The sequence below is a fragment of the Schistocerca cancellata genome, chromosome 12, assembly GCF_023864275.1.
Source record: "Schistocerca cancellata isolate TAMUIC-IGC-003103 chromosome 12, iqSchCanc2.1, whole genome shotgun sequence".
NCBI lineage: Eukaryota > Metazoa > Arthropoda > Insecta > Orthoptera > Acrididae > Schistocerca > Schistocerca cancellata.
This window is the reverse complement of record NC_064637.1, coordinates 30,398,115-30,686,472: the sequence shown is the minus strand read 5'-3', so window position 1 is coordinate 30,686,472 and position 288,358 is coordinate 30,398,115. Positions and strand designations below refer to the sequence as shown.

Below are 288,358 nucleotides of genomic sequence, written 5' to 3'. Positions count from 1 at the left end.
GAAGGATTGATTTTCAGGAGCCACTGGTTACACCATGCGGCAAAAAGGTCAAGGTGATTCTGGAGAAGGTGTTGGGAACGTTGGAGGGTAGGAGCGAGAGTGAGGAAAGCGGTGTCATCAGCATATTGCAAGAGGTGTACTGGAGGGGGGGGGGGTTGAGGCACATCTGCCATGTACAGGTGTTAGAGGAGAGGGGAGAGGACAGAGCCCTGGGGCACACCTGCAGAGGGGTAGAAGGTGTGGGAATTGGCATTATGGATGGTAACATAGGAGGGGCGGTGGGAGAGGAAGTAGGCCGTCAGACGGATGTAGTTGATAGGAAGGACGTAGGTTTGGAGTTTAAACAGGAGACTGGGATGCCAGACACGGTGGTAGACCTTTTCGAGGTCGAGGGAGACAAAAATGGCGGAGCGACGGGAGTTAAGCTGGAGGGAGAGGAGATGAGTGAGGCGGAGGAGTTGTTCATTGGCAGGGAAGGAAGATGTAAAGCCACATTGGGTGTCAGGGAGGAGGTGGTTTTGGCAAAGGTGGTGATGGGTGCGCCGGGAAAGGATGGATTCCAAGAGCTTGCTGAACACGGATGTGAGACAGATAGGACGATAGGACGATAGGAAGAGGCATCAGATGGAGTGAGGCTTGTTGGGTTTGGAGAACATCAGGACACGGGAGGTTTTCCACAGTTCGGGATAGAAGCTAGTGGCAAGGATGACACTGTAGAGGGCGGCAAGGACTGAAAGGAAGGAGGGAGGGCAGTGTTTGAGATGGCGGTACGTAATGCAGTCGTGGCCGGGAGCAGTGTTGCGTTTACGTTTAGTGCGGAGTGTGAGGCTGATGTCCTGTGTTGTGATGGAAGTGTTAAGTTCAGATGGTGGTGTGTGGCCCAAGTACTGGAAGCTAGGAGCAAGGAGGAACAGAGGTATTCGTATGGCCGATGATGTCAGGGAAGAGGGAATAACAAAGTGGGGATCATCTGGGATGGAATAAAACATCTGAGAGGTGAGAGGCAAAGTGGTTGGCCTTACTGAGGTTGTCAGGAAAGGGACAGTAATCAAGGAGGAGAGGGTACTGGGGGGTGGGGCGGATCCCAGTAAGGTGGTGGAAAGCAGACCAATACTTGGAAGAGTTTATGGGGAGCGTGGTGTTGAGTTGTGTACAGGTCTGGCCCCAGGCATGGCGTTTCTTCGCAGTAAGCAGGTTGCAGATGTGTTGTTGTAATTGCCGGTGGCGGGTAAGTGTATCCCAGTCACGAGTGCAGAGAAAAGAGTGGTAGAGGCTGCGGGACTCTCGAAGGAGGACGACGACCTGTGGAGGCAGGGCGGGGCGGTGAGGGTGGATGGCTTTGTTGGGGATACGGGTGGCGACGGCGCAAGACAAGGTCTGGTGCAGGAAGGCAGCAGGGTGAGTGATGTCATCAGGAGATTGGAGGGTAAAGTCGTGGCCGTCAACCTGAGCGTGAATGGAGTCCTGGTAGGCATCCCAGCTGGCACAGGAGTAATCATGGACAAGTTTAGGAGGGATGTCAGGGTGAGGAGCGTTGCAGGGAGGGCGACCATTAGAGATAGCGAGGAGAACAGGAACATGGTCACTGCCAATGAGGTCAAGGACATCTGCGGTGATGTGCCCAAGGAGGTTGGGAGAGGCAAGGAGCGCATCGGGAGTGGTATTGGATTCGGTTTGGGTGTGCTGAGGGAGGGGAACCAGGTCTTCCTGGAGGGTAGTGAGAAGCTGATGCCACCACTGGAGGTCGGCAGGACCACGGCTGTGGATATTGAGGTCGGCAGCAATCACGTAGGTGGAGAAGGTGCGGTCAATGTGGGCCAGGAAATCGTACGAGATGGGGGTGCGAGGGCAGACATAAATGGTAGCACAGGTGACGGTAAGGGTGGGGAAGAAGAGGCTGAGGGTGAGATGCTCGGCAGGATTGTTAAGGAGAAGTTGGGGCCAGACAGGGATGTGCTTGAGGTGGCCTATAGCAACTCCACCATGCACTTGTTGTGGTACAGGATATGGTAGGGTGGTTGTGCCATGGGAGGGGAGAGTTAGACGAGGGTTGTGAGGGGGGTGAAGGTGAAGTGGGCCTGGTTGTGGGAGTATGTGGCATAGGTGGTAAGATGGAAGATGGAACGGGCAGTGAGGGCAATTTGGGAAAGAGTATGGGAGCACTGGAAGGGGTGTATGTTTTGGAGCACAATGGTGATGAAACAGATGATGGCCTCTGCAGTAGGTGGAGGGAGGAGCGAGTTGTTAGGATGGATGGGGTCATCAACATGATGGACAGGGATGGTGAGCTCAGGGGTGACTGGAGGAGGTTTCACTTTACACTTCGAGGAGTAGGTAGGATGTGGTTTGTTACAGGTGTTGCAGGAGGGGGGAGAGGTGAGGTTGGGGCAATTCTTGAGGAAGTGGGACGCTTTGCAATGGGGACAAGTAGGGGGGTTCTTGCAGGCAGAGGTAACATGGTCGTTGTATGTGAGGCAGCATTGGCAGCGGTAGGATTGGACTGGGGAACTGGAGGGGTCCACCTTATGACAGTGATTGTAGATGAGGGCTCCCTCGAGTCGGCGGTCAATGGAGGAGGAGGATTCAGTGAATATCTGCATGAGATAAGTCAGCCCGGCATCATTGAAGATGCGACGGGCCTAGCAGATTTCGATGTTGGGCCGGGAGTTGAGTTCCGCCAACACTTCAGGCTCCATGCTTCTTGATCACAGCGGTGAAGGTTGGCGGACATCGGGGAGGTTGAGGCAGACGGGGTGTGGTAGGGGGTGGGGGTTGCACGTTGGCCAAATTGGATGCATGGGATGCGGGAGAGGAGATCGGTGTGGAAGGAAGCATTGGGGGATTTAATGAGGACCGAGTCCTTGCGAGGAATCAGAAGGGAGATGGGGGCATTGGGTAGTATTTCCAGATGGCTAGGGTGAGGGAGCGGGCATCAAGGAATTGAGGGTCAGAACTGGAGAGGACAGAGTTGTGGGTGGCAGGGGTGGGGGTCGGGGTCGCGTCCACGGGGGTGGGTGGGTCATGGGGATTTTCTTTGAGGAGATTTCAAGGGGAAGGGTCAACATTTTGGCGCTTGGAAGGTTTTGTGGTCACGACAGGGTGGAGAGGGTTCTGGGGGATGGGTTGCAGGGGGAGATGGTGGGGGACAGTACCACCCTGAGCAGCGGATGTCGCAGAGGGATGGTGTGTGGGTGTCACAGAGACTGTGGAACGTCGAGCCGAAATCCATGTTGGCTTGGAGGCTGTTGCTGGCGGTGCACTGAGCGGCGGACAGGTGGTAGATGTCGATGGGGCGACAGTGATAGGGGAGGGCGAGTTGGGGGTAGTTACAGCCGAAAATGGCTCAGGGGTGGGGTGGACAAGGAGAGAAGGAAGGATGGGAAGGGGGATGGGGGATGAGCTCCATGTGATGGTTGTTGGAGCATCGTGGAAGAGGTAAAAATGATAGTGGTGGTGGGTTAGGACATGGTGGCGGCGCGCGAGAGGGGGACGAAGACGGTGGCGACCAGGCGGCGGCGAGGAGGACCAGACAGTGAGCAGTAGTGACGGCGTGCAGACAAAACAGCAAAGAAAGGGTGGGGCTCCTCCACGTCGAAGATACTCCCTGAGAGTAGCCCACGCAGTGCGAGTCCTCGATGAGTAAGTGAGGGAATCCAACCCTCGAATGGAAGACTCGTTCTGTCGTCCCTTTCTATATGCCGATCTTGTTCACACAGTCCATGTGAGCGCATTCTTACCAATTGATGCCTTTGTCAGACTTCAGCTCGCTATACGTTTTGTCATACGATAAACATTTTGTTTCTCTCTCGGTTCCAGCTACTACTACTTTTAGGAAGCCATCTTGTTTTAAAAATATTTCAGGTTTTGTTGCCCTCGCTCACAATCGCAACGTAATACGTGTACGCACGCACAGATGTCTCCGCTGCTTCGCATATCTGCAGTGGCGTAACTCGCTCTGAGCATTTGCCATTACTAGTCACCGCACAACAGGCCTCGAGGTGCATTAACACAGGCCATATTTTACGGCAATGTGTGGCCGCAACAGTGCTGCCATCAATGTTGCTACAATAAACGCCATTATTGCGGGATGACTGGGTAATATTGCAGATTGAACGGGTTGTTGCAGGTAGTTACCGACGTATTCGTCAGTTGTTGCTGGTTTTGTCCACCAAAGGTGGAGACTGTTTAACATGTTCGGGCCATATCTTCCTCAGTCCTTATCTGTAAATGGTTCTGAGTAATGAGTACTGCGCAATAAAGACCGTCTGAGGGTGGTATTGACAGTTAGTGTGCAATATATCGAAGGAGACTGCAGAGCTTTCAAAATAATGCTGCTAGCTCAGCACATAGTACCGTGTACAGGTAATATTTACGCAATAAAAGGCAGTTTCTGTCGAAAGCGAGAATAGCTCATTTCCAGAAAGAGCTGAAAATAGTAAAATGACGAAAGAAATAAAGTGTGCTGGAGGACATGTATTAAAGCACCAAGCGGTACTTGAAAAAATCAAATTCCGGACTTTGTGAAAATGTAATCCCTGCAAATATATTTGTCCCAGTGATGATGAATTAGTTATCTTTTTCCCTTAAAAGAAGTACCTGATGGAAGGCCCCTCCTCGACGGGACCAAATAAATGAAAATCTGAGGATGCCAAATCTGGACTGCAGGGGGATGACATAGTGTAGGGTGACCAGACGTCCCATATTTTAGTGGATCGTCCTGTATATTCATAGTGCGTTACTTTTTGTCCCGCCAAAATATATACGTGACGTATTATGTCCCCTCTTTCAATAACCACCGTTTACATTGAACTAATGTGTTTCTAAGTAACTTGTAACATGAGTAAATGTAGAAGAAATATGGTTGTACCCAAAGAATAAAGAAAATACGCTCTATGATTAAGTAAATTGAATGACGTACTGTTTTAGAAGTTCTTCAGCTATTAGTACGATCGTAACGTTTCTATGAACTCAGCGTCCGCAGCTCGTGGTGGTGCGGTAGCGTTCTCGCTTCCCGCGCCCGTGTTCCCGGGTTCGATTCACAGCTGGGTCAGGGATTTTCTTTGCCTCGTGATGACTGGGTGTTGTGTGCTGTCCTTAAGTTAGTTAAGTTTAAGTAGTTCTAAGTTCTAGGGGACTGATGACCATAGATGTTAAGTCCCATAGTGTTTAGAGCCATTTGAACCATTTTTTTAGGCAGTCAGCGATCTTATTCACGAAATATCGCCCGGGTCGGTATTAACACTACCATGAAGTCATGTCCAACTAAAGACATCACATCATCAATACGCATTCAGTGTCCCTGTATTGTATTTCCTTTGCTTCGATTATTTATATTTGGGGAAAGGATTGGGACTGCGAGGGACGAAAGTTATTACGGAATACCCACAATCACTAGCAGGCAGGGACGATAAAATAACTGTTCATGTATGCATGCATGCGTAGTTCTCGTTGTCCCGTTTGATGTAGCAAGCTTCTTCATACAGTATGTGAATGCAGTCTATTACCTATTTCAGACTCTAGCTCGCTGCACTTTCTGCCATACGATAGACAGGCCTGCCTCTCTCTCTCTCTCTCTCTCTCTCTCTCTCTCTCTCTCTCTTACCAGTACTTTCATAAATGTAGTTTCTTTCCTAAATGCTTTTCTCAGGCATCTGGGTGGCATTAACAAAATCCAACCCCAAAGTTGCAATGTAATACATCTTGGCACGCACAGATGGCTCTGCAGTGGCGGAGTTCGCTCTGTGCATTGCTAGCCAACGCCCAACACGCCCATAGGTGTGTTTACTCGTGCCGTATTGTACGGCAACTTGTGTTTGCAATACTGTTGCCATCAGTGTTGTTGCAGTCAATGGCAATATTGCGGGATAACTGGACAGTATTGAATGACTTGTTGCAAATAAGCTACTTATTGCAGGGGGTGCTGCAGATTTTGTCCACATTGTGCATGCTCGGGCCATATGTTCTGCTGTCCTTGTCTGTTAATGCTTACCAATATTGAGTACTGTGCAATAATACAGACCGTCTGAGACTGATGTCGAGTGTTTGGGCGCAGTATATTGAAGGAGTGTGCTAGAGGATACACATTAAAGCACAAGGCGGTACTTTGAGAAATCAAATTCCTTACTCTTTAGGAACCGCTGCATATCTCGTTGTCCACAATAGTAGAGGAAACATTTTTAGAAACTTACGTTAATACTATATCCATATATGTATGTGTTATACCTGCTTTAAGCTATAACTACACAGATCATACATTTTTTTAACTAGCGCTAATTAAACGTAAAACCACCTTGCAGTACTAATCGAGTAAATATTTTGTGTCACTGTTGTCACATGCAAACACACATGTAAAATAACTTCTCGCATTGCCTTTCTGATTTCAGAAATGGAAACTCAGCTTCAGTTTATTCGGTAAATGCAAACGTCGTTTGTGGCATTTTAGTAATAAGTTTGCATTCATCAAAGTGAATCTATCGGTGTAAAACCACACTGCTGAAGGGGGCCTTGCTCCAAGATTGCATTTCGGGGTCATTCTCTTTGACTTGTAATTTTGAATGTCTCGAACCTCGCTAGCACTGAAAATTACAGACGTAATGATGCCATAACGTACTTCTCCCCACATATCAAATATTAGGCTTCTGATGTGTGTGATTTATTCAAAGTTCATCATAATGGAAATTGATGAAATAAAAAAAATAAAAAATATTTATTCGAAGAATCTGATATAGAATGCCTCATTTTCCATATGTTTAAATATATCATTTTTACAACCTTTCTAAATTTACAGATCATACCAGAGAAATGTACTGACATCTGTATTATCATAGTTGTGCCCATAAAAGTATGCTTTGACAAGGAAACTGTTTACGTCACTACTACTGAGACTGTGGATTATATAAAGTTCGTCCAATTTTCGAACCATTTCCAACACTTGTAAAAAGTACGTAAACACTGGTATTCTGTAGACCTTGCTTCAATAAGACTCATTAAGCTAACTAGCTTACATCACAAAATCTGTCGGCTGTTTCTGATTCTCTATTCCAGTCCAGAACATTAGCAAATATTCCCCCACCTCCAGGGCTGTGAAATATAATTACAACAGCGTTTGTGCTATTGGTAAATCCAGTCCATTCAAATGAATGTATGTAGAAACATATAGCTACCATAAGCTGCTGCGGTTGGATATGAACTTCTCAGGAGAAGTATATAAAGCTCCGCTACTCGAGGACAAAATTCGGTTCCAGGTTAATGAAAAAGAAGGAAAAAAAGTGTCCATGACGTTGGTGAGAACATTACCGATAAACACGAGAGTTAGACAAATCTGCATATCCCTCTACACTCAGAAACGAACAGGATTAGTCAGTGAAGATAATAAAAAGCTGCAACACTTTCCTCATGATAAATTGCTTGTAGTTTGGGAAGAATATAAGCTTAACTACATTTTTAAATGTGGGGTATATTTTCAAGGGCTTTATTTTCATATTTCATGGTACCAACACACCTTAATTTTGTTCACAGAATTGCGCTCTGATTGCTTTAATCACTCCTGGTGCAGCACACCACGCTACGCATATTTCAAAAACTCTACGCAATCATTGTCTTCAAACACGTACTATTCCTTTCCATTTTAGTAGGGAAGGGGAACAGTAGATAGAATGAAGAGGGGTATCGAGGAATACCTGCATTGAATTACAGGCAGGGATGAACAAAGGAAAGTGTACACGTTAGTACAAAGCAATTTTTTTTTCTTTATTGTTATTTTTAAACCCGTACAAACAGGCAGGCTGTCAGCAACATGTTACGCCGCTCTTCAGCCATAGAATAGACAAATAAACAACAGAAAGAATACACATAAGTTACATAACAGTGGGTAATAAAACAGTAGACACATAAAAACAAACATGGAGCCCTTGACACTCGACGATAATCCACACTACAAACTGTTGACACGACGCACAAACACTGAAGATGTCGATGGCAGAGGTGAACAACGGAGTGCGACGGTGAACACTGAACACTGAACACTAAACACAACAGCACACACGCGACTCTGATGGCGATGATCTCCGGCGCGCGAATGTCCACGTAGCGTGTGCGAGTCCGGGCAGCTGCCAAGAGCGGAAGAAGGGTGAGGGGGGGGGGGGGGAGAGGGGAGAACAAAGATGCCAATGGCTGAGGAGATGGGAGGAGGAGTAAAGGGACAGGGGAGGGGAAGCCTGGGGGAGGACTGGGGAGAAATGGAGGAGGGAGGAAAGAGGGAGAGAAGGGAGGGAGGTTGTCCAAAGGAGCAAACACAGGAAGAGGGAGGGAGGATCGAAGTTGGTAGGAGGGGTAGGTGGAGGGGAGGAGGGCATCATCAGGGAGAGGGAGCTGGCGGAAGCCACCTTGGGAGAGGGTAAGGAGGGTGGAGAGATGGAGACCGGGTGGGACGTGGGAATACAGGCGCGGCATTGGGGGGGGGGGTGGGAGAGGATGGGGGAGACAAGTGGGTGAGTAGGATCGAGTTTTTGGGAGGTGTACAGGATCCGTATCCGTTCAAGGAAAAGGAGGAGGTGGGGGCACGGAATGAGGTCGTACAGGATCCGCATGGGGGAGGGGAGACAGATGCGATAGGCGAGGCGGTGAGCATGGCGTTCAAGGATCTGAAGGGATTTCTAAACGGACGGGGGGAGCGGAGATCCAGGCAGGATGGGTGTAACAGAGGATAGGGTGGATGAGGGATTTATAGCTGTGGAGTATGGTGGAGGGGTCCAGACCCCATGTACAGCCGGAAAGGAGCTTGAGGAGACGGAGTCAGGAGCGTGCCTTGGCTTGGATTGTCTGGAGATGGGGGGTCCAGGAGAGGCGATGGTCGAGGGTGACGCCAAGGTACTTAAGAGTGGGGGTGGGGGTGAGGGCAATAGGACGGCCATAGATGGTGAGATAGAAATCAAGGAGGCGGAAGGAAGAGGTGGTTTTGCCTACAATGATCGCCTGGGTTTCGGAGGGATTGACCAACTGGTTGCACCAAATGGTGAACCAGTCAAGATGGGATTGGAGAAGGTGTTGGCAGTGCTGCAGGGTGGGGCAAGGGCAAGGAAGGCAGTGTCATCGGCGTACTGGAGAAGGCGGATGGGGAGTGAAGGCGGCGACATGTCCACCGTATACAAGAGGTACAGAAGAGGAGAGAGGATGGAACCCTGGGGCACACCGGCGGAGGGGAAAAAGGTGTAGGAATCCATGTTGTGGATGGTGACGTAGGAAGGATGTTGGGAAAGAAAGGAGCCAATCAGACGGACATAGTTAATAGGAAGGGCGAAGGTTTGGAGCTTGAAGAGGAGACTGGAATGCCACACGTGGTCATAGGCTTGTTCAAAGTCAAGGGGGAGGAAGATAGCTGAATGACGGGAATTAAGCTGTTCAGAGAGGAGATAAGTGAGGTGAAGGAGTAGGTCATCGGAAGAGAAGGACGGCCGCAAGCTACACTGGATAACGGGAATGAGGCGGTGCTGGCAGAGATGTTGGTGGATGCGTTGGGTGAGGATGGATTCCAGGACCTTGCTGAAGACTGAGGTAAGGCTGATAGGACGGTAGGAGGAGACGGCAGATGGTGGTTTGCTGGGTTTAAGGAACATCAGGATACACGAGGTTTTCCACAGGTCGGGATAGCAGCCGATCGACAGGACTACATTGTAGAGCCTGGCCAGGGTGGAGAGGAAAGAGACAGGAGCTTCACGAAGTTGGCGGTAGGTGACACGATCGTGACCAGGAACGGTCTAGCGTTTTGTGCAGAGTAGCAATTTTTTTCTTTTTTTTTCTTTATTGTGATTTCATTCCCCTGCCCCATATGTGCAGGGGAGGGCAGTCAGCAGCACAATCCGCCGCTCTTCAGCCGAGTGACACAACAACTAAAACAAGAATAAAATGATACATACATAAGGAGATAAAAAAGAGGAACATAAAACAGAGTAAGTGGAGAAAAATGCAGGTAAAAATACACGGACATGGAGATGTTCATGGGGGACAGTTAAAAAAGTCATCAGAAAGTTAAAAAACCCAGATGGCGATTCTTAAAACAAAGAAGACACTGAATGCGCATGCACAGGTTAAAGGTCGGCCATAGTATTAAAAACACTTCCGAACAACACACTTAAAACCCACTTGGAGCACACATGACCAAGAATAAAACTTCCAGGTGGGACCTGCCGAGGGAAAGGTCAGAGAGGATGTAAAAGGAGGGGAGAGCATGGGGCAGCTGGGGAAGCAGCAGGATGAAGAGAGGAGGACCATCAGTGGGTTCACAAAGAGGCAGGAGACATGTGGGGCAGGAGAGGAAGAGGGAAAACAGGGCAGGAGGCAGCGCAGAGACACTGAAAGGAGGCACAAGAGATGGAGTGGGAGTAGGAGGGGGAAGCCGCTCAGGAGGGGGGAGGGGGAGGAGAGGGAGCCCTGAGGAGGAGGCAGGAAGATGGGGTTAGAGTTGGTAGGAAGGGTAGATGTCAGGGCAAAGCTCATCATACGGGAGGGGTAGATGGTGGAAGTTGTGTTGGGAAAGGAGATAGAGAGAGGGTGGGACACAACGGTAAAAGCGCGGCAACTGGTTAGGGGTGGAGAGGAAGGGAGACACCAGGGAGTGAGGGGGATCAAGGCGGCCGACAATATATAGTGTGTGGGTTTGTTCGAGGAAAAGAAGGTGGGGGAAGGGAATAAGGTCGTAGAGGAAGCGCATGGGAGTTGGAAGGCGGATGTGGAAGGCGAGGCGGAGCGCATGGCGTTCGAGGATTTGGAGGGCTTTATAGAACCTGGGAGGGGTGGAAATCCAAGCTACGTTGGCATAACAGACGATGGGGCGGATCAAGGATTTGTAGGTGTGAAGGATGGTGGAAGGATGCAGACCCCACGTCCGGCAGACAGGAGTTTCAGGAGGCGGAGGCGGTTGTGAGCTTTGTTTTGGACGGTAAGGAGATGGGGAGTCGAGGTGAGGTGGCGGTCGAGTGTGAGGCCAAGGTATTTGAGGGTAGGAGTGAGGTGGGTGGGACGGCCATAAATGGTGAGGTAGAAATCATGGAGGTGGGAGGAGCGGGTGGTGCGGCCTATGATGATCGCCTGGGTGTTGGAGGGATTAACACGGAGGATCCACTGGTTGCACCAAGCAGTGAATTGATCAAAGTGGGTTTGGAGGGTACGTTGGGACCGTTGAAGGGTAGGATAAAGAGTTAAGAAGGCGGTGTCATCAGTGAACTGGCAAAGATGAACAGGAGGGGGAGGTTTGGGCATATCATCAGTGTACAGGAGATAGAGGAGAGGGGAGAGGACAGAACCTTGGGGCATGCCGGCAGAGGTATAGAAAGTACGGGAGTTGGAATTGTGGATAGTCACATAGGAGGGACGATGGGAGAAGAAGGAAGCAACGAGACGGACAAAGTTGATGCGGAGGGCATAGGTCTGGAGTTTGAAGAGGAACCTGGGATGCCAGACACGGTCATATGCGTTCTGGAGATCAAGGAGGGAAAGAAGATTGGTAAGGTTAAGGAGCTGGTCGTCAGCAGAGGTGGAAGGCCAGAAGCCACATTGGGTAAGAGGAAGGAGGTGGTGCTGGTTAAGGTGGCGGTGAATACGGCGAGAGAGGATGGCCTTGAAGACCTTACTGAACATGGAGGTGAGGCAGAGTGGACGATAGGAAGAGGTATCAGGGTGGGGTTTGTTAGGCTTAGGGAACAGCAGGACACGGGAAGTCTTCCACAGGTCAGGGTAAAATCCAGTGGAGAGGAGGACATTGTACAGGGTAGCAAGGACAGACAGGAAGGATGGAGGGGATTCCTTGAGGTGACAGGATGTGACGCCATCATGACCAAGGGTGGTGTTGCGTGTGGAGCGGAGGACGAGTGTGATGTCTTGTGTGGTGATGGGAGTGTTGATGTCTGAGGGGGTAACCGATCCAAGTACTGGAAACTAGGGGCGAGCGGGGGGACAGAGGTGTCACAGTGTGGTCAAGGACAGTGGGGAAGAGGGAGTATTCAAAATGGGGATCGTCAGGAATGGAGAAGACCTCAGGTGAGAAGTAAAATGGTTAGCGTTACTGAGGTTGCCAGGAAAGGGTCGATCGTCATGGAGGATGGGGTAATGCAGGGTGGGATGGCTACCAGTAAGGCGGTGGAAGGCTGACCAGTACTTGGAGTTGACAGGGAGGGTGTAGTTGAGGGGTGTGCATGTTTGGCGCCAGTCTCGCCGTTTCTTTGCTGTAAGGAGGTTCTGGATATGTTGCTGTAATTGCCAGTGGCGGGTGAGAGTATCCCGGTCACGAGTGCTAAGAAAGGAGTGGTAGAGCCTGCAGGATTCATGCAGGAGGAGGACAGCCTGTGGAGGAAGCGTAGGGCGGTGAGCCTCCACAGCGTCAGTGATGGTCTTCTGAAGGAAGGAAGAGGCATGGGTGATGTCATCAGTGTGGTGAAAGGTGAGGGGGTGGCTTTCGACCTGTAAGGCAATGGATTCCCGGTAGGCATCCCAATTGGCATGGTGGTAGTCATGGACAGACTTTGGAGGGGCAGCTGGGCAGGTGACCGCAGTGGCAGGACGGGTAGAGGAGATGGTGAGAAGGACAGGGAGATGGTCACTACCGACGGGATCGAGGACATTAACGGTGATGTGACCAAGGAGGTTGGGGGAAGCGAGGATAATATGGGGGGTGGAGTTACTTTCAGGACGGGTGTGCTGTGGGAGAGGAACAAGGTCACCATGGAGGGTGGCAAGGAACTGATGCCACTGCTGAAGGGTGGCAGGGTCACAGCTGTGGATGTTGAGGTCAGCGGTGATCACATAGGTGGAGAAGGTACGGTTAACATGGGAAGTGAAGTCAAAGGGGAGAGGAGCTGCGGGGCAGATATAGATAGTGGCACAGGTGACGGTGAGGGAGGGAAAAAATAGGCTGAGGAGAAGGTGTTTGGTTAGGTCATTGAGGAGGGGTTGTGGCTGGACAGGGAGATGCCTTAGGTGGCCTATAGCAACCCCGCCTCGGGCTAGGGGAAGGGGATTGTCAGTGCGGTGAAGGAGATGAGGAGAGGTGCGGACAATATAGTGGGGTTGGAGGGTTTCATTAAGGATGAAGGAGTCAACCTGGTGCTGGGAGAGGGTATGCATGAAGAGGTATTTGTTTGCAGGGAGGGAGCAAATGTTGAAGTAGAGGAGACGATACTGTTGACGTGCCAGGAGGTTGGAGGTGGGAAGGGTGCGGGAAGGGGAGAGAGGGGCTTAAACGAGGGTGTCTAGGCGGGTGAAGGTAAAGTGGGCCTGGTTGTGGGAATATGTGGTGTAGGTGTTTAAGTGGAAAACAGAGCGGGCGGCAAGGGAAATCTGCTGGAGTGTGTGGGGGCACTGGAAGGGGTGGATGTTCTGCAGGGCGATGGGGAGGAACCGGATGATGTCTTCTGCTGTAGGGGGATGGCGGAAGGAATTGTTAGGGTGGATGGGTGGGTGAATGGGGCGAACGGGGACAGTGAGTTCCGGGTTGGTGGGAGGGGGCTTGGCTTTGCATTTGGAGGAATAGGGGGGTGAGGTTCATTGCAGGTGTTGCAGGATGGGGGGAGGCGAGGTTGGGACACTTTTTAAGGAAGTGGGAGGCTTTACAATGGGGGCAGGTGGGTGGGTTCTTGCAGTTTTGGGTGAGGTGGTCATCGTACAGAAGACAGCGCTGGCAGTGGTAGGATTGAGGAGGAGAACGGGACAGGTCAACAGGGTGGCGGCAGTTGAAAATAAGGGCTCCATGCATGAGGAGGTGGTCGATGGAGGAGGTGGACTCTGTAAATATACACATGAGGAAAGTAGGGCCAGAGGAGTTGTAAATACGGCGGGCGGAGCGGACTTCCAGAGTGGGGGTGGGCATTCAGTTCCGCCAACACCTCAGCCTCCATGACCACAGGGCCGAGTTTTGTGATGACGGCAGTGAGGGTCGGCGGACGACGAGGCGGTCGGGGCTGACGAGGAGAGGAGGATGTAAGGAATGGGGTGAGGGATGCGTGGGGCCCAAAGGTGATGCGGGGAAGGCGCCAGAGGAGATCAGTATGGAAGGATGGAGAGGGAGACTTGATGAGAACAGAGTCTCTGTGAGGGATAAGTTGGGTGATGGGTGCACTGGGGATGTACTTCCGGATTTCAAGGGTGAGGGTGCGGGCAGCCAGGAATTTCGAATCAGGGTTGGCTAGGACGAAGGTATACAGGGAGGGGGCTGGAGAAGAGGGAGGTGGGGTGGTATCCATAGTGGGGTCAGTGGGAGGTGGTGCGGGCAGCGGCTTTTTGGATGAGGGAGTAGAAGAGAGGTCGCCACTGGGCCATTTGGAAGATATTTTGGCGGGTGTTGCCTGGGAGGAGGGATGATGGACTGGATGGACGGGGAGGTGGTGGGAGGCAGGGCCCTCCTGTGAGACAGTAGCACCGGATGAGAGGGTAGGGCGCTCTGTGGCGGCGACTGTGGCGCGGCGGGCGGTGACTCGGGCAGGGGAAGCAGTGGTAGTTGCAGGGGGGAGAGGGGGAAAGTCGTCTCGGCGGGTGACAGGAGCGGGAGGGGGGTGGGAGCAGGGGCAGAGGCAGGAGCAGCAGAAGGTGCAGTAGCATTGGTAGGAGCTGGAGTGACATACAGGTGGGGATACAGTGATGGAGAGGAGGTAGATGGGGAGGTGACTGTGAGTAGGGGAGGTGGATGAGATGGGTTAATCCCAGACGAAGCACTCCATGACGTTACAGTGGGGGCAGGTGAAGGGGAGGTGTAGATGATGGTGGTAGTTGGGGCATCCATGACTGCAGGCGGCGGCGGCAGCAGTGACGGCATGCAGACGGGCAACAACACGACAGGCACGGCTGTGGCTTTTCCACGTCGAATATACACCCTGAGAGTAGCCCAGGCAGTGCGAGTCCTCGGTGAGGAAGCGAGGGAATCCAACCCTCGAATCAGTAGCAATTTTGGGTTGTCCCCTTCTATATCGCAATCTTGTTCACACAATACATGTGAGCGCATTCTTACCAATTGATACTTTTAGCAGACTTGAGCTCACTACATGTTTTGTCATACAATAAACATTTTATTTCTCTCTGTTCCAGCTGCTGCTACTTTCAGGAAGCCATCTTATCTTTTGAAATCTATAAGTTGTCGTTGCACTCGCTTGCAATCGCAACGTAATACGTCTTTGCGCGCACGGAGGGCTCTGCTGCTTCGCATATCTGCAGTGGCGTAGCTCGCTCTAAGCATTTGGGGTTGCTTGTCACCGCGCAACAGGTCTCAAGGTGCGTTTACAAGGGCCATATTTTACGGAAATGTGTAGCCGCAATAGCGCTGTTATCAATGTTGCTGCAATAAACGCTATTACTGCGGGATGACTGGGCAATATTTCAGATCGAACAGGCTGCTGCAAGTAGTTGCTGACGTCTTGCTGAGGTGTTGCTGGTTTTGTCCACAGGAGGAGGAGATTGTTTAAGGGGACCACACCCTGCCTATCTAACCCATGTTAATTTAGGCAAGTATTTGACCCATTTCAGAAAAAAATTATTTATGCAGGACCTTAATATTTTTATTGTATGTTACATGATGCTAATAGAGTCAATCCTGATGGGGAATGTTAATGAATGTAGTACCAGAAGTGGCTTTTTATGTTATGTGGGGACTGAAAATTTCATTCATTTATCTATGATAGTTTCTGATATAATGGGGCATATGTACTGAAAATTTTAGTTTGAGGGAAATTGACTTTAAAGAAAAAACTTTTGAAATTTGTTACTTCCAGCTCATTAAAACTGTCCTGCTGCATATGATGGCCCTTCTTTGGCCTCTAGCACGTCTTCCAGCTTCTTTTTCACCTTCCTGGATGTTTGTCTTGCTTTCTTGGCCATATTAGATGCAGACCTGCCTGCATCGGCTATCCTCGTTTTATCGCAATGTTGCAGCCCAGTGATCATATTTTCACCAGGATTAATTCCCAGCTTTTTCAGTACCCAAAACTTTTCAATATTGCCACAATTGGATGTAATAACAGCATCATGAACTCCTAGTTACATTCTATGCATGCCTATAAATACAGTTTTAGGAAGGCAGTTCCAAATTACGCTGCTGAAACATTCATTTGGGTTGTGTGTCTGCCCATGCAGACGTTTCATTAGGTCAGAATGAGCCAAGTCTCTGAAAATAGGTTTAATGCTGTAATAGCAGCAGCAGGAAGATAATGGTGGTGCAGTCAGTTTCTCAAATTTATTTGGTGGTTGATGTAAGTTCATCACTGAACAAAATGCTCTCCCTGCAGCCATTTCAGCAATTTCCCAGTCGTTGGATCGGACCCATTGCCGTTCACCCAACATTACGCCGCTTGATTTCTTCGTGTGGGCATTTGTGAAGGACTGCGTGTATGCGACCAAAGTGGACGATATTCCTACGTTGCGACATCGTATCACTAATGCGATTGCAAAAATAACAGAGGAAATGTTACAAAGAACTTGGCGAGAAATTGAATATAGACTCGATATTCTTGGTGCTGCAAATGGTTAACATGTAGAGGTGTATTGACGTTAAATAAATTCTTTGAGATGCTGTACATTGTAGTTCATTTTTCATTGTCATATCTACTGTGGTTTTCTCTTCCTGGGTCTTTGAAATCAGGGTGGTTTGAGTGTGAAACCCGGTATATGCGGTACGTATGTCCCGTCCCGTCTTTCAATAACAACCCGTTTTTTTGAACTGGTGCATTTCTAAGTAGCGTGTAACATAAGCAAATGTAGAAGAAATATTAACTAAATTGGTTGTAGTACGATTTTATAAGTTCTTTGCCTATTAGTACGACATCTTCATGCATTCAGCGATCTTACGAATTTGTTACTGTGAGGTCTTGCCTCACTAATGCGCCGTAATATCGTGACAGGACGTTACTCGTATCTAGCAGTTATCCTGTTTAGTTATGGAACAAGCAGTACGCCAGGAAAAACTTTAAACATCAGAGCATCCCTATCGATAAATATAAGTCCACTCCGTGGCCCTTGTGGTTACTCTGCTTTAGTTATTTATAGTGGGGGTGGGATAGGGAAGGGGAAGGAAAAAGGGTTATATAGGATTACCCGCAATTACTTGCAGGCAGGGAGGAGGAAAGTCACGTACATGTTAGCATACCAAGTATTTTTTTTTTTTTTTTTTTTTTTTTTTTTTTTAATGGACTTGTAGTCCGGGGTGATAGGTTACAATACAGCATCACCGGTCTATTGCGGTCTAACTGTGTTGGTGAGCCAGTAAATTTCCACTGTGCAGTGACTGCGTCACTGCAATTCACTTTGGAGGTGTGGCGGTGGGACTCGTGGTCCCGTACCACCCTCTGACGGTGATAGTACTACATGAGTCAGGCAGAATTTATTGCCTAACATGTGCAGGTGAAGGTGTGGCGGTGGGACTTATAGTCCCGTACCGTCGCATACCAAGTAGTTGTTCTTGTCTGATTTATCTAACAAGCTTTTCCATACAAAATGTGAGCACAGTCTTACTAGCTAGAACCTTGATCAGACTCTAGCTCGCTACACTTGATGCCATACGATAGACAGGTTTGTCTCTTTTTCCATTCCAATTACTAGTACTTTCACAAAGGCAGTTATTTTTCTTATCTAAAAGCTTTTCTCAGGTCTCTGAGTGACATTCGTGCAATCCACGCCCGTAGTCGCAATGTAATACGTCTTGGCACGCACAGATGGCTCTGCTGCTTTCGCATATCTGCAGTGGCGTAGCTCGCTCTGTGCTTTCTGCGTTGCTAGCCAACGCCCACCCCGGGCGAATTTTTACAGCAACGTATGGCCGCAATGATGTTTCATAAGTGTTGCTGCAATAAACGGCAATATTTCGGGATGACTGACAATATCGCTAATTGAACACGTTGTTACAAGCAGTCCTATATATGTTATCATGATTGTCCCCATAAAAATATATTTTGACAGTTTGCTTTACTTTTTTAACTCACTGTCATTAGCAGTAACAATTTTCATTTGCCTTTCCTTTAAAAGCAAATCAGTAATGGTAACCAGGCAGTTTTTATTCCAAACACGCACCGTTGTACCAAAGTGGTCTGAATATCAATAATCCGGAATTCCTGCAACACAGTGATTCTTATAGGCATTTCCGTCATGCGAAACATCTTTAAGAAAACTTTCTACGTCACTACTACTGAGACTGTGGATTGTATAAACACTTCGTCTAATTTTCGAAACATACAAAACACGTCAAAAAATACGTGGTATTCTGTAGATCTTGCTCTGATAATAGACTTATTAAGCGAAGTAGCTTATATCGTAATACTGTCAGCTGTTTCTGATTATCCATTCCAGTCCAGAACGTCAGTAAATATCCCCCTCCTCCCGAAATGTGAAATATGATTACAATAGTCTTTGTACTATTGGTAAATTCAGTCTGCTGAAAAGAATGGATATAAAATTATATAGCTGTTTGTAAACTGCTGCAGTTGGATATGAACTTCTCGAGAGAAGTATATAAAGCTGCGCTACTTAAAGATAAAATTCAGCTCCAAGTTAATGAAGGAAAACCAGCGTCCTTGATGGTGTGAACATCGGTGATAAACACGAGATTTACACCGATTTATCTGCATAGCCCTCTACATCCAGAAGCTAATAGAATTAGTCAGTGAATGTAATAAGAACTAGAACATTCTCGTCATACAAAAATTAGTTGTAATTCGGGAAGAAAATAAACTTAACTACGTTTACAGTTATAGGGTATATTTTCGGGGACTTAACAATAAAGTGAACTGTAGGTCCAAAAAACTGCATAAGCAGCTTCGGTACTTGAGCCCATTTTGAAGATTGTGTTTACTTACACAAGATTAAAAACTTAATTAATTTACAATTTTCAATTACACGTGGAATGAATCTTAAACAGTTTTTTGCCCTACAAGACGAATGAAAGCTTTTGCTGTATGCCTCCAGGAAGCACTATATCGGCACCAAGATATGCTGCCCACATACACAACTTACAATGTGCCAAGAGAGCATAATTTCGTTCACTAAATGTTGACCTGGTCAATTTTAGGCCTGCTAGAGAGTCGTGCCAGGCAACAGTCACTGCAACATTACAGCATACCCAATGGTGCCAACACACCGTAATTTCATTCACAAAATTGCGCTCTGGTCAGTGTAATCACTCCCAGTGCACAGGCTACGCTCGTTGCAATATCTCTATACACTGAACGAGTTGACGCAATTCCTATTATTTGAAATTATTTATAGAGTGGGAAGAAGAGCGTGAAGGAACAAAGGTATTCGAGAATACCTGTTAAGTTGTAAGCAGGAAAATACAAGAAAAATTTACATGTTTGCATGAACATACATTACGTGGTCTTGTTCACACAGAACGTGTGAATGCATTATTACTAACTCATATGTTTTTCCAGAATGTAGCTCGCTACATGCTCTACCATACAGTAGACATTTTCTTTATGTGTCTGTTCCAGCTACTGCTACTTCCCACTTTCAGGAACGCATTTTTTTCTTTAAAAAAATATAATCTTTTGTTTATGGTGTATACGCTAAGGGACACCCTGCAAAATCCCGGGAATTTTTTCATCCGGGAGAAAACAGAGAAAACAATGGAATTTTTATAACTTTGACTGGTAACAACTGATACTCTTTAAAAGAATATTATTGTTTTCAGCTAAAGGAGAACAATACTGCAGCAGTGAAACAGAAACAAGAGGAAACACGTAAATAAATATAACTTATGTTGCAAAGGAAGTGCGCCATTTACAACAACAAAATATACTGCACATACAAGCGCCAGCCAATAGCAAAATGGGTCAAAGGCTTTATGACGAAGACCATGTAATACGTCATAACAACAAACTACATCCGACGTGCGTGACGTTACAACTGTATTGTAAACAAGTCCATTAAAAGTTCTAACATCTTCAAATGATTTAGGAGCAGAAAAGTGAATAATTTCAGTATCGCTCAGAAATCTACATCCTTTGGATACACAACGTACATGCATGTAATCATTTTATCACCACCGCATACTCTCCTCTTACATTTTTTCGTCAGCATTTACCCGAACGTAGTTCAAAGACATGTCAGTATATTGTTAAACATGTGACAAAAAATCAGTTTCATTTAATGCAAATATGAAGATACTTAAAAAAAAACTGTTGCTTACATTGATCCAACTTAATGGCCTTTCTCAAATTTGGGTACTTAATTAATCTGAACTTCCTTATTACCACGTGTTCTTTCATCCCCTACTTCTATAGCTGCACTACCATATCCTTTATATATGTATTTATAAATCTATTTAACACTTTAAACTGTTGTGCAAACTTCAACATTCAAATGGCAATCAGATTTAGGAAGTATGGATTGTACAGTACAAAATAATGACTGTCAAGTGATTGTCCTCAAACATTAATGCTAATAACACCAAGACACCCTCTGTACAATGGATATTGGATATGTTTAGTCACCAATGTCTCATTTAATTCAATTATTTTAGCCTTGAATACTTACACAATAATTTCTGAATGGAAATTAGCAGATTTATGCTGATCAATTTCCAGTCAACTAGGATTGAAAGTCATTGTAAAAAATGTTTTTCCAAAATGTTGAACAATGGACATTACATCCAAGTAGTTCTCATATGGATTCCTTGGAGAAACATTAAATGAAGAAGGCTAAATATCTCTTCTTGCAATATTTGCAATATCATTCAGGTTAAGTAGTAAACAATAATGTAAGTTGATATAAATTCTGACCTTAGGACAGACTGATTTTTCTTACAAAATAGCCTCCTACCTTAAATGTGTACATACATTTCAACAATGCTATGCAGAAATAATTGCATAGAAAAATGCCTTCTAGGCATAGCCTAAAACAAATATAGTTTCTGTATAGCAGTGAAGTCAGAAGTCATAGTTATTTAAAATTAAATAATTAAAAATTGCAAACTTCATTCAGACTATCTGGTAACTGCAGCAAATGATCACAAAATTACTCGTACTGAAAAGTATGTGAAACGATACTGCCAATATACAATGTTATTTAGTCTTCAGTAATGTGATATTGTGATTTCCACTGCTAGTGTCATTAACCTAGCGGTGGCCGCATTGTAGCTGCCTGGTATGCCTGTGTTACTATAAATGAACCACATGAACATGAAGGTCCCTAGAATGCAATTTCACAAGACGTTGTTACTTTTGTGTGTTACTTTTACTATAGTACCTGATTGGTACACAGGGGCAGCACTTAAACTACTGCTGTTCACCTATTGGAGATTTTAATGTGATAGAGAAGCTGTCATCAGAGTTATGAATATGAAAGCATCTGTATTCCAAAGGCTACCTCACATATGTTTTTTTTTGTTTTGTGTGCACATTTATGGAAAAGTACCTTTCAAGTTAATTAGGATTCATTGACCACATTGAACAATTTATATTAATAATTGGTACTTCATGTACATTATGATACTATGATACGAACTCGCTCATGAAAACTTACAGGGTACTTTCCCTTGATGTAGAACCATTAAATTCGGCAAGAAGAAAGTTTTCACAATACAAGTAAAGGAAAGAAATTAGAAAATTGTTAATTTGTAATTATATCATACGAAAAAAATTCTTTTGCTATTGCTTGTTTGATTTCAAACTTGAAATTAAAACATTTATGAAAGTCTTGGAATCCATGGAAGCAATATGTTGCCAGTATCAATGTTGAAAACAAGCAAAAATCGTTGAGATCCTCTATTCTGAGAATGGATTGGCTGTCTGTATACATGATTAAGTTTGTACGGAACCCTCAGTGTGTAGGTCCTAAGCGCACAATTTATTATTCCATAAGCAGGCAACACACAATACTTACATGTCATCTACCACGATCAGACATAGAAAGATAAGTGAGAGCATAAATGACACGTGGAGCTAAAACATAATCTTGACAAAAAAAATAATTTAGTGAATCATTATTTCTGACACATTCGGTTATGATTAAAAAATAATGGTACAACGTGTTGCGATGCCTGTTGGTTGAAGCAAGAGCAGGTAAGAGATCATGGCTTGAAGCAAAGGCCTCACTTGAAGTCATTTCTGCAGCTGCACTCTCTCAGAACAGAACTTTAGTTGAACTATTAAAAGGAAAACTTGAGAGATAGTGTTTGGGAAAAAACTTAATATTAAAATTGCAGGCTTTGTGGAAGTAGATTTTTGTTTTCTACATCTACCAGAACAGTTGCAAAATTCATAGTGGGATCGTAAAGTAATGTTGGGAATTTTAATAGGCTACACCAAATCTTGTCACTGAGAATTGATTAAGTATAAACTTATTGTTGCCTGACACATTGATGTTGTGGAAGAAGTAGTGAGGAATATTGATTCTGGAGGACTGTTATACAGGAGGTGAACATTTTAGTGATTCTGAGTGAAAATGCATAGAGAATGAGCATAAATGAGCAAGTGATCCTTACCAGATAAGACAAATGGAGGACATCAGAAAAGTTCAATGAAGGAGAGCTGGTTTTGTGTTGTTATAATGTGGAGGACAGCATGTCGTGGGTATAATATGTGATTATAGATGGCAATAATTAAAACAAAGGAATTCTTTATTGCAGTGTCATGATATCTTTTCATGAAATTTACATCTACAACTTTCTACCCTGAATGCAAAAGTATTTTTTTGTGTGTGCATTTTTTGCATGGTGTTCGAAATTGAAATGGTAGAGAAACAGTATGAAAGTGATCTGATGAAACCTTTGCTGGACCCTTAAGTGTGACGTTAGGAAGAACTCCGCTAATAGCTGTTCAAATTGTTTATTAAAACACAGTCGGTTTTGCAGCCTAAAGGCACATTAGTAGATGCAACGTACATGATAAGGAGCAAAGTACTGTGTCACGACATTTTATGGACGTTAAAATTAATATAGGAATGTCTAAAATATATGGCTTCAAAACACAAAAATAGCTGTCTCTCTGTGAGTTGGGAATATCGGAACTTTAATCATCAATTACTCGATAATTACAATAGCACAATCATTCCTACCATGTGCCTGTAGATTGTATTGTGTGTAAATTATGATGTTGCATAATCAAACATGTTTCCTTCATTTCACTTATTGGTGAGACCCAATGTAAACAATATCAAAACAACCGTTTAAAGTAGTGCAACATAGTAATATATATGCCCTCTTCAGGAGAGCAGAGATGAAATTGGAATAGGATATAATGTCCCAAGGGGTTATGGTATTACAATACCCTTTGTTCATAGTCAAAATTTAGTATTCAATGAATATTGTCAGTACTATGGCAAGCATGTGTAATGAAGATGTGCTCCATTCCTTAAAATATGCCTGCATCTAAAAAGAAAAATAGAAAAATATTTTAATTGAGCGGGCACTAAAAGTTTTTAAAAAGGGGCCAGATTGGGGATAAAAAATTGTCACTGCTATTGCGAATAGTCACAGCCCTCAGGGAAGTATCAGGTGATACTGTCTTACTGGTGTGACCACAGCCCTGCTCGGTGCAGGCCAAAGTGAAAGTGGCCTGTATGAACAACGAAGAGAGACTAGCTGGCTGGTGCAATGGCAGCTATCCATGTGGACACTGTGATACCATATACTCGTTACTATGAGTGCTGGGTCGCTGCTACCTATACAAGTGAGAATAACAGAGAATTTTATTACTAGGAGGGAAGGGTATTTGGTCTTTTAATGTTGAATATATTTTAGACAATTCTTTATTAATTCTAATATCCCCAAAATGTGGTGACCCTACTTTGCTTTGTACCATGTAGGTTGCACCTGATGATCTGGCTTTAGTCCATGAAACAGATTATGCTTTAATAAACAACAATTTTACCAGCTGTTAGCACAGTTCTACCTAACATCATGCCTTTCCACAGTGGTGGTTGCCTGGAATATAAAATAGTTTGTGACTTATGTGTGAATTACAAAGTAGTCATGGAGATGTAATAGAAAACAAGGGTATCAAAGGAGGTTCAAGGAGTCATAAACAAGAACAAAAATGCGAGTTCAGAAGGTCAGCTAGAGAACCTACAGTGCCTGATATATTCCGTAATTATGTCACCAAGGAAAAATCCTTGACAGTACCAGGAATCAAACCTGTATCCCCGCTCCCCCCACGGCAGTCTTCCACAAGAACCACTTAGCTACAGAGGCCGACAAAATCCTATAGAATGGCTTTAAGTGACAAAGATGCCATTATTGGAAATCATTTAGTTTGAACGAGGTCAGCTAATAGGGCTACAAGAAGCTGGATTTTCCTTATGCAATACTGCACAAAGACTTACGCAGAAATGTAGGCACTGTACATGATTGCTGGCACTGGTAGTCATGAGAATGTGTGGTTGCAGTAAGATGGAGCTCCTGATGCCCAATGACACTATGAGAGGGAAGACAGACATGTTCAGCATGTGACTCTGGCACATTGTACTGCAGCTGCAGCAGCAATTTGGCAGATTACTTCAAGGTCAACTCACTGCCGGAAGCCGTGTAGTGTGTGTTCCACTAACCCCAAACCATCACCATTTGTGACTTCAATGGTGTCAAGGGAGAGCCTTGCTGGAGGGCAGAGTGGAGGTCTGTTGTGTTTCCTGATGAAAACTGTTTCTGCCTCAGTACCAGTGATGGTCGTGTGTTAGTTAGGAGGTGGCCAGCTAAAGGCCTGCAACTGACATGTCTGCGTGCTACTCTCACTGGATGTACACCTGGAGTTGTGATCTGGACTGCAATTTCATACGACAGCAGGACCACTATTGTGGCTATCCCACACACTGTGACTGCAAATTCCTATGTCAATCTGGTGATTTGACACATGGTGCTGCCATTCATGAACAGTATTTCAGGGGATGTTTCTCAACAGTATAGCGGTCATAGGGTCTCCTCAATCATTACATGTGTCTTCAATGCAGCATATATGGGACATGAACAGATGACAATACCAGTGTTATCCACAAACAGCATTAACCATCCCTTTATTGACATACCAAGTGCAACAAGCATGGAAGTCTACCCCACCTCTCACCTATACAACGTGTGTGTGAGAAAGAGCTTGAAGATGGTTTGATTAACCCTCTGCCAGGCACTTAATTGTGAATCGTACAGTAATCATGTATATGTGAAGGTCAGTTTCTACGAATTTTTTTCCATTCTTTTGTAAATAATTCATGCTAGTATGTGCAACCATGACTTATCAAACTGATGGTTTGATAGAATTCACACTTCTCAGCACATGCAGAGAACTCGAATTACTTTTTTTCTGACTTCTGAAGGTAATTTGCCTGTCGCAAATCTTACTCAACAGGTGGAATAGTTTTGTCATGACGGGCTCTGTAAAGATATCAAGAGTGCTAAGGGAATGTCGTTTACTCCGTGGCCCATGTTTCAGTGGCCTGTCACATTCTCCTTGTAGTAATCTATCTCCCATCTCATCCTAATTTGCTTCCCCCTTCTCCATTGGTTTACTGGCAAAGGTAAGCCTGAACGGAGGTAGATCACACTGTCCAATGACCCAGATCTATAGTTTATAATAGGGCCCATGCCTCCTGCCTTGCCGCCTTCACTACCTGTCACATGGGGCGACTGATATGTTTGACTCTGCCCTGTCGATGCACCTCACAGTCTGACAATGACATCCCGTCTTCGCCTCACTACTCAACTCATGATAACCCACATTAATTCAGCTTAATAGCAGAATCACTTACTATCCCACAGTCTTGTGTGCTTGGGAAAGTGTGAATTGTGAGTGCTGGACATCCATGATACAATTAAACAAATCTGCATGAAGGGTTGCTGTACACTTATCGTATTTCGCTTTCATAATATTTCTTACAGCGATGTAGGTGACAGAATGTATGCTGGCTTGCAAAACTAATGGATGAAAGCAACTTTTGTGTCATGTGTAATTTAGCTCGATGAAACCTGGAACACATGTGGAAAGAAGTGCTACAGTATACACTGAGGCGACAAAAGGAGTGGCATAGTGATACAGACGGCAGTAGTATCGGGTACATGAGGCATACAACTGCAGTACACTGATGAAGCTGTCCTACTTTGCATCAACCCTTCCAAGACATAGGCAATCATCGTAGGTTGTACCAAGCGCTCCTTCTGGCTCCACAATTTTTTACCTCACTATTTATGGTCATCATATCCACCTCACTCCTATCCTGAAATACCTTGGCCTCACCATCAACCGTCACCTCACCTGGACTCACTATCTCCTTACAACCCAACACAAAGCCCATAATAGACTCCATTTCCTGAAACTCCTGTCCGGCCAGCCATGAGGACTGCATCCTTCCAGCATCCTTCACACCTAAATCCTCGGTTCACCCCATCCTTTGTTATGCCAGCGTCGCCTAGATTTCTGCCCCATCCAGATTCTATAAGGCTCTCCAAATCCTTGAACACCATGTACTCCGCCTTGCCTTCCTTATCTGCCTCCTATCCCCCATGCGGATCCTCCATGACCTCATACCCTTCCCACATCTTCTCCTTTTCCTCAAACACATACACACCTTGTACATCATCTGCAGATTCGATCTCCCCCACCCCTTGTTGTCTTCTATCCTCTCCACCACCAGCGTGTAACAACACCTTTATCATCACATCTTTATCTCACCATCTCCACGCCATCAGCCTCCCTTCCCAATGCAACTTCCAGTGCCTATCCCTCCTGGATGATGTGCTTCGCCCTGATACCTACTCCTCCTATCAACTCTAACCCGACCTCCCCCATACCCCTTCTCAGGGCTCCCTCTTTCCTTCCCCTGACCGGTTTTTTCCTCCCTCCCCCACCCCCTCCCTTTCCAGTGCACCCCTTCTGCGTCTCTGAGCTGCCTTCGGACTTGCCTTCCCTCTCCATATCGACGACGGTTCAATTCCGCGTCCGGCCATCCTAATTCAGGTTTTTTGTGATTTCCCTAGATCACTTCAGGCAAATGCCGGGATGGTTCTTTTGAAAGGGCACGGCCGATTTCCTTCCCCATCATTCCCTAATCCAAGCTTGTGCTCCGTCTCTAATCACCTCGTTGTCGACGGGACGTTAAACAGTAATCTCCTCCTCCTCCTCCTCCTCCTCCTCCTTGGTTTTCCTCCCACCCTCTCCAGCACCGCTGTCCCCCTCCTGTCCCTTCTTTTCCATCCTCTCAGGGCTCTCTCCCCCTCTCTTCCTCCTTGGCAGGTCCCTCCTGGCAGTTTTTGCCCTTCGTCATGTGTACTCTGTCATGTACAGTGGTTTTAAAGTGTCGTTGTTCTGGTGTGTTTTAATGCTGTGGCCAACCTTTAACTCGTGTGTGTCACTTGAGTGTTTCCTACATGCTACAAATCCCCAAATGTGTTTTTTAACTTTACGTGGACCTTTTTTTAAGTGTTCCACAATGAACGTCTCCATGTACATGTATATTTTACACCCACTGTCTCCCCTCATTATGTTCAATGTCCCCCCTTATCGCCTTTTATATGTATCATTCACATCTTTTTATTAAATGTATTACTTGGCTGAAGAGCAGCGTATTGTGCTGCTCCCAGCTTTCCCCTGCCCCCTAAGGGTATGGGAAACGAAAAAAAGCGGAGCTGTCATTTGTCAGGTGGTTAATGTGAAAAGCTTTCCGACGTGATTATGGCCGCAGGCTTTGAAAACGAAATGGTTGTTGGAGCTACATGCATGGGAAATTCTATTTCGTAAATCGTTACGTAATTCGATAATCAGAGATCGACAGTGTCAAGAGTCTGTCGAGAATAACAAATTTCGGGCATTACCTCTCACCACGGACAACACAGTAGCCGCCGGCATTCACTCAACGAGTGAGAGCAGCAGTATTTGCGTAGAACTGTCAGTGCTAACAGAGAAACAACACTCTGTGAAATAACCCCAAAAATCAATGTGGGACTTAGTACAGTGTGACGAAATTAGGTGTTTATGGGGTATGGCACCAGACAACCGAAGCGAGTGCCTTTGCTAACAGCAAGTTATCTCCTGGAGCACCTCTCCTGAACTCGTGATCATATCGTTTAGACTTTAGACCCTAGACGACTGGAAAACCAGAGCCTGGTCAGATGAGTTTCCATTCAAGTTGTTAACAGCTGATGGTAGGGTTAGTGTGGTGCAGGCGCCACGAAGCCGTGGAGCCATGTTTTCAACAAGGCACTGTGCAAGCTGGTGGTAGCTCCGTAATGGTATGAGCTGTTTTTACATGAAACAGAGTGGGTCCTCTGGTCCAATGAACCGACCATTGACTGGAAATCGTAATGCTCGGCTACCTTAAGACCATTTACAGCGATTCGTGGGCTTCACACTGTTTCCAGACGATGATAGCATTTTTATAGATGGCCGGCCGGAGTGGCCGAGCGGTTCTAGAGCATGGATGTGTGTGATGTCCTTAGGTTAGTTAGGTTTAAGTAGTTCTAATTTCTAGGGGACTGATGACCTCAGAAGTTTAGTCCCATAGTGCTCAGAGCCATTTGAACCAAGCCATTTTTATGGATGACAATGCTCCGTGTCACCAGGCCAGAATTGTTTGTAGTTGGTTTTTAAGAACGTTCTGGCCATTTCGAGCCAATGATCTGGCCATCCATCGAAACATTGTGGGTTGTAATCGAGACATCAGTTTGTGTGCAAAATCCTGCATCGGCAACACTTTCGCAATTACGGGAGATTGCAGAGGCAGCATGGCTCAACATATCTGCAGGCGACTTCCAACGACTTGCTGATGTCATGTCGAGTTGCTGGACTGCGACAGGCAAAAGGGCCCAACACAATGTTAGGAGGCATTCCATGACTTTTGTCGCCTCAGTGTAGAGCCGGCATTGTGTATAGTAATTATTGTGAAGTACCAGATCAGTCCTTACCGACAATATTGTGTTTCGTTTTTTATAATTAATGTAAAAACTCTGATACTGAAAACCAGTAAAGCATATGTATGCCAGCAGTGTTTTACTTTTTTTTTAAGAAACAGCAGCATTCCTGAGGATGTGTGAAAAAAAATTGACCTCTTTTTCCAAAGGATTGATTTCAGAAGTTGTGTAACAGTAGCAAAATAAGCCGGATTATATTTGTTTCATTTATCGTGCTGAACAACAATATCCGAACTTCCACCGCATGAATTGGAAATCGTGGCATTGCAGACTCTTCTTTGAACTTCGTAACTAAGCTTTCTCTCTTCGAGAAAAGTATATTATTCCTTTAAATCGGTATGAATGGTGCATTTGTGCTTAGGCATAACAGCTTGGTTCCCGCAAATAACACACAACATTAACTACGAACACCAGACTAAGGAAATTTCATCACAGAACGTGCCAAACAGGAAGTGAGATAAGATGTTCTGCAATATTCCTCACGACAAGGAATGGCGAAAATAGGCACAAAAAAGCCAATAAATTCCTCTTTAAATTCTCTGAGAGAAAAGTGGGGAACCAGCTACCTCATTCTGCCTTCCTATCCAGAACTTTTGGCACTGGAACATATTCGCACTTTCTCGTGCTGAAAGAAAGTAGCAGAGAGACAGTGACATGGAAGAGAGAAGAGACAGTGATTGTGGGAGAAAGAAAGTGGTAGTTAAAGAGAAAGAGGTGTGGATGAAGATAATAGCAGTGTGGCCAAAGAGAGGGGAGATAGTCGCAATAAAAGAAAGAAAAGAGAGAGAGAGAGAGAGAGAGAGAGAGAGAGAGAGAGAGAGAGAGAGAGACTATAGACAGTAGTAGTGAGGACGACATGTAGAATATGAAGGCTTAACTACAAAGAGAGACTGGGTAAAAGGATTTTGAATGTTCCGTGTTAAAAGAGCGTGAATATGCTCGTATGCCAAAATTTTTGGTGAGGGGGGGAAGGCGGAATGAGCACTGAGAGAGTTACTTCTCCACTTTTCTGTCAGTCTTTTAAAGAGGAACATACTCGCCTTTTTCGTACTCTGACGAAAGCTTTTTTTCTGCTGCTTTGTAAAAATTCGTGATTTATAATGGGTGTGAGATGCCAATAAAATCACTGGTTCCATGCTTTTACGGTAAATATCATCCCAGCACAAGCAAACTGTCAACTGTAAAATAAAAAAGGTAGCTCATTTGTATACGAAGTTCTTGTGTAATCCATGCCAGGAAATTAATCTGTAATCTCAAATTTTCCTTTATCTTTCCTTCTCATGTTTTATACGAAAGTATACAGATGGAAAAAATGATCGCAGCACCAAGAAGGAGTTGTGCTACATAAACGAAAGTTGGTAGACATATTTCTGCATCTGAAAGATGATGTCTGCCCAATTTTCGCGCCGATGTAGCACCACTATGAGGCTGTGAATCAGTTTTCCGGCAAACTATGCTAACATAAAAGATGACAGTGCACACACTTTATACAACATGTTAACGTTACTACAGATATTCGGATTTAGGTTATGACATGTTCGATATGCCTGCTGTCATTGGTGATCATGTGGCACTGAAAAAATGGCGAGATTCTGCATGACCCACTGAAGCATTGGAACATTGATGCTGTCGATAACCTCCTGAATGGCTTGTTTTCAGCTCAGCAATGGGTAATTATATAAATTGGATAATTATTTATGAAATTATATGGACTAATATCAATATCTGATTTTAGTATAGTAATTCGTGTAAAATCTAAAAATGCATCATAAACTTTCAGAAAATTGTTTGGTGGATTAATATTCCACATTTCTTCAAGAAAAACTTCATTTCTACCATTTTTAAATAAATATTCTGTAGTTTAACATGATCAAATAATGACAAATCAACTAATTGATTATTTTTACTATTTGTCTGAAAAACAACAAAAACAAAATACGGCATATCAAATGGTAATTTGTTATATCTAGTTCAAAACTGTTTGTATTAGATAAACTAGTAACTACTTCAGTTTGAAGTTCATAAAAAGGACAGGAATTTTAGGATTTTTAATAATATTTTCATTATTTTCAAGTTCATAATTTGGTTCATATTTAATAGGTACACGAATTTCCATAGATTCTATAGATGTTTACCTTCTTTAATTAATGTATCTTTTTTTTCAACACCAGCATCATTTGTATCAATCCAACGTAAAATTGCATCTCCAGAAGATGAACTACGTGTAAAACCTACAGTGAAGTCTCCCACTTACATAATTTCTTTATAATATTTAAAAAATCCACCAAGTAATGTTAATGGATAAAGTACTTCTTTTCTATTTACTTTTCCTGTATTAAGAATATGTCCTTTTAAACTTATTTTATCTGTAACAAATGAAGTTAAATGTAATAAAATTGTTGATGAAGTAAAAGGATGTTTGATTCTAGATAATATATCATTTCCTTTTTTTAATGTTACAATGTCAAACAACTTACTACATAATTATGAATTAATTCTTTATTTGATTTTCCATCATAATTGGATAATCTGTACTATCATTTCCAATAATACTAAAATTCATATATAATGGTGTATGATTAGGATGTAGCCAGCCATCACCAATATTTATTTCAATTTCTGTATCTTTGTTAGGAACATTTAAATTATTTTTACTTTTTTCATTAACGGGAAATGAACAAAACTGATCTCTTTCGATTTTATTCATGACAAAGATTGCTTTAGCTATTTCTTATTGATTTAGCAATTATTTATTTATTGAGGAAAAAATTTATTAAGATATTTTTCAAATAACTGTTACAGTAGCACCATTAAAGTCAGTTAAATTAGCATTTTCATTAGTAATAGTAACTTCTAAATATTGAATTGTATCAAAAGTAGGAACATTCACAGAATAATTTGTTTCATAAACTATTGGTCCACTATATTCAGCATTATGTTTAAATGAAACCATAATATTAGTTTCTTTATGAAAATGATCATTATGTTTCACATACATTCCATTAGTAAGATAAAAATTTATATTTAGTAATTCAAAAGCAATTATTTAAGGAAAATCCTTAGCTACAGAGGTAAAAAATCTTGATTATTAAAGACAAGTAAATTTCCAGTACTATCTTGCGTATCCATATATAATTTTACATCACTTTCAATAATAAATCTATTTAAAGTTTCAACTGCTTTAATATTTATATTATGTTTTTTTGAATGAATAATTTTTAAAATTTTTAAAACTATATTGACCTACAGGAATGTCTATCATTTCTACATCACAGTAAAGTTTATCTTATTTTGTTGTAATATTTGGTATTAGGAATGTTGAATAAAAACCAACTAGTGAAACATTGGTATAAGAATCATGTATTGGAACAGTTAATCTTTTTCTAAGTACAGATGATTTGTTACTATAACCAAAGATGTCTGTAGACTGCATCAGGAGGCTCATTTACTACTGAAAATATAAATAAATTTAAAAAATTAATAAATGTAAAAATATGAATAAACAATATAAATAAATAATTAAATGAACAAAACAAATTAGGAACCTAAAATAAGAATTCCAGAAAATAATTAAAAAACAAACATGGAAAACTTTTACCAAATTCTGTAAGATGTGCAAAAATTGGACCAAGTGGTTGTGGGAAAACAACATTAATGATCGATAATTATATTTTAGCTCCAGGATGACTAAACTGGATTAAAATTATGTATTTTTATAATTGTTGAAAAAGTTTAGAACAACCAAAGTACCAATAATTATAAAACACTGCAAAAAATAGAACATAAAAGCAATAAGCAAATTGTTAGTTTTATTGAAAATAATGAAGAAAGTATTCCATTAGATAAATCTAAAGAAAATTCAGTTGCTGTATTTGATGACTTTAGTCTAGAAAATCAAGATACTGTTAGAAATTATTGTACTAGAGGCAGACACAAAGGTATAGAAGGCTTTTACTCAGCTCAAACTTATTCAAAAATATCAAAACAGTTAGTGAGATTTAAATTTTTTAAATATATTTAGACAAGGTGATACAAATTTAAATCTTATTTATCATGAATTTGTTGGTTGAAGTTTAATGTTTGATAATTTTAAAGAATTGTGTAGTAAATGTTGGAATGATGACTTTGGTTTTTTAACAACAGATATGTCTAGAAAACCGTTTTTTCTCCTTTAATATTTAAAAGGTATGATGAAGAAAGCTGAGCAACTAAAATAAAAATTTAAACTAGAATATGAAAAATATAAAAACGAAGATCAACCTGATATTGATGCTGATGAAAAAAAAACAAGGTACTGAAGCTTTAGGTGATTGTTTTAAAAGCAATTGAAAGAAAAAAGGAAACTGAAAAACAAATGGTTCCATATCGTCATAAAATAGAAAATTTTGGTGAGTTATCACCAATTAAACCATTAACAGATTGATCTTATGATATTCGTGGAAAATATAATTATACATTAAGTGAAACAGATATTAACGATATATTAATTAAATATGAAGATGAAAATAAAAGTAAAAATATAAATGAAATGAATAATATAAATGTCAGTGAAAGACTGGTAAAATATATTTATCATAGTGAAGATAAAATATTTGGTTTAAAACTTGTTGGTATGTTGAAATATGTTGGTAACTTACCTGTAGAATTTAATGTTGATAATTTAAAAACTGGTTATAAAACATATGAAGGTAGATATAGATTAATGAAACATTAACCTGAAAAACGATTTACTATAGAAAATTTAAATAAAAAGTTTGATGCTGTTGATTTATCAAATTATGCATCTATATTATTTAATTCACTACCATTATATTCTGATGATAATCGAAGCAATTTAATATCAACCAGAGGTAAGAAACATAATTACTTAATAAAAGAAATCGTTTATGTTTATATTCCCAATTCAAGATAACAAACTATAGATCCTTCAGATTATAGTTCTCCAGAACGAAAAGGTAAAGGTTTAATTAAAAAATATACAGATAAATCAATTGAATATATTTGGGTAAATGATGTTAGACAATTAATTGATAGATTAGCAGTAATTCATGGAGAAGAATTAGATGGAAATAAAAATTATCATAATGAAAAAGTTAGTATTGCCCAAATGCTAACTAATAAATTTATTTATTTTATAATTATAATTAATAATCCAAAAGGAATTCCATATTTAATTAGATTTTTAAATGGACTTCCATATACATTTTGGAAATGTGATAAATATGGAAAAGGATTAGTAAATACTGTGATTAATATATTACCATTTGAAATGCATCTTCCAGGTTGTAATGTGGTCTAGGTACAAATTTAGAAGAAAGATTAGCTAAAGATAATAAAGATATAAATCCATTAGATGAAGCTTGTAGAAAACATGATATTGCTTATAGAGATAATAAAGATGTCATATCACTGGTAAAGAACTTCAATTAGCTGCAAAGGAAAGAATGTATGCAAATAATGCTAAATTTGGTGAAAAAGTAGCAGCGACAGCATTTAGAGGAATAATGTACGGTATAATGTAAGGAAAAAGAAAATTAATATGGAATTAATGTTAATATTGATGAAAAGGGTTGGGGATTATAATAATCTTTACAAATTTTTAAATTATATAAAAATCATTATTCATTTTTAAACTATATAAAAAATCTTTATTCATTTTTAAACTTTATAGAAATATTTGCACATTTAAAAACTATATAAAGATCTTTATTAAATTTTTAACTTTATAAATGAATGACTTTACAATTTATTATATTTTTCTACCTAGTGGCAAAACAAAACCAGAGTCAATTAAGTTAAAGTAAAATAATGAAAAATTAATTGCAGTTGAACCATTTTTAACTGTACCACAAAAACGTAAAATAGATAAAGATAAGAAACTGGTAGAAATTTACTTATTGCATTACGTATTCCTTTTGTTAAAAAATTATTGAATATTTAACAAAAAAAGAATGGACTACCACACCATGAATGTCGATCTTTTCTTTTATTCTTAGCTGCATTGCGTTATTTGGCAACAATTGGTTCATTAGCTGTTGGTTCTGCAGTAATTCAAATGCAGTTGTAAACAAGAAGAAAGCTGAGAAAGAATTAGAAGAACAAAAAAGATATAACTTAGAAATGGAAAATAAAGAGTGAAATGGATGCAGTCTCAAGACTGTTTCAACTGGCGCTGGAATAAAGAAAACGAAAAAATATTCAAAAAATAATTAACAAATGTCCTAATGTATTAGGTAATTTTGATATAGAAAAATTAACTAAAAATTAAAAATAAAAAACTTTAATCATGTATACATGATTGATGAATTGCCTAATACACCATTTAAAATTGAATGCGGTATAGTTACTTTAGATACATCTCATTATCCTGGTACTCATTGGATTTGTTACTATAAAAATAATGAGTGAGAGCTTAAGCAGTATTCAGACTGCGTCTATAAAAACGTTGTTTCTGATTCATTTGGTGGTAATATACCAAAACAATCAGTTAACTATTTCGGGGAAAATGAACTATACTTCAATACAGAAAGAATACAAAATTTTGATGAAGTTATATGTGGTCATTTACGTTTCTTTGTTCTAAAATTGCTATGAAAGAATTATAATTGTAATGACAGTTTAGATTTAATAAATAGATTTTTGGAAATCAGACACATCTAATTAAACAAAATGAACAAGTAGTACCTACAATTAATTTAGAAAAAATTCAAAATATTATTAAATAACTTCAATCATCAATAGATCCAAAGATAACTAATGCAATTGAACAATTTCAAAAAGAATTTAGTGATATTTTTAAAGTTAAAGGATGTATTGGTTTTAAAAATGGAAGACTTGTACATGCAAATAATCAAATTGATGCCAAAGACGTAGTTAACAAACAATACTCACATAAAGAATGTTACAAAACCAAAATATACAAAAATTTAGGCACAATTGAATAACTATGTCACCAATACACAGTTTAATGAAAAAATTATTCAGAGTCATCAAGATAACTTCAACTCTTCCAAGAATTTCTTTTCAAAAAAGGGAGGAGAAAAAGCTTTTTTAGAGTATTTCTCAAATACAGATTAAACTCCGTACTTAAATGAGTTAAGTAATCTTAAAGATAAAGTGTATGATAAACAAATATTTGAATGTACAATTTTGAAATTGGTTTCATACTTAAAAGGATTATTGTTGTTGCTCATATATTGTTGCTAAAATATAAATAGAGGTTTAAACTCTGATGATTTTAATTTAACAGTTGGTGGGGCTGTAAAATTGAGAGATTCTGTTAAAACTGTACTAGCTGATTTTTTTTATTTAATAAAATTGCAGCCAAATAGCCAAATGCAGTTACTTTGCTTAACATTTTACATTTACATTTTACATTTTTGCATATTCATTTATAGATTTCACTCTTTTACTGCACAGTTCTATGTGATATCGTTCACAGGCATCGTTACACAGTTCACATACACATGTTGCGGTTGGGTCGTGATAAGTTTTGTTTTTGCAGATTAGATGATGAAAGCCGTGAGTAGAAAGTCTAGTTACAACATGTCGCTGTTCGAAGTTTGGTGCTGTCCATGAGCGCTTCGTCATTGCTTTGGTGCCGTAAAACTCCGGCCATATTTTTTCTCGTTTGTCCTCCATGATCTTCAGTTGCTTTAACAATCAATTAGTTTTTAAATAAGTATCACATATTTCTATTAAATTTTGAATTTGATCATCTTTTTATTTAAGTATTTCTTCACTTATTTTAATTCTTTCATTTTTTATTTTAATTATTTCATTGTTAATTCTCTTAATCTTTGTAGTTTTTGTATACAATAATCTTTTTTTATTTGACTTTTGTTATAATTTATTTTATTTTCCATTACATATCTTTTTTTGCCATTAGGACTTAGTGCTTTTTTGTTTGCTTGAATTGTGTATATTTCATGTTTTTATTTTTTTAAATTAAATTAAATGTTCTATATTATTTAACAAACAATTTTTGTAATCGCCTAAACTAATTCTGCATGTAACAACATATATTTTAATTCCTTTACGTTTTTCTGTATTTTATATATATATAAATGTATAAGCATACATCATTGCTCTTAAACAACAAAATTCTTCCATTATTTTTCCATTACATTCATTTCCATTTTACCAACAACTTTCTTGTTATCTTGTGGAATAGCATAGATATTATCTGTTGGATAATCACTTGTATCAAAGTAATCGATCATTGATTTTATACTTTCATAGAAATCTTCTGTTTTAATATTATAAATTTAACTATCTGTATCTTGATAACATGATTCAATATTTGCTCCATATTTAGTTCTCATAGCTCCATTTGTGAAAATTATACATTAATTCTTTAGATAAATCAAGTATAGTTAATCTAACATAAATAGGTTTATTAAATATTATTTTAATTTTATTCATACGAATAGTGGCAAGATTTTCATTCAGTAAGTTATATGTTTAAAGTTAGGTTTAGCTACAAGTATGTCACATATTTTACTATTTATGACTAATTTTATATCTTTTCTATTTCATGTACTCTCCATTGTTTTACCAAATACAGAATTATTCATTAATTTATAGAAATCTTTTTCGTAATATTTTGAAACTGTAGTTCTTAAATGTGTTTTTAGATCTGTATATTTCTATAACCAATCTGACTGTGTGAATTTTAAAACATTATATATTTTTGAAAGTTTCATTCCTAAAGATAAGTATTGTTTAAGATTTATGTAATGTGCTACATACTCATGCATTTTATCTAGAGTAGTTAGTAATTTACTTTCATTTGTACCTGGAACAAGTTTTTATTCAGGAGGTAATGGTAAATCATTATTGAAATCATGATATTCTTTTGGATATTCCAAATCTACTTCAAACATATAACCATTTTCAGAATTGTTTGAAAATTCATTTATTTTTGAGGAACTAGAATTATTTGAATCTTCCATTTAAATACACCATATGGTAAATATTGGTTCACAGCATAACCATATAAATTATTGGCATCTAGATACATTATATAATTTGATATTTATTATTAGAATCATTTAAATATGTATTATTTGCTTTTACATAAAATTTATAAGCTTGTGAAATTCCATTTTAAACCATTAGAAGCATATGATAAACAAATAGTAATTCATGTTCTTGTTCAGTAATTTTTAACATTGCATCCCAAGATAAACCTGGTGCTGTCAAATACCAAGAAGGATCTAAATTATATTTAGTTATACATAGTTTACTAAAATTTGCAAAAACATCACTTAATAATAATACATCAGATTTTATATTGAATTTTTCCCAAACTAATTTTACATGTTTATAATCCTCATCAGTTATACCACAATCTTTTAGTGAATTATAAAATTTTTCTTTTGTTGGTATTTGAATCTTCAAATTTATTCCAAGAATCCATATGTTTATATGGATAAATACCTTTTCTAATTATTAAATTAAATAATTCTGTAGAAAAACACTTTTTAATATTTGTAAAAATTTTTATTTGTATTTGATGAAAGGTTATCAACTGAAGAAGCCATAAATTTATATGTATCAACATTTACTAGCGTTTGAATATTTTGTATGTTTAACAAAACTGATATTTTTATTTTATTGATTGGTATTAGTTCTATTTCTTTATTATCATAAACAACTTCTTTTAAAAAAGATGTGAATCATAGAAAATAACTGATGTAAAGAACTAGATACAAAATTAGGTTGTTTTAGCTTTAAATCACAATTATTAAATAGTGGTGCAATATTTTTACATTTAAATGATCATGATGATGAACCTTATTTTTTTGTAAAATATATATATACATAATGTACAATATTTTGAATTATTATGTACTTTATTTTCTTTATTTGTAAGTGGTTTCATTTCTTCAATTTCAGAATATACTCTTCCAATTTCTTTAACTTCTAATTTTATAAATTCTATAAATTTTTATGACAATTTCGTCCTCAGGATCTTTAAAAACTTTCGGTATGTATATGTAATATAATTAAAAAATCCACTTGTTTCATGTTTTCGGTATTTCATTGTATATCGTTTTTCTGGTTTTTGTTCACAATTATCCAGTTTTAAAAGTAAACTTTCAAAATCAGCATAAATAAGATTTGGATTTTTGTGTATATTGATATTTTTTAAAATATATAGATTCTCCAAAATTTGGCATTTCATCTTTTAATGGTTTTTTAGTTAAACAATTTGTTGTATTTAAGAACTTTACTGTTTCATGTTTGGTAATTTGAATTTATACAAGTGTCAATAAAATTTTTTATATAACAGTAATGTGTATTACCATCTTTGTTAAAATAAGGTTGCTTTACATGTTTATCTTTGTTAGATTTTGTAATTTTTATGGATACATTCTATTATTCATCTCCATCTAATGAATAAACATTAATAGATACGTTAATTATATTTTCAATTTTTGGAATATGATCAACAAATACAGGAAATTCAATATTTCGAAGCTTTTTTATAAAGATCAAGATAACAACTTCATATTTTGTTATTCTTTCTGCATTTTTATCTACAGGACACAAAGCTGGTTTTATAGACCCTAGAAAACATTTTTCATAAATTATTTTTTATGGTAACACAAGCTTTTTTATATTACTTTAGGTAAATCAATATAAGATGATCCTTTTAATTGCTAGTTCTCAACCTATTATTTTATTTAATTCCCATCGTGATCCTCATGCTTGAAATTTAGAAAGTTATTCTAACATTGGTCTTTAACCACATTTGAATTTTTATTAAAATCTTTTTCTCTTAAAATAGTATAGTTTGGTGTTTGTTGTCCAAAATCTTGAACTTTTTCATCTATTTCATCCTTTTTTGGTATATATTCACAATAGAAATTATAATTTTTTTCACCATGATGTACTTGGCTGACCCGTGGTCTAGGGGTAGCGTCTTTGATTCATAATCAAAACGACTTCGGTCCCAGGTTCAATCCCCACCACAGCCTAAATTTTCGTAAATAATCAGCATTGGCGGCCGAAGACTTCCGGCATAAGAAGTCAGCCTCATTCTGCCAACGGCCTTATCAAAGAGGGCGGAGGAGTGGATAGAGGTTCAGGGCGCACTCTTGTCCTAGGGGTGGGAAATTGCCCCAAAAGGCAGAAGAATCAGCAATGATCAACGACATGAGGATGCAGAAGGCAATGGAATCCACTGCATTAAAGACACGTAACGTGTATCCACAGGACATGTGGCCTGAATTTGAAGAAGTGTCATGATGATCTCTCCATTGGCAAAAGATTCCGGAATAGTCCCCCATTCGGATCTCCGGGAGGGGACTGCCAAGGGGGAGGTTACAATGAGAAAAAGATTGAATAATCAACAAAAGGATAACGTTCTACGAGTCGGGGCGTGGAATGTCAGAAGCTTGAACGTGGCAGGGAAACCAGAAAATCTGAGAAGGGAAATGCAAAGGCTCAATCTAGATAGAGCAGGGGTCAGTGAAGTGAAGTGGAAGGAAGACAAGGATTTCTGGTCAGATGAGTATCGGGTAATATCAACAGCAGCAGAATATAGTATAACAGGTGTAGGATTCGTTATGAATAGTAAGGTAGGGCAGACGGTGTGTTACTGTGAACAGTTCAGTGACCGGGTTGTCCTAATCAGAATCGACAGCAGACCAACACCGACAACGATAGTTCAGGTATACATGCCGATGTCGCAAGCTGAAGATGAACAGATAGAGAAAGTGTATGAGGATATTGAAAGGGTAATGCAGTATGTAAAGGGGGACGAAAATCTAATGGTCATGGGCGACTGGAATGCAGTTGTAGGGGAAGGAGTAGAGGAAAAGGTTAAAGGAGAATATAGGCTTGGGACTAGGAATGAAAGAGGAGAAAGACTAATTGAGTTCTGTAACAATTTTCAGCTAGTAATAGCGAATACCCTGTTCAAGAATCACAAGAGGAGGAGGTATACTTGGAAAAGGCCGGGAGATACAGGAAGATTTCAGTTGGATTACATCATGGTCAGACAGAGATTCCGAAATCAGATACTGGATTGTAAGGCGTACCCAATAGCAGATATAGACTCAGATCACAATATAGTAGTGGTGAAGAGTAGGCTGAAGTTCAAGACATTAGTCAGGAAGAATCAATACGCAAGGAAGTGGGATACGGAAGTACTAAGGAATGACGAGATACGTTTGAAGTTCTCTAACGCTATGGATACAGCAATAAGGAATAGCGCAGTAGGCAGTACAGTTGAAGAAGAATGGATATGTCTAAAAAGGGCCATCACAGAAATTGGGAAGGAAAACATAGGTACAAAGAAGGTAGCTGCGAAGAAACCATGGGTAACAGACGAAATACTTAAGTTGATTGATGAAAGGAGGAAGTACAAACATGTTCTGGGAAAATCAGGAATACAGAAATACAAGTCGCTGAGGAATGAAATAAATAGGAAGTGCAGGGAAGCCAAGACGAAATGGCTGCAGGAAAAATGTGAAGACATCGAAAAAGATATGATTGTCGGAAGGACAGACTCAGCATACAGGAAAGTCTAAACAACCTTTGGTGACATTAAAAGCAACGGTGGTAACATTAAGAGTGAAACGGCAATTCCACTGTTAAATGCAGAGGAGAGAGCAGATAGATGGAAAGAATACATTGAAAGCCTCTATGAGAGTGAAGATTTGTCTGATGTGATAGAAGAAGAAACAGGAGTCGATTTCGAAGAGATAGGGGATCCAGTATTAGAATCGGAATTTAAAAGAGCTTTGGAGGACTTACGGTCAAATAAGGCAGAAGGGATAGATAACATTGCATCAGAATTTCTAAAATCATTGGGGGAAGTGGCAACAAAACGACTATTCACGTTGGTGTGTAGAATATATGAGTCTGGCGATATACCATCTGACTTTCGGAAAAGCATCATCCACACAATTCCGAAGACGGCAAGAGCTGACAAGTGCGAGGATTATCGCACAATCAGCTTAACAGCTCGTGCATCGAAGCTGCTTACAAGAATAATATACAGAAGAATGGAAAAGAAAATTGAGAATGCGCTAGGTGACGATCAATTTGGCTTTAGGAAAAGTAAAGGGACGAGAGAGGCAATTGTGACGTTACGGCTACTAATGGAAGCAAGGCTACAGAAAAATCAAGACACTTTCATAGGATTTGTCGACCTGGAAAAAGCGTTCGACAATATAAAATGGTGCAAGCTGTTCGAGATTCTGAAAAAAAGTAGGGGTAAGCTATAGGGAGAGACGGGTCATATACAATATGTATAACAACCAAGAGGGAATAATAAGAGTGGACAATCAAGAACGAAGTGCTCGTATTAAAAAGGGTGTTAGACAAGGCTGTAGCCTTTCGCCCCTACTCTTCAATCTGTACATCGAGGAAGCAATGATGGAAATAAAAGAAAGTTATACAAGGTGAAAGGATATCAATGATACGATTTGCTGATGACATTGCTATCCTGAGTGAAAGTGAAGAAGAATTAAATGATCTGCTGAACGGAATGAACAGTCTAATGAGTACACAGTATGGTTTGAGAGTAAATCGGAGAAAGACGAAGGTAATGAGAAGTAGTAGAAATGAGAACAGCGAGAAACTTAACATCAGGATTGATGGTCACGAAGCTAATGAAGTCAAGGAATTCTGCTACCTAGGCAGTAAAATAACCAATGACGGACGGAGCAAGGAGGACATCAAAAGCAGACTCGCTATGGTAAAAAATGCATTTCTGGCCAAGAGAAGTCTACTAATATCAAATACCGGCCTTAATATGAGGAAGAAATTTCTGAGGATGTACGTCTGGAGTACAGCATTGTATGGTAGTGCAACATGGACTGTGGGAAACCCGAAGATAATCGAAGCATTTGAGATGTGGTGCAACAGAAGAATATTGAAAATTAGGTGGACTAATAAGGTAAGGAATGAGGAGGTTCTACGCAGAATCGGAGAGGAAAGGAATATGTGGAAAATACTGGTAAGGGGACGGGACAGGATGATAGGACATCTGCTAAGACATGAGGGAATGACTTCCATGGTACTAGAGGGAGCTGTAGAGGGCAAAAACTGTAGAGGAGGACAGAGATTGGAATACGTCAAGCAAATAATTGAGGACGTAGGTTGCAAGTGCTACTCTGAGATGAAGAGGTTAGCACAGGAAAGGAATTCGTGGTGGGCTGCATCAAACCAGTCAGCAGACTGATGACAAAAAAAGTACTTTCAAGTATTCTTTAACAATTTTAAAAATTTTATTCCATTTAAGAACTGTTCAGAATCAAGTATATATACACTATTTCCAAGATTTATAGTTTGTAATCTATTTTCAAATGCTTTTTCAGCTAAGTAATCTTTAATTTATTTTCTATTTTTTGGTTTCGGTTTGTAATAAATGGAAATATTCTTTGTAATGGTTTGTCTCCTTTAATTAGGAAAACATCATAAATATCATAAAATGGAAATTTTTTCCAAAGATTTTCACTAGTTTTCGCTTTATTATTTTTACAATATTTGTATTATCTTTTTGAGGTACATAAATATTAACAAAATTTTTCAATTTTTCCTTACTTCAGTTATATAATTTTTATAATTTTCACTCACTTCAGATATTTTATTATAATTTTTAACAATATTTCTATTATTTTCACTTACTACAGGTGTATTATTTCTAACGATGTTTTTTGGATGATTACTAATGACAATTGAACGATTAATAATAATAAATATCATTAAATGAGCTTGACGAAATTTTGAATATCCTCTTAAATTATTTTACACAATTCACAAAGTCTTGGAACATATAATTATTGTAGTTGAGTAGCAATGTTACTTTCCTTTTTGCTCTTCTGTTTATTACAAAAAAATTTAATACGTTTCTAAACAATTTTTTTAATAAAATGATAATTATTTAATAGATGGATATGGATTATCATTTAATAAATAGTTAATCAAAACAGAATTAGTTTATTATTTAGTTTAACAAGCAATTTGTTTTTAACCAATTAGTTTAGCAATCAATTAGTTTCACAATCAGTTAGTTTTAATAACCTATGTAATTATTCTTAAAGCATTATTATTTAGTAACTAATAAATGTAAAAGTTAAAGCTTTTTTTTCTTAATATATTCTGAAGTACATTTTTAGATTTATTATTATGTTTATCTATATGTGATGGATTTATACAAAAAGACTATTTAAATCTTTTATTTCTTGATAAATTTTACTTTTCATTGTAGATGTAGGTTTTTCTTCAGCTACAACTTCATTATTATTCATTGTAGATTTAGATTTTACTTTTGTTAATATTATTTTTGTATGTTCTTCACTTGGATTTCGTCGTAAATGTTCTTTAAACGAATATTGAGCAACACTTTTTCCACATACACAAGGAATTCGATTTTTGTTGTAATTTTGTACATATTCGTTTATACATGGTCTACATATATTCTGTAACCATCTTTTGTGTATTTTCGTAAAGCAATATTATCAATTGACTTCTCTGTATGACAATATTTACATAATTGATTTATCTCAGAACAATCTTGTTGAACTTGACGCTGTCTTAAACGTGCTACAGCTGCCGCTTGACACAGCTCTAGGCCCGCTTCAGCTGGCGCTTGCTCTGTTTCTATAGAAGAAAAATTTATTAGATGTCTGAAAAAGTAAATTTTTATATTTTTATAATTTTTATCATTTTTTAAATTTTAATTTTAAATTATTCATATAAATTACTTTAAAAATAATCGTCACCAATAATCATCAGAATTATCATCAGATTCATAATGCTGATGTCTAAAATTTATATATTGAAAAAACCCAACCGTATTTGGTAAAGAACCAAGTACAGCTAATTTATCTTCTAATGTTGGTTCTTTATTTTTAATAATATTTCTACAAAGTGGACAAATTTCTTTTTCCTTTAACCATTTATCAATACATTCTTTCTGAAAAATATGACTGCAATTTGTTTTAACAAATTATTTTCATCACTTAAACAAATAGGACAATCAATATCCTTTTCACATACCTCAATTATTTCATAAGTATCTTTTTCATTAGCTTGCATTTCTCTTTTGTTCTCCATTTTAAGAAATAATTAGATTTGTAAATAATAAAAATAATACTTTTCAATGAATCATTTTGCTATAAGTTCAAAAATACAATTTTTAAAAATATGTTTAATACAAACTATAAATTTATTTTTGTAAAACTAATAGAAAATTTTGATTTTAATCAAGAAGTTAAAATTTAAGTATGTTAAAGAAATTAGGAAAGTAAATGAGCTAGAGATAAATGTTTTATATAATATTACGAAATGTGAATATTTAAATACTAGATTTTGAGAACGACTATGTTTAGAACTCAATAATTATTTTAAAGTTATTTTACCAAATAGATTTTCTAAATTAATTGATGATTTTGATATAACTAAAAGAGGACAAATGAAAATGAAATATAAAAAAACTTAAAAAAATAGGAAAATGAATTTCATGATAGAGTTTACAATGTAAAATGTTTAAAATAATGTTCTTTTGTTAATTAATACATTTTAATTATTTACTTACATTCAAAATAAAAAATTAAAAAAATATATTTTTCTCATTAATTTTATTTTATTTAAATGGACAACACTAGGCGAAAATTAAGACAGTGTAGTGAATGTATGTTTAAAAAGAGTTTTGAGGAATTTTATAAAGGTAAATACCGAAAAGGTGGATATAAATATTTATGTAAAGAATGCTGTAAGGAATGTAATAAAATTAAAGTTACTTGTGAATGTGGTAGAACTATAAACATGAATAGTCTTTAACATTTACGAACAACAAATCATATTAATCTTATGGCTGCTAAATCAGAAAGTAAATAATTATATACATTTAATTTATCATATATTATATATTAATTACATTCATCTATGGGAAATGTATGTAAAATAAGTGATTTTTTATTATAGTTATTATATATTATGCTATGATTATGAATTATTAGGTAAAGGGATGGTAGGATGATTGTTAGGTTCTGGATAATTAGGTCAATTTTGTGAAAAATAACAAAATTGTCAGCGTTAATGAGGAAGTTTTTTATTTTTTATAAAATTGAGCTAGTAAGCCAGACCTACAAAATCATCCTACTTATGTATCCAATTATTCTGTGTGCGTATGTTGTTAATGCTCTACCAGTTTTTTTTTTTGTAATTTCATGACCTAGACACACAACATAAATAATTAATCCACAGTATTAAATGAAATACCGAAACATTTTATACTTGTTCAGGTCTCTGAGGGTAGCGAAAATAAGACTCCCTACATACTCAGATGAAAAAAGTTGTAGGATGTCTCCCAGTGTCATGTTAGATGTCCCTTAGCACAACATTGTGCAGCAACTTGATATGGTATGGGCTCAACAAATCAGTGACAGACCTCTGCAGAAATATTCAGACATGCTGCCCAAATAGCCATCCATAATTGTGGAGGTATTGAGGTGCAGGATTTTGTGCGTGAACTGACCTCTGGATTATGTCGCATGGAATGTTCCATGGGATTCATGTTGGGCAATGTGGGTGGCCAACTCATTTGCTCGAACTGTCCAGCATGTTTCTTGAAACCAACCACGAGCAGTTGTGCCCTGGGACAAGACATCATTGTTTTGGAACATTGAAGCCCATGAATGGCATCAAATAGTCTCCAAGTAACCTAATATAACCATTTCGTGTCAATGATTGTTCCAGTTGGATCAGAGGACTCGATCCATTCCATGTAAACTCAGTCCACACCGTTTTGGATCCATCACCACCTTGCACAGCGCCTTGTTGACAACTTGGGTCCATGGCTTTGTGTAGTCAGTGGTACACTCAAACCCTACCGTCAGCTCTTACCAACTTCAGGACTCATCTGACCAGGTCAAGACGCGGTTTTCAGTCGTTTAGGATCCAACGGATATGGTCATGAGCCCAGGAGAGGTCCTGCAGTAGAGATGGGTCGTTTGCAAACTAACGGGTCCAAAGGAACAGTTCACTAAGATGAACGGAAGGACTGAAGAACGATTTCTAAGGAACGGTCTTTCATAGTTCACTTCGGTTGCGGCTTTCTAATTATAGTTCCCAGGAACGGGAAACGGACGATCTCATTCCCACAACGGCACATCGGTCCGTCTCGTTCCAGCCTCGGTCCTGTTCCAGCCTCAGTCCCATTCCAGCCTCGGTCCCGTTCCAGCCTCGGTCCCGTTCCAGCCTCGGTCCCGTTCCCGTTGGTCTCGGTCGGCCAGACTCGTCCTTCTACGCGTGACCACTCGTTGCAGTTCCACAGCCGGGTGCTCCTAGTTAGTTCAGTATCCAGTTGTTGTTCGTTTCGTTCGCTGTGCACGCAGTTCTAGGTCTGTTTCAAACCCTACTTGAACTCTGGACTTCTGTTTCTTTTCGTATTCTATTCAGCGTCCACGACTGGTAACTGAAATGTATTTTGTAATTAAATAAATTACTTTGATGTAATACATACATCTTTTCAGGTAACAAAAGGACATATCAGTTTACTTCCTTATTTCGGTAATCAGCAGAAGACATACTTACAAAGAGGCAAGTTTTTTATCAGACATTCAAAGGAAGTCAGCACAACACACGAGTGGCCATTTTCCTTCTATTTTTGATCAAAGATAAAACAGCACGTCAATTGTTATGGAAGGCAGACCGACCTACAGCCGATTGAAGCCCGCGCTCCGTAATCGAATGTTTGATCTCGTATTTTGTAAAGAGAATATGATAACTTCAGAATATTATTTCAGTGGTACAAGGTGGCGCACGAAAAACCGGCTGTCTCACTATCGCCCACCAGTCGTCATCTATTGTTTCGAATTTGTGGTTTGCACTGCTTTATTTGTTATTTCTTTAGTGTCTATTTATTACATGTTCATCTATTCTGCTCTTAGCGGTCAACAAATCGTGCGTAATTGGCGAGCAGTCTGTACACAGGGCCGGTTTTTCGTGTGACACCTTATATTATTTCACTGTGATCAGCCACATAACGCTGCAGCTGGCTAAACGAGATATTTTGCACACTCATGAAAATTACAAGTGTGTGAGAATTCTCTTACGAATAAAAACTCTGTACTCCAGGCGGGAGGCAAGTGCCCCCTCTTGGCGCCTTCCATCTTCAGTCACCTGTGCTACTAATTTTCAATTTTTCGTAAGAACCATATACCATGTACAGATGAACGGTGAACGAGTAAAAATCAACTGTTCCAAAAATCTACAAATAAACATTTCCGCATGCAAAGGGGGACGAGGCTAGACAAGCTGAACGGAATAATCTCGAATGGGTGTATGCCAATTGCTGTTTGTTTATGTGGTTGATTTGGTGTGCGAATGATCAGCGTTGATTTATTTACTAGCGAAGTCCATAGATTCAGACTGTTAGAGTGGAAGTAAACGACTAACAGGTAAGAAAAATTACATATCTTCTCGGTGTATCGAAAAAAATGAAATTTTTACAGAAAATTTTTGCCAGAACGCTACACTACTAGGTGTCAGTTATACAGTTCCCGGTTAACAGCCGCTGAAGTTCGATTCTCGGAATAGCGCGGAAAACGCGTTGTGTGAATATGTAATAACGCCTAACCGGAGGATAATCATGGGTAACTGAACCGATGATTGTGGTAGGATTAGTGAAGTTAACCGAAGAATAAGTTTTGACAATGGCAGAAATAGCTACAGAATTAGCGATCAGAAGATTTTTCGTTAGAACGAGCAAGGAGAAGAAACGGGGACATGGCACAAATTAAATGGATGTCATGATTGCAAATTTATACGTACTACTACTTTTTGATCTCGTGCTTCAGAAACTGGAAACTGCACTATGTGTTTAAAAGTATCCGAACACCCCCCAAAACATACGTTTTTCATATTAGGTGCATTGTGCTGCCACCTACTTCCAGTTACTCCATATCAGCGACCTCAGTACTCAGTAGTCATTAGACATCGTGAAAGAGAAGAATGGGGCGCTCTGCGGAACTCACGGACTTCGAACGTGGTCAGGTGTGTCAGTTGTGTCATACGTCTGTACGCGAGATTTCCACACTCCTAGGTACACTGGAAGTGGAAACGTGAAGGGACACGTACAGCACAAAAGCGTACAGGCCGAGCTCGTCTGCTGACTGACAAAGACCGCTAGCAGTTGAAGAGGGTCGTCGTAATGTGTAATAGGCAGACATCGTTTCGGACCATCACACAGGAATGCCAAACTGCATCAGGATCCACTGCAAGTGTTATGACAGTTAGGCGGGAGGTGAGAAAGCTTGAATTTCATGCCCGAGCGGCTTCACATAAGCCACACATCACGCTTGGTGTAAGGAGCATAAACAATGGACGATTGAACAGTGGAAAAACGTTTTGTGGAGTGACGAATCACGGTACACAATGTGGCGATCCGATGGAAGGGTGTGGGTATGGCGAATGCCTGGTTAACATCATCTGCCGGCGTGTGTAGTGCCGACAGTAAAATTCGGAGACGGTGGTGTTATGGTGTGGTCGTGTTTTTCATGGAGGGTGCTTACACCCCTTGTTGTTTTGCATAACACTATCACAGCACAGGCATGCACCGATGTCTTAAGCACCTTGTTGCTTCCCACTGTTGAAGAGCAATTCGGGGATAGTGATTGCATCTTTCAACACAATCAAACACCTATTCATAATGCACGGCCTGTGGTGGAGTGCTTACACGACAATAACATCCGTGTAATGGACTGGCCTGCACAGAGTCCTGACCTGAATCCTTTGGGATGTTTTGACATGCCGACTTCGTGCCAGGCCTCACTGACCGACATCAATACTTCTCCTCAGTGCAGAACTCTTTGAAGAATGGGCTGACATTCCCCAAGAAAGCTTCGAGCACCAAATGGAACGTATGCCTGCGAGAGTGGAAGCTGACATCAAGGCTAAGGGTGGGCCAACATCATATTGAATTCCAGCATTACCAATGGGGGGGGGGGCCTCCAGGAACTTGTAAGTCTTTTTCAGCCAGGTGTCCGGATACTTTTGTTCACGTAGTGTATTTCCTAACATAAAACTTTTTTCTTGTAGTAGTCCTAATAGAAATTTGATATTGGTACATTGTGTCATATGGGGTGATGGAAAAGGGGTGGGGAAGAGGACAAGTTGTTTTAAAGAAGTTTTCCTTCAAGTTCATATAAGAACGTAGTATTTTATTTAGTAAATGTAGTAAATCTTTGTTTCCTCACAGTAGGTTGTTCACGTTGTAAGGCTGCAATTTTAAGGCTGCAGTTTTTATTTGCCCGTCAACTGAGCCTTTTGGTGGAAATGACACACCACCAGCAGCTTGATGTCCACGAGGGGGGCGGATAGGTCAAGTCTTCTTTCTATTGATATGTACTCAGGCTTTATAGTGTTTTAAAGATTGTTCCTTCAAGTTCATATAAGAACGTAGTATTTTATTTAGAAAATGTAGTAAATCTTTGTTTCCTCACCGTAGGGTGTTCACGTTGTAAGGCTGCAATTTTAAGGCTGCAATTTTTATTTGCCCATCAACTGAGCCTTTTCGTGGAAATGACACACCACCAGCAGCACAATGTTCACGAAGGTTGGGAGGGGGTGGTGGTGGTGGTATCGGTCAAGTGTTCTTTCTATTGGTATATACTCAGGATTTATAGTATTTTAATGATTGTTCCTTCAAGTTCATATGAGAACGTAGTATTCTACGTCTGTAGAACCTTTTCTCCTTGCGGATCACACACGCGCAGTGATACATGAAAGCGCGAGGTATTATAATGTGTGTACAGACCTCCGATTAGTCCATCTGCATTTGTCGGCACCAGTCTGTACCAGTCTGTATGAGTTCTACATTTGTCTGTACCAGTCTTTAGTCAAGTTTCAGTCTGCACGTAATAAGATTACCATATTCCTGTACATAGCCATGAAGATAAATATATAGACCCTTTTGTCAAGTATCTGAGTTATATGTGAGAATGAGATTAACCTACCAATACCAAAGGAACTTCAGATTGTTGATTGTAAATAGCATCCAGAACCAAGTTAAGTATTTTTATGCTTCTTATTATTTTTATAAATTTGTGTGAAAATTAATCATGTTCTGTTTAAAGTTGGTCACTGTCAATCTGCTACTCTAAGCGTGCAAGTGGCATTTCTATTGTCTGACCTAATGGCAGAAGATAAACATGCCATGATAAGACCATAAGACATATTGCTACTTCGTTAGAGCGACAAGTCAAATAATCTGAAGGTGTGTGTACTGAAGGTCTTACAGTACGTACACCACAGTTAAAATGTGATAAACCATTCTGTTTGACATCTGGCAAGCATGAGCAATTTTATGCACTTTCAATTGGCGATCATCCATGACCATTTTGTGCACTTTTGCAGTGATTTATGGAGTAGTGACACATTTTGGCTGACCACTGTGCAGATCATCATCTAAGCTACCCCAACCAAATTTAAATTCATCTGTCCACTTGACAACAGTTGAATATGAAGGAGCAGAGACCCCCAGTGTATTGTGGAAATCAGCATGAATGTCCTTTGCTTTCATACCTTTCTTCCACATTTGAACATTTGATTGATAGAGTTGTTAGATATCCTCCCGAGGGATATTGTACCGAAATCTGTCCGACTGATGCATTAGATCATCAAAATCCTTAGCTGGTTGAAGGTCCCTGCCCATAATGCTCCAAACGTTCTCAGTTGGGAGGGAGAATCCGATGACCTTGCTGGCTAAGGTAGGATTTAACAAGCACAGAGACAAACAGTAGAAACTCTCGCTGTGTGCGGGTGGGCATTATCTTGCAGAAATGTGAGTCCGGAATGGCTCGTCACGAAGGGCAACAAAAATGGGCGTAGAATATTGTCGACATACCGCTCTTCTGTAGGGGTTCCGTCGATGACGGCAGATCAATAGGTAGAGGAGTACCAGTTCTGTGGCCTGTATATTCCCCTGACCTCAATCCAGTGGATTATTGTCTCTGGCGGCACCTTAAAGAACTGGTCAATGCAGCAGACCATCTAGATGCAGAAACTCTTCATTGGCATCTTGTAGAAACCTGTGAAAGCATTTAAAACGGTCGGCGATTGTTTGATAGGGTCTAACAGCCAATTCAATGAGTGCATGCATTTTTAAAAGCAAAAGGTGGACATTTCGATCATTTATTATTAGCTTATATGTTGCCGAGCTCCAGTCACCTAAATTGTATACCTTGATTAATAACTAAAAAATGAAGGATTTTTAGACGTAAAGGATGTATCACAATTAATGGTGTAAACACATGCAGTTGAAGGTATGTGATACTAGTAGCAAAGAATCTTAAGTATATAGGTCTGCAAACAACCCATTTGCAAGATTATTGTGACTTTGTGGCCACTAGGTACCACTAACTTGATTCTGTGTAGTCATCATCCAGGTTATGAAAAGGTAAGAATACTGTACAACATGAAGAAAAGTTATTAGAGACAGTTTAGTTGAAGTATAAATGTGTTGAATGAACACAACTACTCATAGTTGAAGGTGGTGTTCAGTGTTGTCCTTCTGCCCGGATGCAGGCCGGTAACCATGCCCACAAAGAATTTAAAATCCTTTCAAATCTGGATCACTTTGAAATTCTTGACAAGCATTAACAAGTATCTACTCCAATACTTCAACTGTGTTAACCAAGTGGCAGTCACTGTACCCTTAAGGTGGCTCCAAACACAGAAATATGTGGGGTTCACAGAAGGTGATCTTGGAGTCCACAGTACAGGTTCTCCTCACCCAATCACGTATTTGGCCATATCAGTGCATTAGTCATCTCACCGTAGCAGCAAAATGTGCTGGTGCTCCATTATACATGTACCACATCATCTGACGTCACTCTAAGGAAACATCCTCAAATACTTTTGCAAGATGACATCACAGAAATTGAAAGTAATTCTATGCATTGAGATTGTTTGGTAACATTCATGGCCCAAGAGTTTTGCACGGGGTTGGAGACCAGATGACTCCAAACTTGAAGTTGTGATAATGGAACACAGTATCATGAGTGCATCCAACTTCAGCTGTAAATAAAATGTTTTTGTCAAATGTAGGATTCCATACAGAATGTTGTTGCATCCACTGACAGGACAGTAATGCCTTCTTGTCGGGACTCCTGTAAAATGTGCCGCTGTTTCCAACTGTTTACTAGCACAGATGTAATGTGTGCAGACCTACCCACTCCCACTGCATGTTCGAAGCTAACAGTTTCTCGGAGGTGTTGATGCACTCTCGTAAACATATGACTCTTGGGGTGCCTTCGAGCAGAATATGCGTCTCAGTAGAAGCGTGCGGCCTCCCGTGCATTGCTGTTAGCACTACCATATGTGAAATGCATATCTACATGTTCCTCATTACTATTATTTTCCACGTTACCAGCAACACGTAGGATGCAACTGTTGCTCGGTAGACAGCTGTCGTGAGTGCCACTCTGACTGTGTACTGTACTGTCATATCCAATCTGTTTACAGTTCCACATCTCGAAAATGTAAACAAAGACCACATCAGAGACCAGTATGTGATGTTTACACAGAATCATGTCAGTAGTGACTGGTAATAACAAAGCTGCAATTATATTGCAAATGCTTCGTTTTTGCAGACCCATGTTTACTGAGACTTCAGTGCTTCTAGGATTGTGTACTTTTGACTTTATACATTTATACTATTAATTGTGATACATCCTACACATTTATATGAACCCTTTTTTTCACCAAAGTTAGTAAAAGTATTTGTGGAAGCCTTGTATTTGGCATGCCTTAAAGCAACTTGCAAATGCTCTTACTTCCAACTGGGGATATTATTGGGTCTGGAGATGGTGTTACACAGTATTAATGTGATATATGTGGGGGTGACTAATTTTGTTTGTTCAGTGTGTTTATCATAATGAAAAACTGACTCCTGAATTCCATTTTCATAAAAATCCAGCATCTGTGTTGGCAAGTATTGCTAAATGCCATTATCATGGAAACTGGTCTCTGAATCATTTTTTTAAATTTTTTTTATGCAGGAACTAGTAGTAATCACAAGGCACCAGATGAGGTTGTAGGTTTATCAAGTTGTTCCCAGCTGTATAAGCAATGAGGTCTTGCGTTTGTTCAGCTGTATGGCAGTGTTGTGAAGCAAAGTAAATCTCCCTATTGAGCTTCCCGCATTAAGTGTTTTGAGTGCTCCATGCATATTACATAATATTGTATAATACTGAATTAATTATGTTAGCCTGTGGCAAAAAAATCCACTAACAACAATACCCCATCACAAAGCGGTGTGTGCATAATTTTTTTGCACTCAAATTGTTCGGTTGAAATCCACTTTTATTGGTGATCTTGAAATCCTTCATTACATGAGTTATTGTCTGGATTCTGGTTTAATATGAGCCATCCATATTTCATCTCCAGCTTCAACTGGATTTAAACATTCAACACCTTTATTACTATACTGCTCTAGAAAATTCAGAGTATTGGCTACTTAATCACTTTTGTGTACCTCACCCAGAATTTTTGAAACAGTATGTATACAACGTGGTAGTTCAAGTCTTCTGTAAGAATTTCGTAAAGAAAAATTCTTGAGTTTGAGGAAATTCTTTAGATAAGGACAGAATCGTAAAGGGTCTGTTTACTCGAACTTCTGCATGAACTTTCTGCACCGAACCATCAGTGATGACAGATTGTAGCCCAAGTTGCGCTTCATCATGAACATTTGAACACTTTAAGCCATTTTCTTAGCATTCGATTACTTGTAGCATTTTCTCCACAAATTTCACTATACTCGGAGAAATATCTGCTGAATGGTGTTGGAGGATAGCTAACACTTGCAAGCAGTCAGTTTGCATCATTACCTGCAGCATTGCACTGGCCATATTTAGAAACAGTACTTACATAAAAAACACACATTTTAACCTGCATCCCGGTGTAAATATGCTTTTAACCTGCCCAATATCAGGGTTCCTGGTTCTTGCCAGTGTACAGCAGTGGCTGACGAAGAAACTCCACAATGTAGGCACCTAAAACTTTGTCATCTTCAACATTTTAGAATTCTTATTGGTACTTTTCTCTTCTTGCACACAGATGGTAGCCATGTTTTTGTTTATTAGTTGTCTCTTAAACTGTTGCATCACTGTAATTGTATCAGTCAGTTTATTTTTATGTAGAAGATTGGTTTCTAAAATTTTCAGAGACTGAACAATTTTAATTCCTTAAGACTTTGTTTCATGTATAAATAAAAATTGTAACTGTATTAGACTTACTGTATTGTAATTAGTCATTCAGTATTTCTGTTTTTAGTAGCTGTTTAATAAAATGACGGAAATGATAAAGAAATGAAATAATCTCTGGTGGGCTGAAGGCTGCAGCATCTTCCTGTCGCTGCTCACATTACGAGGGAATACGAGCAAGTATTTCTGTGTCTCGGCCACTGTTCCTTTTGCTTTATAGAGAGAGAGAGAGTTGGTTGCAGTTTTTATGCATGGTTGTTGCAGATTGAAATATGCTGACTAGGGGAATGAAATAATAATGGAAGTGATTGTTTGGCATTGTTACTTAAGAGGAACTATTTACTGTTCATTGTTAGTTGATGACTGATATGAGGAATGTTAAATCATATTGTACTGGACTATTCGGTTGCATTACAACATACCAGGGAACAATGGGGCTCAAGAGTGTCAATTTGTTTCTTTTATCTACAAATTTATTTATTCATTGCTGCCTTTTGTGATTCAGATGCTTACAATGTTTAACCAAAGTGTCTGAATCAGGTAGTTTCTTCACACACCAAAGTTTAATATTTTGGTACTGTTTGTTTTGTTACTGAGAGTATGTATGTAGTCATATTTTTGCACAAGTCACCCGGAAAAAAATGACTAGAATATATCTTTATTTTTTAAGCGTTCTTTACACTTTTTGATACTGAGCCTTTTTACAGCATACTAGAAATCTGTAGTACTTAATTTTTAGCATCCACTCTCATGTAGTCATCCTAAGTTTAATTGCACTGTCTATGTGGAGGAATGTGTGTCAACGTTTGTTTGCTTTTTGGATAACAGGGCTTTCTGTGGAACATTGCATAAAGAACACAAATTAAATGCTTTTGTTGTATTCAGTATGGTTGCAATGAAGGACATTAGAGAACAGTTCAGAAACAAGTGGTACTCTGTGTATTTAAATATGTTCTCTCCCTTTCCATAACCCATTACATCTGTTACTTTGGACATTATACTATCTAGAGTAATAGTACTTTTAACTCCTTCCTTTTGAAACCATATATAGACTGATTATGGTAGCGCCTTTTACATTTAAATTAATGTTTACATTATGCCACAGTAATGATCATGGGAGGCAGCAATACCAGCTGTCAGCAAAATTTGATGGCAGCCTTTTAGGTTTTTTACAAAAATAATGTCATCAACATTTTTTGTACAAATTATTTCATTGTTTCTCAAAATATTCGTCTTTAAAATTTATACACTTTGGTCATCACTAGAACAGGTTCTGGAAACTTTTTTTTCTGTTCTAATGTTGGAACATCGAAAACATGACTTAGGAAGGACTCAACATCTTGAGGTGATGTAAATACTTACCAAGCTTTTTTTTTTTTACTTACAAGGACAAAAAGAAGTCAAATCGTGGTAATTCAAGTGACTACAGGTGATAAGACAGTATTTAGAGGAAAAACAATCAAATACATCAACTTTTGGATGTGGTGACATCATAATTAAGAATTTTGTGATGGTCCTGGTTGCTTTTTCTGATTTTATCATCAACTTGTGGCAATCAAATTGTTTTACACCATTTGGCAGTGACTGTCTTTATATCGTCAGAAACAAAGGTCACATCATCTCGTGTAACAAAAGTAACAACCCACATTTTTCTTAGAAGTGTTTCAGGAACAAACAACTTAAATTTCCAGTTTCTTGGAACCCCCGAAGAATTGACTGCTCCACAGTTTCCATCACGGACAAATATATCTAAGTTTTGTCTTGTGTTCCAATGTTGTATAGAGATTCTTTATCTCCTGAGTCAAATCATTTTAGCATTTCCTTACACCAATTGAAGAGAACGTGTTTTCGAGATCTTTTTTACAGCTAAATGTTCATGCAAAATTGTATAGACAGCAGCCTTCGATGTGCAAAAATGGTTCACCATCCGCCTACGTGAAAATCATCACTGACAGAAGAGAGATTGTAATTTTCTGCAAAATGATTCTAAACAGACTTTTCCAAAGGTTATTGAGCATTGCATGTTGAACATGTCAATCAAAGACATTTTCACGGAGTGTGACCTTTATGAAAATTGTACACAGTCATACTACGAAAATTTTCATATGAAATTTCCAGTTTTATAACATTGCTTCTTCCAACACACACTGTAGACGAACTGCTAAGGTTAATTCCAAGCTGCCATTGTTTTGACAATAGCGAATGACAGATTTTTCTTGAAGCAACTGCAGTGTCACTTTCCAATAGTGCCTTCAAGAAAAAAATTTGTAAATGTGTCATTTACAATACACTGTTATCAATCAGCTTCATCCTCGCCAGTAGGATGTATCGTGACTGTGGCATCAGTGCAACTAGATGCACACACTGCCACGTGCTTGTCACTACAACCTCCTCCTGGGAAGGATCTGTAATATATGACTTGGACAGAATTAATATGAATTGATACAAAATTATTAATTGAAAAGGCATTGTTCATAGATTTCTACTAATAGAACAAATGTTGCTGACCATTAAAACTAAACAAGCAGCAGGATAACAAATACTAAAATTTTACTTATTGCCTGTGGTGAGGATACAGAATCAGTCCACGCACAACAATTCACAGTACCAATATGTTAAAAAAAAAAGAAATGTGAGAGTGCAATTTCTCAGTGTATTGTATCTTAGATATACTGATCACAGAGATAAGGGGGCAAGTGTTTTTGATAGCCATTGGTCTAGCTACCATTTTATACCTATCAGAAGAAAGGGCGTGCTGTAGTGGCCCTACAGTACTGGATCAAAATATGAACATTAGACACTTCCTCCAGCCCAGGCAAAATGAGCAAATCTGTTAGTTGGTTCTACATTAGGTGCAGACTTTAGGCAGCTTATAAAAGGGCCATTTGTTCATCAACGTTTTCTGAGAAAACGCTGAGAAACGCATGATTTTAGGGCATGAAAAGTGGCAATTGTGAGGATGGGCACTTCTACAATTGCTGTTCATGGCTCACTGTCAAAATCTTTAGCATACATTTTTAAAACAGTATTCTCAGGGAACTTGGAACCTTTTTTCGTTATCATTATTCGTCACCAAGAACCAGAGGTTCAAATTTACCATACTTAAGCGCATAAAATATGCACATAACATCTGGTCCTAGCCATAATTGTAGTTCTAACAGGCATAGTGGGTGCAGGACAAGGGTTATAGGATCCTGAGACACCAAATTATATTTGTAGTCAGAATTTTTCCACCAATAAAACTTTGATGCACTGTCTCTGTATAATTGGAAGTTCCGGGGAGAATGAACAGTGCCAACTGCAAATTTGCCATTGCCTTATGGGCTACTACTGGATACACAACAAAATTCTTTGTTTGCATTTCAGATAATATGGACAGCACCTGTTACATTTCTGATGCACTAGAGCCCTGTGTCCTTTCTTTGTGGTCACTGTGATGTTACCTTTCAACAAGATAACACAAGACCACACACTGCCTACATTATCCTGACATACCTTGATACAGAGGGTGTTGGACTTTTGCCCTGGCCAGCACATTCTCCACACTTCTTGCCCCTTGAAAACATCTGATCACAGGTTACGAAAAGAGAGGTACACTACCATTCATCAGCCACAACAACCGATAATATTGCGTGGGGTTGTAGTAGTAAGGATTTATGTACCCACATCTGTCATCTAAGTTCAGTTCAGCTATATGCCAATCTGGGGTAGAGCCATTGTTGCTGTCTCTCTGTGCTAAATTCCCCACCATGTACATCCCCAAGTCACCTAGAAATTTAAACCACCAGAAAAATGCTCCTGTCACAGCATAAAGAAGGATAATGTGAACTTCCACACATTAATACATCCATAGTTATCTATGCTGCTATAAGAGTACAAAAACAAGCCATTGTTTAACATTGTTACCAAAAATCTTTGAAAGTAGTTGTCAAATTTGTTTAAAATTCTTACATGATACTGTAATAAACATTGGGACGGACATAAGTGTTTCTATTTTTTTTCTGACTGTCTCACCCATTAATTTTGCCACAGTAATCTTGTTACAACACATACTTGTTTTTTCGAACATTACCCATAACTTTGTAATTCAATAAGTGAATGTGAATCGCAACTTGACAAGTCTGACCGACAGCTCAGAATACTAACTACAACACCCATATTACAATAGTCCTCTGTCTTCTAACATGTATACAGTCATTGTTCAATTTTGGCATTTACTATTAGGAAAACCTGTTCCTCTGATGTAGGCCAACCACTACACTGAACGTCAATATTGTGCCTGCACAGGTACTTCCTCTCACAAAGCTACTGTGACTGCCTCCCCATCTTTAATATATGCATCATTCCTCCACGTGGCTCACCACATGAAAATAAATAAAATGTTCACACAGCAGTTGTGATCCCTTATCATTACACCATCTCATCAATCATGTGTATCATTCATCAGAAATGCAAAAGTAGGATTACACATCACTCTTCCAGAGTTCTCACAGATACGAAAATCATTACTCAAATCATCCAAAATAAATGACTTCACTGTACAGGGCCATAGTATATTCCTAGATTCCTCATGTAAAGTTGGCTCTAGAAATGAGGTAAGTAGGCCTCTCGGGATGGTTTGCATCTGCCTTCAAGCACTTGCCACTAGAGCTTTTTCAGAATCTCTCTGACACTGTCCCAGAGGCGAAAGAAACCATTTGTGCTGCCCTTCTCTGCATACATTCATATTCCCTATTAGTCCTACTTGGCACAGGTCTGGCACACATGTGCAATATTCTAGTGAGTGATCCATAAACAGTCGCCATTATAGGATTTCCCTAATATTCCGTAAATGAACTGAAGTCTGCCACCTGATTTACCTACAGTGGATCCCACATCATTCTCTTTCATATCTCTGCAAACTGTTACACCTAGGTATATGCATGAGTTAACTGATTGAAATAGTGACTCCCAGATATTTTACTCACAGGATACACTTTGTGCAATGCACTGTTTTATATTTCTGAACATTTGCAGCAAATCTTTGCATCGCTTTGTCATCTTGTTGACATCTGACTGCAGCTTTCTTCAGAGAGTACTTCACTACAATATAATTGCATCATCAGCCAAAACAAAATCTGAGGTTACAATTAATGTGGTGTGGTAGGTCATTTATATACAGAGTGTTTCAAAGTTTTTGCATCAGATGTCTAGGGGTGATAGATTTCATCAAGGGGATTGACTTCTGTTAGAGACAAAACTTCAAATGACACTTCCTGGCAACTCTAGATATCCTTCAGTAATCAGCGGCCCAGAGCGATGAGATTTCATTGAAGTAGGACACTCTGCTAACAGTACCTGCTGTAGGGAAATTTCTCCCTGGACAAATGTCTAATGCACCAAAATTTAAAGGTGCATTTTAGCTACAAGTGTGAAAAAATATAGATGTGTTAAATGCTTAATGGTAGAAAAATATCGTTACATGCAAACACAAAATGGAAGCAACTCACTACAAAAACATCATATTACAAACGAAAATATACATTCAATTTTTAATTTCTGCCCACCTACAACCATCTCAGCCAGTCATCCTAGGCTAGTATTAATAGGACCATGATTACAAAAATTATATTAAAACTATTTAAAAAATAAAATAGAAATAAACAATGTCACTGCTAGAACTGTTTGTTGCCTGGACAAATCTGTTCACTGTCACCGACTTCAATATAATTGGCTGATACAGATGGAAACTTATCAACTTCACCTACATCCTTCAATGGTAATGATGAGCAGTGGCCATTCGTTCAATCACAGGCTGGAATGTAATGCAGCAGTCACTGGACCATTTGATGGTGTGTGATGCCAGGAGACTTCCATTCATTGTAGACGTAGACAGCTTATTTTTTTTTTATTTATTTTCAAATGATGGATGTTGTCACTTTGTGTACATTCATATATTTATACAGTTTGCTGTTACATTTAGTTAAACATTGTGACATATAAGTTATTTACAATCCTTATCAAAAGTTACATACAGTTAAATATTGTGAAACAAAAGTTATTTACAATCATTTTGTACTAAGGAATTCAATTATAGTGTAAAAGCAATGTTCCTGCCAAAACAATTTAAGATTTTTCCTAAAGCGCTACATGTTATCGGTTTCTTTTATTTTCTGAGACAGTTTATGATACAGTTGTACACCTTCATGCAAGAAGCTATTTTGAGTCTTATGTTTATTGTTTGTAAATTCTGAGCACTGTTTCCCCAGAACATAATACCATGACTGGTTACTGCATGAACATAACTAAAATATACAGTTCTCAAAACAATCACTACTGCATGCGGATACAAGGACTCTAAGTGCATAACATGTTGTGGATATCTTTTTCGAGAGTTTTGTAGCATGTTCTTTCCACTTCATTTGGCTGTCAATGTGCAACCCTAAGTATTTTGTTGTAGATACATTATCTATGGAGATGTTATCTAGTTTTAAATTTTTTTACCATTTGCTTCTTTAAGTTTAGCACTACACTTTTGAAGATTGGAAATAAGCATTCATTGTATTAAATTTGGGCAAAATCCACTTCATAAATTGGAAATACAGTTTAAGAAATTGATCACGGGCAACTTTAAGGTCCTTAAGGCCTTACCTTTTCTGCTGCTCACTGATCTATGATAAATAAAATTAATGCAGCCTACTTGTCCAACATTCATTTGACACAGGAAGAAGTGAAAGCCAACGTCTCTGCGCCGAATGTAGTATTTTATGTACTTTAAGCTGCATTTTTAAATTTTTTTTTAAATTGATCTAGCTGACGTTGTCGCTCGCAACTTTGTTACAAGTAATTATGTATGTCTCTTGCAATTTCATTACGACGACTGGGAAGTGCCTTCCAGCCATCAATATCACATAAGCGATTTGAATGACAATCGCATTTTGTTAATGTTATTCCAGGAAGAAACTCTTTTCAATCGAATGGACACTGAATTGTGTTTCCCAACTGAAGGATTTGCGCCATCTGAGCAATAACTAATGATATTTTCTAATGAAATATTATGCTGTACTAAGGCTTAAGGCATTGTTAGATACACGTTTCTGCCATGCGGGGTAGCTGCGTGGTCATAAGCATATTGTCGCGGTCCACGCAGCTGCCCCCATCGGAGGTTCGAGTCCTCCTTCGCACGTGTATGTGTGTGTGTGTGTGTGTGTGTGTGTGTGTGTGTGTGTGTGTGTGTGTTGTCCTTAGCATAAGTTAGTTTAAGTTAGATTAAATAGTGTGTAAGGTTAGGGACTGATGACCTCAGCAGTTTGGTCCCATAAGACCTCCCCCCTCCCCCCCGCCTCCCCCCCCCCACACACACACACATATATATATATATATATATATATATATATATATATATATATATATATATATACTTTTATGGTGCTCAACATTTTAGTGATTTTCCGAGTGTTTGCAGTATTCTTCTATGGCATGCCAGTGTAGAAGTGCGCACAGAAACATCTAAGTGAAAAATCTGTGCAATATGCAACGTTTTTTTATAGATAGAATTTGGCTTTGGAATTTTCCTTTGTGTGGAACCGTGTGTGTAAGATTTATGTACCAATTTGAAGTTCTAGATTCACATGTTTTAATGTTCACGTCACTTCTGCATATTCCTTCATTGAGTGTATTAATGTCAATTTGTATTGTGGTATATTGTGAAGTTTTGAACGTTCTTGAGTGCTGCAATAAACTCCTAGTGTTATTGTCAATTGTAGGCTTGAACTTAATTGTGCTCGTTTAAAATTTTTGAGAATAGCGAGCTTATCCTCATTCAAAAACATTGTACAATTGTGTGCAAAACAGGTTATTTTTGAGATTTTTCTGATGCTTAAAAAACTATATTTTCGTAAGTTACTAGTACCAGTGCTCTGGATACGTACTACTATCGCATTTTGAAGTAAATAAGCATTTGTGGCTCACAATTCTGCCAAAGAATACATCATCCCTAAATTTCATTGTATACCAGCACAATTAAACATGCCTTTTTGAGAATTTTTGAAAGTTACCATTATCATTTGCTTCATCTATGAGCAATTCGTAGTATATCAGCATTTGCAATTTAGTTACTGCAGCAGATATTCTAACATATTGTTGTATATCTAGCTTTCCCTTAACCAGGAGTAGACCTATATATTGCCTCCATTTACCATAAATTAACTCTGCTTTCAAGTTTGGTAACAACTATAACTAACCTCAAAACATTTTAGGAAACTAGTAATTTTTATCACAGTTTTTTGTGTTGCCTTAATAGGAACCTCGTTTTGTCTGTGAACTTCAATTCCTACAGAGAATTAGTAACTTTTTAGCTCAAGAGATTACAAGATAATCAGCAGGTTAATTTAAAGCCCCACTCTGAACGCTGTTCTTGAGCATAGGGTGAGATGGATGACATTTGTAAGCTGCTGGAAATTGCTGTAACTACTGTCAAACGGTTGGCAGGTGTTGCAAATTGGTGTGTTAGAAGAACTCCTGAGAGTCATGTACCTGTGATACTGGTGCCAGAGGTACCTCAGATACTGTCCTCTCCTGTGGATCCTGTCTCCTCTGCAGAAAGTACAGGATCTGTCAACCACTTGACAGCAAGTGGCATTTCAGTTGTAGATCTGGGCACCCTGTACAGGGTGGATAGGGAACAGGGAGGACTCAGGGCGCTGTACTGATCCCCCTAACAAACAAGTTTGAGGTGCTGTCTTTCACTCAAACTGAAACTGAGCCAGTGGAACTCACTTCACTTGTTTTGAGGAAATCTGCTTTGCCTGATGTCAGGAGAAGGCAAACGCAAAAGGGTAGGGGTCTATTACTTTTCGGCAGTTCTAATGTACAGCGAATGATGGTCCCCTAAGGGAAATGGCAGTGAGGGTCAGGAAAGGACAGCAGGTGCACTCATTGTGTATGCCTGGGGGCCTCATTCAACATTTGCAGAGGCTATTCCAGCAGACATTGAAGGAACAGGGTGCAACCAACTGGAGATTGTGGGACACAGAACTAATGATGCCTGTCACATGGGCTCTGAGGTCATACTTGGGTCATTCCAGCGGCTGACAGAACAGGTCGAGAAGGCCAGCCCTGTGCGTGGAGTTTCAATGAAGCTCACAATTTGCAGCATTGTCCCCAGAACTGATCTTGGCCCTTTGGTTCTGAGTTGAGTGTAAGGACTGAACCAGAGACTTAGAAAGTTCTGCGACAAGTTAGGATGTGACTTCCTGGACTTGCACCGTCCGTAGCTCAGATGTGCACGTCAAAGGCTGCCACTCAGGTAGCTGACTGTATGTGGGGTGCACACAAGGGTTTTTAGATTAGATGACTCTCCATCCAGTTCAGATAAAGATAGCTGTAGGAAACACAGAAGTATCAATGTAATATTGAGAGAAATCCCTCCCACAGGTGAGAATATTAAAATCCTAATGGTAAACTGCCCAAGCATTTGCAACGAAGTGCCAGCATTTGAAGCGCTCATGGAAAGCAGCGAAGCTCACATAATACTAGGTACAGAAAGGTCATTGAAACCAGAAACTGATAGTAGTGAGATTTTTGGGGAAAACTGAAGTGTACATCGAAAGTGTAGGCAAATGGCTAATGGAGGAGGTGTACTTGTCACAGTAAACAAGAAACTCAAATCCACTGAGAATGAAACTGAAATTGAAGCTGCATGTGAGATTTGTTTGGCAAGACTCAGTATCAGGGGTTGGTTATTAAATGTTAATTGGAGCCTTCCCTCACCCACCACACTCATCTACGGATGTAACTTACTGTCATCATCAGTAGAGACTTTAATCATCCAACAATTAATTGGGAAAAATTACAGTTTTGTTAGTGGTGGGTATGATAAGACATCCAGTGAAACATTAGTAAATGTCTTCTCTGAAAGCCACCTATAACAGATAGTTGCATCTTATGGAAAAAAATAGTCCTGATCTCTTTGAGGATGTTCACATTGAAACTGGTACCAGTGAACATAACACAGTTGTGGCAACAATAATTACCAAAATACAAAGGACAACTAAACCCAGCAGAGAGATATACATGTTCGGTAACCTAGATAAAAAAAATCAGTAGTGTCATATCTCAGTGAGGAACAGCACAGGTTAGGAGCATGTAGAGGAGCTATGGCTCAAGTATAAAAGAATAGTTGACCATTCACTGAGTACATATGTACCCAGTAGAACAGCTCATAATTCGAGGGAATCTCAATGGTATACAGTCACTGTAAAGAAACTTTTAAAGAAATAAACATGCATAACAGGGGTGAAACAAAGTGTAGGTCTATAGATAGAGAGACGCTGAATGAAACGCTTTTGGTTGTCAACAGAAAAACGTGTGATGCCTTCAATGACTACCATAGCTGAATATTGTCAAACGATATGCCAAAAAAACCAAAGAAATTACTGTCGTATGTGAAGGCTATCGTTGGCACCCCAAAGTTAGTGTTCAGTCCTTAGCGAATGAGATAGGAATTGAAATTGTGTGTAGCAAAGCAAAAGCTGAAAAGCTTAACTTCGTTTTAAAATGTTCCTTTTCAAAGAAATACCCATAAGAATTGCCCCAATTTAATCTTAGCACCACTGAAAAGATGAATGAAATTAGTAAACAGCTGAGATCATTAAAACTGAACAAACCTCTAGGGCGTGATGGGAACCTTGTCAGACTCTATACTGAATTTGCGGCTGAGTTGGCCCTTCTTCTAACTATAAGCTATCATAGATCCCTTTAACAAAAAACCGTGCCCAGTTCTTGCAAAAAAAGCACAGGTCACAACTGTCTAAAGAAGGGCAGTGGAACTGATCCACAAAAGTACCATCCAATATCCTTGACATTGATTTGTTGTTGAATTTTAGAACATATTCTGAGCTCGAACATAATGAGGTATCTTGAACAGAACGACATCGTTCATGTGAAACCCAGCTTACATTTTTCTCACATGACATACTATAAGCTTTGGCTCAAGACAATCAGACAGATGTAGTATTTGCTGAGTTATGAAAAGCATTTGATTCAGTACCACACCTACGCTTATTGTCAGAAGTACGATAATATGGGGTATCAAGTGAAATTTGTGGCTGGACAGAGAACTTTTTGGTAGGGAGGATGCATCATGTTATCTTGGATCAAGAGTTATCAGCAGGTGTAGAAATAACTTCTGGTGAGCCTCAGGGAAGTGAGTTGAGACCATTGCTGTTCACGTTGTATATTAATGGCCATGCAGACAATATTTACAGCAACCTCAGATTTTTTGCAAATGATGCAGTTATCTATAATAAAGTACTATTTGAAAGAAGATGCAAAAATTATCAGGCAGACCTTGATAAGATTTCAAAGTGGTGCAGAGATTGTCGATGTATTTTAAATGTTAAGAAATGTAAAATTGTGCACTTGACAAAACGAGAAAACGTAGTATTCTATTACTATAATATCAATGACTCACTGTTGGAATCAGCCAACTCATACAAATACCTAGGTGTAACACAACACAGGGATATGAAATGGAATGATCAGATAGGTTCATTCGTGGGTATAGCAGGTTTATTGGTAAAATACTGGGGAAGTGCAATCAGACTATAAAAGAGATTGCTACAAATCGCTGATGGGACCGATTCAGGAATATCGCTCAGGAGTGTGGGACCTGTAACAGATAGGACTAGCAGGAGTTATGGAACGTGTAGAGTAAAGAGCAACACGAATGTCACAGGTGTTTGTCCGTGGGAGAGTGTCGCAGAGATACTAAAATAACTGGAAGACTCTTGAAGATGGACGTAAACTATCTTGAGAATGTCTATTAACAAATTTTCAGTAACTACCATCAAGTGATGACTATGACTATACTACAATCCCATAGGTATCGCTCCGATATGGATCGTGAGGATAAGATTAGAATAACTACTGCACGTACAGAGGCACTCAATCAATCATTCTTCCCTTGCTACATGCGTGAATGGAACGGGAAGAAACCCTAATATATGGTTCCCTCTGCCATGCGCCTCACGGTGGCTTGCAGAGTACAGATGTAGCTGTAGATGTAAATGTAGAGTGAGTTACCCATACGGGTCATCCCCAGTTGCCGACACTGTTGTTATTACAGTCAAATTGAAGAGTTTGCTCAATGTCTGGCTTTTCATTCCGTCATAACTGCACACAACAGTACAGGCAGAACTGTCTGAAGCGATATCGGTAGTTTCATCTGTCAAAATGGAAAATTTTAGTTTTTGGAGCGTGGAATAGCATTTCTTGTAAAAGCCATGCTTTTATTCTTTTACGTAACATTTTGTGCTGTCTTAGACTCAGGAAACGCGCTATTTAACATAGGTATCAAATGTCCACTTGGATTAAAAGGAATGTCATTGGCTGCTATGAGGAACGCGGCAATTTGTCATACCTTTAGAAAAAAAACATTGTCCAAGTTAATTAATATACTTTTTTGATTGCATGTCTTTCTTTAATATAGTTAGAGTAGGTACTACATAATCATTACAGTGTAAGCCGTTTTGTCCTATAGCAATTATTAGGATCATTTGCTATACCTGAACGAAAAACTGAAGCCCCCTCCCATGCAGTACGGTACTGATGACGCGTGTTTGAGTTTTCGCACTTTTTGGCAGCTCACCTCTTTGCATTTTCTTTTTCATTGGCGTAGAAACATAGCTTATCTCTTTATCACTACTTGACATTACACCTGCTTAATAAATTTACGAACTAACACAAAATGTTAATGCTGTACGTTGATTGTCAAGGCGTTTTCGTACCGAACTGAAGCACGAACAGCTGAGAATGGTTACCCAGCTAGCACTCAAGCTTATTTCAAGGTGGATATTGAGTTTAGGTTCAGTTGAAAATTCAAGATTGAAAAATCAGCCTGTTACACAGCTTATTTCAAGGTGGATATTGAGTTTAGGTTCAGTTGAAAATTCAAGATTGAAAAATCAACCTGTTACACAGTTTACATCAAGCTGTAAAAATTTAGATTGAATTAAAATAATTTACCCGAGTTTGAAATAAACTGTAATTTCCCTGGAAGGCTGTACAGCAGATGCACGCGCAGCATAGCTTCCATAGACGTCCACGGGAAGCGCCACAAGCGTTTATAAGCCTTGCACTGACTCTGCTAGGTTTACGGCCATTTTATTTTTGTGACGTGTGTTAATGATTGTCGACTGTGGTGATGTTGGTTTTATACGGGAAAATAGTTCGGAAAGTGTGTGGCGTCCCCTGCCTTACACTATATATCTCCTTCAGACCCGGTATAGCAGTATTACAGGTACGCTGGTGCATTTTTCTCTAGTGGTACGTTAATATTACAAATGTTAAATATTATTACGTAACGTAAAGAAATATCATATTCTTTTACGTAGAAAAATTGAACCTGGATGAAAGTGATATGGATTACCAGCTAAGAAAACATATTACAAGTTGTTCAGCAAAAAGAGGTCATTTTAAACTAGCTCTCTAGTACGTGGGACCAATAAATTAAAACGTAATGTTATTTTACCTTTTTAGAATCTCGCCTTTTATATATATTGCCCTATTACATTTGTTTACTTGTAAATACTCGTGTGTGTCACACCATGAATGAATAATCGTGAAATGTGAAAAGTTTCTTTGTGAATACAAATAGTAATGACATGGTGAACGGGAGAAAGTGCATCAAGAACCAGTCACTACATAGGTGTCAGTCTTTTTTATTTACGTAGCTTTGACTGGTCTTCAATTGCTCTTAATTTTGTTGTTCCCTAGGTGAAATAATACTGCAAGGCCTACTGGCACTTCTTATTTTTATTGTTATTTGTAATGTGGCTGAAATCTAATAAAATGCAATATTAAAATATGACAAGGAGAACATTTTTTGTTCTTTTACATTTCAGTTCCACTGAACTGGTAATTTCTTAAATTTATTTCGATTTCATCTTTTATTTCATTTTGATTCAGTATTACTCACCAAAATATAATTGTGGATAGAATAAAAGTCTACATTTTTGTAAATGGTAGTTTCCTCATAAGCTTACAGTATGAGGTGTATATGATTTCAAGTAATTGTTTCTTTATAATTCAGATTAAATGGCCCTGAAACTGATAGAAATAGTGATGTGTGGCTTCTTCATGAAGTCATCGCAAAATTACCCAAATGTCATCTTTACTTTAAAAATTTCAAACAAAAAGTTATTTCAAATTACTTTAAAAACTCTTTGGAATGAAGTCACCAGAAGCAGATGCTTACTAAGTGACGTTAATACTAGTTAATGATTCTTACTACATCAGTGAGTTTGAAGGTATTTTGCTAATCTGGGTCATAAATTATATTTAGGTTGATCGGTTTCAACTTTTTACATTTTTTATGTTTAGGTATGGCTAACATTTTCTTTTACCTGTTACAGGATCATTATATCGGTAGAAGTCAGCGATATTTGATCCTTCTATGGTCTGTGTGCTGGGGCTGGAGGGGCTTCAGAATAATTAAATTTCAAAATAAAACAATTTTAAGCACTTTGAAAATAAAAAATTTTAAACATACATGTCTTGATAATTTTTTTCGCACCATTCCCATTCTGATATTTATTTAATTAATTAGGTTCAATAAATTCAGATTAATAATTATATAGCTTAAAACAAGTTGTAAATACCAGGCTCTATTCCACGTGTGTAGATACAGCTGGAGCCAAACTTGACAAGTGAAGCTTGAAATATAGCTTGAACTCTGCCAACTTTGATGTTTGTTTCAAGCTTGAATCCAACTAACAGGCCTGAATATTCCAGCTTTGATCAAGCTTATATACTTGAACTTTACATCTGGAAACAAGTTTGAAACCAGCTTACTGTGCTATCTGGGTATTAAACAGCTCACAGCACAGCTGTCAGTATAACCATGAGCAACTAGAAATCATTTACTACAGGAGACATGTAGCTGAAATTAATTGTTAGTTAAAGGTTTGAAGCATTAAGGCGAACTGTAAAGGGCAAACAGCGCTGAAATGAGCCTCACTGCATCATAACGTCCCTGCAGGGAGCCTGTATTGGAAGACGTCCATACACTTAGTTAAATAATCTTAACGTGAGTGTGTGTCATTGTTGTGTACGGACTTCGTAATCGCTTAATAGTAACCTAATAGTGAATGTAGATTTTGTTTTGCAACGGTTTCTTGCTCGGAAAGTTTCAAAAGTCCCAAAATTATCGTATTTACGTTTGTAATCCTACAGTTAGGACTAAATACCCTGTAGGACTTGAAATTATGATAAACATGGCGGCGAGTAGAGAAGCAATAGTAAGGGGCTCAGGGAAAAACGTATTTTTCACCGATATAAAATGTATTCTATGCAGTGAAAGTCTTCTAAATGGATTAAGACTGTGTTCAGCGAGTCAAAAATGGATTTATACAAAATGTGCCAAACGCTTCGTCGCAGTAAACATGAAACGTGACAAGGGGGAAATTAGCTACTGTTGTTTTCAACCGACGTGTTTATCAAAACAAGAAAATGCACAGGAAGGAAACGCTGGCTATACACAAGAACAGGACGTACTTCAAAAGGTAAGCACGATTTGTGACTGTGGAGTAATCAGTTGTTGTTTACGATCAATGTGTTTATTAAAACAAGCAAACATGCAGGAAGAAAACGTCGTACAAACTCTAGGTCAGGATCTACTGCAAGCTAAAGAGTATACAAAGAACCTAGAAGAATCGATCAGGGAACTAAAACAAAAACAAAAAGTGGAAAATGAGTCATTTGCTAGTCCTATAATAAGCTGGCGTGTGAAACAAGGGATAAATTGGGATCGTAAACAAAAACAAGAAGTGGAAATCGAACAGAGTACTAGGCATAAAATAACCTGGCGTGTGAAACAGTGTAAAAATCATCACAATCTGAAAACAACGAATAAAGTTGAGCCTCCTGACACCAGTGAAGACTCGATCAAACAGGGGACTAAAAGTAAGGATCATATGTATGAGACAAGTGAGAATAATAGAAATAAAAGTGAAGTATACATCTTCTCAGACAGCCACGGAAGAGGCTTAGCAGAAAAAATGGTCAATACGCAAAACAAACTAAAAGTAAGCGGAAGCACCAAGCCAGGCTCGCCGTTAAGTGAAGTGTTGAAATCCTGGGGAACATCCGAAACAAAAGGTGCGAAATGTGTCATTATAGGTGGAGGAAACGACATTTATAGAAACGAAAGTATCAATGCAAGAAGAGTACTGAGGGAAACCCTAGGGAAAGCTACTCATTCTGAAGTATATGTGCTAAGCTTTCCTCAAAGACACGACTTGATGGTCGAGTCCTGCGTAAATAAAGAAATTACCAGAACAAATAGGATATTTAGGAAGATATGTAGCAGCTTCCCAAATGTGACTTTCATAAATGCAACAAGCTCACACAGAGAGCATTTCACAAGGCATGGTTTACACAGAAACAACCGCGGAAAAACTATTCTGTGCAAAGAAATTTTGGAAAAATTTGACAAACTACAAGGGCAGACACACATACCCATAATACTACCAATGAAGGAAGAGGCAGGAAAGTCTCCACTGTGCCACATAAAAGAAAAAGAAACAACCCCATCACCAACAGAAGCAGACCCACAAACCTCACCATGCCCGATAGAGGAAAAAGAAGCAACATCATCAGCAACAGAAGAGGTCCCACTACCCCCACCCCCAAAAGAGGAACAGATAACGCAAACAACAGGAAAAGAAGTAAGGTCATCACCCGACAGATAAGATATGGGAGGGGAGAAAGAAAAAAGAAACCTATCAGGGATCAGGACTTCCTATATAATGAAGCCCGAAACCGGCCAACCTACAAGAGGCTGTCATCGAAGGAAACTCAGGATTTTCACTGGCCCAAGACGAGCAATGCCACAACATAGCAGACAATCTGAGAAGCACACCAGTACTAGAGTGTTAAAACCAGATGTACCCGGAGACGACAAAACCAGGAGAAAATGAAGGGAGAAAAAACATGAAGATAATGTTATGGAATGTAGAAGGACTGAAAGACGCAGCATGCATAGCTCCAACACACTTTCTCGAAGGTTATGACGTAGCAATATTCACAGAAACTTTTCTCACAGATCATTGGCAACACCCTAAATTCTATAGCATAAATATGCTGGCAAAGCAAGGAGAAAGGGGGCGAACCCAAGGGGGAATAACAGTCCTACTGAAACCGTGGATAACACCAATTATAGCGACAACAAAACTAAATCACTCCATTCTAATAGAAGTAAAACACATCACAATATTAACAACCTACTTCCAGCCAAGCGAATCAGCCATAGACATAATCGATGAACTGGGCCAACAAATAAGACGGAGCAAGAAAGACATCCCTTTACTTATCGCAGGGGATTTAAACTGTCGGTTGGATGTACAGAATCACAAAACAAAATTAGTAATCGAATCACTACAAGAAGAAGGCCTCATCCTGCTAAACGACACAAACGTCCCTACGTACTTCTGCCATAATGGCAAAAGTGCTATTGGTATCGCCCTCATAAGAGGAAACATAAAAGGGGACATAAGCCCACTTTGGAATGCAAATCACACACCTATAAGAAAACACATCCCAATGAACATAGTCATACAAAGTGATTGGAAGGCAAGAGAGAACCGAGAGAAGAGACTGCTCTCAAGGAGACTGGATCCAAGGAAAGTGGAAGAATACCACGACCAGATAGAACAAATTGAGTCCTTAATCGACAACTCAAAAGTAGAGGAGGCAGCACTTGAACTGGAGAAACTCTTAAAGCAAGCAACTACCCCCAGGAAAGAGAGAAGAGCTAAGCCATGGTTCGACCAAGAGTGTTACCAGCAAACAAAAGAAGTACTGCAAGCCTTACACCGACTAAAAACGGACACAGATAATCACTCACTACTACAAACATATGCTGAGAAAAGGAGATCCTACAAAACACTAACAAGGGAGAAGAGGGAAGAAGACTAGCTGAAGAAGCCAGGAGAGAGCCATTCATTGCAATCCGCCCCCGAAAGCAGGCACAGTCACACTATATAAGCATGGAAGAATGGACGAGACATTTCAAAGACATTCTCAACAAAGATTGTAGAGAAGGAGCACAGGTAGCAAGTCAAGAGCTCACACCGCAAGAGATGGCAGCCTGGTCCCCACTCACTCCGAATGAGGTCCGAAACATCATTGAATCAACAAAAAGGAAGAAAGCAGCGGGACCGGACATGCTTTACAACGAATACCTTAAAGACACAGCCCATCTGCTAGCACCAACCCGGACAAAACTTTATAACAAATGCATTGAAACAGCAAAAATCCCAGGCCGGTGGAGAAAATCAGTAGTAAGGGTAATGTACAAAGGGAAGGGCGACCCAAAGGACACAAACAAATACAGAGGAATAGCCTTGGAAAACAACCCTTTTAAGGTATTCACAAAACTAATCACAGGAAGAATAAGACACACTTTGGAAGACCACCTCCCAGAATCTCAATTCGGGTTCAGGGAAAAAAGATCCACTATCACAGCAGTGGAGCTGCTTTTAAAAAAACATATGGGAAACCATCGATAAGAAGCAAAAATATTATGCTGTATTCATAGACTTCACGAAGGCCTTCGACCTGCTCGACCGGTCATTAGTAAAAAGGATGCTCGACGAAACTCTGGGAAGAGACAGCGTCTGGACGAGGATCGTAAACTCCATAAATGAATGGAATGAGATAAGGATCTCGGACAACCTCGACCTGTCTGAACCAGTAAGGCAAACAAACGGAGTACTCCAAGGAGACCCACTAAGCCCGCTCCTGTTCATTCTGGCAGCAAAGGACATTATGGAAATCGCTCATGACGAAGATGTCGAAGCATGTGCCTACGCGGACGACATCGTGATAGGCTCAAAAAACTTAAAGAAACTACAGGAGACTATAGAAGACGTGGAAAAATGGTGCAGAAAACACAAGTTTGTAAACAACACCGACAAAACGGAAATGATGGTATTCAGACCAGGTGGGCAAATCCCAAAAACGACGAGAATTGCACTACAAGGAAAGCAAATATCTATCACAAAAGATTACAAATATCTGGGTATAACACTCCAGCCGTCCGCAAAGTGCTTCACTAAACACACAACAGAGAAAGCGACGCAGGCCATCAGAGCGATAAACGAAATGAGTTCCATCAGAACACTAAATCTAGACACAGCTATGGCACTCTTTAAATCAAAAATAATACCGATACTGGCTTATGGGATAGAAATCATATGGATACACCTAAATGAAAAGAACTTAGAAACATTGGAAAGAGTAAAAGCAACCTATATCAAAAGAGCATTGGGGTAGCAAAAACCACAAGATCGAGATTAGTCTACCTTCTCGCCCGAGAATCTTTCCTCATCGCGGATCTAAGGACAATGTTCTTACTTCCCAACACATCAGCATCGGAGAACCTACTAAGATCACTACTCAAGAAAAGAGAGGAAGTAGCAACGGAATTCTATGGATCCGAGGCCATGATCGACCGCACTTGGACAGCAGCAAATTTTGAGATGAGACACGTACTTACAAGACTCGCAGTACACGGATTCCACCATGAAATTTGTGCAAATACAACATACCACGGACCGTCAAACCTTTGCAAGTGTACCTTATGTGGGCAGTCTTGTGAGAGATACCACATAGTAACATGCAACAAGAGGACCAGATCAATTAGAGACTATGCAATAAATGGTTCAAATGATAATCTGTTATAATACCTGCACTGAATGTAATCTACTAAGAATTATGCAGACACTCGATACATCCTTGTAATTCACTCTCAAATGATTGTAATCTAATGTAAAACTATAATGGCTATTTTGCTGCAATAAATCGTTTAAAAATTATGATAGGAGTATGATCAGAAGCGCCTGGTGTTATCTTCGTTCTACACGTAGCAGCCCTGACCGTCTCTTATTCCCGCGATCGATATTGACTAGAAAATTCGTTATAAACGAGGCTCGAAGATAAACTGAGAAATTGGTTTAAGGTGGCAGGGAAATATTGATGAGTATTTTAGTGTGTATTAAACTGCGTGGTAGGGAAAATATTGATGAGAATTTCAGTGTGTATTAAATCACGTTTACAAAGACTAAAAATATTTTTGTTTGCAACATTATCTGCAACGTGACGTGTTGTGTGAATTGAATTTGAAAAACTGTTCTTATTTACTTCAGCAGGGTGTCGCTATCCGACTTTGAAGTTTCTTTCTTGTTTTGTTATTTTTTCTAAGTTAATTATTGTATTTTTATCTCTATTTCTCTAGTGTGTGCTCCTTCCATATGTGTTTAGTAACGCTAGCAACGAGGAGCTGACTGGCCCCTACTAGACTGTTGCACATTACTAGAATCGTGAGCTCTGTATTTCAGCGCCGTACACAAAAATAAAGTTCCATCGTTTAGTTTAACGAAAACAAGAAGAAAAGAAATCACCATTTTGGCGCTAAGTGTAACTGTTTTAGTAATGGCATGGCAGAGTCGCAGGACCTAATTCGTTGACACTGCACTAAACCTCTGTGCATGCAGTAATTATTCTAATCTTATCCTCACGATCACTATGTGAGCGATACGTATTGGATTGTAGTATATTCCTAGAGTCATCATTTAAAACCCGTTCTTGAAACTTTTTTAATAGACAGTCTCGATACAGTTTACGTCTATCTTCATGAGTCTCCCAGTTCAGTTGCAGCTGTATGTCTGTGACACACTTCCACGGATCAAACAAACCTGTGACCATTCTTGCCGCCGTTCTCTGTATACGTTCAATTTCCCCTGTTAGCCCTACCTGCACACTTGAGCAATATTCTGGAACTGGTCGCACGAGTGATTTGTAAGCAATCAAAGAGAGGCACATATTTCAGGAAAGCAATCCCTGTGAAGCAGTAATATGCAGTTACTGTAACATTTATTGGCAGCAGTGGATTCCAATCAAAGCTGTACATCTTTGTTCCTCATTTCAAAGCCAGTTATATATCAAATAGATCCTGCAGTTTGTAACGTTTTGTTTGAAGGAGTATGTAAACGTAATTGAGTTACGTTACGAGGACCCCATATGATCATACTTTTGACAAGAAGTCAAGGGAGGGGCTAATGGTGGTGGTGGTTGTGAGGAGGGGGTGGAGGGCTTGGGGAATGGAATATCGCTTAATAAAAGGAGAGTTTGGGTTCTCTACCGACAAACTGGTAAAATTTAGTGTTCTTAAAGTAGTTTTTGGTAACGTTTGGAGGTCAGGGTAAAAAATGTGATTTAATAAATAGTAAGACGCCTATTTTAACTTATTTGATATTTATTGGTTTAGATACTAAGCCATTTTTCACACTTATTCTTTTGTTAAAATGTGTTTGGAATGCATTGTAACCTATATTGCAACATAATTATTAAAAAAAAAGATTGACTCTGTTGGAGTAATATATTCGCTGATTTCTGAAGTCATTTTATCCAGTGTAATATGATACTCCATGGGGAAGGGGGGCTATAGCCTCCATAGCCCCCCCCCCCACCGCCCCCCACCCCCACTCATCCTTGCCACTGCCCCATAGCGGTACTGAGCCAAATGCTTTTCGGAAACCAAGAAATACTGCATCTACCTGGTTGCCTTGATCCAAAGATTTCAGTATGTCATGTGAGAAAAGTGCGAGTTGTTTCACATGATCGATGTTTTCCAAACCCATGCTGGTTGGCATTGAGGACGTTATTCTGTTTGAGATATCTCATTATGTTTGAGCTCAGAATATGTTCCAAGATTCTACAAGAAATCGATGTCAAGGATATACGGTAGTTTTGTGGAACGCTTCTACTACCCTTCTTGTAGATGTGTGTGATCCGTGCCTTTTTCCAAGAACTGGGCACGGTTTTTTGTTCGGGTGATCTATGACATTATAGCTAGAAGTCAGCCGCAAATTCAGCATAGTGTCTGACGGGGTTTCCATTGGTGCCTGGAGCTTTGTTCAGTTTTAAATACTTCAGCTGTTTGTCGACACCACTGAAACTAATAATTATTTCATTCATCTTTTCAGTGGTCCGAGGATTGAATTGGGACAATTATTCTGGGTTTTCCTCTGTAAACGAACATGTGAAATCGGAGTTAAGCATTTCAGATTTTGCTTTGTTACCCTCAATTTCAGTTCCTGTCTCATTCGCTAGGGACTGGACACTAGCTTTGGTGCCATTAACAGACTTTACGTATGACCAGAATTTCTTTGGATTTTGTGAAATGTCGTGTGACAATATTCTGCTATGGTATTCGTTGAATCCATCACACATTCGCAGCAAACGAAGGTGTACTAACAGGTCCCAACCTAACGACGACCTCGTAATTCGTAATATATTTATAAAAGATAGTTTAATATCCGTCACAACCACGATTATTAATTTAAGCTGTGCTGTTAGGTTCCAAGCCCGCTTCCATAGCCGAACTGTAGCCAGCGCAGTAGCTCAGCTTGTTCACTCAGGGTATTGGAGACTCTCTTGATCAAAAGCTGAGTGAGGTTCACATCGAGAGAAATTGGAAATGTGTCATGCGACACTCTCAAAGAACCATTGAAGACATAACACGAAGAGACGGATCGAAAGTAAGAATATGAAAAAAGGAGAAAAAAGGAAAGAAAAATGGGTCATCGCGTCTGACTCTCTTGCGGAGGATCTGGGTTCAGTTCCCAGAATCGTGCTTTCATGGAATTTTTACTCGGTGGGAGGACTAGAACGAGTTGTACCCACGTCTTGATACCAACTGAGGAACTACTTGAGTGAGTAGTAGCGGCTCCCATGTCTAAAAAAAAGTAGTCCACAACAGCCGTGAGAGTCGTGTAATGACCCCATGTTCCTCCATACCGCATCCGGGGTCAACGAAACTCTCTCGTGGGCCTCGTACGACATCTGAATGACGTGACATGGCCAGTGGCGGATAAAGAAAAACCCCAAGAAGGGGGCGCTAAAGATATCTTGAGGTAGCTTTACTTTTACCGTAATAAAAAATAATCAAGTCACAGGCAAAGTTTAATTCTCGAATAAACATTTTATTCTCACTAAAAAATCCAACGCCAGTACACTTAGCACTGAAACACACACGGTCACCCTCCGCGTATTTCTAATATCACTAAGCACAACACTGACTGAAGTCCGTGTTAATAGCTAGTAATCGTAGTTGTTCACTTTTATCACTTCCAAGTTATCGCAACGATCGTAGCTTTCAAAAAGCGGCTCTACTTCCCTTATGTATGTGGCTCGGTTATTTCGAGAACATTCGCTGTCAGAATGTCCGCTTCCAGACTTTTATGTAGTGTGAACAAATAGCTACTGTTAAAAGCGACTAGCCAGTATGTACCTTACGACGCAACGCATAATATAAGGGCGAGTTCCCAATGATGACGCCATCCGGCAATTTACGTGTGTGGAACTCTCATTGTCGATTGCGTTGCTTTCTAGTGCATTCGATGTTTTTAACGCATTCCTATGTAACAATGCGTTTTTAGGAATTTTCTCGAAAGTCACTATTACCGGAGATATACACGTCTATAGTTTCGTAATACGAGTTAGGTATGGGAAACTATTGTTACATTATTAGTAAAAATGTCGTTAACGAGTCTCTATGAATTACTATTATTAATACTTTACAATCAACTGATGACTCTCACTCTTGACTAATCTTCACGCTTGCACTTGCTTCAACTATGACTTTATACTTATTTATTCTTGTCTCAATATTTCTGCTTCTGAATGTAAACTAGCTTCCTATTCGGCGAATAGTCCGTATTTATAACGCTACGTATCGAAAGTTCTCTGTACCAGAGAACAGTAGCATTTTCGCGACTTATCTCGAAGAAATGACAGACAGAATAACGTATAGAGGTCACTATAATGGCCGCGACTTTTGGTTCAAATGGCTCTGAGCACTATGGGACTTAACTTCTGAGGGCATCAGTCCCCTACAACTTAGAACAACTTAAGGCTAATTAACGTAAGGACATCACACACATCCATGCCCGAGGCAGGATTCGAACCTGCGACCGTAGCGGTCGCGCGGTTCCAGGCTGAAGCGTCTAAAGCCGCTCGGCCACAACGGCCGGCGCCGCGACTTTTCTCGTAGGTGTATGTTAGCTGTCTATGTGCCAGACAGAAATACGCTGTAGCAGACGCGCGTGCTACTTAGGAAAGTTCAATTACTCCATGCAGTCGAGTCGACTGGCAAAAGAAACGAACTAATAGCGTGATGGTGACTGGCGGGAGCGGCGGGGGTGGCAATGTGTGCGGCCCTGCAAGGGGGGGGGGGGGAAGGGGGGTAGGACTCGTACCATATAAGACTAACAGGGAATATTGAACGTATACAGAGAAGGGCAGCACGAATGGTCACAGGTTGTTTAATCCTTGGGAGAGTGTCACGGAGATACTGAAGGAACTGAACTGTCACACTCTTCTAGCCAGACGTAAACCATTCCGAGAAGAGTGCAAGGGATAAGACCTTGCAGTCGCGCTATTCGTCTGTGTCCTCGGTGGCTCAGATGGACAGAGCGTCTGCCGTGTAAGCAGAAGATCCCGGGTTCGAGTCCCGGTCGGGGCACACATTTTCAACTGTCTCCATGGAGGTATGTCAATAACACCTGTCGGCAGCTGAGGGTTTCAATTAATTATCATTTTCAAATTGTTCAAATGGCTCTGAGCACTATGGGACTTAACTGCTGAGGTCATCAGTCCCCTATTACTTAGAACTACTTAAACCTAACTAACCTAAGGACATCATACACATCCATGCCCGAGGCAGGATTCGAACCTGCGGCCGTAGCGGCCGCGCGGCTCCAGACTGTAGCGCCTAGAACCGCTCGGCCACTCTGGCCGGCTGATTATCATTTATCTTGAGAAAGTCAATCAAGAGACTTTCAAGAATCGGCTTAAAATGATTACTCTGGGGATATACTACAACCCTCACTCACATTGGGATCATGTGGATAAGATTAGAATAATTACTGCACGTGACACACACACACACACACACACACACACACACACACACACACACACAGGTATTCAAAAACCATTCTTCCCGCGCTCCATACGTGAATGGAACAGGAAAAAAACGTAATAGCTCGTACAATGGGATGTACCATATGCCATGCGCCTGGCGGTAGTTTGTAGAGTACAGATGTAGATGCAGAATAAACCGAGTATCAATTAAATTATTAATCTTGTTTGTCACAAATATTTGACTCCTTTTTCTCTCCTATCGCAGCAATTTAAGCTGTGCTATTACGCATACTGCAAAGTTGCGTATTTCGTTGTGGTACAAGTAACCAGTAAGACTCCATATAAGCGGCTCTCAATTCTCGTTAGTATGCACGTGCCCAGCTACGAGTTAACAGGTGTAGAACCGCATTTTGCCTTCTGACGTGTGCGTCGTGACCTGTCGTAGGTTTCGCCAGAGGACAGCAGGTCGGTTGGGTGACACGGTGGTGTTTACAAAACCTAACGCCGAAGTTTCGCTAAGTCCCAACCAACCACAAACTTTGTCGCATGTCCTGTGTTGACGAGTTCACGTGCCCTGACAACAGGTTCTGTAGCAGGCAGTGCCGCCCGGGCGTTCGTGCGCGCGTTGTTACGAACTGTAAACTTGCTCCAACCCATATTTAGCAAGTCATTTTTGGAAGTGCTGTGTGGTAAGAATGTGAGAATGGTTTTAGAAAACATCGTAGCAGATCTTTTGAATCGTTTTCTCGGAGACTATGTCGAAAATTTGGACCAATCTCAGTTGCAAATTGGAATATTTGGTGGTGAGCATGGCGACATCGGGTGCGTCGTAGTTCTGTTGCGTAGCGATATTGTAAACAATTTCTAGGTCGACAGAAGTGTCCGATCCCACGCGTCGGCTTTGACCCGTGACGTAAGGGTGTTGTCATGTGTGCCGTCATCCTGCAAGATTTAATTTTAAAACGAAGTGGACTCAATGAGTTAAATTTGCCGGTGAAAACTGTGTATGGGCATTTCGGTAAGTTACCTCTTTCAAGTTTTTAAGTAATATCAGTTCTGGCTGTGGTTCATGTTTTATAGAAGCAGACTTCAGTGGTTCCTACTACCAGCTTTTGTAGAGTTAACTTAAGTCGTTCCACATTCCTTCAGGTGGAATTTCTGGAAACAAGATATTTGTGAATGCTTGAGTGAATGACCAGTAAAGTTAGTAGTTGTGGAGGACCCCCCCCCCCCCTCAACTTTACTTCGCTGTTTCATAGTTTACCGACTACATATTGCATGCCCCCAATTCCAGTAACACAACTCAAAAAATCCAATATTTGAGAAAGTCGACTTACACAATATAAAACTTAGATTGAAATTATATAAACTTTCTTTAAGTTTAAAGTAAGCGTTATTGGCAGTAAATTCCATTACAGTTTTCATTTATGTCGGGCACTCCACACGTATTTTTCAGTGACAAACTAAAAAATGGCGTTTTTCGACCTGGGTAACTTTTTTGTGGGTGTGCTATACATACGGTACAGAGGGAAAAGTGCCGAAAACCAGACACGCAATTTTTTTATTTAAAAAATAAAGTAGTAAAAATCAACTTTTAAAGGCACAGGATACTTACTTTATATTACCATTTATATTTTACACTTAAAAAAATAATTAAAATTATTTTAAAAAAATGTGAGTTCTGAAAATAACTGCCAAAATTGGAGCCTCCAAAAAATAATTATAGTAGTACCAAATAAAATGTGAAATTGCTATCAAATAAGAGAGTGCACAATCTAGTTTCAGATTAAGTGTAATATAGCACCAATAAGAAGATTATAGAATTTCTGTCACGTTTGCTGAAAACAAGAGCCCTGTAGTAGACATTCCTACAGGCTTTCTTTCTGAATGTGGGTCGACATAAGCGTCCGATCCCGCGCGTCGGCTTTGACCCGTGACGTAAGGGTGTTGTGTGTGACGTCATGACGGCGCGGAGTTTGGTTTGTGCGTGTAGCGCGTTTCTAGATGTTTTGTTGTGGTTTGTTGTGCCCTCTGGTGGTATGTTAAGGTTAACGTTTTTGTGGTTTTGTGTGAAGGTTAATTTACTGTTGTTCGCTGTACGTTGTGTGGTAATTTTGGTAAAATTAATCGGTTGTTTTTGTTCAGGAGTGGATATGACGGATAAAATTAACAGTGCGCGTCTGAGGGATATGATGGGGAACACTCCTTTGGAACTGATCAAGTTTTTGCAGCTTTTCGGTTTAATTGCCGAGGTCGTGAAATGCTCTATTTGTGGCAAAGAAATCAATTTGGCTAAAGTTCCGGCGTCTCGGATCAGGGACGGTTATATGTGGAGCTGTCGAAAAGACATTTGGCGTCCCATACAGCGCGGTTCCTGGTTCGAGAAGTCCAGGTTTGGCATGCGCGAGATTGTACTGGTGACTTATTATTTTTGTTATAGAACCCCACAAAGTTTTTCCGCGCATGAGACTACATCTACATGTACATTTATACTCCGCAAGCCACCCAACGGTGTGTGGCGGCGGGCACTTTACGTGCCATAGTCATTACCTCCCTTTTCTGTTCCAGTCGCGTATGGTTCGCGGGAATAACGACTGTCTGAAACCCTCCGTGCTCGCTCGAATCTCTCTAATTTTACATTAGTGATCTCCTCGGGGGGTATAAGTAGGGGGAAGCAATATATTCGATACCTCATCCAGAAACGCACCCTCCTGAAACCTGGCGAGCAAGCTACACCGCGATGCAGAGCGCCTCTCTTGCAGAGTCTGCCACTTGAGTTTGCTAAACATCTCCGTCAACCCGATCTGGTACGGATCCCACACTGATGAGCAATACTCAAGTATAGGTCGAACGAGCGTTTTGTAAGCCACCTCCTTTGTTGTTGGACTACATTTTCTAAGGACTCTCCCAATGAATCTCAACCTGGCACCCGCCTTACCAACAATTAATTTTATATGATCATTCCACTTCAAATCGTTCCGCACGCATACTCCCAGATATTTTACACAAGTAACTGCTACCAGTGTTTGTTCCGCTATCATATAATCATACAATAAAGTACCCTTCTTTCTATGTATTCGCAATACATTACATTTGTTTATGTTAAGTGTCAGTTGCCACTCCCTGCACCAAGTGCCTATCCGCTGCAGATCTTCCTGCATTTCGCTACAATTTTCTAATGCTGCAACTTCTCTATATACTACAGCATCATCTGCGAAAAGCCGCATGGATCTTCCGACACTATGTACTAGGTCATTTATATATATTGTGAAAAGCAATGGTCCCATAACACTCCCCTGTGGCACACCAGAGGCTACTTTAACGTCTGTAGACGTCTTTCTATTGATAACAACATACTGTGTTCTGTTTGCTAAAAACTCTTCAATCCAGCCACACAGCTGGTCTGATATTCCGTAGGCTCTTACTTTATCAGGCGACAGTGCGGAACTGTATCGAACGCCTTCCGGAAGTCAAGGAAAATAGCATCTACCTGGGAGCCTGTATCTAATATTTTCTGGGTCTCATGAACAAATAAAGCGAGTTGGGTCTCACACGATCGCTGTTTCCGGAGTCCATGTTGATTCCTACAGAGTAGATTCTGGGTTTCCAAAAACGACATGATACTCGAGCAAAAAACATGTTCTAAAATTCTACAACAGATCGACGTCAGAGATATAGGTCTATAGTTTTGCGCATCTGCTCGACGACCCTTCTTGAAGACTGGGACTACCTGTGCTCTTTTCCAATCATTTGGAACCTTCCGTTCCTCTAGAGACTTGCGGTACACGGCTGTTAGAAGGGGGGCAAGTTCTTTCGCGTACTCTGTGTAGAATCGAACTGGTATCCCGTCAGGTCCAGTGGACTTTCCTCTGTTGAGTGATTCCAGTTGCTTTTCTATTCCTTGGACACTTATTTCGATGTCAGCCATTTTTTCGTTTGTGCGAGGATTTAGAGAAGGAACTGCAGTGCGGTCTTCCTCTGTGAAACACTTTGGAAAAAGGCGTTTAGTATTTCAGCTTTACGCGTGTCATCATCTGTTTCAATGCCATCACCATCCCGGAGTGTCTGGATATGCTGTTTCGAGCCACTTACTGATTTAACGTAAGACCAGAACTTCCTAAAATTTTCTGTCAAGTCGGTACATAACATTTTAGTTTCGAATTCACTGAACGCTTCACGCATAGCCCTTCTTACGCTAACTTTGACATCGTTTAGCTTCTGTTTGTCTGAGAGGTTTTGGCTGCGTTTAAACTTGGAGTGAAGCTCTCTTCGCTTTCGCAGTAGTTTCCCAACTTTGTTGTTGTACCACGGTGGGTTTTTCCCGTCCCTCACAGTTTTACTCGGCACGTACCTGTTTAAAACGCATTTTACGATTGCCTTGAACTTTTTCCATAAACACTCAACATTGTCAGTGTCGGAACAGAAATTTTCGTTTTGATCTGTTAGGTAGTCTGAAATCTGCCTTCTATTACTCTTGCTAAACAGATAAACCTTCCTCCCTTTTTTTTATATTCCTATTAACTTCCATATTCAGGGATGCTGCGACGGCCTTATGATCACTGATTCCCTGTTCTGCACTTACAGAGTCGAAAAGTTCGGGTCTGTTTGTTATCAGTAGGTCCAAGATGTTATCTCCACGAGTCGGTTCTCTGTTTAATTGCTCGAGGTAATTTTCGGATAGTGCACTCAGTATAATTTCACTCGATGCTCTGGCCCTACCACCCGTCCTAAACATCTGAGTCTCCCAGTCTATATCTTGTAAATTGAAATCTCCACCTAAGACTATATCATGCTGAGAAAATTTATGTGAAATATATTCCAAATTTTCTCTCAGTTGTTCTGACATTAATGCTGCTGAGTAGGGAGGTCGGTAAAAGGAGCCAATTATTAACCTAGCTCGGTTGTTGAGTGTAACCTCCACCCATAATAATTCACAGGAACTATCCACTTCTACTTCACTACAGGATAAACTACTAGTAACAGCGACAAACACGCCACCACCGGTTGCATGCAATCTATCCTTTCTAAACAGCGTCTGTGCCTTTGTAAAAATTTCGGCAAAATTTATCTCTGGCTTCAGCCAGCTTTCTGTACCTATAACGATTTCAGCTTCGGTGCTTTCTATCAGCGCTTGAAGTTCCGGTACTTTACCAATGCAGCATCGACAGTTTACAATTACAATAACGATTGCTGCTTGGTCCCCGCATGTCCTGACTTTGCCCCTCACCCTTTGAGGCTGTTGCCTTTATGTACTTGCCCGAGGCCATCTAACCTAAATAAAACCGCCCAGTCCACGCCACACAACCCCTGCTACCCGTGTAGCCGCTTGCTGCGTGTAGTGGACTCCTGACCTATCCAGCGGAACCCGAAAACCAACCACCCTATGGCGCAAGTCGAGGAATCTGCAGCCCACACGGTCGCAGAACCGTCTCAGCCTCTGATTCAGACCCTCCACTCGGCTCTATACCAAAGGTCCGCATTCAGTCCTGTCGACGATGCTGCAGATGGTGAGCTCTGCTTTCATCCCGCTAGCGAGACTGGCAGTCTTCACCAAATCAGATAGCCGCCGGAAGCCAGAGAGGATTTCCTCCGATCCATAGCGACACACACCATTGGTGCCGACATGAGCGACCACCTGCACATGGGTGCACCCTGTACCCTTCATGGCATTCGGAAGGACCCTTTCCACATCTGGAATGACTCCCCCCGGTATGCACACGGAGTGCACATTGGTTTTCTTCCCCTATCTTCCTGCCATATCCCTAAGGGGCCCCATTACGCGCCTGGACAGGTGTGAGTGAGAGGAGTGTGCTTGATTGGTTTTCTTTTTGCCATGAAGTGTGTTCAGAGTTCATTAGGTATAGGGGTAAGTACAGGTGTGTGTGTGTGTGCCTGTGAGTGATTGTGGAGGCCAACCAAGTTTGTAGCGCCGGAACTTCTTTGAGGTAAGTTTTTATTTTTTTGTTTTTAGTGTATGTGTTGTGTGTTGGGGTCGATGGAAGTGTTTTATTGAAATGTGTGGCTGTGAATGTTGGTATTGGTATCGGGATATGGTTTTGAGCTATATAGGTCAAGGGAAGTGTCCGATTCCAGATGATATTGTGTTTAGTGGTATTTGGGGGGGGGGGGGGGGTTGTGATGTCGGTTTTATTCGTCGTTTTGCGTGTTCTGTATGGAGGTGCCTGTCTAAATTTGTTTATATTTAGTTCGTCCCCACCCAAAAAACCCTATATCCGCGCTTGTCCCGTTAGTGTGATCAGGCTTTTTGTGGAACGCGTGTGTGTGTGTGTGTGTGTGTGTGTGTGTGTGTGTGTGTGTGTGTGTTTTCGATGTACTTTCGTCTTCATAATGTGTACGTAACGTCTTTATATGCGCCATATTGGAATCTTGCTTTATGGTAGTTTCCGCCGTATTTGTGACGTCATGGGTCAAAGCAGACGGGCGGGATCGGACGCTTCCTTATTTCCGAAACTTCCATAGCAAGGCAATACTAAATCAGCTCATCAAATTTTTACCCAAAATTGTAAGTCTACATGTTTTAGCTGCTTCCTCGGTTGTACTGTTTCTCATATTAGACAACTGTGTACTGAACATTTTCAACCCATCTTTTTGTGTACTGTAGCTTGCCATTTTAGAAGGACCACTTTCTTTGATCTTCCTTCCCCACTATTATCTTAGAATTCCGAGAGAATAACAGTGTATGTACTAATATAGGGAGACTTTAAACGGAAAAAAGTAACAGATCTGCTTCAGGCAACTGAAAGGAGTCCAGTTTACTCAACTACAACCTATGTTTTGTTAACCAAATAAATTAACCAAACATCTAAAGGGATTGATCATAAACATTAACTTGACTCTTACTATGTAAGGACACAAAAATAAGTTCAAGGGTTTATCTGCCAATATCTTGGGAAAATAATGAAAAATGTAATGCAGTGCAAAATCTTCTCACATAGTAATTACATACATTAATTGCCAGCAGGAGTTAATTTATATAAATGAGTCACTGAAAGTGCCTGGCATTCGAACTCGTGGTCTGCAGCGTACTAGGCAGATGCGCTGACAACTATGTCGGCCTCTACAACTTATGAGCTAGGACAGTGCATCAGTGTGTGGTATAAGTTGAGAATTTGTGCCTAACAAGAAGTGATCTAGGGTAGTCTATGTGGGTGTGATGGCAACTGCCTAGTAAGCTGGGGGCCTGGGTTTGAATCTGTCTGGCACAAGTTTTCAACTTGCTCCATTGATATAAGTCAACGTCCATTGACAGCTAACGTCTTTAATTTCTCTGTGTCTTGATTCATAGTGGCTGCAGGATCAAAATGTCTTTTGGATATCTGCAAAATCTTTGTTGCCAAAACATGTAATGGTGAAAGTGGGCAACTACTGCACTCCATTAATTGGTGGTAGAAGCACAAGTTACTATCCACACTTGATTCCTCCAGAGTGCAGGAGGATACATATCTAGGAGACCAAAGGTTCCATGTAAGCGGAAGTTGGGGGGAGGCATTTTTGATGACTTTACTCTCTTTAGGATCAAAAGACCCATCAGATACATGTCCATTACCGGTTACACATTTTCTGTATTTACCTTGCAGTTTTGGATTTTATGATGAAAAATGAGTTAACCATGGCAGAGAGCATTCATGTATGGTGTGAACATAAACATTAGGATACACAAGAAGTCGGTTTGTTACCAGAACCTTTGACATTCATGTTCGTTGACCTCGCCAACTCTCAACAAAATTATTATTATTCAACCTAACCTACACCTTACATTACACTGCATATTGGTCTGTCATCACAAATAAGATTTCAGGGGCAGTCCAGTATCACACTCTGACCAAATGTCTTTGTCAAAATGTTAAATCAGTTACCTGTGTCATGCTCAATTCCTCCATATGATAGTAGAGTTTCTAATATGACACTTTTTCATACATATACATTTATTAATTAATTTATTTGAATTGTCACCCATTCCGGTCATGTAATGGCATAAAACAAGCCTGTGAGATGTTTTTGTTTGTTGTAGTTGTAGTTATCGTCATCGTCCAGAAGACTAAGAAGATGTTGTTGTTGTTGTTGTTGTTGTTGTTGTTGTCCAGACTGATACTGTTCAGCTCTATCCTTTCCAAGTCTTCATCTTTGCATTACTACTGTTGCTTGTCTCCAGTTTAGTCTGCTTACTGTTGTTAAGAACTGGTCTCATTCTACAACTGTTTAACCTCTACCCTTCGTTTCATTACCAAACTTAATATTCCTTGACAACTCAGGGCATGTCTGACAATCTGATATATCTTCTAGTCAAGTTGTGCCACAAAGATTTTGTCCCCAACTCAACATAGTGCTTCTTCATTAGTTACTCAGCCTACCTATCAAATCTTCAGCAGTATTTTCTAAACCACATTTAAAAAGCCTATTCTCCTATTTTCTGCCCTGTCAGTCATTTATGTATCACTTCTGTATGAAGCTACACTCCAGACAAATATTGAATGTTGACAATGAGTGCCAATGAGTGCATATCTCTTATAGTCATTGTTATATATCTGGATGCAGAAATAACGTGGAACAGTCATACAGAAGACACAAATGATAAATAGTCATGCGCACACACTCACACAGAAAGATGATGAGACTTACCAAACAAAAGTGCTGGCAGGTCGATAGACACACAAACAAACACAAACATACACACAAAATTCAAGCTTTCGCAACAAACGGTTGCTTCGTCAGGAAAGAGGGAAGGAGAGGGATGTGGGTTTTAAGGGAGAGGGTAAGGAGTCATTCCCATCCTGGGAGCGGAAAGACTTACCTTGGGGGAAAAAAAGAACAGGTATACACTCGCGCGCGCGCGCACACACACACACACATATCCATCCGCATATACACAGACACAAGCAGACACACATATATATATCTCCATCACTTACAGGCCCTGCGCTGCTTCCACAAACAGCCTCCATTCCTTTGTTCTGTACTCAGTTCCTCTGGGTGTCTTCAGTCCCTAAGACTACTGCATTATTCACCAGGTCGTCCATCCAGCACAGCCTTGGTTGTCGCATGGAGTGTCTGGTGATTGTTTCCCCTCAAGTGCCCTATTCATCTGTCTTCTGACATACAGGCTATGTTGCCTGCTCACTGGATGCTTCTGCTCTTCACCTTCTATAGGATTGTTGGTTGTTACTTCTCGAGATAGATTGTCATTCGTCATTGTTCTCCATTTTCCTTTACCTAACATCAGTCCCCATGTCTTCCTCATTACTCTTATTTCAAATATTAGTAGTGTCTCCTTTTCCCTTTTAGTTGTGCTCCAGGTTTCTGAACCGTACACAACTGCTGGGCATATCACTGTTACATATTCTCATCTTAGTATTTGTTGATACTGATTTGGAGCTTAAGGCCTCCCTGAGGGAGTACGTGCATTACATTCCCACTGCTAAATTTTCTTCTATGTTCATTTCTGTGTTGTTGCTGGCAGACAAAGATCCCAAATCAGGACTCATTTGACCACGCCACAGTTTTCGCTGTTGCCTAGGTTTTAACTGATAGGCTCACAAGCCCAGCAGAGACTTTGCAGGCACTGTGTTGCTGTTAGCAAAGGCACTCCCATCAGTTGTCTGCTACCATAGCCAATAAATACCACATTCTGCTGCAATATCGTAATGGTTATGTCCATCATACATCCAAGATTGATTTCTGGGGTTATTTCATGAAGTAATGCTTGTCTGTTTGCACTGAGAACTCTATACAAATGCCACTGGTCTGTCATTAAGTGAAGGCCATCTTCAGCCACTGCATTTTCTTTTGAGAGATGTAATGCCTGAAATTTGATATTCTCAGCAAACTCTTGACACTGAGGGTCTCAGAATATTCAATTCCCATACTACTTCCAAAATAGTGTGTCCATGCATCAAGCTCCAACTACTATTCCACATTCAAAGTCTGTTAATTCCCACTGTGTGGCCGTAATCACATTATAAACCTTTTCAGATGAGTACAAATGATGGCTCTGCTAATGTACTACCTTGTGGACATGATACTACCATATTTGTGTACAGCTACCTCATGACTTTTATCACCTCAGTATATACAGCTGCATTTTTATGTAAAGAAAAATTTTAACAGTTACAGCCTTAAGGTGTCCATTCATAATCATAATACTCATTAAACATTAACAATAGACATGCCTGAAACATGACTTAAAAAAACACTAATGGCAGGCATGAACACATGGGAATAAAGCTTTTTAACACTTTACTTGTACAGGCACATTGCATCTCCTAACACCTTTAAAAATAATATACAAAAATGGCCAGAAGAAAAGGTTTTTACACTCTTAAAGAATTTTGAAGTAGCTGAATAATATATTCAAGACCAGGATAATACTGGGTGACAAGTGACGTGCTACAGAGTTTATTTTTGGAGGAATCAGTAGTTCCAGGATTGGATGTGATGGTCAAGAAAATCTGTTTTTGAACTAGGCTGTTGGGGTAATTAAGTTCAGTGAAGGCTGAGATGAGAATGTTGTATTGCTGTAAAGAGTCTGCATCCAAACAAATACATTTTCCTGAAATTTCAAGCCTGTATGGGAGCAAACATTTGACACTGGAAAGATGGCAACCATCAAAATGTATGTACTGTAGTTTGTTAGTAGGTTTAATGTGGACAGAAGTGTGTAACTTGTGTTCAGTGAGGATTAGATCAACATAAAGAAAAGTGACATGGGACTCAAGGTAGGACTATGTGAAATTTAATTGAAAGAAGGTATTTAGAGTGTCCAGAAATTTTAACAGGTCAGCCTCACCATGAGTCCATACACCAATGACGTCATCAATGTATCAAAAGCGAACCAGGGGCTGAAGGCTTATGGATCCCTGGAAAGCCCCCCCCCCCCCAAGAACCAATGATTTCCCATAATCATACCCTGAAATGAGATCCATTCTGTCTGGGAATTTGCCCACCACACATAGAATACCTTTTTGTTACCCTCCCAATCTCTGCAACATTCCTGTCAGACGCTATGCTCCTTCTGCACCCTTCTACCTACCCTACGGCTCTTACCCATGTGACTGCCACCACTGCAAGACTTGCTCTATACACCCTCCTACCACCACCTATTCCAGCCCTGTAACTGCAAAACAGGTACCATCAAAGGGAGAGCCACCTACGTAATGAAACATGTCATATACCAGCTGCTATGTAAACACTGTTTGGCCTTTTATGTCGGCTTAAGTACCACCCAATTGTTAATCAGCATGAAGGGACATAGGCAGAGGGTGTATACCAGCAACATGCAATATCCTGCAGCAGAGAATGCTCTACAAGACAGTTAATTGCTTCCATATCAGCATTTATGCACTGTAACTACTCCTTTGTTCACCCCATTTTAGTTTTGTACAAATCTCATTTTCTGCCATTTCTATTTTTCCCATCCCCGGCCTACCCCTGTCACATACAATGACAGTTTTTACCCTTATTAACTCATACACAGTGTTTTGGTAGTAATCTCTGTCTTGCATATTACCCTGTCTTCTACATTTAAGCTCTCAGGTTTCAAACCTCATCCACTGCAGTCCCCAATGATCAGTCTTCCCTTTACATCCCATCCTGTAAGTCTCTCCTGACATGGGGTTCTTGGGGACTTTCCTGAACAAGTACCCCTTTTCCTAACCTCTCCAGTTTTTTTTTTTGTTCACCCCTCTTCCTTCCCCTTCACCTCTTCTGCTAGGAGGAGGAGCCACTGGCTCCAAAAGTTAAACCTTTGCAAGTGCACGTGGATTTTTTTTGTCTATCCATTTGCATTACATTGTCAATGTTTTGTTGTTACGTTTGATTGTGTGATGCACTAGTGTGTATAATGTGTTGCTTTTGCTATCTTTCCAGAATTTGTCCACAGATAGAGGTTTTAAATTCCCTTACACAGTCTTTACTTGCTGCAGTTGTGCCTGGTGAATGATAGTGTGTTCTTCTGTTGAAATATTGGTGGCTATTGAGATCACTCTTCTGCAGGCCCGTAAATTATTTGAACAATTTATTACTTTCTTCTTGAATTAAGAGGCTATTCTGGGTATCAAATATCTTGCACATCAGGTGAATGGTGGTGTTATGTTTTTGAACCCAGTACTTTGCATGTCTCATGTATCTTGGATCCCAGGTGTTCTCATTTTGTTAATGCCTGTTTCCCAAGCATCTCAGTATTTCTTCGGGATGTCACCCAGTCTGTGTGCCTTGTTTCAGCTTAGGCTTTTCAGTCCTCTGTCAAATTATTCTTACAGTATAGCAGGTCTTGTCATATCATCTTCCCTGTCCTAGACATTGTTTTGTTGTTTCTTTCCTTTGTACACCTATCACTCTTGCCCTGTTTGCTCGCTTCTGATAGTTTTCTTAATATTCATACAGGTGCTTCTATTTTCTGCAAAGGTCTGTTAAATTTTCTTAATAGCAGCATTTATATTTCCCTTAGACACATGGTCTTCTTCTGTTTGGATTTTTAATCTGATCATTCCTGCTCATCATACTGCAGTTGCTGACAGTCCCATTTTTCAGATATCTGTATTCCCTTTTGCCTTCTTGATTTCCTGCATGTATGTATTTTGTTCTCTTGTATATTAATTTCAGTATCTCAAAACGAAAATTCACACTAGAAAACTTTAAAGTTATGTGAGGGGAATTTTATCCTCACAACAGAAAATAGACAGCCAAAGTAAAAAACACAACATTCACCAAATAGAAAAAGCTGTGCAGTTGAGGAGAAACTGAAACCGTACATGTGTCATTTTGGGTGTAATTGTAGATATTGTCCCTACCTTGCCTCCTCAGCTTCTGTTCATATTTGGTTTTGAGATGCCCACACCTGTTATAAGTAATTCCACAATTTCTTAGCTACTGATATGCAATATACTTTTTCCACATGGTCACCATAAGCCATGATAGGTCTAAATTTTGTGACAAAGATGCAAAAGTTTTCATCGTTTTTGAGGTGTGTGCAGGTGCATTTGTGCATGTGTTAGTGTTTGTTTTTAGTTATGCTGCATTCCTGGCACACTTGTTCAGCAAACTGAACAATAAGAGGTATACAAGTTTTAAGGTTTTTGATGTAGTTTTTGCCACACCAGAGACCATCTAAGTTATCAAGAAATTTCATTGTAATGAAAAATGTAATAAATTCAGCTAGATGACATTTCCTGTAGTAAGACTGTCAGCAACATCAGAGACCTACAGTATAATAAAGATGAACTGAGTTCTCGAAGTTATGAGTGTATGTATTCTTCTGTTTACACCTGCCAGCAGCTTCAGCAATCTAGTAGAATGACGATGTCTCATTGGGTGTGTCAGTGTCACATTATCTTTTGTTTCTCCTACCTCATTGGGCAGTTGGAATTGTACATGACCACAATGGGCCAGTAATATGTTCATCATTCATTGATAATGTTAAATCCTCTATTAATTAGTACCAGACACATGTTCACTGATCATATACATAGCAGCAGTTTTGAAGGTTGTGGCTGGCAGCAGTTGGAAACATGCTGACATAGTCATGAAGACTACCGACTTGTGCCAATATGTATCCCCCTCTCTGCAGGTCTGGGGATTAGAATAGGCCCGAGGTATTCCTGCCTGTTGTAAGAGGCAACTAAAAGGAGTCTCTCACATTTCGGCCTTTATGTGATGGTCCCCTGTAGGGACTGACCTTCGTTTTTCAAAATTTTCCTGACCAGTGAGCCAATTGGGGAAGGCTGCCTTACATGGTGCATCATTTCTATTGTGCCTTGAGATCTTTAGCTCACTTTCTCGTCGTCCCACTGCAGTCCAGCTCGTTCTCCATCTCTTGGGCTAGGATGTCTTCCTGGGTGCGTTTTCCACCATGCACTACGCAGTGTCACTTTTTGCGCCGATGATGACCCTGGACTTCCTGGCACCTCATATCCAGCACAGTAGCCAGACCATTGTGGTGGGGCTGCGATGCACCCTTTTGGTTGTAGACCCCTGACAACATAGTGATCGCTCTGCTAATGATGCCTGTGCTGTTAACTCCCGATGTATGCCAAGGAGTAGATGCGAGTCATCCTGGGGCATCGGGACTCCCGGCAATGGCCATCCTGCCAGGTGGACTTTGCTGCGGCTGGGTGGCATCTGTGGGGAGGGCCCCTGGTCAGAGTGGGTGGCATCAGGGTGGATGATGAGCGAAGAAGCATACCACGTCATCATTTGCTGGTGATAAAACACCAGCAATCTCTAAGCCCTCCAAGTCCCAGTGCAATGCAAGAAATTGTGACCCTAAATCATTCCCCTCACTGGCAACATCATGGGTGGAATGCCAGGCTAAGGATGGCAGCAAACCTTATTCACCCCAGTACCTTGTACGTACAAGAACTGATGGGGACTCCATTGTTTTGATGAAGCCACAGTTTTTTGCAGAGTGTTAGGGGAGGTAGAGGGCTTGTCTAAAATGTCGTCTGGGTCCATCTTGATGAAAACAGCATTCTCTGCCCAGTCACAGGTATTACTCACTTGTAACAAGTTGGAGGATGTTTCTTACCATCATGCCACATACGAGCTTAAATATGGTTCAAGGTATTATCTTCCACAGGGACCTTCTTCTGCAGTCTGACGACGAGCTGCACACCAATTTAGAGTGGCAAGGTGTTCATTTCATGCGGTGCGTTCGTCAGGGTCGGAGGGATAATGAGGTTGCCACCGGTGTTTTCATATTGGCCTGCGAGGGTGACACCTTACCCGAAAAGATAAAGGTGATGGTCTACCGCTGTGATGTCAACCCATATATCCCTCCCCAGTTGTGGTGCTTCAGGTGCTGGAAGTTGAGCCATATGTCTTCCCACTGTACTTCCAGCATCACATGTCGAGATTGTGGATGTCTATCACATCCCAATAATCAATGTGCCCCGCCTCCAATCTGTGTTCAACTGCGGAGAGCATCATTCACCTTGCTTGTCAGACTGCAGGATTTTACGGAAAGAGAGGAAAATCATGGAATACAAGACCCTGGACCGACTGACCTACAGTGAGGCTAAGAGAAAATATGAGCACCTACATCCTGTGGCTATGACCTCCTCATACACCACCGCTACGAGAACAGTTGTGGCACCACCAGTTTTGCGAATTGCAGTCGGCCCTCAGAGCCAGAAGGCTACTCCTGCCCTCTTGATGGGGGGGGGGGGGGGGGGGGGTACTTGCCGCCTTGTTGCTCTCGCACCACCTACCTCGGGAGCACTCCCCTGAACCATTGGGGACACCAGTCCCCACTTTTCAGCTACAGAAGCGAAAGTCTTCTTCAGCTCCTCTCTCTAGGAAGGGGTCCCTTGGGTCACTCCCTTCCCAGGTTTCTGCTAATGGGAAGGATGACGCCCGCCAGTGGCTGTAGTGCCCACAAGCAGCTTCACAATCATCCTCAGTCCCAGAGACGAAATCAGTGAAGCCCTCCCAGCCAGAGAAACCCAAGGAGAAGCGAGAAAAGTCCAAAGAAAGCTCTGCAACTCAGGATGGGGTGGAGATTCTGGCGTTTTCTGAGGACCTAGATCCCACCGGACCCTCAGACACAATGGGTATAGACTGCTCAGGGAATAAGTTGGTGGCAGCAGGTGAACCTGAGGCGTAAACTGTCTCATTGAATGTTCCATGCCTTACCAGTCTCACGATGTCTTCCTCCAGTGAAATTGCAGCGGTTTTTTCCACTGCCTGACTGTCCCCCCCCCCCCTCCCCCTACCTGCCACGGGGGCTCACAGTCCTTCGTGAGTACATGTTTGGCGAGCACGGGGCCCCGAGCTATCCCAGCCTTCCTTCCTTTCCTGGGCTGTGTTTCATTTCCTTTCCCTTCCTTCCTGTCCTTGCTCCTTGCTCCTTCCCCTTCCCCTTCGCCCTCTCCTCTCCATCTCTTGGTGTCCATTTCTATGTTGTCCCCGCTATCCTTCTGGTTATGTTGGCTTTGCAGTTTGGTTTTGTTGCATAATTACCTCATCCTTTTGGCATTCTCTGGTCCCCTTCTAGGGTTTGACCTCCATTACCAAATTTCTCTTCCATAGTGTGAGCCATTTCGGGAAGAGCACCTTACCTAGCGGCCCCGACGTGTGCCCTCCTAGTTCCTCTACCGTTTCCTTCATGTCATTGTCTAGCTAGGTTGCATAGCCAGCATGGTAGCCAGCCCATGTGGTGGGGTCGCTGTGTACCCTTTTGGTTGAGCCCTCTGAAAACACAGGGAGCACACTTCTGATACCTGAGCTGTGCCCTCCTCATGTAAGCCTAAGTGTGGTTGCTTGTCATTCTGCAGCATTGGAACTCCCGGCAATGGCCGCTGTGACAGACGGCCCTTGCTGTGGCTGGGTGGTGCCCGTAGGGAGAGCCCGTGATTGGAGTTGGTGGTATCAAAGTGAACGCTATGCGAATGATAAAAATATGGGTCGAGAAGTAGGGCCGTTATTCTACGACCATCACTTTGCGTGGAAATGATTCTTTTAGTGCTGCCCCTTCGCCTTCCCTTCCATGTTTACCCCATGGGAGGAGGGTCAGGCTCACCAGCTAGGGGTGAAACCTTTGCCCTGCTATCTGGTTTGCACCAGGACTGATGGGGATACTTTCACCAAAACCAAACCTTTATTTTTTGTGGAACACATTGATGAGAAGTTTGGTGAAGTGGACTCTGAGCAAGATGCAGTTGGGTCTGTTGTTGATCAAAACTGTTTCAGCTGCCCAGTTTGCAGCCCTTCATTCCTGTAACCATCTTGACACAATTCCTGTGTCTATTACCCCCCACCAGTCTTTGAATATGGTTCAATGTGTAATTTTTCACAGGGACCTCACTTCAAACTGATAAGGAACTTAGGGACAATCTCGATGGCGGGGTGTTCACTGTGTTCGGCATGTTCAGATGGGTCTGAAGGACAATTGCATTGGTACTGATGCCTTTATCCTGGCCTTTGAAGGGGATGCCCTCCCTGAGAAAGTCAAGATTATGGTTTATCAATGTGACATGAAGCCGTACATCCCATCAAATATGAGATGTTTAAGTGCTTCCGTTTTGGCCACATGTCTTCCCACTGTTCCCAGGCCCCTTTCTGTGGTTACTGGACGTCCACTCCATGAGGGCATTCCTGCCCCCCCCTCCTCCCCTCCCGTGTGTGTTAATTGTCATGGCACTCATTCTCCACTTTCACCGGATTGCCCAGTTTATAAGAAGAAAAAGAAGATACACGAGTATAAGTCCCTACACTGAGGCTCATAAGAAGTGTGCAAGTCTTCATCCTGTGTCCATGACGTAAAGCTATGCTTTAGTTACATTGTCACCCCTTCCTCCCCCCAGTCCCAAACTCCTCTCCTCCTCCCCTCCCCTCCCCTGAGACTCCCACACCCACCCCTCCGGGTGCCGCTCCCCCTCCCCAGCCATAGAAGTGTCCCATTACTTTGGTGTCTGCTGGTAAAGGGCGCCCCTTCCAGGATCCCCCCCCTCCCAGCACCTTCCAGGCCAGAGATCTGCTGCCACATGACGACCACAAGAACCATGGTCTGTTGATCCCCAGGTCGCCCATCTCTTTCTGTTCCAGATCTTGCTGCAGCTGGCTTCTTTTTGCCACACAGCCCTCCTCGATCTCAAACAGAAAAGAAGAAGAAACATAAGTCCCAAGACAAGGAGCCTCTGGCGTCACCAGAGGTCCCATCCCCACATTTGCAACCTGACTCTGACTCGGACCTGTTGTTCACGGACGTCGCCCCCTCCTTGTTGATGACAGGTGGTGACCCGGTGGCATGACTGGCTTTAGCCTGTTCACCTCCCATTTGAATCATCATTCAGTGGTTATCCAGTGGAATTGTAATGGATATTATCATCACCTTCCGGAGTTGAAATCCCTTATTTCGTCTTACTCTGAAACCTGTGTGGTTTTATAGGAATCTCATTTTACTGATGACCACTCACTGACCCTCCGTGGGTTCCATGCTATCTGTCGAAATCGGGTCACCCTCCTGCGGGCCTCTGGTGGCATTTGTACGTTGGTCTGTACGGGCATTGCTAGCACGTGGATTCCTCTTCAAACTACATTGGAAGCAGTTGATGTTAGGGTCCACCTGGACTCTGAGGTCACGGTTTGCAATCTTTATCTCCCTCCTGACAGGATGCTTACACCTGCTGCCTTAACTGCCCTTCTTCAGGAACTTCCTCCTCCCTTCCTTGGCGATTTTAATGCTCACCATCACTTGTGTGGCAGTGCATTTCCATCTAGTCAAGGTCTTCTGATAGACCACGACTTGTGCCTTCTTAATGATGGCTGCCCTACTCATCGCAGTGCTGGTCATGGTACCTTCTCTGGCATTGATCTTTCTCATTCTTCTCCCTCCCTCCTCCCTTCATTTCACCGGTCGCCACACGACGAACTTGGCGATAGTGACCACTTCCCGTTAATTCTCTTGCTCCCTTCTTTTCCCCGATGGACAGGTTGCCTTGTTGGTGTCTCCAATGCGCCGATTGGCCTCTATACACTGCACAGGTCGTTCTTTCTCCCTCTTTGTCTGGTTGTATTGATGATGTCCTCTGTGACGTGTCTGATGCGATTGTTCGCGCCGCTAGCCTTGCTATCCCATGCTCATCCAGACTATTTCGCCGCCGGCAAGTACTGTGGTGGAGACCGGCCACTGCAGTTGCCATCCATGATTGCTGTCGAGCTTTGCAACATCTTAAGAGGCACCCATCTGCTGTCAAGCTTATTACCTTCAAACGCCTTTGTGCCAAAGCCCATTACTTAACCAAACAGAGCAAATGAGTGTGTTGGGAATGCTTTGTTTCTTCCCTCAGTTCTACTGTCCCTATGTCATGTGTATGGGCTACACTTCACTGTCTCCAGTGTTGCCTTCGGCAGTCTACCCTCCCAGGCCTTACCCTCCAAGATGGCCTTTGCATGGACCCGTTGATTCTTGCAGAACATCTTGCGACCCATTTTGCAACAGTATCAGCATCAACCTCCTATCCGGCTGCTTTCCTTCACCAGAAACAGGAGTCCGAAGCTTCTGCCTTATGTTTTACCCCTTGTCAGTCAAAATCTTACAACTAACCTTTTACTGAATGTGAACTTCTTTCCGCACTTTCTTCTTCTGATGATACAGCCCCTGGCCCAGACCCCATTCATAACCAATTGCTTCAACGTCTGTACTCCACAATGACAACATCTTCTCAGGTTTCTTAACTGTATTTGGCTCCAGGGTGACTTTCCTTCTCAATGGAGCGATAGCATCGTGGTTCCTGTCCTTACGCCTGGTAAGAACACCCTGTTTGTCGAAAGCTATGGGCCAATTAGTCTGATAAACGTTGTTATCAAGTTACTTAAATGGATGGTAGCTCGTCGGCTCAATTGGGTCCTCGAATCTCAGGATCTGTTGTCCCATTACCTGTTTGGCTTTCGATAGGGACGGTCTCTGATCAATCATTTACTTCACTTGGAATCCACAGTTTGGCAGGCTTTTTCCCAGCGCCGCCATTTGGGTGCAGTATTTTTCGGCCTTCGCAATGCTTGGTGCCTTCACATCTTACTTACACTTCATGAGTGTGGTCTTCAGGGCCCACTCCCGATTTTTAACTGCCAGTTCCTGTTCCATCGGTTGTTCAGGGTTCGGGTTGGTATTGTTTTTAGTTCGACACAGACTCAGGAGACTGGCATCCTACAGGGTTCCGTATTGAGTGTACTTCTTGTCCTCATTGCTATGGTTGGGCTTGTAGCATCAGTTGGACCTTTAGTCACCCCTGCTGTGTATGTGGATGATTCGTGCATTTGGGTTAGTTCCTCTTCAATGGCCTCTGCAGAGCAGCAGCTCCAGGGAGGTATTTGGTGTGCCTCTGCAAGGATCCTCCCACACAGGTTTAAATTCTCTCCTTTAAAATCGCGGGTGGTCCACTCCTGTCGCCATACTATGTATGATCCACCCCAATCCGGAGCTCTACCTCGATGCACAATGACTACCTTTTTCCCCACAGTTTCGTTTCCTGGGTCTTCTTTTCCACAAGCCCACTTGGCTACTCATATCAGACTTCTGAAGGTAGGATGTTTCCATAAACTCAACGTCCTTCGCTTCCTTGCCTACACCTCTTGGGGTGCGGACCGCTCCACCCTTCTCCACTTTTACCAGGCTTTAGTGCTGTCTCACTTGGACTATGGTTGTCAAGTTAATGGTTCAGCTGCTCGTTCCAGACTGGACCTCCTGGATCCAGTCCACCATTGTGGTATATGTCTTGCCACTGGTGCCATCCCTACTAGCCCTGTTGATAGTCTCCTGGTTAAAGCTGGGATCACTCCCCTCCGCCCACCCCCCCTTTCTGTTCAGCAGTCCCAGGTTCTGGTTTCTAATGCAGTTGCTGTCCGTTCCTCTCCCACTTACCCTTCCTATTCTCTTCTGTTCCCAGACCAAGGATGTTTGCATCTCTTTGCCGTGATTTTCAGCTTCCTTATTTGTCCTGACTCCCACGTTCCCTCCCCAACACCACCATTTGGTTAGTTCCTCGGCCCCGGATTTAGATGGACCTCTCCCGAGGTCAGAAATATTTCGTTCCCCCCGATGGTGTTCCGCTGTTGTTTCCGCCAAATTTTATGGGAGTTTCAGGATGCTGTTGTTTTTTAACCCAATGGCTCTAAATTTGCTGGTAACGTGGCATATGCCTTCACGTTCTCTGTTGGCATGGAGAATCATCTCCTGCCAACTACATGTGGGGTGTTTACTGTGGAATTGATGGCAATTCCCAAGCCCTTACCTTTATTACATGGTTCCAACTCAACCACGTTTTGTTATATATGGACTCAATGTGTGGCCTTCAGGCTATTGGCCGGTGTTTTTCCTGCCATCCCTTGGTCTTGGTCATCCATGACCGTCTCGCTGATCTTCACCATGCTGCTTGTTCTATTGACTCCCTTTGGGTCCTTGGCCATCTAGGTATCCCAGGTAATGAGCTTGCTGATCGTTTGGCTGGGTGAGTAGACACTTAATCCCCTTCTCTGTAACTCCTCCTGCGGCAGATTGATGGCTGGAAAATATTTTAATCGTGGTTTTAATATTTTGACTAGAGTGATGTCGCTCAAATTTACTTTTAACCATATATATTTTTATGCAATTTAATTTGTAAAAATTGTTTGTTCTAATGCCTACCTGCTATTAATGTTCCTTCCTGTGATATTGTTAGGTAAGGTAACAGTTTCTTCTGAAAAAGGTGCCCCTAGTTGGCGTTGAAAACTAGTTAAAGAATTTTAAATTCTCTTTGCAACCGGTTGGCTGGAAATTTGTGACATTGTAATTTGTAGCTCTTTGTTCAAAACTATAAGACAAGAGTGATCTTTTTGTATGCTTCAGCATTTTACAAAATATGGTCAATATCTTAATCATTGAAGCTTTGTGACAGCAGTGTTTGCAGATACCTGATACTTTGTAGCTGAGTTGTAAGAACTCTTAATGACGTTTTATTTGACAATGATAGGGAAAAGGTATGAACACTGACAGACAGTAATACTCTTCTACAGACTATGTCTGTAAATCTGGTCCGTTAGTGTTCAGAGCATAGCCGTATGTTACTACATAAACAGAGTGCAACATTTAGTCATTTCCGAAAGCTCTTCATCGATTGGTAGTACTGTCTTTTTTTTTTTAATGCACTATTTGGTTTCAAGTGAGTGTCGGAGAAGCACATGTTGTGATTAGCGCGCCCTCCCCTCTGCTGCTCCATTGTACGAAGTGTTAAAAGTTTAACAACGTCTTTGTATGTCTATGTCATCACAACTTCGACAATGAATGCAAAGATTTCAATATTTATTTGAAGGTTGATTTAATCAGAATTGTCGTGACACAAGTGGGTTGGAAGTTTGTTCAGCTGTTTACCTTTAAACCGCTACATAAAGAAGAGAGTTTTCCGGCAGCAACCCACTGCCTAATAAATATGTAGTACATATTTAGATATCATACTAAAATATAGATATAAAAAATTTATACAAAAAACTCTGCTAGAACATACGTTTCATGGCTCACAATCAATCACCATTTTTGTGTTGTCTTTCGGATTTGCCACGCCAGGTGCAATTAAAAGACAAAAAAGTGATTATATGTCAACCGTAAAAGATAAGCATATGCTGTCGTGGACTTCTGTGTAGATCTTCCTTAGAGCTGCAGCTTCCTACTTTACATTTTGTAGTAGCTCTGACTGCCTGTGCAATGGATTGTACTGTGTGTGTTCAAAGAGTAAGGTGACTTTATATTTTTATGAATAAATATTCATTGATTCATCAATATTCATGTTGTTCCCTTCAAAGTAATCCACCTCAGGTACAATACACTTCTGCCAATACTTCTTCCAATCCTCGAAGCAGTTCTCATAAACACTTTTTGGTAAACCCTTAAGAACAACCAGCGACGCAGTTTTTATTTCCTCGATCGTTGAAAATCTTCGTCCTTTCATAGGAATCCTTAGTTTTGGGCACAGGAAAAAGTCGCAGGAGGCCAGATCCGGTGAATATGGTGGCTGAGGGATGATTGTCGTGATGCAAAAGTTATGAATTGTTTTCCCACAATTCCGTACGTTTTTAGTGTATCGCTTCTTGCAAACGGCGCATAACATCAAGGGTAATACTCCTTAGGCCGGTATTACACTATCAAATTTCTTTGTCAAAGATTTGATCAAAGATGTGATCCAATATTCCGTCCAATATATTCGACAAAGATCTTTGACGTAGCGCTAGAGGGGGTATTACACTGTCATCAAATTTTTCGTCAAAGTTCAAGATGGCTGACAACAACGTGTTACTAACCGCAGCAGTTCTACGTACTCCAATTGCATTGTGTGGACATGCGGAAAAGAAGTGGGGGAGAAAATGGAACCATACATACGAGGTTGACAGTCTTAAAAGTCCTGGGATTACAACTTGATAATAAATTCAGTTGGGAGGAGCACACCACAGAACTGCAGAAATGCCTTAACAAATCTGTATTTGCAATTCGAGTGTTAGCAGACATAGGAAACATAAAAATGAAAAAGCTTGCATACTTTCATTCCATAATGTCATATGGGATAATATTTTGGGGTAAATCTTGAAGTCAAACAAGTTTTCAAGGTCCAAAAGCGTGTAATACGTATTATTTGTGGAGTAAATTCACGGACCTCCTGCAGAAACCTCTTCAAAGAACTGGGTATACTAACTACTGCCTCTCAGTATATTTACTTCTTAATGAAATTTGTCGTAAATAATAGATCTCTTTTTCCAACAAACAACTCAGTTCATACATACAATACCAGGAACAAAAATGATCTGCACAAGGACTTAAAAGCGTCTGCGATCTATTCTGTTACTCGTTTTTATTCTCTGTGGGTGTTTTTAGTATTTGGAAAAAGGGACCGATGACCATCGCAGTCTGGTTCCTTTAATCCCACAAACCAACCAACTTACTTTAGTTCAAAAAGGGGTTCACTACTCAGGAACACTCATCTTCAATAATTTGCCAGGAAACATAAAAAATTTAGTTAGAAATAAAGATCAGTTTAAAAGGAGCCTGAAAGACTTACTACTGGCCAACTCCTTCTACTCCATTGGCGAAATTTTTAATAGAAACAAATTATGTATTGTATTTATTCATACTATTAGTGTTGTTATTTCAGCTTAAAAAAATTGACATGTGCCACATCCACGAGGCTCTCCTCAGCACGGATCTATGGAACGAAAAACTAATCTAATCTGGGTGAAGCCGTGGGTTTGACGACGACACGATAAAAGCATTCAACAAAACTTGTTACGTGAGCTTACAGTGGAAGACGTCAAGTCGTACATCAATTACTTAAGAATGGATGAGCATACATATCTGTATGTGCTCAATGAAGTGTATCCTCATATCACAAGGCACAATATTCACTTAAGAACTGCTGCATCTTCAGAAGACAGGCCCACTATAACACTCCCATTCCTTGCTACAGGAGAGGGTTATGTTAGGTTAGGTTACGTTAGATCAGGTTAGGTCTCCAATCTTCTTAATCTATTTTTGTATTCAGGGTGCCTCACGTTGTAAAGCGCCTCATCAGCTTCAGACATCTCTATTAATTTTGTAGTTGTTGGCACACACCAATTGTATTTACCGGCAATGGTTATAAAAACACTAAAGACGACAGTACGCTGCAGCGATGCTAGCGCTCCATGTGGTAACATGTCACATTGCAGTGAACAGAAGACAAGTGGTTTCTTTGATCAAATATACAGCGAGGCCCTAGATTTGATCAAATATTGGACGACATTTGACAAAGTCCCTATTACAGTATCAAATATCTTTGACAAAGATATTGGACAAAGATATTGGACAAAGAAATTTGATAGTGTAATACCGGCCTTACTGACCGTATGACCTTGAGACAAATGTTCATGATATACTGCGCCACATTAATTGAGAAAAAAAAAGGAACCAAACTTTGACATTTGATCGAATTTGAGGTGCTTTGCCTGTCTCTAGTATCCGGAATATTTCCATTGGGATTATTGGGCATTGATTTCGACGTCATAACCGTAAACACCCCCCCCCCCCATGAACCATGGACCTTGCCGTTGGTGGGGAGGCTTGCGTGCCTCAGTGATACAGATGGCCATACCGTAGGTGCAACCACAACGGAGGGGTATCTGTTGAGAGGCCAGACAAACATGTGGTTCCTGAAGAGGGGCAGCAGCCTTTTCAGTAGTTGCAGGGGCAACAGTCTGGATGATTGACTGATCTGGCCTTGTAACATTAACCAAAACGGCCTTGCTGTGCTGGTACTGCGAACGACTGAAAGCAAGGGGAAACTACAGCCGTAATTTTTCCTGAGGACTTGCAGCTCTACTGTATGATTAATGATGATGGCGTCCTCTTGGGTAAAATATTCCGGAGGTAAAATAGTCCCCCATTCGGATCTCCGGGCGGGGGCTACTCAGGAGGACGTCGTTATCAGGAGAAAGAAAACTGGCGTTCTACGGATCGGAGCGTGGAATGTCAGATCCCTTAATCGGGCAGATAGGTTAGAAAATTTAAAAAGGGAAATGGATAGGTTAAAGTTAGATATAGTGGGAATTAGTGAAGTTCGGTGGCAGGAGGAACAAGACTTCTGGTCAGGTGACTACAGGGTTATAAATACAAAATCAAATAGGGGTAATGCAGGAGTAGGTTTAATAATGAATAAAAAAATAGGAGTGTGGGTTAGCTACTACAAACAGCATAGTGAACGCATTATTGTGGCCAAGATAGACACAAAGCCCATGCCTACTACAGTAGTACAAGTTTATATGCCAACTACCTCTGCAGATGATGAAGAAATAGATGAAATGTATGACGAGATAAAAGAAATTATTCAGGTAGTGAAGGGAGACGAAAATTTAATAGTCATGGGTGACTGGAATTCGTCAGTAGGAAAAGGGAGAGAAGGAAACATAGTAGGTGAATATGGATTGGGGGGAAGGAATGAAAGAGGAAGCCGCCTTGTAGAATTTTGCACAGAGCATAACTTAATCATAACCAACACTTGGTTCATGAATCATAAAAGATGGTTGTATACCTGGAAGAATCCTGGAGATACTAAAAGGTATCAGATAGATTATATAATGGTAAGACAGAGATTTAGGAACCAAATGGTTATGAACTGCAGATTGAAACTGAAGAAACTGCAAAAAGGTGGGAATTTAAGGAGATGGGACCTGGATAAACTGAAAGAACCAGAGGTTGTAGAGAGTTTCAGGGAGAGCATAAGGGAACAATTGACAGGAATGGGGGAAAGAAATACAGTAGAAGAAGAATGGGTAGCTCTGAGGGATGTAGTAGTGAAGGCAGCAGAGGATCAAGTAGGTAAAAAGACGAGGGCTAATAGAAATCCTTGGGTAACAGAAGAAATATTGAATTTAATTGATGAAAGGAGAAAATATAAAAATGCAGTAAATGAAGCAGGCAAAAAGGAATACAAACATCTCAAAAATGATATTGACAGGAAGTGCAAAATGGCTAAGCAGGGATGGCTAGAGGACAAATGTAAGGATGTAGAGGCTTGTCTCACTAGGGGTAAGATAGATACTGCCTACAGGAAAATTAAAGAGACCTTTGGAGAGAAGAGAACCACTTGTATGAATATCAAGAGCTCAGATGGCAACCCAGTTCTAAGCAAAGAAGGGAAGGCAGAAAGGTGGAAGGAGTATATAGAGGGTTTATACAAGGGCGATGTACTTGAGGACAATATTATGGAAATGGAAGAGAATGTAGATGAAGACGAAATGGGAGATAAGATACTGCGTGAAGAGTTTGACAGAGCACTGAAAGACCTGAGTCGAAACAAGGCCCCGGGAGTAGACAACATTCCATTTGAACTACTGATGGCCTCGGGAGAGCCAGTCATGACAAAACTCTACCATCTGGTGAGCACAATGTATGAGACAGGCGAAATACCCTCAGACTTCAAGAAGAATATAATAATTCCAATCCCAAAGAAAGCAGGTGTTGACAGATGTGAAAATTACCGAACTATCAGTTTAATAAGTCACAGCTGCAAAATACTAACGCGAATTCTTTACAGACGAATGGAAAAACTGGTAGAAGCCGACCTCGGGGAAGATCAGTTTGGATTCCGTAGAAATGTTGGAACACGTGACGCAATACTGACCTTACGACTTATCTTAGAAGAAAGATTAAGAAAAGGCAAACTTACGTTTCTAGCATTTGTAGACTTAGAGAAAGCTTTTGACAATGTTAACTGGAATACTCTCTTTCAAATTCTAAAGGTGGCAGGGGTAAAATACCAGGAGCGAAAGGCTATTTACAATTTGTACAGAAACCAGATGGCAGTTATAAGAGTCGAGGGGCATGAAAGGGAAGCAGTGGTTGGGAAAGGAGTAAGACAGGGTTGTAGCCTCTCCCCGATGTTATTCAATCTGTACATTGAGCAAGCAGTAAAGGAAACAAAAGAAAAGTTTGGAGTAGGTATTAAAATCCATGGAGAAGAAATAAAAACTTTAAGGTTCACCGATGACATTGTAATTCTGTCAGAGACAGCAAAGGACTTGGAAGAGCAGTTGAACGGAATGGACAGTGTCTTGAAAGTAGGATATAAGATGAACATCAACAAAAGCAAAACGAGGATAATGGAATGTAGTCAAATTAAGTCAGGTGATGCTGAGGGAATTCGATTAGGAAATGACACTTAAAGTAGTAAAGGAGTTTTGCTATTTAGGGAGTAAAATAACCGATGATGGTCGAAGTAGACAGGATATAAAATGTAGACTGGCAATGGCAAGGAAAGCGTTTCTCAAGAAGAGGAATTTGTTAACATCGAGTATAGATTTAAGTGTCAGGAAGTCGTTTCTGAAAGTATTTGTATGGAGTGTAGCCATGTATGGAAGTGAAACATGGACGATAACTAGTTTGGACAAGAAGAGAATAGAAGCTTTCGAAATGTGGTGCTACAGAAGAATGCTGAAGATAATGTGGGTAGATCACGTAACTAATGAGGAGGTATTGAATAGGATTGGGGAGAAGAGAAGTTTGTGGCACAACTTGACTAGAAGAAGGGATCGGTTGGTAGGACATGTTTTGAGGCATCAAGGGATCACAAATTTAGCATTGGAGGGCAGTGTGGAGGGTAAAAATCGTAGAGGGAGACCAAGAGATGAATACACTAAGCAGATTCAGAAGGATGTAGGTTGCAGTAGATACTGGGAGATGAAGAAGCTTGCACAGGATAGAGAAGCATGGAGAGCTGCATCAAACCAGTCTCAGGACTGAAGACCACAACAACAACCGTAAACCCACGTTTCGTCACCAGTTATGTTCGTTTTGAGCAAATCAGGATCATCACTGACGTCATTCAAAAGATCCTGAGCGATGCTCATGCGACGGTTCTTTTGATCAAAATAGAGAAGTTTTGGAACGAACTTCGCTGACACACGCCTCATGCCCATAAAATCCGAAAAAATTGCATGGCACGATCTGACCGATATGCCAACATCCTCAGCAACTTCTCTTAAGGTAATTTGGCTGTTTTCCAAAACAATTTTCTTCACAGCTTCGACATTATCACCTGTTGTTGATGTGCTGAGACGTCCAGAGCGAGGTTCGTCATTGGCATCTTCTCGGCCATCTTGGAAGAGCTTGTACCACTTGTAAACTTTTTTTTCCAAGTGTTTTAGAGCAATTCATTCCTTTTTCACACAAAATTTGTTGCAAATTCTGTGCTCCATTTTTTATAAAAATCGAAAATCGCCGAGCACACTGAAACATGTCTAATCTTTCTATCTGTCAAAAACAAGAAGTATGCTGAATACATCAAACCACAGTCACCAGTTTGATCCAACGTCACAAGTATTTCTTAGCGAACGTGTTGTAACTTGCCACTGGAGTCATTAGTTTTATCCCTACTTGCGCTTATTTTCCAACCATTTTTAGAAACATCTGTGTCTTCTAATATTACACAAACTCTTGGAGGCAATAAAATAATTCAAATACACTCCTGGAAATGGAAAAAAGAACACATTGACACCGGTGTGTCAGACCCATCATACTTGCTCCGGACACTGCGAGAGGGCTGTACAAGCAATGATCACACGCACGGCACAGCGGACACACCAGGAACCGCGGTGTTGGCCGTCGAATGGCGCTAGCTGCGCAGCAATTGTGCACCGCCGCCGTCAGTGTCAGCCAGTTTGCCGTGGCATACGGAGCTCCATCGCAGTCTTTAACACTGGTAGCATGCCGCGACAGCGTGGACGTGAACCGTATGTGCAGTGGACGGACTTTGAGCGAGGGCGTATAGTGGGCATGCGGGAGGCCGGGTGGACGTACCGCCGAATTGCTCAACACGTGGGGCGTGAGGTCTCCACAGTACATCGATGTTGTCGCCAGTGGTCGGCGGAAGGTGCACGTGCCCGTCGACCTGGGACCGGACCGCAGCGACGCACGGATGAACGCCAAGACCGTAGGATCCTACGCAGTGCCGTAGGGGACCGCACTGCCACTTCCCAGCAAATTAAGGACACTGTTGCTCCTGGGGTATCGGCGAGGACCATTCGCAACCGTCTCCATGAAGCTGGGCTACGGTCCCGCACACCGTTAGGCCGTCTTCCGCTCACGCCCCAACATCGTGCAGCCCGCCTCCAGTGGTGTAGCGACAGGCGTGAATGGAGGGACGAATGGAGACGTGTCGTCTTCAGCGATGAGAGTCGCTTCTGCCTTGGTGCCAATGATGGTCGTATGCGTGTTTGGCGCCGTGCAGGTGAGCGCCACAGTCAGGACTGCATACGACCGAGGCACACAGGGCCAACACCCGGCATCACGGTGTGGGGAGCGATCTCCTACACTGGCCGTACACCACTGGTGATCGTCGAGGGGACACTGAATAGTGCACAGTACATCCAAACCGTCATCGAACCCATCGTTCTACCATTCCTAGACTGGCAAGGGAACTTGCTATTCCAACAGGACAATGCACGTCCGCATGTATCCCGTGCCACCCAACGTGCTCTAGAAGGTGTAAGTCGACTACCCAGGCCAGCAAGATCTCCGGATCTGTCCCCCATTGAGCATGTTTGGGACTGGATGAAGCGTCGTCTCACGCGGTCTGCACGTCCAGCACGAACGCTGGTCCAACTGAGGCGCCAGGTGGAAATGGCATGGCAAGCCATTTCACAGGACTACATCCAGCATCTCTACGATCGTCTCCATTCGAGAATAGCAGCCTGCATTGCTGCGAAAGGTGGATATACACTGTACTAGTGCCGACATTGTGCATGCTCTGTTGCCTGTGTCTATGTGCCTGTGGTTCTGTCAGTGTGATCATGTGATGTATCTGACCCCAGGAATGTGTCAATAAAGTTTCCCCTTCCTGGGACAATGAATTCACGGTGTTCTTATTTCAATTTCCAGGAGTGTATTTCTTAAATCACATAGGAAAGGAATGAAAAACACACACCATGGTTACGACGCATCTGAAGTTCTCCTTTCTTGCCGCTTGGAGCGCTAGTGTCGTTCCAGCAGCTGTTAAACGGTAACAACTTTTGCAGCGGCTAGTGTCGTGACTGTATGTTAGACTGTGCTTGAAACTGTGAACATAAGTTCGGGACATAACAAAAAAAGATCGATAATCGAATGTAACATGCCCGCGCAATTGGAGAAGTCACCTTACCTTTTGAACAGCCCTCGTAAAAGAATGCATTGCGAACAAACTTTTTGCTGCCTTGATTCACTGCTGTCGAGTGTTATCACCCCTACCTACTTATTTAATTTCTTAAGTAGCTTATGGACTTCCTCAAAGTTTACGCCTCCTCCACACCAAACTCGATCACATTTGATTCAGTGTGTTAGCCGTGAAACGGTGATGGTCAGAGTTCCTCTCACATTTATAAAACTGTTACCTTATGGGTTCTTCACTGTGCTTTTCCGGAAGTAGTGAAGTGCTATATCATGATCGAAATATGCTGTTTCATGGTGGGAACGCCAAACAGGAGGACTTTGGCAAAATGCCAAGGCGCATACAACAAATGTACTGACTGTAAGAAGCCTGACAATGAAGGGAAATGTAAACTCGTCTCTTCAAATAGCTGTTTATAGTAAATGGTGGCAGTCCTATTTCTTGTTAGGTTTGAAAAGAATCCAGCGAGATAAAATATTTGCAAAGAATATCTGAATGTGTGAGCCTGAACGCAGCCCTAGAAATTCGCAAATTAAAACATTTAACTTGAGTAGCACAAACATTTAACTTGAGTAGCACACCGAGCAAAACCCACACGATTGCTCATTTCTCTGCTACGTAATCACGAAACGAGAAACTGTCACGTTTTGTTGCATTTTTACCGTAAATTCCGACAATTTCAGAAACATGAAATGATAGGTTTTGTTAATTCAATGCGTTCTGCATTTTTAAAACTCACAATTACATAATGCTCGTAATTATAAATAGTGAGGTCGTAGCACGTTCTGGTGACAGCCAGCGATAGTGTCCCAGTCTACAGATCACGTGTTTTGGTTGCAGTGTGTGTGTTTGTTAATACAGTAGACTTGGCCACTGTTTCTATGTTTCGATACAGTGTATCGATATGTGGAAATGTTTCAGTGTTTCGGAACGGCTGTGGTTCACTGTTTCGAAACAGTGGTGTTTCATTCCGCCCCTGTCTCGGATAACCGGACCAGATTCGATCTCGTGCCAGACACAGAAACTGTATCGTTGTTTCAAAATAAGGCTGTTTCAGTCCACCTGTGCTTGGAACGGACTGATTGTATCGAAACAGTGATGTTTCATTCCGTTCTGTGTCGGAGAGATTCGGGCTCGGCACAGGTACTGAAACACAACATACCACACATGAAACTCTTTCAAGAGTGTCGAAATCTTTTTGACAAGCAATAGCATGAAGCTTAAGATATCCGAAAATAAAGCTTCGTTTCTAGCTGACTGTCCTATTTCGAAATGGCGTAACATCTGCTTTATAAACACTAACCAAACAATAAAACAACGCGTACTATTCACAATCAAAATAATGAAGATGTGAAGATCATTCAGTTAAATTACACTTTTTTTTATAACATACGCTTCTCTATTCATGTACAGTAATCATATTAAGAAATGCAAGTAAGCATACAACATTTTGAATAAAAAAAGGCGTAGAGTGACAGTTATTAGACATATACATAAATTTGATGTAGGTATCATTGCAAGCAATCTGTTTGACATATCACAGATAGTGTAGAGGTGAATGGGAAGGGCTGGGAAGCATGGTGAATTTATAGTAACGGTTCGAAACCCCTTGAAAGGCAAAATTTATTCTGTTATATTTTGTTATTTATTCGAATTATTTGGCGTTATTTGTGAGTCTATAGTCACTGTGCCTATTATCCACAATGATTCCCTTATGTGCATGGAAATTAGCAGGATGGGTATATTACCCATACTGACGGAATGTGGGAATCCCAGTAGCATATCCGTTGTTTCTGCAGTTTGCTCCCACCTCCAGTTCCGTTCGTGGTGGTTCTTCTGTCTTCAGCTATGGCTGTCCTCAGCCAATTGAAAAGTATGAAAGTCACACGACACGAAAGCAGCGCATTTGCTGAAGGAAATACGAAACTGCCAAGACGCCTAAGTGATAGTTTCATACTTCCTGCGATATGATTAGCGCTGTCGCACCTCATTTGTGCTTATATGGACATTCTTATACAGTAGACATTCAAGATGGTAAAATGTGTAGGTTTATTAGATTACAAAACACAAACTGTTTCACTGTTTCGAAACAGCGTATCGAAACATTTCATTGTACTGTTTCATTTGTTTCGAAACAGTTACGTGTTTCAGTTTGCCCATCTCTATAATACAGCCTTCATTTGGAAAACGGAAAAACATAGTTACATTTTGAGCACAAGAACACAGCGCAGTAATGAGAGTTTATCGCCAAAGTGCCAAAGATAGAAGCATGATAAAAGTTTTCGTATGCTTTCGTCGTCCCCTTGTATATGCCGATCTTGTTCACACAGTTCGTGTGTGCGCATTCTTACCAATTGATGCATTTGTCAGACTTCAGCTCGCTATACGTTTTGCCATACGATAGACTTTTTGTTTCTTTCTCTGTTCCAGCTACTACTACTTTCAGGAAGCCATCATTTTTTAAATCTTTCAGCTTTTGTTGCCATCGCTCACAGTCGCAACGTAATACGTGTACGCGCCCACAGATGGCTCTGCTGCTTCGCATAACTACAGTGGCGTAACTCGCTCTGAGCATTTGGCGTTCCTACTCATCGTACAACAGGCCTCGAGGTGCGTTAACACAGGCCATATTTTACGGCAATGTGTAGCCGCAACAGAGCTGCCATTAATGATGCTACAATAAACGCCATTATTGCGTGATGACTGGGCAATATTGCAGATTGAACGGGTTGTTTCAGGTAGTTGCCGATGTATTGTTGAGTTGTTGCTGGTTTTGTCCACCAAAGGTGGAGACTGTTTAACATGTTTGAGCCATATCTTCGTCAGTCCTTATCTGTAAATGGTTCGCAGTACTGAGTACTGCGCAATAATACAGACCATTCACAGTTAGTGCGCAATATATTGAAGGAGACAGCAGAGCTTTCAAAATAATGACGCTAGCTCAGCACATCATACCGTGCACGGGTAATATTTGCGCAATAAAAGGCAGTTTCTGCCGAGACTGAGTACAGTTTATTCGCTCCGAACGACTTTCCACAAAGAACTGAAAATATTAAAATCACGAGAGAGAGAAAAAAAAAAGTGCTGGAGGGACGTGTATTAAAGCACCAAGCGGTACTTTAAAAAAATCAAATTCCAGACTGTTGATGAAAACATAATACCCGCAAATATATTTGTCTCAATGATGAATTAGTTGTTTTTTTTTTCTCTTAAAAGAAGTATCTGATGCTAGGGCCCTCCTCGAGGGGACCAAATAAATGAAAATCTGAGGATGCCAAATTTGGACTGTAGTGGGATGACATAGTGTAGGGTGATAAGACGTCCCATATTTTAGGGGATCATCCCGTATATTTATAGCGAGTCACTTTTTGTCCTGCCAAAATATACGTGACATATTATGTCCCGTCTTTCAATAACCACCGTTTATATTGAACTGGTGTGTTTCTAAGTAATGTGTAACATAAGCAAATGCAGAAGAAATATGGTCATACCCAAATAATGAAGAAAATACGCTCTTTGATTAACTAAATTGGTTGAAGTACGATTTTGTAAGTTCTTCGCCGATTAGTACATCTTTATTCATTCAGCGATCTTAAGAATTTGTTACTGTGATGTCTTGCCCCACTAATGCGCCGAAATATCGTGGCAGCACGTAACTGATATGCAGCAGTTATCCTGTATATTTATGGAACAAGCAGTACGCCAAGAAAAGCTTTTAACATCAGAGCATCCATATCATGAAATAAGACCACTCCGTGACCCTTGTAGTTACTCTGCTTTAGTTATTTATAGTGGGGGATGGGATAGGGAATGGGAAGGAAAAAGGTTTATATAGGATTACCCGCAATTACTTGCAGGCAGGGAGGAGGAAAACCACGTACATGTTAGCATACCACGTACTTGTTCTTGTCTCATTTATGTAACAAGCTTTTCCATACAAAATGTGAGCACAGTCTTACTAGCTAGAACCTTGATCAGACTCTAGCTCGCTACACTTGATGCCATACGATAGACAGGTTTGTCTCTTTTTCTATTCCAACTACTAGTACTTTCACAAAGGCAGTTACTTTTCTTATGTAAAAGCTTTTCTCAGGTCTCTGAGTGACATTCGTGCACTCCACGCCCATAGTCGCAATGTAATACGTCTTGGCACGCACAGATGGCTCTGCTGCTTTCGCATATCTGCAGTGGCGAAGCTCGCTCTGTGCTTTCTGCGTTGCTAGCCAACGCCCACACCGTACTGAGGTGTCTTTAAACGGGCAAAATTTTACAGCAACGTATGGCCGCAATAATGTTTCATAAGTGTTGCTGCAATAAACGGCAATATTTCGGGATGACTGAGAATATCGCTAATTGAACAAGTTGTTACAAGCAGTCCGATATATGTTATCATGATTGTTCCCATAAAAATATATTTTGACAGTTTGCTTTACTTTTTTAACTCACTGTCATTAGCAGTAACAATTTTCATTTGCCTTTCCTTTGAAAGTAAATCAGTAATGATAACCAGGCAGTTTTTATTCCAAACACGCACCGTTGTACCAAAGTGGTCTAAATATCAACAATCCGGAATTCCTGCAACACAGTGATTCTTATAGGCATTTCCGTCATGCGAAACATCTTCAAGAAAACTTTCTACGTCACTACTACTACTACTACTACTACTACTACTGAGACTGGACTGTATAAACACTTCGTCCAGTTTTCGAAACAGACCAAACACGTCAAAAAATACGTGGTATTCTGTAGCTCTTGCTCTAATAATAGACTTATTAAGCGAAGTAGCTTATATCGTAATACTGTCAGCTGTTTCTGATTATCCATTCCAGTCCAGAACGTCAGTAAATATCCCCCTCCTCCCGAAATGTGAAATATGATTACAATAGTCTTTGTACTATTGGTAAATTCAGTCTGCTGAAAAGAATGGATATAAAATTATATAGCTGTTTGTAAACTGCTGCAGTTGGATATGAACTTCTCGAGAGAAGTATATAAAGCTGCGCTACTTACAGATAAAATTCAGCTCCACGTTAATGAAGGAAAACCAGCGTCCTTGATGGTGTGAACATTACACCAATTTATCTGCATAGCCCTCTACATCCAAAGGTAATAGAATTAATCAGTGAAGGTAATACGAACTAGAACATTCTCGTCATAAAAAAAATTACTTGTAATTCGGGAAGAAAATAAACTTAACTACGTTTACAGTTATAGGGTATATTTTCGAGGACTTTATTGTAAAGTGAACTGTAGGTCCAAAAAACTGCATAAGCAGCTTCGGTACCTGAGCCCATTCTGAAGATTGTGTTTACTTACACAAGATTAAAAACTTAATTAATTTACAATTTTCAATTACACGTGGAATGAATTACACAGTTTTTTGCCCTACAAGACGAATGTAAGCTTTCGCTGTATGCCTCCAGGAAGCACTATATGGGCACCAAGATACGCTGCCCACATACACAACTTACAATGTGCCAAGAGAGCATAATTTCGGTCACTAAATGTTGACCTGGTCAGTTTTAGGTCTGCTAGAAAGTAGCGATGGGGAGCTCGTGAATGAGTCGTTCAAATGAACGCTTCACTCCAGTGAAGTGTGAACTAATCACTCAATTTCAATGAACTGGTACTTCAAACTCTTCACAGATAACACATTCCACACTTTTTTCTAGTTCACTCTCTCTCATAGTCTCTTCCACTCTCCCTCATCCCATTACATCGGCGCTACGTCACTCATTCACTTCAGTCCCCCCTCTACTGCCTGTCGACGAATCGCACGGCGTTTGTGGGAAACGATAGGTTTTGTGATTGGTTGCGGTGAGGGGCGAGGGGAAGGCAGCGTCCGCTGCTTCCTGCAGTGCTGACATCATTACCCGTGACTATTTGTGCAGTTCAGTTATACTTCGCGTCTACCGGTAGCCCATCGTTGGCAGCGCTTGCGGACAAATGAATATTATAGATACAAACGAAGAGGCTGGTATAAAGACTTTGTGACAGTGGTAAACACACTCATTCTATTTTGGATTAAATTTTAAAAGGAACATAAAATTGGACTGCATTTCGTTGGTATCCCTAGTTTTCAGTCCATGAATACAACAAATAATGTTTCACTTGGCAGATAAAGACTTTTTTGAGCGCTTCATGAGAAAATGTCGAGCAAGATTAAATGTAATACATTCTTTATATGTGACAGGCTTCTCTGTTTATCTTTCCTGTGTCCCCTTCGACCATGCTCTATTTAAGTTAGCTCAGACGCTGTAACAGCGTAAAAGCCGTAAAACGTTGCGTGCGCGTTACTGTATAGTTCGGCCATCTGTTGGTAAAATTATGAAGTATTACGAAGCTTTATTGTACGAGCGAGCGTAGCCGCGGCTGAGCGGCGAACTGAGCAACTTCGCCAGGCTTCCGTACTTCATGAATGAACTGCTTCGTTTGAATGCTTCACGGCAAAGCGTGAAATGAATGAAATAGTTAACAGGAATGAACGAGTTCGACCCATCTCTACTAGAGAGTCATGCCAGGCAACAGTCATTGCAACATACAGCATCCGCACAATGGTCCGAACACATCGTAATTTCATTCACGAAATTGCGCTTTGATCAGTGTAATAACTCCTAGTGCAGAGGCTACTTTCTTCGCAATATCTCAATACACTGACCGAGTTGACGCAATTCCTATTCTTTGAAATTATTTAGAGAGTGGGAAGAGGAGCGTGAAGGAACAGAGATATTCAGGAATCCCTGTTAAGTCGTAAACAGGAATAATAATACAGGAAAATAATTGCATATGATTCAGGTTTAGTGGTAAACAATAATGTAAGTTGATATAAATTTCTGACCTTAGGACACACTGATTTTTCTTACAAAATTGCCTGCTACCTTAAATATGTACACACATTTCAACAATGCTCTGCGGAAATAATTTTTGTGAATGATGTAAAAGGCTGAAATCATCTCTGATTGAAAGGCAATAGCATGTATATTGCAACACAGTCATTTTATTTCTAGGTAGCAGATGTACTTGATGTGTTATAGTTTCAGCAGTCACATCTGTTTGAATTGTCTCGTTGTAAAGCTAGATGTCTAATTTTCTAGTAACTATAGTAGCCATTCAAATTTCTGTATTTTCATTCTCCACTCTTCCACAAAAATCTTTTGTCACAGTGAAAGAATGCACAAAAGGATTGGTGTGTTATAATTCAACAGGAATTTTAGTATTACATTATCAGTATAGCTTGACTGATGATTCTTCATTCAGTCTTTAGCAAAGAGCAGCATTGATGTCATAAAAATATAATTGTGTATAAAATGGTGAATGATCATACATAGAAGTCATTGGAACTGACCTATGATAAAAAATATCATGAATATTAAAGTGATATTATCCCTATAAAGCTCTGTGTGAAGTTTTGGCTTCAGAAATGACCATAGCAAATGCTGCATCATGCTGCAAATACTGAATTATGGAAATAATTCTTTGATTTTTCTTAAGTTCTTGGATCATTAGACATGCATCCTTGATAAAGTGCATACAAAAATGACTTCTAGGCATAGCCGAAAACAAATATCGTTTCTTTATAGCAGTGAAGTCAGAAGTAATAGTTATTTAAAATTAAATAATTAAAAATTGCAAACTTCATTCAGACTATCTGGTAGCAGCAGCAAATGACCACAAAATTACTCGTAGAGAAAAGTAAGTGAAATGAAATGATGATGCCAATATACAATGTTATTTAGTCTTCATTACTGGGATATTTTGATTTCCACTGCTAGCATCATTAACGTAGCAGTGATAGCATTGTAGCTGCCTGGTATGCCTGTGTTTACTATAAATGAACCACATGAACATGAAGGTCCTTAGAATGCAATTTCACAAGACGTTGTTTCTTTTGTGTGTCATTTTTACTATAGTATCTGATTTGTACACAGGGGGCAGCACTTCAACAATTGCTGTTCACATATTGGAGATTTTAATGTGTGATAGAGAGACGGTAATCAGAGTTATGAATATGAAACCATATATTTTCCAAAAGGTACTTCACATTTGGTTTTTTTGTGCACATTGATGGAAAAGTACCATTCGAGTTATTTAGGATTCATTGACCACCGTGTATAATTAATATTAACAATTGAAACTTCAGTTCCTGTGTGCATGTATTAACATTATGATACTGTGATACAAGCTCGCTCATGAGAACTTACAGGGTACTTTCTCTTGATGTAGAACCAATAAATTTGGCGAGAAGGAAGGTTTCACAATACAAGTAAAGGAAAAAAAAGTAGAAAATTGTTAATTTGTAATTATATCATACAAAAAAAATTCTTTTGCTGTTGGTTGTTTGATTTCAAACTTGAAATTAAAACATGTCTTGGAATCTATGGAAGCAATATCTTGCCAGTATCAATGTTGAAAACAAGCAAAAATCGTTGAGATCCTCCATTCAAAGAATGGATTGACTGTCTGTATACATAATTAAGTTTGTACGGAACCCTCAGTGTGTAGGTCCTAAGCGCACAACTTATTATTCAGTAAGCAGGCAATACACAAGACTTACATGTCCTCTCCCACGATCAGACATAGAAAGATAAGTGAGAGTATAAATGACAAGTGAAGCTAAAACATAATCTTGACAAACAAAATAATTTAGTGAATCATTATTTCTCACACATTCAGTTATGATTAAAAAATAATGATACAATGTGTTCTGATGCCTTTTGGTTGAAGCAATAGCAGGTAAGCGATCATGGCTTGAAGCAAAGGCCTCACCTGGAGTCGTTTCTGCAGCTGCACTCTCTCAGAACAGATCTTTAGCTGAACTATTAAAAGGAAAACTTGAGAGATAGTGTTTCGGAAAAAAACCTAATGTTAAAATTGCGGACACTGTGGAAGTAGATTTTTGTGTCTTTTTTTTTTTTTTTTTTTTTTTTTTTTTACGCGTACCTGAACAGTTGAAAAATTCATAGTGGATCATAAAGTATTGTTGGGAATTGTAATAGGCTACACCAAAGTTTTTCACTGAGAATTGATTAAGTATAAACTTATTGTTGCCTGACACATTGAAATTGTGGAAGAAGTGGTCAGGTATATTGATTCTAGAGGACTCTTATACAGGAGGCGAACACCAAGATTCTGAGTGAAAATGCATAGAGAATGAGCATAAATGAGCAAATGATCCTTACCAGATAAGACAGATGGAGGACATCAGAAAAGTTCAGTGAAGGAGAGCTGGTTTTGTGCTATCATAATATGGAGGACAGCATGTCATGGGTACGATATGTGATTATAGATGGCAATAATTAAAACAAAGGCATTCTTTGTTGCAGTGTGGTGATATCTTTTCATGAAATTTAAATCTCCAACTTTCTACCCTGAATGCAAATGTATTTTGTTGGGACCCACCACATGGAAAGCTTGTATGGAAATGTTTGTGTGTGCATTTTTTGCATGGTGTTCGAAATTGGAATGGTAGAGAAACAGTATGAAAGTGATCTGATGAAACCTTTGCTGGACACTTACGTGTGATGTTAGGAAGAACTCCGCTAATAGCTGTTCAAATTGTTTATTAAAACACAGCCGGTTTTGCAGCCTAAAGGCACATTAATAGATGCAACCTACATGATAAGGAGCAATGTACAGTGTCACAACATTTTATGGACGTTAAAATTAATACAGGAATGTCTAAAATATACATACAGTGTTGAAAGATCAAAGGCATACTGTAATATAACGTGGTGTGAAATGTTTATGTTGAAGTCTGGGGTGAGTATCATAGTTTAACAAAAGGGGAAAAAAGTTCAGTTACTATCCAATTATTTCACACCATATTCAACAACACATTACCAATATTTAACTAATACTCCCCCAGTTTTATATGGACTGCCGTAGATTTATTTTGATGTTACTGCATCATCAAATGGATATCATGTAATGGTCAAAATAAGTTTTAGCAGGTCTTGTTTACAAAGGCTTTTTTATTTTGCAAGCAAGATATTTGGCAGCGAATGTTCATCATAGAACTTACACCTTCCAATTATAAATAAAAACAGTCAGACTACATGCTGTTGATGAAAAATTCGGCCTAAAACTAAAGTATGGCCGTGTACAAATTGCCTCTATTTAGATGTTTTTAAACAGTTACTGTCATTGTTACTTATTGAATTTTGCATAGAAACAATGAAAGTTTTTACATACATCTTCCCAAATTACGTAGAAAATTACATAAATGAAAGTTATTAATTCCATACAAAGACAGGAAAGAATCTGTTTCTCTTAAGACTATAAATTACATTTTAACACTGCAGCAATATATTTCTTAAATTTTCGTATAGTTATTAATTGACTGAAATAAAGATCATGCTAGCATTCTCAGGTGTACAGAGTGATTAGTTTAATCAAATGAAAGGCCTAGATGCAAGTAATTATTTTTATATGAGTAAAATTTATATTTCTATGTGGTTGTAATTACCGGTTCCAATTAAAACATGAGTGTGATTGATTTTGACTGAAAAATCATTGTATCATATTTTTGTTAAGGATTCAAACAATTCCTGGCTTCAAAACATAAAAATAGCTGTCTCTCTATGACTTGGGTGTGTTGGAACTCCATAATTACAATAGCAAAACCATTCCTACCATGTGCCTGTAGATTGTATTGTGTGTAAATTATGATGTTTCATAAGGTTTTAGTCAAACATGTTTCCTTCATTTCATTTAATGGTGAGACCCAACGTAAATAATATCAAAACAACAGTTTAAAGTAGTGCAACATACTAATATTATATAAATGCCCTCTTCAGGAGAGCAGAGATGAAATTGGAATAGGATATATGGTCCCAAAGGGTTGTGGTATTACAATACCCTTTGGTCATAGTCAAAATCTAGTATTCAGTGAATATTGTCAACACTATGGCAACCAAGTGTAATGAAGATGTGCTCCATTCTTTAAAATATGCCTGCATCTAAAAAGAAAAATAGAAAAATATTTTAAGTAAGCGAGCACTAAAAGTTTTTAAAAAGGGGCCAGATTTAGGATAAAAAATTGTCACTGCTATTACGAATAGTCACAGCCCTCAGGGAAGTATCAGGTGATAGTGTCTTACTGGTGTGACCGCAGCACTGCTCGGCGCAGGCCAAAGTGAAAGTGGCCTGTATGAACGACTAAGAGAGACTAGCTGGCTGGTGCAATGGCAGCTATCCATGTGGACACTATGATACCATATACTCGTTACTAGGACTGCTGGCTCGCTGCTACCTTTACAAGTGAGAATAATTGAGAATTTTATTAATAGGAGCGAAGGGTATTTGTATGGTCTTTTAATGTTGAATATATTTTAGACATTGCTTTATTAATTCTAATATCCCCAAAATGTGGTGACCCTACTTTGCTTTGTACCATGTAGGTTGCACCTGATGATCTGGCTTCAGTCAACGAAATTGATTATGGTTTAATAAACAACAATTTTACCAGCTGTTAGCAGAGTTCTTTCTAGCATCATGCATTTCAACAGCGTTGATTGCCTGGAATATAAAATAGTTTGTGACTTATGTGTGAATAACAGTTTAGTCATGGAGATGTAATAGAAGACAAGGGTATCAAAGGAGGTTCAAGGACTCATAAACAAGAACAAAAATGCGAGTTCAGAAGGTCACCTAGAGAACCTACAGTGCCTGATAGATTTGGTAATTATGTCACCAAGGAAAAATCCTTGACAGTACCAGGAATCAAACCTGTATCCCCGTTCCCCCCACGGCAGTCTTCCACAAGAACCACTCAGCTACAGAGGCCAACAAAACCCTATAAACAGAAATTAAATATCAGTGTTACTGTAATTAAAGAATGGCTTTAAGTGACCAAGATGCCATTATCGGAAATCATTTAGTTTGAACGAGGTCATGTAATAGGGCTACAAGAAACTGGATGATCCTTATGCAATACTGCACAAAGACTTAAGGCAGGAATGTAGCCACTGTACATGATTGCTGGCACCGGTAGTCACGAGAATGTGTGGTTGCAACAAGATGGAGCTCCTGATGCCCACATGGCACTATGAGAGGGAAGACAGACATGTTCAGCATGTGACTCTGGCACATTGTACTGCAGCTGCAGCAGCAATTTGGCAGATTACTTCAAGAACAACTCACTGCCGGAAGCCATGTAGTGTGTGTTTCACTAACCCCAAACCATCACCATTTGTGACTTCAATGGTGTCAAGGGAGAGCCTCACTGGAGGGCAGAGTGGAGGTCTGTTGTGTTTCCTGATGAAAACTGTTTCTGCCTCAGTGCCAGTGATGGCCGTGTGTTAGTTAGGAGGCGGCCAGCTGAAGGTCTGCAACAGACCTGTCTGCGTGCTACACTCACCGGATGTACACCTGGAGTTATGTTGTGGAGTGCAATTTCATACGACAGCAGGACCACTATTGTGGCTATCCCACACACTGTGACTGCAAATTCCTAATCTATCTGGAGATTTGACACATTGTGCTGCCGTTCATGAACAGTATTTCAGGGGATGTTTCCCAACAGTATAACGCCCACTCACATACTGCGTTTGTAACACAACATTCTCTATGGAGTGTGGACATGTTGCCAGGGCCTCCTCAATCATTAAATGTGTCTTCAATGGAGCATATATGGGCCTATGGGACATCAACAGATGACAACACCAGTGTCATCCACAAACAGCATTAACCATATCTGTATTGACATACCAAGTGCAACAAGCATGGAAGTCTATCTCACCTGGCACCTATACGACATCCACACCTTGTACATCATCTGCAGATTCGATCTCCCCCGCCCCCTAGGTGTCTTCTATCCTCTCCACCACCAGTGTGGAACCACAACTTTATCATCACACCTTTATCTCACAATCTCCATGCCATTCGTCCCCTTTCCCAATGCAACTTCCAGTGCTTATCCTTCCTGGATGATGAGCTTCGCCCTGATACCTACTCCTCCTACCAACTCTAACCCCACCTCCCCCATCCCCCTTCTCTGGGCACCCTCTCCCCTCCACTTCCCCTGACCGGTTTTTTCCTCCCTCACGACCCCCTCCCTTTCCAGTGCACCCCTTCTGCGTCTCTGCGCTCCCTTCGGACTTGCCTTCCCTCTCCATATGCCCTGACTTGCCCCTTGGTGCGCCCACATTGCTTTTCCTACCACCCTCTCCAGTACATCTGCGCCTCCTGTCCCTTCTTTTCCCTCCTCTCAGGCCTCCCCCCCTCCCCCCTTCCTCCTTGACAGTCCCTCCTGGCAGTTTTCGCCCTTCGTCATGTGTACTCTGTCACGTACAGTGGTTTTAAAGTGTCATTGTTCTGGTGTGTTTCAATTCTGTGGCCAACTTTTAACTCATGCGTGTGACTTCAGTGTTTTTTACATGCTACAAATCGCCAACTGTGTTTTTTAACTTTATGTGGACCTTTTTAAGTGTTCCACAATGAACGTCTCCATGTACATGTATATTTTAACCCCCACTGTCTCCCCTCATTATGTTCTTATGTCTCCCCTTATCGCCTTTTATATGTCTCAGTCTCATCTTTTTATTAAATGTATTACTTGGCTGAAGAGCAGCGGATTGTGCTACTCCCAGCTTTCCCCTGCCCCCTAAGGATATGGGAACGAAAAAAAAAAGGCGGAGCTGTCGTTTGTCAGGTGGTTCATGTGAAAAGCTCTCCAACGTCATTATGGCCGCAGGCTTTGAACATGAAATGGTTGTTGGAGCTCCATGCATGCGACATTCTATTTCGTAAATCGTTACGGAATTCGATAATCCGAGATCGACAGTGTCAAGAGTCTGCCGAGAACAACAAATTTCGGGCATTACCTCTCACCACGAACAACACAGCAGCCGATGGCATTCACTTAACTAGTGAGAGCAGCAGTATTTGCGTAGAACTGTCAGTGCTAACAGAGAAACAACGCTGTGTGAAATAACCCCAGAAATCAATGTTACGACGAACGTATCCATTAGTACAGTTTGACGAAATTAGGCGTTTATGGGGTATGGCACCAGACAACCGAAGCGAGTGCCTTTGCTAACAGCAAGTTATCTCCTGGAGCACCTCTGCTGAGCTCGCGATCGTATCGTTTAGACTTTAGACCCTAGACGACTGGGAAACCATAGTCTGGTCGGACGAGTTTCCATTTAAGTTGTTAACAGCTGATGGTGCGGTTAGTGTGGTGCAGACGCCACGAAGCCATGGGCCCATGTTTTCAACAAGGCACTGTGGAAGCTGGTGGTAGCTCCGTAATGGTATGAGCTGGTTTTACATGAAACAGAGTGGGTCCTCTGGTCCAATGAACCGATCATTGACAGGAAATCGTTATGCTCGGCTACTTTCGGACCATTTCCAGCGATTCATGGGCTTCAACACTGTTTCCAGACAATGATGGCATTTTTATGGATGGCTGGCCGGAGTGGCTGAGTGGTTGTATGCGCTACAGTCTGGAACTGCGCGACCGCTACGGTCGCAGGTTCGCATCCAGCCTCGGGAACGGATGTGTGTGATGTCCTTAGGTTGGTTAGGTTTAAGTAGTTCTAAGTTCTAGGGGTCTGATGACCTCAGAAGTTTAGTCCCATAGTGCTCAGAGCCATTTGAACAACGCCATTTTTATGGATGACAATGCGCCGTGTCACTGCACCAGAATTGTTCGTAGTTTGTTTTTTAAGAACATTCTCGACATTTCGAGTCAATGATCTGGCCACCCATCGGACATTAGTGGGATATAATCGAGACGTCAGTTTGTGTACAAAATCTAGCATCGGCAACACTTTCGCAATTACGGAAGATTGCAGAGGCAGCATGGCTCAACATGTCTGCAGGCGACTTCCAGCGACTTGTTGACGCCATGTCGAGTTGCTGGACTGCGCCAGGCAAAAGGGCCCAACACAATGTTAGGAGGCATTCCATGACTTTCGTCTCCTCAGTGTAGAGCCGACATTGTGTATAGTAATTATTGTGAAGTACCAGATCAGTCCTCACCGATAATATTACGTTTCGTTTTGTATAATTACTGTAAAAACTCTGATACTGAAAACCAATAAAGCGTATGTATGCTAACAGTGTTTTACTTTTTTTAAGAAACAGCAGAATTCCTGAGGATGTGTGAAGGAAAATTACCCCCTTTTTCGAAAGTGATTGATTTCAGAAGTTGTTGTAACAGTAGCAGAATAAGTTGTTTCATTTATCGTGCTGAACAATAATATCCGAATTTCCACCGCATGCAATGGAAATCGTGGCATTGCAGATTCTTCTGTGAACTTCGTAACTAAGCTTTCTCTCTTCGAGAAAAGCATATTATTCTTATAAATCGGTATGAATGGAACATTTGTGTTTAGGCACAACAGCTTGGTTCACGCAAATAACAACACACAACATTAACTACGAACACGAGACTAAGGAAATTTCGTCTGTCTTAACTGTTTACAGAACGCGCCAAACAGTAAGTGAGATAAGATGCGATGCAATAATCCTCACGACAAGGAATGCCGAAAATAGGCACAAAGAAAGCGAATAAATTCCTCTTTAAATTCTCTGAGAGAAAAGTGGGGAACCAGTTACCTCAATCTTCATTCTGCCTTCCTCTCCAAAACTTTTGGCATGCGAACATATTCGCGCTTTTTCGTGCCGAAAGAAAGCAGTAGAGAGTCAGTGACGTGGAGAGAGAGAGGACACAACGATTGTGGGAGAAAGAAAGTGGTAGTTAAAGAGAAAGAGAGGTGGATGAAGATACAGCAGTGTGGCCAAAGAGAGACGAGACAGTCGCAGTAAAAGAGGAAGAGAGGTGGATGGAGATAGCAGAAGGTGCAAAGGAGATAGGAGACAGTGAAAATAAAAAATACAGATGAGTGGAGACCATACATTTGCTTAGAGGATCTGGACCATCCCAGACCGGCAAACTTTAATTCGCAGGCATTAGGAAAAGGGCGCGTTGGACGGACATTATAAACACTTGCGTAATTTTTTAGTTAGTGAAGTGTGGTAGGGACAGTTGAAATGGGAAAGAAAGACAAAAGGAGTCAGTGTAAGTGCGAGGGGAGACTGTGGCAGTGGGATATACTGTAAATCAATAGGGGGGAGAGAGAGGGAGGGAGAGAGAGAGAGAGAGAGAGAGAGAGAGAGAGAAAGAGAAAGAGAGAGAGAGAGGGGCAGTGAGGACGACATGTTGAATATGAAGGCTTAACTACATAGACTGGATAAAAGGATTTAGAATATTCTGTGTTAAAAGAGCACGAATTAGCTCGCATACCAAAAATTTTGTTGTGTGTGTGTGTGTGTGTGTGTGTGTGTGTGTGTGTGTGTGTGTGTGTGTGTGTGTACGGTGGGGGGGGGGAGGAGGGGGTTTTGGGGGGGGGGGATATGCCGAATAAGGACTGAGAGAGCTAGTTCCCCACTTTTCTGTCAGCCTTTTATAAAGGAACATACTCGCCTTTTTCGTATTCCGACGAAAGCTTTTTCTCTGCTGCTTTGTAAAAATGGGTGATTTATAACGAGTGCAAGATGCCGATAAAATCACTGCTTCACTTGCTTTTACGATAAATATGAGCCCAGCGCATGCAAACCGTCAACTGTAAAATAAAAAAAAAAGGTATCTCATTTGTATACGAAGTTCTTGTGTAATCCCTCCCAGGAAATTTATCTGTAATCTCAAATTTTCCATTATCTTCCCTTCTCATGTTTTATACGAAACTATACAGACGGAAAAAAATGATCGCAGCACCAAGGAGTTGTGCTACATAAACGAAAGTTGACAGGCGTGTTTCTGCAATTGAAAGATGAAGACTGCTAAATTGTCGCGCCGATGCGTAAGATTGGCGCTGGTAGTGCCACTATGATGCTGCGAATCAGGTTTCCTTTAAAACACCTTGTAGCTGACGTTTGAGATTGGACGTTGTGAGTTTATGTTATTCAGGAATGGCCAAAATGTTACGACGACATTATCAGCACCTTAGTGAGTTTGAACAAGGTCATGTAATAGGGTTACGAGAAGGTGGATGTTATTGCAATACTGCGGAAATACTTGGCAGGAACATAGCAACTGTACATGATTGCTGGCAGCGGTGGTCACGGGAATGTACGATCGTAAGACGTCCTGTCTCCGGATGCCCACTTGTCGCTACCAGCAGGACAGACCATCGTGTTCGGCGTATGGCTCTGGCACATCGTACTGCGTCTGCAGCAGCAGTTTGAGTAGCAGTTGGCCCCACAGTGGCACAACGAACTGCTGCACATCGGCTACTTAAAGGACAGCTCCGAGCTAGATGTCCTGAAGCGTGCATTCCACTGATCCCAAACCAATGTAATTTGCGATTTCAGTGGTCTCAAGCAAGAGCCTCATTGGAGGGCATGGTGGAGATCTGTTGTGTTTCCTGATGCAAACTGGGTTTGGCCGTATGTTGGTTACGAGAAGGCTGCTTGAGGGCCTGTAGCCGACCTGTCTGCGTGCTACGCACACTGGACCCACACCAAGGGCTACGGTGGGGGTACGATTTGGTATGACAGCGAGAGCACTCTCGTGGTTATCCCACGCACTCTGACCGCAAATATCATCGTCGGACTTGTGATCGACCGGTTGCCCTTAAATTAATGAGCAGCTTTCAAGGGGGTGCTTTCCAACAGGATAATGCTCGCCCGTTTACCGCTTTTGTAACCCAACATGTTTTACAGTGTACTGCTAGTTGCTTAGGCCTACTCGATCACCAGATCTGTCTTCGGTGGAGCACATATGGGACATCATCAGACCACAACTGCAGCATCATCCACAAACAGCATTAACCGTCCCAGTATTGACTGACCAAGTGGAACAGGCACCCACAAACTAACATCCGGCACCTGTGCAACACAACGCATGAACAGCATTGTCCCGCTCCCCCCCCCCCCCCAACCGCCCCGGGGCCCATGGTCCTTTCGTGAGTACATGTGTGGCGAATATGGGGCCCTGAGCTATTCCAGCCCTCCTTCCTTCTCCGGGCTGCATTTCTTTTCCTTTCCTTTCCCTTCCCCTCCTTTCCTGTCCTTGCTCCTTCCCCTTCACCCTCTCCTCTCCATCTCTCGGTGTCCTTTTTTATGTTGGCCCTGCTATCCTCCTGGTTATGTTGGCTTTGCAATTTGGTTTTGTTGCATAATTACCTCATTCTTGAGGCATTCTCTGGTCCTCCAATGGGGTTTGACTTTACGTTTTGCGAGCCACTTGGGGAAGAGCACCTTACCTAGCGGCTCTGACGTGTGTCCTCTTAGTTCCTCCACCTTTTCCTTCATGTCGTTGTCTAGCTAGGTTGCATAGCCAGCACGGTAGCCAGCCCATGTGGTGGGGTCGCTGTGTACCCTTTTGGTTGAGTCCCTTGAAACCACAGCGATCACACTTCTGATACCTGAGCTGTGCCCTCCTCATGTAAGCCTAGGAGTGGTTGCTTGTCATCTTGGAGCATCGGAACTCCAGGCAATGGTCGCCGTGCCAGACAGCCCTTGCTGTGGCTGGGTGGCGCCCTTGGGGAGAGCCCCTGATCGTAGTGGGTGGTATCAGGGTGGACGCTATGCAAATGAAATGCATACGGGTCCAGAACTCTGGCCGTACTTCTACGGCCGTTTCTTTGCGTGGAAATGATTCTCGTGCTACTTCTTCTGGCCCTTCGGCCTTCCCTTCTGTGGCTACCCCCTGGGAGGAGGGTGAGGCTCGTCAGCGAGATGTGAAACCTTTGTCCCGCCATCTGGTTTGCACCAGGACTGATTCAGATACTTTCACCAATACCAAACCTTTATTTTTTGTGGAACACATTGACCAGTTTGGTGAAGTGGACTCTGAGCAAGATACAGTTGGGTTTGTTGTTGATCAAAACTGCTTCAGCTGCCCAGTCTGCAGCCCTTCATGCCTGTAACCATCTTGACACAATTCCTGTATCCATTATCCCCCACCAGTCTTTGAATATGATACAAGGGGTAATTTTTCACAGGGACCTCATCCTTCAAACTCATGAGGAACCTAGGGACAATCTCTGATGGTGGGGTGTTCACTTTATTCGACATGTTCAGAAGGGTTCGAAGGACAATTGCATTGATACTGAAGCCTTTATCCTGGCCTTTGAAGGGGGTACTCTCCCTGAGGAGGTCAAGATTATTGTTTATCGATGTGACATGAACCCATACATTCCACCAACTATGAGACGTTTTAAATGCATGCGTTTTGGCCACATGTCTCCCCACTGTTCCCAGGCCCATCTCTGTGGTCCCTGGTTGTCCACTCCATGAGGGGAGTTCCTGTGTTCCCCCTCCTGTGTGTGTTAATTGTCATGACAATCATTCTCCACATTCGCCAGATTGCTCAGTTTATAAGAAGCAAAAGAAGATACACGAGTATAAGTTCCTTGATCGTATAACCTACACTGAGGCTCGTAAGAAGTAAGCTAGCCTTCATCCTGTGTCCACGATGTATAGCTATGCTTTAGTTACATTGTTACCCCTACCTCCCCTTTCCTTACACCAGACCCAAACTTCTCCCCTCCCCCCCTTCAATGAGGCTCACACACCCTCCCCTCTAGGTGCCGCTCCCCCTCCCCAGCCAGAGAAGTGTCCCATTTCTTTGGTGTCTGCCAGTCAACGTCGACCCTCCCAGGATCCCCCTTCCTGGCACCTTCTGGGCCAAAGGTCTGCTGCCACACAACGACCACGAGAACCACTGTCTGTGGACGGACCCCCAGGTCGCCCGATCTCTTTCTGTTCCAGATCTTGCTGCAGCTGGCTCCTTGTTGCCACACAGCCCTTCTCGATCTCAAACAGAAAAGAAGAAGAAACATAAGTCCCAGGAAAAGGAGTCTATGGTGTCGCCAGAGGTCCCATCCCCAACCTTGGAACCTGACTCTGATCTGTTCATGAATGTCGCCCCTCCTTGTCGGTGACGGGTGGTGACCCGGCGGCATGACTGGCTTTAGACTGTTCATCCCTCCCCGCCCCCCATTTGAATGATCATTCTGTGGTTATCCAATGGAATTGTAATTGATATTACCATCACCTTCCGGAGTTGAAATCCCATATTTCTTTTTACTCTGCAACTTGTGTGGTTCTACAGGAATCTCATGTTACTGATGACCACTCACTGACCCTCCGTGGGTTCCATGCTATCTGTCGAAATCGGGTCAGCTGCCGTGGGCCTCTGGTGGCGTTTGTACGTTGGTGTGTATGGACATTGCTATAACGTGCCTTCCTCTTCAAACTACATTGAAGTGGTTGCTGTTAGAATCCACCTTGACTGTGAGGTCACAGTTTGCAATCTTTATCTCCCTCCTGACAGGACTCTTGCACCTGCTGCCTTAACACCCCTTCTTCAGGCACTTCCTCCTTCCTTCCTCCTACTTGGAGATTTTAATGCCCACCATCCCTTGTGTGGCAGTGCATTTCCATCATGTCGAGGTCTTCTCATAGACCAATTTCTTGCAGACCACGACTTGTGCCTTCTTAATGATGACTCCCCTACTCATTGCAGTGCTGGTCATGGTACCTTGTCTGCCATCTTTATTTTTTCTTCTCCCTTCCTCCTCCCTTCATTCCACTGGTCGCCACTAGACGACCTTTGCGATAGTGACCACTTTCCATTCATTCTCCTGTTCCCTTCTGGCTCCCTGATGGACAGGTTACCTCGTTGGTCTCTCCAATGCGCCGATTGGCCTCTATACACTGCACAGGCCGTTCTTTCTGCCTCTTTGTCAGATTGTATTGATGACGTCCTCCGTGACGTGTCTGATGTGATATTTCGCGCCACTAGCCTTGCTATCCCATGCTCATCCAGACTATTTTGCCGCCGGCAAGTCCCGTGGTGGAGACCGGCCTTTGCAGTTTCCATCCATGATCGCCGTCGAGCTTTGCAACACTTGAAGACTCACCTATCCACTGTCAATCTTATTACCTTTAAACGCCTTAGCACGAAAGCCCATTACTTAATCAAACGGAGAAAATGGGTGTGTTGGGAACGCTTTGTTTCTTCCCTCCATTCTACTGTCCCTATGTCATGGGTATGGGCTACACTTCGCTGTCTCCAAGTTTGCCTTCGGCAGTCTACCATCACGGGCCTTACCCTCCCAGATGGCCTTTGCACGGACCCGTTGATTCTGGCGGAACATCTTGCGACCCACTTTGCATCAGCATCAACCTCCTATCTGATTGCTTTCCTTCAACAGAAACAGCAGGCCGAAGCTCCCGCCTTATGTTTTACCCCTGGTCAGTCAGAACCTAACAAGGAACCTTATGCTGAATGGGAACTTATTTCCGCACTTTCTTCTTCTGAAGATACGGCCCCTGTCGCAGACTTCATTCATAATCAACTGCCTCAACATCTGTGCTCCACGACGGCAATTTCTTCTCCGAGTGTTTAACCGTATTTCGCTCCAGGGTGACTTTTCTTCGCAGTGGAGGGATAGCATCATGGTTCCCGTCCTTAAGCCTGGTAAGAACACCCTGTTTGTCGAAAGCTGAGAAACGTTGTTTCCAAGTTACTTGAATGGATGGTAGCGTGTCGGCTCTATTGGACCCTCGAATCTCAGGATCTGTTGTCCCATTACCCGTGTGGCTTTCGATAGGGACAGTCTCATTTACTTCACTTGGAATCCGCAGTTCGACAGGATTTTTCCCAGTGCCGCCATTTAGGTGCAGTATTTTTCGGCCTTTGCAAGGCTTGGTGCCTTCACATCTTACTTACACTTCATGAGTGTGGTTTTCAGGGCCCACTCCCGATTTTTAACTGTCAGTTCCTGTGTACGCGCGCACAGATGGCTCTGCTGCTTCGCATATCTACACTGGCGTAACTCGCTTTGAGCATTTGGCGTTACTAGTCATCGCACAACAGGCCTCGAGGTGCGTTAACACAGGCCATATTTTACGGCAATGTGTAGCCGCAACAGTGCTGCCATCAATGTTGCTACAATAAACGCCATTATTGCGTGATGACTGGGCAATATTGCAGATTGAACGGGTTGTTGCAGGTAGTTGCCGATGTATTGTTGAGTTGTTGCTGATTTTGTCCACCAAAGGTGGAGACTGTTTAACATGTTTGGGCCATATGTTCTTCAGTCCTTATCTGGAAATGGTTCGCAGTACTGAGTACTGCGCAATAATACAGACCATTGACAGTCAGTGCGCAATATATTGAAGGAGACAGCAGAGCTTACAAAATAATGACGCTAGCTCAGCACATCGTTCCGTGCACAGGTAATATTTGCGCAATAAAAGGCAGTTTATGCCGAGGCTGAGTATAGTTTATTCGCTCCGAACGACTTTCCACAAAGAACTGAAAATAGTAAAATCACGAGAGAAAAAAGAAATGTGCTGGAGGACGTGTATTAAAGCCCCAAGCGGTACTTTAAAAAATCAAATTCCTGACTGTTCATGAAAACGTAATCCCCGCAAATATATTTGTCCCAGTGATGAATTAGTTTTTTTTGTTTTTGTTTTTTTCCTCTCTTAAAAGAAGTATCTGATGCTAGGCCCCTCCTCGAGGGGACCAAATAAATGAAAATCTGAGGATGCCAAATCTGGACTGTAGTGGGATGACGTACTGTAGGGTGATCAGACGTCCCATATTTTAGGGGATCGTCCCGTATATTTATAGCGAGTCACTTTTTGTCCCGCCAAAATATATGTGACATATTATGTGCCATCTTTCAGTAACCACCGTTTATATTGAACTGCTGTGTTTCTAAGTAATGTGTAACGTAAGCATATGTAGAAGAAATATGGTCATACCCAAAGAATGAAGAAAATACGCTCTTTGATTAACTAAATTGGTTGAAGTACGATTTTGTAAGTTCTTCGCCGATTAGTACATCTTTATTCATTCAGCGATCTTAAGAATTTGCTACTGTGATGTCTTGCCCCACTAATGCGCCGAAATATCGTGGCAGGACGTTACTGATATGCAGCAGTTATCCTGTATATTTATGGAACAAGCAGTACGCCAGGGAAAGCTTCAAACATCAGAGCATCCATATCATTAAATAAGACCACTCCGTGGCCCTTGTAGTTACTCTGCTTTAGTTAATTTTAGTTGGGGGTGGGATAGGGAAGGGGAAGGAAAAAGAGTTACATAGGATTACCCACAATTACTTGCAGGCAGGGAGCAGGAAAATCACGTACATTTTGCATACCTAGTAGTCTTTTTTTTTTTTTTCCTTTATTGTAATTTAAACACCTATACAGGCGGGCTGGCAGCAGCATGGTTCGCTGCTCTTCAGCCTTTAGTTGAACAATAAACATGATAGAGAGGTGATATACAAAAAAGACGGCGGGCAAAAAAATGGAGATACAAAAAAACAAGAGACAAGAAGCCGTTCACGTTGGACGAAAAAACACCAACACTTGGAAACATGGCGCACAAAACACGGAGAACGGCGACGGCACATGTGAACAGTTGAGTCGGAACTGCACGAAACACAAAACGATGCACACACACTAAACACCGGTGGCGATGGTCTCCGGCGCGCGAATGTTCACTGAGCGTGTACGAGTCCGGGGACCTGCCAAGAGGGGGGGGGGTGGAGGAGGAGGAAGGGGAGATGGGAGAGGGGAGAGCAGAGATGCCACGGGCAAAGGAGAGAGGGGGAGGGAGGAAGGGGGAGGGGAAGGGGGAGGGGAAGCCCGGAGGAGAGGGTAGGAGGGAGGGGGAAAGGAAAGAGAAGGGAAGGGAAAGGGGGGAGGGAGGGTGCCGAAAGGAAAGGACACAGGAGGTGGGGGGGGAAGGATCAAAGTTGATAGGAGGGGTAGATGCAGGGGAGGAGGACATCATCAGGGAGGGGGAGCTGGCGGAAGCCACCTTGGGAGAGGGTATGGAGGGTGGAGAGATGGAGACCGGGTGGGACATGGGAGTACAGGTGCGGCAGCGGGTGGGGGTGGGAGAGGATCGGGGAGACGAGCGGGTGAGGAGGATCGAGTTTACGGGAGGTGTATAGGATTCGTATCCTTTCGAAGAAGAGGAGGAGGTGGGGGAAGGGGATAAGGTCATACAGGATCCGCGTGGGGGAAGGGAGACGGATGCGATAGGCAAGGCGGAGAGCATGGCGTTCAAGGATCTGGAGGGATTTATAAAAGGAAGGGGGGGCGGAAATCCAGGCTGGATGGGCGTAACAGAGGATAGGGCGGATGAGGGACTTACAGGTGTGGAGGATGGTGGAGGGGTCCAGACCCCACGTTCGGCCGGAAAGGAGCTTGAGGAGACGGAGTCGGGAACGTGCCTTGGCTTGGATTGTCTGGAGATGGGGAGTCCAGGAGAGGCGACGGTCGAGGGTGACGCCAAGGTACTTAAGGGTGGGGGTGAGAGCGATGGGACGGCCATAAACGGTGAGATAGAAATCAAGGAGGCGGAAGGAGGGAGTGGTTTTGCCTACAATGATCGCCTGGGTTTTGGAAGGATTGACCTTGAGCAACCACTGGTTGCACCAAGCGGTGAACCGGTCAAGATGGGATTGGAGAAGGTGTTGGGAGCGTCGCAGGGTGGGGGCAAGGGCAAGGAAGGCGGTGTCATCGGCAAACTGGAGAAGGTGGACGGGGGGCGACGGCGGCGGCATGTCCGCCGTGTGCAAAAGGTACAGAAGGGGGGAGAGGACGGAGCCTTGGGGCACACCGGCGGAGGGGAAAAAGGTGTAGGAATCGGTGTTATGGATGGTGACATGGGAAGGACGGCGGGAGAGAAAGGAACCGATCAGACGAACGTAGTTAATGGGAAGGGCGAAGGTTTGGAGCTTGAAGAGGAGACCGGAATGCCATACGCGGTCATATGTGCGTTCGAGGTCAAGAGAGAGGAAGATTGCGGAGCGACGGGAATTGAGCTGTTCGGAAAGGAGATGAGTGAAGTGAAGGAGAAGATCGTCGGAAGAGAAGGACGGCCGAAAGCCACACTGGGTAACGGGGAGGAGGCGGTGTTGGCGGAGATGCTGGTGGATGCGGCGGGTGAGGATAGATTCCAGGACCTTGCTGAAGACCGAGGTAAGGCTGATGGGACGGTAGGAGGAGACGGCGGACGGCGGTTTGCCAGGTTTGAGGAACATGAGGATACGGGAGGTTTTCCTCGGGTCGGGGTAGTAACCGGTGGGCAGGACTACATTGTAGAGCCTGGCCAGGGTGGAGAGAAAAGAGACAGGAGCTTCACGAAGGTGACGGTAGGTGACACGATCGTGACCAGGAGCGGTGTTGCGTTTGGTGCGGAGTGTAGTGATGAGATCCTGTGTGGTGATGGGGGCATTAAGGTCCGTGTGTGGAATGTTGTCCAAGTACTGGAAACCAGGAGCGAGGGGAGGGACAGAGGTGTCAGTTCGATTGCGGATATCGGGGAAGAGGGAGTAATCGAACTGGGGATCATCAGGGATGGAAAACACATCGGACAGGTAGGAGGCAAAGTGATTGGCCTTACTAAGGGCGTCAGGGAAGGGGTGATCATCGTGGAGAAGAGGATAGTAGGGGGAGGGTTTAGTTCCGGTAAGGCGACGGAAGGCGGTCCAGAATTTGGACGAGTTTATAGGGAGGGTAGCATTTAAACGGGTGCATGTCTGTCGCCAGTCCCGGCGTTTCTTAGCCGCGAGCAAATTTCGAATGTGTCGCTGTAGTTGCCGGTGGCGTCGTAGGGTGTCCGGGTCACGCGTGCGGAGGAAGGCACGGTAGAGACGACGGGATTCACGGAGGAGGAGGACGGCCTGTGGTGGTAAGGTAGGACGGTGGGGGTGGATTGCAACAGTAGGGACGTGGGCCTCCACGGCCTCAGACAAGGTCTGCTGGAGGAAGGAGGCGGCATGGGTGACATCATCGGGACGGCGGTAGGCGAGAGGGTGGCTATCGACCTGAGTGGAGAGGGTATCCCGGTAGGCATTCCAGTCGGCACGGGAATAGTCATGGATGTACTTAGGGGGAGGGTCATGACGAGGGTCGGGGCGGGGGTGACGGCCGTCTGAAACGGTGAGGAGGACAGGGAGATGGTCGCTACCAATAGGCTCCAGGACATCCACCGTAATGCGACCAAGGAGGTTGGGGGAGGAGAGAATAACATCGGGAGTGGAGTTGGATTCGGGACGGGTGTGCTGGGGGATGGGGATGAGGTCGCCCTGAAGGGAGGAGAGGAACCGATGCCACCGCCGTAACTGGGCAGCGGAGCGACTATGGATGTTGAGGTCGGCGGCGATCACATAGGAGGAGAAGGTACGGTCGATGTGGGAGAGGAAGTCGAAAGGAAGAGGGGCGTTGGGGCGGACATAGATGGTGGCACAGGAAATGGTAAGGCCGGGGAAGAAGAGACTAAGGATCAGGTGTTCGGTGGGGTCGGGAAGGAGAGGTTGGAGCCGAACGGGGATCTGGCGGTGGTGGCCAATGGCAACTCCGCCACGCGCTACTGGGAGGGGATTATCGGAGCGGTGGAGGAGATAGGGCGAAGTGTGGATGGTGTGGTGGGATTGGAGGAAGGTTTCATTGAGGAGGAAGGCATCCACGTGGTGGGTGGCAAGGGTGTGCAAGAAGAGGTTCTTGTTGGCGGGAAGAGAGCGGATATTGTTGAAAAGGATACGATGCTGTCGCGCCATGATAAGGACTTATACGAGGGTGTCAAGGCGGGAGAAGGTGAAATGGGCCTGGTTATTGGAAAAGGTGGCGTACATTTTAAGGTGGAATATGGAACGGGCGGCGAGGGAGATCTGTTGTAAGGTGTGGGGGCGCTGAAAGGGATGGACGTTTTGGAGGACAATGGTGAGGAACCTGATGATGTCCTCAGCAGTGGGGGGGGGGGGACGAAGGGAATTGCCAGGAGGGGTGGGGGCGTCCAGGGGACGGACAGGTACGGTGAGTTCAGGAGTGGCGGGAGGGGGTCGGGCTTTACACTTTTGGGAGTAGGTGGGGTGGGGGAGGCTGCAGGTATTACAGGAGGGAGGGGATTGGAGGTGGATGTGCATTGTAGCGCAGACCATACCTAGTAGTTGTTCTGGTCTTATTTATCTAACAAGGTCTTCCATACAAAATGTGAGCGCAGTCTTACTAGCTAGAACCTTGATCAGACTCTAGCTCGCTACACTTGATGCCATACAATAGACAGGTTTGTCTCTTTTTCTATTCCAACTACTAGTACTTTCACAAAGGCAGTTATTTTTCTTATCTAAAAGCTTTCCTCAGGTCTCTGAGTGACATTCGTGCAATCCACGCCCATGTCCGCAATGTAATACGTCTTGGCACACACAGATGGCTCTGCTGCTTTCGCATATCTGCAGTGGCGTAGCTCGCTCTATGCTTTCTGCGTTGCTAGCCAACGCCCATCCTGTCTCGAGGTGTGTTTACACGGGCGAAATTTTACAGCAATGTATGGCCGCAATGATGTTTCATAAGTTTTGCTGCAATAAACGGCAATATTTCGGGATGACTGGCAATATCGCTAATTGAACAAGTTGTTGCAAGTAGTCCGACGTATGTTATCATGATTATCCCCATAAAAGTATATTTTGACAGTTTGCTTTACTTTTTTAACTCACTGTCATTAGCAGTAACAATTTTCATTTGCCTTTCCTTTAAAAGCAAAACACTAATGGGAATCAGGCAGTTTTTATTCCAAACACGCACCGTTGTACTAAAGTGGTCTGAATATCAGTAATCCGGAATTCCTGCAACACAGTGATTCTTATAGGCATTTCCGTCATGCGAAACATCTTTAACAAAAGTTTGTACGTCACTACTACTACTACTACTACTACTACTGATACAGTGGATTGTATAAATACTTCGTCCAATTTTCGAAACAAACCAATCACGTCACGAAATACGTGGTATTCTGTAGATCTTACTCTAATGATAGACTTATTAAGCGGAGTACCTTATATCATAATACCTGTCAGCTGTTTCTGATTATCCATTCCAGTCCAGAACATTAGTAAATATTCCCCTCCACCGGAAATGTGATATACAATAGTCTTTGTGCTATTGATAAATTCAGACTGCTGAAAAGAATGGATATAAAATTATATAGCTGTTTGTAAACTGCTGCAGTTGGATATGAACTTCTCGAGAGAAGTATATAAATCTCCGCTACGTAAGGATAAAATTCAGTTCCAAATTAATGAAGGAACACCAGCGTCCATGATGTTGGTGTGAACAACAGTGATAAACATGAGATTTACACCAATCTATCTGCATAGCTCTCTACACCCAGAAACTAACAGAATTAGTCAGTGAAGGTAATAAGAACTAGAACATTCTCGTCATAAAAAATTACTTGCAGTTCGGGAAGAATATAAAATTAACTACGTTTTTAGCTATAGGGTATATTTTCTAGGACTTTATTGTAAAGTAAGCTGTAGGTCCAAACAACTGCATAAGCAGCTTCGGTACTTGGGTACATTCTGAAGAATGTGTTTACTTTCACAAGACTAAAAACTTAATTAATTTACAATTTTCAATTATGTGTGGAATGAATTAAACAGTTTTTTGCCCAACAAGACGAATGTAAGCTTTCGCCGTATGCCTCCAGGAAGCACTATATCGGCACCAAGATACGCTGGCCACATACACAACTTACAATGTGCCAAGAGAGCATAATTTCGGTCACTAAATGTTGACCTGGTCAATTTGAGGACTGCTAGAGAGTCGTGCCAGGCAACAGTCATTGCAACATTACAGCATACCCAATGGTGTCAACACACCGTAATTTCATTCACAAAATTGCGCTCTGGTCAGTGTAATCGCTCCTAGGGCAGAGGCTACTTTCGTTGCAATATCTCAATACACTGAACGAGTTGACGCAATTTCTATTCTTTGAAATTATTTATATAGTGGGAAGAAGAGCGTGAAGTAACAGAGGTATTCAGGAATCCCTGTTAAGTCGTAAGCAGGAATAATACAGGAAAAATTTACATGTTTGCATGAACATACATTAGGCAGTCTTGTTCACACAGTACGTGTGAACGCATTATTACTAACTGATATCTTTTTTCAGAATCTAGCTCGCTACACGCTCTTCCATACAACAGACATTTTGTTAATGTCTCTGTTCCAGCTATTGCTGTTTCCTACACTCAGAAACGCATTTTTTTAAAATGTATAATCTTTTGTTTATGGTATATACACCCTGGGACACCAGGCAAAAACCCGGGAATTTTTTCATCCAGGAGAAAACCGCTAAAACAATGGAATATAACTTTAGCTGGTAACAACAGATACTATTTAAAAGAATATTACTGTTTACAGCTACTGGAGAATAATACTGCAGCAATGAAACAGAAACAAGAGGAAAACCGTAAATAAATAAAACTTACGTTGCAAAGGAAACGCCCCATTTACAACAACAAAATATACTGCACATAAAAGCGCCAGCCAATAGCAAAATGTGTTGAAGGCTTCATGACGAAGACCATGTAATACTTCATAACAACAAACTACATCTGACGTGCGTGACGTCACAACTGTACTGTAAAAATTCCATCGAAAGTTCTAACATCTTCAAATGATTTAGGAGCACAAATGTGAATAATTTCAGTATAACTGAGAAATCAACATCCCTTTGATAAATAACATACATGCATGTAATCATTTTATCACCACTGCATACCCTCCACTTACATTTTTTCTTCAGCATTTACCCAAACATAGTGCAAAGACATGTCAGTATATTGTTAAACATGTGACAAAAAATCAGTTTCATTTAATGCAAATATGAAGATACTTTAAAAAACTGTTGCTTACGTTGATCCAACTTAACGGCCTTTCTCCAATTTGGGTACTTAATCAATCTGAACTTCTTTATTACAATGTGTTCTTTCATCCCCTACTTCTATAACTGTACTACCATATCCTTTACATATGTATTTATAAATGTATTTATTCCTTTAAACTGGCATGTAAACTTCAACATTCAAATGGCAATCAAATTTAGGAAGTATGGATTTTATGGTACAAAATAACTACTGTCAAGTGATTGTCCTCAAACATTAATGCTAATACCACTAAGACACCCTCTGTACAATGGATATTGGATATATTTTGTCACCAATGTCTCAATTAATTCAATTATTTTAGCCTTGAATACTTGCACAATAATTTGTCATGTGATGTGATAAAAATAATTAGGAAATTTTTTGTGTATTTGTCATCTCTCATACACACAGGATTTTGCTTAAGTGCACCATATGGTTGTTGGAGCAAATCTTTTGCAACATACACACATAGTTTACAGTGTGTTTGAATATTAGGAGTTTCTGCACATAGGACTTCATTAACTTCACAAATGTTTACTATTTTATAGATTTCACTTAAAATGTTTAAAATATGGGCAAGAAGCAACCCTCTTTTAAATTAAGTAGTGTAAATGATTGCCTAAGCTTTATCAAAAAATTTTCATTCTGCACTCTTGCACAAAAATCTTTTATCACAGTGAAAGGATGGACAACAGGAATGGTGTGTTATAATTCAACAGGAATTTTAGTATAACATTGTTATCAGTATAGCATGACTGATGATTTTTCATTTAGTCTATAGGAAAGAGCAGCATCGATGTCATAAAAATATAATTGTGTATAAGATGGTGAATGATCATTCTTAGAAGTAATTGGAACTGACCTATGATAAAAATGAGTATTAAAATAAAATAATCCCTATAAAGCTCTGTGTCTTCAGAGATGACCATAGCAAATGCTGCATTATGCTGCAAATGCTGAATTATGGAAATAATTCTTTGATTTCTCTTGTATTCTTGGATCGTTTGACATGTCGATAAAGTGCATAGAAAAATGCCTTTTAGGCATAGCCTAAAACAAATATAGTTTCTGTATAGCAGTGAAGTCAGAAGTCATAGTTATTTAAACTTAAATAATTAAAAATTGTTACTCTTACAGACCCCGCCTTTCGTGGTCTCGCAGTAGCATTCTCGCTTCCCGACCACGGGGTCCCGGTTTCGATTAACGGCGGGGTCAGGGATTTTTCCTGCCTCAAGATGACTGGGTTTTGTTGTGTCGTCTTTATCATCATCATTCATCCCCATAACGGTCGGAGGAAGGCAACAGCAAACCACCTCCATTAGGACCTTGCCTAGTAAGGCGGTGTAGGTCTCCCGCATCGTTCCCCTACACTCTGTAAAGAAGCATGGGACTTCATTTCCATTCCACTCTTCAGAAAAGTAAGTGAAACGATAATGCCAATATACAATGTTATTTAGCCTTCATTACTGTGATATTTTGATTTTCACTGCTAGCGTCATTAACCTAGCAGTGGTCGCATTGTAGCTGCCTGGTATGCCTGTGTTACTATAAATGAACCACACGAACATGATGGTCCCTAGAATGCAATTTCACAAGACGTTGTTACTTTTCTGTGTCATTTTTACTATAGTACCTGATTGGTACACAGGGGGCAACACTTCAACAATTGCTGTTCACATATTGGAGATTTTAATGTGTGATAGAGAAGGTGTCATCAGAGTTATGAATATGAAACCATATATTTCCCAAAGGCTACTTCACATATGGTTTTTTTGTTCACATTGATGGAAAAGTACCTTTCGAGTTATTTAGGATTCATTGACCACCTTGTATAATTAATATTGAAAACTGATACTTCAGTTCCTGTGTGCACGTATTAACATTATGATACTGTGATACAAACTCGCTCTTGAGAACTTACAGGGTACTTACAGGATACTTTCTCTTGATGTAGAACCAATAAATTTGGCGAGAAGAAAGGTTTCACAATACAAGTAAAGGAAAAAAAGTAGAAAATTGTTAATTTGTAGTTATATCATACAAAAAAAAATTCTTTTGCTGTTGGTTGTTTGATTTCAAACTTGAAATTAAAACATGTCTTGGAATCCATGGAAGCAATATCTTGCCAGTATCAATGTTGAAAGCAAGCAAAAATCGTTGAGATCTTCTATTCCGAGAATTGATCGACTGTCTGTATACATAATTAAGTTTGTACGGAACGCTCAGTGTGTAGGTCCTAAGCACACAATTTATTATTCCGTAAGCAGGCAATACACAAGACTTACATGTCCTCTACCACGATCAGACATAGAAAGATAAGTGAAAGCATAAATGACAACTGAAGCTAAAACATAATCTTGACAAACAAAATAATTTAGTGAATCATTATTTCTCACACATTCGTTTATGATTAAAAAATAATGGTGCAGTGTGTTGCAATGTCCGTTGGTTGAAGTAAGAGCAGGTAAGAGATCATGGCTTGAAGCAAAGGCCTCACCTGGAGTCGTTTCTGCAGCTGCACTCTCTCAGAACAGATCTTTAGCTGAACTATTAAAAGGAAAACTTGAGAGATAGTGTTTAGGAAACATCCTAATGTTAAAATTGCAGGCTGTATGGAAGTAGATTTTTGTTTTTTACATCTATCAGAACAGCTGAAAAATTCATAGTGGAGCATAGAGTAGTGTTGGGAATTTTAATAGGCTACACCGAAGTTTGTCACTGAGAATTGATTAATTATAAACTTATTGTTGCCTGACACATTGATATTGTGGAAGAAGTGGTCAGGTGTATTGATTCTAGAGGACTGTTATATAGGAGGCGAACATTTTAGTGATTCTGAGTGAAAATGCATAGAGAATGGGCATAAATGAGCAAATGATCCTTACCAGATAAGACAGATGGAGGACATCAGGAAAGTTCAGTGAAGGAGAGCAGGTTTTCTGTTATCATAATGTGGAGGACAGCATGTCATGGGTATGATATGTGATTATAGATGGCAATAATTAAAACAAAGGCATTCTTTATTGCAGTGTGTTGATGTCTTTTCATGAAATTTAACTCTCCAACTTTCTACCCTGAATGCAAAAGTATTTTGTTGGGACTCACCACATGGAAAGCTTGTATGGAATGGTTTGTGTGTGCATTTTTTGCATGGTGTTCGAAATTGGAATTGTAGAGAAACAGTATGAAAGTGATCTGATGAAACCTTTGCTGGACACTTACGTGTGATGTTAGGAAGAACTCCGCTAATAGCTGTTCAAATCGTTGTTTATTAAAACACAGGCGGTTTTGCAGCCTAAAGGCACATAAGTAGATGCAACCTACATGATAAGGAGCAAAGTACAGTGTCACGACATTTTATGGACGTTAAAATTAATACAGGAATGTCTAAAATATACATACAGTGTTGAAAGATCATAGTGTAATGGTCGCCTGGTCGTAGATGTTGCTAATTGCTATAATCGCACTATTTCATTCCCATTAACGGAGCTTGTTAGCACTTGATGTTAGGTTGGCGCCATTAAAATGCATTGTGTTGTAGTAATCGCTGCTACTTGCTGGGTCGCTGCTGTCTCTCGATGCTGATGCTGGCTCTAAATCTGGTTGTCTAGGGTTAAAAAACATGGTCCCGTGTTTTTTATATGCTTTTGATGATAAAGAACGAGCGAAACCAACAAATATGTAAACTTCAAATATTTATTACTCTGGTGGCCATCTTAATTCCACTGGCCACCAAAGACCATGACACAACACAAAGTAGTACTTTCTTTACATGGTCTTTGCATTGTTTATCCACCTCAAACAATAACGCACAAACACACTTTACCAAAGTGACATTCCGACTGCCTCCCGACCGTTCTTGCTGCTTGTATTTATAACGTTGTCAAAGAACTACTGAAAAGAGATATAGTTTATAAGTCACATGTACATCTGTTATCATAATTTGTGCAGAAAAGTTATTAATTTGCATCGAGTGACATAATTTAACATGTTATTAAAATGACAGACAGATTTGTTGACTTGACAGAATAATTCTTTGTTACAAAAAGGCCGTTCTTTAGAAGTTTGTCAATTGACTTCTCTAATTTGCATAAATAAGTAAATAACATGAATTATTAAGAATTACATTGGTTTTCGTCTAAAATAGGGTTGATTTCGTGAATACTGAGTGAAAACGCTCCTGGTGAACAAATAGGTTTCACTGGGTGATTTTTATTTAAGGAGATCCAAAATACCTAAGTTGGCCAGTATTTGTCGTACTTCATATTAATTATTTAAGATGAACTTAGTGTTTTTACATGATGACATTTGCTGTATCAGTGATCAAGTGATATAAACTTTTGTGTGGGTCAGTTACTCAGTATAATTTAATGGGTTGACTGTTTATGCAGACATGTTATGCAATCATTGTTAACATACACAATAACTTTTCTATAATCATAAATACTCGTTAAACTGGTTGAATTTGGAGTGTATCGCATACTTCGGTAAAGTAAAGCCTTTAATATGTTCCGTTACAATAGGCATACTGTAATATAACGTGGTGTGAAATGTTTATGTTGAAGTCTGGGGTGAGTATAATAGTTTAACACAAGGGGAAAAAAGTTCAGTTACAAAACAATTATTTCACACCATATTCAACAACACATTACCAACATTTAACTAATACTCAACCAGTTTTATATGGACTGCCGTAGATTTATTTTGATGTTACTGCATAATCACATGGATATCATGTAATGGTCAAAATAAGTTTTAGTAGTTCTTGCTTACAAAGTCTTCTTTATATTGTCAGCAAGATGTTTGGAAGCGAATGTTCATCATAGAACTTACATCTTCCAGCTATAAATAAAAACAAAGTCAGACTACATGCTGTTGATGCAAAATTCGGCCTAAAGCTAAAGTATGGCCTTGTAGAAATTGCCTCTATTTATATAGTTTTAAACAATTACTGTCATTGTTACTTATTGAATTTTGCATAGAAACAATGAAAGTTTTTACATACATCTTCCCAAATTACGTAGAAATTTACGTAATTGAAATTTATTAATTCCATATAAATACAGGAAAGAATCTGTTTTTCTTAAGACTATAAATTACATTTTAACACTGCAGCAATATATTTCATTAATTTGCATATAGTAATTAATTGACTGAAATAAAAATCATGCTAGCATTTTCAGGTGTACAGAGTGATTAGTTCAATCGAATGAAAGGCTTCTATATGGTTATAATTACCAGTTCCAATTAAAACATGAGTTTGATTGATTTTGACTGAAACATCATTATATCATATTTTTGTTAAGGATTCAAACAATTTCTGGCTTCAAAACATAAAAATAGCTGTCTCTCTATGACTTGGGTAGATTGGAAATCCATAATCACAACAGCAAAATCATTCCTACCATGTGCCTGTAGGTTTTATTGTTTGTAAATTATGATGTTGCATTAGTTTTTAATCAAACATGTTTCCTTCATTTCATTTACTGGCGAGATCCAATGTAAAAAATATCAAAACAAGTTTAAACGAGTGCAACATACTGCTATTATATATATATGCCCTCTTCAGGAGAGCAGAGATGAAACTGGAATTGGATACAAGGTCCCAAGGGGTTGTGGTATTACAATACCCTTTGTTCATAGTCAAAATTTAGTATTCAGTGAATATTGTCAGTACTATGGCAAGAAAGTGTAATGAAGATGTGCTCCATTCTTTAAAATATGCCTGCATCTAAAAAGAAAATTAGAAAAGTATTTTAACTGAGCGAGCACTAAAAGTTTTTAAAAAGGGGCCAGATTGGTGATAAAAAATTGTCACTGCTATTGCGAATAGTCACAACCCTCAGGGAAGTATCAGGTGATAGTGTCTTACTGGTGTGACCGCAACACAGCTCGGCGCAGGCCAAAGTGAAAGTGGCCTGTATGAACGACGAAGAGAGACTAGCTTGCTGGTGCAATGGCAGCTATCCATGTGGACACTATGATATCATATACTCGTTACTAGGAGTGCTGGGGCACTGCTACCTTTACAAGTGAGAATAATTGAGAATTTTATTAATAGGAGCGAAGGGTATTTGTATGGTCTTTTAATGTTGAATACATTTTAGATATTGCTTTATTAATTCTAATATCCCCAAAATGTGGTGACCCTACTTTGCTTTGTACCATGTAGGTTGCTTCCTTGTAACGTCTACGCTCGGGCGTATGTTAACTCTTTAAACCCTGTACTATGGTAAGTTGATGGGTTTCACCTTATAAGAAAGGATTTTAGTAAATATGTTGACCGCGTGTACCTGAATGGAGGCAAAATGAGACTTACACCCACTCAGTAACAACAATGATACGTCAAGCAAGTCTAAAGTGCAACTACACATTAGGACGGGCAAGAAGCATACACAGCAGATGCTACCAATTGTTAATAATACGGTCGCCAGCCTAATTAAGCATTAAGCGAGTTTTTTCCTTGTACAAGTGGATGTACGTACAAGCATAACAACCAGAACCAGAAAAATCTACTGAACTAATATTTTCCATTTCTGTACTAATTTGGACAAGCTATAAATACACAACCTTACACTATAATGATTACTACAAACTGCATTTTGTCTATTGATCCGAATGAAATCGGGCATAGGTTACCCTAGAAATAGCACTTTTGAAACACACATAAATGTCAATTTTAAGAAGGGTAAAACACTGATAAATTTAGGTTTTATATTGACTTTAACTTTGCTGGTCAAATCAGTTCAGTACACTTCAGAATTCAAATGAATAGAAAAGAAAAAAGGGGGGGGACCCTGAAACTATTATGATCACTGTAGTGAAAGTTTGATTATTGAGAGTATTAAGCATTCAAGATTTTCAAAATATGATTTACCACTCTTTTTGTCTTATTTCCTGCTCATTTAACTACCGTTATATTTGTCTCAATTTAAATAAACTTCATTACTAAACCAATTTCAACATTATCTTCCAACTTTGTCATACCTATATTATTCGTCCAGTATTCATTAACAACAAAGATCTTTAAACATTTTAACATTGATAGGTCTGCAGGTAATTATTATTAACATGAACTTTAAATCTTCATCTTAGGATACTTGGTTTGCACAACATGTGGATAGCACCCTGTCGAGGTTAGTTGTGAGGATAATTAATTGATAGGACAGTTCTGGTAAAATTTAAGTTGTTATTGAACAGTATGTTGCAAAGGTGACACTGGTCCACACAAATACAGTACTGAAAGTTTCAACATGTTCGTATCGATGAGGCGTCGGCAGGCGGCGAGACAGCGAGGCACAAAGCACACGTGCAATTACAGCAATGGCTCACGAAATATTGGCACTTTACTTCTTCATGGCGTCGCAACGCTTTTCCATTTAGTGCCTATGGAATATTGTCATGCTGTATAGACGTCGGAAACAGCGCATCCGAGGCTCAACGAAACCACTTCTTCCAGGAGAGCCTCCTCGATCCAGCACGTGTTCCTCAGATCGATGTCCAACTCTGACTACTACTGCTGAGCCCGTTGTGCCGTGCAGCGTCCGTGTGCATTTTCCCGCGCTCGCCTGCCTCCACCTTTTACCGCTCCCCTACAGACAGGGTATTCACCAAATGTTTTACATTCCGCATATTCTAATACATTGCCTATGTATGGACCAGGCGTACAAATGCAACTTTCACATCTTACAATAGTTTCAACATTAGGTACACTTCCCTTCGATTACAACATTGCTTGAAATTTGACATAAATATTAAAATTAACATCGAAAATTGTTTATAGCTTCTTCAACGTAATGGCATGAAACAAAAAAGAAATGAAATCAGAACATCGATTATACTAATTTATTGAAATTCAGAAGAAAAAAATTTATTACATATACAGTAGTATAACGTTAGTCCACGAACCTGATTATGGTTTAATAAACAACAATTTTACCAGCTGTTAGCAGAGTTCTTTCTAGCATCATGCCTTTCAACAGCGTTGATTGCCTGGAATGTAAAATAGTTTGTGACTTATGTGTGAATAAGAGAGTAGTCATGGAGATGTAATAGAAGACAAGGGTATCAAAGGAGGTTCAAGGAGTCATAAACAAGAACAAAAATGCGAGTTCAGAAGGTCAGCTAGAGAACCAACAGTACCTGATAGATTTGGTAATTATGTCACCAAGGAAAAATCCTTGACAGGACCAGGAATCAAACCTGTATCCCCGCTCCCCCCACGGCAGTCTTCCACAAGAACCACTCAGCTACAGAGGCCAACAAAACCCTATAAACAGAAATTAAATATCAGTGTTGTTGTAATTAAAGAATGGCTTTAAGTGACCAAGATGCCATTATCGGAAATCATTTAGTTTGAACGAGGTCATGTAATAGGGCTACAAGAAGCTGGATGTTCCTCATGCAATACTGCACAAAGACGTAGGGCAGGAATGTAGCCACTGTACATGATTGCTGGCACCGGTAGTCACGAGAATGTGTGGTTGCAACAAGATGGAGCTCCTGATGCCCACATGGCACTATGAGAGGGAAGACAGACATGTTCAGCATGTGACTCTGGCACATTGTACTGCATCTGCAGCAGCAATTTGGCAGATTACTTCAAGGACAGCTCACTGCCAGAAGCCGTGTAGTTTGTGTTCCACTAACCCCAAACCATCGCCATTTGTGACTTCAATGGTGTCAAGGGAGAGCCTCGCTGGAGGGCAGAGTGGAGGTCTGTTGTGTTTCCTGATGAAAACTGTTTCTGCCTCAGTGCCAGTGATGGCCGTGTGTTAGTTAGGAGGCGGCCAGCTGAAGGTCTGCAACCGACCTGTCTGCGTGCTACACTCACTGGATGTACACCTGGAGTTGTGGTCTGGAGTGCAATTTCATACCACAGCAGGACCACTATTGTGGCTATCCCACACACTGTAACTGCAAATTCCTATGTCAATCTGGTGATTTGACACATTGTGCTGCCATTCATGAACAGTATTTCATGGGATGTTTTGCAACAGCTCAAAGCTCACTCACATACTGCTTTTGTAACCCAACATGTTCTATGGAGTGTGGACATGTTGCCAGGGCCTCCTCAGTCATTACATGTGTCTTCAATGGAGCATATATGGGACATCAACAGATGACACTGCTGTTGATCAGTGTCATCCACAAACAGCATTAACCATCCTTGTATTGACATACCCAGTGCAACAAGCATGGAAGTCTATCCCACCTGGCACCTATACAACATGTGTGTGTGTGTGTGTGTGTGTGTGTGTGTGTGTGTGTGTGTGTGTGTGTTTGAATGTTCAGTTTTCCATTTTTCCTGTGTGCCATTAGAGAGTTGAACGATAGAGAAAGAGCTTGAAGAGGGTTTGATTAGCCACTTAATTGTTAATCACACAGTAATCATGTAGATGTGAAGGTCAGTTTCTACTAGTATTTTCCATTCTTTTGTAAATAATTCATGATAGTATTGTGCAACCACGACTTATCAAACTGACGGTTTGACAGCATTCACGCTTATCAGGACATGCAGAGCACTGGTATTACTTTTTTTCCGAATGCTGAAGGTATTTTGCCTGTCGCATATCTTAGTCAACAGGTGGAATAGCTTTGTCATGGCGGGCTCTCTAAAGATACAAGAGTGCTAAGGGAATGTCGTTTACTCCATGGTCCTTGCTTCAGTCGCCTGTCACATTCTGCTCGTAGTAACCTATCTCCCATCTCATCTTAATTTGCTTCCCCCTTCTCCATTGGTTTACTTGCAAAGGTAAGCCTGAGTGGAGGTAGATCACACTGTCCAATGACCCAGATCTGCAGTTCATAGTAGGGCCCACGCCTCCAGCCTTGCCTGCTTCACTTCCTGTCACATGGGGCGTCTGATTTGTTGGACTCTGCCCCGTCGATGCACCTCACAGTCTGACTGTTAGTGACATCCCGTCTCCGAGTCACTACTCACCTCATGATTACCAACATTAATTCTGCCTCAGATGCCTACTAGCAGAATCACTTAGTATCCCACAACCTTGTGTGTGCTCGGAAAATCGTGAATTGTGAGTGCTGGACATCGGTGATACAATTAAACAAATCGGCATGAAGGGCTGCTGTACACTTATCATATTTCGCCTTCATAATATTTCCTACAGCGATGTACGTGATAGAATGTATGCTGGCTTGCAGAACTAATGGATGAAAGTAACTTTCGTGTCATGTGTAATTCAGCTCGATGCAACCTGGACCATATGTGGAAAGAAGTGTTACGGTATACACTGACGTGGCAAAAGGAATGGCACAGTGATAGAGATGGAAGTAGTATCGGCTACATGAGGCACACAACTGCAGTACACTGATGAAGCTGTCCTACTTTGCATCAACCCTACAAGACCCAGGCAATCATCGTAGGTTGTACCACTCGCTCCTTCTGGCTCCACAATTTTTACCTCACTATTTATGGTCATCATATCAGCCTCACTCCTATCCTGAAATACCTTGGCGTCACCATTGACCATCACCTCACCTGGACTCGCCATCTCTTTACCACCCAACGCAAAGCACACAATAGACTCCACTTCCAGAAACTCTTGTCTGGTCAGACATGGGGACTGCATCCTTCCAGCATCCTTCACATCTAAATCCTTGATTCATCCCATCCTTTATGCCAGCGTCGCCTAGATTTCTGCTCCATCCAGATTCTATAAGGCTATCCAAATCCTTGAACAGCATGCACTCCGCCTTGCCTTCCTTATCTGGCTCCCATCTCCCATGGGGATCCTCCACGACCTCATCCCCTTCCCCCATCTTCTCCTTTTCCTCAAACACATCCACACCTTGTACATCATCTGCAGATTCGATCTCCCCACCCCTTGGTGTCTTCTATCCTCTCCACCGCCAGTGTGTAACCACAGCTTTATCATCACACCTTTACCTCACCATCTCCACGCCATCCGCCTCCTTTCCCAATGCAGCTTCCAGTGCCTATCCCTCCTGGATGGTGAGCTTCGCCCTGATACCTACTCCTCCTACCAACTCTAACCCCACCTCCCCCATACCCCTTCTCAGGGCTCCCTCTCCCCGTCCTCTTCCCTTCCCCTGACCGGTTTTTTCCTCCCTCACCGCCCCCTCCTTTTCCAGTGCACGCCCTCAGCGTCTTTGCGCCCCCTTCGGACTTGCCTTCCCTCTCCATACCCCGCCACTTGCCCCTTGGTGAGCTGCACTTGCTTTTCCTCCCACCCTCTCCAGTACGTCTGCTCCTCCTGTCCCTTCTTTTCCCTCCAATCAGCCCTCCCCCTCCCCCCCCTTCCTCCTTGTCACTTTTTGCCCTTAGTCATGTGTACTCTGTCACGTACAGTGGTTTTAAAGTGTCGTTGTTCTGGTGTGTTTTAATGTTATGGCCAAAGTTTAACTCATGTGTGTGACTTCAGTGTTTCTTACATGCTACAGATCGCCAATTGTGTTTTTTACTTCATGTGGACCTTCTTTTAAGTGTTCCACACTGAACGTCTCTATGTACAGTCTTAGACATCAAAACTGACCGCCGGCCGGCCGCCACAGAGACTAAGCCCGAGCCAATAAAACTGACCGCCCCTCACAATTCCGGCCATCTTTACAATCTGGCAACACTATAATATGAGGAACAGTCAAGAGGAAGTGTTGTCTAGTTCCCAGACGTTGTCAGCTTATGTGAGCCCGTGGTCTAGTGGAAACCGTCGTGCATTCTAAACTTATGGTCGCCTGTTCGCATCCAACTGTATTTTTTTACATTTCGGTCCTCGTCTAAAGTTATGAGTCTGATTGAACATAGAACATAGTTCGCTTCACATTATACCCACTAGCAGTAACAAGAACTTCCACAGACAGTTCCGTAGGACAGCTCATGGCTGCGACGAAATCAGAACAGCTTACGCTCGGGCGTTTCCCCGCGCTGCAGCGGCCACCGGCCAGACGCCACCCGCCGCCTGAAATCCGGCGCCGCCCAGGTGGACGCGGCGCGACCCTGTCAGTGTGTCAACTGTCATTTTCGAATTTGAAGCTCTAGTTATCATCTTACAGTTAAGCGTTGGATTTTGCATACCTGAAAAATCATGAACTACAGTTAAGCATTGTAAAATTGAGTCGCAAGTGGAAAAAGGTGTAACAACTGCAACAAAGTATATACTTTTGGTATAACAGAGGGGTGAATGCAGAGGAGGCAGCTAGAAAGATTTGAACTGTGTGTGGAGCGAGTGCTTTTGGGAAAAATACGACAGAAAAAGATATTCTTGTTTCAACAAAGATCGTTCTGGCATCAATGATTTTCCACATTAAGGAAGTCTCGACTACTGATATATGTGATGGATTACCACTTAACCAGCATGCGACATTCGCATTCAACATGGAAAGTTCAGAAGTCTGGTGTAGGAGTACTGCTTGCTCTAATCCGAAACAACAAAAATAGCCGGAGTGACTATTATTGAACGTCATCAGGTCGCTCATTGAGCATTCCTACGCAGTACTGTCACTGGTAACGAGTCATGATGCCTTTATCGTTAACTTACTAAAAAGAAATGAAAGGCTGAGCCCCACCAAAAGACAAACTCGAGCAAAGGGTAGTGTGAACATAATAGTTTTTCATCTGATGGCACCAAAAATGTGTTTTGAGCTACGAATTCTGCTCCAAAGGGTGTGTGCATCACAGCAGGAATTTGTTGCCAACAACTGAGACACCTTTCGGTCGCAGTGTAAGAAAATCGACTGACAAAACTACATCACCTGTGCTACTGCATGATAACGCAGCCTGTTGATTTGAGAAACAAAACTATCCAGGAGATTGACAGGAAAGTCGTCTCTCAGGCACTTGTATTTACAGGGAAGTCATCTCTCAAGCAGTTGTTCCTCTCGTCATATACTCGTAGAATATTACGTTTCCCCCTCTTGATTGATCAACCGTCAAGGCAATTCATTTCTAGACGAAAATACTCTTCAAACCACACTGGTTTAATGACATCGTTAGAAGCAGTAGATTTCTACGGGCGTGGAATTTGTAAACTACTTTAGCATTGCTAGATTGTTTTAAATATCGTGCAAGAAAATTCTGCTGCTGATGAATTTCTCTTTGATGATTACTGTTGCGTTCAGTAAACTAATGGAAAACGCAATTAAAACATTCACTGTACTAACACAAATTAAATTCAGCTTACTGCAGAAACATAACGACGGTAGTCTTTCATAATAAAGCATTAAATATCTGTAAGACGATTGCGCCTATTTCAACACTAATTAGTAGGATATTACCGACTTTTGATTTCAAAAAGGTCTGTATTTACTTCATTTCGTGTACCATTCGCAAGTATTATGAAAATGTGGCAGTTCATAGACAAAATTACGTATTCACAACAAAAAATATGTCAGCTGAAAACAAAAGTGGCATTATGAATTATGCAGCACTGTAAAGTTTTCTCTCTGACACTAAGGAGTACTAAAAGTAGACGAATTTTGCTCGAGCGTTGTCTTACGATTCCCTTATTGAGTTTGTATCTGCCAGCTTGAAGCTCTGCTACAAAAGAATTAAAAATCTGGCTTTCGGCGAGTCTCGAAAGGTGAACGAAACCAGCTTGCACCTGGTAGCCAAGCACGTTATCTGAGAACTGGTTTTTTCCTAAAGTGGGTAGACATCATTTTGAGGTTGAATTGCTGGCAAATGTCAGTCAGACGTGTGCCGTTGGTGTAAGTGTTTCGGTGTGTTGCATTTATGCCAATTATTTTTCTGTAGGTTTTTTCTGTCCCAAATAAAGAGTAAAATTCTCCCATTAGTATTTTCACGTCTCTTGGTGAATTTTGCTCGTAGTTTTTTCGAGTGTGTTACAAAATTTTTCGACATTTTCGGTGTTTTTCTTATTTTCGATGTTGGTTGGTGCATGTGCATTGATGAGTGTATATTTTTTGTGGGGCTCTGAATGAGCATAGTCATAAGTCGATTGTTGATATGTGTGATTTCTTTGACAGAGTTGATAATCGATCTTTGTAAGAGAAATGCCATGCCGAAGATTGGTGCGCATTTCGCTACCTTTTGTTGTGGTTTGCTCTTGAAGATGCGATGGTTCCCGTAATGCAATGTTTCATTGTCAGTTAGTCGTGGTTCTGGAAGAGCAAGCACGAGAATTTGTTGTCGGTCGATTTCTTATATGAGATTATGTAGTTTTCGTGTTTGGATCAATGTATACATGTTTAGTTTGCAAATGCATGTTTTCTGCTTGTAGGGAAATTTACCAGAGGTCTCCGATATTCTCTGCCGTGCTAGCCTGGACTCCCCAAAATCCGAAAATCCAGCTGCCGCCTATCGACGGGCGGGTTGTGCACCACCTGGGCTGAAGTTGTCTGTGTGGCGGCCGGCCGGCGGTCAGTTTTTGTGTCCAAGACTGTGCATTACGACTCATTACATAAGGGCGAGTTTCCAGTGGTGACGTCATCCGGCAGTTTATGTGTGTGGAACTCATATTGTCGATTCCGTTCCTTTCTAGTACATTCGATAGAGGATCTATATAGTAACAATGCGTTTTTGAGAATCTGCTCGAAAGCCACTGTTACCGGAGGTACACGCATCAGTAATTTCCCATACCTAATTCGCAGTACTATTGTTAGACTATTAGCTCAAATATTGTTACGAGTGTCTATGAATAACTATTATTAATACTTCACAATCAACTGATAAATCTCACTCTTCACTAATATTCACACTTGCACTTGCTATGACTAGGACTTTCTACTTATTCATTCTACAGCTTTAACATTTCTGTTTCTGAATGTAAACTGGCTTCCTATTTGGCGAATAGTCCGTATTTATAACGCTACGTATCGAAAGTTCTCTGCAAAAGAAAACTGTAGGATATTCGCGACTTTTCTCGAACAAACGCCAGACAGAATAACTAATCGAGATCAATAGAACAGCCGTGACTTTTCTCGTAGATATGTGTTAGCTGTCTACAGGGTGTTTCAAAAATGACCGGTATATTTGAAACGGCAATAAAAACTAAACGAGCAGCGATAGAAATACACCGTTTGTTGCAATATGCTTGGGACAACAGTACATTTTCAGGCGGACAAACTTTCGAAATTACAGTAGTTACAATTTTCAACAACAGATGGCGCTGCAAGTGATGTGAAAGATATAGAAGACAAAGCAGTCTGTGGGTGCGCCATTCTGTACGTCGTCTTTCTGCTGTAAGCGTGTGCTGTTCACAACGTGCAAGTGTGCTGTAGACAACATGGTTTATTCCTTAGAACAGAGGATTTTTCTGGTGTTGGAATTCCACCGCCTAGAACACAGTGTTGTTGCAACAAGACGAAGTTTTCAACAGAGGTTTAATGTAACCAAAGGACCGAAAAGCGATACAATAAAGGATCTGTTTGAAAAATTTCAACGGACTGGGAACGTGACAGATTAACGTGCTGGAAAGGTAGGGCGACCGCGTACGACAACCACAGAGGGCAACGCGCAGGTAGTGCAGCAGGTGATCCGACAGCGGCCTCAGGTTTCCGTTCGCCGTGCTGCAGCTGCGGTCCAAATAACGCCAACGTCCACGTATCATCTCGTGCGCCAGAGTTTACACCTCTATCCCTACAAAATTCAAACACGGCAACCCCTCAGTGCCGCTACCATTGCTGCATGAGAGACATTCGCTAATGATATAGTGCACAGGATTCATGACGGTGATATGCATGTGGGCAGCATTTGGTTTACTGACGAAGCTTATTTTTACCTGGACGGCTTCATCAATAAACAGAACTGGCGCATATGGGGAACCGAAAAGCCCCATGTTGCAGTCCCATCGTCCCTGCATCCTCAAAAAGTACTGGTCTGGGCCGCCATTTCTTCCAAAGGAATCGTTGGCCCATTTTTCAGATCCGAAACGATTACTGCATCACGCTATCTGGACATTCTTCGTGAATTTGTGGCGGTACAAACTGCCTTAGACGACACTGCGAACACCTCGTGGTTTAAGCAAGATGGTGCCCGGCCACATCGCACGGCCGACGTCTTTAATTTCCTGAATGAATATTTCGATGATCGTGTGATTGCTTTGGGCTATCCGAAACATACAGGAGGCGGCGTGGATTGGCCTCCCTATTCGTCAGACATGAACCCCTGTGACTTCTTTCTGTGGGGACACTTGAAAGACCATGTGTACCGCCAGAATCCAGAAACAATTGAACAGCTGAAGCAGTACATCTCATCTGCATGTGAAGCTATTCCGCCAGACACGTTGTCAAAGGTTTAGGGTAATTTCATTCAGAGACTACGCCATATTATTGCTACGCATGGTGGATATGTGGAAAATATCGTACTATAGAGTTTCCCAGACCGCAGCGCCATCTGTTGTTGAAAATTGTAACTACTGTAAAATGTACTGTTGTGCCAAGCATATTGCAACAAACGGTGTATTTCTATCGCTGCTCGTTTAGTTTTTATTGCCGTTTCAAATATACCGGTCATTTTTGAAACACCCTGTATGTGCCAGACTGAAACGTATAAAATACGTTGTCGCGAACGCGCGTGCTACGTAGGAAAGTACAACTACTCGCTCCAGTCGAGGCGACTGGCGAAAGAAACGAACTAATAGCGTGCTGCTGACTGGCGTATACAGAGAAGGGCAGCACGAATGGTCACAGGTTTGTTGAATCCTTGGGAGAGTGTGACACAGACACTGAAGGAACTGAACTGTCAGACTCTCGTAGACAGACGTAAACTACCCCGAGAAGCGTGCAACCCATAAATCCCTGCAGCCGCGCTATTCATCTGTGTTCTTGGTAGCTCAGATGGATAGAGCGTCTGCCATGCAAGCAGGATATCCCGGGTTCGAGTCCCAGTCGGGGCACACATTTTCAACTGTTCCCATTGAGGTATGTCAACAACACCTCTCGGCAGCTGAGGGTTTCAATTAATTATCATTTATTCTAGATAAGGTGCACGGTCATCAATGGTATCTGTTTTTTCGAGAACAGTTACTATCTTCATATATACTTCAATGGCTACCCGGCCATTGACCTTCGTCTGTGCGAATGCGCACAAGTTGCCCGAACTCTTACAGGAATCGTCACCTTAGTGGGAGGGAGTTATGAGTGGATGGGCAAAGTATCAATTAGGAACATTACTATGTAGATTGTGGACAGTTGGGAATGTCGGTTTCACGGGAAGCGTGCAAGGGATAAGTCTATGCAGCCGCGCTATTCATCTGTGTCCTCGGTGGGTCAGATGGACGCCGGCAAGGTATCTCAGCGTGTTCGGTCAGAGAGCTGGTTGGCCTCTGTAATAAAAAAAATTTAAAAAAAACTGAGTGGAAGGATCAACAAACGAACTTGAACGGATGTCATGTGACGTCCGTAACGACCTAACAACGCTCAACAACGAACAAAATAATAATAATAATAAAAGATGGCTAGAGCGTCTGCCATGTAAGCAGGAGGTCCCGGGTTCGAGTCCCAGTCGGGACACACATTTTCAACTGTCTCAATCGAGGTACGGCAACAACACCTGCCGGCAGCTGAGGATTTCAATTAATTATCATTTATCCCGAGAAAGTCAATCAAGAGAGTTTCAAGAACCAGTTTTAAATCATTACTCTGGGGATATAATACAACCCCACACACGTAGGGATCATGTGGATAAGATTAGAATAACTACTACACACACACACACACACACACACACACAGGCATTCAAAGATAATTCTTCCGCGTTCCATGCGTGAATGGAACAGGAAGAAAGTCTAATAACCCGCACAATGTGATGTACCGTCTGCCATTCCCCTCACGGTAGATTGTAGAGTACATATGTAGATGTAGAATAAACCGAGCATCAATTAAATTATTAATCTTGGTTGTCACAAATATTTGACTGCTTTTTCTCTCCTCTCGCAGCAATTTAAGTTGTGCTATTACGCATACTGCAAACTTGTGTATTTCGTTGTGGTACAAGTAACCAGTAAGACTCCATAAAAGTGGCTGCCAATTCTCGTTAGTATGCGAGTGCCCAGCTACGAGTTAACAGGTGTAGAACCGCCCTTTGCCTGCTGACGTGTGCGTCGCGGCCTGTCGTAGGTTTCGCCAGAGGACAGCAGGGCGGTTGGGTGACATCGTGGTGTTTACAAATCCTAATGTCGAAGTTTCGCGTAGTCCCAACCAACCACATACTTCGTCGCATGTTCTGTGCTGACGAGTTCACGTGCCCTGATAACAGGGTCTGTAGCAGGCAGTGTCGCCCGGGCATTCGTGAGCTGTGAGCTGTGAACTGTGAACTTGCTCCAACCCATATTTAGCAAATTAGTTTCGGAAGCGCTGTGTGGTTGATATGGGAGAATGGTTTTAGAAAACATCGTAGCAGATCTCTTGAATCGTTTTCTCGGAGACTATGTTGAAAATTTGGACCAATCTCAGTTGCAAATTGGAATATTTGGAGGTGAGAATAGCGATATCAGGTGCGTTGTAGTTCTATTGCGTAGCGCTATTGTAAACAATTTCCATAAGGTACGGTATGTATTTTCTGTTTGTGTTGTAATCCCCTACATGTTGTTCAATATTTTATCAGGTAACGTCGTCCTGCAAGATTTAATTTTAAAACAAAGTGCACTCAATGAGTTAAATTTGTCGGCGAAACCTGTGTATGGGCATTTAGGTGAGTTACCTCTTCCAAGTTTTTAAGTGATATTAGTTCTGGCTGTGGTTCAAATTTTGTAGAAGCAGTGGTTCCTACTACCAGCTTTTGTAGAGTTAACTTAATGCGTTCGACATTCCTTCACGTGGAATTTATGGAAAGAAGATATATGTGAATGCTTAACTGAATGACCAGCAAAATTAGTAGTTGTGGAGGACCCCCCTCAATTCTGCTTCCCGGGTTCGTAGTTTACCTACATTATATTGCATGCTGCCAAGTCCAGTAACACAATGCAGAAAATCCAATATTTGAGAAAGTCGACTTACACAAAAAACTTCTATTGAAATTACTTAAGCTTTCTTTAAGTTTAAAGTAAGGTTTGTTGGTTGTAAATTCCATTATATTTTTCGTGTATGTTGGGCACTCCACACGTATTTTTCAGTGACAAACTAAAAAATGGCGTTTTTCGACCTGGGTCACTTTCTTGTGGGTGTGCTATATATACGGTACAGAAGGGAAAGTGCCGAAAACCAGACCCACAATTTCTTTATTTAAGGGGAGTTGGAATGCCGGAAAATGGAAAAAATTCACATTTTCAGTTTTTAACCTTATAACTTAATTTGAAATTTTCTGCTTAAAATGGTGCAAAATTTGTTAAGAAATTCCAATTGGAAGTATTTTTATTTAATTTTTCAAAATTACATGTGCGCCCAGCAAAGTTACCCATCTTGTGATTTGTACACATTTAAATCTTCGCATTTCCGAAAACATTACATATAGAAGGCTGTGGATTTCACTCTTCAGTTGTAGAATCTTTGATCCTTCCATAGGTACCATTGTTTTTACGACTAGCTGTGTTTATTGTTCAGTTTTTGATCTGTGAGTGTTTGTTTTGAGCCTCGAGTTTAGTTTGTCGCTCATTTGGAGTTTGTTATCTGTCTTGTTTTGACTTTCAGTGGTGAGTGCGTAGTTTCTACGATGCCTAGGAGTGCATCATTATTTAAAAAGCGAAAGTTTCGCGGTAATAGATTTACAAATAACGTTTGTTCAAGTGATTCTGCTTCAGCACCTGTTGATGCTGGTGAAAGTTCTGACGTTTGTACAGCTGAGATGTGTGAAGGAGACACGCCCACCAGTGCATCAAAAAAGAAGTTATCAAACTGTGCAAGTGAAATTACAGATGAAGCTTCTAATGAACAATATGTTTTAGTCGACTTTCCTGTTTTTACTGAGTTTATGAAGAAATGTTTGTGTTGTAATCTTTGTGGAGGTTCTTTTGATATGAACATAACAAAATCTATAGGACTTTCCTGCAAAATTGCTATAGTTTGTGCCAGTTGTGAAAATGAGACCTGTTTTTGGAGCTCTAAAACATGCAGTAGCAATTTGTTTGAGAGTAATATCAGGCTAATGTATGCAATGAGAGCAATTGGTAAAGGACATACTGCTGCTCAAACATTTTGTGCCATAATGAATCTTCCACCTCCACCTGCTAAAATTGACAATTACACTGAAGTGATAGGAGATGCTGTTCAGTCTGTAGCAGATTTATCAATGAAAGCTGCTGCCAGTGAAGCAAAATATATAAATGAAGGAAACCCAGATATCCCTGTTGCTTTTGATGGAACCTGGCAGAAAAGGGGTCACACATCCAAAAATGCTGTTGCTACTGTTACTAGTGTGGACAGCGGTAAAGTTTTGGACTATGAAGTGCTCACTAAACATTGTTACCATTGTGCATCTGGTAAGATAGAAGCAGCTCACATATGTAGCAAGAATTATGAAGGTACGAGTGGAGGCATGGAGGCTGCCGCTGCTGTGAAAATGTTTAGCAGATCAGAAAAAGAACGGGGAGTATTTTACACAAAATTCCTTGGAGATGGGGACTCCAAGGCATACAAAAGTGTTACAGAATCCATGCCATATGTCAATAAGACAATAACTAAACTAGAATGTGTCGGTCATGTTCAGAAACGAATGGGCACTCGTCTAAGGAAACTGAAACAGAATCTGAAGGACAAAATTTTGTCAGATGGTAAAACCATTAGAGGTCGCCTGTCAGATAAAATTATAAATGAATTACAACAATACTATGGTATGGCAATAAGAAATAATGCAAATAATTTGCAGGAAATGAGACAAGCTGTATGGGCCACATATTTACATCGATCATCAACTGATGATAATCCTCAACATTTTGCTTGTCCAGATGGTCCTCAGTCATGGTGCAATTATAGAAAATCTCAAGCTACTGGGGATCCTTATCACCATAAAAATTATATTCCATTGGCTGTTATGGAAGTAATTAAACCAATATATAGAGACTTGGGGCATCCTGATCTTCTGCGAAAATGTCTTCATGGTTGTACCCAGAATCAAAACGAGTCGTTCAACAACCTCATTTGGACTCGTGTACCTAAGAATGTATTTGTTGGGATAAAAACATTGAAATGGGGAGTCAGTGATGCTGTTATTTCATTCAATGATGGTCATATGGGTAGGCTAAAGGTCATGGCAAGGCTCGGCATTGCTCCTGGTATCAACACCATCAGAGGTCTTCAGCTTCTGGACAGCGTGCGAGTAAGGAAGGCTCAGTATGCAGCTGAATTTAATACAAAAAAAGCAAGGGCAGCAAGGAGAAGAAAGCTTCTAGGTGAAGAAGAAGAACTAGAAGATGACCCTGATTACTCTGCTGGACACTTTTGATAATAGAATAAAAGGTATTTGTGAATTTTCATAATAAATTACTTTAATCGCATTTTCTGGCATTTGACATTTTTAGTGTTACATGTACCTTTATCTCATAAACCACTCAACCAACAACATTCAAATTTTCAGAAATGCTGCAAAACAGTTCAAAGAGGCCACTGAACTAGAATCATGACAAGAACTGGCTTATTCTCTGAACTAGGGAAGTTTATGTTATACTTTTTCCAATAAAAAATGGCTTAATGGTAAAAAATTCATAAATACTATACCAACAAAAAGAAAACATTGGTTCTAGTTCAGTGGGCTCACAATATATGCTGAAAACCTCTGCCAGAATTTCAAAGTTCTGAAGATAATAGTTCCAAAGAAAAAGGTACACAAAGTTAGCAAATTTAACATTGGCGAGATAGGGCATTCCAACTCCCCTTAAAAAATAAAGTAGTAAAAATAAACCTTTAAAGGCACAGGACACTTACTTTATATTACCATTTATATATTACTCTTAAAAAAAACAATTAAAATTATTTTAAAAAACGTGAGAGTTCTGAAAATAACTGCCCAAATTGGAGCCTCCAAAAAGTAATCATAGTAGTACCAAATAAAATGTGAAATTTCTATCAAATAAGAGTGTACACAATCTAGTTTCAGATTAAGTGTAGTATAGCGCCAATCAGAAGATTGGTTCGTCAGAAGCGTCCGATCCCGCATGTCGGCTTTGACCCATGACGTAAGGGTGTTGTGTGTGACGTCCTGACGGCGCGGAGTTTGGTTTGTGAGTGTGGCGTGTTTGTAGATGTCGTCGTGTTGTGGTTTGTTGTGATCTCTGGTGGTATGTTCAGGGTTTTCGTTTGTGTGGTGTAATGGGCTCAGTTTGCTTTTGCTCATTGTCCAGAATTGTTGGTGTTTTAGTGGAATTTATTTCGGTGAGTTAACGATTTTGTGTAAAGGTTAATTTAGTGTTGTTCGCTGTACACCGTGTGGTAATTTTACTAAAATTAATCTGTTGTTGTTTGTGTTTCATTAATGGATATGACGGATAAAATTAACAGTGCGCAGGTCAACGGAAATGTTAGATCCCAATGTGTGGCTGTGTATGTTGATATTGGTATCGGGAGATGTTTTTGAGCCATGTAGGCCAAGGGAAGTGTTTGATCCTAATTTATGGGATCGGGAGCTGCTGTTGAGCTATAGGTCCAGGGAAGTGTCCTATTCCAGATGATACTGTTTAGTGGTATTTGGTTAGTTTTGTGAAGTCGGTTTTTTTCGTCGTTTTGTGTGGTTTTGTATGGGGTGGGTGTCTAAATTTGTTTATATTTAGTTTGCCCCCACCCAAAAACACCCCACTAGCCCGCGCTTGTCCCATTAGTGTCATTAGCCTTTTTGTGGAAAGTGTGTGTGTTTGTTTTTCGATGTATTTTCGTCCTCATAATGTGTACGTACCGACTTTATATGCACCATACTGGAATCGTGGTTTATGGTCGTTTCCGCCATATTTGTGACGTCATGGGTCAAAGCAGACGGGCGGGATCGGACGCTTCCGTATTTGCCCTATATTCCACCATTTATATTTTACTCTGCAAAAAATTATTAAAATGTTATGAAAAAAAGTATTTTGAAATGTGTGTGATATGAAAAAAAGTATTTTGAAATATGTGTGAGAGTTTGGAAAATAATTACCAAAATTGGAGCCTCCAACAAATAATCATAGTAGTACCAAATGTGAAATTGCTATCAAATAAGAGAACATGATCTAGTTTCAAATTGTGTAGTATAGCACCAATCAGAGGATTACAGAATTTCTGTCTCCTTTGCTGAAAACGAGAGCCCTGTAGTAGTCATTCCTACAGGCTTTCTTTCTGAATGTTTGGTTTTTGTGCCGTTTAAGGCAAAGACTAACCCAAGTTTTCCCAGCGGTTTCAGCTCTAAAAAGGATGTTCAGTATAAATTCTCTAGCAAATATACAGCAGTGCTTTGCCCAATGAAAGAAACTTCCATAGCAAGGCAATACTAAATCAACTCATCAAATATTTACCCAAAATTCTAAGTCTACCTGTTTTTGCTGCTTCCTCAGGTGTACTGTTTTTCATATTCGACAACTTCATAAGTGTTATTTTTGGAACAGTAAACTGTTTACTGAATTTTTTCCAACTCATCTTTTTGTGCACTGCGTCAGTAGCTTGTCATTTAAGGAGGACCACTTTCTTTGATCTTCCTTCCCCACTACCATCTTCGAATATGCAATAGAATTCTGAGTGAATAAGCGTGTGTGCACTAATATAGGGAGACTTCAAACATGAAAAGGTAACTGATCTGCTTCAGGTACTGAAAGGAGTCCAGTTTACACAACTACAACCTACATTATGTTAACCAAATGAATTAACCAGACATCTAAAGGGATTGATCATAAACAGTAAACTTGAATCTTACTATGTAAGAACACAAAAATAAGTTGAAGGGTTTATCTGCCAATATCTTGGGAAAATAATGAAAAATTTAATGCAGTGCAAAATATTTTCACAGAGTAATTGCATACATTAATTGCCAGTAGGAATTAATTTATATAAATGAGGCAAGAAGAAAATTTGATCTGGACTGGAATTCGAGCTCCGGGTATTCGAGGTCCGGGTATTCGAGGTCCGGGTATTCGAGGTCCGGGTATTCGAGGTCCGGGTATTCGAGGTCCGGGTATTCGAGGTCCGGGTATTCGAGGTCCGGGTATTCGAGGTCCGGGTATTCGAGGTCCGGGTATTCGAGGTCCGGGTATTCGAGGTCCGGGTATTCGAGGTCCGGGTATTCGAGGTCCGGGTATTCGAGGTCCGGGTATTCGAGGTCCGGGTATTGGAGGTCCGGGTATTGGAGGTCCGGGTATTGGAGGTCCGGGTATTGGAGGTCCGGGTATTGGAGGTCCGGGTATTGGAGGTCCGGGTATTGGAGGTCCGGGTATTGGAGGTCCGGGTATTGGAGGTCCGGGTATTGGAGGTCCGGGTATTCGGGGCCCGGGTATTCGGGGCCCGGGTATTCGGGGCCCGGGTATTCGGGGCCCGGGTATTCGGGGCCCGGGTATTCGGGGGCCGGGTATTCGGGGGCCGGGTATTCGGGGGCCGGGTATTCGGGGGCCGGGTATTCGAGGGCCGGGTATTCAGCGTACTAGGGAGATTGCTGACCACTATGCCGGCCTCAACAACTAATGAGCTAGGACACTGCATCAGTGTGCGGTATAAGTTGAGAATTTGTGCCTAACAAGAAGTGATCTAGGTTAGTCCATGTGGGTGTGATGGCCACTGTGTCCAGGTGACATAGTGGTCAGCACATTGACCTAGTACACTGGAGACCCAAGTTCAAATACCAGTCTAGCACAAGTTTTCAATTTGCCCCATTGATATAAATCAATGCCCATTGACAGCTAATGTCTTTAATCCTTTGTGTCTTGATTCATAGTGGCTGCAGGATCAAAATGTCTTTTGGACATCTGCAAAATCTTTGTTGCCAAGACATGTAATGGTGAAAGTGGGCAACTTGTGCACTCCATTAAATGGTGGTAGAAGCAGAAGTTACTATCCACACTTGATTCCTGCAGAGTGCGTGACAATACATATCTAGGAGACCAAGGGTTCCACTTAAGCAGATGGGTGGTTGGGAGGAGGCATTTTTGATGACTATACGTTTTTAGGGTCAAAATACCCATCAGAGATGGGTCCATTACCTGTTACAAATTTTCTGAATTTACGTTGCAGTTTTGGATTTTATAATGAAAAGTGAGTTAGCCATGGCAGAGAGCAATAATATACGGTGTGAACAAAACATTAGCCTACACGACAGGTTGGCTTTTACCAGAATCTTAGAAATTCATGTTCATTGACCTCATCAACTAGCAACAAAATTATCACCTTTCAACCTAACCTAGACCTTGTGTTACATTGTGTATCAGTCTGTCACCCCAAACAAGATTTCAGGGGCAGTCCAGTATCACACTCTGACAAAATGTCTTCGTCAAAATGTTAAATCAGTTGTCTGTGTCTTCCTAAATTCTTCTACATGATATTAGTGTTCCTAATATGACACTTTTTCATACATCTACATTTATTTATTTGTTTATTGGAATTGTCATCCATTTCAGTCACGTAATGGCATAAAACAGAAAAACAGACTGTAAGATGTTGTTTGTTTGTGGTGGTTGTTGCCCCAACTGATACTATTCAGCTCTCTCCTTTGCAAGTTTTAATGTCTGCATTGCTACTGCTGCTGTACACATTTGAGTCTGCGTAGTGTTGCTAATAATTAGTCTCCTTGTACAACTGTTTAACCTCTACCCTTGCTTTCAGTACCAAACTTAATATTCCTTGACACCTCAAGGCATCCCTTGGCAATCTGACATGTCTCCTAATCAAGTTGTGCCACAAAGCTTTTGTCCCCAATTCAACACAGCACTTCTTCATTAGTTACTCAGCCTACTTATGAAGCCTTCATAATTCTTTTCTAAACCACATTTAAAAAACCTATTCTCCTATTGTTTGCCCTGCCAGTCATTCATGTTTCACTTCTGTATGAGGCTATACTCCAGACAAATATTGAATGTTGACAGTGAGTGTATATCTCTAAATGTCATTGTTGTGTATTCAGAAATAATGTGGAACAGTCATACAGAACACACATATGACAAGTTGTGATGTATCAATTATCTGTTGAGTAAACTGCGCATGTATTTGAAAAGCCTGCCAAGTTCCTGTTACGCTTTTTTCCCACTGTCATCAGAGTGGGATATGTCTGGAGTATCCATAACTAAAATATCTTGCATCTCTTACTTTAAATAATTGTGTACACTGATAGCCCTATATCTCTTAATATACATACATACATACATACATACATACATACATACATACATACATACATACATATATATCCAGTGGTCACAGGCCCTGCAGACCACGTGCTGCTCCCACAAACTGCCCCCATTCGCTTGTTCTGTGCTCAGTTACTCCAGGTGTCTTCAGTCCCTAGGACTGCCAGGTTATTCAGCAAGTTGTCCATCCAGCACAGCCTTGGTTGTCTCACAGTGTGTCTGGTGTTTGTTTCCCTCAAGTACCCTACATTGCCTGCCCACTGGATTCTTCTACTCTTCACCTTCTGTAGGATTGTTGGTTGTTGTTTGACGATTAGTCATTCATCATTCTTCTCCGTTCTCCTTTGTCTAACATCAGTCTCCATGTCTTCCTCATTATTCTAATTTCAAATATTAGTAATTTTTCCTTTATCCATTTAGTCATGCTCCACGTTTCTGAATGGAACACAACTGCTGGGCATATCACTTTTACATATTCTCATCTTAGTATGTGTTGATACTGATTTTGAGCTGAGTGCCTCTGCAAGGGAATATATGCATTACATTCCCAATGTTCATTTTTCCTTGATGTTCATTTCTGTCCTGTTGTTGCTGGCAAACAAAGATCCTAAATCAGGACTTGTCTGACCAGACAACAGTTTTCCTCTTGCCTAGGTTTTAACTGATAGGCTCACAAGCTCAGCAGAGACTTTGCAGGCACTGTGTTGCTGTTAGCAAAGACACTCACTTCAGTTGTCTGCTACTACAGCTAATAAATACCAAATTTTGCTGCACTATCATAATGTATATGTTCATCATACATCCAAGATTGAGTTCTGGGGTTATTTCATGCAGTAATGCTTGTCTGTTAGCTCTGACAACTCTATACAAATGCCACTGGTCTGTCATTAAGTGAAGGCCATCATCAGCCACTGCATTTTCTTTGGTGAGATGTAACGCCAAATAGTTTACAAGAATATAGAAAACATTGAACTCACTACAACATCTGGGGACAAGAAGTATCGCATCCCAGTTAAGAGTGTTGCAGCTCACGTTCTCGTCGATGGACCTGCTGTATTTCTTGGATGTTCACTGAACTTCAGCTTGGGTATAAACGACACATTTTCGCATGGAAATGGATGGTTTACTGTTGCCATAGTTAGTAGTAGTGAAGTTGCTAGTGTACCTGGACTTGAAAGTTTTAATGATAGAGATGTAATTGCCTATCGTACCTACCATATGTTTGAACTTGCTAATAAAGACGTTGGTAAATCTGCATATGATTCTACCTCTTCACTTGGATTGTATACACGTAACAAACGCAAACTTAATGCTAATGAATCTGTACTTATTTGGATAAAAGGTAAAGGTGTATGTGAATATGTAAAATTTGTTGATGATTGTACTGTATATTTTCATAAATAAAGTGATCTATAGCGTCAGCCACTAACCGGACAAGGGTACATCTCGAACCGGCGGCTCAAGGATGCAACAGTTTGAAAAGATATATAAAGCATAGTTCCTCATACTGGGCCTCCTGCTGCCAGACTGCCCACTTATCGTCTAGACGGTGGTTACGTAACCGTCTGGCTCGGCGTTGGCAAACTCTTGACACTGTGGGTCTCAGAATATTCAATTCCCATACTATTTCCGAAATAGTGTCCATGCATCAAGCTCCAACTACTGTTCCACATTCAAAGTCTGTTAATTACCATTGTGTGGCCATAATTACATTACAAACCATTTCAAATGAGTACAAATGATGGCTCTGCTAATGTACTACCTTATGTACATGATACTACCACCCTCTGTATATTTGTGTACAGCTTCCTCATGAGTTTTATAACCTCTTCATATGCAGCTGCATTTTTTATGTAAAGAAAATTTTTAAAAGTTACAGCCTTAAGGAGTCCATTCATAATCATAATACTCATTAAACATTAACGATAGACATGCCTCATACTTGACTTAAAAAAACACTACTGGCAGGCATGAACACATGGAATAAAGCTTTCTAACACTTTATCTGTACAGGCACACTGCATCTCCTAATACCTTTAAAAATAATATCCAAAAATGGCCAGAAGAAAAGGTTTTTACGCTCTTAAAGAATTTTGAAGTATATGAATAATAAATTCAAGACCAGGATAATACTCGGTGACAAGTGGTGTGCTCCAGAGTTTATTTTTGGAGGAATCAGTAGTACCTGGATTGGATGTGATGGTCCAGAAAATCTGTTTTTGAACTAGGCTGTTGGGGTAATTAAGTTCAGTGAAGGCTGATATGACAATGTTGTATTGCTGTAAAGAGTCTGCATCCAAACAAATACATTTACCTCAAATTCCAAGCCTGTATGGGAGCAAACATTTGACACTGAAAGGATGGCAACCGTCAAAATGTAAGTACTGTAGTTTGTTAGTAGGTTTAATGTGGACAGAAGTGTGTAACTCGTCTTCATTGAGGATTAGATGAACATCAAGAAAAGTGACATGGGACTCAGGGTAGAACTATGTGAAATGTAATTGGGAGAAGGTATTTAGTGTCCAGAAATTTTAACAGGTCAGCCTCACCATGAGTCCATACGGCAATGACGTCATCAATGTATCAAAAGCAAACCAGGGGCTGAAGGCTTATGGATCCCAGGAAATCCCCCCTCCCTTCCAGGAAGCCATGATTTCCCATAATCATACTCTGAAATGAGATCCATTCAGTCTGGGAATTTGCCCACAACACACAGAATATATTTTTGTTGCCCTCCCAATCTCCGCAACATTCCTGTCAGATGCTATGCTCCTTCTGCACCCTTCTACCTACCCTACGGCTCTTATCCATGTGACTGTCACCACTGCAAGACTTGCCCTATACACCCTCCTACCACCACCTATTCCAGCCCTGTAACTGGCAAAACATGTACCATCAAAGGGAGAGCCACCTATGAAATGACACGTGTCATATACCAGCTGTTATGTAAACACTGTTTTGCCTTTTACATCAGCATGAGTACTGTCCAGTTGTTACTCAGCATGAAGGGACCCATAGCAGCATGCAATATCCCATAGCAGAGAATGCTCTACAAGACAGTCATTAACTCGGTGACTGTTTCACCATAGGTGTCATCTGGATTTTTATCCCAGACTCCAGTTCCTCAGAACTCCACAGTTGAGAACTGGTGCAACAACATGTACCTGGTTCTAGCCAACTACCTGGTCTTAATTTATGTTAATTGCTTCCATATCAGCATTTATGCACTGTAACTACTCCTTTCTTCACTCCATTTTAGTTTTGTACAACTCTCATTTTCTGCCATGTCTATTTCTCTCATCCCTGTCCTACCCCTGTTACATACTATGACAGGCTTTACTCTTATTAACTCATACAGAATGTTTGAGTAGTAATCTCTGTCTTGCATATTACCCTGTCTTCTACCTTTAAGCTCTCAGGTTTTCAAACCTCATCCACTGCAGTTCCCAACAGTCTGTCTTCCCTTCACATCCCATCCTGTAAGTCTCCCCTGACCTGGGTTCTGGGGGACTTTCCTGAACAAATACCCCTTTTTCTAAACCTCTCCAGTCTTTTTTCCTTCACCCCTCGTCCTCCCCCTTGAACTCTTCTGCCAGGTGGAGGAGCCACTGGCTACGAAAGTTAAACCTTTGCAAGAGCACATGGATTATTTTTGTCTATCCATTTACATTACATTGTCGATAATTTTTTTGTTGTTATATTTGATTGTGTGATGCACTGGTGTGTATAATGTGTTGCCTTTGCTATCTTTCCAGAATTTGTCCACAAATAGAGGTTTTAAATTCTCTTACACTGTGTTTACTTGCTGCAGTTGTGCCTGGTGAATGGTAGTGTGTGCTCCTGTTGAAATATTGGTGGCTATTGAGATCACCTTTCTGCAGTCCTGTAAATTATTTGAACTACTTATCATCTTCTTGAATTCAAAAGCTATTCTGGGTATCTCAATCTTGCATATCAGGTGAATGATTTTGTTATGTTTTTGAACCCAATACTATGCATGTCTCATGTATCTTGGATGCCAGGTGTACTCATTTTGTTATGGCCTGTTCCCCAAGCATTTCAGTATTTCTCCGGGATGTCACCTACTCCATGTGCCTTGTTTCAGCTTAGGCCTTTCAATCCTCAATCCCATTATTCTCACAGTATACCAGGTCTTGGCACCTCATATTCCCTGTCCTTGTCATTGTTTTGTTGTTTCCTTCCTTTGTACAGCCTTTTTGTATGTTCCTTACAACTATTATTCTTGCCCTGTTTGCTGGCTTCTTATAGTGTTCTGAATATTCATACAGGAGCTTCTATTTTCTTCAAAGGTCTGTTAAATTTTCTTAATAACAGCATTTATATTTCCTTTAGACAAATGGTCTTCTTCTGTTTCGATTTTTGCTCTGGTCATTCCTACTCACCATACTGCAGTTGCTGACATTCCCATATTTCAGATATCTGTATTCCCTTTTGCCTTCTTGATTTCCTGCATTTGTATTTTGTTCATGTATGAATTCCCCCCAGGGCGGTCCACAACTCTTTTGTGGATACGTGCGTAGTGAGCACGGGACCCCGAGCTAATGTGGCCCTCCATCCTTTCTGGGCTGCATACCTTCCTTTTCCGCACCCTTCCCCCTCTGCCATCTTCGCCCCCCCCCCTCCCCTCACCTCTGGCTCTTTCCTTCCCTTTCTCCCCCTCTGGGAGTATGGTTTGTGCCTATGTCCAGAGGCGGACGCTCGTAAATGCAACGCATTCTTCGCCCTCTCTGCTTGTATGTCTTCATCCTTCCTTTGTCCTTCTCTTTTCCTTACCTCTTCTCTTTACCCTTTTCTCTGCTGCGGCGTTTGAGACATCTCCTCTCCTCTTTCCTTTCCCTTTCTTTGTTTTTCCCTTTCTCTTTCTTCCTCCCTGTGCGTGTCTGATGGCCGAACCATGCATTTTTGTGCTTAGCCGGTGACGTGGTAACGCGTAATTCCCCGCTGCACGTAGACAGGTAGGACACGTACGTACCCCCTGGTAACGGCCAGGCCCTGGGAAGGGTGATTACCCGAGCGGATACCTTCCGAAAGTGCCAATTGGTCCCTCCGTCCGTTTGTCGGGAGGTGTGACCTGAGGTGTGAACAATCACCTAAGGCGTGAGTGCCCTTAGAGGAGGGACTCCACAAGGGAGGAACGCGCCATCGGAGACGTCGGCAATCATGGGGGATTCTTCCACAATGGTTTCCTCACCTTCCACTATGTCTGCTCAAAAGCGTAAGTTCACTGAGTCTCAGCCACTGACAGTTCTTCCATCGTTGCCACAGTTCTTTGCTGTTTCTCGGTCTGACGGTCACGACTTCTCCACGGTCAACCCTTTCATTATTCAGAAAGGTGTCGACGCAATTGCAGGTCCTGTAAAGTATTGTTCCATTTTACGGAATGGCACCTTGTTGTTAGAAACACACAGTGCCCTCCAGGCACAAAAATTGTTGCGTACTTCACTGCTCCACACCTTCCCTGTCCGGGTTCAAGTGCACCGCACTTTCAATTCCTCACGTGGAGTCGTTTATACAAGCTCCCTCGATGGATTGTCTGATGAAGAAATTCAGCACTACCTGTCTGACCAGGGCGTAACGGCAGTTCATAGAGTAATGAAACGGGTTGACACGAACCTCATTCCAACCCGTACTGTCTTCTTGACATTTGACAAAGTTCAACTCCCATCGAAAATCAAAGCATGGTATGATATAATTTCCGTTCGCCCTTACGTCCCAAACCCTACGCGTTGCTATCGGTGTCAGCGGTTCAATCACACCAGCCAGTCCTGTTCCAATCTGGCCAAATGTGTTACGTGTGGCAAGGATGCCCATGAGGGTGCTTGTCCACTTACATCCCCTCGCTGCATCAACTGTATGGGTGACCACGCTGCTTCCTCTCGAGATTGCCCTGTTTTTAAAGACGAAAAGCTCATCCAGGAAATCAGTGTGAAGGAAAAAATTATTCGCCAGTCGACAGCCCACCGTGCCTCAGACAGGAAAATACAGCACTGTCCTTGCTTCTCCTCGGCCAACAAAGGAGGCGGCCACGCAGACTTGCGACCTCACCTTTAGTGCCACGGTCGTCAGATCGGCCAGCGCAAAGATCGCCCGTTCAACCTCACCACTTTCGCCTGCCCACTCTATGGCTCACCCTTCATCAGGTTCTGCTAAATCTCGAGCCCAAAAGTCAGACAGCAAGACTTCCAAAAAAGAGCATACTCGTGAAGATTTTTTACGTACCCCAACTTCACAACCATCGGTTCCTCCTTCATCTAAACATCATATTTCCAAGAAGGCTACAAAGAAACCCAGTTCATCTCCTTCTCCACCAAGGCGTGTCCCATCTACAGCACCACCTGGCGGAAATCGCCCTCGGCCGACTTCTGTGTCGCCGAGGGGCACTGCTGGCGGCTGATCAACTGGCCGCTCGCTGGTGGCAGGAGCTGCACCTGAACAACCTATGGACCAGGATCTTCTGCTTTCGGCTGAATGCCATTCCATGCTGTCGGTCGCAAGCTCTGAGCAGTCGTTGAGTTGACGGCACCCTTGGTCACATTCCTCCATTTTCTGTTCACCCTACATCCATTATCCACTGGAATATCCGCGGCATTCGAGTCAATCGGGATGAATTGTCTATCCTCTTACGATCCTACTCGCCGGTCATCTTCTGTCTTCAGGAAACAAAGCTGCGTCCCCATGAACGCATTGTTCTCCCTCATTTTCAATCAGTCCAATTTGATCTCCCCTCTGTTGAAGGCACTCCAGCCCATGGAGGACTCATGATTCTTCTCCATGATCCTCACCATTGTCACCCAATCCACTTGAACACTTCCTTCCAAGCTGTTGCTGCCCGTCTTACCCTATCTGGATATACCTTTTCTCTTTGTACTGTATACATTCCATCGTCCACACCAATGGCACGAGCTGATCTCCTTCATCTTCTTGGTCAGCTTCCACCCCCTATTTGCTGGTTGGGGACTTCAATGCCCACCACCCGCTTTGGGGATCTCCACATTCTTGTCCGTGTGGCTCACTATTGCTACACGTCTTCCACCAAGCAGATCTAGTTTACCTCAACACTGGGGTCCTTACAGTTTTGTCTGCCTCCACGAGAAATTTATCTCATTTGGACCTTGCGGTTGGTACTGTTCTGCTAGTTCGGCGCTTCGAATGGTTCGCCCTTGATGATACACACTCGAGTGACCACTTTCCATGTGTCCTTAGACTGCAGCCTCAACTGCCATATATGCGCCCGCGACGCTGGAAGTTTGCCCAAGCCGATTGGACACTTTTTTCGTCTCTAGCGACATTCGATGACCGTCACTTTCCCAGCGTCGAGGATGAGGTCACACACATTACCGACGTTATTCTTACATCTGTGGAACGTTCAATACCACGCACCTCCGAATTGCCCCGGCGCCCCCCAGTTCCTTGGTGGAACGAGGCATGCCGTGACGCAATACGTGAGCTGCGACGTGCTCTTCGCGTTTTCCGCCACCATCCTACTTTGGCCAACTGTATCCACTATAAGCAGTTCCGTGCGTGATGCCGTCGTGTCATCCGCGGTGGCAAGAAGGCAAGCTAGAAATTCTTTATTAGCTCATTTAACACCTTAACTCCCTCTTCGGAAGTTTGGAGTCGGCTTCGACGGTTATCAGGCGCGCCTAGTTTCTCCCCGGTCTCTGGGCTCACTGTCGCGCCTGATACGTTAGTGGACTCCGTCGCAATTTCTAACTCATTGGGTCAGCACTTTGCTGAGATTTAGAGCTCTTCAAATTACCTGCCAGCTTTTCTCCCGAAGAAACATGCAGTGGAAGTGCTACCTCTTGCTTTCTCCTCTCAAAATCGCGAAAGCTACAATACTGTTTTCTCCATGCGGGAACTCCAGCATGCACTCTCTTTTTCTCGCTCCTCCGCCTCAGGACCGGATGGTATCCACGTCCAAATGTGGCTGCATTTATCAACCCCTAGTCTGCGTTACCTCGTTCGCCTTTATAATCGAATTTGGACCGACAGCACTTTCCCCACACGATGGCGGGAAGCTATCGTCGTTCCTGTTCCGAAACCCGGAAAGGACAAACATCTCCCCTCTAGCTATCGCACCATTTCTCTCACGAGTAGTGTCTGTAAGGCTTTGGAGCGTATGGTAAATTGCTGTTTAGCTTGGTGGCTGGAATCCCGCACCTGCCCAATGCGGATTCCGAAAACATCATTCTGCAGTTGACCGTCTTGTAGCTCTCTCCACTTACATCATGAACAATTTTCTCCGGAAACACCAAACAGTAGCAATATTTTTTGATCTGGAGAGAGCATACGATACCTGTTGGAGGACAGGCATCCTCCGCACACTGTTCTCTTGGGGCTTTCGAGGTCGGCTGCCCTTTTTCTTCGCGAATTTATGGCAGAGCGCACATTTAGGGTGCGGGTGAACACTACTCTCTCCCGTACTTTCTCCCAAGAAAACAGGGTACCCCAGGGCTCCGTGCTGAGTGTTGTACTGTTTGCCATTGCCATAAATCCAATTATGGATTGTCTCCTTCCTGATGTCTCGGGCTCCCTCTTTGAGGACGATTTTGCGATCTACTACAGCTCTCAACGGACCAGCCTTCTTGAACGACGTCTTCAAGGGTGTCTCGATCGCCTCCACTCGTGGAGCATCGAAACCGGCTTCCGTTTTTCTCCCAGTAAGACCGTTTGTGTTAATTTTTGGCGATGTAAGGAGTTTCTTCCACCCTCCTTACATCTAGGACCTGTCAACCTTCCGTTTTCAGACGTCGCTAAATTCTTGGGTCTTATGTTTGACAGAAATCTGTGCTGGTCCTCCCACGTTTCCTATCTTTCGGCTCGCTGTCTGCGATCCCTCAACACCCTCCGTGTCCTGAATGGTACCTCCTAGCGAGCAGATCGAGTGGTCCTTCTCCGCCTCTATCGCGCCTTAGTGCGCTCGAAATTGGACTATGGAAGCATAGTCTACTCCTCTGCTCGGCCGTCTATTCTTCGGCGTCTCGACTCTATCCACCACCGTGGATTACGTTTAGTGTCTGGAGCTTTTTACACCAGCCCAGTGGAAAGCCTTTGTGCTGAGACTGCTGAACCTCCGCTGTCCAATCGGCGAGCAGTCCTTCTGAGCCGTTATGCCAGCCATCTGTCTTCCATGCCTGCTAATCCAGCCCATGACATACTTTTCGACGCCTCCTTTGATGTAGGGTATGCAGGCCGCCCCTCCTCCCTACTACCACCGGGAGTCCGCTTCCGTCAACTGCTCCGTTCTCTTTCCTTCCGCTTACCAAAAACCTTCTTGACAACTTGGGGTACAGCACCGCCTTGGCTCCGTCCCCGGATCTGCCTGCTCCGTGACCTTTGTCGATTTCCCAAGGATGGTACCCCTTCACTTGTTTATCGTCGGGCATTTGCTGCTCTATGTGCACAAATGACGGAAGCCACATTTATTTACACCGATGGCTCGAAAACATCGTTAGGTGTAGGGAGTGCCTATGTTGTTGGCGACACCCTAAATCACTTTCGGCTTCCCGACCAGTGTTCGGTCTATACTGCGGAGCTTTACGCTGTTCTCCGGGCTGTCCACTACATCCGCCGCCATCAGCGGATACAGTGCGTTATCTGCTCCGATTCTCTCAGCTCTCTCCTCAGTCTCCAAGCTCTTTACCCTGTGCACCCTCTGGTCCACCGGATTCAGGACTGTCTGCACTTGCTCCACTTGGGGGTGTCTCGGTGGCGTTCCTCTGGCTCTCGGGACACGTTGGTATCTGCGGAAATGAGGCGGCCGATATAGCGGCCAAAGCTGCAGTCTCTCTTCTTCGGCCAGCTATTCAATCGATTCCCTTTGCCGATCTACGGAGCGTTTTATGTCGTCGTGTTGTTCTTTTATGGCACGCACATTGGTCGACACTTCCCCATAATAAATTGCGGGACGTGAAAGCTCTTCCTTGTGCTTGGACCTCTTCCTCCCGAACGCGTCGTCGGGAGGAGGTAATTTTAACTAGACTCCGGATAGGGCACTGTCTTTTTAGCCATCGACATCTTTTAAGCAGCGATCCTCCCCCACCCTGTCCCCACTGATCTCAGCTGTGGACGGTAAGATACCTTTTAATTGAGTGCCCCTATTTTACTCCGTTACGCGCCCGTCTACAGCTGTGGCCTGATATATCGTCAATTTTAGCAGATGACACGCGCTCTGCCGATCGCGTTCTCGAGTTTATTAGTGCCAGTGAAATGACGTCAGTCATTTGAAGCTTTTTTTAGGGACAACCACCCCCTTTCTGTAGTGGATTTTTAAGCCTTCCTTCTGCTTTTAGTTTCTCCAATTTTATGAGATTCGTTCCCATTGCTGCTGGTTTCCTATTTGGGTTTTTTACTGTTTCTTAAGTCACAGACCGGGCGCTAATGACCATAGCAGTTTTGCGCCCTAAAAACCATATATAAATTTCAGTATCTCAAAACGAAAATTCACACCAGAAAACTTTAAAGTTATGTGATGGGAACTTTATCGTCACAACATAAAATAGACAGCCAAAGTAAAAATCATTTACCACAATAGTAATTGCTGTGCAGTTGAGGAGAAACTGAAAACATGCATGGGACATTTTGGGTGTAATTGTAGATATTGTCCCAACCTTGCCTCCTCAGATTCTGTTCATATTTGGTTTTGAGATGCACACTCCTGTTATAAGTAATTCCACAATTTCTTAGCTACTGATATGCAATATACTTTTCCACATGGTCACCAAAAGCCATGATAAGTCTATATTTTGTGACAAAGATGCAAAAGTTTTCATCGGTTTTGAGGTGTGTGCAGGTGCGTTTGTGCGTGTGTTAGTGTTTGTTTTTAGTTATGCTGCATTCCAGGCACACTTGTTCAGCAAACTGAACAATAAGAGGTATGCAAATTTCAAGGTTTTTGATGTAGTATTCGCCACACCAGAGACCCTCTAAGTTATCAAGAAATTTCATTGTAATGAAAAATGTAATAAATTCAGCTAGATGACATTTCCTGTAGGATGACTGTCAGCAACATCAGAGACCTACAGTATAATAAAGATAAACTGAGTTCTCAAAGTTATGAGTGTATATATTCTTCTGTTTACACCCGCCAGCAGCTTCAGCAATCTAGTAGCATGACGATGTCTCATTGGGTGTGTCAGTGTCACATTATCTTTTGTTTCTCCTAACGATTTGGGCAGTTGGAATTGTACATAACCACAATGGGCCAGTAATGTGTTCATCATTCATTGCTAATTTTAAATCCTCTATTAATTAGAACCAGACACATGTTCACTGAGTATATACATAGCAACTGCTTGAAAGTTGTGGCTTGCAGCAGTTGGAAACATGCTGTCATAGTCATGAAGACTACCGACTTGTGCCAATGTGTATCCCCGTCTGCGGGTCTGGGGATTAGAATAGGCCTAAGGTATTCCTGCCTGTTGTACGAGGCAACTAAGAGGAGTCTCCCATGTTTCAGCCTATATGTGATGGTCCCCTGCAGGGACTTAACTCCGTTTTTCAAAATTTTCGTGAATAGCGAGCCAATTGGGGAAGGGTGCCTTACATGGTGCATCGTGTCTATTGTGCCTTGATATCCTTAGCCCACTTTCTCGTTGTCCCACTGCAGTCCAGCTCATTCTCCATCTCTTGGGCTAGGATGCCTTCCTGGGTGCGTTTTCCACCATGCACTGTGCAGTGTTGCTTTCTGCACCAACGATGACCGTGGACTTCTTTCCACCTCATATCGAACCCAGTAGCCAGACCATTGTGGTGGGGCTGTGATGTACCCTTTTGGTTGTAGGCCCCTGACAACATAGTGATTGCTATGCTGATGCCTGTGCTGTTAACTCCCGATGTATGCCAAGGAGTAGATGTCAGTCATCCTGGGGCATCGGGACTGCCGGCAATGGCCATCCTGCCAGGTGGCCTTTGCTGTGACTGGGTGGTGCCTGTAGAGAGGGCCCCTGGTCAGAGTGGGTGGCATCAGGGTGGATGACGAGCGATGAAGCGTACCACGTCATCATTTGCTCGTAATCAAACACCAGCAATCTCTAAGCCCTCCAAGTCCCAGTACAATGCAAGAGAGTACGACCCTAAATCATTCCCCTCCCTGGCCACACCATGGGAGGAATGCTAGGCTAAGGATGGCAGCAAACCTTATTCACCCCGGTGAACTGATGGGGACTCCTTCGTTTCGATGAAGCCACAGTTTTTTGTAAAGCGTTTAGAGGACAAGTTTTGGGAGGCAAAGGGCTTGTCTAAAATGTGATCTGGGTCAGTCTTGATAAAACCAACATCCTCTGCCCAGTCACAGGTATTACTCACTTGTAACAAGTTGGTGGATGTTTCTGTTACCGTCATACCACATAAGACCTTAAATATGGTTCAAGGTATTATGTTCCACAGGGACCTTCTTTTGCAGTCTGACGACGAGCTGCACATCAATTTAGAGCGGCGAAGTGTTCATTTCATCGGGGTCCGAGGGATAATGAGTCCGCCACCGGTGCCTTCATCTTGGCCTTCGAGGATGACACCTTACCCGAAAAGGTGAAGGTGATGGTCTACTGCTGTGATGTCAACCCATATATCCTTCCCCCGATGCTGTACTTCCAGCATCACATGTCGAGATTGTGGACGTCCATCACATCCCAATAATCAATGTGTCCCGCCTCCCATCTGTGTAAATTGCGGAGAGCATCATTCAGCTTGATTGCCAGACTGCTGGAATTTACAGAAAGAGAGGAAAATCATGGAATACAAGACCCTGGACCGACTGACCTACACTGAGGCTAAGAGGAAATACGAGCACCTATATTCTGTGGCTAGGACCTCCTCATACACCACTGCTACAAGAACAGTTGTAGTGCCATCAGTTCCGCAAACTGCAGTTGGCTCTCGGAGCCAGAAGGCTACACCTGCCCCCTTGATGGTGGGGTGTACTTCCCCCCTTGTTGCTCTCGCACCACCAACCTGGGAGCACTTTCCTGAACCATTGGGGACACCAGGCCCCACTTTTTAGCTGCAGAAGTGTAAGTCTTCTTCAGCTCCTCGCTAGGAAGGGGTCCCTTGGGTCACTCCTTTCCCAGGTTTCTGCTAATTGGAAATACGACGCCCGCCAGTGGCTGTAGTGCCCAGAAGCAGCTCATTGTAGAGCCTCATGATCATCCTCAGTCCCAGACACCGAATCAGTGAAGCCCTCCCAGCCTGAGAAACCCAAAGAGTAGCGAGAAAAGTCCAAAAAGAAGACCCCTAAGGCCAAGGAAATTGCAGTGGCACCCACACCAGCAGTACCTACAAGCTCTGCATCTGAGGATGGGGTGGGGATTCTGACGTTCGCTGAGGACCTAGATCTCTCGGACACAATGGATATAGACTGCTCAGGGAATATGTTAGTGGCAACAAGTGAACCTGAGGCGTAAACTGCCTCATTGAATGTTCTATGCCTTCCCAGTCTCACGATGACATCATCCTCCATTGGAATTGCAGGCGGTGAGCACGAGGCCCTGAACTATTCCAGATTTCCTTCCTTTCCTAGGCTGCATTTCATTTCATTTCCTTTCCATTCCCCTCCTTTCCTGTCCTTGCTCCTTCCCCTTTGCCCTCTCCTCTCACTCTCTTGGTGTCCTTTTTTATGTTGGCCCCACTATCCTCCTGGTTATGTTGGCTTTGTAATTTGGTTTAGTTGCATAATTATCTCATCTTTTTGGCATTCTCTGGTACCCCTTTGGGGTTTGACCTCCATTACTAAATTTCTATTCTGTAGTGTGAGCCATTTGGGGACGACCACCTTACCTAGTGGCTCTGATGTGTGCCCTCCTAGTTCCCCCACCTTTTCCTTCACGTCGTTGTCTGATGCTAGCTAGGGTGCATAGCCATCATGGTAGCCAGCCCATGTGGTGGGGTCGCTACGTACCCTTTTGGTTGAGCCCTTTGAAAATACAGGGATCACACTTCTGATACCTGAGCTGTGCCCTCCACATGTAAGCCTAGGAGTGGTTGCTTGTCATCTTGGAGCATCGGAACTCCCAGTAATGGTCGCCATACCAGATGGCCCTTGCTGTGGCTGGGTGGCGCCCGTGGGGTGAGCCCCTGATTGTAGTGGGTGGTATCAGGGTGGACGCTATACAAATGAAATGCATACAGGTCCAGAACTCTGGCTGTTCTTCTACGGCTGTCTCTTTGCATGGAAATGATTCTTCTAGTGCTGCTTCTTCTGCCCCTTTGGCCTTCCCTTCTATGGCTACCCCTGGAAGGCGAGTCAGGCTCGTCAGTGAGGGGTGAAACTTTTGCCCCACTATCTGGTATGCACCAGGACTGATCAGGATACTTTCACCAAAACCAAACCTTTATTTTTTGTGGAACACATTGACGACAAGTTTGGTGAAGTGGACTCTGAGCAAGATACAGTTGGGTATGATGCTGATCAAAACTGCTTCAGCTGCCCAGTCTGCAGCCATTCGTGCCTATAACCATTTTGACACAATTCCTGTGTCCATTACAACCCCACCAGCTCTGAATATGGTTCAAGGTGTAATTTTTCACAGGGACCTCATCCTTCAAACTGATGAGGAACTTAGAGACAATCTCGGATGGCTGGGTGTTCACTTTGTTCGGCATGTTCAGAAGGGTCTGAAGGACAATTTTATTTGTACTGAAGCCTTTATCCTGCCCTTTGAAGGGGATACCCTCCCTGAGAAGGTAAATATTACGGTTTATTGATGTGACATGAAGCCGTACATCCCACCACCTATGAGATTTAAGTGCTTGTTTTTGGCCATATGTCTTCCCACTCTTCCCAGGCTCCTCTCTGTGGTTACTGGACGTCCACTCAATGAGGGTGTCCCTGTATCCCCCCTTGTGTGTGTTAATTGTCATGGCACTCATTCTCCATGTTCACCAGATTGCCCAGTTTAGAAGAAGGAAAAGAAGATACATGGCTTAAAGTCCCTTGATCGTCTAACCCGCACTGAGGCTCATAAGAAGTATGCAAGTCTTCATCCTGTGTCCATGACATATAGCTATGCTTTAATTATATTGTCACCCCTTCCTCCCCCTTCCTTACCCCACTCCCAAACCCCCCTCCTCCTCCCCTCCCCTCCCCTCTCTACCCCTTCCCTGAGGCTCCCACACCCACCCCTCCAGGTGCCACTCCCCTACCCCAGCCAGAGAAGTGTCCCATTACTTTGGTGTCTGCCAGTCTAGGGCGCCCCTCCCGGGATCCCCCTTCCTGGCACCTTCCAGCCCAAAGGCCTGCTGCCACACGACCAACATGAGAACCAAGGTCTGTGGGTCCCCAGGTCGCCCAATCTCTTTCTGTTCCAAATCTTGCTGCAACTGGCTCCTTTATGCCGCACAGCCATCCTCAATCTAAAACAGAAAAGAAGAAGAAATATAAGTCCCAGGACAAGGAGCCTCTGGCGTCGCCAGAGGTTCCATCCCCACCTTTGCAACTTGTCTCTGAGCTGTTGTTCATGGATGTCCCCCCCTCCTTGTCGGTTGATGGGTGGTGAACTGGTGGCATGACTGGCTTTAGTCTGTTAGCCCCCACCCCCATTTGAATCATCATTCTATGGATATTGAATTGTAATGGATATTACTGTCGCCTTTTGGAGTTGAAATCCATTATTTCGTTTCACTCTGCAACTTGTGTGATTCTACAGGAATCTCATGTTACTGATGACCACCCATTGACCATCCATGGGTTCCATGGTATCTGTCGAAATCGGGTCGGCCTCCTGCGGGCTTCTGGAGGCGTTTGTATGTTGTTCTGTATGGACATTGCTAGCATGTGGATTCCTCTTCAAACTACATTGGAAGCGGTTGCTGTTTGGGTCCACCTGGACTGTGAGGTCACGGTTTGCAATCTTTATCTCCCTCCTGACAGGACTCTTACACCTGCTACCTTAACTGCCCTTCTTCGGCAACTTCTCCTCCTTGGGGATTTTAATGCTCACTTATGGCAGTGAATTTCCCCCTAGTCGAGGTCTTCTCATAGACCACGCCTTCTTAACGATGGCTCCCCTACTCACTGATGTCAGGTCATACTACCTTCTCTACCACTGATCTTTCTCTTTCTTCTCCCTCCCTCCTCCCTTCATTCCACTGCTCACCACACGACGACCTTTGTGATAGTGACCAGTTCCCGTTCATTCTTTTTCTCCCTTCAGGTTCCCCGATGGACAGGTTACCTCGTTGGTCTCTCCAATGCGCCGATTGACCTCTATACACTGAATGGGTCGTTCTTTCACCCTCTTTGTCAGGTTGTATTCATGACGTCCTCTGAGATGTGTCTGATGCGATTGTTCGCGCCGCTAGCCTTGCTATCCCATGCTCATCCAGACCATTTCGCCGTCAGCAAGTCCTGTGGTGGAGTCTGGCCATTGCTGTTGCCATCCATGGTAGCCTTCAGGCTTTGCAACACCTTATGAGGCACCCATCCGCTGTCAATCTTACTACCTTTAAATGCCTTTGCATAAAAGCCCATTACTTAATCAAATGGAGCAAATGGGTGTGTTGGGAACGGTTTGTTTCTTCCCTCCGTTCTACTGTCCCTATGTCACAGGTATGGGGTACACTTTGCTGTCTCCAAGGTTGCCTTCAGCAGTCTACCCTCCTAGACCTTACCCTCCTGGATGGCTTTTGCATACACCCGTTGATTCTCACGGAACATCTTGCGACCCACTTTACAACAGCATCAGCATCAACCTCCAATCTGATTGCTTCATCAGAGACAGCAGGCCAAAGCTTCTGCCTTATGTTTTACCCGTTGTCAGTCAGAATCTTACAACGAAACGTTTACTGAATGTGAACTTCTTTCCGCACTTTCTTCTTTTGATTATACAGCTCCTGGCCCAGACTCCATTCATAACCAATTGCTTCAACATCTGTGCTCCACGACGACATCTTCGTGGGGATGTTTAACTGTATTTGGCTCCAGGGTGACCTTCCTTCTCAATGGAGGGACAGCATCATGGTTCCTGTCCTTAAGCCTGGAAAGAATCCCCTTTTTGTCGAAAGCTCTCGGCCAATTAGTCTGACAAACGGGTTTTGCAAATTACTTGAATGGATGGTAGCCCGTTGGCTCAATTGGGTCCTCGAATCTCAGGATCCATTGTCCCCTTACCAGTGTGGCTTCCGAGAGGGGCGGTCTCTGATCGATCATTTGCTTCACTTGGAATCCACAGTTCGGCAGGCTTTTTCCCAGTGCCACCATTTAGGTGCAGTATTTTAAGGGCCTTCACAAGGCTTGGTGCCTTCTAATCTTACGTACACTTAATGAGTGTGGTCTTCAGGACCCACTCCCGATTTTTATCTGCCATTGGTCGTTCAGGGTTTTGGTTGGTATTGTTCTTAGTTCTCCACAGACTCAGGAGAATGGCATCCCACAGGGTTCCGTATTGAGTGTACTTCTTTTCCTCATTGCTATGGATGGACTTGTAGCCTCTGTCGGTCCTTTGGTCGCTCCTGCCCTGTATGTGGATGATTTCTGCATTTGTGTTAGTTCCTCTTCGATGGCCTCTACAGAACGACAGCTCCAGGGAGCTATACGGCGTGCCTCTGCATGGACCCTCTCACACGGGTTTCAATTCTCTCCTTTAAAACCGCAGATGTTCCACTTCTGTCACCGTACTATGATCCACCCTGATCCAGAGCTCTATCTCGATGCATAACGATTGCCTGAGGTCCCACAGTTTTGTTTCCTAGGTCTTCTTTTCGACAACAAGCTCACTTGGCTGCCCCATATCAGACTTCTGAAGGTAGGATGTTTCGTAAACTCAATGCCCTTCACATCCTTGCCCACTCATCTTGGGGTGCGGACCGCTCCCTCCTTCTCCATCTTTATCATGCTCTAGTTCTGTCTCACTTGGAGTATGGTTGTCAAGTTTATGGTTCGGCTGCTCCTTCCACACTGCACGTGCTAGATCCAGTCCACCATCGTGGTATCCGTTTGCCCACTGGTGCCTTCCCTACTAGCCCTGTTGATAGTCTCCTGGTTGAAGCTGGGATTCCCCCCCCCCCCCTTTCTGTTCAACAGTCCCAGCTTCTGGTTTCTTATGCAATTGCTGTCCATTCCTCTCCCACTTATCCTTCCTATTCTCTCCTGTTCCCAGACCAAGGATGTTGCCCACTTGATTCCCACCTTCGGGCGGGTTTACTGGTTGGGCTCTGCCTTGCATCTCTTTGCTGTGATTTTCAGCTTCCTTCTTTGTCCTGTCTCCCACGTTCCCTCCCCAACAACCCCTTTTGGTTAGTTCCTTGGCCCCGGATTTGGATGTATCTCTGCTGAGGTCAGAAAGATTCTGTCCCGCTGATTGTGTTCCATTGTTTTTTCTGCCGAATTTTATGGTAGTTTGGGGATGCTGTTGTTTTTTACACCGATGGCTCTAAATCTGCTGATAGTGTGCGATATGCCTTCACATTCTCTGTTGCCACGGAGAATCATCTCCTGCAAACTACATGTGGGGTGTTTACTGAGGAATTGATGACAGTTTCCCAGGCCCTTACCTTTATTACATGGTCCCAACTCAACCACGTTTTTTTATGTATGGACTCAATGAGTGGCTTTCAGGCTATTGGCTGGTGTTTTTCTTGCCATCCCTTTGGCTCCGCCATCCATGACCGTCACGCTGATCTTCACCAAGCTGCTTGTTCCATTGACTTCCTTTGGGTCCCTGGCCATGTGGGTATCCCAGGTAATAAGCTTGCTGATCGTTTGGCTGGAGGAGCAGTCACCCCCCACCCCCACCCATTTCTTTGTTACCCCTCCTGCGGCAGATTTACAGCTGGAAAATATTTTAATCGTGGTTTTAATGTTTTGGCCAGAGCGATATGGCTCAAATTTGCTTTTAAACATATGAGTGTTTTTATGCAATTTAATGTGTAAAAATTGTTTGTTGTAATGCCTACCTGCTTAGTGTACTGTCCTGTGATATTGTTAGGTATAGTATCTTCTGAAGAAGGCGCCCCTAGTTGGCATTGAAAACTAGTTAAGCAATTTTAAATTCTATTTGCAACCAGTTGACTGGAAATTTGTGACATTGTAATTTGTAGCACTTTGATCAGAGCTATAAAACAAGTGTGATGATTTTTGTATGGGTCAGCACTTTACAAAATATGCTAAATATCCTAATCATTGAAGCTTTGCGACAGCAGTGTTTGTAGATGCCTGATACTTTGTAGCTGAGTTGTAGGAACTCTTAATAACGTTTTTTTTAACGAATGGCAGAGGAAATGAATGAACACGCTTCTACTCTACTACTGACTGAGACTGAAAATCCGGTCCGTTAGTCTGTTCAGAGCATAGCTGTATGTTACTACATAAACAGAGAGCAAACTGTATTCATTTCCGAAATCTCTTCATCCATTAGTAGTACTGTCTTTTTTTTATGCGTGATTTTGTTTCGAGTGAGAATCGGAGAAGCACAGGTTGCGATTAGCGCCGTCCCCTCTGCTGCCCCGTCGTACGAAGTCAGGTGTTAAAAAGTTTAACAACGTCTTTGTATGTCTGTGTCATCTCAACTTCGACCATGAATGCATCGATTTAAATATTTATTTGAAGGTTAATTCAATCAGAATTGTCGTGACATAAATTTGGTGGAAGTTGGTTCAGCTGTTTACCTTTAAACTGCTATATAAAGAAGAGAATCCGCTGCCTAGTCAATATGTAGTACATATTTCGATATCATACTATAATTTAGATATAAAAATTTATATAAAATCTCTGCTAGAACAAATGTTACATGGTTGACAATCACCATTTTTGTAATGTCTTTTGGACTTGCTACACCAGGTGCAATTAAAAGACCAAAAAAAAGTGATTGTATGTGAACCATAGAAGCATATGCTGGCGAGGACTTCTGTGTAGATCTTTCTGAGAGCTGCAGTTCGCTGCTTTACAATTTGTAGTAGCTCTGACCGCCTGTGCAACGAATTGTACAATGTGTGTTCAAAGAGTAAGGTGACTTTATATTTTTATGAGAAAATATTTATTAATTCATCAATTTTCATGTGTTCCCCTTCAAAGTAATCCCCCTCAGATACAATTCCGCCAACACTTCTTCCAATCATCGAAGCAGTCCTCATAAGCACTTTTTGGTACAGCCTTGAGTACTTCCAGCAATGCAGTTTCTATTTCCTGGATCGTTGAAAATCTTTGTCCTTTCATAGGAATCTTTAGCTTTGGGAACAGAAAAAAGTCCAGGACGCCAAATCCGGTGAATATGATGGCTGAGGGGTGATTGTCGTGCTGTTCTTGGTCAAAAACTCTCTCAGAAGCAACGATTAATGAGCAGGTGCATTTGTCGTGATGCAAAAGCCATGAATTGTTTTCCCACAATCCCGGACGTTTTTAACATATTGCTTATCGCAAATGGCGCAGAATGTGAAGGTGATACTCCTTATTGACCGTATGACCTTGAGACAAATATTCTTGATTTACTGCACAACGTTACTTGAAAAAAAAAAAAAGTGAGCCAAACTTTGACATTTGATGGAACTTGGTGTGCTTTATCGGTCTTGGGTCTCTGGGATGCTTCCATTGGGATTATTGGGCATTGATTTCGACGTCATAACCGTAAACCCACATTTCGTCACCAGTTATGTCCCATTTGAGCAAATCAGGATAATCATCGACGTCATTCAAGAGATCCTGAGCGGTGCTCATGCGACGGTTCTTCTGATCAAAACAGAGAAGTTTTGGAACACATTTCACTGACACGTCTCACGCCCATAAAATCCGAAAAAAATTGCATGGCACGATCTGACCTATATGCCAATATCCTTAGCAACTTCTTCTCTTAAGGTAATTGGACGATTTTCCAAAACAATTATCTTCACAACTTCGACATTATCTCCTGTTGTTGATGTGCTGAGACGTCCAGAACGAGGGTCGTCATTGGCATCTTCTTGGCCATTTTGGAAGAGCTTGTACTACCTAGAAACATTTTTTTCCAAGTGTTTTAGAGCAATTCATTCCATTTTTCACACAAAATATGTTGCAAATTCTGTGCTTCATTTTTTATAATAATCTAAAATCGCCCAAGCACACTGAAACACGTATAACCTTTCTATCTGTCAAAATCAAGAACTGTGCTGTATACTTAAAACCACAGTCTTACACAGTTATATCCAACGACACAAGTATTTATTATAGAATGTGTTGTAACTCGCCACTGGATTCATTAGTTTTATCCCTACTTGCGCTTATTTTAGAACCATTTTTAGAAACATCTATGCCTTCTAATATTACACAAACTCTTGGAGGCAAAAAAGTAATTCAAATGTTTTGTAAATGACGTAGGAAAGGAATGCAAAACACTTACACTATGCTTCCGACACATCTGAAGTTCTCCTTTTTTGCCGCTTGGAGCGCTAGTGTCGTTCGAGCTGTTAAACGGTAACAACTTTTGCAGCAGTGAGTGTCCCGACTGACATGATAGTGCTTGAAACTGTGAACATATGTTCAGGACATAAGAAAAAAGATCGATAATCGAATGTAACCTGCCCGCGCAATTCGAAAAGTCACCTTACTTTTTGAACAGCCCTCGTAAAAGTATAGATTGCGAACAAACTTATTGCTGCCTTGATTCACTGCTATCGAGTGTTATCACCTCTACCTCATTTAATTTTTTAAGTGGCCTATGGTCTTCCTCGTGGTTTAAGCTTTCAACACACCAAACTCCATCACATTTGATTCTGTATGTTAATCGTGAAATGGTGATGGACAGAGTTACTGTCACATTTATAAATCTGGTACCTTATGGGTTATTCACTGTGCTTTTCCAGAAGTAGTGCAGTGCTATATCATGATCGAAATATGCTGGTTCCTGATGGAAACGCCAAACAGGAGTCAGTGTACTATTTGCCAACAAGAGGACTTTGGCAAAATGCCAAGGTGCATACAACAAATGTACTGACTGTAAGAAGCCTGACAATGAAGGAAAATTTAAACTCGTTGCTTCAAATACAATTGTGCGTAGTAAATGGTGGCAGTTCTATTTCTTGCTAAGCGTGAAAAGAATCCAGCGAGATCAAATATTTACAAAAAAATATCCGAATGTATGAGCCTGAACGCAGCCCTAGCAATTCGCAAATTATAACATTTAACTTTAGTAGCACACGGAGTAAAATCTACACGATAGCTCATTTCTCTGCTACGTAATCACAAAACAATATACTGTCACGTTTTGTTGCATTTTTACCGTAAATTCCGACAAATTAAGAATAATCAAATGATAGGATTTGTTAATTCGATTCGTTCTGCATTTTTAAAACTGACAATTACATAATGCTCGTAATTATAAGTTGTGAGGTTGTAGCGCATTCTGCTGGCAGCTTGCGTTAGTGTCCCAGTCCACAGATCACGTGTTTTGGTTGTTGTGTGTATGTTTACGCTAATACAACATTCATTTGGAAAACGGAAAAAATTGTTACAGTTGGAGCACTAGAACACATCACAGTAATGAAAGCATATGCCGCCAAACTGTCCAAGATAACGGCATGATAATAAAAGTTTTCGTAAAAATTAACAGTTCTTTCAAACTTATTTCTGTTTTACAGGAGAGAACATCATTAAAAAAGCTTGTAAGTACGGGTTTCTCTTTATACATCAAGGCCTTGCTGAAGATAACATTTCAAGGTCATTCTCCCTGACTTGTAATATTGAATGTCTCAAACCTCGCAATCCCAGAAAATGTTGGACATAATGATGCCACAACGCTCTTCTCCCCACATACGTGAAGCCACTGCCACTTTTGAACACCCAACGATTTGATCTGTATCCATGTTTAGCTTTTAACAAGAGGGCAGGGGAAAAGGAGTGGGAAGGAAACAGGTGTTTAGGATTACCCGCAGCCAGTGGCAGGCAGGGATTAATGAGGAAAATAGTACATGTTTGCATGAAACTACTTTTTTTTCTTTATTGTGATTTCATTCCCCTGCCCCAAATCAGGGGAGGGCTGTCAGTGGCACAATCTGCCGCTCTTCAGCTGAGTGACACAACAACTAAAACAAGAATAACCCCCCAGGGGGTCCACAACTCTTTTGTGGATACGTGCGTAGCGAGCACGGGACCCCGAGATAATGTGGCCTTCCTTCCTTTCCGGGCTGCATACCTTCCCTTTCCGCATCCTTCCCCATCCCTATCTTCGCCCCTCCTCCCCTCACCTCTGGCTCTTTCCTTCCCTTTCTCCCCATCTGGGAGTATGGTTTGTGCCTACGTCCGGAGACGGACGCTCGTAAATGTACTGCATTCTTCGCCTTCCTTGCTTTTGTCTTCTTCCTTCCTTTGTCCTCCTCTTTTCCTTACCTCTTCTGTTTCCCTTTTCTCCGCTGCGGCGTTTGAGACCTCTCTTCCTTCCTTTCCCTTTCTCTTTCTTCCTCCCTGTGCGTGTCTGAAGGCCGACCCACACCCTTCGTGCGTAGCCGGTGACGGGGTAACGCGTAATTCCCCGCCCCGGGAAGACAGGTAGGACACGTACGTACCCCCTGGTAACGGCCAGGCCCAGGGAGGGGTGATTACCCGAGCTGATACCTTCCGAAAATGCCGATTGGTCCCTCCGTCCATTTGTCGGGAGGTGTGACCTGAGGTGTGAACAATCACCTAAGGCGGGAGTGCCCTCAGAGAGGGCCCCCACAAGGGAGGAGCGCGCCATCGGAGACGCTGGTAATCATGGGGGATTCTTCCGCAATGGTTTCCTCACCTTCCACTAAGTCTGCTCACAAACGTAAGTATACTGAGTCTCAGCCACAGACGATTCTTCCATCGTTGCCACAGTTCCTTGTTGTTTCTCGGTCTGATGAAGGTCATGACTTCTCCACGGTCAACCCTTTCATTATTCAGAAAGGTGTCGACGCAATAGCAGGTCCTGTAAAGTCTTGTTCCAGATTACGGAATGGCACCCTGTTGTTAGAAACACACAGTGCCCTCCAGGCACAAAAATTGCTGCGTACTTCTCTGCTCCACACCTTTCCTGTCCGGGTGGAGCCGCACCGTACCTTAAATTCCTTGCGTGGAGTCGTTTATACACGCTCCCTCGATGGATTGTCTGACGAAGAAATTCAGCACTATCTGTCTGACCAGGGCGTAACGGCAGTTCATAGAGTAATGAAACGGGTTGACACGAACATCATTCCAACCCGCACTGTCTTCTTGACATTTGACACAGTTCAACTCCCATCGCAAATCAAAGCAGGCTATGAGATAATTTCCGTTCGCCCTTACGTCCCAAACCCTATGCGTTGCTATCGATGTCAGCGGTTCAATCACACCAGCCAGTCCTGTTCCAATCCAGCCAAATGTGTTACGTGTGGAAAGGATGCCCATGAGGGTGCTTGTCCACCTCCATCCCCTCGCTGCATCAACTGTATGGGTGACCACGCTGCTTTCTCTCGAGATTGCCCCGTTTTTAAGGACGAGAAGCTCATCCAGGAAATAAGGGTGAAGGAAAAGGTGTCGACCTTTGCTGCTCGAAAATTATTCGCCAGTCGCAAGCCCACCGTGCCTCAGACAGGAAAATACAGCACTGTCCTTGCTTCTCCTCGGCCAACAAAGGAGGCGGCCATGCAGACTTGCGACCTCACCTTTAGTACCACGGTCGTCAGATCGGCCAGCGCAAAGATCGCTCGTTCAACCTCACCACTTTCGCCTGCCCACTCTGTGGCTCACCCTTCGTCGAGTTCTGCTACATCTCGAGCCCAAAAGTCGGACGCCAAGTCTTCGAAAAAAGAGCATACTCGTGAAGAGTTTTTACGTACCGCAACTTCACAACCATCGGTTCCTTCTTCATCTAAACCACATTCTTCCAAGAAGGCTACAAAGAAACCCAGTTCCTCTCCTTCTCCGCCAAGGCGTGCCCCCTCTACAGCACCACCTGGCGGAAATCGCCCTCGGCCATCTTCTGTGTCGCCGAGGCGCACTGCTGGTGGCCGGTCAACCGGCCGATCGCTGGTGGCAGGGACTGCTCCTGACCAACCTATGGATCAGGATCTTCTGCCTTCGGCTGAATGCCATTCCATGCTGTCGGTTGCTAGCTCCGAGCAGTCTCTGAGTTGACAGCAACTTTGGTCACATTCCTCCATTTTCCTTTCACCCCATTTCCATTATCCACTGGAATATCCGCGGCATTCGAGCCAATCGGGATGAATTGTCGGTCCTCTTACGCTCCTACTCGCCGGTCATCTTCTGTCTTAAGGAAACAAAGCTGCGTCCCCATGACCGCTTTGTTCTCCCTCACTTTCAGTCCGTCCGATATGACCGCCCCTCTGTTGAAGGCACTCCAGCCCATGGAGGACTCATGATTCTTCTCCATGATACTCTCCATTATCACCCAGTCCCCTTAAACAGTTCCTTCCACGCTGTCGCCGTCCGTCTTTCCCTTTCTGGATACACGTTCTCTCTTTGTACTGTATACATTCCATCATCCACACCAATGGCACGAGCTGATCTCCTTCATCTTCTTGGTCAGCTTCCACCCCCCTATTTGCTGGTTGGGGACTTCAATGCCCACCACCCGCTTTGGGGATCTCCTCATCCTTGTCCACGTGGCTCCATATTGCTAGACGCCTTCCACCAAGCGGATCTAGTTTGCCTCAACACTGGGGTCCCCACATTTTTGTCTGCCTCCACGACAACCTTATCTCATTTGGACCTTGCGGTCGGTACTGTTCCGCTAGCTCGGCGCTTCGAATGGTTCGCCCTTGATGATACACACTCGAGTGACCACTTTCCATGTGTCCTCAGACTGCAGCCTCAACTGCCATATATGCGCCCGCGACGCTGGAAGTTTGCCCAAGCCCATTGGACACTTTTTTCGTCTCTCGCGACATTCGATGACCGTCGCTTTCCCAGCGTCGACGATGAGGTCACACATATTACCGACGTTATCCTTACAGCTGCGGAACGTTCAATACCACGCACCTCCGAATTGCCCCGGCGCCCCCCAGTTCCTTGGTGGAACGAGGCATGCCGTGATGCAATACGTGAGCGGCGACGTGCTCTTCGCATTTTCCGTCACCATCCTACTTTGGCCAACTGTATCCGCTATAAGCAGCTCCGTGCGCGATGCCGTCGCGTCATCCGCGATAGCAAGAAGGCAAGCTGGAAATTCTTTATTAGCTCATTTAACACCTTCACTCCCTCCTCGGAAGTTTGGAGTCTGCTTCGACGGTTCTCAGGCGCGCCTAGTTTCTCCCCGGTCTCTGGGCTCACTGTCGCGCCTGATACCTTAGTGGACCCCGTCGCAATTTCTAACTCGTTGGGTCAGCACTTTGCTGAGATTTCGAGCTCTTCAAATTACCCGCCAGCGTTTCTCCCGAAGAAACATGCAGCGGAAGTGCGACCTCTTGCTTTCTCCTCTCAAAATCACGAAAGCTACAATACTGTTTTCTCCATGCGGGAACTCCAACATGCCCTCTCATCTTCTCGCTCCTCCGCCCCGGGACCGGATGGTATCCATGTCCAAATGTTGCTGCATTTATCAACCCCTAGTCTGCGTTACCTCCTTCGCCTTTATAATCGAATTTGGACCGACAGTACCTTTCCCAAACGGTGGCGGGAAGCTATTGTCGTTCCCGTTCCGAAACCTGGAAAGGACAAACATCTCCCCTCTAGCTATCGCCCCATTTCTCTCACGAGTAGTGTCTGTAAGGTTTTGGAGCGTATGGTGAATTACCGTTTAGCTTGGTGGCTAGAATCCCGCAGTCTTTTAACACCAGCCCAATGCGGATTTCGGAAGCATCGTTCTGCCGTTGACCATCTTGTTGCTCTCTCCACTTATATCATGAACAATTTTCTCCGGAAACGCCAAACGGTAGCAATATTTTTTGATCTGGAGAGAGCATACGATACCTGTTGGAGGACAGGCATCCTCCGCACACTGTTCTCTTGGGGCTTTCGAGGCCGGCTGCCCCTTTTTCTTCGCGAATTTATGGCAGAGCGCACTTTTAGGGTGCGGGTGAACACTACTCTCTCCCGTACTTTCTCCCAAGAAAACGGGGTACCCCAGGGATCCGTGCTGAGTGTTGTACTGTTTGCCATCGCCATAAATCCAGTTATGGATTGTCTCCCTCCTGATGTCTCGGGCTCCCTCTTTGTGGACGATTTTGCGATCTACTACAGCGCTCAACGGACCAGCCTTCTTGAACGACGTCTTCAAGGATGTCTCGATCGCCTCCACTCGTGGAGCATCGAAACTGGCTTCCGTTTCTCACCCAGTAAGACCGTTTGTGTCAATTTTTGGCGACGTAAGGAGTTTCTTCCGCCCTCCTTACATCTAGGTCCTGTCAACCTTCCGTTTTCAGACGTCGCTAAATTCTTGGGTCTTATGTTTGACAGAAAACTAAGCTGGTCCTCCCACGTTTCCTATCTTTTGGCTCGCTGTCTGCGATCGCTTAACACCCTCCGTGTCCTGAATGGTACCTCCTGGGGAGCGGACCGAGTGGTCCTTCTCCGCCTCTATCGCGCCTTAGTGCGCTCGAAATTGGATTATGGAAGCATAGTCTACTCCTCTGCTCGGCCGTCTATTCTTCGGCGTCTCGACTCTATCCCCCACCGTGGATTACGTTTAGTGTCTGGAGCTTTTTACACTAGCCCTGTGGAAAGCCTTTATGCTGAGACTGCTGAACCTCCGCTGTCCAATCGGCGGGCAGTACTCCTGAGTCGTTATGCTAGCCATCTGTCTTCCATGCCTACTAATACAGCCCATGACCTTTTTTTCGACGCCTCCTTTGATGTAGGGTATGCAGGCCGCTCCTCTTCCCTACTACCCCCGGGAGTCCGCTTCCGTCAACTGCTCCATTCTCTTTCCTTCCGCTTTCCTAAAACCTTCTGGACAACTTGGGGTACAGCACCGCCTTGGCTCCGTCCCCGGATCTGCCTGCTCCGTGACCTTTGTCAATTTCCCAAGGATGGTACCCCTACACTTGTTTATTGTCGGGCATTTGCTGCTCTATGTGCAGCAATGACGGAGGCCACATTTATTTACACCGACGGCTCGAAAACATCGTTAGGTGTAGGGAGTGCTTATATTGTTGGCGACACCCCAAATCAATTTCGGCTTCCCGACCAGTGTTCGGTTTATACTGCGGAGCTTTACGCTGTTCTCCACGCTGTCCACTACATCCGCCGCCATCAGCGGATACAGTACGTAATCTGCTCAGATTCTCTCAGCTCTCTCCTCAGTCTCCAAGCTCTTTACCCTGTGCACCCTCTGGTCCACCGGATTCAGGACTGTCTGCGCTTGCTCCACCTGAGGGGCGTCTCGGTGGCGTTCCTCTGGCTCCCGGGACACGCTGGTATCTGTGGGAATGAGGCGGCTGATATAGCGGCCAAGGCCGCAGTCTCTCTTCCTCGGCCAGCTATTCGGTCGCTTCCCTTCACCGATCTACGGAGCGGTTTATGTCGCCAAGTTGCTCATTTATGGCATGCGCATTGGTCGGCACTTCCCTGTAATAAATTGCGGGAAGTGAAAGCCCTTCCTTGCGCTTGGACCTCTTCCTCCCGCACGCGTCGTCGGGAGGAGGTAATTTTAGCTAGACTCCGGATAGGGCACTGTCGTTTTAGCCATCGACATCTTTTAAGCGGCGATCCTCCCCCACTCTGTCCCCACTGCTCTCAGCTGTGGACGGTAAGACACCTTTTAATTGAATGCCCCTATTTTAATCCGTTACGCTCCCGTCTACAGCTATCGCCTGATATGTCGTCAATTTTAGCAGATGACACGCGCTCCGCCGACCGCGTTCTCCAGTTTATTAGTGACAGTGAAATGGCGTCAGTCATTTGAACCTTTTTTTTGGGGACAATCACCCCCTTTCTGTAGTGGATTTTTAAGCATTCTTCTATTTTTAGTTTCTCAACTTTTCTGACTTTGTTCCCATTGCTGCTGGTTTTAAAATTCGGTTTTTTACTGTCTTAAGTCACGGGCTGGGCGCTAATGACCTTAGCAGTTTTGCGCCCTAAAACCCTCAAAAAAAAAAAACAACAAGAATAAAATTATGCATACATAAGGAGATAAAAAAGGGGAACATAAAACAAAGTAAGGGGAGAAAATTGAGGTAAAATTACACGGACATGGAGACGTTCATGGGGGACAGTTAAAAAAGGCACCAGAAAATTAAAAAACACAGTTGGCGATTCTTAAAACACAGAGAAGACACTGAATGCGCAGGCACAGGTTAAAAGTCGGCCACAGTAGTAAACACACTCTGGAACAACACACTTAAAACCCACTTGGAGCACACACGACGAAGAATAAAACTGCCAGGCGGGACCTGCCGAGGGAAAGGTCAGAGAGGATGGAAAAGGAGGGGAGAGCATGGGGGAGCAGGGGAAGCAGCGGGATGAAGAGAGGAGGGGCATCAGTGGGTTCACGAGGAGGCAGGAGACACGTGGGGTCGGAGAGGAAGAGGGAAGACGGCAGAAGGGAGCACAGACACACTGAAAGGAGGCACAAGAGATGGAAGGGGAGTAGGAGGGGAAAGCAGCTCAGGAGGAGGGAGGAGAGGGAGCCCTGAGGAGGAGGCAGGAAGAGGGGGTTAGAGTTGTTAGGAAGGGTAGATGTCAGGGCGAAGTTCATCATCCGGGAGGAGTAGACGGTGGAAGTTGTGTTGGGGAAAGGAGATGGAGGGTGTGAAGATGGAGAGAGGGTGGGACACAACGGTAAAGGCACGTCAACTGGTTGGGGGTGGTGAGGAAAGGGACACACCAGGGGGTGAGGGGGATCAAGTCGGCGGACAATATATAGTGTGCGGATGTGTTCAAGGAAAAGGAGAATGTGGGGGAAGGGGATGAGGTCATAGAGGATTCGCGTGGGGGACAGGAGGCGGATACGGAAGGCGAGGTGGAGCACATGGCGTTCGAGGATTCGGAGGGCTTTTTAGAACTGTGGAGGGGCGGAAATCCAAGCGATGCTGGAATAACAGAGGATGGGGCAGATCAAGGATTTGTAGGTGGAAGGATGCAGACACCACGTCCATCCAGACAGGAGTTTCAGGAGGTGGAGGCGGTTATGAGCTTTCTTTTGGATGGTAAGGAGATGGGGAGTCCAGGTGAGATGGCAGTCGAGTGTGAGGCCAAGGTATTCGAGGGTAGGAGTGAGGTGGATGGGACGGCCATAAATGGTGAGGTAGAAATAATGGGGGCTGAAGGAGTGGGTGGTGCCGCATGCAATGACCGCCAGGGTCTTCAAGGGATTAACACAGAGGAACCACTGGTTGCACCAAGCGGTGAATTGGTCAAGGTGGGTTTGCAGGGTATGTTGGAACCGTTGAAGGGTAGGATAAAGGGCTAGGAAGGCGGTGCCGGCTGCGGTGGTCTAGCGGTTCTAGGCGCTCATTCCAGAACCTCGCGACTGCTATGGTTGCAGGTTCGAATCCTGCCTCGGGCATGGATGTGTGTGATGTCCTTAGGTTAGCTAGGTTTAAGTAGTTCTAAGTGCTAGGGGACTGATGACCATAGCAGTTAAGTCCCATAGTGCTCAGAGCCATTTGAACCATTTTTTTAGGAAGGCGGTGTCATCAGCGAACTGGCAAAGATGAACAGGAGGGGGAAGTTTGGGCATATCAGCAGTGTACAGGAGATAGAGGAGAGGGGAAAGGACAGAACCTTGGGGCACGCCGGCAGAGGGGTAGAAAGTATGGGAGTTGGAATTGTAGATAGTCACATAGGAGGGGCGATGGGAGAGGAAGGAAGCAACGAGATGGACGAAGTTGATGGTGAGAGCATAGGTCTGGAGTTTGAAGAGGAACCCGGGATGCCAGACACGGTCATAGTCGTTCTGGAGATCAAGGGAAACAAAGATAGCGCAGCGATGGGAGTTAAGTTGGAGGGAAAGAAGATTGGTAATGTTACAGAGCTGGTCGTCAGCAGAGAAGGAAGGCTGGAAGCCACATTGTGTAAGAGGAAGGGGGCGGTGCTGGTTAAGGTGGCGGTGAATACGGCGAGAGAGGATGGCCTCTAATACCTTACTGAACATGGAGGTGAGGCAGATTAGACGATAGGAAGAGGTATCAGAGGGGGGTTTGTTAGGTTTACGGAACAGCAGGACATGGGAAGTCTTCCACAGGTCGGGGTAAAATCCAGTGGAGAGGAGGACATTGTACAGGGTAACAAGGACAGACGGGAAGGATGGAGGGGATTCCTTGAGGTGACGGTAGGTGACGCCATCATGATCAGGGGCAGTGTTGCGTTTGGAGCGGAGGACGAGTGTGATGTCTTGTGTGGTGATGGGAGAGTTGATGTGTTGATGTCTTGTGTGGTGATGGGAGTGTTGATGTGTTGATGCCTGAGTGGGGTAACCGATCAAAGTACTGGAAGCTAGGGGTGAGGGGGGGGGGGGGGGGACAGATGTGTCAGTGCGGTCGAGGACGGTGGGGAAGAGGGAGTAATCAAAATGGGGATCGTCAGGAATGGAGAAGACCTTGGATAGGTGGATCGTCATGGAGGATGGGGTAATGCAGGGTGGGATGGCTACCATTAAGGCAGTGGAAGGCTGACCAGTACTTGGAGGAGTTGACAGGGAGGGTGGAGTTGAGGTGTTTGCATGTCTGGCGCCAGTCCCGGCGTATCTTTCCTGTAAGGAGGTTCCGGATATGTCACTGTAATTGCTGGTGGCAGGTGAGAGTATCCCAGTCACGAGTGCGGCGGAAGGAGTGGTAGAGCCTGCAGGATTCACGCAGGAGGACGACGGCCTGTGGAGGAAGCGTAGGGCGGTGAGTGTGGATCAGTTTGGTAGGGACATGAGCCTCCACAGCGTCAGTGATGGTCTTTCGAAGGAAGGAAGAGACATTGGGTGATGTCATCAGGGTGGTGAAAGGTGAGGGTATGGCTTTCGACCTGTAAGGCAATGGATTCCCTGTAGGCATCCCAATTGGCACGGTGGTAGTCGACAGACTATGGAGGGGCAGCTGGGCAGGTGGCTGCATTGGTGGGACGGGTAGAGGAGATGGTGAGAAGGACAGGGAGCTGGTCACTACCGACGGGATCGAGGACATCAATGGTGATGCGACCAATTAGATTGGGGGAAGCGAGGATAATATCGGGGGTGGAGTTACTTTCAGGACGGGTGTGCTGTGGGAGAGGAACCAGGTCACCGTGGAAGGTGGCAAGGAACTGATGCCACCACTGAAGGGTGGCAGGGTCTCGGCTGTGGATGTTGAGGTCAGCGGCAATCACATAGGTGGAGAAGGTATGGTCAACATGGGAAGTGAAGTCAAAGGGGAGAGGAGCTGTGGGGCGGATATAGATAGTGGCACAGGTGACGGTGAGGGAGGGAAAAATAGGCTGAGGAGAAGGTGTTTGGTTGGGTCATTGAGCAGGGGTTATGGCTGGACAGGGAGATGCCTGAGGTGGCCTACAGCGACCCCACCTCTGGCTAGGGGAAGGGGATTGTCAGTGCGGTAAAGGAGATAGAGGGAGGTGCGGACAAAATGGTGGGGTTGGAGGAAGGTTTCATTAAGTATGAAGGAGTCAACCTGGTGCTGGGAGAGGGTATGCATGAAGAGGTATTTGTGGGGGGGAGGGGCTTGGCTTTGCATTTGGAGGAATAGATGGGGTGTGGTTCATTCCAGGTGTTGCAGGACAGGGGGAGGTGAGGTTGGGACACTGTTTAAGGAAGTGAGAGGCTTTACAATGGGGGCAGGTAGGTGGATTCTTGCAGTTTTGGGTGAGATGGTCATTGTACAGAAGACAACACTGGTAGTGGTAGGATTGAGGAGGGGAACGGGACGGGTCAACAGGGTGGCGGCGGTTGAAAATCAGGGCTCCCTGCGTGAGGAGGTGGTCGATGGAGGAGGCAGACAGTAAATATACGCATGAGGAAAGTAGGGCCAGAGGAGTTGTAAGTACGACGGGTGGAGCGGACTTCCAGGGCAGAGTGGGCATTCAGTTCCGCCAACACCTCAGCCTCCGTGACCACAGGGCTGTGGAACTACGTTAAGTCGTCCCATTCTATATCCCAATCTCGTTCACACAGTACGTGTGAGCGTATTGTTACCAATTGATGCATTTGTCAGACTTCAACTCGCTATACCTTTTGCCATACCATAGACATTTTGTTTCTCTCTCTGTTGCAGCTACTACTACTTTCAGGAAGCCATCCTTTTTTTTTTAATGTTTCAGCTTTTGATGCCCTCCCTCACAGTCTGAACATAATCCGTTAACGTGCGCACAGATGGCTCTGCTGCTTCGCACATCTGCAGTGTCGTAACTCGCTCTGACCATTTGGCGTTACTAGTCATCGCGCAACAGGCCTCGAGGTGCGTTTTCACAGGCCATATTTTACGGCAATGTGTAGCTGCAACAGTGCTGCCATCAATGTTGCTTTAATAAATGCCATATTGCGGAATGGCTGCGCAATATTGCAGGTCGAACAGGTTCTTGCAGGGAGTAGCTGACGTATTGTTGAGTTGTTGCTGGTTTTGTCCACCAAAGATGGAGACTGTTTAACATGTTCGGGCCATATCTTCCTCAGCCCTTATCTGTAAACGGTTCTCAGTACCGAGTACTGTGCAATGATATAGACCATCTGAGGGTGGTATTGACAGTTAGTGCGCAATATCTTGAAGGAGACAGCAGAGCTTTCAAAATAATGACGCTAGCTCAGCACCTCGTACCGTGTACGGGTAATATTTGCGCAATAAAAGGCAGTTTCTGCTGAGACCGAGAATAGTTCATTCGCTCCGAACGACTTTCCACAAATAACTGAAAATAGTAAAATCACGAGAAAAAAAAGTGTGCTGGAGGACGTGTATTAAAGCACCAAGCGGTACTTTAAAAAATCAAATTCCAGACTGTTTATGAAAACGTAATCCCCGCAAATATATTTGTACCAATGATGAATTAGTTGTTTTCTTTTCTCTTAAAAGAAGTATCTGATGTTAGGCCTCTCCTCGAGGGGACCAAATAAATGAAAATCGGAGGATGCCAAATCTGGACTGTAGTGGGATGACGTACTGTAGAGTGATCAGACGTCCCATATTTTAGGGGATCGTCCCGTATATTTATAGTGAGTCACTTTTTGTCCCGCCAAAATATATGTGACATATTGTGTCCTGTCTTTCAATAACCACCGTATATATTGAACTGGTGTGTTTCGAAGTAGCGTGTAACATAAGCAAATGTAGAAGAAATAGGGTCATACCCAAAGAATGAAGAAAATACGCTCTTTGATTAACTAAATTGGTTGAAGTACGATTTTGTAAGTTTTTCGCCGATTAGTACATCTTTATTCATTCAGCGATCTTAAGAATTTGCTACTGTGATGTCTTGCCCCACTAATGCGCCGAAATATCGTGGCAGGACGTTACTGATATGCAGCAGTTATCCTGTATATTTATGGAACAGACAGTACACCAGGAAAAGCTTTAAACATCACAGCATCCATATCATTAAATAAGACCACTCCTCTGTGGCCCTTGCCATTACTCTGCTTTAGTTATTTATAGAGGGGGTGGAATAAGGGAGGGGAAGGAAAAAGGGTTATATAGGATTACCTGCAATTACTTGCAGGCAGGGAGGAGGAAATCACGTACATACCTAGTATGTTGTTCTTGTCTGATTTATCTAACAAGCTTTTCCATACAAAATGTGAGCACAGTCTTACTAGCTAGAACCTTGAACAGACTCTAGCTCGTTACACTTGATGCCATACGATAGACAGGTTTGTCTCTTTTTCCATTCCAACTACTAGTACTTTCACAAAGGCAGTTATTTTTCTTATCTAAAAGCTTTCCTCAGGTCTCTGAGTGACATTCCTGCAATCCACGCCCATGTCCGCAATGTAATACGTCTTGGCACACACAGATGGCTCTGCTGCTTTCGCATATCTGCAGTGGCGTAGCTCGCTCTGTGCTTTCTGCATTGCTAGCCAACGCCCACCCCGTCTCGAGGTGTGTTTACACGGGCGAAATTTTACAGCAACGTGTAGCCGCAATGATGTTTCATAAGTTTTGCTGGAATAAACGGCAATATTTCGGGATGACTGGCTATATCGCTAATTGAACAAGTTGTTGCAAGTAGTCCGACGTATGTTATCATGATTATCCCCATAAAAATATATTTTGACAGTTTGCTTTACTTTTTTAACTCACTGTCATTAGCAGTAACAATTTACATTTACATTTGCCTTACCTTTAAAAGCAAATCACTAACAGTAATCAGGCAGTTTTTATTCCAAACACGCACCGTTGTACTAAAGTGGTCTGAATATCAGTAATACGGAATTCCTGCAACACAGTGATTCTTATAGGCATTTCCGTCATGCAAAACATCTTTAACAAAAGTTTCTACGTCACTACTACTACTACTACTACTACTACTACTACTGATACAGTGGATTGTATAAATACTTCGTCCAATTTTCGAAACATACCAATCACATCAAGAAATACGTGATATTCTGTAGATCTTACTCTAATGATAGACTTATTAAGCGGAGTAGCTTATATCATAATACCTGTCAGCTGTTTCTGATTATACATTCCAATCCAGAACATTAGTAAATATTCCCCTCCACCGGAAATGTGATATACGATAGTCTTTGTGCTATTGGTAAATTCAGTCTGCTGAAAAGAATGGATATAAAATTATATAGATGTTTGTAAACTGCTGCAGTTGGATATGAACTTCTCGAGAGAAGTATATAAATCACCGCTACGTAAGGATAAAATTCAGTTCCACATTAATGAAGGAACACCAGCGTCCATGATGTTGGTGTGAACAACAGTGATAAACATGAGACTTACACCAATCTATCTGCATAGCCCTCTACACCCAGAAACTAACAGAATTAGTCGGTGAAGGTAAAAGAACTAGAACATTCTTGTCATAAAAAATTACTTGCAGTTCGGGAAGCATATAATATTAAAATTAAAATTAACTACGTTTTTAGCTATAGGGTATATTTTCTAGGACTTTATTGTAAAGTAAGCTGTAGGTCCAAACAAGTGCATAAGCAGCTTCGGTACTTGGGCACATCCTGAATATTGTGTTTACTTTCACAAGATTAAAAACTTAATTAATTTACAATTTTAATTATGTGTGGAATGAATTAAACAGTTTTTGCCCAACAAGATGAATGTAAGCTTTCGCCGTATGCCTCCAGGAAGCACTATATCGGCACTAAGATACGCTGCCCACATACACAACTTACAATGTGCCAAGAGAGCATAATTTCGGTCACTAAATGTTGACCTGGTCAATTTGAGGACTGCTAGAGAGTCGTGCCAGGCAACAGTCATTGCAACATTACAGCATACCCAATGGTGCCAACACACCGTAATTTCATTCACAAAATTGCGCTTTCGTCAGTGTAATCGCTCCTAGGGCAGAGGCTAGTTTCGTTGCAATATCTCAATACACTGAACGAGTTGACGCAATTTCTATTCTTTGAAATTATTTATATAGTGGGAAGAAGAGCGTGACGGAACAGAGGTATTCAGGAATCCCTGTTAAGTCGTAAGCAGGAATAATACAGGAAAAATTTACATGTTTGCATGAACATCCATTAGGCAGTGTTGTTCACACAGTATGTGTGAACGCATTATTAGTAACTGATATCTTTTTTCAGAATCTAGCTCGCTACACGCTCTGCCATACAATAGACATTTTGTTAATGTCTCTGTTCCAGCTACTGCTGTTTCCTACTTTCAGGAAAGAATCTTTTTTTTTAAATATAATCTTTTGTTTATGGTGTATACGCCCTGGGACACCCGGCAAAATCCCGAGAATTTTTTCATCCAGGAGAAAACCAGGAAAACAATGGAATATTTATAGCTTTGACTGGTAACAACTGATACTCTTTAAAAGAATGTTACTGTTTTCAGCTACTGGAGAATAATACTGCAGCAATGAAACAGAAACAAGAGGAAAAACGTAAATAAATAAAACTTACGTTGCAAAGGAAACGCGCCGTTTACTACAACAAAATATACTGCACATGAAAGCGCCAGCCAATAGCAAAATGTGTCAAAGGCTTCATGACGAAGACCATGTAATACTTAATAACAAAAAACTACATCTGACGTGAGTGACGTCACAACTGTACTGTAAAAATTCCATTGAAAGTTTTAACATCTTCAAATGATTTAGGAGCACAAATGTGAATAATTTCAGTATAACTGAGAAATCAACATCCCTTTGATAAATAACATACATGCATGTAATCATTTTATCACCACTGCATACCCTCCACTTATATTTTTTCTTCAGCATTTACCCAAACATAGTGCAAAGACATGTCAGTATATTGTTAAACATGTGACAAAAATCAGTTTCATTTAATGCAAATATGCAGATACTTAAAAAAAATGTTCCTTACGTTGATCCAACTTAATGGCCTTTCTCAAATTTCGGTACTTAACCAATCTGAACTCCTTTATTACAATGTGTTCTTTCATCCCCTACTTCTATAGCTGTACTACCATATCCTTTATATATGTATTTATAAATGTATTTAACAGTTTAAACTGGCATGCAAACTTCAACATTCAAATGGTAATCAAATTTAGGAAGTATGGATTCTATGGTACAAAATAACTACTGTCAAGTGATTGTCCTCAAACATTAATGCTAATACCACTAAGACACCCTCTGTACAATGGATATTGGATATATTTGGTCACCAATGTCTCAATTAATTCAATTATTTTAGCCTTGAATACTTGCACAATAATTTGTCATGTGATGTGATAAAAATAATTAGGAAATCTGTTGTGTATTTCTCATCTCTCATACACACAGGATTTTGCTTAAGTGCACCATATGGTTGATGCAGCAAATCGTTTGCAATATACACACATAGTTTACAGTCTGTTTGAATATTAGGAGTTTCTGCACATAGGACTTCATTAACTTCACAAATGTTTACTATTTTATAGATTGCACTTAAAATGATTAAAATATTGGCAAGAAGCAACCCTCTTTTAAATTTAGTGTAAATGATTGCCTAAGCTTTATCAAAAATTTTTCATTCTCCACTATTGCACAAAAATCTTTTATCACAGTGAAAGAATGGACAACAGGATTGGTGTGTTATAATTCAACAGGAATTTTAGTATAACATTGTTATCAGTATAGCATGACTGATGATTTTTCATTCAGTCTATAGCAAAGAGCAGCATCGATGTCATAAAAATATAATTGTGTATAAGATGGTGAATGATCATTCATAGAAGTCATTGGAACTGACCTATGATAAAAAATGAGTATTAAAATAAAATAATCCCTATAAAGCTCTGTGTCTTCAGAGATGACCATAGCAAATGCTGCATTATACTGCAAATGCTGAATTATGGAAATAATTCTTTGATTTCTCTTGAATCCTTGGATCGTTTGACATGCATCGTCGATAAAGTGCATAGAATAATGCCTTCTAGGCATTGCCTAAAACAAATATAGTTTCTGTATAGCAGTGAAGTCAGAAGTCATAGTTATTTAAACTTAAATAATTAAAAATTGTTACTCTTACAGACTCCGCCCCTCGTGGTCTCGCAGTAGCGTTCTCGATTCCCGAGCACGGGGTCCCAGTTTTGATTCCCGGTGGGGTCAGAGATTTTTCCTGCCTCGAGATGACTGGGTTTTGTTGTGTCGTCTTCATCATCATCATTCATCCCCATTACGGTCGGAGGAAGGCAACGGCAAACCACCTCCATTAGGACCTTGCCTAGTAAGGCGGTGCGGGTCTCCCGCATCGTTCCCCTACACTCTGTAAAGAAGCATGGGACTTCATTTCCATTCCACTCTTCAGAAAAGTAAGTGAAACGATAATGCCAATATACAATGTTATTTAGCCTTCATTACTGTGATATTTTGATTTCCACTGCTAGCGTCATTAACCTAGCAGTGGTCACATTGTAGCTGCCTGGTATGCCTGTGTTACTGTAAATGAACCACACGAACATGATGGTCCCTAGAATGCAATTTCACAAGACGTTGTTACTTTTATGTGTCATTTTTACTATAGTACCCGATTGGTACACAGAGGGCAGCACTTCAACTATTGCTGTTTACATATTGGAGCTTTTAATGTGTGATAGAGAGGCTGTCATCAGAGTTCTTAATATGAAAACATCTATTTCCCAAAGGCTACTTTACATATGGTTTTTTGTTTTTTTTTCTTTTGTGCATATTTATGGAAAAGTACCATTCGAGTTATTTAGGATTCATTGACCACCTTGTATAATTAATATTAAAAATTGAAACTTCAGTTCCTGTGTGCACGTATTAACATTATGATTCTGTGATACAAAGTCGGTCATTAGAACTTACAGGGTACTTTCTCTTGATGTAGAACCAATAAATTTGGCGAGAAGAAAGGTTTCACAATACAAGTAAAGGAAAAAAAATTACAAAATTGTTAATTTCTAGTTATATCATACGAAAAAATATTCTTTTGCTTTTGGTTGTTTGATTTCAAACTTGAAATTAAAACATGCATGAAAGTCTTGGAATCCATGGAAGTAATATCTTGCCAGTATCAATGTTGAAAACAAGCAAAAATCGTTGAGATCCTCTATTCCGAGAATGGATTGGCTGTCTGTATACATAATTAAGTTTGTATGGAACCCTCAGTGTGTAGGTCCTAAGCACACAATTTATTATTCCGTAAGCAGACAATACACAAGACTTACATGTCGTCTACCACGATCAGACATAGAAAGATAAGTGAGAGCATAAATGACAAGTGGAGCTAAAACATAATCTTGACAAACAAAATAATTTAGTGAATCATTATTTCTCACACATTTGGTTATGATTAAAAAATAATGGTACAATGTGTTGTGATGCCTTTTGGTTGAAGCAAGAGCAGGTAAGAGATCATGGCTTGAAGCAAAAGCCTCACCTGGAGTCGTTTCTGCACCTGCACTCTCTCAGAACAGATCTTTAGCTGAACTATTAAAAGGAAAACTTGAGAGATAGTGTTTGGGAAAAAACCTAATGTTAAAATTGCAGGCACTGTGGAAGTAGATTTTTGTTTTTGATTCTTTTTTTTACGTCTTCCAGAACAGTTGAAAAATTCATAGTGGATCATAAAGTATTGTTGGGAATTGTAATAGGCTACACCAAAGTTTTTCACTGAGAATTGATTAAGTATAAACTTATTGTTGCCTGACACATTGATATTGTGGAAGAAGTGGTCAGGTGTATTGATTCTAGAGGACTGCTATACAGGAGGCGAACATGTTAGTGATTCTGAGTGAAAATGCATAGAGAATGAGCATAAATGAGCAAATGATCCTTACCAGATAAGACAGATGGAGGACATCAGAAAAGTTCAGTGAAGGAGAGCTGGTTTTGTGTTATCATAATATGGAGGACAGCATGTCATGGGTATGATATGTGATTATAGATGGCAATATTTAAAACAAAGGCATTCTTTGTTGCAGTGTGGTGATATCTTTTCATGAAATTTAAATCTCCAACTTTCTACCCTGAATGCAAAAGTATTTTGTTGGGACCCACCACATGGAAAGCTTGTATGGAATGGTTAGTGTGTGCATTTTTTGCATGGTGTTCGAAATTGGAATGGTAGAGAAACAGTATGAAAGTGATCTGATGAAACGTTTGCTGGACATTTAAATGCGATGTTAGGAAGAACTCCGCTAATAGCTGTTCAAATTGTTTATTAAAACATAGCCGGTTTTGCAGCCTAAAGGCACATTAATAGATGCAACCTACATGATAAGGAGCAAAGTACAGTGTCACGACATTTTATGGACGTTAAAATTAATACAGAAATGTCTAAAATATACATACCGTGTTGAAAGATCAAAGGCATACTGTAATATAACGTGGTGTGAAATGTTTATGGTGAAGTCTGGGGTGAGTATCATAGTTTAACACAAGGGGAAGAAGTTCAGTCACTATCTAATTATTTCATACCATGTTCAACAACACATTACCAACATTTAACTAATCCTCCACCAGTTTTATATGTATCTTGTGTAAACTGAGGTGCTCCTTTTAGATACTGCTGTAGGTTTATTTTGATGTTACTGCATCATCACATGGATATCATCTAATGGTCAAAATAAGCCTTAGTAGTTCTTGTTTACAAAGGCTTCTTTATATTGTCAGCAAGATGTTTGGCAGCGAATGTTCATCATAGAACTTAGATCTTCCAGTTATAAATAAAAACAAAGTCAGACTACATGCTGCTGATGGACAATTTGGCCTAAGACTGAAGTATGGCCTTGTACAAATTGCCTCTATTTATATGCTTTTAAACAATTACTGCCATTGTTACTTATTGAATTTTGCATAGAAACAATGAAAGTTTTTACATACATCTTCCCAAATTACGTAGAAATTTATGTAATTGAAAGTTATTAATTCCATATAAATACAGGAAAGAATCTGTTCTTCTTAAGACTGTAAATTACATTTTAACACTGCAGCAATATATTTCATTAATTTGCATATAGTAATTAACTGACTGAAAGAAAAATCATGCTAGCATTTTCAGGTGTACAGAGTGATTAGTTCAATCGAATGAAAGGTTCCTATATGGTTGTAATTACCAGTTCCAATTAAAACCTGAGTGTGATTGGTTTTGACTGATAAATCATTGTATCTTATTTTTGTTAAGAATTCAAACAATTTCTGGCTTCAAAACATAAAAATAGTTGTCTCTCCATGACTTGGGTAGATTGGAAATCCATAATCACAACAGCAAAATCATTCCTACCATGTGCCTGTAGGTTTTATTGTTTGCAAATTATGATGTTGCATTAATTTTTAATCAAACATGTTTCCTTCATTTCATTTACTGGCGAGATCCAATGTAAAAAATATCAAAACAAGTTTAAATGAGTGCAACATACTACTATTATATATATGCCCTCTTCAGGAGATCAGAGATGAAACTGGAATTGGATATAAGGTCCAAAGGTGTAGTGGTATTACAATACCCTTTGTTCATAGTCAAAATTTAGTATTCAGTGAATATTGTCAGTACTATGGCAAGCAAGTGTAATGAAGATGTGCTCCATTCTTTAAAATATGCTTGCATCTAAAAAGAAAATTAGAAAAGTATTTTAACTGAGCGAGCACTAAAAGTTTTTAAAAAGGGGCCAGATTGGGGATAAAAAATTGTCACTGCTATTGCGAATAGTCACAGCCCTCAGGGAAGTATCAGGTGATAGCGTCTTACTGGTGTGACCGCAGCACTGCTCGGCGCAGGCCAAAGTGAAAGTGGCCTGTATGAACGACGAAGAGAGACTAGCTGGCTGGTGCAATGGCAGCTATCCATGTGGACACTATGATATCATATACTCGTTACTAGCCGGCCGCGGTGGTCTAGCGGTTCTGGCGCTGCGGTCCGGAACCGCGGGACTGCTACGGTCGCAGGTTCGAATCCTGCCTCGGGCATGGGTGTGTGTGATGTCCTTAGGTTAGTTAGGTTTAAGTAGTTCTAAGTTCTAGGGGACTTACGACCTAAGATGTTGAGTCCCATAGTGCTCAGAGCCCTTTATACTCGTTACTAGGAGTGCTGGGACGCTGCTACCTTTACAAGTGAGAATAATTGAGAATTTCATTAATGTTGAATACATTTTAGACATTGCTTTATTAATTCTAATATCCCCAAAATGTAGTGACCCTACTTTGCATTGTACCATGTAGGTTGCACCTGATGATCTGGCTTTAGTCCACGAAACTGATTATGGTTTAATAAACAACAATTTTACCAGCTGTTAGCAGAGTTCTTTCTAGCATCATGCCTTTCAACAGCGTTGATTGCCTGGAATACAAAATTGTTTGTGACTTATGTGTGAATAACAGAGTAGTCGTGGAGATGTAATAGAAGACAAGGGTATCAAAGGAGGTTCAAGGAGTCATAAACAAGAACAAAAATGCGAGTTCAGAAGGTCAGCTAGAGAACCTACAGTGCCTGATAGATTCCGTAATTATGTCACCAAGGAAAAATCCTCGACACTACCAGGAATCAAACCTGTGTCCCCACTGCCCCCACGGCAGTCTTCCTCAAGAACCACTCAGCTACAGAGGCTGACAAAACCCTATGAACAGAAATTAAATATCAGTGTTGTTGTAATTACAGAATGGCTTTAAGTGACAAAGATGCCGTTATCGGAAATCATTTAGTTTGAACGAGGTCATGTAATAGGGCTACAAGAGGCTGGATGTTCCTCATGCAATACTGCACAAAGACTTAGGGCAGGAATGTAGCTACTGTACATGATTGCTGGCACCGGTAGTCACGAGAATGTGTGGTTGCAACAAGATGGATCTGCTGATGCCCACATGGCACTATGAGAGGGAAGACAGACATTTTCAGCATGTGACTCTGGCACATTGTACTGCAGCTGCAGCAGCAATTTGGCAGATTACTTCAAGGACAACTCACTGCCGGAAGCCGTGTAGTGTGTGTTTCACTAACCCCAAACCATCGCCATTTGTGACTTCAATGGTGTCAAAGGAGAGCCTCGCTGGAGGGCTGAGTGGAGGTCTGTTGTGTTTCCTGATGAAAGCTGTTTCTGCCTCAGTGCCAGTGATGGCCGTGTGTTAGTTAGGAGGCGGCCAGCTGAAGGTCTGCAACAAACCTGTCTACGTGCTACACTCACTGGATGTACACCTGGAGTTATGGTGTGGAGTGCAATTTCATACGACAGCAGGACCACTATTGTGGCTGTCCCACACACTGTGACTGCAAATTCCTATGTCAATCTGGTGATTTGACACATTGTGCTGCCATTCATGAACAGTATTTCAGGGGATGTTTCCCAACAGTATAATGCCCACTCACATACTGCTTTTGTAACCCAACATGCTTATGGAGTGTGGACATGTTGCCAGGACCTCCTCAATCATTACACGTGTCTTCAATGGAGCATATATGGGCCTATGGGACATCAACAGATGACACTGGTGTTGCCCAGTGTCATCCACAGACAGCGTGTGTGTGTGTGTGTGTGTGTGTGTGTGTGTGTGTGTGTGTGTGTGTGTGTGTGTGTTTGTTTGCTTCAATGTTCAGTTTTCCATTTTTCCTGTGTGCCATTAGAGAGTTGAACGATAGAGAAAGCGCTTGAAGATGGTTTGATTAACCCTTTGCCAGGCACTTAATTGTGAATCGCACAGTAATCATGTAGATGTGCAGGTCAGTTTCTACGAGTTTTTTCCATTCTTTTGTAAATAATTCATGCTAGTATTGTGCAACCATGACTTATCAAATTGACAGTTTAATAGCATTCACACTTACCAGCACATGTAGAGAACTGGAATTACTTTTTTTCCGAATTCTGAAGGTATTTTGCCTGTCGCATATCTTACTCAAAAGGTGGAATAGTTTTGTCATGACGGGCTCTCTAAAGATACAAGAGTGCTAAGGGAATGTCATTTACTCCATGGTCCTTGCTTCAGTGGCCTGTCACATTCTCATCGTAGTAACCCATCTCCCATCTCATCTTAATTTGCTTCCCCCTTCTCCATTGGTTTACTTGCAAAGGTAAGCCTGAACGGAGGTAGATCACACTCTCCAGTGGTCCAGATCTGCAGTTCATAGTAGGGCCCACGCCTCCAGCCTTGCCTCCTTCATTTCCTGTCACATGGGGCGACTGATTTGACTCTGCCCCGTCGATGCACCTCACAGTCTGACTGTCAATGACATCCCGTCTCCAAGCCACTACTCATCTCGTGATTACCAACATTAATTCTGGCTCAGATGCCTACTAGCAGAATCACTTAGTATCCCACAACCTGAAGTGCTCGGAAAAGTGTGAATTGTGAGTGCTCGACATCCATGATACAATTAAACAAATCCGGATGAAGGGCTGCTGTACACTCATCGTATTTCGCTTTCATAATATTTCTTACAGCGATGTAGGTGACAGAATGTATGCTGGCTTGCAGAACTAATGGATGAAAGTAACTTTTGTGTCGTGTAATTCAGCTCGATGCAACCTGGACCATGTGTGGAAAGAAGTGCTACAGTATACACTGAGGTGACAAAAGGAATGGCATAGTGATACAGATGGCAGTAGTATCGGGTACAAGAGGCACATAACTGCAGTGCAATGATGAAGCTGTCCTACTTTGCATCAACCCTTCCAAGACCCAGGTAATCATCGTAGGTTGTACCACCTGCTCTTTCTGGCTCCACAGTTTTTTACGTCACCATTTATGGTCATCACATCCACCTCACTCCTATCCTGAAATACCTTGGCCTCACCATCAACCGTCACCTCACCTGGACTCCCTATCTCCTTACGACCCAACACAAAGCCCACAATAGACTCCATTTCCTGAAACTACTGTCCGGCCAGCTGTGGGGGCTGCATCCTTCCAGCATCCTTCACACCTAAATCCTTGATTCATCCCGTCCTTTGTTATGCCAGCGTCGCCTAGATTTCTGCCCCATCCAGATTCCATAAGGCTCTCCAAATCCTTGAACAGCATGCACTCCGCCTTGCCTTCCTTATCTGGCTCCCATCTCCCATGGGGATCCTCCACGACCTCATCCCCTTCCCATATCTTCTCCTTTTCCTCAAACACATCCACACCTTGTACATCATCTGCAGATTCGATCTCCCCCACCCCCTTGGTGTCTTCTATCCTCTCCACCACCAGTGTGGAACCACAACTTTATCATCACACCTTTACCTTACCATCTCCACGCCATCCGCCTCCCTTCCCAATGCAACTTCCAGTGCCTATCCCTCCTGGATGATGAGCTTCGCCCTGATACCTACTCCCCCTACCAACTCCAACCCCAGCTCCCCAATACCCCTTCTCAGTGCTCCCTCTCCCCTCCTCTCCCCTCCTCTTCCCTTCCCCTGACTGGTTTTTTCCTCCCTCCCTTTCCAGTGCACCCCTTCTGCGTCTCTGCACTCCCTTCGGACTTGCTTTCCCTCTCCATATCCCGTCACTTGTCCCTTGGTGCGCCCCCTTGCTTTTCCTCCCACCCTCTCCAGCACATCTGCCCCTCCTATCCCTTCTTTTCCCTCCTCTCAGGCCTCCCCCCACCCCTCCCTCCTTGACAGGTCCCTCCTGGCAGTTTTTGCCTTTCGGTATGTGTGTCACGTACAGTGGTTTTAAAGTGTCGTTGTTCTGATGTGTTTTAATGGTGTGGCCAACTTTTAACTCATGCGTGTGACTTCAGTGGTTTTTACATGCTACAAATCGCCAACTGTGTGTTTTAACTTTGTGTGTACCTTTTTTTAAGTGTTCCACAATGAACGTCTCCATGTACAGTCGTGGACAAAACGAGCGAGACCCCTCGCCTTTTCGTTATGCTGATCCGCACAGCTTTAAAGTCTGCTACACATCATAACAGGCAAGGCGACGAAGTGCTACGAACATATTATGCACAGGCGTGAAATTGACAAACTATCCGAATATTCTCAGACTGTTTACAATCATGTGTATGACTACATTAATGCTGATTAGTGTGTTAAACACAACACGTAAATAAAAGATATAAATCAAAGAAGAAACGCTAATTAGTATGAACTGTACTAATAAAAATAAATTTCAGCTTATAGGTACCCCAGATCGTTATGAATTAGCAAAACAGGTTTTAAGGGCTGAGTAGACAGACAGACAGACAGACAGACAGACGGACAGACAGACAGACGGTCAAGAAAGTGAGACTAGTAGGGTTCCATTTTTACCGATTTAGGTGACGAAATCCAAACAACGAAAATAGCTACGACAGTTACTGAAGATGAGGTCCAAATAATAACCCCCCCAATCTACTTTTTATTGGAATGTTCTAGTTGCAGTCAATACATCAGTATATTACTCGTAGCTATGCTTTCGATCGAAATCACATTTACAGGAATGCAAATAAAATCCACTGCCTATACGTGTGGTAATTCAGATCCCAGTATTAATACCACCGCGTTTTAGAAGTGCGGCCGGCCGGTGTGGCCATGCTGTTCTAGGCGCTTCAGTCTGGAGCCGCGTAACTGCTGCGGTCGCAGGTTCGAATCCTGCCTTGGGATGGATGTTTGTGATGTCCTTTGGTTAGTTATGTTTAAGTAGTTGTAAGTTCTAGGGGACTGATGATCTCAGAAGTTAAGTCCCATAGTGCTGAGAGCCATTTGAACCACGCCATTTATATGGATGACAATGCGCCGTGTCACTGCGCCAGAATTGTTCGTAGTTTGTTTTCTAAGAACATTCTCGACATTTCGAGCCAATGATGTGGCCACCCATCGGACATTTGTGGGATATAATCGAGAAGTCAGTTTGTGTACAAAATCCTGCATCGGCAACACTTTCGCAATTACGGAAGATTGCAGAGGCAGCATGGCTCAACATATCTGCAGGCGACTTCCAGCGACTTGTTGACGCCATGTCGAGTTGCTGGACTGCGCCAGGCAAAAGGGCCCAACACAATGTTAGGAGGCATTCCATGACTTTCGTCGCCTCAGTGTAGAGCCGACATTGTGTATAGTAATTATTGTGAAGTACCAGATCAGTCCTCACCGATAATATTATGTTTAGTTTTTTATAAATAATGTAACAACTCTGATACTGAAAACCAATAAAGCATATGTATCCTAGCAGTGTTTTACTTTTCTTAAGAAACAGCGAAATTGCTGAGGATGTGTGAAGGAAAGTTACCCTCTTTTTCGAAAGTGATTGATTTCAGAAGTTATTGCAACAGTAGCAGAATAAGTCGGATTATGTTTGTTTCATTTATCGTGCTGAACAATAATATCCGAATTTCCACCGCGTGCAATGGAAATCGTGGCATTGCAGATTCTTCTGTCAACTTCGTAACTAAGCTTTCTCTCTTCGAGAAAAGCATATTATTCTTTTGAATCGGTATGAATGGTGCATTTGTGTTTAGGCATAACAGCTTGGTTCACGCAAATAACAACACACAACATTAACTACGAACACGAGACTAAGGAAATTTCGTCTGTCTTAACTGTTTACAGAAGGCGCCAAACAGTAAGTGAGATAAGATGCGATGCAATATTCCTCACGACAAGGAATGGCGAAAATAGGCACAAAGAAAGCGAATAAATTCGTCTTTAAATTCTCTGAGAGAAAAGTGGGGAACCAGTTACCTCAATCTTCACTCTGCCTTCCTCTCCAAAACTTTTGGCATGCGAACATATTCGCGCTCTTTCGTGCTGAAAGAAAGCAGCAGAGAGACAGTGGCGTGGAGAGAGAGGACACAATGATTGTGGGAGAAAGAAAGTGGTAGTTAAAGAGAAAGAGAGGTGGACGAAGATATAGCAGTGTGGCCAAAGAGAGAGAGAGGAGACAGTCGCAGTAAAAGAGGAAGAGAGATGGATGGAGATAGCAGTAGGTGCAAAGGAGATAGGAGACAGTGAAAATAAAAAATACAGATGAGTGGAGACCATACATTTGCTTAGAGGATCTGGACCATCCCAGACCGGCAAACTTTAATTCGCAGGTATTAGGAAAAGGGCGCGTTGGACGGACATTATAAACACGTGCGTAATTTTTTAGTTAGTGAAGCGTGGTAGGGACAGTTGAAATGGGAAAGAAAGACAAAAGGAGTCAGTGTAAGTGCGAGGGGAGACTGTGGCAGTGGAAAAGAGCACGAATTAGCTCGCATACCAAAATTTTTGGTGTGTGTGTGTGTGTGTGTATGTGTGTGTGTGTGTGTGTGTGTGTGGGGCGGGGGACGAGGGGGTTTTGGGGGGGGGGGGGATAGGCGGAATAAGGACTGAGAGAGCTAGTTCCCCACTTTTCTGTCAGCCTTTTATAAAGGAACATACTCGCCTTTTTCGTATTCCGACGAAAGCTTTTTCTCTGCTGCTTTGTAAAAATGGGCGATTCATAACTAGTGCAAGATGCCGATAAAATCACTGCTTCACTTGCTTTTACGATAAGTATGAGTCCAGCGCATGCAAACCGTCAACTGTAAAATAAAAAAAAGGTATCTCATTTGTATACGAAGTTCTTGTGTAATCCCTCCCAGGAAATTTATCTGTAATCTCAAATTTTCCATTATCTTCCCTTCTCATGTTTTATACGAAACTATACAGACGGAAAAAAATGATCGCAGCACCAAGGAGTTGTGCTACATAAACGAAAGTTGACAGCCGTGTTTCTGCAATTGAAAGATGAAGACTGCTAAATTGTCGCGCCGATGCGTAAGATTGGCGCTGGTAGTGCCACTATGATGCTGCGAATCAGGTTTCCTTTAATACACCTTGTAGCTGACGTTTGAGATTGAACGTGGTGAGTTTATGTTATTCAGGAATGGCCAAAAGGTGAAGACGACATTATCAGCACCTTAGTGAGTTTGAACAAGGTCATGTAATGGGGTTACGAGAAGGTGGATGTTATTGCAATACTGCGGAAATACTTGGCAGGAACATAGCAACTGTACATGATTGCTGGCAGCGGTGGTCACGGGAATGTACGACGACCTGTCTCCGGATGCCCACTTGTCGCTACCAGTGGGACAGACCATCGTGTTCGGCGTATGGCTCTGGCACATCGTACTGCGTCTGCAGCAGCAATCTGAGTAGCAGTTGGCCCCACAGTGACACAACGAACTGCTGCACATCGGCTACTTAAAGGACAGCTCCGAGCTAGATGTCCTGAAGCATGCATTCCACTGATCCCAAACCGATGTAATTTGCGATTTCAGTGGTCTCAAGCAAGAGCCTCATTGGAGGGCACGGTGGAGATCTGTTGTGTTAACTGATGCAAACTGGGTTTGGCCGTATGTTGGTTACGAGAAGGCCACTTGAGGGCCTGTAGCCGACCTGTCTGCGTGCTACGCACACTGGACCTACACCTAGGGTTACGGTGGGGGTACGATTTGGTATGACAGCGAGAGCACTCTCGTGGTTACCCCACACTCTCTGACTGCAAATATGATCGTCGGACGTGATCGACCGGTTGCCCTTAAATTCATGAGTAGCACTCAAGGGGGTGCTTTCCAACAGGATAATGCTCGCCCACTTACCGCTTTTGTAACCCAACATGTTTTACAGAGTACTGCTAGTTGCTTAGGCCTACTCGATCACCAGATCTGTCTTCGGTGGAGCACATATGGGACATCATCAGACCACAACTGCAGCATGATCCACAAACAGTAGATAGTGTCGGAAGTTCCATGCGGCTTTTCGCGGATGATGCTGTAGTATACAGAGAAGTTGCAGCATTAGAAAATTGTAGCGAAATGCAGGAAGATCTGCAGCGGATAGGCATTTGGTGCAGGGAGTGGCAACTGACCCTTAATATAGACAAATGTAATGTATTGCGAATACATAGAAAGAAGGATCCTTTATTGTATGATTATATGATAGCGGAACAAACACTGGTAGCAGTTACTTCTGTAAAATATCTGGGAGTATGCGTGCGGAACGATTTGAAGTGGAATGATCATATAAAATTAATTGTTGGTAAGGCGGGTACCAGGTTGAGATTCATTGGGAGAGTCCTTAGGAAATGTAGTCCATCAACAAAGGAGGTGGCTTACAAAACACTCGTTCGACCTGTACTTGAGTATTGCTCATCAGTGTGGGATCCGTACCAGATCGGGTTGACGGAGGAGATAGAGAAGATCCAAAGAAGAGCGGTGCGTTTCGTCACAGGGTTATTTGGTAACCGTGATAGCGTTACGGAGATGTTTAACAAACTCAGGTGGCAGACTCTGCAAGAGAAGCGCTCTGCATCGCGGTGTAGCTTGCTCGCCAGGTTTCGAGAGGGTGCGTTTCTGGATGAGGTATCGAATATATTGCTTCCCCCTACTTATACCTCCCGAGGCGATCACGAATGTAAAATTAGAGAGATTAGAGCGCGCACAGAGGCTTTCAGACAGTCGTTCTTCCCGCGAACCATACGCGACTGGAACAGGAAAGGGAGATAATGACAGTGGCACGTAAAGTGCCCTCCGCCACACACCGTTGGGTGGCTTGCGGAGTATAAATGTAAATGTAAATGTAAAACAGCATTAACCGTCCCAGTATTGACTGACCAAGTGGAACAGGCACCCACAAACTAACATCCGGCACCTGTGCAACACAATGCATGCACAGCATTGCCCCCCTCCGCCCCCCCACCCGCCCGCTCTGGGGCCCATGGTCCTTTCGTGAGTACGTGCGTGGCGAATATGGGGCCCTGAGCTATTCCAGCCCTCCTTCCTTCTCCGGGCTGCATTTCTTTTCCTTTCCTTTCCCTTCCCCTCCTTTCCTGTCCTTGCTCCTTCCCCTTCACCCTCTCCTCTCCATCTCTTGGTGTCCTTTTTTATGTTGGCCCTGCTATCCTACTGGTTATGTTGGCTTTGCAATTTCGTTTTGTTGCATAATTGCCTCATCCTTGAGGCATTCTCTGGTCCCCCTCTGGGGTTTGACTTTCGTTACTAAATTTCTATTACGTATTGCGAGCCTTTTGGGGAAGAGCACCTTACCTAGCGGCTCTGACATGTGCCCTCTTAGTTCCTCCACCTTTTCCTTCACATCGTTGTCTGATGCCAGCTAGGGTGCGTAGCCATCATGGTAGCCAGCCCATGTGGTGCAGCCGCTATGTACCCTTTTGGTTGAGTCCCTTGAAACCACAGGGATCACACTTCTGATACCTGAGCTGTGCCCTCCTCATGTAAGCCTAGGAGTGGTTGCTTGTCATCTTGGAGCATCAGAACTCCAGGCAATGGTCGCCATGCCAGACAGCCCTTTCTGTGGCTGGGTGGCGCCCGTGGGGAGAGCCCCTGATCGTAGTGGGTGGTATCAGGGTGGACGCTATACAAATGAAATGCATACGGGTCCAGAACTCTGGCCGTACTTCTACGGCCGTTTCTTTGCGTGGAAATGATTCTAGTGCTGCTTCTTCTGCCCCTTTCGCCTTCCCTTCCATGGCTACCCCCTGGGAGGAGGGTGAGGCTCGTCAGTGAGGTGTGAAACCTTTGTCCCGCTATCTGGTTGCCACCAGGACTGATGCGGATACTTTCACCAATACCAAACCTTTATTTTTTGTGGAACACATTGACAAGTTCGGTGAAGTGGACTCTGAGCAAGATGCAGTTGGGTTTGTTGTTGATCAAAACTGATTCAGCTGCCCAGTCTGCAGCCCTTCATGCCTGTAACCATCTTGACACAATTCCTGTATCCATTATCCCCCACCAGTCTTTGAATATGATACAAGGTGTAATTTTTCACAGGGATCTCATCCTTCAAACTCATGAGGAACCTAGGGACAATCTCGGATGGTGGGGTGTTCACTTTGTTCGACATGTTCAGAAGGGTTCGAAGGACAATTGCATTGATACTGAAGCCTTTATCCTGGCCTTTGAAGGGGGTACTTTCCCTGAGAAGGTCAAGATTATGGTTTATCGATGTGACGTGAACCCATACATTCCACCACCTATAAGATGTTTCAAGTGCTTGCGTTTTGGCCACATGTCTTCCCACTGTTCCCAGGCTCTGTGGTCACTGGATGTCCACTCCATGAGGGGAGTTCCTGTGTTCCCCCTCCTGTGTGTGTTAATTGTCATGACAATCATTCTCCACATTCGCCAGATTGCTCAGTTTATAAGAAGGAAAAGAAGATACACGAGTATAAGTTCCTTGATCGTATAACCTACACTGAGGCTCATAAGAAGTAAGCTAGTCTTCATCCTGTGTCCACAATGTATAGCTATGCTTTACTTACATTGTTACCCCTACCTCCCCTTTCCTTACCCCAGACCCAAACCGCTCTCCTCCCCCCCCCTTCCCTGAGGCTCACACACCCTCCCCTCTAGGTGCCGCTACCACTCCCCAGCCAGAGAAGTGTCCCATTTCTTTGGTGTCTGCCGGTCAACGGCGACCCTCCTGGGATCCCCCTTCCTGGCACCTTCTGGGCCAAAGGTCTGATGCCGCACAACGACCACCAGAACCACGGTCTGTGGACAGACCCCCAGGTCGCCCGATCTCTTTCTGCTCCCTATCTTGCTGCAGCTGGCTCCTTTTTTGCCACACATCCCTTCTCGATCTCAAACAGAAAGGAAGAAGAAACATAAGTACCAGGATAAGGAATGGTGTCGCCAGAGGTCCCATCCCCACCTTTGCAACCTGACTCTGATCTGTTCATGAATGTCGCCCCTCCTTGTCGGTGATGGGTGGTGACCCGGCGGCATGACTGGCTTTAGACTGTTCATCCCTCCCTCCCCCCATTTGAATGATCATTCTGTGGTTATCCAATGGAATTATAATGGATATTACCATCACCTTCCGGAGTTGAAATCCCATATTTCTTTTTACTCGGCAACTTGTGTGGTTCGACAGGAATCTCATGTTACTGATGACCACTCACTGACCCTCCGTGGGTTCCATGCGATCTGTCGAAATCGTGTCAGCTGCCACGGGCCTCTGGTGGCGTTCGTACGTTGGTCTGTATGGACATTGCTATAACGTGGCTTCCTCTTCAAACTACATTGAAGTGGTTGCTGTTAGGGTCCACCTTGACTGTGAGGTCACAGTTTGCAATCTTTATCTCCCTCCTGACAGGACTCTTACACCTGCTGCCTTAACTGCCCTTCTTCAGGAACTTCCTCTTTCCTTCCTCCTACTTGGGGATTTTAATGCCCACCATCCCTTGTGTGGCAGTGCATTTCCATCTAGTCAAGGTCTTCTCATAGACCAGTTTCTTGCAGACCACGACTTGTGCCTTCTTAACGATGACTCCCCTACTCATTGCAGTGCTGGTCATGGTACCTTGTCTGCCATCTTTATTTTTCTTCTCCCTTCCTCCTCTCTTCATTCCACTGGTCGCCACAAGACGACCTTTGCGATAGTGACCACTTTCCATTCATTCTCTTGCTCCCTTCTGGCTCCCCGATGGACAGGTTACCTCGTTGGTCTCTCCAATGCGCCGATTGGCCTCTATACACTGCACAGGACGTTCTTTCTCCCTCTTTGTCAGATTGTATTGATGACATCCTCCGTGACGTGTCTGATGTGATATTTCGCGCCACTAGCCTCGCTATCCCATGCTCATCAAGACTATTTCGCCGCCGGCATGTCCCGTGGTGGAGACCGGCCGTTGCAGTTTCCATCCATGATCGCCGTCGAGCTTTGCAACACTTTAAGAGGCACCTATCCACTGTCAATCTTATTACCTTTAAACGCCTTAGCACGAAAGCCCATTACTTAATAAAATGGAAGAAATGGGTGTGTTGGGAATGCTTTGTTTCTTCCCTCCATTCTATTGTCCCTATGTCACAAGTATGGACTACACGTCGCTGTCTCCAAGGTTGCCTTCGGCAGTCTAAACTCCCGGGCCTTACTCTCCCACATGGCCTTTGCACGGACCTGTTGATTCTGGTGGAACATCTTGCGACCCACTTTGCAACAGCATCAGCATCAACCTCCTATCTGATTGCTTTCCTTCACCAGAAACAGCAGGCTGAAGCTTCCGTCTTATGTTTTACCCCTGGTCAGTCAGAACCTAACAAGGAACCTTATGCTGAATGGGAACTTATTTCCGCACTTTCTTCTTCTGAAGATACGGCCCCTGTCACAGACTTCATTCATAACCAACTGCTTCAACATCTGTGCTCCATGACGGCAATTTCTTCTCCGGGTGTTTAACCGTATTTCGCTCCAGGGTGACTTTTCTTCACAATGGAGGGATAGCATCATGGTTCCCGTCCATAAGCCTGGTGAGAACACCCATTTTGTCGAAAGCTATCGGCCAATTAGTCTGAGAAACGTTATCAAGTTATTTGAATGGATGGTAGCCTTTCGGCTCTATTGGACCCTTGAATCTCAGGATCTTTGTCCCATTACCCGTGTGGCTTTCGATAGGGACAGTCTCATTTACTTCACTAGGAATCCGCAGTTCGGCAGGCTTTTTCCCAGTGCCGCCATTTAGGTGCAGTATTTTTCGGCCTTTGCAAGGCTTGGTGCCTTCACATCTTACTTACACTTCATGAGTGTGGTTTTCAGGGCCCACTCCCGATTTTTAACTGTCAGTTCCTGTGTACGCGCGCACAGATGGCTCTGCTGCTTCGCATATCTACTGTGGCGTAACTCGCTTTGAGCATTTGGCGTTACTAGTCATCGCACGACAGCCCTCGAGGTGCGTTAACACAGGCCATATTTTACGGCAATGTGTAGCCGCAACAGTGCTGCCATCAATGTTGCTACAATAAACGCAATTATTGCGTGATGACTGGGCAATATTGCAGATCGAACGGGTTGTTTCAGGTAGTTGCCGATGTATTGTTGACTTGTTGCTGGTTTTGTCCACCAAAAGTGGAGACTGTTTAACATGTTTGGGCCATATGTTCTTCAGTCCTTACCTGTAAAAGGTTCGGAGTACTGAGTACTGCGCAATAATACAGACCATTGACAGTTAGTGCGCAATATATTGAAGGAGACAACAGAGCTTTCAAAATAATGACGGTAGCTCAGCACATCGTACCGTGCACGGGTAATATTTGCGCAATAAAAGGCAGTTTCTGCCGAGACTGAGTATAGTTTATTCGCTCCGAACGACTTTCCACAAAGAACTGAAAATAGTAAAATCACGAGAGAAAAAAAAATGTGCTGGAGGACGTGTATTAAAGCACCAAGCGGTACTTAAAAAAATCAAATTCCAAACTGTTTATGAAAACGTAATCCCCGCAAATATATTTGTCCCAGTGATGAATTAGTTTTTCTGTTTTTGTTTTTTTCCTCTCTTAAAAGAAGTATCTGATGCTAGGCCCCTCCTCAAGGGGAGCAAATAAATGAAAATCCGAGGATGCCAAATCTGGACTGTAGTGGGATGACGTAGTGATCAGACGTCCCATATTTTAGGGGATTGTCCCGTATATTTATAGCGAGTCACTTTTTGTCCCGCCAAAATATGTGACATGTTATGTCCCGTCTTTCAATAACCACCGTTTATATTGAACTGGTGTGTTTCTAAGTAGCGTGTAACATAAGCAAATGTAGAAGAAATATGGTCATACCCAAAGAATGAAGAAAATACGCTCTTTGATTAACTAGATTGGTTGAAGTACGATTTTGTAAGTTCTTCGCCGATTAGTACATCTTTATTCATTCAGCGATCTTAAGAATTTGCTACTGTGATGTCTTGCCCCACTAATGCGCCGAAATATCGTGGCAGGACGTTACTGATATGCAGCAGTTATCCTGTATATTTATGGAACAAGCAGTACGCCAGGAAAAGCTTTAAACATCAGAGCATCCATATCGTTAAGTATAAGACACCACTCCGTGGCCCTTATAGTTATTCTGCTTTAGTTGTTTATAGTGGAGGGTGGGATAGGGAAGGGAAAGGAATAAGGGTTATATTGGATTACCCACACTTAGTTGCAGGCAGGGAGGAGGAAACTCACGTACATGTTAGCATACCTAGTAGTTGTTCTTGTCTTATTTATCTAACAAGCACTTCCATACAAAATGTGAGCGCAGTCTTGCTAGCTGGTACCTTGATCAGACTCTAGCTCGCTACACTTGATTCCATACAATAGATAGGTTTGTCTCTTTTTCCATTCCAACTACTAGTACTTTCACAAAGGCAGTTATTTTTCTTATCTAAAAGCTTTCCTCAGGTCTCTGAGTGACACTCGTGCACTCCACGCCCATATCCGCAATGTAATACGTCTTGGCACACACAGATGGCTCTGCTGCTTTCGCATATCTGCAGTGGCGTAGCTCGCTCTGTGCTTCCTGCGTTGCTAGCCAACGCCCACCCTGTCTCGAGGTGTGTTTACACAGGCTAAATTTTACAGCAACGTATGGCCGCAATGATGTTTCATAAGTTTTGCTGCAATAAACGGCAATATTTCGAGATGACTGGCAATATCGCTAATTGAACAAGTTGTTGCAAGTAGTCCGACGTATGTTATCATGATTATCCCCATAAAAGTATATTTTGACAGTTTGCTTTACTTTTTTAACTCACTGTCATTAGCAGAAACAATTTACATTTACATTTGCCTTTCCTTTAAAAGCAAATCGCTAATGGTAATCAGGCAGTTTTTATTCCAAACATGCACCGTTGTATTAAAGTGGTCTGAATATCAGTAATCCGGAATTCCTGCAAAACAGTGATTCTTGTAGGCATTTCCGTCATGCGAAACATCTCTAAAAAAAGTTTCTACGTCACTACTACTACTACTGATACAGTGGATTGTATAAATACTTCGTCCAATTTTCGAAACATACCAATCACGTCAAGAAATACGTGGTATTCTGTAGATCTTACTCTAAGCGGAGTACCTTATATCATAATACCTGTCAGCTGTTTCTGATTATCCATTCCAGTCCGGAACATTAGTAAATATTCCCCTCCACCGGAAATGTGATATACGATAGTCTTTGTGCTATTGGTAAATTCAGTCTGCTGAAAAGAATGGATATAAAATTATATAGCTGTTTGTAAACTGCTGCAGTTGGATATGAACTTCTCGAGAGAAGTATATAAATCTCCGCTACGTAAGGATAAAATTCAGTTCCACATTAATGAAGGAACACCAGCGTCCATGATGTTGGTGTGAACAACAGTGATAAACATGAGATTTACACCAATCTATCTGCATGGTGGTGTACAGACAAGTTGTGTGAGTGCGCAAAGTAACGTCCAACGAGGGGCTCACGAATCTGCGTAGAGGCCATTGAGTACAAATATACTGCGAAAGAATCTGCAAAGAAGCATCGGTGGCTATCGCAGAAGCAATGCGACGAAAATCCACTTGAAAACCATCAGCTAATTCCTTATCCTGCGAATCAATAAACATGCAGGACAATTTGGAAGAATCAAACACTTAGTGAGGGCCAGTAGGTAGATGAGACAAAGCATCGGTATTGCCATGCTGCCGTTAGACCAAAACAAAGACCAACGTTGCAACTTTTGGGTAGTATGGGCTGGAACAGGCTGTGATGGGAGAAACGACAACATCAAAGGCTTATGGTCGGGACCAAATAGAACTTCGACCGTACAAAAAATCATGAAACATTGTCACTCAATATACAATAGCTAAAGCTTCTTCCTCTATTTGAGAATAGTTTTGCTGGTCAGAATTGAGCAAAAGCGATCGGGCGATTGACAGAATTAATGCGCTGTGAGAGAACTGCCCCGATGCCGTGAGAAGATGCATCGACAGCCAAAACAACTGGTTTGGAGGGATCGAATGGAATCAAACAGCGATCACTCAACAAAGCAGACCAAACAAAAGGAACGTTCTTACGCCTAAGGTGATGCAAAGGCGCTGCAATCTGCGCTACAATCTGCGCTGCATTTGGTATAAACCGAACATAATACTCATTTGGCCCAATATAGACTGAAGTTCTTGCAAGTTGCTGGGTGCTCGCAAGTCTCTAATCACACAGAGATGTCCAGGTGATCGGTGGATACCCTGTCCGTTAATCATATGTCCTAAATACTGAATTTCAGTTTGAAAAAATTTGCACTTGCCTCTGTTACACTCGAGTCCTGCCTGCAATAGTACAGTAAATAAGGCACGCAAATTCTGCTAATGTTCGTCAGGGGTGCAACCTGATACTACAATATCGTCCAGATAATTGGAACAACCAGGCACACTGGCACACAACTGCTGCAAGTAAGACTGAAAAATAGCAGGAGCCGAATCACAACGAAACGGAAGGTGGCGAAACTTGAACAATCCAAGGTCAGTGTTGATCAAAAAATAGCACTGCGACTGCTCGTCGAGCAGAATTTGATAGTATGCGCCCACAAGTGAAACGTGGAGAACAATTTTCCCAGGCCACGCTTATCAAAAATGTCTTCACGACGCGATAAGGGAAGCGTAGCGAGCACTGTCTGGGAATTTACAACTGGTTTGGAGGGATCGAATGGAATCAAACACCGACTTAGCACAAATACGAACACGACCATTTGGTTTCTCCATTCATACTATAGGCGAAGCCCATTGCGAAGCAGAAACAGGCTCAATGACACCACTGTCTTGCAACTGCTTAAGTTCAGCAGCTGCGGTGTCACGCAGTGAGTGCGGTACCGGGCATGCACGCCGGAAAATGGGCATGTCATTGTCATTAACTAGAACATGCGCTGCAAAGTCTGTGGCACAACCAAGGCCATCAGAAACGATCCATGGAATTCTCCTATTCGTAACGTTTCGACCAATACTACATTGGACATCTTCAGAGGTATGGCTGGTCCTGCTGACAACCTATGCTGCCGACCTGTCGGCAGGACTCAGCAGAACCAGCCATACCTCTGAAGATGTTCAATGTAGTATTGGACGAAACGTTAGGAATAGAAGAATTCCATGGACCACGGCCATATAACCTGGAAGAATTATCAACAAAAGTACCATCTGGTCGTGAAAGCCTTCATTGTATGATCATCAGAAAAGAGTTCAGCAAAAATCATTGCATAGTGCGGCAACACTGTCTGCATGGTCACTAGCGTTGATGCAAAGTACATTGTCCTGAACTGCGAGGCCAAAAAGTTCAAATGCGTCCATGCCAAAAATGTTCGTAGTATCACTGTAAGAGTCATTGCATCATATGTGGCTTGCAAACTACACACGCCGAGGACTGAGATTTCCTGTTCAGTAAATGGAGTCAGTGTGGACTGTAAACGACAAAGTGGGGGCGAACCGAGCAAGTCATATGTTGATCTGTTCACTAAAGGAACACACACACCAGTGTCCAGCTGCATGCGAACAGAACACCCACAGATGTTCAAAGTCACAAAACGTTTCCTCGCATCATGCTGAATGCGAGAGGAAGTGTCTGGCAAAACTTGTTTATTCACACGACGAGCTGTAGAACCACAGGAGGCAGAAGGCTGTGAATAAACGGCATTAACGTCCGTAGGCTGATGATGTGAATCGTGATCATGGCAGTTGCTATTGCGGTGATGCCCACACAAGTCACGTGAACGGGAGACAGGTTGTGAATTAGAGTTTCTCTTACTACACACAACTTGCACGTGTCGTTTCTTATTACAAAAATAACACTGTGCTTGACGGAATGGGTAACTGTCCAGTGGGTGGGCACAAAAACAGTTCGGACATGATATCAGTTTCTTAGTGAGTGCCTGGCTTGCAACTTGTTTACCTGTGCACGAGCGGCGCAACGTGGCTCACTGTGCCGCGGCAGGTTTTTTTTTTTTCCTTCTTTATTACTTTAAACCTGTACAACAGGCAGGCTGTCAGCAGCACTCTACGCTGCTCTTCAGCCATAGGATACACAATGAGAAAAAACAGTGAGAAGACACATAAGTTACAGAACGGTGGGCAATAAAACAGTAGACACATAAAGACAAACACGGAGCCGTTCACACTCGACGATAACCCACACGGCAAAGTGTTGATACGATGCACAAACACTGAAGATGACGATGGCACTGGTGAACGATGGAGTGTGACGGTCAACACTGAACACTAAACACGACGGCACACACGAGATACTGATGGCGGTGATCTCCGGCGCGCGAATGTCCACTTAGCGTGTGCGAGTCCGGGGACCTGCCAAGAGGGAAACAAGGGTGAGGTGGGGGAGAGGGGAGAACAAGGATGCCAATGGCTGAGGATATGGGGGCAGGAGGAGAGGGACAGGGGACAGATAGCCCGGGGGAGGAGTGGGGAGAAATGGAGGAGGGAGGGAAGAGGGAGAGAAGGGAGGGAGGGTGCCCAGAGGAGCAAACACAAGGAGGGTGGGAGGATCAAAGTTGGTAGGAGGGGTAGATGGAGGGGAGGAGGGCATTATCAGGGAGAGGGAGCTGGCGGAAGCCACCTTGGGAGAGGGTAAGGAGGGTGGAGAGATGGAGACCAGGTGGGATGTGGGAATACGGGCGCGGCAGCGGGCGGAGATGGGAGAGGATCAGGGAGACGAGCGGGTGAGGAGGATCGTGTTTACGGGAGGTGTACAGGATCCGTATCCTTTCAAGGAACAGGAGGAGGTGGGGGAATGGGATGAGATCGTACAGGAACCGCGTGGGGGAGGGGAGACGGATGCGATAGGCGAGGTGGAGAGCATGGCGTTCAAGGATTTGGAGGGATTTATAAAATGTAGGGAGGGCAGAGATCCAAGCCGAATGGGCATAACAAAGGATAGAGCGGATGAGGGATTTATAGGTGTGGAGGATGGTGGAGGGGTCCAGACCCCATGTACAGTTGGAGAGGAGCTTGAGGAGACTGAGGCGGGAGCGTGCCTTGGCTTGGATTGTCCGGAGGTGGGGAGTCCAGGAAAGGCGACGGTCGAGGGTGACGCCAGGGTACTTAAGGGTGTGAGTGAGGGCGATAGGACGGCCATAGATGGTGAGATAGAAATCAAGGAGACGGAAGGAAGGGGTGGTTTTGCCTACAGTGATCGCCTGGGTTTTGCAGGGATTGACCTTAAGCAACCACTGGTCACACCAAGCGGTGAACTGGTCAAGATGCGATTGGAGAAGGTGTTGGGAGCGCTGCAGGGTGGGGCAAGGGCAAGGAAGGCGGTGTCATCGGCGAACTGGAGAAGGTGGACTGGGGGGTGACGGCGGCGGCATGTCCGCCGTGTACAAAAGGTACAGAAGGGGGGAGAGGACGGAGCCTTGGGGCACACCGGCACAGGGGAAAAAGGTGTAGGAATCTGTGTTATAAATGGTGACATAGGAAGGACGGCGGGAGAGAAAGGAGCCGATCAGACAGACATAAATGGGAAGGGTGAAGGTTTGGAGCTTGAAGAGGAGACCGGAATGTCAGTCGCGGTCATAAGCACATTCGAGGTCCAGGGAGAGGAAGATTGCAGAGTGATGGGAATTGAGCTGGTCAGAAAGGAGATGAGTGAGGTGAAGGAGAAGGTCGTCGGAAGAGAAAGACGGCCGAAAGCCACACTGGGTAACGGGAAGGAGGCGGTGCTGGCGGAGATGCTGGTGGATGCGGCGGGTGAGGATAGATTCCAGGACCTTGCTGAAGACCGACGTAAGGCTAATGGAACGGTAGGAGGAGACAGCGGACGGCGGTTTGCCAGGTTTAAGGAACATGAGGATACGGGAGGTTTTCCTCGGGTCGGGATAGTAACCGGTGGGCAGGACTACATTGTAGAGCCTGGCTACGGTGGAGAGGAATGAGACAGGAGCTTCACGAAGGTGACAGTAGGTGACATGATCGTGACCAGGAGCGGTGTTGCGTTTTATGCGGAGTGTAGCAATGAGATCCTGTGTAGTGATAGGGGCATTGAGTTCCGTGTATGCAATGTTGTCCAAGTACTGGAAACCAGGAGCTAGGGAGGGACAGAGGTGTCAGTTCGATCGCGGATATCCGGGAAGAGGGAGTAATCGAACTGGGGATCATCGGGGATGGAAAATACATCGGAGAGGTAGGAGGCAAAGTGATTGGCCTTACTAAGGGTATCAGGGAAGGGGTGATCATCGTGGAGAAGAGGATAGTACGGGGAGGGTTTAGTTCCGGTAAGGCGACGGAAGGCTGACCAGAACTTGGACGAGTTGATAGGTAGGGTAGCATTTAAACGGGTGCATGTCTGTCGCCAGTCCCGGCGTTTCTTAGCTGCGAGCAAATTACAAATGTGTCGCTGGAGTTGCCGGTGGCATCGTAGTGTGTCCGGGTCACGTGTGTGGAGGAAGGCACGGTAGAGACGGCGGGATTCATGGAGGAGGAGGATGGCCTGTGGGGGTAAGATAGGACGGTGGGGGTGGATGGCGACAGTAGGAACGTGGGCCTCCACGGCCTCACACAAGGTTTGCTGGAGAAAGGAGGTGGCACGGGTGACATCGTCGGGGTGGTGGTAGGTGAAAGGGTGGCTATCGACCTGGGTGGAGAGGGTATCCCGGTAGGCATTCGAGTTGGCACGGGAATAGTCAGGGACGTACTTAGGGGAAGGGTCATTACGAGGGTTGGGGCGGGGGCGACGACCGTCTGAAACGGTGAGGAGGACAGGGAGATGGTCGCTACCAATAGGCTCCAGGACATCCACCATTATGCGGCCAAGGAAGTAGGGGGAGGAGAGGATAACATTGGGAGTGGAGTTGGATTCGGGACGGGTGTGCTGGGGGATGGGGATGAGGTCGCCTTGAAGGGAGAAGAGGAACCGATGCCACCGCCGTAACTGGGCAGCGGAACGACTATGGATGTTGAGGTCGGCGGCGATCACGTAGGAGGAGAACGTACGGTCGATGTGGGAGAGGAAGTCGAAGGGAAGAGGGGCGTTGGGGTGGACATAGATGGTGCACAGGTAACGGTAAGGCTGGGGAAGAAGAGACTAAGGATCAGGTGTTCAGTGGGGTCGGGAAGGAGAAGTTCGAGCTGAACGGGGATCTGGCGGTGGTGACCAATGGCAACTCCACCATGCGTAATTGGGAGGGGATTATCGGAGCGGTGGAGGAGATAGGGCGATGTGTGGATGGTGTGGTGGGGTTGGAGGAAGGTTTCATTGAGGAGGAAGGCATCCACACGGTGGGTGGCAAGGGTGTGCAAGAAGAGGTTCTTGTTGGCGGGAAGGGAGCGGATATTGTTGAAAAGGATACGTTGCTGTCGCGCCATGACAGGGATTTAGACGAGGGTGTCAAGACGGGAGAAGGTGAAATGGGCCTGGTTGTTGGAGTAGGTGGCGAACATTTTGAGTCAGATAATGGAACGGGCGGCGAGGGATATCTGTTGGAGGGTGTGGGGGCACTGAAAGGGATGAACATTCTGAAGGACGATGGTGAGGAACCTGATGATGTCCTCAGCGGAGGGGGGGGGGGGGCGAAGGGAATTGCCAGGAGGGGTGGGGGCGTCCAGAGGACGGACAGGGACGGTGAGTTCAGGAGTGGTCGGAGGGGGTCGGGTGCCGCGGCAGGGCACGTTTTGTACCTCACTAAACAGTACACACACCCGGGCTCACATCGAACGAGGAAGTAGCCATATCTAATGAATCTTGTCGGGATCTAGCAAGTCCACTACTTCCTGCAAAGACGGGTTTTTAAATCTTAAGATTTGCTTGCGGATGTGATGATCTCCCACATTCTGCGCAATAGCATCTCTAATCATGAAATCCGCATATGAGCAATCACATGAGCAATTAGTCACAGTCAGATGCTAGTTCCTGAAGGTCTGCCAGCCAAGATTTATTGGACTGTAATAGGACCACGCTGGAGACGAAAGAATTTGAAGCGTGCAGTTGAAAGTAATAGAATATATATTTTGGATGTTACATGTACCTAAGTAGAGAAATTTGTGTTTAGCGAAAAATGGCCGTGAAAGTGTCTGCTTGTATATGGCATTCTTTTAGAGCTATCCAGCACCATAAGCAGCTTCTTTTTCATTTCCTAAATCAGTTTTCCTCCTTTTCAGATTCCTATGATGCACTATTCTTGATATTATCACTTCCAAAAATGATTTATCTGCTTTGACTGCACACACTCTATCGCATACAAAGCTTTGATGCAGTTCACTTCGGGCTTAGTTCCCATTTTCTCTAAAATATATTTCCTGCTTTGCGCACCATCATTAAAACCAATACCAAGTGCATTTCCTCCCACAAAAAAAGGTTTTTGGTAATCTTTCCCATACATATTGGTTAAAACTTTCATCTGGATTTTTGGAAACGTCATGAACATATTTCTTCAATAATTTCTCTTTTGCAAGGTCCTGAATATAGATTTAATGGCTTCCATCAGTAGCAAAACTCTGCAGAGGGAAATACACTTACGTATGACAGGAGAATGCTGTGCAAAGAGGTGTGACACTGCATCTTGGTACACTTAAGACCAAATAACGTGCCTTATAATATCTCAAATATATATGTTTTATACATGAAACCATTCAGGAAGATGTGCACTACAAAATAGGCATATTTTTGAAAAATCGATTTTTAAATTTTTAATGTCCTACCCCCTATTCTTATTCTCAGATTAAAATTAATCCAAATTATCATTTTCAATAAAGAAAACTCTTTTAGCTCAATGTCTCTTCCTTACAGTAAATGTGACAGGGGAATCTTCAACTGACGGTCCTCTGCTGCAACCTCTTTTACTACTGACTGGTGCTTCCTACATGCGTCCATTTATGCCTCGTACAAAGTGTCGCAAATTTTTGTTGTTTTCACTGCTCTTTCGTAGGGCGGCAGCTGAGGCAGCTCAATGACGCCAAAAAGTCAGATAACGAATCCTGCTACTAGTGGTGTTGTCGTTGTTGTTGCCGTGTTGAGAAATGAGAGACTTAATTTCTACATCTACGTGACTGTCTTTTGTTTCAAGGAATGTACCAATTTTGTGTATGGAGTCATGCCTTTCGTTAATGTTATTATAACTTCGAACATCCCAGGGTCATGACTCTGCAACGTAGTGTACCGTATGACAGGCTGCTAAATTATGCTTCTTATCCACTTCATTTTTGTAAAGGAACACACAGGTGCAACGCTTAACACAACAAAAGAACTAGCGTAGAGGCATTTAGTGGTAGCAGGCCACAAAAATGTTTCTTTGATGTGTACCGCCACAGTCGTGGAACACTTGTTTTGCCATCATCTCGCAAACAACGGTAGTCCAGTAGGTAGCCACGGACAGTGTTGCAGAAAGTGTTTCGAACTCAGTGTAAATGCACATTTACACACACGGTACAATGAAAAAGTGTGTGTTGGGGGGGGGGGGGGGAGAGAGAAGGTTGGGCTACGGGGTCCCTAACTCTTTTCTGCCTTTAGAAGAATATCAGTTTCTTATTTTTTTCCCACACAGTTTCCACTTAGCTTCCACTCGCTTCGTGATGAATGCTTTCACTGGCTGTCTACAACTATGGAATGGAGCGAATGCCGTTTGGAATGAAACGAATGTCTATGCAGCGGTATAACACTTGTCTGCACGCACAACGTTTTGAAAATAGTTTCTCGCTTTTGTAAATGATACTTTCGTTAGACAGATTTTCTACGAGGAGAAAAGTTACTTAATTTCCCTTCTCCCCTTAGCTTAGTTCGCAGGGTACCAGTTTTTGCAATGAATTACAAGGTTGTGGCTAGGTTGTGGCGTAATAGCACGGCTTAAATTCTTGCGAGCGGTGAGAAAAAGCGATCAAATATTTGGGACAACCAAGATTAATCATTTGATTGATCCTGTGGTTTATTCTACATCTACATCTGTACTCCGCAAACTACCGTGAGGTGTGTGGCAGAGGGTACGTCCCATTGAACCAGTTATTAGGGTTTCTTGATCCATAATGGATCAACGAAGAAACAAGTTATTAGGGTTTCTTCCTACTCCATTAACGTATGGAGCACGGGAAGAAAGATTGTTGGCATGCCTCTGTGCATGCAGTAATTATTCTCATCTTATCCTCACGATACCTATGTGAGCTATATATAGTAGATCCCTAGAGTAATCATTTAAAGCCAGTTTTTGAAATTCTGTTAACAGACTTTCTCGGGATAGTTTCGATCTGTTTACAAGAGTCTGCCATTTAAGTTCCTTCACGGAATTGAACAAGCTTGTGACCATTTGCGCTGCCCTTCTCTGTATACATTCAATATCATCTGTTAGTTCTATCTGGTACAGTTCCCACACACTTGAGCAATATTCTAGAACCGGTCGCGTAAGTGATTTGTAAGCAATCTCTTTGGTGGCGTAATTGCACTTCCCCAATATTATACAAATAAGCCGAAATCTACTACCTGCTTTCCCCACGACTGAGCCCATGTGGTCATTCCATTTCATATCCCCACAAAGTGTTACACCTAGGTATTTGTATGAGTTGTTCGATTCCAACAGTGACTCATTCATGCTATAGTCATAGGATACTACGTTTTTTCTGTTTGTGAAGTGCAAAATTTAACATTTCTGAACATTTACAGCAAGTTGCTAAACTCGGTAACACGTTGAAATCTTATGAAGACCTGACTGAATATTTATGCAGCTTCCCTCAGATAGTACTTCATTATAGGTAACTGATCATCAGCAAAAAGACTAATTTTACTATTAGCATTGTCTGCAAGGGCATCAATATCCAACATGAACAGGATGAGTCCCAATACCCTTTTCTGCGACACACCCGAAGTTACTTCTACATTTGACGATGACTCTACATCCAAGATAGCATACTGTGTCCTCCCTACCAGATAGTCCTCAGTCCAGTCACAAATATCACTTGATACCCCATATGATCGAACTTTTGACAAGGAGCGTAGGTGCGGTACTGAACCAAATGCTTTTTGGGAGCCAAGAAATACTGCATCTGCCTGGTTGCCTTGATCCAAAGCTTTCAGTATGCCACGTGAGAAAAGTGCGAGTTGGGTTATACATAATCAATGTTATCGAAAACCATGCTGGTTGGCATTGAGGACGTCATTCTGTTCGAGATACCTCATCATGTTTGAGCTCAGAATACGTTCTAAGATTCTACAACACATCGATGTCAAAGATATACGGTAGTTTTGTGGATCGCTTCTACTACCCTTCTTGTAGACGGGTGTGACCCGTGCCTTTTTCCAAGAACTGGGCACAGTGTTTTGTTAGAGTGATCTATGACAGATTATAATTAGAAGATGGACGAATTCAGCCGCAAATTCAGCAAAGTGTCTGGCGGGCTTTCCATTGACGCCTGGAGCTTTGTTGTTTTAACTATTTCAGCTGTTTGTCAACACCACTGAGAATTACGAGGATTAAATTGGGGCAATTAGTCTGGGTTTTGCTTGTAAAGGAACATTTGAAATCGGAGTTAAGCATTTCAGCTTTTGCTTTGTTACCCTCAATATCAGTTCCTGTCTCATTCGCTAGGGAATGGACACTAGATTTGGTGCCACTAACAGACTTTACATATGACCAGAATTTCTTTGGATTTTGTGAAACGTCGTGTGACAATATTCTGCTATGGTATTCGTTGAAGGCATCACACATTCGCAGCAAACGAAGCTGTACAAACATGTCCCATCCTAACCACGACCTCGTAATTCGTAATATATTTATAAAAGATAGTTTAATATCCATGACAACACAATTATTAATTTAAGCTGTGCTGTTAGGTTCCAAGCCCGCTTTCATAGCGTAACTGTAGCTGGCACAGTAGTTCAGCTTGTTCGCTCGAAGTACTTGGCCATTCTCTTTATCAAAAGCTGAGTGAGGTTATCACCGAGAGAAATTGGAAACGTGTCATGCGACAATCTCAAAGAACCACTGAAGACATAACGACGAAGAGACGGATCGAAAGTAAGAATATGAAAAAAAAGGAAAAAAAAAGAAAGAAAAACGGGTCATCGCGTCTGACTCTCTTGCGGAAGATCTGGGTTCAGTTCCCAGTACCGTGCTTCCGTGGAATGTGTACTCGCTGGGAGGACTAGAACGAGTTGTATCCACCTCTTGATACCAACTGAGGAACTACTTGAGTGAGTAGTAGCGGCTCCCATGTCTAAAAAAAAAAAATAGTCCACAACAGCCGTGAGAGCCGTGTAATGACCCCATGTTCCTCCATACCGCATCTGGGGTCAACGAACCTCTCTCGTGGGCCTGTACGACATCTGAATGACGTGACTTGGCGGATACAGAAAAACCTCAAGAAGGGGGCGCTAAAGATATCTTCAGCTATCTTTACTTTTACCATAATAAAAAATAATCAAGTCATATGCAAAGTTTAATTCTCGAATAAACATTTTATTCGCACTAAAAAATCCAACGCTAGTAGACTTAGCCCCCCCATGAACCATGGACCTTGCCGTTGGTGGGGAGGCTTGCGTGCCTCAGCGATACAGATGGCCGTACCGTAGGTGCAACCACAACGGAGGGGTATATGTTGAGAGGCCAGACAAACATGTGGTTCCTGAAGAGGGGCAGCAGCCTTTTCAGTAGTTGCAGGGGCAACAGTCTGGATGATTGACTGATCTGGCCTTGCAACATTAACCAAAACGGCCTTGCTGTGCTGGTACTGTGAACGGCTGAAAGCAAGGGGAAACTACAGCCGTAATTTTTCCCGAGGACATGCAGCTCTACTGTATGATTAAATGATGAAGGCGTCCTCTTGGGTAAAATATTCCGGAGGTAAAATAGTCCCCCATTCGGATCTCCGGGCGGGGACTACTCAGGAGGACGTCGTTATCAGGAGAAAGAAAACTGGCGTTCTACGGATCGGAGCGTGGGATGTCAAATCCCTTAATCGGGCAGGTAGGTTAGAAAATTTAAAAAGGGAAATGGATAGGTTAAAGTTAGATATAGTGGGAATTAGTGAAGTTCGGTGGCAGGAGGAACAAGACTTTTGGTCAGGTGATTACAGGGTTATAAATACAAAATCAAATAGGGGTAATGCAGGAGTAGGTTTAATAATGAATAAAAAAATAGGAGTGCGGGTTAGCTACTACAAACAGCATAGTGAACGCATTATTGTGGCCAAGATAGACACAAAGCCCATGCCTACTACAGTAGTACAAGTTTATATGCCAACTACCTCTGCAGATGATGAAGAAATAGATGAAATGTATGACGAGATAAAAGAAATTATTCAGGTAGTGAAGGGAGACGAAAATTTAATAGTCATGGGTGACTGGAATTCGTCAGTAGGAAAAGGGAGAGAAGGAAACATAGTAGGTGAATATGGATTGGGGGGAAGGAATGAAAGAGGAAGCTGCCTTGTAGAATTTTGCACAGAGCATAATTTAATCATAGCCAACACTTGGTTCAAGAATCATAAAAGAAGGCTGTATACCTGGAAGAATCCTGGAGATACTAAAAGGTATCAGATAGATTATATAATGGTAAGACAGAGATTTAGGAACCAGGTTTTAAATTGTAAGACATTTCCTGGGGCAGATGTGGATTCTGACCACAATCTATTGGTTATGAACTGCAGATTGAAACTGAAGAAACTGCAAAAAGGTGGGAATTTAAGGAGATGGGACCTGGATAAACTGAAAGAACCAGAGGTTGTAGAGTGTTTCAGGGAGAGCATAAGGGAACAATTGACAGGAATGGTGGAAAGAAATACAGTAGAAGAAGAATAGGTAGCTCTGAGGGATGAAGTAGTGAAGGCAGCAGAGGATCAAGTAGGTAAAAAGACGAGGGCTAGTAGAAATCCTTGGGTAACAGAAGAAATACTGAATTTAATTGATGAAAGGAGAAAATATAAAAATGCAGTAAATGAAGCAGGCAAAAAGGAATACAAACGTCTCAAAAATGAGATCGACAGGAAGTGCAAAATGGCTAAGCAGGGATGGCTAGAGGACAAATGTAAGGATGTAGAGGCTTATCTCACTAGGGGGTAAGATAGATACTGCCTACAGGAAAATTAAAGAGACCTTTGGAGATAAGAGAACCACTTGAATGAATATCAAGAGCTCAGATGGCAACCCAGTTCTAAGCAAAGAAGGGAAGGCAGAAAGGTGGAAGGAGTATATAGAGGGTTTATACAAGGGCGATGCACTTGAGGACAATGTTATGGAAATGGAAGAGGATGTAGATGAAGACGAAATGGGAGATAAGATACTGCATGAAGAGTTTGACAGAGCACTGAAAGACCTGAGTCGAAACAAGGCCCCCGGAGTAGACAACATTCCATTCGACCTACTGACGGCCTTGGGAGAGCCAGTCCTGACAAAACTCTACCATCTGGTGAGCAAGATGTATGAAACAGGCGAAATACCCTCAGACTTCAAGAAGAATATAATAATTCCAATCCCAAAGAAAGCAGGTGTTGACAGATGTGAAAATTACAGAACTATCAGTTTAATAAGTCACAGCTGCAAAATACTAACGCGAATTCTTTACAGACGAATGGAAAAACTGGTAGAAGCCGACCTCGGGGAAGATCAGTTTGGATTCCGTAGAAATGTTGGAACACGTGAGGCAATACTGACGTTACGACTTATCTTAGGAGAAAGATTAAGAAAAGGCAAACCTACGTTTCTAGCATTTGTAGACTTAGAGAAAGCTTTTGACAATGTTAACTGGAATACTCTCTTTCAAATTCTGAAGGTGGCAGGGGTAAAATACAGGGAGCGAAAGGCTATTTACAGTTTGTACAGAAACCAGATGGCAGTTATAAGAGTCGAGGGGCATGAAAGGGAAGCAGTGGTTGGGAAAGGAGTAAGACAGGGCTGTAGCCTCTCCCCGATGTTATTCAATCTGTATATTGAACAAGCAGTAAAGGAAACAAAAGAAAAATTCGGAGTAGGTATTAAAATTCATGGAGAAGAAGTAAAAACTTTGAGGTTCGCCGATGACATTGTAATTCTGTCAGAGACAGCAGAGGACTTGGAAGAGCAGTTGAACGGAATGGACAGTGTCTTGAAAGGAGGATATAAGATGAACATTAACAAAAGCAAAACAAGGATAATGGAATGTAGTCAAATTAAGTCGGGTGATGCTGTGGGAATTAGATTAGGAAATGAGACACTTAAAGTAGTAAAGGAGTTTTGCTATTTAGGGAGTAAAATAACCGATGATGGTCGAAGTAGAGAGGATATAAAATCTAGACTGGCAACGGCAAGGAAAGCGTTTCTCAAGAAGAGGAATTTGTTAACATCGAGTATAGATTTAAGTGTCAGGAAGTCGTTTCTGAAAGTATTTGTATGGAGTGTAGCCATGTATGGAAGTGAAACATGGACGATAACTAGTTTGGACAAGAAGAGAATAGAAGCTTTCGAAATGTGGTGCTACAGAAGAATGCTGAAGATAAGGTGGGTAGATCACGTAACTAATGAGGAGGTATTGAATAGGATTGGGGAGAAGAGAAGTTTGTGGCACAACTTGACTAGAAGAAGGGATCGGTTTGTAGGACATGTTTTGAGGCATCAAGGGATCACAAATTTAGCATTGGAGGGCAGTGTGGAGGGTAAAAATCGTAGAGGGAGACCAAGAGATGAATACACTAAGCAGATTCAGAAGGATGTAGGTTGCAGTAGATACTGGGAGATGAAGAAGCTTGCACAGGATAGAGTAGCATGGAGAGCTGCATCAAACCAGTCTCAGGACTGAAGACCACAACAACAACAACAACAGTAGACTTAGCACTAAAACACACGATCACACCCCGCATATTTCTAATATCACTAAGCACAACACTGACTGAAGTCCGTGGTAATAGCCAGTAATCGCAGTTGTTCACTTTTATCACTTCCTCGTTATAGCAACGATCGTAGCTTTCAAAAAGCGACTCTGCTTCCCTTATGTATGTGGCTCGGTTATTTCGAGAACATTCGCTGTCAGAATGTCCGCTTCCAGACTTTTATGTAGTGTGAACAAATACCTACTGTGAAAGCGACTAGCCAATATGTACCTTACGACGCAACGCATAATATAAGGGTGACTTTCCAATGATGACTCGTATTACGAGTTAGGTATGGTTAACTATTGTTACATATTAGTAAAAATGTTGTTACGAGTCTTTATGAATTACTATTATTAATACTTTACAATCAACTGATGACTCTCTCTCTTGACTAATTTTCACACTTGCACTCGCTACAACTAGGGCTTTTTACTTATTCATTCTTCAGTCTTAATATTTCTGCTTCTGAATGTAAACTAGCTTCCTATTCGGCGAATAGTACAAGAAAACAGTAGCATTTTCGCGACTTTTCTCGAACAAATGCCAGACAGAATAACGTATGGAGGTCACTATAATGGCCGCGACTTTCCTCGTAGGTATATGTTAGCTGTATACAAGGGCGTACCCTGGATCTGAACTAGGGGGCGGGGGGAGGGGGGGGAGCAGGTCATACTAGTCTCAAGAAACAAGGACTCGAGACAACGTACAGCACTTCTTATTAAATAAAACAGTACACCAGTGAAAAACTGATTTTAATAAACATTTTAAGTACAAGAATGCACTTGTACAATCTGAGAAAACATGCAGCATTTCTTATTAAATAAAACAGTAAACTAGTGAAAAACTGCGAATATCTTCTATGGTGGGGGGGGGGGGGTGGCGGGCAGCTGCCCTTCCCCTGCCCCTCGCTGGGTACGCCCATGGCTGTCTATGTGCCAGACTGAAACGTATAAAATACGTTGTCGTGGACGCGCGTGCTACAAAGGAGAATACAACTACTCGATTCAGTCCAGTCGACTGGCGAAAGAAACGAACTGACAGCGTGCCTCGTACGTCAGGAAGGTAGGCCTGAACTCACTTGCTCAACTCATCAAACAAACTGCGTTTCTACACCTGTTAACTCGTAATTGGGTGTTTAGGTACAAACGAGAATGCATGTTTTACTGGAATACACTATTATGTGGTCTTCTTGTATATTTTTATTGTATATATATTGTATATTATTCAACGATTGGAAGCCTATCGCCCTACTAATAATTTGTTATGGCTGTAGTGGGGACAAAATTAAAATCTTGCAAAAATGATTATCGGTTGCATGAGGCACCACATCTCCTATGAAAAGAGAACTGTTAAGCAGAAGAGACTAAATGCCATAATCAAGCCGTTATACCATATACATCGAGCATAAATCTTTAGTTAAAACTGAACAAAGCTCCAGGCCGGAGTTCCCGTGGGATTCTATACTGTATTTGCAGGCTAGTTAGACCCTCTGCTAACTACAATCTGTCGTAGATCCCTTGAACAAAAAACCGTGCCCAGTTCTTGGAAAAAGGCACAGGTCACACCCGGCTACAAGGAGGGTAGTAGAAGTGATTTGTTGTAGAATTTTAGAACATGTTCTGAGATCAAACATAATGATGTTCCTCGAACACAATGACCTCAATGACAACCGGCATGGGTTTCGAAAACATCGATCATGTCAAACAACTCACTTTTCTCACATGAAATACTGAAAGCTTTGGAACAAGACAACCAAGTAGATGGAGTATTTCTTGATTTCCGAAAAGTATTTAACTCAGCATTTGACTCGTATGGGGTATAAAGTGAAATTTGGATTGAGGACTTTTTGGTAGGGAGGGCACAGCATGTTATCTTGGATACTGTGTCACCGTCAGGTGTAGAAGTAATTTCGGGTGCGCCCCAGAGAAGTATTTCGGGGCCCATGTTGTATATTTATGACCTAACAGACAATATTAATATTATGCAGATGCTGCAGTTATCTGTAATGAAGTACTGCCAGAAAGAAGCTGCATACATATTCAGTCGGATCTTGATAAGATTTCAACGTGGTGCAGAGATTGACAACTTCCTCTTAATGTTCATAAATGTTAAATTTTGCACTTCACAATATGAAAAAACGTAGTATTCTACGACTATAATATGAGTGAGTCACTATTGGAATCGATCAACTCATACAAATACCTAGGTGTAACACAATGTAGATATCTGAAATGGAATGATCACATAGGCCCAGTCGTAGGTAAAACAGGTGGTTGACTTCGGGTTATTGGTAGACTAACGGAGGAGTCCAATCAGTCTACACAGGAGATTGCTTACAAATCACTTATGCGACTGGTTCTAGAATATTACTCAAATGTGTAGGACTCGTACCAGATATGATCAACAGCGAATATTGAACGTATATAAAGGAGGGCAGCACGAATGGTCACAGGTTTGTTTAATTCACAGGTTTGTTTAATCCGAGGGAGAGTGTCACAGAGATACTGAAGGAACTGAACTGGCAGTCTCCTGTAGACAGGCGTAAACTATCCTGAGAAAGTCCATCAAGAACTAGCTTTAAATGATTACTCTGGGGATATAGGTTCTACAACCCCCTACGTATCGCACACATAGGAATCATGTGGATGACATTAGAATAATTACTACACACACACACACACACACACACACACACACACACACACACACATACACACACACACAGGAATTCAAAAATCATTCTTCCAGCGTTCCATACGTGAATGGAACAGGAAGAAACAATGGGAAGTACCGTCTGCCATGCACCTCACGGTAGATTGTAGAGTACAGATGTAGATGTAGAATAAACCGAGCATCAATTAAATTATTAATCTTGGTTGTGACAAATATTTGATTGCTTTCTCCTCTCCTCTCGCAGCAATTTAAGCTGTGCTATTACGCATACTGAAAAGTTACGTATTTCGTTGTGGTACAACTAACCAGTAAGACTCTATTAAAGCGGCTGCCAGTTCTCGTTAGTACGCGAGTGCCCAGCTACGAGTTAACAGGTGTAGAACCGCATTTTGCCTGCTGACGTGTGCGTCGCAGCCTGTCGTAGGTTTAGGCAGAGGACAGCAGGTCGGTTGGGTGACATCGTGGTGTTTACAAAACCTAACGTCGAAGTTCCACTGAAGTCCCAACCAACCACATACTTTGTCGCATGTCCTGTGTTGACGAGTTCACGTGCCCTGATAACAGGTTCTGTAGCAGGCAGTGACGCCCGGGCATTCGTGCGCGCGTTGTTATGAACTGTAAACTTGCACCAACCCATATTTAGCAAGTCTGTTTTGGAAGCGCTGTGTGGTTGATATGTGAGAATGGTTTCAGAAAACATCGTAGCAGATCTTTTGAATCGTTTTCTCGGAGACTATGTCGAACATTTGGACCAATCTCAGTTGCAAATCGGAATATTTGGAGGTGAGCATATTGGGTGCGTCGTAGTTCTGTTGCGTATTGATATTGTAAACAATTTCCATAAGGTACGGCATGTATTTTCTTTTATGTGTTGTAATGCCCTACATGTTATTCAATATTCTGTTAGGTGTCGTCGTCCTGCAAGATTTAATTTTAAAACAAAGTGCACTCAATGAGTTAAATTTGCCGGTGAAAACTGTGTATGGGCATTTAGGTAAGTTACCTCTTTCAAGTTTTTAAGTAATATTAGTTCTGGCTGTGGTTCATATTTTATAGAAGCAGCCTTCAGAGGTTCCTACTAACAGCTTTTGTAGAGTTAACTTCAGTCGTTCCACATTCCTTCAGGTGGGATTTGTGGAAACAAGATATTTATGAATGCTTAACTGAATGAATGACCAGTAAAGTTGGTAGTTATGGAGAAGCCCTCAACTCTACTATATATTGCATGCAGCCAAGTCCAGTAACAGAACTCAAAAAATCCAATATTTGAGAAAGTCGACTTACACTATAAAAAATTTATATTGAAATTATTTAAGCTTTCTTTAAGTTTAAAGTAAGCTTTGTTGGCAGTAAATTCCATTATATTTTTTGTGTATGTTTGGCACTCCACACATATTTTTTGCGTATGTTTGGCACTCCACACATATTTTTCAGTGATAAACTAAAAAATGACGCTTTTCGACCTGGTTAACTTTGTGGGTGTGCTATATATATATACAGTACAGAGGGAAAAGTGCAAAAAACCAGACCCACAATTTTTTTATTTAAATAAATTAACTTTTAAAGGCATAGGATACTTAATTTGTAATACTATGCACCGTTTATGTTTTACTCTTAAAAAAATAATTAAAATTTATTAAAAAATATATTTTCAAATACGTGTGAGTTCTGAAAATAACTGCCAAAATTGGAGCCTCCAAAAAATAATCATAGTAGTACCAAATAAAATGTTAAATTGCCATCAAATAAGAGAGTACACAATCTAGTTTCAGATTGTCATATAGCACCAATCAGAAGATTATAGAATTTCTGTCTCCTATGCTGAAAACAAGAGCCCTGTAGTACACATTCCTACAGGCTTTCCTTCTGAATGTGGGTCAACAGAAGCGTCCGATCCCACGCGTCGGCTTTGACCCGTGACGTAAGGGTGTTGTGGTGTGTGACGCCATGACGGCGCGGAGTTTGGTTTGTGCGTGTAGCGTGTTTCTAGATGTCGTCGTGTTGTGCCCTCTGGTGGTATGTTCAGGTTAACGATTTTGTCGTTTTGTGTGAAGGTTAATTTAGTGTTGTTCGCTGTACGTTGTGTGGTAATTTTAGTAAAATTAATCGGTTGTTTTTGTTCAGGAATGGATATGACGGATAAAATCAACAGTGCGCGTCTGAGGGATATGATAGGGAACACTCCTTTGGAACTGATCAAGTTTTTGCAGCTTTTCGCTTTGATTGCCGAGATTGTGAAATGCTCTATTCGTGGCGAAGAAATGAATTTGGCTAAAGTTCCGGCGTCTCGGACCAGGGACAGTTATGTATGGCGCTGTCGATAAGACGACATTTCGTCCTATACGGCGCGGTTCCTGGTTCGAGAAGTCGAGGTTGGGCCGTCGCGAGATTGTACTGGTGACTTGTTATTTTTGTTACAGATCCCCACATAGTTTATGCGCGCGTGAGACTGGTGTGTGAGTGAGAGGAGTGTGCTTGATTGGTTTTCTTATTGCCGTGAAGTGTGTTCAGAGTTCATTAGGTATAGGGGTAAGTACAGGTGTGTGTGAGTGCCTGTGTGCGATTGTGGTGGCCACCCTAGTTTGTAGCGCCGGAACTTTTTTGAGGTAAGTTTTGTTTTTTGTTTTTAGTGTATGTGTTGTGTGTTGGGGTCGAGGGAAGTGTTCTGTTGAAATGTGTGGCTGTGAATGTTGGTATTGGTATCGGGAGATATTTTTGAGCTATATAGGTCAAGGGAAGTGTCCGATTCCAGATAATATTGTGTTTAGTGGTATTTGGGGGGGTTTTGTGATTGAGAGGCACCCACATGCCTTGCTCATACTGTGGCATCAAGCAGTCAGGCCTGCAAGATGAGTGGTCTGCCAAGCGAGTAGATTCATTCTTATTTATCGAGTAACATGAACTCACGTACTCACAATTAAGTTACAAATTATCCTCCTGTATGAATAATACGCAACGGAAACGCACATCTATTAGTGATTTACAGAACTCAGACTGTTCACTACGCACTGGCAATACCACATTTTCTTTATGTCTTTTATTTAACGGCTTTTATCAACACGTGGCCACCGCACTGAATATGAATGAATGGCGCACACATTATAAATTCGGGACATCATGACAACATACAATTTGAAGGAAAAGTCCACCAATCTTTTTCTTTTCACTATCTTATTTATTCCCATAAATTCTATAACCTAAACACACAAATTCTATAACCTACAACAATAACACATGAGAAATTCCGCCCAGCGGGCATGGCTTTACATTGGTGATTCTCTACCTTCTGGTCTCGTAATTATTTAACGCTACAGTGCACTTTCTGGATAGGATGGTGGATCTTTTATTATTTCTCACACTTCGACTCTCACAATCATCATCACGAAACTTTCCTCCAGACCGAGTGGTACAGAAGGAACAAGCATAACCCACTAATCTTGAAACTACCTCGCTACTCTCCCATGCAAACCACACATACCCAAATTACATGACATACACCACACTACAATATGAAATACTATACAGGTAATAGTCACAACATTATCACTTTCAGCTTTCCCACTTCAATTAATATTTATCCCAGTTTCACACGACACTGCCCCACTTCGTAATTCTTCTTTCCTACTACACTCCTGGAAATGGAAAAAAGAACACATTGACACCAGTGTGTGAGACCCACCATACTTGCTCCGGACACTGCGAGAGGGCTGTACAAGCAATGATCACACGCACGGCACAGCGGACACACCAGGAACCGCGGTGTTGGCCGTCGAATGGCGCTAGCTGCGCAGCATTTGTGCACCGCCACCGCCAGTGTCAGCCAGTTTGCCGTGGCATACGGAGCTCCATCGCAGTCTTTAACACTGGTAGCATGCCGCGACAGCGTGGACGTGAACCGGACTTTGAGCGAGGGCGTATAGTGGGCATGCGGGAGGCCGGGTGGACGTACCGCCGAATTGCTCAACACGTGGGGCGTGAGGTCTCCACAGTACATCGATGTTGTCGCCAGTGGTCGGCGGAAGGTGCACGTGCCCGTCGACCTGGGGCCGGACCGCAGCGACGCACGGATGCACGCTAAGACCGTAGGATCCTACGCAGTGCCGTAGGGGACCGCACCGCCACTTCCCAGCAAATTAGGGACACTGTTGCTCCTGGGGTATCGGCGAGGACCATTCGCAACCGTCTCCATGAAGCTGGGCTACGGTCCCGCACACCGTTAGGCCGTCTTCCGCTCACGCCCCAACATCGTGCAGCCCGCTTCCAGTGGTGTCGCGACAGGCGTGAATGGAGGGACGAATGGAGCCGTGTCGTCTTCAGCGATGAGAGTCGCTTCTGCCTTGGTGCCAATGATGGTCGTATGCGTGTTTGGCGCCGTGCAGGTGAGCGCCACAATCAGGACTGCATACGATCGAGGCACACAGGGCCAACACCCGGCATCATTGTGTGAGGAGCGATCTCCTACACTGGCCGTACACCACTGGTGATCGTCGAGGGGACACTGAATAGTGCACGGCACATCCAAACCGTCATCGAACCCATCGTTCTACCATTCCTAGACCGGCAAGGGAACTTGCTGTTCCAACAGGACAATGCACGTCCGCATGTATCCCGTGCCACCCAACGTGCTCTAGAAGGTGTAAGTCAACTACCCTGGCCAGCAAGATCTCCGGATCTGTCCCCCATTGAGCATGTTTGGGACTCGATGAAGCGTCGTCTCACGCGGTCTGCACGTCCAGCACGAACGCTGGTCCAACTGAGGCGCCAGGTGGAAATGGCATGGCAAGCCGTTCCACAGGACTACATCCAGCATCTCTACGATCGTCTCCATGGGAGAATAGCAGCCTGCATTGCTGCGAAAGGTGGATATATACTGTACTAGTGCTGACATTGTGCATGCTCTGTTGCTTGTGTCTATGTGCCTGTGGTTCTGTCAGTGTAATCATGTGATGTATCTGACCCGAGGAATGTGTCAATAAAGTTTCCCCTTCCTGGGACAATGAATTCACGGTGTTCTTATTTCAATTTCCAGGAGTGTATGAACTCTGGAGATATATGCACGTCTTCCTGTGCAATGCAAGCCAAGTGGCGTTGCTGGATAGACGGCCAACTCACCTTGCTTCTCTCTCAGAGTTTGAATCTAGCGTCACACGGAATCATATCACGCAAAGTAATATTAAGAAAATATTCATCACACACGCGAGTCCTCAACTGATACCATGGACGAGTACTTCTCTTTATCCTTTGTCTCATACACAGTTTGAGACTCACACAGTACTCACCACGTGGAAGTACTCGTCTCTAATTTCAAGTCCTGCACACGCCATTTCTTAAATATTTCAACTTATGGTACACACGCTATTTCTTAAATATTTCAACTTATTGTACACACGCTAGTAATTCAGCTTAACTTAAGCACACGGAAGTATTTCAACTTATTGCTACACGTGGTTTCATTGTGACCATTGGTCACTTCCGAAGATTAATACAATCCCATTAATATTACCTGCCTGCCATTTACGAGGGCAGTTCAATAAGTAATGCAACACATTTTTTTTCTGAAACAGGGGTTGTTTCATTCAGCATTGAAATACACCAGGTTATTCCCCAATCTTTTAGCTACACAACACTATTTTTCAACGTAATCTCCATTCAATGCTACAGCCTTATGCCACCTTGAAATGAGGGCCTGTATGCCTGCACGGTACCATTCCACTGGTCGATGTCGGAGCCAACGTCGTACTGCATCAATAACTTCTTCATCATCCGTGTAGTCCTTCATTGGGCCAAACATATGGAAATCCGACGGTGCGAGATCGGGGCTGTAGGGTGCATGAGGAAGAACAGTCCACTGAAGTTTTGTGAGCTCCTCTCGGGTGCGAAGACTTGTGTGAGGTCTTGCGTAGTCATGAAGAAGGAGAAGTTCGTTCAGATTTTTGTGCCTACGAACACGCTGAAGTCGTTTCTTCAATTTCTGAAGAGTAGCACAATACACTTCAGAGTTGATCGTTTGACCATGGGGAAGGACATCGAACAGAATAACCCCTTCAGCGTCCCAGAAGACTGTAACCGTGACTTTACCGGCTGAGGGTATGGCTTTAAACTTTTTCTTGGTAGGGGAGTGGGTGTGGCGCCACTCCATTGATTGCCGTTTTGTTTCAGGTTCGAAGTGATGAACCCATGTTTCATCGCCTGTAACAACCTTTGACAAGAAATTGTCACCCTCAGCCACATGACGAGCAAGCAATTCCGCACAGATGGTTCTCCTTTGCTCTTTATGGTGTTCGGTTAGACGAGGGACAGGGACCCAGCGGGAACAAACCTTTGAATATCCGAACTGGTGAACAATTGTGACAGCACTACCAACAGAGATGTCAAGTTGAGCACTGAGTTGTTTGATGGTGACCCGTCGATCATCTGGAACGAGTGTGTGTTCGCATGCTCCGCCATTGCAGGAGTCACAGCTGTGCACGGCCGGCCCACACGCGGGAGATCAGACAGTCTTGCTTGACCTTGCGGCGATGATGACACATGCTTTGCCCAGCGACTCACCATGCTTTTGTTCACTGCCAGATCACCGTAGACATTCTCCAAGCGCCTATGAATATCTGAGATGCCCTGGTTTTCCGCCAAAAGAAACTCGATCACTGCCCATTGTTTGCAACGCACATCCGTTACAGACGCCATTTTAACAGCTCCGTACAGCACTGCCACCTGTCGGAAGTCAGTGAAACTATACGAGACGAAGCGGGGATGTTTGAAAATATTCCACAAGGAATTTCCGGTTTTTTCAACCAAAATTGGCCGAGAAAAAAAATGTGTTGCATTACTTATTGAACTGCCCTCGTAATTCTCCCCACAAAAGTTCCTGAAATAGAGAAATTATTATTTCAAACTACTCTTAAATATTCCACATGCATACCATGTCTCCACTCTTTCGTCATTACGGAGCACAATTAAAACAGGTCATAACAGCACAAGATCCAGCGGCAGTGCTGAAACACGGCCGTTCTCGAGGTCCTCTCGCACCTCTGCTGAAGTGGGGGAGCACCTTGCTACCGTATTGGTCAGCCACATTTCAGGCGCTCAAAGCTCAGGTAAGTTTCATCTCTTTGGTCCTACCAAAGGATCGTCTCAAAGATGATCATATATTCACATTCACTATCTGCGGTTAGCAGACGACCATACATTCATTCATTTCACAGATCTCACCAAACTGGATGTAGGGATTTACTTTGTGGGAGTGCACATGTGATCAATTAAATAAATAAATTGTCATTCTTTCCCACACTGGTATCCAGCTTCGCTGTATTAATTGAAATTGAGTTATTTTACAAAAAAAATGTGTTGTTCTGACAAAAATAATGAAGTATGTTGTACCTATTTTCAATGTTGGGCGGTACTGTACCCTTTCATGATGTCGGTTTTTTCCGACGTTGTTTTTTTCCGACGTTGTTTTTTTCCGGCGTTGTTTTTTCCGGCGTTGTTTTTTCCGGCGTTGTTTTTTCCGGCGTTGTTTTTTCCGGCGTTGTTTTTTCCGGCGTTGTTTTTCCCGACGTTGTTTTTCCCGACGTTGTTTTTCCCGCCGTTGTTTTTCCCGACGTTGTTTTTTCCGACGTTGTTCGTGGTTTTGTATGGGGGTGGGTGTCTAAATTTGTTTATATTTAGTTTGTCCCCACCCAAAAACCCCCATTTCCGCGCTTGTCCAGTTAGTGTCATTAGGCATTTTGTGGAACGTGTGTCTGTTTTTCGATGCATTTTCGTCTACATAATGTGTACGTAACGACTTTATATACGCCATATTGGAATCGTGGTTTATGGTAGTTTCTGCCATATTTGTGGCGTCATGGGTCAAAGCAGACGGGCGTGATCGGACGCTTCCTTATTTCCGAAACTTCCATAGCAAGGCAATACTAAATCAGCTCATCAAATTTTTACCCAAAATTGTAAGTCTACATGTTTTAGCTGCTTCCTCGGTTGTACTGTTTCTCATATTAGACAACTGTGTACTGAACATTTTCAACCCATCTTTTTGTGTACTGTAGCTTGTCATTTTAGAAGGACCACTTTCTTTGATTTTCCTTCCCCACTATTATCTTCGTATTCCGAGAGAATAACTGTGTATGTACTAATATAGGGAGACTTTAAACGGAAAAAAGTAACAGATCTGCTTCAGGCAACTGAAAGGAGTCCAGTTTACTCAACTACAACCTATGTTTTGTTAACCAAATAAATTAACCAAACATCTAAATGGATTGATCATAAACATTAACTTGACTCTTACTATGTAAGAACACAAAAATAAGTTCAAGGGTTTATCTGCCAATATCTTGGGAAAATAATGAAAAATGTAATGCAGTGCAAAATATTTTCACATAGTAATTACATACATTAATTGCCACCAGGAGTTAATTTATATAAATGAGGCACTGACAGTGCCTGGCATTCGAACTCGTGGTCTGCAGCGTACTAGGCAGATGCGCTGACCACTATGTCGGCCTCTACAACTAATGAGCTAGGACAGTGAATTAGTGTGTGGTACAAGTTGAGAATTTGTGCCTAACAAGAAGTGATCTAGGGTAGTCTATGTGGGTGTGATGGCAACTGCCTAGTAAGCTGGAGGCCTGGGTTTGAATCTGTCTTGCACAAGTTTTCAACTTGCTCCATTGATATAAGTCAATGTCCATTGACAGCTAACGTCTTTAATTCCTTTGTGTCTTGATTCATAGTGGCTGCAGGATCAAAATGTCTTTTGGATATCTGCAAAATCTTTGTTGCCAAAACATGTAATGGTGAAAGGGGGCAGCTTATGTGCTCCATTAAATGGTGGTAGAAGCATAAGTTACTATAAACACTTAATTCCTCCAGAATACATGAATACATATCTAGGAGACCAAGGGTTCCACTTAAACAGATGGGGGGGGGGGGGGGGAGGCATTTTTGATGACTTTACTCTTTTTCGGATGAAAATACCCATCGGAGATGTGTCCATTACCTGTTACAAATTTTCTGAATGTACCTTGTAGTTTTTGTTTCTATGATGAAAAGTGAGTTTACCATGGCAGAGAGCATTAATATACAGTGTGAACATAAACATTAGCCTACACGACAGGTTGGCTTTTACCAGAATCTTAGAAATTCATGTTCATTGACCTCATCAACTAGCAACAAAATTATCACCATTCAGCCTAACCTAGACCTTGCGTTACATCGTATATCAGTCTGTCACCCCAAGCAAGATTTCAGGGGCAGTCCAGTATCACACTCTGACCAAAAGTGTTCGTCAAAATGTTAAATCAGTTCTCTGTGTCTTCCTAAATTCCTCTATATGATAGTAGTGTTCCTAATATGACACTTTTTCATACATCTACATTTATTTATTAATTTATTGGAATTGTCATCCATTCCAGTCATGTAATGGCATAAAACAGAAAAACAGACTGTAAGATGTTGTTTGTTTGTGGTGGTTGTTGTCCAGACTGATACTACTCAGCTCTATCCTTTGCAAGTCTTCATCTCTGCATTAATACTACTGCTGTATCCATTTGAGTCTGCTTAGTGTTGCTAAGAATTGGTCTCCTTGTACAACTGTTTAACCTCTACCCTTCCTTGTTGTTGTTGTTGTTGTTGTTGTTGTTGTTGTTGTTGTTGTGGTCTTCAGTCCTGAGACTGGTTTGATGCAGCTCTCCATGCTACTCTATCCTGTGCAAGCTTCATCTCCCAGTACCTACTGCACCCTACATCCTTCTCAATCTGCTTAGTGTATTCATCTCTTGGTCTCCCCCTACGATTTTTACCCTCCACGCTGCCCTCGAATACTAAATTGGTGATCCCTTGATGCCTCAGAACATGTCCTACCAACCGATCCCTTCTTCTGGTCAAGTTGTGCCACAAACTTCTCTTCTCCCCAATCCTATTCAATACTTCCTCATTAGTTATGTGATCTACCCATCTAATCTTAAGCAATCTTCTGTAGCACCACATTTCGAAAGCTTCTATTCTCTTCTTGTCCAAACTATTTACCGTCCATGTTTCACTTCCATACATGGCTACACTCCATACAAATACTTTCAGAAATGACTTCCTGCCACTTAAATCTATACTCAGTGTTAACAAATTTCTCTTCTTCAGAAACGCTTTCCTTGCCATTGCCAGTCTACATTTTATATCCTCTCTACTTCGACCATCATCAGTTATTTTGCTCCCCAAATAGCAAAACTCCTTTACTACTTTAAGTGTCTCATTTCCTAATCTAATACCCTCAACATCACCAGACTTAATTCGACTACATTCCATTATCCTCGTTTTGCTTTTGTTGATGTTCATCTTATATCCTCCCTTCAAGACATTATCCATTCCGTTCAACTGCTCTTCCAAGTCCTTTGCTGTCTCTGACAGAATTACAATGTCATCGGCGAACCTCAACGTTTTTATTTCTTCTCCATGGATTTTAATACCTACTCCGAATTTTTCTTTTGTTTCCTTTACTGCTTACTCAATATACAGATTGAATAGCATCGGGGAGAGGCTACAACCCTGTCTTACTCCCTTCCCAACCACTGCTTCTCTTTCATGCCCCTCGACTCTTATTACTGCCATCTGGTTTCCATACAAATTGTAAATAGCCCTTCGCTCCCTGTATTTTACCCCTGCCGCCTTTAGAATTTGAAAGAGAGTATTCCAGTTAACGTTGTCAAAAGCTTTCTCTAAGTCTACAGATGCTAGGAACGTAGGTTTGCCTTTCCTTAATCTTTCTTCTAAGATAAGTCGTAAGGTTAGTATTGCCTCACGTGTTCCAGTATTTCTACGGAATCCAAACTGATCTTCCCTGAGGTAGGCTTCTACTAGTTTTTCCGTTCGTCTGTAAAGAATTCGTGTTAGTATTTTGCAGCTGTGGCTTATTAAACTGATTGTTCGGTAATTTTCACATCTGTCCACACCTGCTTTCTTTGGGATTGGAATTATTATATTCTTCTTGAAGTCTGAGGGTATTTCGCCTGTTTCATACATCTTGCTCACCAGATGGTAGAGTTTTGTCAGGACTGGCTCTCCCAAGGCCGTCAGTAGGTCGAATGGAATGTTGTCTACTCCGGGGGCCTTGTTTCGACTCAGATCTTTCAGTGCTCTGTCAAACTCTTCACGCAGTATCGTATCTCCCATTTCATCTTCATCTACATCCTCTTCCATTTCCATAATACTGTCCTCAAGTGCATCGCCCTTGTATAGACCTTCTATATACTCCTTCCACCTTTCTGCTTTCCCTTCTTTGCTTAGAACTGGGTTTCCATCTGAGCTCTTGATGTTCATACAAGTGGTTCTCTTATCTCCAAAAGTCTCTTTAATTTTCCTGTAGGCAGTATCTATCTTACCCCCTAGTGAGATAAGCCTCCACATCCTTACATTTCTCCTCTAGCCATGCCTGCTTAGCCATTTTGCACTTCCTGTCGATCTCATTTTTGAGACGTTTGTATTCCTTTTTGCCTGCTTCACTTACTGCATTTTTATATTTTCTCCTTTCATCAATTAAATTCAATATTTCTTCTGTTACCCAAGGATTTCTACTAGCCCTCTTCTTTTTACCTACTTGATCCTCTGCTGCCTTCACTACTTCATCCCTCAAAGCTACCCATTCTTCTTCTACTGTATTTCTTTCCCCCATTCCTGTCAATTGTTCCCTTATGCTCTCCCTGAAACTGTGTACAACCTCTGGTTCTTTCAGTTTATCCAGGTCCCATCTCCTTAAATTCCCACCATTTTGCAGTTTCTTCAGTTTCAATCTGCAGTTCATAACCAATAGATTGTGGTCAGAATCCACATCTGCCCCAGGAAATGTCTTACAATTTAAAACCTGGTTCCTAAATCTCTGTCTTACCATTATATAATCTATCTGATACCTTTTAGTATCTCCAGGGTTCTTCCATGTATACAACCTTCTATCATGATTCTTAAACCAAGTGTTAGCTATGATTAAGTTGTGCTCTGTGCAAAATTCTACCAGGCGGCTTCCTCTTTCATTTCTTAGCCCCAATCCATATTCACCTACTACGTTTCCTTCTCTCCCTTTTCCTACTGACGAATTCCAGTCACCCATGACTATTAAATTTTCGTCTCCCTTCACTGTCTGAATAATTTCTTTTATTTCATCATACATTTCTTCAATTTCTTCGTCATCTGCAGAGCTAGTTGGCATATAAACTTGTACTACTGTAGCAGGTGTGGGCTTCGTATCTATCTTGGCCACAATAATGCGTTCACTATGCTGTTTGTAGTAGCTTACCCGCATTCGTATTTTCCTATTCCTTATTAAACCTGCTCCTGCATTACCCCTATTTGACTTTGTGTTTATAACCCTGTAGTCACCTGACCAGAAGTCTTGTTCCTCCTGCCACCGAATTTCACTAATTCCCACTATATCTAACTTTAACCTATCCATTTCCCTTTTTAAATTTTCTAATCTACCTGCCCGATTAAGGGATCTGACATTCCACGCTCCGATCCGTAGAACGCCAGTTTTCTTTCTCCTGATAAAGACATCCTCTTGAGTAGTCCCCACCCGGAGATCCGAATGGGGGACTATTTTACCTCCGGAATATTTTACCCAAGAGGACGCCATCATCATTTAATCATACAGTAAAGCTGCATGCCCTCGGGAAAAATTACGGCCGTAGTTTCCCCTTGCTTTCAGCCGTTTGCAGTACCAGCACAGCAAGGCCGTTTTGGTTATTGTTAAAAGGCCATATCAGTCAATCACCAGACTGTTGCCCTTGCAACTACTGAAAAGGCTGCTGCCCTCTTCAGGAACCACACGTTTGTGTGGCCTCTCAACAGATACCCCTCCGTTGTGGTTGTACCTACGGTACGGCTATCTGTATCGCTGAGGCACACAAGCCTCACCACCAACGGCAAGGTCCATGGTTCATGGGGGGGGGGGGGGTAGCAAACTTAATATTCCTTGACACCTCAGGGCATGTCCTTGGAAATCTGACATGTCTCCTAATCAAGTTGTGCCACAAAGCTTTTGTCCCCAATTCAACACAGTACTTCTTCATTAGTTACTCAGCCTACTTATGAAGCCTTCATAATTCTTTTCTAAACCACATTTAAAAAGCCTATTCTCCTATTATCTGCCCTGCCAGTCATTCATGTTTCACTTCCGTATGAGGCTATACTCCAGACAAATATTGAATGTTGACAATGAGTGTATATCTTTTAATGTCATTGTTGTGTATTCAGAAATAATGTGGAACAGCCATACAGAACACGCATATGACAAGTTGTCATGTATTAATTATCTGTTGAGTAAACTGCGCATATTTTTGAAAAGCCTGCCAAGTTCCTGTTATGCTTTTTTCCCACTGTCATCAAGGTGAGATATGTCTGGAGTATCCATAACTAAAATATCTTTCATTTCTTACTTTAAATAATTATGTACACTGATAGCCCCATATATCTTAATTTACATATATGCATACATACATACATACATACATATATATCCAGTGGTCACAAGCCCTGCAACCCATGTGCTGATCCCACAAACTGCATCCGTTCCTTTGTTCTGAGCTCAGTTCCTCCAGGTGTCTTCAGTCCCTAGGACTAATGGGTTATTCACCAGGTTGTCCATTCAGCACAGCCCTGGTTGTCTCACAGTGTTTCTGTTGTTTGTTTCCCCTCAAGTACCCTATGTTGCCTGTCCACTGGATTCTTCTGCTCATCACCTACTGTAGGATTGTTGGTTGTTGCTTGAAGATTAGTCATTCATCATTCTTCTCTATTCTCCTTTCTCTAACATCAGTCTCCATGTGAAGCGGAAGCCTCACCGGTACACGACAGTCAGTTTTGCACCTGACGAAGATAACGGAGGTAGTCATCGAAAGCCGGGATTTTATCCAAATCTGACGCGGCAAGTAAACATAGAACTTTTTCTGCATCAGTCTCCATGTCTTCCTGATTACTCTTATTTCAAATATTAGTAGTTTCTCCTTTGTCCATTTAGTCGTGCTCCAGGTTTTTGAACCGTACACAACTGCTGGGCATATCACTTTTACATATTCTCATCTTAGTATTTATTGATAACTGATTTTGAGCTGAATGCCTCCCTGAGGGAATATATGCATTACAGTCCCACTGCTAATCTTTTCTTGATGTTCATTTCTGTGCTGTTGTTGCTGGCAAACAAAGATCCCAAATCAGGACTCACCTGACAAGGCCACAGTTTTCCTCTTGCCTAGGTTTTAACTGATAGGCTCACAAGTCTAGCACAGACTTTGTAGGCACTGTGTTGCTGTTAGCAAAGGCACTCACATCAGTTGTCTGCTACCATAGCTAATAAATACCAAATTCTGCTGTAATATCATAATGGGTATGTTCATCATACAACCAAGATTGATTTCTGGGGTTATTCCATGCAGTAATGCTTGTCCGTTTGCACTGAGAACTCTATACAAATGCCACTGGTCTGTCATTAAGTGAAGGCCATCAGCCACTGCATTTTCTTTGGTGAGTCGTAATGCCTGAATTTGATATTCTCAGCAAACTCTTGACACTGTGGGTCTCAGAATATTCAATTCCCATACTATTTCCGAAATGGAGTGCCCATGCATCAAGCTCCAACTACTATTCCTCATTCAAAGTCTGTTAATTCCCATCGTGTGGCCACAATCACATTATAAAGCTTTTCACATGAGTACAAATGATGGCTCTGCTAATGTACTACCTTGTGCACATGATACTACCACCATTTGTATATTTGTTTACAGCTACCTTATGACTTTTATCACCTCAGCATATACAGCTGCATTTTTAATGTAAAGAAAAATTCTAACAGTTCCAGCGTTAGCGAGTCCATTCATAATAATAATACTCATTGAACATTACACATGCCTGCAACTTGACTTAAAAAAACACAACTGGCAGGCACAAACACAGGAGAATAAAGCTTTTTAACATGTTACCTGTGCAGGCACATGCTGCATCTCCTAAATGTTTTAAAAATATGTATCCAAAAATGGTCAGAAGAAAAGGCTTTTACACTCTTAAGGAATTTTGAAGTAGCTGAATAATATATTGAAGACCAGGATAACACTGGGTGACAAGTGGTGTGCTGTAAGATTTATTTTTGGAGGAAGCAGTAGTACCAGGATTGGTTGTGATGGTCCAGAAAATCTATTTTTGGACTAGACTGTTGGGGTAATCAAGTTCAGTTAAGGCTGAGATGAGAATGTTGTATTTTTGTGAAGAGTCTGCATCCAAACAAATACATTTGCCTCAAATTCCAAGCCTGTGTGGGAGCAAACATTTGACACTGAAAGGATGGCAACCGTCAAAATGTAAGTACTGTAGTTTGTTAGTAGGTTTAATGTGGACACAAGTGTGTAACTTGTCTTCAGTGAGGATTAGATCAACATCAAGAAAAGTGACATGGGACTCAGGGTAGGACTATGTGAAATTTAATTGGGAGAAGGTATTTAGAGTGTCCAGAAATTTTAACAGGTCAGCCTCACCATGAGTCCATATGGCAATGACGTGATGAATGTATCAAAACCAAACCAGGGGCTTATGGATCCCAGGAACTCCCCCCTCCCCCCAAGACCCATGATTTCCCATAATCATACTCTGAAATGAGATCCATTCTGTCTGGGAATTTGCCCACCACACATAGAATAGCTTTTTGTTGCCCTCTCAATCTCCGCAACCTTCCTGTCAGACGCTATGCTCCTTCTGCACCCTTCTCCCTACCCTATGGCTCCTATCCATGTGACTGTCACCACTGCAAGACTTGACCTATACACCCCCCTACCAACACCTATTCCAGCCTTGTAACTGGCAAAACATGTACCATCAAAGGGAGAGCCACCTATGAAATGACACGTCATATACCAGCTGTTATGTAATCACTGTTTTGCCTTTTACATCAGCATAAGTACCAACCAGTTCTTAATCAGCGTGAATGGATAGCAGAGCATGCTCTAAAAGACAGTCATTATATTGGTGACTGTTTCACCACAGGCGTCATCTGGATTCTTATCCCAGACTCCAGTTTATCGGAACTCCACAGGTGAGAACTGGTGCAACAACATGTACCTGGTTCCCGCCAACTACCTGGTCTTAATTTATGTTAATTGCTTCTATTTCAGCATTTCTTCACAGTATTTACTCCTTTGTTCACTCCATTTTAGTTATGTACAACTCTCATTTTCTGGCATGTCTATTTTTCCCATCCCCGGCTCACCTCTCTTACATACAATGACAGTTTTTACTCTTAATAACTCATACACAATCTTTCAGTAGTAATCTCCCATCCTATAAGTCTCCCCTGACCTGGTGTTCTGGGGGACTTTCCTGGACAAGTGCCCCTTTTCCTAAACCTCTCCAGTCTTTTTCCTTCACCCCTCTTCCTTCCCCTTAGACTCTTCTGCCAGGAGGAGGAGCCACTGACTCCGAAAGTTAAACCTTTCCAAGAGCAAGTGGATTTTTTTGTTGTTTATCCATTAACATTACATTGTCAGTAATTGATTGTTTTGTTGTTATATTTGATTGTGTGATGCATTAGTGTATATAATGTGTTGCCTTTGCTATCTTTCCAGAATTTGTCCACAAATAGAGGTTTTAAATTCCCTTACACAGTGTTTACTTGCTGCAGTTGTGCCTATTGAATGATAGTGTGCACTCCTGCTGAAATATTGGTGGCTATTGAGATCATCCTTCTGCCGGCCTGCAAATTATTTGAACAACTTACTACTTTCTTCTTGAAGTCAGAGGCTATTCTGGGTATCTCCTTATCTTGCATATTAGGTGAATGGTTTTTTTATGTTTTTGAACCCAATACTTTGCATGTCTCATGTATCTTGGATGACAGGTGTACTCATTTTGTTATGCCCTGTTCCCCAAGCAGCTCAATATTTTTTCAGGATGTCACCTACTCTATGTGCCTTGTTTCGACATAGACTTTTCAGTCCTCTGTCAAATTATTCCTACAGTATAGCAGGTCTTGTCACCTCATCTTCCCTGTCCTTTACAATGTTTTGTTGTTTATCTCCTTTTTACAGCCTTTTTGTATGTTCCTTACAACTATCACTCTTGCCCTGTTTGCTTGCTTCTGATAGTTCTCTTAATATTTGTACAGGTTCTTCTCGTTTCTGGAAAGATCTGTTACATTTTCTTAATAACAGCATTTATAGTTCCCTTAGACACGTGGTCTTCTTTGTTTGGATTTTTGTTCTGGTCATTCCTACTCTTCATACTGCAGTTGCTGACATTCCCATTATTCAGATATCTGTATTCCCTTTTGCCTTCTTGATCTCCTGCATTTATGTATTTTGTTCTTCATATATGAATTTCAGTATCTCAAAACGAATATTCACACTAGAAAACTTTAAAGTTATGTGAGGGGAACTTTATCCTCACAACAGAAAATAGACAGCCAAAGTAAAAAACACAACATTCACCACAATCGTAAAAACTGTGCAGTGGAGGAGAAACTGAAAATCTACATCGGTCATTTTGGGTGTATTTGTAGATATTGTCCCTATCTTGCCTCCTCAGATTCTGTTTATATTTGGTTTTGAGATGCTCACACCTGTTATAATTCCACAATTTCTTAGCTACTGATATGCAATACACTTTTTCCATATGGTCACCATAAGCCATGATAGGTCTAAATTTTGTGAGAAGGATGCAAAAGTTTTCACCATTTTTGAGGTGTGTGCAGGTACGTTTGTGCATGTGTTAGTGTTTGTATGTGTTTTTAGGTATGCTGCATTCCTGGCACACTTGTTCATCAAAGTGAACAATAAGAGGTATACAAGTTTCAAGGTTTTTGATGTAGTATTCGCCACACCAGAGACCCTCTAAGTTATCAAGAAATTTCATTGTAATGAAAAATGAGATAAATTCAGGTAGATGCCATTTCCTGTAGTATGACTGTAAGCATCATCAGAGACCTATAATACAGATAAACTGAGTTATGAGTGTATATATTCTTCTGTTTACACCTGCTAGCAGCTTCAGCAATCTAGTAGCATGAAGATGTCCTATTGGGTGTGTCAGTGTCACATTATCTTTTGTTTCTCCTAACGCATTGGACAGTTGGAATTGTACATGACCACAATGGGCTAGTAATATGTTCACCATTCATTGCCAATGTTAAATCTTCTATTAATTAGTACCAGACAAATGTTCACTGTGCATATACATAGCAGCTACTTGAAGGTTGTGGCTGGCAGCAGTTGGAAACATGCTGTCGTACTCATGAAGACTACCAACTTGTGCCAATATGTATCCCCCTCTATGGATCTGGGGATTAGAATAGGCCCAAGGTATTCCTGCCTGTTGTAAGAGGCAACTAAAATGAGCCTTACACGTTTCGACCTTTATGTGATGGTCCCCTGTACGGATTGACCCCCGTTTTTCAAAATTTTCCTGAACAGTGAGCCAATTGGGGAAGGGTGCCTTACATGGTGCATTTTGTCTATTGTGCCTTGGTATCCTTAGCCCATTTTCTCGTCGTCGCACTGCAGTCCAGCTCATTCTCCATCTCTTGGGCTAGGATGCCTTCCTGGGTGCATTTTCCACCATGCAGTACGCAGTGTCACTTTCTGCGCCAACGATGACCGTGGACTTCTTTGCACCTCATATCCAGCACAGTAGCCAGACCATTGTGGTGGGGCTGCCATGTACCCTTTTGGTTATAACCCCCCTGACAACATAGTGATTGCTCTGCTGATGCCTGTGCTGTTGACTCCTGATGTATGCCAAGGAGTAGATGTCAGTCATCCTGAGACATTGGGACTCCCGGCAATGGCCATCCTGCCAGGTGGCGTTTGCTGCGGTTGGGTGGCACCTGTGGGGAGGCACCTGTGGGGAGGGCACCTGGTCAGAGTGGGTGGCATCAGGGCAGATGACGAGTGATCAAGAGTACCATGTCAACAATTGCTGGTTATCAAACACCAGCAATCTCTAAGCCCTCCCAGTACAATGCAAGAAACTGTGACCCTAAATCAATCCCCTCCCTGGCCACATCATGGGAGGAACGCCAGGCTAAGGATGGCAGCAAACTTTATTCACCCCAGTACCTCATATGTATGACAAGTAATGGGGACTCCTTTGTTTTGATGAAGCCACAGTTTTTTGTAGAGCGTTTAGAGGACAAGTTTGGGGAGGTAGAGGGCTTGTCTAAAATGTGATCAGGGTCAGTCTCGACACAAACAGCATCCTCTGCTCAGTCATGGGTATTACTCACTTATAACAAGTTGGAGGATGTTTCTGTTACCATCATGCCACATAAGAGCTTAAATATGGTTCAAGGTATTATCTTCCACAGGGACCTTCTTTTGCTGTCTGACGACGAGCTGCACATCAATTTAGAGCGGCGAAGTGTTCATTTCATGTGGTGCATCCATCGGGGTCCGAGGGATAATGACGTTGCCACCGGTGCCTTCATCTTGGCCTTCGAGGATGACACCTTACCCGAAAAGGTCAAGGTGATGGTCTACCGCTGTGATGTCAACCCATATATCCTTCCCCCGATGCGGTGCTTCAGGTGCTGGAAGTTCAGCTATATGTCTTCTCACTGTACTTACAGCATCACATGTCGAGATTGTGATTGTCCATCACATCCCAATAATCAATGTGCCCCGCCTCCCATCTGTGTCAACTGCGGAGAGCATCATTCAGCCTTTTACAGAAAGAGAGGAAAATCATGGAATACAAGACCTTGGACCAACTGACCTACACTGAGGCTAAGAGAAAATATGAGCACCGACATCCTGTGGCTATTACCTCCTCATACACCACCGCTACGAGAACAGTTGTAACGCCATCAACTGCAGTCGGTTCTCCGAGCCAGAAGGCTACCCCTACCCTCTTGGTGGTGGGGGGCTACTTCCCCCCTTGTTGTTCTCGCACCACATACCTCAAAACCACTCCCCTGAACCATCGGGGCACCAGTCCACAATTTTCAGCTGCAGAAGTGTAAGACTTCAACTCCTCTCACTACTAAGGGGTCCCTTGGGTCACTCCCTTCCCAGGTTTCTGCTAATGGGAAAGATGACGCCTTCCAATGGCTGTAGTGCTCACAAACAGCTCGTTGTAGAGCTTCATGGTCATCCTCAGTCTCAGTGACCAAATCAGTGAACCCCTCCCAGCCAGAGAAACCCAAGGAGAAGCGAGAAAAGTCCAAAAAGAAGACCCATAAGACCAAAGAAATTGCGGTGGCACCCACACCATCGCTACCTACAAGCTCTGCGTCAGGATGGGGTGGAGATTCTGTCGTTTTCTGAGGTCCTAGATCTCACCGGACCCTCAGACACAATGGATATAGACTTCTCAGGGAATAAGTTGGTGGCAGCAGGTGAACCTGAGGCGTAAACTGCCTCATTGAATGTTCCATGCCTTCCCAGTCTCACAATGACACCATCCTTCAGTGAATTGCGACGGTTTTTTCCACTGCCTGCCCCCCCCCCCCCCCCTCGCCAACCCATGGGGGCTCATGGTCCTTCATGAGTATGTGCGTGGCGAGCACGGGGCCCCAAGCTATTCCAGCCTTTCTTCCTTTCCCGCGCTGCATTTCATTTCATTTCCTTTCCCTTCCCCTCCTTTCCTGTCCTTTCCTGTCCTTGACCCTTCCCCTTTGCCGTCTCCTGTCCCTCTCTTCGTGGCGTTTTTTATGTTGGTCCTGCTATCCTCCTGGTTATATTGGCTTTGCAATTTGGTTTTGTTGCCTAATTACCTCATCCTTTTGGCATTATCTGGTTCCCCTCTGGGGTTTGACTTCCATTACTAAATTTGTATTCCGAAGTGTGAGCCATATGGGGAAGAGCACCTTAACTAGTGGCTCTGACGTTTTCCCTCCTAGTCCCTCCATCTTTTCCTTCAAGTCGTTGTCTCATGCATAGCCAGCACAGTAGCCAGCCCATGTGGTGGGGTCGCTATGTGCCCTGTTGGTTGACCCCTTGTAGACACAGGTATCACACTTCTGATACCTGAGCTGTGCCCACCTCATGTAAGCCTAGGCGTGTTTGCTGGTCATCCTGGAGCATCAGAACTCCCGGCAATGGCCGCTGTGCCAGATGGCACTTACTGTAGCTGGGTGGCGACCGTGGGGACAGCCCATGGTTGGAGAGGGTGGTATCAGGGTGGACACTATGCAAATGAAGCGCATACAAGTCCAGAACTCTGCCTGTTCTTCTACGGTCGTCTCTTTGCGTGGAAATTATTATTTTAGTGCTGCTTCTTCTGCACCTTAGCCCTTCCCTTCCATGGCTACCCCTGGGAGGAGGGTCTGGCACGTCGGCTAGGGGTGAAACCTTTGCCCTGCTATCTGGTTTGCACCAGGACTGATGGGGATACTTTCACCAATACCAAACCTTTAGTTTTTGTGGAACACATTGACGACAAGTTTGGTGAAGTGGACTCTGAACTAGATGCAGTTGGGTTCGCTGTTGATCAAAACTAATTCAGCTGCCCAGTCTGCAGCCCTTTGTGCCTGTAACCATCTTGACACAATTCCTGTGTCAATTACCCCCCACCAGTCTTCGAATATGGTTCAAGGTGTAATTTTTCACAGGGACCTCACCCTTCCAATTGATGAGGAACTTAGGGAGAATCTCGGATCGCGGGGTGTTCACTTTGTTCAGCATTTTCAGAAGGCTCTGAAGGACAATTGAATTGATACTGAAGCCTTTATCCTGGCCTTTGAAGAGGATACGCTCCCTGAGAAGGTCAAGATTATGGTTTATCGATGTGATATGAAGCCGTACATCCCACCACCTATAAGATGTTTCAAGTGCTTGCGTTTTGGCCACATGTCTTCCCACTGTTCCCAGGGCCCACTCCATGAGAGAGTTCCTGTGGGTTCATGTTTTCCCCTCCTGTGTGTGTTAATTGTCATGGCAATTATTCTCCACTTTCACTGGATTGCCAAGTTTATAAGAAGGAAAAGAAGATACACAAGTATAAGTCCCTTGATCGTGTAACCTACACTGATGCTCATAAGAAGGATGCAAGTCTTCATCCTGTCTTCATGACATATAGCTATGCTTTAGTTACATCATCAGCCGCGCAGGATTAGCTAAGCGGTCTAAGACACTGCAGTCATGGATTGTGTGGCTGGTACCGGCAGAGATTCGAGTCCTCCCTCAGGCATGGGTGTGTGTGTTTGTCCTTAGTATAATTTAGGTTATGTAGTGTGTAAGCTTAGGGGCTGATGACCTTAGCAGTTAAGTCCCATTAGATTTCACACACATTTTGAGTTACATTGTCACCTCTACCTCCCCGTTCCTTACCCAAATCCCGAACCCCTCTCCTCCTCCTCCTCTCTCCTCCTCCTCCTCTCTCCTCCCCTGAGGCTCCAACACCCTCCCCTCTTGGTGCCGCTCCCACTCCCCAGCCAGAGCAGTGTCCCATTTCTTTGACGTCTGCCGGTCAAGGGCGCCTGTCACGGGATCCCCCTTCCCGGCACCTTCCAGGCCAAAGGTCTGCTGCCACATGACGACCACGAGAACCACGGTCTGTGGACCCACAGGTTGCCAGATCTTTCTGTTCCAGATCTTGCTGCAGCTGACTCCTTTTTGCCACACAGCCCTCCTCGATCTCAAACAGAAAAGAAGAAGAAACATAAGAACCGGGACAAGGAGCCTCTGGCGTCGCCAGAGGTCCCATCCTCACCTTTGCAACCTGACTCTGACCTGTTGTTCATGGACGTCGCCCCCTCCATGTCAGTGATGTGTGGTGACCCGATGGCATGACTGGCTTTAGCGTGTTCACCCACCCCCCATTTGAATCATCATTCTGTGGTTATCCAATGGAATTGTAATGGATATTACCGTCATCTTCTGGAGTTGAAATCACTTATTTCGTTACACTCTGCAGCTTGTGTGGTTCTATAGGAATCTCATTTTACTGATGACCACTCATTGAGCCTCCGTGGGTTCCATGCTATCTGTCGAAATCGGGTTGCCCTCCTGCTGGCCTCTAGTGGCGTTTGTACGTTGCTCTGTACAGACATTGCTAGCACGTGGATTCCTCTTCAAACTACATAGGAAGCGGTTGCTGTTAGGGTCCACCTGAACTCTCAGATCACGGTTTGCAATCTTTATCTCCCTCCTGACAGGACTCTTACACCTGCTGCCTTAACTGCCCTTCTTCGGCAACTTCCTCCTCCTTGGGGATTTTAATGCTCACTTATGGCAGTGAATCACCCCCTAGTCGAGGTCTTCTCATAGACCACGCCTTCTTAATGATGGCTCCCCTACTCACTGAAGTCAGGTCATAGTACCTTCTCTACCACTGATCTTTCTCTTTCTTCTCCCTCCCTCCCTTCATTCCACTGCTCACCACACGACGACCTTTGTGATAGTGACCAGTTCCCGTTCATTTTCTTTCTCCCTTCAGGTTCCCCGATGGACAGGTTACCTCCTTGGTCTCTCGAATGCGCCGATTGACCTCTATACACTGCACAGGTCGTTCTTTCTCCCTCTTTGTCAGGATGTATTGATGACGTCCTCCGTAACATGTCTGATAAGAATGTTTGCGCCGCTAGCCTTGCTATCCCATACTCATCCAGACCATTTCACCGCCGGCAAGTCCCTTGGTGGAGAACGGCCTTTGCAGTTGCAATCTGTGATCGCCATCGAGTTTTGCAGCATCTTAAGAGGCACCCATCCCCTCTCAATCTTATTACCTTTAAACACCTTTGCACGAAAGCCGATTCCTTAATAAAACGGAAGAAATGGATGTGTTGGGAATGCTTTGTTTCTTCTCTCCATTCTATTGTCCCTATGTCACATGTATGGGCTACACGTCGCTCTCTCTTCAAGGTTGCCTTCGGCAGTCTAAACTCCCGGGCCTTACTCTCCCGCATGGCCTTTGCATGGACCCGTTGATTCTCGCGGAACATCTTGCGACCCATTTTGCATCAGCATCAGCCTCCTATCCGATTGCTTTCTTTCACCAAAAACAGCAGGCCGAAGCTTTCGCCTTATGTTTTACCCCTTGTCAGTCCGAATCTTACAACGAACCTTTTACTGAATGGGAACTTCTTTCCACACTTTCTTCTTCTGAAGATACAGCCCCTGGCCCAGACTCCATTCATAACCAATTGCTTCAACACCTGTGCTCCACAACGACATCTACTCGGGGTATTCAACTGTATTTGGCTCCAGGGTAACTTTCCTTCCCAATGGAGGGATAGCATCGTGGTTCCTGTCCTTAAGCCTGGTAAGAACACCCTGTTTGTCGAAAGCTATCGACCAATTAGTCTGACAAACGTTGTTTTTTCAATTTACTTGGTAGCCCGTCAGCTCAATTGGGCCCTCGAATCTCAGGGATGGTCTCCGATCATTTACTTCGTTTGGAATCTCAGTTCGGCAGGCTTTTTCCCACCGCCACCATTTAGGTGCAATATTTTAAGGGCCTTCGCAAGGCTTGGTGCCTTCACATCTTACATACACTTAATGAGTGTGGTCTTCAGGACCCACTCCCGATTTTTATCTGCCATTGGTCGTTCAGGGTTTGGGTTGGTATTGTTTTTAGTTCTCCACAGACTCAGTAGAATGCAACCCACAGGGTTCTGTATTGAGTGTACTTCTTTTCCTCATTGCTATGGATGGACTTGTAGCGTCCATCGGTCCTTTGGTCTCCCCTGCTCTGTATGTGGATGATTTCTGCATTTGGGTTAGTTCCTCTTCAATGGCCTCCGCAGAGTGGAAGGTCCAGGGAGCTACTAGGCGTGCCTCTGCATGGACCCTCTCACACGGGTTTCAATTCTCTCCTTTAAAATCACGGGTGGTCCACTTCTGTCGTCATACTACGGTCCACCCCAATCCGGAGCTCTATTTCGATGCACAATGATTACCTGCGGTCCCACAGTTTCGTTTCCTGGGTATTCGTTTCGACAACAAGCTCACTTGGCTGCCTCATATCAGACTTCTGAAGATAGGGTGTTTCTGTAAACTCAATGTCCTTCACTTCCTTGCCCACATCTCTTGGGGTGCAGACCACTCCACCCTTCTCAGCATTTATAGGGCTTTAGTGCTGTCTCACATGGACTATGGCTGTCAAGTTTATGGTTCAGCTGCCCCTTCCACACTGCGCCTCCTGGATCTGGTCCACCATCGTGGTATCGGTTTTGCCACTGGTGCCTTCCCTACTAGCCCTGTTGATAGTCTCCTGGTTGAAGCTGGGATCTCCCCCCCCTCTTTCTTTTCGGCGGTCCCAGCTTCTGGTTTCTTATGCAATCGCTGTCCATTCCTCTCCCACTTATCCTTCCTATTCTCTCCTGTTCCCCGACCAAGGATGTTGCCCATGTGATTCCCGCCCTCGGGTGGGTTTACCAGTTGGACTCCGCCTTGCGTCTCTTCGCCGTGATTTTCAGCTTCCTTCTTTGTCCTGTCTCCCACATTCCTTCCTCCAAAAACCTTTGGTTAGTTCCTCGGCCCCAGATTTGGATGGATCTCCGCTGAGGTCGGAAAGATTGCGTTCCTCCGATGGTGTTCCGTCATTTTTTCCGCCGAATTTTATGGGAGTTTCAGAATGCTGTTGTTTTTTACACCGATGGCTCTAAAGCTGCTGATAGGGTGGGATATGCCTTCACGTCCTCTGTTGGCGCGGAGAATCATCTCCTGCGAAATACATGTGGGGTGTTTACTGTGGAATTGATGACAATTTCCCAGGCCCTTACCTTTATTACATGGTCCCAACTCAACCACGTTTTTTATGTGTGGACTCAATGAGTGGCCTTCAGGCTATTGGCCGGTGTTTTTCATGCCATCCCTTGGTCTCGGCCATCCATGACCGTGTCGCTGATCTTCCCAATGCTGCTTGTTACATTGATTTCCTTTGGGTCTCTGGCCATGTGGGTATCCCAGGTAATGAGCTTGCTGATCGTTTGGCTGGGGGAGCAGTCACTTACCCCCTCTTCTCTGTAACCCCTCCTGTAGCAGATTTACGTCTGGAAAATATTTTAATCGTGGTTTTAATGTTTCGGCTAGAGTGATATCGCTCAAATTTGCTTTTAAACATATGTGTGTGTTGTTATACAATTTAATTTGTAAAAATTGTTTGTCCTAATGCCTACCAGCTTAATGTACCTTCCTGTGATATTGTTAGGTAAGGTATCTTCTGAAGAAGGCGCTCCTAGCTGGCGTTGAAAACTAGTTACAGAATTTTAAATTCTATTTGCAACCGATTGGCTGGAAATTTGTGACATTGTAATTTGTAGCTCTTCGTTCGGAGCTATAAAACAAATGTGATCATTTTTGTATGGGTCAGCACTTTACAAAATATGCTCAATATCGTAATCATTGAAGCTTTGCGACAGCAGTGTTTGTAGATGCCTGATACTCTGTAGCTGAGTTGTAGGAACTCTTAATGATATTTTATTTAACAAATGATCGATGGAAGTATGAACACTGACAGACAGTAATAGTCTTCTACAGACTGTCTGAAAATCCGATCTGTTAATCTGTTCAGAGCATAGCTGTATGTTACTATGTAAACAGAGTGCAACCTGTAATTATTTCCGAAAGCTCTTCATCGGTTAGTAGTACTTTCTCTTTTTTATGCGTGATTTCGTTTCGAGTGAGTATCGGTGAATTAGTATGCGATTAGTGCCGTTCCCTCTGCTGCCCCGTCGTACGAAGTCAGGTGTCAAAAAGTTTAACAACGTCTTTGTATGTCTGTCATCACAACTTCGACCATGGATGCATCGTTTTAAATATTCATTTGAGATTTAATTCAATCAGAATTGTCGTGACATAAGTTTGATGGAAGTTTGTTCAGATGTTTACCTTTAAACTGCTATATGAAGAGGAGAATCCGCTGCCTAATCAATATGTAGTACATATTTCGATATCATACTAAAATACAGATATAAAAATTTATATAAAATCTCTGCTAGAACATAAGTTTCATGGTTGACTATCGCCTTTTTTGTAATGTCTTTTGGACTTCTACACCAGGTGCAATTAAAAGACAAAAAAAGTGATTGTATGTGAACCGTAGAAGATAAGCATATGCTGTCGAGGACTTCTGTGTAGATCTGAGAGCTGCAGTTTGCTGCTTTACAATTTGAAGTAGCTCTGACCTCCTGTACAATGAATTGTAAAGTGTGTGTTCAAAGAGTAAGGTGACTTTATATTTTTATGAATAAATATTTATTAATTCATCAATATTCATGTTGTCGTCTTCAAAGTAGTCCACCTCAGATACAATACACTTCTGCCAACACTTCTTACAATCCTCGAAGCAGTTCTATAAACACTTTTTGGTACAGCCTTGAGTACTTCCAGTGATGCAGTTTTTATTTCCTTGATCGTTGAAAATCTTTGTCCTTTCATAGGAATCTTTAGCTTTGGGAACAGGAAAAAGTCCAGGAGGCCAAATCCGGTGAATATGATGGCTGAGGGATGATTGTCGTGTTGTTTTTGGTCAATTACTCTCTCAGAAGCAACGATTAATGAGCAGGTGCATTTGTCGTGATGCAAAAGCCATGAATTGTTTTCCCACAATCCCGGACGTTTTTAGTGTATTGCTTCTCGCAAATGGCGCATAAGTCAAGGTGATACTCCTTATTGACCGTATGACCTTGAGACAAATATTCATGATATACTGCGCCACATATTAATTAATGTGAAACAAACTTTGACATTTGATCGAACTTAGGGTGCTTTGTCGGTCTTGGGTCTCCGGGATGCTCCCATTGGGATTATTGGGAATTGATTTCGATGTCATAACCGTAAACCCACATTTCGTCACCAGTTGTGTCCCTTTTGAGCAAAGCGGTATCATCGACGTCATTCAAGAGATCCTGAGCGATGCTCATGCGACGGTTCTTCTGATCAAAACAGAGAAGTTTTGAAACGCACTTCACTGACACGTCTCACGCCCATAAAACCCAAAAACATTGCATGGCACGATCTCACCGATATGCCAACATCCTCAGCAACTTCTCTTAAGGTAATTCTACGATTTTCCAAAACAATTATCTTCACAACTTCGACATTATCACCTGTTGTTGATGTGCTGAGACGTCCAGAGCGAGGTTCGTCATTGGCATCTTCTCGGCCATCTTGGAAGAGCTTGTAACACTTGTAAACATTTCTTTTTTCCAAGTGTTTTTGAGCAATTCATTCCATTTTTCAGACAAAATATGTTGCAAATTCTGTGCTCCATTTTTATAATAATCGAAAATCGCCGAGCACACTGAAACTTGTCTAACCTTTCTATCTGTCAAAAACGAGAACTATGCTGTATACTTGAAACCACAGTCACTAGTTCTATCCAACGTCACAAGTATTTCTTAGCGAGTGTGTTGTAACTTGCCACTGGACTCATTAGTTTTATCCCTACTTGTGCTTATTTTAGAACCATTTTTAGAAACATCTGTCTTCTAATATTACACAAACTCTTGGAGGCAAAAAAATAATTTAAATGTTTTGTAAATTATGTAGGAAAGGAATGCAGAACACACAATATGCTTATGACACATCTGAAGTTCTCCATTTTTGCTGCTTGGAGCGCTAGTGTCGTTCCACCTGTTAAATGGTAACAACTTTTGCAGCAGAGAGTGTCCCGGCTAGTGATGGGCTAAACTGCGATTTTCCGATATTAGTGATTTCTGTGAATGCTACTTTTCAGTATCTATTATTCTTAACTGTGATTTGTTGCAGTTAGTCGCAGTTAAGGAACACAGGTCGTGTATCCCTCCGGCACTGCAACTTCCGGCGACTTCCCACCATATGAAAAACTTACTTCTGTCCACACAGAAAATTGCATATCAACAAACCTGCCATTGGTAATTATGTTTTACGTTTTTTCTTCCATTGGCTTTAATTTTGTATTAAAGAAACAACTGTGAAAATATTAATAGTGTAATTAATATGTAAGTAGCCACACAGTACCGTAATAGTTCATGTTTAGAAAATGAATTCTAACATATTGTTATGTTAACAGGTACCTGAATTACATTTCAGTCACTCAGTAAAGTGATAACTCAAAATATCATTGCCAACAGATCTGACGAAATTGCCACTGCATCTTTAGACCGTTTTCGTCAGACGAGAGGTTAGTTTCTAAGCGTTTCAATGGATATATTACTTCAGTGAGATCGTTCTTGCAAATGTGATATTCATTACAACAAATATTAGCAATCTACTCTGTCAATTATATTGCTAGTAATCAGTGACAGCAAAAATTGTTTAATAATCCTTGTGTTTTTGCAGACGCAGTTCTGACTCTGATTACTGGTTGTTGTATGTATCAATCCCCATCAAGGCTGTTGAGAGAGACTCGTGAAGTTTCAAGACAGCTCTTAGAGGATTTGCAGGTTAAAAGTGAAATAATTGTGAAATAAGTGTGTGAGTGATTAAACTGTGTTGTTGTGCGATTTTAAAGGAATAATAAATGTTAAATATAGTGAGTGAATAATGAAAATCTCATTTTCCACATGTTAAGCTGTCCAATACCCGTAATTTTCCGCCACTTACTTATTGGTAAACACTTGCTGGAGAGTGACATGCCCCCCCCCCTTTCTCCACAATCTTGGTGTGACACTGACCTGTAACATATCCCGAAGTCTACAATAAGCATTTTGAAGCTGTTGATATGAAAGTGGGAAGTACAGATCTTCCAGTTAAATAAGGAACAGCTTAAGTGCATTACTTGAAAGTAACACAGGAAAAGCTTACTTATGTAGGTGGTAGTAGTGTCGGCAAGAAGTTCTTGTGTGTGAAGTTGCCGTGTAGAACACCAGGTGTAAAACTTTACTCCCGAGTCTTGAACTGTGTCGGAACAAAAGTGAGGCATTCATATGACTCAATAATACTGTTTTCATTTCACTACACTTATACAGATGTCTGAGTTCTGCTGTGTTAACATTGCAAAGTCCTTCTGCTGTGTTAACATTGCAAAGTCCTATAGGCATGTGGAATATTAATCAAAACTGTCATATTGGAAGCAGAATCAAACACATTTGTTACGTTACTTGATATTTTCAGGAGAAAAAGGCAATGTTGCTTCTTAATAATATAATACATTCAGAGTCACAGCAGTGTTTGACCAACCATAACTGATGTTGAATGTGCATGTCGTCGTATAATATGAAGGGCTTATTTTAATAGTGGTACAAGACCATTACCTCCACTTTTCTGTCTATAATACTTCTGAAATCAATGAGCCAAACAAACATAAATAAAGGTTCATCTCTAGCAAGAAGCCATATGCTTGAATATTTCTGGTATCTCAACTGCAGATTTTTCAGCGCTCATTTAACTTTACGACTCTGTATCTCAAAATGAACAAAAATGGACTTTGTAATGGTCGCCTAGTCGTAGATATTCCTAACTGCTATAATCGCACCTTGATGTTAGGTTGGCACCATTAAAATGCATTGTGGTAATCGCTGCTGCTTGCTGGATCGCTTCTGTGTCTCGATGCTGATGCTGGCTCTAAATCTGGTTGTCTAGGGTTAAAAACATGAGGTCCCGTGTTTATGTGCTTTTGATGATAAAGAACGAGCGAAACCAACAAATATGTAAACTTCAAATATTTATTACTTTGGTGGCCATCTTAATTCCACTGTCCACCAAAGACCATGACACAACACAAAGTAGTACTTCCTTTACATGTTCTTTGCAATGTTTATCCACCTTAAACAATAACACTCAAACACACTTTACCAAAGTGACATTCCGACTGTGCCCACGACCCTTCTTGCAGTTGGTATTTATAACATTGTCAAAGAACTACTAAAAAGAGATATAGTTTATAAGTCACATGTACATCTGTTATCATAATTTGTGCAGAAAAGTTATTAATTTGTATCGAGTGACATAATTTAACATGTTATTAAAATACAGACAGATCTGCTGACTTGACAGAATAATTCTTTGTTACAAAAAGGCCGTTTTTTAGAAGTTTGTCAATTGACTTCTCTAATTTGCATAAATAAGTACATAGCATGAGTTATTAAGAATTACATTGGTTTTCGTCTAAAATAGGATTGATTACATGAATACTGAGTGAAAACGCTCCTAGTGAACAAATAGGTTTCAGTGGGTGATTTTTATTTAAGGAGATCCAAAATACCTAAGTTGGCCACTATTTTTCGTACTTCATATTAATTATTTAAGATGAACTTAGTGTTTTTACATGATGATATTTGCTGTATCAGTGATCAAGTGATACTAACTTTTGTGTGGGTCAGTTATTCAGTATAATTTAATGGATTGACTGTTTATGGAGACATGTTATGCAATCATTGTTAACATACACAATAACTTTTCTATAATCATAAATACTCGTTAAACTGGTTGAATTTGGAGGGTATCGCATTCTTCGGTAAAGTAAAGCCTTTAATATGTTCCGTTACAACTTGTACCACTATTGAAATAAGCCCTTCTTATGCACACACAGCACATCGATCTCGTGAAGCACAAGGCTCTCATAACGAAGTACGGACGTCGGTCAACAGATGGCACTAGGAAAAGTATGTTAACTGCGCTTTTTAGTTGCTACTTGCGACTCTTAGTTGCGATTTGTCACAGAAATCGCAGTTTGACTCGGTAGCGAATAGCGTAGTATGAACTTTGCTCAACAGATGGCAGTGCTAACTGCGCTTTTTAGTTGCTACTTGCGACTCTTAGTTACGACTTGTCACGGAAATCGCAGTTTGACTCGATAGCGTGTCGCAGAGATGAGCATAGTACGAACTTTGGCCAACAGATGGAACTGTTAACTGCGCTTTTTAGTTGCTGAATGCGACTTCTAGTCGCGACGTGTCACTGATATCGCAGAAAGGAGTATGGAATTCGGCCAACAGATGACTCACGGCGTTGAATGTGAAATGCTACTTGCGACTGCTAACTGTGACTGAAATAGCAGTTAGATTTTGTAAAGTTGTTATTGTGATATCTGTGACTTCTCAACCACTGTGATTTCTAACAGATACGCGATTTCCTGCCCACCACTAGTCCCGCCTGATACGTTAGACTGTGCTTGAAACTGTGAACATACGTTCACAGTTGTATGTAACAAAAAAAGATAGATAATCGAATGTAACCTGCCCGCGCAATTTGAAAAGCCACCTTACTTTTTGAACAGCCCTCGTAAAAGAATGCATTGCGAACAAACTTTTTGCTGCCTTGATTCACTGCTATCGAGTGTTATCACCTCTACCTATCCATTTAATTTTTTAAGTGGCCTATGGTCTTCCTCACGGTTTAAGCTTTCTCCACACCAAACTCCATCACATTTCATACAGTGTGTTAGCTGTGAAACGGTGATGGGCAGAGTTACTCTCACATTTATAAAACTGGTACCTTGTGGGTTATTGGCTGTGCTTTTCCAGAAGTAGTGAAGTGCTACATCATGATCGAAATATGCTGGTTCCTGGTGGGAACGCCAAACAGGAGTCAATATACTAGTTGCCAACAAGAGGACTTTGGCAGAATGCTAAGGCGCATACAACAAATGTACTGACTGTAAGAAGCCTGACAATGAAGGAAAATGTAAACTCGTCGCTGCAAATACAGTTGTTTATAGTAAATGGTGGCAGTCCTATGTTTTGCTAAGGGTGAAAAGAATCCAGCGAGAGCAAATATTTACAAAAAAATATCTGAATGTATGAACCTGAAGGCAGCTCTAGCAATTCGCAAATTATATCATTTAACTTCAGCAGCGCACCGAGTAAAATCTACACGATAGTTCATTTCTCTGCTACGCAATCACGAAACGATAGACTGTCACGTTTTGTTGCATTTTTACCGTAAATTCCGACAAATTAAGAAACCTGAAATGATAGGATTTGTTAATTCGATGCGTTCTGCATTTTTAAAACGCACACAATTACATAATGCTCGTAATTATAAGTTGTGAGGTCGTAGTGCGTTCTGGTGGCAGCTTGCGTTAGTGTCCCAGTCTACACATCACGTGTTTTGGATGTTGTGTGTGCGTTTATATTAATACAACCTTCATTTGGAAAACGGAAACAATTGTTACAGTTGGAGCACTGGAACACAGTTCTTCCAAACGTATTTCTGTTTTACAGGAGAGAACATCATTAAAGAAGCTTGTAAGTACGGGTTTCTCTTTAACCATCAAGGCCTTGCTGAAGATTACATTTCAAGGTCATTCTCCCTGACTAGTAATATTGAATGTCTCAAACCTCGCAAGCCCAGAAAATATTGGACATCATGATGCCACAACGTTTTTCTCCCCACAAACAATACGTGACGCCACGGCCACTTTTGAACACTCAACGATTTGATCTGTATCCATGCTTAGCTTTTAACAAGAGGGGAGGGGAAAAGAAGCGGGAAGGAAACAGGTGTTAAGGATTACCTGCAGCCAGTGGCAGGCAGGGATAACTGAGGAATATACTACATGTTTGCATGAAACTACGTTTAGTCGTCCCCTTGTATATCCCAATCTTGTTCACACAGTACGTGTGAGCGCATTCTTGCCAATTGCTGCCTTTGTCAGACTTCAGCTCGTTATACGTTTTGTCATGCGATAGACATTTTGTTTCTCTCTGTTCCAGCTATTACTACTTTCAGGAAGCCATCTTTTTTTTTTTTTTTTTAATCTTTCAGCTTTTGTTGCCCTCGCTCGCAGTCGCAATGTAATACGTTTACGTCCGCACAGATGGTTCTGCTGCTTCGCATATCTGCAGAGGCGTAACTCGCTCTGACCATTTGGCATTAGTAGTCATCACACAACAGGCCTCGAGGTGCGTTTACACAGGCCATATTTTACGGCAATGTGTACCTGCAACAGTGTTGCCAACAATGTTGCTACAGTAAGCGCCATATTGCGGAATGGCTGGGCAATATTGCAGATTGAACGGGTTGTTACAGGTAGTGTCCGACGTAATGTTGAGTTGTTGCTGGTTTTGTCCACCAAAGGTGGAGACTGTTTAACATGTCCAGGCCATATCTTCCTCAGTCCTCATCTGTAAACGGTTCTCAGTACTGAGTACTGCGCAATAGTACAGACCATCTGAGGGTGGTATTCACAGTTAGTGGTATTGACAGTTAGTGCGCAATATATTGAAGGAGACTGCAGAGTTTTCAAAATAATGCTGCTAGCTCAGCAACTCGTACAGTGTACGGATAATATTTGCGCAATAAAAGGCAGTTTCTGCCGAGACCGAGAATAGTACATTCGCTCCGAACGACTTTCGACAAATAACTGAAAACAGCAAAATCACGACAGGAAAAATAGTGCCGGAGGATGTGTGTTAAAGCACCAAGCGGTACTTCAAAAAAATCAAATTCCTGACTGTTTATGAAAACGTAATCCCCACAAATATATTTGTCCCAATGATGAATTAGTTGTTTTTTCTCTTAAAAGAAGTATCTGATGTTAGGCCCCTCCTCGAGGGGACCAAATAAATGAAAAGCCGAGGATGCCAAATCTGGACTGTAGTGGGATGACGTACTGTAGGGTGATCAGACGTCCCATATTTTAGGGGATCGTCCCGTAGCGAGTCACATTTTGTCCCACCAAAATATGTGACATTATGTCCCCTCTTTCAATAACCACCGTTTATATTGAGCTGGTGTGTTTCTAAGTAGTGTGTAACATCAGCAAATGTAGAAGAAAAATGGTCGTCCCCAAAGAATGAAGAAAATGCGCTCTTTGATTAAGTAAATTGGTTGAAGTACGATTTTAAACTTCTTCTCCTATTAGTACAACATCTTTATGCATTCAGCGATCTTACGAATTTTCTACCCACTAGTACGCCGAATTATCGTGGCAGGACGTCACTGAATTCCAGCAGTCCTCCCGGGTATATTACCCGTACACCAGGAAAAGCTTTAAGCATCACAGCATCCATTTCATTAAATAAGACCACTCCGTGGCCGTTATAATTACTCTGCTTTAGTTATTTATAGTGGGGGTGGGATAGGGAAGGAGAAGGAAAAAGGGTTATATAGGATTACCCACAATTACATGCAGGCAGGAAGGAGGAAAATCACATACATTTTAGCATACCTAGTATTTTTTTTTATTTTTAAATGGACTTGTAGTCCGGGGTGATATGTTACAATACAGCATCACCGGTCTATTGCGGTCTAACTGTGTTGGTGAGGCAGTAAATTTCCATTGGGCAGTGACTGCGTCACTCCAATTCACTTTGGAGGTGTGGCGGTGGGTTGTTGTTCTTGTCTTATTTATCTAACAAGCTTTTTCATACAATATGTGAGTGCAGTCTTACTAGCTGGTACCTTCATCACTCTAGCTCGCTACACTTGATGCCATACAATAGACAGGTTTGTCTCTTTTTCTATTCCAACTACTAGTACTTTCACAAAGCCAGTTATTTTTCTTATCTAAAAGCTTTCCTCAGGTCTCTGAGTGACATTCGTGCAATCCACGCCCATGCCCGCAATGTAATACGTCTTGGCACACACAGATGGCTCTGCTGCTTTCGCATATCTGCAGTGGCATAGCTCGCTCTGTGCTTTCTGCGTTGCTAGCCAACGCCCACCCCGTCTCGAGGTGTGTTTCCACGGGCGAAATTTTACAGCAACGTATAGCGGCAATGATGTTTCATAAGTTTTGCTGCAATAAACGGCAATATTTCGGGATGACTGGCAATATTGCTAATTGAACAAGTTGTTGCAAGTAGTCCAACGTATGTTATCGTGATTGTCCCCAGAAAAATATATTTTGACAGTGTGCTTTACTTTTTTAACTCACTGTCATTAGCAGTAACAAGTTTCATTTGCCTTTCCTTTAAAAGAAAATCAGTAACGGTAACCAGGCAGTTTTTATTCCAAACACGCACCGTTGTACCAAAGTGGTCTGAATATCAATAATCCAGAATTCCTGCAACACAGTGATTCTTATAGGCATTTCCATCATGCGAAACATCTTTAAGAAAACTTTCTACGTCACTACAACTACTACTGAGACTGTGGATTGTATAAATACTTCGTCCAATTTTCGAAACATACCAAACACGTCAAAAAATATGTGGTGTTCTGTAGATCTTACTCTAATAATAGACTTATTAAGCGAAGTAGCTTATATCGTAATACGTGTCAGCTGTTTCTGATCATCCATTCCAGAGCAGAACATTAGAAAATTACCCCTCCTCTTGAAATGTGAAATATAATTACAATAGTCTTTGTGCTATTGGTAAATTCAGTCTGCTGAAAAGAATGGATATAAAAATAAATAGCTGTTTGTAAACAGCTGCAGTTGGATATGAACTTCTCGAGAGAAGTATATAAAGCTCCGCTACCTAAAGATAAAATTCAGTTCCACATTAATGAAGGAACGTCAGCACCATGATGTAGGTGCGATAAACACGAGATTTACACCAATCTATCTACATAGCCTGAAGTGTTGGCAGAAGAGCCAACACTGTGTTGCTAGAGCAGGCCGAAATACACGCGTTTAATTACACGCTGACTGGCGTGAGGTCTGGAACAGTTAAGGGAATTAATAGTAGCAAATAAAGTACGCAGTTGATATAATACTTAACTTTAATCCACAATTGGTGTACATCGCTCTTGACGGTACATGTTATAATCTCAATATCAAATGCTATGGCGCCTTGCTAGGTCGTAGCAAATGTCGTAGCTGATGGCTATGCTAACTATCGTCTCGGCAAATGAGAGCGTAGTTGTCAGTGATCCATCTCTGGCTAAGTCGGCTGTACAACTGGGGGCGAGTGCTAGTACGTCTCACTAGACCTGCCGTGTGGCGGCGCTCGGTCTGCCATCACTGACAGTGGCGACACGCGGGTCCGTCGTATACTAGCGGACCGCGGCCGATTTAAAAGCTACCACCTAGCAAGTGTGGTGTCTGGCGGTGACACCACATAGCCCTCTACACACAGAAACTAACAGAATTAGTCAGTGAAGGTAATAAGAACTAGAACATTCTCGTCATAAAAAAGTACTTGCAGTTCGGGAAGAATGTAAAATTTGCTACGTTTTTAGCTATAGGGTATATTTTCGATGACCTTATTGTAAAGTGAACTGTAGGTCCAAAAAACTGCATAAGCAGCTTCGGTACTTGGGCACATTCTGAAGATTGTGTTTACTTTCAGAAGATTAAAAACTTAATTAATCAACAATTTTTAATTTTGCGTGGAATGAATTAAACAGTTTTTTGCCCTACAAGACGAATGCAAGCTTTCGCTGTATGCCTCCAGGAAGCGCTATATCGGCACCAAGATACGCTGCCCACATACTCAACTTACAATGTGCCAAGAGAGCATAATTTCGTTCACTAAATGTTGACCTGGTCAATTTTAGGCCTGCTAGAGAGTAATGCCAGGCAACAGTCATTGCAACATTACAGCATACCCAATGGTGCCAACACACCATAATTTCATTCACAAAATTGCGCTCTGGTCAGTGTAATCGCTCCTAGGGTAGAGGCTACTTTCGTTGCAATATCTCAATACACTGAGCGAGTTGACACAATTTCTATTCTTTGAAATTACTTACAGAGTGGGAAGAGGAGCGTGAAGGAACAGAGGTATTCAGGAATCCCTGTTAAGTTGTAAGCAGGAATAATACAGGGAAAATTTACATGTTTGCATGAACATACATTAGGCGATCTTGTTCAAACAGTACGTGTGAACGCATTATTACTAACTGATACCTTTTTTCAGAATCTAGCTCGCTACACGCTCTGCCATACAATAGACATTTTGTTAATGTCTCTGTTCCAGCTACTGCTACTTTCTACTTTCAGGAACGCATCTTTCTTTAAAAAAAAAATATATAATCTTTTGTTTATGGTGTATATGCCGTGGGACACCCGGCAAAATCCCGGGAATTTTTTCATCCAGAAGAAAACCGGGAAACAATGGAATATAACTTTGGCTGGTAACAACAGATACTCTTTAAAAGAATATTACTGTTTTCAGCTACTGGAGAATAATACTGCAGCAATGAAACAGAAACAAGAGGAAAACCGTAAATAAATAAAACTTACATTGCAGAGGAAATACGCCATTTACAACACCAAAATATACTGCACATACAATCGCCAGCCAATAGCAAAATGGGTCAAAGGCTTTATGACGAAGACCATGTAATACTTCATAACAACAAAGTACATCTGACGTGCGTGACGTCACAGCTGTACTGTAAACAATTCCATCAAAAGTTCAAACATCTTCAAATGATTTAGGAGCACAAATGTGAATAATTTCAGTATAACTGAGAAATCAACATCCTTTGGATAAATAACATACATGCATGTAATCATTTTATCACAACTGCATACCCTCCACTTACATGTTATCTTCAGCATTTACCCAAACATAGTGCAAAGACATGTCAGTATATTGTTAAACATGTGACAAAAAATCAGTTTCATTTCATGCAAATATGAAGATACTTAAAAAAATGTTGCTTACGTTGATCCAACTTAATGGCCTTCCTCAAATTTGGGTACTTAATCAATCTGTACTTCTTTATTACGTGTTCTTTCATCCCCTACTTCTATAGCTGCTCTACCATATCCTTTATATATGTATTTATAAAAGTATTTAACACTTTAAACTTGCATGCAAACTTCAACATTCAAATGGCAATCAAATTTAGGAAGTATGGATTACACAGTACAAAATAACTACTGTCAAGTGATTGTCCTCAAACATTAATGCTAATACCACTAAGACACCCTCTGTACAATGGATATTGGATATATGTTGTCACCAATGTCTCAATTAATTCAATTATTTTAGCCTTGAATACTTGCACAATAATTTGTCATGTGATTTGATAAAAATAATTAGGAAATTTTTTGTGCATTTGCCATCTCTCATACATACAGGATTTTGATTAAGTGCACGATATGGTTGATGCAGCAAATATTTTACAAGATACACACATAGTGTACAGTGTGTTTGAATATCAGGAATTTCTGCACATAGGACTTCATCAATATCACAAATGTTTACTATTTTATAGATTTCACTTAAAATTATTAAAATATGGGCAAGAAGCAACCCTCTTTCTTTTAAATTAAGTAGTGTAAATGATTGCCTAAACAGTTCACATAATATGCAAAAAACTGGTGATTTCTCAAACTGGGGAACAATCAAGCATGGGGTGCCCCCAAGGTTCGGTCTTCGGTCCTCTGCTGTTCTTAATATATATTAATAACTTGCCATTCTATATTCATGAAGATGCAAAGCTGGTACTTTTTGCCGATGATAAAAGTATAGTTATCGCACCTGACAGACAAGAATTAACTGGTGAAATTGTAAACAATGTTTTTCATAAAATCATTAAGTGGTTCTCTGGGGGCTCTCATTAAACTTTGACAAAACACAGTATATACAGTTCCACACAGTAAATGGAATGACCCCATTAATAAATATAGGCTTCAATCAGAAATCGGTAGTTAAGATAGAATATTCAAAATTTCTAGGTTTATACATTGATGAGGGGTTGAACTAGAAAAACACACTGAGGAGCTGCTGAAACGTTCGTGTTCATCTACTTATGCTCTTAGGGTCATTGCAAATTTTGGCGATCTACATCTGAGTAAATTAGCTTACCACGCCTATTTTCATTCTCTGCTTTTGTATGGCATCATATTCTGGGGTAACTCATCATTGAGTAAAAGAGTGTTCATTGCACAAAAGCGTGTAATCAGAATAATTGCTGGAGCTCATCCAAGATCATCCTGCAGACACTTATTTAAAGAGCTAGAAATCTTCACTGTAGCCTCACAATATATATATATATATTCACTTATGAAATTTGTTATTAACAATATGAACGAATTCAAAAGTAATAGTATACATGGCTACAACACTAGGAGAAAGGATGATCTTCACTACTCAAGGTTAAATCTGGTCTTCTGAAATCCTCTTCAGGTCTGCATAATTTCCTCTTCCCTTTGTCGTTTATCATCTTGTATCTCCTTCTTCCTCTCAGTCTTCTCCCACAAACCAATCCTTCCAAAGCATCTGCTAGCAAGAACTCCCTTCTTAATGAATGTCCCAACCAGTTCTTTTTTCCTTTCTCTTACAACGTTCAGCAGACATCTTCACTCACCAACCCTTTCCAATACTCTTTCATTACTCACCCTTTCCATCCAGCTTATTCTCTCCATTCTCCTCCACATCCACATCTCAAATGCTTCTAACCTTTTTTCATCCTCTCGTCTCAGTGTCCATGTTTCTGCCCCATATAGTGCCACACTCCAGACAAAACATTTGCCAAGCCTTTTCCTTAGTCCTTTACTAATTTGCCACATAAGAGTCTCCTCTTTCTGTTGAAGGCCTCCTTCACTATAGCAATTCGAGTTTTCACCTCCTGGTGACATCTCAAGTCTTCGGTTATTGTGCTTCTGAGATATTTAAATTCACTTACTTGGCTAATGGTAGATCGTCCTATTTTAATATTGGACAGTCTGCGTCTTGTATGGATGACCATACTCTTTGTTTTTGCTGTGTTTATTTGCATCCCATATTCCACTCAAGCTTCATTCAGATCTTTGAGCATGTTATTCACTGTCCGCTCACTTTCTGGCACTAATACCATGTCATCAGCAAATCTTATACATTCTATTCTCTTTCCACCAATACATATTCCTCTTTTTCCCATCTAAGCTTTTCGCAATAATCTCTTCATGGTATACGTTAAACAACAGTGGGGAAAGGCAACAACCTTGTCTAAGACCTCTTCCAATGCTGCTTCCTTCTGACATTTCATTTCCAATCCTTATCCTTACTTTCTGGGGTAAATATAGATTCTTTATCAGTCGTCTCTCTTTCCAATCTACTCCTTTCCTCTTCAGGATATCCATCCAGGATATCCATCATCTTGTTCCACTGAACTCTGTCAAAAGCCTTTTCTAAATCTATAAAAACAGCAAAGATTTCTCTACCCTTTTCCATATGCCCTGTGAACATGTGTGAGCAAAACGCCTTAACGCTGGGAGTTGTTGTGGCAACTGAAGGCATTTAGGTACAAATCGGTGTGTGTAGGTTTCCTGTATACACTGTGTCCCAGCTTGCCGTCAGGTTTCCGTTTCATCAGGACGTCAAGAAACTATAGGGCACCAACATCCAGGACGATCTAATTAATAAAGACAGCGGCCTTCAACTTAGTCAGGCTTGGAACCCTGCACTCAGCCTGGAGAGAACGATGCGGTCCCAGAGATCGAGGACCGCCCCCGACGGCGGCGGCAGGGAGACTGCAGACCCCAGTTCAGACCCAGGCGCCGCTTCCCCCACCACCTCCAGTAGCCAGGAGAGCAACGGTGGAGGGCGTAACAGCTAGTATATATAGGGCGCCGAGAGGAACAGCACAGCATTCGTCAGGAACCACCTGAAGATGGCAGCGTGTACGTCTGCCGAAATATTGTAGAGAAATTACGACGCTACCCGATCGGATACCCGATAACTGTTCAAATTGGAAATACGCTGGGAAAACTAGAGATCGCATATCAACCAGGAGATTCTTTGTAGGCTTCAGTTTGGGGATGTATGAAACCAAGGTAACTGGTGTGTTGCCTATGTCCGGATGTGTGGATAAGGACTTAGAGGAATATACCTCTTCTTTAGCTGTTATGGTATGTATTTTTTGTTACTTTTCATCATTGTAAAGCTCCTCGACTACGTCTGTGGATGTATAATAACGATCTGTTGTTATAATTCTTCCACTTCCTTCCAGCGGATTCACCAGGCGTCTAACAACTGCCTTTGCACTCCGTTCCTCGGCAGGCTGTTCATCCTTCCCTACACAGACCCCCATTTTTAGAACATACTGGGTGTGTGCATCTGATAACATCCTAATCAATATGCCATAGTTCCCAGGCTCGTCTTTCATAAAGACCATAAAGGGACATCTTCCTCGAAATCGGGAGAGCATTTCATCGATCGTTAGATCTGCACTTGGTACGCAGTAATTCACAAACATTTTATCAACTTTGTCGAAAACTTCACGAAGGGGGCAAAACGTATCCTGCTTCCGTCTTTCGGTTCTTGTTTCTTTATCATCAACTCTGACCAGGGACAGATCTCCACATCGAATGCTACTCATTGTAGCTACGTAAATATTCTTTCCCAGTACTTTCCACCATAAGACGTCAAGAGGCAGTGTAGTGTCATTATTTGTGCCCACGAGTATCAAAATACCAATGAAGGTGTACATTTCTTCTATGGTTGTAAGTTTTAAGTTCTTATTACGAGATTCTTGGTTTGTATAATCCCCGATAATCTTCATTATTTCGGGAGTTATAAACTTTTTGAAATATTCTGACACACTAGAGGTCACGTCTTCATGAGTCAAGCCTTGACGAAAATTCACTATATTTTGCACTGACCTGCGTACTTGCCTCTGACGCACATTAATATATTCTCTACCGCTTTTCGCTTACCAATGATGCTGGAAGCACCTACATGCTGTTTATCAGGAGATGAACTCCATGAACTTGACACATTTTCAATTGCTGTGTCACTATTGTATGTCACAACTATATCATCTTTTTCTGGATCAATTTCATCAACTTCACTTGCTTCATTTATTATAGCTGACACCTCTTCATCTGTAAGAAACCTCTGATACTGACGAGACATTTTATTAGAACTGCGAGTAATGTGCAAATGCTCGAACAACAATGGCAATTTATTTCAAAACAACAATGTCAACACAATACAGCGGTACCCACAGTCAGAAACTGCATTTCTTTCTGCCCTATTGAGAAATATTTTAATGACAAAAGTTGTCTCAACCGATGTCTAAGGGGGTGGGGGGCGGGGGCGGGGGCGGGGGGACAAAAACTGTCCGCACTTAAATTAAATGTAATAGGCAAATTTAAATGATTCATAAAAATTATATATGATACCATTTACTCTAGATATTTTTCTACAATTACCTAAATTCTTGCATTTTCACTCCAACAAATAGATACACTCCTGGAAATGGAAAAAAGAACACATTGACACCGGTGTGTCAGACCCACCATACTTGCTCCGGACACTGCGAGAGGGCTGTACAAGCAATGATCACACGCACGGCACAGCGGACACACCAGGAACCGCGGTGTTGGCCGTCGAATGGCGCTAGCTGCGCAGCATTTGTGCACCGCCGCCGTCAGTGTCAGCCAGTTTGCCGTGGCATACGGAGCTCCATCGCAGTCTTTAACACTGGTAGCATGCCGCGACAGCGTGGACGTGAACCGTATGCGCAGTTGACGGACTTTGAGCGAGGGCGTATAGTGGGCATGCGGGAGGCCGGGTGGACGTACCGCCGAATTGCTCAACACGTGGGGCGTGAGGTCTCCACAGTACATCGATGTTGTCGCCAGTGGTCGGCGGAAGGTGCACGTGCTCGTCGACCTGGGACCGGACCGCAGCGACGCACAGATGCACGCCAAGACCGTAGGATCCTACGCAGTGCCGTAGAGGACCGCACCGCCACTTCCCAGCAAATTAGGGACACTGTTGCTCCTGGGGTATCGGCGAGGACCATTCGCAACCGTCTCCATGAAGCTGGGCTACGGTCCCGCACACCGTTAGGCCGTCTTCCGCTCACGCCCCAACATCGTGCAGCCCGCCTCCAGTGGTGTCGCGACAGGCGTGAATGGAGGGAAGAATGGATACGTGTCGTCTTCAGCGATGAGAGTCGCTTCTGCCTTGGTGCCAATGATGGTCGCATGCGTGTTTGGCGCCGTGCAGGTGAGCGCCACAATCAGGACTGCATACGACCGAGGCACACAGGGCCAACACCAGGCGTCATGGGGTGGGGAGCGATCTCCTACACTGGCCGTACACCACTGGTGATCGTCGAGGGGACACTGAATAGTGCACGGTACATCCAAACCGTCATCGAACCCATCGTTCTACCATTCCTAGACCGGCAAGGGAACTTGCTGTTCCAACAGGACAATGCACGTCCGCATGTATCCCGTGCCACCCAACGTGCTCTAGAAGGTGTAAGTCAACTACCCTGGCCAGCAAGATCTCCGGATCTGTCCCCCATTGAGCATGTTTGGGACTGGATGAAGCGTCGTCTCACGCGGTCTGCACGTCCAGCACGAACGCTGGTCCAACTGAGGCGCCAGGTGGAAATGGCATGGCAAGCCGTTCCACAGGACTACATCCAGCATCTCTACGATCGTCTCCATGGGAGAATAGCAGCCTGCATTGCTGCGAAAGGTGGATATACACTGTACTAGTGCCGACATTGTGCATGCTCTGTTGCCTGTGTCTATGTGCCTGTGGTTCTGTCAGTGTGCTCATGTGATGTATCTGACCCCAGGAATGTGTCAATAAAGTTTCCCCTTCCTGGGACAATGAATTCACGGTGTTCTTATTTCAATTTCCAGGAGTGTATATTATACAAATAAAACGAATACTGTGGGCAATTTTTGCACCGACCCCCCCCCCCCCCTAGTGATACTAGGGTTAAGAACATATAGCGAAAGATCATACATCCACAACAATAAGGACAGGTATAACATGGGTTCTCATTGGGGGATGTTTATTATATATCTAAATGATATTTCTTTTTATACAACAGGTGAACGTGAGATACTTCTGTTTACTTGTGACACTAGCTTCATAGTGAAGAATGTTGAGTGCAGAATAGGCAAAGTATCAAATGGTACAGAATGAGATTTTCACTCTGCAGCGAAGTGTGCACTGATACGAAACTTCCTGGCAGATTAAAACTGTGTGCCGGACCGAGACTCGGAGACCTTTGCCTTTCGCAGGCAAGTGCCCTACCAACTGAGCTACCCAAACACGACCCACACCCCGTCCTCATAGCTTTCTTTCAGGAGTGCTAGTTCTGCAAGGAGAGCTTCTGTAACGTTTGGAAGGTAGGAGACGAGGTACTGACGGAAGTGAAGCTGTGAGGACGGGGCGTGAGTCGTGCTTGGGTAGCTCAGTCGGTAGAGCACTTGCCCGTGGAAGGCAAAGGTCCCGAGTTCGAGTCTTCGGTCCGGCACACAGTTTTAATCTACCAGGAAGTTTCATATCAGCGCACACTCCGCTGCAGAGTGAAAATCTCATTCTGGAATTGTTAGATCGGTTACTGTTGCTACAATGGAAGGTTGCCAAGATTTAAGTGAGTTCGAACGTGGTGTTATAGTCAGCACACGAGCGATGGGGCTCGGCATCTCCGAGGTCGCGACGAAGTGGGTGTTTTCCAATACGACCGTTTCTCGAGTGTACTGTGAATAGAAGGAACACGGAAAACATCAAGTTTCCGACATCACTGAGGGCAGGAAAAGGTTCTGCAAGAACAGGACTAACGACGACTTAAGAGAATTGTTCAACGTAACAAAAGTGCAACCCTTATGAAAACAGCTGCAGATTCAATGCTGGGCCATCAACAAGGGTCAGCGTGCAAATCATTAAAAAAAATCATTGGTATGGGCTTTCAGAGCCGGAGGCCCACTTGTGTACGCTTGATGACTGCACGACAAAGATTTACTCCCTGCCCGTCAACACAGACATTGGACTGTTGTTGACTGGAAACATGTTGCCTGTTTGGACGTCGTTTCAAACTGTATTGAGCGAATGGACATGCACGGGTATGGGGATAACCTCATGAATGTCTGTTTCCAAAGCTGTTTCACAGAGGAATACTGCATTGTAGTTCCATCTCTAGATTGTCGCACAGATGACAAAATGGTAGATATCGAAACAGACGACAGAGGGATAGAGAAACAATTAAAATCGCTCTAAAGAGAAAAGGCCGCTGGACCTGATGGGATACCAGTTCGATTTTACACAGAGTACGCGAAGGAACTTGCCCCCCTTCTTGCAGCGGTGTACTGTAGGTCTCTAGAAGAGCGTAGCGTTCCAAAGGATTGGAAAAGGGCACAGGTCAGCCCCGTTTTCAAGAAGGGACGTCGAACAGAAGTGCAGAACTATAGACCTATATCTCTAACGTCTATCAGTTGTAGAATTTTGGAACTCGTATTATGTTCGAGTATAATAACTTTTCTGGAGACAAGAAATCTACTCTGTAGGAATCAGCATGGGTTTAGAAAAAGACGATCGTGTGAAACCCAGCTCGCGCTATTAGTCCACGAGACTCAGAGGGCCATAGACACGGGTTCCCAGGTAGGTGCTGTGTTTCTTGACTTCCGCAAGGCGTTCGATACAGTTCCCCACAGTCGTTTAATGAACAAAGTAAGAGCATGTGGACTATCAGACCAATTGTGTGATTCGATTGAAGAGTTCCTAGATAACAGAACGCAGCATGTCATTCTCAACGGAGAGAAGTCTTCCGAAGTAAGAATGATTTCAGGTGTGCCACAGGGGAGTGTCGTAGGACCGTTGCTATTCACAATATACATAAATGACCGTGTGGATGACATCGGAAGTTCACTGAGGCTTTTTGCAGATGATGCTGTGGTGTATCGAGAGGTTGTAACAATGGAAAATTGTACTGAAATGCAGGATGATCTGCAGCGAATTGACGCACGGTGGAGGGAATGGCAATTGAATCTCAGTGTAGACAAGTGTAATGTGCTGCGAATACATAGAAAGAAAGATCCCTTATCATTTAGCTACAATATAGCAGGTCAGCAACTGGGAGCAGTTAATTCAATATATTATCTTGGAGTACGCATTAGTGATTTAAAATGGAATGATCATATAAAGTTGATCGTCGGTAAAGCAGGTGCCAGACTGAGATTCATTGGAAGAATCCTACGGAAATGCAATCCGAAAACAAAGGAAGTAGGTCAGAGTACACTTGTTCACCCACTGCTTGAATACTGCTCAGCAGTGTGGGATCCGTACCAGATAGGGTTGATGGAAGAGAGAGAGAAGATCCAACGGAGAGCAGCGCGCTTCGTTACAGGATCATTTAGTAATCGCGAAAGCATTACGGAGATGAAAGATGAACTCCAGTGGAAGACTCTGTAGGAGAGACGCTCAGAAGCTCGGTACGGGCTTTTGTTGAAGTTTCGAGAACATACCTTTACCGAGGGGTCAAGCAGTATAATGCTGCCTCCTACGTATATCTCGCGAAGAGACCATGAGGATAAAATCAGAGAGATTAGAGCCCACACAGAGGCATACCAACAATCCTTCTTGCTCCCCGTACTGGCGTAATACAAAATCCCTCTTTCCACGAACAATACGAGACTGGAATATAAGGGAGAACCGATAGAGGTACTCAAGGTACACTCCACCACACACCGTCAGGTGGCTTGCGGAGTATGGATGTAGATGTAGAAAGATGAATCCATGGACCCTGCATGTCAGCAGGGGGCTGTTCAAGCTGGCGGTGGCTCTGTAATGGTAGGGGATGCGCAGTTGCAGTGATATGGGACCCCTGATACGTCTAGATACGGCTCTGACAGGTGACACGTATGTAAGCATCGTGTCTGATCACCTGCTTCCATTTATGTCCATTGTGCATTCCGATGGACTTGGGCTATTCCAGCAGGACAATGCGACACCACACACCTGCAGAATTCCTACACAGTGGCTCCAGGAACACTCTTCTGAGTTTAAACACAGGGGTGTCTTGCAACATACTGTTCCGAAGAGATCTGCACCCCCTCGTACTCTTACGGATTTATGGACAGTCCTGCAGGATTCATGATTTCAGTTCTCTCCAGCAGTACTTCAGATATTAGTCGAGCGGCCGGCCGAGGTGGACGAGAGGTTCTAGGTGCTTCAGTCTGGAACCGCACGACAGCTACGGTCGCAGGTTCGAATCCTGCCTCGGGCATGGATGTGTGTGATGTCCTTAGGTTAGTTAGGTTTAAGTAATACTAAGTTCTAGGGAACTGATGACCTCAGATGTTATGTCCCCCAA

General features: G+C 42.6%; 1 protein-coding gene and 1 non-coding gene across 2 annotated transcripts; one reads left to right on the top strand and one right to left on the bottom strand.

Annotated features, from left to right (window-relative positions):
* Positions 1–79,571: 79,571 nt before the first annotated feature.
* Trnat-ugu (transfer RNA threonine (anticodon UGU)) lies at positions 79,572–79,645 on the top strand. Its single transcript has one exon. It is a non-coding gene; the product is annotated as a tRNA-Thr (tRNA).
* Positions 79,646–161,310: 81,665 nt separating this feature from the next.
* Positions 161,311–283,149, bottom strand: LOC126109416 (periaxin-like). The gene is made up of 3 exons (XM_049914451.1): positions 282,973–283,149; positions 163,801–164,354; positions 161,311–161,341 (listed from the first exon to the last, which is right to left on the bottom strand). Exons 1-3 carry the CDS (start codon positions 283,147–283,149, stop codon positions 161,311–161,313), a joined length of 762 nt encoding a protein of 253 aa, XP_049770408.1.
* Positions 283,150–288,358: the final 5,209 nt, after the last annotated feature.

Excerpts from the sequence above, each read along its gene's own strand:
- LOC126109416 (XM_049914451.1), bottom strand. The coding sequence starts at position 283,149 with ATGTCTCGTCAGTATCAGAGGTTTCTTACAGATGAAGAGGTGTCAGCT. Across the intron at positions 164,355-282,972 it reads CATCTCCTGATAAACAGCAT|TACGCTGAATACCCGGCCCT; the intron begins GTAGGTGCTTCC and ends CAATCTCCCTAG. Across the intron at positions 161,342-163,800 it reads TACCCGGAGCTCGAATTCCA|CATTTCTGAAAATTTGAATG; the intron begins GTCCAGATCAAA and ends ACTGTTTTGCAG.